This window comes from Eleutherodactylus coqui, chromosome 6, assembly GCF_035609145.1.
Source record: "Eleutherodactylus coqui strain aEleCoq1 chromosome 6, aEleCoq1.hap1, whole genome shotgun sequence".
NCBI lineage: Eukaryota > Metazoa > Chordata > Amphibia > Anura > Eleutherodactylidae > Eleutherodactylus > Eleutherodactylus coqui.
In genome coordinates, this window is record NC_089842.1 from 76,682,380 (window position 1) to 76,970,737 (window position 288,358).

General features: G+C 47.0%; 4 protein-coding genes and 3 long non-coding RNA genes across 11 annotated transcripts; 3 read left to right on the forward strand and 4 right to left on the reverse strand.

Annotated features, from left to right (window-relative positions):
- Positions 1 to 17,302: 17,302 nt before the first annotated feature.
- On the reverse strand, positions 17,303 to 20,275 carry LOC136633605 (apolipoprotein A-I-like). The gene is made up of 3 exons (XM_066609364.1): positions 20,217 to 20,275; positions 19,762 to 19,915; positions 17,303 to 19,143 (listed from the first exon to the last, which is right to left on the reverse strand). Exons 1-3 carry the CDS (start codon positions 20,257 to 20,259, stop codon positions 18,558 to 18,560), a joined length of 783 nt encoding a protein of 260 aa, XP_066465461.1. The 5' UTR covers positions 20,260 to 20,275; the 3' UTR covers positions 17,303 to 18,557.
- Positions 20,276 to 57,168: 36,893 nt separating this feature from the next.
- LOC136631352 (apolipoprotein A-I-like) lies at positions 57,169 to 62,677 on the reverse strand. The gene is made up of 4 exons (XM_066605618.1): positions 62,668 to 62,677; positions 59,031 to 59,096; positions 58,577 to 58,730; positions 57,169 to 58,273 (listed from the first exon to the last, which is right to left on the reverse strand). Exons 2-4 carry the CDS (start codon positions 59,071 to 59,073, stop codon positions 57,688 to 57,690), a joined length of 783 nt encoding a protein of 260 aa, XP_066461715.1. The 5' UTR covers positions 59,074 to 59,096; positions 62,668 to 62,677; the 3' UTR covers positions 57,169 to 57,687.
- Positions 62,678 to 77,669: 14,992 nt separating this feature from the next.
- On the reverse strand, positions 77,670 to 203,317 carry SIK3 (SIK family kinase 3). The gene is made up of 25 exons (XM_066606998.1): positions 203,107 to 203,317; positions 153,815 to 153,931; positions 143,211 to 143,274; positions 134,493 to 134,654; positions 120,120 to 120,244; positions 117,994 to 118,117; positions 116,313 to 116,431; positions 115,164 to 115,274; positions 114,926 to 115,066; positions 112,817 to 112,894; positions 111,378 to 111,487; positions 110,764 to 110,917; positions 108,371 to 108,526; positions 107,217 to 107,287; positions 106,281 to 106,424; positions 103,242 to 103,395; positions 102,442 to 102,567; positions 102,009 to 102,109; positions 100,879 to 100,988; positions 99,533 to 99,857; positions 96,062 to 96,840; positions 89,996 to 90,162; positions 89,157 to 89,289; positions 88,792 to 88,943; positions 77,670 to 87,138 (listed from the first exon to the last, which is right to left on the reverse strand). Exons 1-24 carry the CDS (start codon positions 203,257 to 203,259, stop codon positions 88,798 to 88,800), a joined length of 3,870 nt encoding a protein of 1,289 aa, XP_066463095.1. The 5' UTR covers positions 203,260 to 203,317; the 3' UTR covers positions 77,670 to 87,138; positions 88,792 to 88,797.
- Positions 203,318 to 203,394: 77 nt separating this feature from the next.
- LOC136632254 (uncharacterized) lies at positions 203,395 to 207,421 on the forward strand. 3 transcript variants are annotated; one of them, XR_010793148.1, is made up of 4 exons: positions 203,395 to 203,658; positions 204,956 to 205,063; positions 205,218 to 205,391; positions 206,951 to 207,421. It is a non-coding gene; the product is annotated as an uncharacterized lncRNA (long non-coding RNA). The 3 variants fall into 3 exon arrangements; XR_010793149.1 differs by lacking the exon at positions 203,395 to 203,658 and adding an exon at positions 204,806 to 204,895; XR_010793147.1 differs by lacking the exon at positions 203,395 to 203,658 and having other exon boundaries at positions 204,800 to 205,063.
- A 1,413-nt stretch (positions 207,422 to 208,834) lies between these two features.
- On the reverse strand, positions 208,835 to 212,809 carry LOC136632253 (uncharacterized). 3 transcript variants are annotated; one of them, XR_010793145.1, is made up of 4 exons: positions 212,543 to 212,809; positions 210,220 to 210,327; positions 209,892 to 210,065; positions 208,835 to 209,125 (listed from the first exon to the last, which is right to left on the reverse strand). It is a non-coding gene; the product is annotated as an uncharacterized lncRNA (long non-coding RNA). The 3 variants fall into 3 exon arrangements; XR_010793146.1 differs by lacking the exon at positions 212,543 to 212,809 and adding an exon at positions 210,388 to 210,495; XR_010793144.1 differs by lacking the exon at positions 212,543 to 212,809 and having other exon boundaries at positions 210,220 to 210,491.
- An 8-nt stretch (positions 212,810 to 212,817) lies between these two features.
- On the forward strand, positions 212,818 to 218,748 carry LOC136632255 (uncharacterized). Its single transcript, XR_010793150.1, has 2 exons — positions 212,818 to 212,958; positions 217,489 to 218,748. It is a non-coding gene; the product is annotated as an uncharacterized lncRNA (long non-coding RNA).
- A 50,264-nt stretch (positions 218,749 to 269,012) lies between these two features.
- On the forward strand, positions 269,013 to 285,755 carry PAFAH1B2 (platelet activating factor acetylhydrolase 1b catalytic subunit 2). Its single transcript, XM_066607005.1, has 6 exons — positions 269,013 to 269,168; positions 271,450 to 271,546; positions 276,273 to 276,362; positions 278,355 to 278,471; positions 279,470 to 279,592; positions 284,494 to 285,755. The coding sequence occupies exons 2-6, from the start codon at positions 271,466 to 271,468 to the stop codon at positions 284,770 to 284,772; spliced, it is 690 nt and encodes a 229-aa protein (XP_066463102.1). The 5' UTR covers positions 269,013 to 269,168; positions 271,450 to 271,465; the 3' UTR covers positions 284,773 to 285,755.
- Positions 285,756 to 288,358: the final 2,603 nt, after the last annotated feature.

The window sequence follows — 288,358 nt, forward strand, 5'->3', positions numbered from 1 at the left end:
TTTTCAAGAACCGTATGGTCAGTGAGCTAAGATAAGTTAATATGTCTGTCTATAAATCAATTCAGCAGACATATGTTAAATGGTATCAATGAGAATTTGTCTAAGAAGTTGATGTTAATGTGAACCGAAGCATTTACTAGTATCCTCTGATCTTCTATGGATAGAAGACTGAAAATCTCAGGGTTGTTGTTCGATACTAGATAATAATTGTATCTCCCTCTCTTGATAAGTATCAGTCAAATTGTTTGACCTGTCTTCCTGATAATCAGAGATTGGTCAAGCGATTTGTTGAAATCTCTGCTTTAAGGCAAAGTTAGCTTAATTGCCCCAATTGCCTTGATACTAAAGCCTATTAAGCTTACAGTGTTCAGCATAAGATAGAGGATAATACCCCTTAGTCTAGGTCTCAATTTATTTGCCTAGATGCCCAGAATTAAAGTATAGATGCTGAATAGAGAGCGTTTTCCTATTAGGCTAAGAGTTGGAGAGAGAGAGTTGTGTAGCCTCCTGCCCTGATGGTGGGTAGGTGGCCATCTGACTGCATCCAAGGCTGTCTCGCATTATATAGCCTATGACCTTTAGCAAATCCCCGCCCAGGTCATATGACAACCACCAATCGCAGGTTTATGTATAATTAACCATGTGCGTTGTGGTACAACCCCCTTGTTTATTGGCTCTCAAAACTAAATTCTTACTCCTTAGTAGCCCCTTATTAAGGTTCCAAATAAATCTACTTTATATGGTCACCTATTGTATGCACACTTTTACATTAATTGCTGTCCGATCGCGTATTTAATCCTCTGGTATGTACTGAATGAATACTTACATCATCAGGGTGCGTCCAACACCCCGATAGTGTTTTACTAACGTATCGACGTCTGATGACGTCAGAGATACGGCGTCAGATGGTCTCATGTGTCATGTGTTATGGCAGGTTTTCTCGCGAATAGTTTAGATACCGCGAGTTGGCTTACAGAAGCCAGCACATTGTTCTCTGATTAAGAATTTAACCCTCAGTCACACTATACATCTATTAGAAATTCATTTAAACATCTTACTTCGGTTTACCGAGAATACACTAGGTCCTGGTGGGAGATACAGGGGTTAACCAAATATCTCGAACACCAGATTGTCCCAAGAGGTTTACGATCACCTATATTACCCCCTATGAGATGCCATAACCCGGAGTTTTTAAAAAAAATGGGAAAAGGAGATGACTGATGGATCTTTGAAGTTGATCAGACTCCTTCTGGAAGAGGAGAAATTAACGTTTGAAAAAAACACACGCCTCCTAACGGAAGCTATTGAAAAAACTAAATTTTCTCCTCTGACACCAAATTTCAGCAGAAAGAAAAACTCCTACAGCAAAATATTGAGAATTACACTGCATTTATTAAGGAAAGGAAACACTTCCAATTCGCGAGGGATTTGAGTGACTTTAAAGAAGGGAGAGCCCACAGGGAAAAGTTTAAGTCAGACACTGACATTAGCTCATCTGATTGCGAACAGAGTGACTTTGATACTGCCAGGAGGAATCACGTAGGTCCTGGTAATAGGAGAGGACCAGGGAGGCCACGACAAAGAGGAAGAGGTAGAAAATCTCCTGAAAAGGGTTTTTTAGGCCAACCTTTTGGTCAATACCTCCTCAGAGACCGGAAAGAACAGAGTTAATAGAGTTTAATCCATCTGAAACCACACAGACTAACTCTCTACTCTGTCAGGTCCCCTCAGTCCCTCAATCAGCAGGGGAAATTGAACAGATAGACATCCAGACTGCTGATCTAGAACCAGCACATAGTCATCCTGAGAGTGACAAAATGCAAATTGTAAACTTGTCACAACGCCACCTCACTCTTGAGGAAACGCGCGTCTTGGAGAGGGGGTTGTCCTTTGTCCCTACGACCCGCTATAATGGGTTCGTGTGGACAAAGGACATCTCCTCGCAACACAGAATAAGAAAAAGGCCAGGGAACTAGGCCTAGAAGTCAGTGATCTCCCTAGCTTTGAACTCCTAGAGAGTCTTGAATCAGAGAGTCAAGCAAAACCCGATATAGGCCCACTCACAGACCTAAGACCAACGAGCAACTTGAATCCCCCTCCAGTACAAGCACCACTGATTGATGTTTTTGAGAAAATGGTTTTGGCTGACTTGGCAAAACATCCTCCTAAAGTCTCAAAACATTCCATCAGGCCTGCCTCCCAACTACGCGCTTTAAATTATGAATCGGACAGACTATATAAGAATGTGCAAAAATTTGTTGGGAGACAAAAATACCTACCAGATCCTGAGGCATGACCCATCAATATCATACCAAAAATCTCTGGAAAAAATCCTAAGTCAAGGTCTACAAACAAAAGTCATAAGTGACAAGGAGTATAAATTCATGTCGTCTCGCCACCCTCGAATTGCCACATTCTACTCCCTACCTAAGATCCACAAGGGATTAAATCTGGTTAAAGGCCGTCCAATTGTATCAGGTATCGAGTCCGTGACACAGAAGGCAAGCGTATATCTTGACAAAGTCCTAAGAGACTTTGTAACATCTCTTCCGTCATATGTACGAGACACCATGGATGTCCTCAGACATCTAGATGGATTGCAAGTAGAGCCCCACGTACGGCTAGCAAGCCTCGACGTAGAGGCTTTATATAGCTCAATCCCCCATGAAGAGGGCATCCAGGCAGTGGAATTCTACCTTCATCAACGTGCGATACAATTCGAGGAACACAATATCTTTACGGCGAAATTATTGAGATTTATACTGACACACAATTTCTTCCTGTTCAATGGCCAGTACTTCCACCAGCTCAGGGTTACAGTGATGGGGACCCCTTGTGCCCCCACCTATGCAAACCTGTACCTGGGCTGGTGGGAGGAAAAACTGGTATTTTCTGAGGCCAACCATCTATGGACAGAGAAGATTTTGTTGTGGCTCAGGTATATAGACGACATCCTGATCTTATGGACAGATGATGACAACTCCTTTAATAGATTTGTAGACCACCTGTACATCAACAACCTGGGCCTTAGGCTGACGTCTGATATACAAACAGAGGAAATATCATTTTTGGATATTAAAATCAGAAAAACAATCGATGGGAGTCTAAATACCACCCTATTTAGGAAAAAGACCGCTACCAACAACTTGTTATCCTGGAAAAGCTTTCATCCAGTACCTCTTCGACGCGGCATACCAAAAGGCCAATTTCTTAGGATTAGGAGGAACTGTTCCAATACAGGAGATTTTATATCTGAAAGTCAGACATTGGGAAACAGATTCCTCCAGAGAGACTACCCCAAGGATCTGATAGATGAGGCTTTCCATCACGCCCAAGGCATGAACAGGACAGAATTACTTGTCCCTCAGAAAAAAGATACCTCGCAGACCATCCGAATCATAGGTACCTACGATACCGGTGCAAGGTCAATTAGGAACGTACTGCAACGATATTGGGGTATCCTGAAGGACGATGAGGACATCCGAGACTTTATCACAAATACGCCGTCCATAACATTCCGTCGAGGGAGAAACCTGAGAGATAGGTTAGTTCATAGCCATCTATCTCCCCGCCAACCAGAAACGATGTGGCTTGGCAGAAGGGAAATTAAAGGGAGTTACCCCTGCGGAGATTGTTCAGTATGCAAATCCATTCTAAGAAGTTCCTCATTCACAAGTGCAGTCACCAATATGACATTCGAGATCCGGGATTACATTAACTGCAAAAGCAATAATGTGATATATATGGCTACCTGTACCTGCCCAAAAAATTACATCAGAAAGACAACGCAGCAGTTACGGAGAAGGATCCAGGGACATCTGGGGAACATTAATAGAAAGGAAGCAACCCCGCTGTCAAACCATATACGACTAGTCCATGGCGGTGACGTTTCACAACTTAAAGGGGTTGTCCCGCGAAAGCAAGTGGGATTATACACTTCTGTATGGCCATATTAATGCACTTTGTAATGTACATTGTGCATTAATTATGAGCCATACAGAAGTTATTCACTTACCTGTTCCGTTGCTAGCGTCCCCGTCTCCATGGTGCCGTCTAATTTCAGCGTCTAATCACCCGATTAGACGCGCTTGCGCAGTCCGGTCTTCTCCCTTCCGAATGGGGCTGCTCGTGCCAGGGAGCTGCTCCTTGTAGCTCCGCCCCGTCACGTGTGCCGATTCCAGCCAATCAGGAGGCTGGAATCGGCAATGGAGCGCACAGAGCCCACGGTGCACCATGGGAGAAGACCCGCGGTGCATCGTGGGTGAAGATCCTGGCGGCCATCTTACTAAGGTAAGTAAGAAGTCGCGGGAGCGCGGGGATTCGGGTAAGTACTGGACATTTTTTTTTTTTACCCCTGCATCGGGTTTGTCTCGCACCGAACGGGGGGGCTATTGAAAAAATAGCGCGGGACAACCCCTTTAAGTTTCAAGGCCTGGAACGAGTCAGAACTCACGAGAGATGAGGGGATGTAGAAAAGAGGCTCTTGCAAAAGGCAACAGAGTGGATTTTTAGGCTCAAATTCGTCCATCCGCAAGGCCTCAATGAAATCCTCTCGTTCAATAGCTGCATTAAATGATATGTTTCCTCAGCTACTCCAAACAACTGAGGTCTCTCTTAATCCCTAGTGTATTCATCACGTATGACAACGGGACACTGTTATCTATGTTATACAATAACCACCATTTGGGCTGATTTGTCGTAATCCCTACCCAACTTTTCAATCTTCCGCCCCCCCTCCCCCTTGGCCCTCCTTTTCTCCCCCCCTAATTCTTCACCTTACTAAAGATACTGGGTAGAACATTGCTAATTTAATTACGCAGTTATGAAGGGATTTCCATATAGCAACACTTACCTTTTTGGTCAATCTACAATTTGAAAAATACATTCACACTTCCTTTCGATCTTGAGTCGGGAGTGCCCCTATGGGACTCCATCACGGAGGAGGTGTGAGTGAAAGCTGCCCCTGATTGGTCCCTGCGTTGAGCCAATCAGAGGCAGCACACACCCATTCATGAATGGGTGTGAGTGAGAGCTGCCTCTGATTGGTGAGGCTGTGACCAATCAGAGGAAGCTCATTAAACAGGCGGGGATTTTAAATCCCCGGCTGCTGAATACCACAGAGAGCAGTTCAGGAGAATTGCCGGCCAGACGCGGCTGAACTCCGGCTGCAGCGGAAAGGTGAGTATACATTTTTGTTTTATTTTTACACATTTCTGGATGATTTTCAGGTAAGGGTTTATATTTTTAAGCCCTTCCCGAAAATTCATCCCACGCTCGCCGGCAGCCCATTGCTTTCAAAGGAGCCGGCTGTATAGCCGGCTCCATTGAATTCAATGGGATAACATCGTTCTTCTCTGCCACAGCTGTTACAGCTATGGCAGAGGAGAACGATCTTTATGCTGACATAAACTTTTATTTTTCTTTTTACACATTTTAGGATGATTTTCAGGTAAGGGCTTATATTTTTAAGCCCTTCCTCAAAATTCATCCCGCGCTCGCCGGCAGCCCATTGCTTTCAATGGAGCCGGCTGTATTGCCGGCTCCATTGAATTCAATGGGCTAACATCGTTCTTCTGCTGTTACAGCTGTGGCAGAGGAGAGCGATCTTTATGCTGACAGTGCGGGGGGGGCACTCTTGCCGCTTTTGTGGCTTAATAGTGGGACCTGGGAACTTGAGATGCAGCCCAACATGTAGCCCCTCGCCTGCCCTATCTGTTTCTGTGTCGTTCCCATCACTTTCGTGAATTTCCCAGATTTTCACAAATTAAAACCTTAGCGAGCATCGGCGATATCCAAAAATGCTCGAGTCGCCCATTGACTTTAATGGGGTTCGTTACTCGAAACGAACCCTCGAGCATCGCGGGAAGTTCAACTCGAGTAACGAGCACTCGAGCATTTTGGTGCTCGCTCATCTCTAATCATTATATATTGATATTGAAATAGATATACAGGATGCCCCGTGAACTGCAACTTAATTGCTGCCCTTTGTAAAATACTTTATAACCGCGGTCCAAATCGAGCGATATTATCTACCCTTGACGAGTAGACTCCTCTTCTATGATACGTAGTACCATTGTTAACAAGCTGGCACCTCCTCCCCGTGACGACATCGGTCCCGGGATTCCATACGATCTCCTATCCCCTCCCTCTGTGACGCACGTTCATTGCGGTCACATGACTTTGATACAATGGGGGAGTCCTGTTTGACATCGTGCGTCCGACGTCATCACGTACCGCCATCTCCCTCTGTGCCGCGCACGGAGCGCGGTCATGTGACTCAGTCACATAACACATGAGACCATCTGACACCGTATGTCTGACGTCATCAGACAATGATAAGTTAGTAAAACACTATCGGGGTGTTGGACGCACCCTGATGATGTAAGTATTCATTCAGTACATACCGGAGGATTAAATACGCGATCGGACAGCAATTAATGTAAAAGTGTGCCCACAATAGGTGACCATATAAAGTAGATACTTATTTGGAGCCTTAATAAGGGGCTACTAAGGAGTAAGAATTTAGTTTTGAGAGCCAATAAACAAGGGGGTTGTACCACCAACGCACATGGTTAATTATACATAAACCTGCGATTGGTGGTTGTCATATGACCTGGGCGGGGATTTGCTAAAGGTCATAGGCTATATAATGCGAGACAGCCTTGGATGCAGTCAGATGGCCACCTACCCACCATCAGGGCAGGAGGCTACACAACTCTCTCTCTCCAACTCTTAGCCTAATAGGAAAACGCTCTCTATTCAGCATCTATACTTTAAAGGGGTTGTCCCGCGAAAGCAAGTGGGGTTATACACTTCTGTATGGCCATATTAATGCACTTTGTAATGTACATTGTGCATTAATTATGAGCCATACAGAAGTTTTTCACTTACCTGTTCCGTTGCTAGCGTCCCCGTCTCCATGGTGCCGTCTAATTTCAGCATCTAATCGCCCGATTAGACGCGCTTGCGCAGTCCGGTCTTCTCCCTTCCGAATGGGGCCGCTCGTGCCGGAGAGCTGCTCCTCGTAGCTCCGCCCCGTCACGTGTGCCGATTCCAGCCGAACAGGAGGCTGGAATCGGCAATGGAACGCACAGAGCCCACGGTGCACCATGGGAGAAGACCTGCGGTCCACCGTGGGTGAAGATCCCGGCGGCCATCTTCGCAAGGTAAGTAAGAAGTCACCGGAGCGCGGGGATTCGGGTAAGTACTATCCGTTTTTTTTTATAAACCCCTGCATCGGGTTTGTCTCGCGCCGAACGGGGGGCTATTGAAAAAAAAACCTGTTTCGGCGCGGGAAAACCCCTTTAATTCTGAGCATCTAGGCAAATAAATTGAGACCTAGACTAAGGGGTATTATCCTCTATCTTATGCTGAACACTGTAAGCTTTAGGTTTTTGTATCAAGGCAATTAGGGCAATTAAGCTAACTTTGCCTTAAGGGTGCATTCACACGAACGTATATCGGCTCGGGTTTCACGCCGAGCCGATATACGTTGTCCTGATGTGCAGGGGGGGGAGGATGGATGAGCCAGGAGCAGGAACTGAGCTCCCGCCCCCTCTCTGCCTCCTCTCCGCCCCTCTGCACTAGTTGCAATGGGGAGAGGTGGGACGGGGGCGGGGCTAATTACCGGACTTTAGCCCCGCCCCCATCCCGCCTCCTCTCATTGCAAATAGTGCAGAGGGGCAGAGAGGAGGCAGAGAGGGGGCGGGAGCCTCAGTTCCTGCTTCTGGCTCTTCCATCCTCCCCCCCCTGCACCCGAGGACAACGTATATCGGCTCGGCGTGAAAACCGAGCCGATATACATTCGTGTGAATGCACCCTCAAGCAGAGATTTCAACAAATCGCTTGACCAATCTCTGATTATCAGGAAGACGGGTCAAACAATTTGACTGATACTTATCAAGAGAGGGAGATACAATTATTATCTAGTATCGAACAACAACCCTGAGATTTTCAGTCTTCTATCCATAGAAGATCAGGGGATACTAGTAAATGCTTCGGTTCACATTAACATCAACTTCTTAGACAAATTCTCATTGATACCATTTAACATATGTCTGCTGGATTGATTTATAGACAGACATATTAACTTATCTTAGCTCACTGACCATACGGTTCTTGAAAAGTCGAAGGTCCGACAGAAATGCATCGAACCCTATACCTTGAATCCTGAATTGACCTAGTCGTTGATTAATTGACTATTCCATCAAGCTGAACCAACCTAAATATAAATAAAAGTGCTCAATAAAATCAACAAATAGACCGGGATGAAATAGGGTGGTGAGACAGGATCTCAAAACAACCACACCTTAGTCACCCCAGCTGTATTTGGTGGTGAGACGTGATCTCAAAACAACCACACCTTAGTCACCCCAGCTGTATATGTGAAACAATTAAAATACCGACCCCTCGGGAAGTCATTTGCAATTTGAGATTCACGCAACCATATCCCATTTGCATGAACTCTGAAACTTCTCGTGTACGGTCACACTCTGATCTCTAAGAGCACGTGTGTTTTATCTGTTGTCTTGTCCTTGTCCTTTCATCAGTTGATGATTGAGCCCAACGTGTGTATGTTTTTTAAGATAGTAAAATAAAATATTATAAGTTTTAAGGGATCTTCTGTGATTTGGGCTTTTATACATATTAGTTCCCTCTGCCTCTGTGATTCTCTGTGAAGCTTCTCTCCACCTCCCCTTCCATTCCCTTCTTATTAGACTTCTTTGGCCAGCAACTTTAACTTAAAGGGGTTGTCTGGGAATTTTTTATCTTTTGTATTGATGATGTGTCCTTGGATCCCCGTCAACCGATGATTACTGGCACACTATGGAAAGCACAGGAAGCACATCATGCTGACCATACTGCAACAACCCGGGAAGCTATTGTAGGCGCAGCTTCCACCGAATTCTCATTAACCCTATGCAATCCAATTTTGGATTTAGGGTTTCCTAGTGGGTTTTCTCTTCCCGCCATTATACAATGGCACCATTCGTTGGCTAGAGCCAGTACTGCAGTATGGGAAATGCTGGAGAGGCCCCTGACAACAGAGCGGCCAGTAATATACAGTAAGAATACCCTGCCGGACGTCTTCCGACATCAGAGCTGTACAGCCTTCAATCAGAATGTCTTTAGACGTCAGACAGTGGATTGGAAAGGATTAAATCAATTAAATCTGCGCCTGCAGTTACAACTGCCGGGCAGTACATAGGCGTCGGAGCAGCAGCTTCAGTTCCATACCCCACTGTTTTGTAGCGCAGACAGCGAGTTCCTGAGCATCGGAACACAGCTTATCAACTATTGATGGCCTATCCTGAGGACTGGTTCACTTTAACTATAATCGTAATATATGCCTGATATATTAAGGGGATTTAGCTAATTACATTTTTGTATATGCCTGATGTATGAAGTGGTTTAATTAGGACCAGACTGGCATTATAGAACAGTCCCGGCACAAAATCCTCACCCTGCCACATATCCCCATCCTCCTTCCTCCGTATTGTGCTATGGTGGATTTTACATTTACTCAGTCATTTTCCTCACAACTCCCTTAGAGGGGTTGTCCAGGATTAGAAAAATATGTCCGCTTTCTTCCAAACACAGCAGCACCCTTGTCCATGGGTTGTGTCTCTTATTGCAGCTCAGCTTCCATTCACTAAAATCCCCAAGTCCTTTTCCATGTCAGTGTTTCTCATTTAGTGTATAATGATGGCATGTATTTCATCTGCCCATGTGCAGAACCTTACATTTATCAGTGTTAAACCTCATTTGCCACTTTTCTGCCCGCAACCTATCTAGATCCATTTGCAACCCGCCTTGTGTTCTCTCTTGTGTTAATTACTTTACTTAGTTTTGTATCATCTGCAAATATCAATATTTACAGTGCAAACCTTTAACAAGGCAGTTAATAAATCTGTATATAACAGTACAAGTATAATATTATAACAGTATAAGCTATACTGTAACTGACTGGGCTCCTAACTCAGGTCCCCCTCGCCACAATAGCAGGCCCCAAAACTCCATTGCACTCTGAATACACTTAAAGGGGTTGTCCCGCGAAAGCAAGTGAGGTTATACACTTCTGTATGGCCATATTAATGCACTTTGTAATATACATCGTGCATTAATTATGAGCCATACAGAAGTTATTCACTTACCTGTTCCGTTGCTGGCGTCCTCGTCTCCATGGTGCCGTCTAATTTCAGCGTCTAATCGCCCGATTAGATGCGCTTGCGCAGTCCGGTCTTCTCCCTGGTGAATGGGGCCGCTCGTGCCGGAGAGCTGGTCCTCGTAGCTCCCCCCACGTCACGTGTGCCGATTCCAGCCAATCAGGAGGCTGGAATCGGTAATGGACCGCACAGAGCCCACGGTGCACCATGGGAGAAGACCCGCGGTGCATCGTGGGTGAAGATCCCGGTGGCCGTCTTGCTAAGGTAAGGAAGAAGTCGCCGCAGCGCGGGGATTCGGGTAAGTACTAAACGTTTTTTTTTTTAACACATGCATTGGGTTTGTCTCGCGCCGAACGGGAGGCCTATTGAAAAAAAAACAACCTGTTTCGGCGCGGGGCAACCCCTTTAAATGCCTACTCATGCCACCATCTGACAGCTTATACAGCATGTATAGAACGCCCAACATTTCCCCTGTCTCCTGGATCTCAAAATATTGTATGAGCTCCATAGAGCCTGGAGACAAGGGGAGGAGTCGGACACATTGTACATCATGTGCAACCTGTTAGATTAATGCATGAGTAGGTGTTTAAGTGTATTCAGTGTGCGACAGACTCGGAACTAAGTGGGATATGGCAGTGGGTAAATTGGGAGTATGTGGAGAGAGCGAGGTGCTGGTGGTTCGCTCATGGAGATACAATGTGTAGATTGTAAGCTCGTGGAGAAGCAATAGGGCACCATTACTGTATGGGGCACAAAGGAAGCACTATTACTGTATGGGGCACTACTACTATGGGGGGCACTGAGAGGACCGTTAGAGTTAGCGGCAGGATGGGGTGTCCGGAGACAAGTCATGGTTGGAGGAAGCCCTCATGGCAGTCTGCACAAAGAGGAAGAAGAAAGGTAACGTGGACAACTAGAGATGAGCAAACGTACTCGTCCGAGCTTGATACTCGTTCGAGTATTAGCGTGTTCGAGATGCTCGTTACTCGTGACGAGTACCACGCGATGTTCAAGTTACTTTCACTTTCATCTCTGAGACGTTAGCGCGCTTTTCTGGCCAATAGAAAGACAGGGAAGGCATTACAACTTCCCCCTGCTACGTTCAAGCCCTATACCACCCCCCTGCAGTGAGTGGCTGGCGAGATCAGGTGTCACCCGAGTATATAAATCGGCCTCTCCCGCGGCTCGCCACAGATGCATTCTGACATAGAGGAGGGAACGTGCTGTTGGTGCCGGAGCTGCTATAGGGAGAGTGTTAGGAGTATTTTAGGCTTCAAGAACCCCAACGGTCCTTCTTAGGGCCACATCTAACTGTGTGCAGTAGTGTGGAGGCTGCTTTTTGCAGTGTTGCACATAGTTTTTTTTGTATATCGGCCGTGCAGAGCATTGCGCCCTGCAGTAATTATACATACTCCAGGGCCAGTAGTGGTGGTGAGGCAGGGACAGAAGACATATATTTATTGAATATAGGCAGTGGGCCTTTCCAAAAACTTTTGGAAAAAAAAATCTATTAGGGCTGCCTGTGACTGTCCTCAGTGTACTGGGTCTGTGCTGAGTGTAGTTGTCCTCCTAATTCATACGCAGCCAGCTAAGTGTTACAGCAGGCTTGCGCAAAATTATTTCCTGGCTCTGCTGTGCGTTCGGTAAGCGAAGTGAGCCTCCAACGACAGGCCAATAAGCGCCACATTTAATTACAACGTTCTGTCTCTGCACTACTGGTAATACACCATGCTGAGGGGTAGGGGTAGGCCTATAGGACGTTGATGCGGGCGAGGACGCGGAGGCCCAAGTCAGGGTGTGGGCACAGGCCAAGCCAGTGCGGTGGCCAGGGGTAGAGGCAGGGCCAGACCGAATAATCCACCGTTTCCCAAAGCGCCCCCTCGCACCATGCCACCCTGCAGAGGTCAAGGTGCTCTACGGCAGTTTTTCACAGAGATGCCTGACGACCGACGAACAGTGGTGTGCAACCTTTTGTCGCGCCAAAATCAGCTGGGGAGCCACCACCACCAGCACGCGCAGGCATATGATGGCCAAGCACCCCACAAGGTGGGACGAAGGCCGTTCACCGCCTCCGGTTTGCACCACTGCCTCTCCCCCTGTGCCCCAACCTGCCACTGAGATCCAACCCCCCTCTGAGGACGCAGGCACTACCGTCTCCTGGCCTGCACCCACACCCTCACCTCCGCTGTCCTCGGCCCCATCCAGCAATGTCTCTCAGCGCAGCGTCCAGACGTCGCTAGCGCCACTGTTTGAGCGCAAGCACAAGTACGCCGCCACGCACCCGCACGCTCAAGCGTTAAACGTGCACATTGCCAAATTGATCAGCCTGGAGATGCTGCCGTATAGGCTTGTGGAAATGGAGGCTTTCAAAAGCATGATGGCGGCGACGGCCCCGCGCTACTCGGTTCCCAGTTGCCCCTACTTTTCCCGATGTGCCGTCCCAGCCCTGCACGACCACGTCTCCCGCAACATTGTACGCGCCCTCACCAACGCGGTTACTGCAAAGGTCCACTTAACAACAGACACGTGGACAAGCACAGGTGGGCAGGGCCACTATATCTCCCTGAAGGCACATTGGGTGAATTTAGTGGAGGCTGGGACAGAGTCAGAGCCTGGGACCGCTCACGTCCTACCCACCCCTAGAATTGCGGGCCCAGCTCGGTGCTGGTATCTGCGACGGTGTATGCTTCCTCCACTAAACCACCCTCCTCCTCCTTCTCCTCCAATGGCACATTGGGTGAATTTAGTGGAGGCTGGGACAGAGTCAGAGCCTGGGGCCGCTCACGTCCTACCCACCCCCAGAATTGCGGGCCCAGGCTCGGTGCTGGTATCTGCGGCGGTTTATGCTTCCTCCACTAAACCACCCTCCTCCTCCTCCTCCTCCTCCTCCAACGCTACCTCTGTCTCGCAATCAAGATGTGTCAGCAGCAGCAGTACGTCGCCAGCAGTCAGTGTCGCGCGGCGTGGCAGCACAGCGGTGGGCAAGCGTCAACAGGCCGTGCTGAAACTACTGAGCTTAGGAGAGAAGAGGCAGACGGCCCACAAACTGCTGCAGGGTCTGACAGAGCAGACCGACCGCTGGCTTGCGCCGCTGAGCCTCCAACCGGGTATGGTCGTGTGTGACAACGGCCGTAACCTGGTGGCGGCTCGGCAGCTCGGCAGCCTCACGCACATGCCATGCCTGGCCCATGTCTTTAATTTGGTGGTTCAGCGCTTTCTGAAAAGCTACCCACACTTGTCATACCTGCTCGGAAAGGTGCGCCGGGTCAGCGCACATTTCCGCAACTCCAAGACGGACGCTGCCACCCTGCGGGCCCTGCAACATCGGTTTATTCTGCCAGTGCACCGACTGCTGTGCGACGTGCCCACACGGTGGAACTCTACGCTCCACATGTTGGCCAGGCTCTATGAGCAGCGTAGAGCTATAGTGGAATACCAACTCCAACATGGGCGGCGTAGTGGGAGTCAGCCTCCTCAATTCTTTACAGAAGAGTGGGCCTGGTTGGCAGACATCTGCCAGGTCCTTGGAAACTTTGAGGAGTCTACCCAGATGGTGAGCGGGGATGCTGCAATCATTAGCGTCACTATTCCTCTGATATGCCTCTTGAGAAGCTCCCTGCAAAGCATAAAGGCAGACGCTTTGCACTCGGAAACGGAGGCGTGGGTAGACAGTATGTCGCTGGATAGTCAGAGCACCCTCATGTCTATATCTCAGCGCGTTGAGGAGGAGGAGGAGGGGGAGGAGCATGAGGAGGAGGGGGAAGAGACAGCTTGGCCCACTGCTGAGGGTACCCATCCTGCTTGCCTGTCATCCTTTCAGCGTGTATGGCCGGAGGAGGAGGATCCTGAAAGTGATCTTCCTAGTGAGGACAGCCATGTGTTGCGTACAGGTACCCTGGCACACATGGCTGACTTCATGTTAGGATGCCTTTCTCATGACCCTCGTGTTACACGCATTCTGGCCACTACGGATTACTGGGTGTACACACTGCTCGACCCACGGTATAAGGAGAACCTTTCCACTCTCATTCCAGAAGAGGAAAGGGGTTCGAGAATGATGCTATACCACAGGGCGCTGGTGGACAAACTGATGGTAAACTTCCCATCCGACAGCGCTAGTGGCAGAAGGCGCAGTTCCGAGGGCCAGGTAGCAGGGGAGGCGCAGAGATCAGGCAGCATGTACAGCGCAGGCAGGGGAACATTCTCCAAGGCCTTTGCCAGCTTTATGGTGCCCCAGCAACACTGTGTCACCGCTCCCCAGTCAAGGCTGAGTTGGCGGGAGCACTGTAAAAGGATGGTGAGGGAGTACGTAGCCGATCGCACGACCGTCCTCGGTGACGCCTCTGCCCCCTACAACTACTGGGTGTCGAAGCTGGGCACGTGGCCTGAACTCGCGCTGTATGCCCTGGAGGTGCTTGCTTGTCCTGCGGCTAGCGTCTTTTCAGAGAGGGTGTTTAGTGCGGCTGGGGGAATCATCACGGATAAGCGTACCCGCCTGTCAACCGACAGTGCCGACAGGCTTACACTCATCAAGATGAACAAAGCCTGGATTTCCCCAGACTTCTCTTCTTCACCAGCGGACAGCAGCGATACCTAAGCAATACGTAGGCTGCACCCGCGGATGGAAGCATCGTTCTCTATCACCATCAAAAACGGGGACCTTTTAGCTTCATCAATCTGTGTATAATATTCCTCCTCCTCCTCCTGCTCCTCCTCCTGAAACCTGACGTAATCACGCCGAACGGGCAATATTTCTTAGGCCCACAAGGCTCAGTCATATAATTTTTGTAAACAATTTTTATACGTTTCAATGCTCATTAAAGCGTTGAAACTTGCACCTGAACCAATTTTCATTTTAACTGGGCTGCCTCCAGGCCTAGTTACCAATTAAAGGGGTTGTCCCGAGGCAGCAAGTGGGTCTATACACTTCTGTATGGCCATATTAATGCACTTTGTAATATACATTGTGCATTAATTATGAGCCATACAGAAGTTATAAAAAGTTTTTTACTTACCTGCTCCGTTGCTGGCGTCCTCGTCTCCATGGTGCCGACTAATTTTCGCCCTCCGATGGCCAAATTAGCCGCGCTTGCGCAGTCCGGGTCTACTGCTTTCTTCTATGTAGCCTTTCCTGCAGGATGCCGGCTCCGTGTAGCTCCGCCCCGTCACGTGCCGATTCCAGCCAATCAGGAGGCTGGAATCGGCAATGGACCGCACAGAAGAGCTGCGGTCCACGGAAGAAGAGGATTCCGGCGGCCATCTTCACAGGTAAGTATAGAAGTCACCGGAGCGCGGGGATTAAGGTAAGCGCTCCGGTAAGCTTTCTGTACGTCCCTGCATCGGGGTTGTCTCGCGCCGAACGGGGGGGGGTTAAAAAAAAAAAAAAAACGTTTCGGCGCGGGACAACCCCTTTAAGCCACATTAACCAATTCACCAATTTTTTGGGGCCCTCGCCTACAGTGTAATCCAATTAATTTTTTGCCCACCTGCATTACAGCTGACGTTACATCAGCTGTGCTGGGCACTGCAATGGGATATATTTATGTACCGCCGGTGGGTTCCAGGGAGCCACCCATGCTGTCGCTCCACACAGAGTTGTAACTACATGTGTAAGCTTCTAAAGAAACCCAGTCTGACTGGGGCATGCAGTGTGGGCCGAAGCCCACCTGCATTTAATCGGACGTTACCTCAGTTGTGATGGGCACTGCAATGGGATACATTAATGTACAGCCGGTGGGTTCCAGGGAGCCACCCATGCTGTGGGTGCACACGGAATTCCCATTGCGGAGTTGTACCTGCCTGTGACTATTTATAAAAAAACGCGGTCTGACTGGGGCATGCAGACACCTTGACAGAATGAATAGTGTGTGGCACATAGGTTCCCCATTGCTATGCCCACGTGTGCAGCTCCTGATGGCGGTGGCACAGGATTATATTTCTCATTGCTTCTGTACAGCATTGTGGGCTATCGCCCTGCCCCTTTTAAAGAGGGTTGCTGCCTAGCCGTGCCAACCCTCTGCAGTGTGTGCCTGCGGTTCCTCCTCATGGCAGACGCACTTATAAATAGACATGAGGGTGGCGTGGCATGAGGGCAGCTGAAGGCTGCGCAGGGACAATTTGGTGTGCGCTGTGGACACTGCGTCGTGCGGGGGGGGGGTTGGGCAGCATGTAACCCAGGAGAAGTGGCAGCGGAGAGTCATGCAGGCAGTGATTGTGCTTTGTTGGAGGTAGTGTGGTGCTTAGCTAAGGTATGCATTGCTAATGAGGGCTTTTCAGAAGTAAAAGTTGTTGGGGGGGGGCACTCTTGCGCTATTGTGGCTTTATAGTGGGACCTGGTAACTTGAGATGCAGCCCAACATGTAGCCCCTCGCCTGCCCTATCCGTTGCTGTGTCGATCCCATCACTTTCTTGAATTGCCCCGATTTTCACAAATGGAAACCTTAGCGAGCATCGGCGAAATACAAAAATGCTCCGGTCGCCCATTGACTGCAATGGGGTTCGTTACTCGAAACGAACCCTCGAGTATCGCGATAATTTCGTCCCGAGTAAGAAGCACCCGAGCATTTTGGTGCTCGCTCATCTCTATGGACAACTCCAATTGTAGAAATAATTATCTGTGAGCACTAATATCCAACCATTATATGGGGACAGCATTATTTAGAGGTACTGTGCTGCCATACGTAGAGCTGAACCACTCTATCTGAATTGTCCGGGTGTGTGGGGGGGCCTGAAGTTTTGTACCAGGGTCCATGAGCCTTTAGCCACTAGCCAGCTTGTGGCAACTTGCTACCCTCTACTATATAAATTATATCCCAGATGATTAGCTAGGTTTGCATTAGTAAGGCCATGAGATACATGCTATCTTTCACCATATGTAGTCAGATATTAGATGTGTATGAAGCATGTGTTTCTGTTACTGCATGTGTTGCCGTCATGGTTTACATACACCTTCACATTTAATTTATTTGTTGGAAGTGCCAATTTTGTTTTTTTTTGTTTCATGTAAGATGAACCAAGCACCAATGAGTGCAGGTAGCCAACTACATTGGTCCTTTCCAAGCTCACTGACAATCTAGTCTGGTGATCATCACACTTATAAAGGGCAATGACATTTTTTAATTTTTTTTTGCATTTATTAAAACAGAGGGATGGGGATGACCCCATACATACAATTGAAAATAGTTAAAGTTACAAACTTTATTTTTAGATACACTTTTATCATGACATATCACAAAACATCAAAACACAAACAAAAATCATCTTCTACCAATGAATTTTATTTTCAGACCAATGTGAAAGATGACAGGGACATGGACTTCGGGAGAAGATAATCGGTTCACCTTTTTGTCTGTTATATCAATAACTAAGACTTTAAAGGGGGTTGTACAAGGAGGTAAAATCCTTACCGGGACCTGCAGTGTTGGAACCTCCTCTTCCGATGCAGTTCCAACACTGGACTCTCTCTGTACCTATCACGGCTGATGCAGAGGCAGAAAAGGGGACTGGCTTAGTTATTACAATCAGCCCCTCAAAAGACATAACAGACACAGAGGGATTCCATGTCACGTGACCACTTGTCACAACAGGCCAGAAATGGAGGTTCAGACACCACAGGTTTCACCTCCCTGGACCAGCCCTATAAAGCACTTTATTAATTTATCCTCCTTCATTGAAGACTATGGAAATTGTGGATCAGTCAAGGAATTAAAACTGGATCACCATGTCATCACAAAGTCATTACATATGTGGGGAGTCAAACTCAGACCGTTGAGCTAATGCTGTCTGCTTCCAAATTGGTTTTTAGGGGTGAGTACTCAGACGACACAAATGGACAGCCACATGCACGATGGGAATGCCATGAGTGAAGTGAAGTTTATTCAAAGAATTACAGATGATATAGAAAAGGTTTGCTGACGTATTGATTTGATTACTGCGCATGCCCCAGGCATGCATAACATCTGCAGATTTTTAATTAGCATTACACATCTTTCAAGAAGTCTCCTACATGAGCAATGCATCAATGTCTGGTGACACCTGTAACAAAAGCAAAACATTCCTGGACGCTTCTACTAAAAGGGAGTGAACTTTCTCAAGGGAAAGGAGGCATGAGAGAGAGAAAGCTGATAAGGATTCAAAGTCATTATTATAATTGGATCTAACATTTTCTAGGTAAAAGGTGAAATTAATACAGATACATGATTGAAGCAAAACAAGCAAAGAGATACAAAATGGAGTCACTGTAGTCTATTATTAAGCGTCGGCCCTTACACATATAAGCTTAAACCTTTAGCAAGAGAAAATGCAAATTATAAACACATAAGTATTCTGTGAAATACACTTATCAATTTAAAAGGCATAAACGTGAATTAACCCCTCACACATAGGAACACTTTAATAGATTTGGCCAAGTCCGGTCCTCACTGCTTCCCACAACTTAGAGAATTTGACTTTGGCATCTTCTGCATGAGGTAACAGACCTTCTTTGAGACGCTCAGCCAGAGGCCCAATCCTCTCCTTCAGAGCTTCCATCTGCTGGGAGAACTGAGCTCTGTATTCCTCTGCCTTGGGACCAGTATTGGCTTTGGCTTCTTCCAGTTTCTGGATAACCTTCTCCCTTAGCTCCTCAGTGTATGGAGCCAAATTGGCTCGAAGGGAGTCAACTTCAGAAAGCAGCTTCTCTCTAAGAGCTTCAGCTGATGGTTGCAATTTCTTATAGAAGATTTCTAGGCTGTCTTTGGTTTGTTTCTTCAGCTCTTCTCCCAAAGGTGTTACCTTCTCCCTGAAAGCCTTCACATCTTCAGCCCATTTTTTCTGGAAATTCTCTAGCATGGGACGGATCTTTTCTTTGATAAGAGGGATGTCTTTCTCTAGTTCTGCAACAACCTGCCCTCTGACTTTTTCCATATATGGATTCAGTTGTTTCTTCAAGGCCAATGCATTAGTGCTGATGGTATCAAACGTCTCGGTGATCTTCAAACTGAAGGAACAAAGACATAAAATGAAAAGGAAAAGTAATTATTAAAATCATAGAACTGTTAATGGTGGTAAATAGAGATGAGCGAGCGTACTCGGAAAAGCACTACTCGCTCGAGTAATTTGCTTTATCCGAGTATCGCTGTGCTCGTCCCTGAAGATTCGGGTGGCGGCACGGAGCGGGGAGCTGCAGGGGAGAGCGGGGAGGAACGGAGGGGAGATCTTTCTCTCCCTCTCTCCCGCCCGCTCTCCCCTGCTCCCCGCTGCGACTCACCTGTCAGCCGCAGCGGCACCCGAATCTTCAGGGACGAGCACAGCGATACTCGGATAAAGCAAATTACTCGAGCGAGTAGTGCTTTTCCGAGTACGCTCGCTCATCTCTAGTGGTAAAGCCAAGACATTCATTAATAATGTGGTAATCCCAGAAGCGAGTGTCAGCCAATCTCACGTTAAAAGTATCAGTGCAACAAAGTGTAAAATATACATAAAGTCAACTTTTATTTCATAGGTTACACCGCCCATTATGCCTTATGTCCAGAGATGGCACCCATCTAAAACATTAGAGCCTTCAAGTGGTATCATCCCATTCAACAGAAATATCCCTATCCATTGAGCCACTTACTTAAGCTGCTTTCCAAGATCTGAAGACTCCACCTGTGACACAGCTTCGCTACCGAGATCTCGTACTTTATTTAAGTAGCTTTCAATCAATTCCCGGGCATGTTGGACCTGGGCTTGGGGATCATCCTGCTGCTTTACGACACGAGCTTGTGTTCCTGATGGAAAGAGAAACAGTTGTGTGTTATAATTAAAGGGGCAGTACAGGGTTAGAAAAACATGGCTATTTCTTACCAAAAAAAGCACCACATCCGTCCACAAGTTGATCTGGTATTGAAGCTCAGCCCCACTGAAGTGAATGCAGCTGACCTGTAATGCCATTCACAACCTATAGACAGGTGTGGCATTGTTTTTGGAAGATTATTTTTTAATTCTGTGCAAGCTCTTAATAAAAATAAGTCAAATATCATGGAGTGAACTCAAATACAGAAAAATAATGGTTTAATTACAGCTATTTACCTGTGAGGAACAGGAGTGTGAGAGCTACCACAAAACCTCTCATGGCTGCTATGTCTCCTCGCCAACCTATGACAAACAGATATTTGTATTCAACATTAGTCACAATTCATGTTTTGACTTTTCTGTTGTCCAGGCCACGTTATAGGCCTCTCACTAGCCAAGCCAGAAGCCTACTGCACACTGATGAGGGGAAAATACCTTGAAACAGCTGTGTATGGATTCTGGCTTGGCTTTCAATTCCCAGTCTTTGTTACAAGGCTTGTATAAAGAGTCTAACATTGACTTGCAGGAATGCTGCCTTCCAATTTGGTGGTGCTGCAGAGGTATTGTTCCATCTTCCTTATTAACAGATTTTCCATTGTGACACAGTAACTTCACATTACGCCTCTGTTGACTGGGTTCATATATTCTCCCAATTTGGAATAGTTTTCCTCTGGTGTAGTGCACTGGATCAAAAAAACATTGAGAGCAACTTTTTTCGATCCAATGGAACCTCCAATGCAGATGTGAAAGGGGCCTTTGTCACCTATTGGTTAGTATTTGTAGAACATTTGCAGAATACACAAGCATCTTAAAGGGAACCTGTCACCTGCGGACAGCACTATAAACTAAGTTATGGAGCTGTTCTGAAGGGTGAAGGAGAGCCGGGGGATATACTTTTTTATGCTCAGCTGCTCTTCCAATCCCATGCAGTTACCAGGTCAAGTCTACACACCGCATGCAAATCAAACTTTTTTTCAGATTGCCATATATACAATCATCTATAGACTTCTATGGGAGAGTGTGCGCTGTGAAATCTGATAAGAGTCTGGTTTTTGTGCGACATGCAGACTTCACCTGGTGACCACACAGGATGGAGAGAGCATAAAAAATACATCCCTTGGCTCTCCATCACCTTTCCGAACATCTCTATAACTTAGCTTATGGTGCCTTTACGCAGGTGACAGGTTCCCTTTAAGTAATTTTTGTACTGGATTGTAGATGGCATCCTCTGTTTATATGCTGAAAGCAGGACTCGGAGTGATTAGTTGACTTTCCTGAGATCTATATTCCCAAAAGGTTTTGTGCATCTTGCTACAACGCCTTTAAATCAGACAATATACTTCATAAAGCATAAAGCAAAATCATAGCTAGAGCCAATAGAGAAGTATTACATTAACTAAATAGGCATTTTATACATTAAAGGGGTTATCCAGGCAGCGCCTGCCAGGATACACTGGGGTCAGAGCCGAAGCACTGGTCTGACCCGTGTGTAGTGGCTGGCGCTTGCAATAGCATACCGGACTCCCATTGATTTCAATAAGAGGTGCGCCTGCAGTAATGCGTGCTGGCCACTACACTTGATTTGGAGCAGTGCTTCCACTCTGACCCCGGTGTATCCCGACAGGCGCTGCCTGAATAACTCCTTTAAGGCAATCTTAATATATGTGTGTTTGTAATCCCCTCCCCATTCAATATGTTCAATTTAAAGCTGACCATACGCATAATACGGCTAATCAATCAATTGTGGGATAATTCACATGAATGATCCCACCCGCATCATCCCAAACAGGGCGAGGGACAAACTTATAACAAAGTGGCCAATGATAAGACAAATTTGGCCGACCATGCTATTCGCTTCTATTTTCAACCCGCCATGGCCAAAGTTTCCCAGCTCATTTTTGGGCAGACTGTAGATTTCCATCGGCCATCATGAACAATCGTTTGGATTTCCTTTTTTTTTTTAAACCAGCCGAATGGGCCATTTCAGCCAATCGAAGTCTTATGTGTATGGATGGCCATCTCATATTACAACATGCATCCTATAGAAGGAATTTAGCTGTGGAATTTGATTTCAGATTTCTACTACTTTCGTTCTCCAGTTTAAAATGCAATAAATGTATCAAATGTTGCACACCGCTGATATGTCCGCAGATGTGCCGTCACTTTGTATACCACCCAGCTACTGGAGCCAGATGGCAACGAAGGTCGCACCTTTATAAAGGGTCACAATTCTTAAATCTGTTTATAAAGCCTTAGACACATTTGAAAACTTGAATGAGAGGCGTAGCATCTGTTCTGATAGTAGATTGGTGTAAACTCATTTGTGCTAAAAAAAAAGGGGGAAAATCTTATACTACAATTCTGGCAAAAAGGAGTAATAAATGTACCCCTTTGTGATCAGATATCTACACCAGGATGCCTTAACCCTTTCCAATCCACTGTCTGACTTCTGAAGACATTCTGATTGAAGGCTGTACAGCTCCGATGTCGGAAGACGTCCGGCAGGGTATTCTTACTGTATATTACTGGCCGTTCTGTTGTTGGGGGCCTCTCCAGCATGTCACATAACACGATACTGGCTCTAGCCAGCAGACGGCGCCATTGTATAATGGCAGAATGAGAAAGCCCCCTAGGAAACCCTGAATCCAAAATTGGATTGTAAAGCGTTAATGGTCACCTAACACTTATTATGAAGCACTTGATGCTATTCTTGAAAAATATATGGAATGCAGCTTACAGACATAGCAGAGTTAGGTTTGTTGTTTGGCACAACCCATAATAGACCAATGTCTTCCCATAAAGATAGTACAGTTTCCCTAAGGGCACATTCACGTATTCACTGCATGTCATATTTAGTTCCATGGCACAGCCCAAAACTGCCCATCAAACTTTATGGGATCATGTAAAAAGACAAAAAATATATACAGCTGCATGCGTATTCACTGCATTTTTACACATCTTGCCAGAAGACAGTAGGTGAAAAAAAAATAGTGACATCTTCTTACTTATTGCACATGTGAAAAATGCAGTTTATACGGATGCAACACGAGCGTAATAAAACCGCATATACACCAAAACCACACTAAATACACACTCAGTAAAAACAATGCTATATTCACCTACCAAAATTGTATACACCCATGTGAATGTGCCCAAAGGTTACTCTCACACATGCATTCAGAAAATGCCGCTTAAAATTGCAGCACTTTACCACAATTTCGAGTGGCGTTTTTGAACACGTTTGACAGCACTTTTTAACGCCCTTCCCCCCCTTCTTCACCTACCCATCATTGTGTTTGGTGATGGGGTGCATTAAAAAAAATATGAAAACGCTGAAATATAGAACAGCGCTCAAAAATCACCGCATTCGAGCACAAGTCTGAGAAGCTCCACTACAATCAATAGCAGCCTTGTACCGCCATTAGCGCAGCACTTGGAGCGCCGTGCTAATCGCAGTAACAATCAGTGTGTATGAGCGTGACTGAAGGGTTCTAGTGATGCATGAATGATGCAGAGTTATATGGCTTAGGGTCCTTTAAGATGAGCTGATTCTCATTTGAATGAGCGAGTGCCGTCACCGATAGTTCGTTCTCTCACGCAGCCCGCTTAGACAGGTGGATACATTGTTGGTACATTCAAACAAGAATCATTCAGTCTTTCACATTTGCAGTATAATAGAATGAGAAGGACTGAATGAGCGCTGTTTAAGCCAAATGATAAGTGAACAGGCCAACACTAGTTTTTATGTCTTCATAACATGAACGACTAACGAAAAGCGAATGATTCTCTTTGTTGTTCGGTCATTGGCTCACGTTTAGACCAAACGATTATTCTTCACTTTCGTTTCTTTGAATGATAATCGTTTGGTCTAAAACCTCCTAAATTCATCTCTGCTCCATCTGTATAGACAAGTCATCACTCAGTGATGTCAAGGTAGGCTTGTGTGAGAACTTACCTTCTCCTTGCAGCGGTTGCTTATGGCATATATGCTGTGCATTGCTGGGGTTTTATACTCCTATGTACACACCCAGGCTGATTTGTCAACATAGATAATATGTATTTGCAATTAGAAAAATAGAACGTGAGGATTAAAGGTCAAGATGAGGTGCTAGGAAAACACGAGGATTAACGGTTCCATTCCCTCCCTGGTTATACACATAATTAACACCTGGTTATCTCTATACACTGGGATTATAGCATTCTGGTAAAGGGCTTCTACCACCAAAGACCCTTATCCCCAATGCACAGCATAGGGGCTAGTGTCTGACTGTTGGAGTTTTGACCACTGGGACCACCCAGTGATCCCGATAACTACGCTGCTGAATACCCCCGTGAATGGAGCGATGGTGCGTATGCTTAAACCACAAGTCTCATTCACTTCCAAGCAGATAGTGATCAAAGAAGTGAAAGAATAGGAGTCATGAAGACACACAGCGGCACCGTTCACAGGGCTATTCTGGGGAATAGTTCTCAGTAACACTGGGGGTCCCAGCAATCAGACCCCCTGCAATCAGGCATTTATCCCCTACTCTGTGGATACGGTAAAAATGTTTTTGGTGGTAAAACCCCTTTAAGTCTTTTTGTTCCGTTCTTCGTTATATTTTGGTTCAACAATTTGGTCTATTATTGATTTGTTGCAGATCGGAGTGATTTAACGATTGGAACGATATATTATGTTTCTGTCCACTGTGACAGAATGCTACATAATATCTTTGTTGTGTTGATATCCAAACTTTTTCTTGCCTTATTACTTTGATATCAAGATGCGATCCTTGGGTAACTGTTGGTTTCTGTTTATATATTTATTCGGACATTTGTAGGATTTTATACACTATGCTGACAAAAGCATTGGGATACTCATAGGTGATGAAATTCAATTTTATTCACGTTTTTCAATATGATGTTGGCCTTTGGCCTCAATGACTGCAGTAACTCTCCTAGACTTGCTTTGAATCAAGTTCCAATAGATGTGTGGATTTGCCTCCATTCCTCAAGAAGAACTTCAGCTAGCGATGCGCCTCTGTGCATTCACTGCTGTGATGTTGGGCTTGTCGCTCGTCCATGGTGACCCTTTCCATGCAGTTTCCTATGGAGGGTTCTGGTGCAAATGGATGTACCAATGGTCTGTAAGACCTCTTGAGTGAGTGTTTTGGCAGATGATGAGTGAGGTCTTCACCGCTTGTACAAGCCTTTGGTGTCCTTGCATCGTTTTCCATCACTGAGTAACATTGCCAACTGTGGACTTTGCATGTCTTTTGGACCTTACAATGTCCCGTAGTGATTGATCAGGTGACATCTCACCACCATACTCCATTGGAAGTCTGTCAAATCTATACCTGATGGCATGTTGATGGTTTCCATACTGGGATATGTCTGTGTGATACTCTTCTTTATATCTAATGCTCACACAACTGATTTGCATATCTCCGTCGCCTGACTGCACAGGATTGATGGGAGTCCCAATACTTTTGTCAACATAGTGTATGTACATACCTGGTTTCTAGTTGAAAAAATGTTATTTAATAATAATAAAAAAAACATTAACCCCTTAAGGACATGGCCTATTTTGGGCTTAAGGACCAAATGATTTTTGGCGGATTTTAATCTCCATTTTTCAAAAGTCATATTTTTTTCCGTCGCCACGACCGTATAAGGGCTTGTTTTTTCATGGCGAACTGTAGTTTTCTTAATGCCATTTTCTGGGTACATAAAAGTTTTACAAAATATAGTCTATTATGTTTTTTATGATCGCAGGGAGAGAAAACGCATCAATTCTGTCATAGATGCAACATAAATGACACAATACATTTTTTCTGCGGGCCGATACAGTTACAACGATACCAAAATTCTTATTTTTGTAGGTTTTTACACTTTTTTGCAATAAAAACCCTTTTTTTGGTAATTTTTTTTCTAAATCACTGCATTCAAAGTCCTATAACTTTTTTATTTTTCCATGGGCAGAGCTCTGTGAGGGCTTATTTTTTGTGAGACGAGTTGTAGTTTTTATTGGTACTATTTTGGGGTACATACGGCTTTTTTGATCACTTTTATTGTGTTTTTTGGGAGGCAAAAATGCTAAAAATTTGCATTTTGCCTCAGTTTTTTAGCGTTTTATTTTTACGTTTTTTGCCTTGCAGGATAAAAAGCATGTTCAACTTATTGTATGTCTCTTTACGGACATGAAGATACCAAATATGTGAGATTTTTAATGCTAATATGAAAAAAGCATGAAAAGGTGTTTTTTTTTCATTTTTATTTTTTATACTTTTAATTTTTTTTTTTTTTTACACTATTTGTGTCCCTCTGGGGGACTTACACCATACCAACTCTGATCGCTGTGATAAGGCATTGCAGGACTTCTGTTTTTATTAGTAACATTTTGGAGTATATACATCTTTTTGATCACTTTTTTTTTTGTTTTGCGCCCTGGGTAACCAAAAATTGCAATATTGGCACTTTGTACTTTTTTTTTTTAATGCTCACTATGTGGGATAAATAGTGTGATATTTTAATAATCTGGACTTTTACAAACACAGAAATACCAAACATGAGGGTTTTTAATAGGAAAAATTGGAAAAGTGTTTTTTTTGAACTTTTAATATTTGCATTTTTTTTCTGTGGGTTTTAAACATTTTTGTAAAATGTATCTACATTTTTTTCAGTCCTCACAGGGAACTTGCAGTTGTGATCACTTGATTGTTTTTTGTAGACTGTATAAGATAAAAAACCTGAACACTCCAGTGATAATAAATAGAGACATTCAAAGGACTTACTTCGCAGGGGTGCCTTGCCCTCGGCATTCCAGAAGGCATGTAGCTAAGTCAAAGGTGCAGGAGATGTTCCAGTTTCACAGCAACAATAATTTATTATGTAATGCAACTTATTTTGGCTTTTGGCATAAGCCTTTATCAAGCATAACTTACCTGAACTTACACCTACAGTACTTTGAAACACTGGCACATAAACTTTAACTTCTTCATAATGCAGCTACTATAATCATACTGCACTGTAAAGTAAATGCTTACCATATGACATTTAAAGCCAACATTCCCTTATCCATTTCATAATATATCTCAATATATAACTCTGAGTTTCCTGCATAGACATAGTGGTAAAATGTTACTTTTTCACTGCCTTTGGTTACCACTAGGAGGTGCTTAAGAGCATATTGCATACTGTTATAGTATTATATGGTTAAAATATATTCCATAGTACTTTACAGGTCAGAGGGAACATAGGCAAAATCAGACATGACCCGGGTATAACGGAGTTGTCGCTGCTATGACCTTCCCTTACCATTACCCCACCTACCATTCGCCGCACAAACCACCGACACCATCTGTTGGATAAATTTGGCCACAGCAGCCATTTTATTATCACAAACAACATTAATACATTTAAACTTATTTCACCCCCAACCTCAATAATAACAATATCCCTCAAATGTAAACCTGGAAGAGGACCTTGGAGCCCACCCCCTGTCTCTACCACATCCTGCCGCCTCACACCAACAAGGGGATAGCTGTCCCGGCCACCCGCCGCAGCTTGGCTGACTCGGGCGACGCTATCCCCGAACCTTTTCTAACTTTTCCTCCCGCCGCAGGTCGGCAGACTCGGGAGACCGACGACACTCTCCCTCAACCTCCGGCCGCCGTCTCTTACCGACCCCGAGGCCGGCTAGCCACCCCTGGCTAGCCTCTCCCCCCGACTATCAGGGCTCCGCCCTGTAATCCCGGAGGCGACAGGCCACAAATTACGGCAAAGGAGGGGAAAAGGGGGCTATGTAGCCCCTGCCATTCCCCCACTACCTTCTATACGGGCTCCAAGGATCCCTCTCCCTCCCCCGCTGCTATGACAAGATCTCCTTCTCCTGACCCCCACCTCCCCCCTCTTGCTTCCTCTAGGGCGGGCGGGTGGGACTCTTTTGCTTGCTTCTCCTCTTCTTTTCGCCGCTCTGGGCCTCTCCCGTGCTTCTGCTCCTTTTATAGTACCTCCCGGTTGAGGCCCCGCCCCCTCCCAGAACCCACTGCGCCCGATGACGCCTCTCCTCCCCGTTAACCCTTTCATGCCTGCCTCCCGCCTACCGCCCTGCGGGCTTCCGGCTCCGGCGGTTCTTGACCCGGGTATAACGGAGTTGTCGCTGCTATGACCTTCCCTTACCATTACCCCACCTACCATTCGCCGCACAAACCACCGACACCATCTGTTGGATAAATTTGGCCACAGCAGCCATTTTATTATCACAAACAACATTAATACATTTAAACTTATTTCACCCCCAACCTCAATAATAACAATTTCCCTCAAATGTAAACCTGGAAGAGGACCTTGGAGCCCACCCCCTGTCTCTACCACATCCTGCCGCCTCACACCAACAAGGGGATAGCTGTCCCGGCCACCCGCCGCAACTTGGCTGACTCGGGCGACGCTATCCCCGAACCTTTTCTAACTTTTCCTCCCGCCGCAGGTCGGCAGACTCGGGAGACCGACGACACTCTCCCTTAACCTCCGGCCGCCGTCTCTTACCGACCCCGAGGCCAGCTAGCCACCCCTGGCTAGCCTCTCCCCCCGACTATCAGGGCTCCGCCCTGTAACCCCGGAGGCGACAGGCCACAAATTACGGCAAAGGAGGGGAAAAGGGGGCTATGTAGCCCCTGCCATTCCCCCACTACCTTCTATACGGGCTCCAAGGATCCCTCTCCCTCCCCCGCCACAGCAAGCGAGGCTCGACCCCCTTGAGCCTGCGCCGCCCTCCACACCAACAGCGCGCGCTCAATGCCCTCCTGCAAGCCCTCCATCCATAAGTCCATCCCGATCTCATTCAGATGGACGCCATCTGACCTCCAATAGTTGCCAATACCTTTCTCCAGGTCTATGTGCCGCACCGATATTCCCCCTTTTTCCCCCACAAATCGCGAGACTTCTTTATTCAGCTTCACTCTCGCTCTGTTTAGGCCCTTTTCTGAAAGCGCCCCCCTCCACACTTTCCTTGGCACCACTTCCGACCAAACCACCACTACACCCGGGTATGACGCTTGTAACCTAAGGAAGTCATACCGAATGTCCCTCGATAGGTCCCTAAATCTCCTCTTTCCCAAGTCATTCCCCCCCGCATGTATCACCAATACGTCCGGTGCCCTATCCCATCTCACCCTCCTTTCCACCTCCTCTAAAACAGTGCCCCACGACAAGCCTCTAATCCCCAACCACCTAATTAGTGCTTCACTCTTCGGGAACCTTAATTGTCTACCGTTGGCCCGCACCCCCCCTCTCTCCGCCCCCCAGAATACATATGAATGGCCCAAGATCCATACTAAGGCTGGGTGACCATCTGCAAAACAAAAACAACGATACAATTTGTTAACAACCGCCCCTATATGTCCCGTCCCCCCCCACCTCTAGGCTTAAAGCAGGTGGGGGCGTACATAGGATTCAAAACGTCCTGACTCCCACCGACCTATTCTCTTTATCGCCTCCACTCCCATACCCCTTACTGACGCCTCCGTTGCTGCTCCCACCCTAAATGAGTGTGACCCAAACTGCTCTTTGTCAAACCCCGCTACCCCCAATGCCTGCTTAAATATTGCTATGAATTGAAAACGGGATAAGAATTGGCCATTCTCATGGCGCAACAAGGGGCCTGACCAAGATTCTAACCCTCCACTATACTGCTCCCATGTCCTCCTAGGGCACATAAAGGCCCCTGGCACCTCGCCTAGCTGGATTACCTGTCCCCGACCCTGCTGGTCCGTCTTAGATCGACGAATCCGCAACTCCAACCTCCCTTCTATCACCCTTACGTCCCCTACTTGCAACCCGCCCCCGGAAGTCCTGCTGGGAGACACCAACTCATTTATCCTAAATGCCCCGAAAAATGCCAGTGAAAAGGCTACCCTGAACAACCGCCTCTCATACTCACTCCCGCACACCATGTCCAATGCTCTACCCAATTTCTCCAAGACGTCAAAGGAAACCGGCCGCCTAGTGTCTAAACTCCCCCTACCTTTCCTTAAACCCTTTAATGCCTGTTTTACCAAAAAAATTTTTGTCACATCCCCCACCCCCCTTAACTTAAAACTAAATGCTATACCCGCTATAAATTGATTAACTTGTGCCACTGACCTCCCCAATTCCGCGCTTCTCCCCAACCAGCTCAACAGCAGGCCTACTCTATCGTCCTCTGAATGTGCCCCCCCCCCCTTTCCTCAACCATTCCTCCCACTCCCGCCATGCTGCGCCATACGCTGCCCTAGTTCGCCGAGCCAGTGACCGCTCTATCAGGCCCCCCACTGCTCGCTTACCACGTTCCAGATTTGATCCGGGTATTCTCTCCCCACCAGCTGTGCACCCGGCGCCAGTGTCCGGAACCACTCCCACTGAAACCGAGAGAGAGCATCCGCAATTGAATTCTCGACACCTGGAACGTGAGCCGCCACCACCCACATATTCAATGACAACGCTTGGAGCACTAACTGACGCAGCAAGTTTACCACAGGGGGGGATGATGCCGAAAGGCTGTTAATTACCTGCACCACCCCCATGTTATCGCAGTGGAATTTTACTTTTTTATCACGGAAGTGGTCACCCCACAGCGTGATGGCCACCACTATTGGGAATAGCTCCAATAGCACTAAGTTCCGTACCAATCCTTCTTGCTTCCACCGCTCCGGCCATTCCCCCGCGCACCATCTACCCTGAAAATAGGCCTCGAACCCTGCGCTACCTGCCGCATCAGTATATAACTCCCAGTCCACATTATTGCTGACCTCACCTATGATTACCGACCTGCCATTATATTTTTCAAGGAATGTGGACCACACTGCAAGGTCTGACTTGTGACTGGCCCCCAAACGGATAAAATGGTGTGGTGCGCGAATCCCCGCCGTTGCTGACGCCAACCGTCTACAAAACACCCGGCCCATGGGCATGATCCTGCAGGCAAAGTTCAGCTTGCCTAACAGTGACTGCAGCCCTCTTAGCGTGATCTTTTTCCCTCTCTGCGCCGCCCGTAGCTCCTCTCGTAAATCACACAACTTATTTTCTGGTAAACGACACACCATTGCCACTGAATCAATGGTGATGCCCAGAAAACTTAGACATGTAGTGGGGCCCTCCGTCTTGTCGGGTGCTAACGGCACCCCGAACCGCCTCGACACCCACTGTAAGGTGCCCAGCAAGTTCGCACAAACTGGCGATCCCCCGGGCCCCACACACAAAAAATCATCCAGGTAATGAATGATCGTCTGCACAGCCGCCGTATCCTTCACCACCCATTCTACAAATGAACTAAATGCTTCGAAGTATGCACATGAGATGGAACATCCCATGGGTAAACAACGATCTGCAAAATAACTCCCTTCCCAAAAACACCCCAACAACCTAACGCTTTCCTGTGCTACCGGGAGCAGACGAAAAGCCGACTCAACGTCAGCCTTCGCCATCAATGCTCATTTCCCGTACTTTCTAATCCACTGAAGCGCCGCATCGAACGACGTATACACCACCGAACATAGCTCAGGGTCTATTCCGTCGTTCACTGATGCGCCCCTTGGATACGATAAGTGGTGAATCAGCCGGAATTTATTCGGCTCCTTCTTTGGAACCACTCCCAAAGGAGACACCACGAAATCTTGCACCGGCGGTTCTTTAAACGGCCCCGCCATGCGCCCCAAGCTCACTTCCTTTTTTAACTTCTCCGTCACCACCCCCGGATAATCTAACGCCGATCGCAAGTTTTTCAACGAAAAGGGGACCCCATGTAACGGGGGCGGGATGTGAAAACCATCCCTAAAACCCCTAAAAAGCAACTCCGCCTTCTCTCTATCAGGGTATCTATTTAGATGAGGTACCATCTCTTCCAGAATCACCGGGGTCATCCCTTTTTGTAAAACCGCCGGGACCCTTTCCTTTCCCTTTTTTGAAACATTTCGATGCCCCGTGGGACCCTGCGCTACAATGGGAGCAGGCATGGCGAAACTTGCAGGTTGCTCCGAACTTGCACTGCCCCTCATTGTATTGCCAACAGTACCCAGGCCTACTTCCCCCCGCTGAGCTCCCCTGACCTCCTGCCGAACTAGAGGCCAGGCCGAACGACCCGGCACCGCCCTGAAAGGGCTGTCCAAATCGCGCGGGGGCCATTACTCTCAACCATAATCCAATGTCTTTATGCTCCCATCTGATAGATGGGCGCACCGCCTTACGCTGCCTGAACTGCTCATCATAGCGCAGCCAGGTCTGTCCCCCGTATACCCTATATGCCTCACCTATTGAGTCCAAATAGCAAAAAAGGCCGGAACAATTGTCCGGCGCTTTTTCACCTATCACGCTCGCTAAAATGGCAAACGCCTGCAGCCAATTAGCGAACGTCTGGGGGATCAGGCGCCATCTCCTCTTCTCCTCCTCCTCTTTCTTAAACTCTGTTCTTTTTCCCTTGTCCAAATTGAATTTTTCCAAGGGGAGGAGGGAGAATATCTCAACATATTCATCCTTCCAAATCTTTTCCCTCACCTCTTTTTTGAGATGGGCCCCCAGCGGTCCCTCAAAGCAGACGTATACTTCGCCTTTTGCTTTGTCATCTAGCCGTATACCCTCCCCGTCCTTTTCTGTCTGTACCGCCACTGTAACCCCTGCTGCTGCCCCTACCTCCGTAGTACCCCCCATGGCCCCCGCTTGGAGGCTGTCCCCGGTGACTTGTGAGGCCCCTACGGGCCCCCGCCCCGCCAACGGGGGGGGTTGCATGGATCCCATCGCCTGTCCTACCCCAGTCCCCCCAGCAAGCGGTCCTACCATGCTGGATGACGCACTGCACGGCGAGCTCCATGCTGCGACAGGCGACGGGTTGTGGCCCCCCCCCTGCCTTCTCAAGAAATCTAACATAAGCCCCAGCAATGCACCTGCCTCGCCGCCTACACCCGGTGTGGTTCCTGTCGCTGCGCTACCCCCCGCAACTTGCGCAACGCTATTCCCCACATGCGCTGCGCGGCTAACATTGCTGGACATACTGTACAAAGAGCTTAACTCACCTGGCTGCGTAGGGGCTGTGAACCCACCAGCCGCCGAACCTCCCGATTGATCTCCTTCGCCGTGCTGCGACCGTTCTGCTGGAACCGCAACCGCCTCCGTTCTTCTTGGCCCCGCTTGACCGTGGGTCACCTCTGTCGATGTCCACCGCCTTCCTGATGCGCTCGCCGTCAGACCCAGAGATGTTCCGGGCCGCTCCACACCTGACCCGCTGCAAGGCTGCTCTCGTCCTGCAGAGCCGCCACCTCCTCTCCCTCTGCTCTTTGCATTCAGGTTAGCGTTTGGCCCCGCCCCCCTCTCAGCACGGGGCCTCACGCTGCCCGCCGCACTCCTCCGTTTCGCGGGAGTTCTCCCCGCCTTGCTCCCCCTGCCTGTCGGTGTTGCCGGGGGGAGCCTACTACGCGGGGGGGGGGCCGGGGAGAGACTCCGCATCCTCTGCCTGCGTGAGGGACCGTGCTCGGGGCTCAATCTCTCTGGCGCACGGGCCCTCCGCGGCCTAAGCTCTTTTGCGTGCCCCGCTGGTGCTGCCGCCGCCGGCCCCGCACCCCTGGTTGACCTTCTTCCTTCCACCCGATCTGCTTCCACCATCTCCGCGATTCCTGCCGCCACTTCTTGTGTTGCTGCCGATGCCACGTTGGTATCAATCGCTGAAGATCCTGCCGCTGCACCGAGCGCTTCGTCCGAAAGCTCTAAGAGCCACTCCAGACCTCTTTCTTCTGCCGCTGCCCGGATTCTGGAAAGGACCGCCTCCATCTCTTCAGGTGCTGCGATCTTCGGGCGCTTCCTTGCTGCTTTCGCTGCTGGCTCTCCTCTTCTTCCTGCTTCACTGCTCAGGACGGAATCTTCCTGCTCTGCCGCTGTCCGGGGGTCCCACGTGACTTCCGGTGCTTCGGGTAAGCCGCGCGTCCTCTGCCCTCTTCGCCGTCTGCCGATCGCTGCCCCGGCTTGCTCTTCTTACCGCTCTTCACCCGCCGCCTTCAGCCACTGATCCCGCTTCTCCGTCACTCCTTCCGCACCTGTCGTTCCTGCTGCCGACTCGCCGCTCCTCCTTCAGCGCTCGCCGACCCTCTTCAGCGCTCACCGCTCCACTTCAGCGCTCGCCGCCCTTCTTCAGCGCTCGCCGCACTCGCCGCTCCTCTTCAGCGCACGCCGCTCCTATTCAGCGCTCGCCGCTCCTCTTCAGCGCACGCCGCTCCTATTCAGCGCTCGCCGCTCCTCTTCAGCGCTCCCGATGCTTGCTCTTTGCTTCGTACTCTTTTGCTTGCTTCTCCTCTTCTTTTCGCCGCTCTGGGCCTCTCCCGTGCTTCTGCTCCTTTTATAGTACCTCCCGGTTGAGGCCCCGCCCCCTCCCAGAACCCACTGCGCCCGATGACGCCTCTCCTCCCAGTTAACCCTTTCATGCCTGCCTCCCGCCTACCGCCCTGCGGGCTTCCGGCTCCGGCGGTTCTTTACATACAGTGTTAACAGAGAGAACAGTGCTTGCTCTGTACAGATGTGGGTGCATTAAGGTGTATCGGGTTTGTGGGATACAGTCTAAGGGCTTAGTCAGACGGGCGTTTTTAGCCGCGATTTGCGCATGCGCATGCGTCCGGCGATTTTTTAAAACCATTGCTTTGCAATGGTATCGGACACATGAGCGCTTTTTATGCGCTCGTCCGATAAATTATAGAACAGAAATCGCAGATCGCACCTATCTGCGATCTGCGATTCCTGTTCTCTTCTCTATATGCGCTCAATGGGGCCGGCGGCAGCAGCGCCGACCCCATTGAGAACATATAGAAGACAAATCATTCTTCTCTGCCACAGCTGTAACAGCTGTGGCAGAGAACGATGTTTGCCCATTGAATTCAATGGAGCGGCAATACAGCCGCTCCATTGAAAGCAATGGGCTGCCGGCGTGCGCGGGGTTAATTGTCGGGAAGGGGTTAAATATATAAGCCCTTCCCTGCAATTCATCCTAAAATGTGTTAAAATTTAAAAAAATTGTATACTCACCTTTCCGCTGCAGCCGGAGTCCAGCCGCGGCCGCTGTCAGTTCTCCTGAACTGCTTCTCGGCACTATTCAGCCGGTGGGGCTTTAAAATCCCCGTCTGCTGAATGATCTGCCTCTGATTGGTCACAGCCCTGACCAATCAGAGGCTGAAAACACTCACACACCCATTCATGAATTCATGAATGGGTGAGTGACTGCGGCCTTAGGGGCAGGTCTGACTCACATCCATTCATGAATTCATGAATGGGTGTGAGTGAGGCATGCCTCTGATTGGCTCAGCGCTGAGCCAATTAGGGGGCAGGTCTGACTCACACCCCCTTCACACCCACTGCAGGACGGCCGCGCTGAGCTTCGGCTGCCGGCAGAAGGTGAGTATACAATTTTTTTTTATTTTAACACATTTTAGAATGAATTGCAGGGAAGGGCTTATATATTTAAGCCCTTACCGACAATTCATCCCGGGCTCGCCCGCAGCGCATTACTTTCAATGGAGACGGCTGTATTGCCGTCTCCATTGAATGCACTGCGCTGGACAGCTCCGGCCCGTTTCTAATGAAACGCGGCTAGGAGCAGATTTTCGGGCGATTTGCGGGCGACTTGCGCGCACCGGTCACGCGATTTGCGGATGCGCATCCATCATGCGATCCGCAAATCGCGCAAAAAAACGCCCGTCTGACTGAGCCCTAATGAAGGGATTCATGTTTCCTAAGGTAAATGTAGCAGCGGGCTAAAAGAAGAGTTAGATTAGGAAATATTGTAACCCTCACTAAAAAGATGACTTTTTAGGGCATGTTTAAAATATGGGTATTAAGATTTAACCTGATTGATTGGGGTGTTACTAGATGCATAACCCCTTTGCGGGGTTCGGAGTCCCGTTCTTGGCACAATCGGCAAACAGTTGATTTTGTTGGGGAAATACATTGGTCAGATACCAGCTGCTATATCTCCCTTGCACAGCACACAGAGAAGAGAGAATTCCGCTTCCAATCGCTAGCTTCTAAATAGAAAGAAACAGCAGCTGCATGGAGGAAATTATACAGCAGTTCTATCCCAGGTTCAGTAGGATAGTCTGAAACTTTGGAGACTGTCCCGCTGTCAAGGTAGGTCTCTCATCCCAATTAATGGTCCCTGCTCCTGTAACTCCGTCCAGGTCTAACAGCAACACTGAAATCATCTTCATTCCTCACGCCGCACAGCTGCACAGATCGCTCCGTATGTAATATACACCCTAAGTATACCCCTGTTGTAACCCCTGTAATCCACATTGTGCATGGGCTGTGAAGATGCGGATATGATCAGTGGACCTATACACATTGAGAGTTTCAGAGCGGCTGGAACAGAATGGAAAAGCACCTGAGTGTGGGTTAGAGGTCTGCGAAGAACCAGAGGCCATACATGGGAGGTATCGGGGTTTAAGTACTTTGAGGGGGTCACTATGGGGCACCATTACTATGAAGGGACACAAAGGGCGTGTCTTAACATAAAAGGGGCATGGCCTAATGTAAAAAAAATATTGCTCAAGAGTTTGGGAGGTAGGTAAGGAGAGAGAAAAAATACTAGAAGCTACATATGTATGCTTCTCTCTGAAGCTTAATCATTAACTGATGAAAGGACAAAGACAAGACAACAGATAAAACACACGTGCTCTTATAGATCAGAGTGTGACCGTACACGAGAAGTTTCAGAGTTCATGCAAATGGGATATGGTTGCGTGAATCTCAAATTGCAAATGACTTCCCGAGGGGTCGGTATTTTAATTGTTTCACATATACAGCTGGGGTGACTAAGGTGTGGTTGTTTTGAGATCACTTCTCACCACCAAATACAGCTGGGGTGACTAAGGTGTGGTTGTTTTGAGATCCTGTCTCACCACCCTATTTCATCCCGGTCTATTTGTTGATTTTATTGAGCACTTTTATTTATATTTAGGTTGGTTCAGCTTGATGGAATAGTCAATTAATCAACGACTAGGTCAATTCAGGATTCAAGGTATAGGGTTCGATGCATTTCTGTCGGACCTTCGACTTTTCAAGAACCGTATGGTCAGTAATCCTCCAGTATGTACGGAATGAATACTTACATCATCAGGGTGCGTCCAACACCCCGATAGTGTTTTACTAACGTATCGACGTCTGATGACGTCAGACATACCGCGTCAGATGGTCTCATGTGTTATGTGACTGAGTCACATGACCGCGCTCCGTGCGCGGCACAGAGGGAGATGCCGGTACGTGATGACGTCAGACATACGGCGTCAGATGGTCTCATGTGTCATGTGTTATGGCAGGTTTTCTCGCGAATAGTTTAGATACCGCGAGTTGGCTTACAGAAGCCAGCACAGTGTTCTCTGATTAAGAATTTAACCCTCAGTAACACTATACATCTATTAGAAATTCATTTAAACATCTTACTTCGGTTTACCGAGAATACACTAGGTCCTGGTGGGAGATACAGGGGTTAACCAAATATCTCGAACACCAGATTGTCCCAAGAGGTTTACGATCACCTATATTACCCCCTATGAGATGTCGTAACCCGGAGTTTTTAAAAAAATGGGAAAAGGAGATGACTGATGGATCTTTGAAGTTGATCAGACTCCTTCTGGAAGAGGAGAAATTAACGTTTGAAAAAAACACACGCCTCCTAAAGGAAGCTATTGAAAAAACGAAGGAATCGCGTAGGTCCTGGTAATAGGAGAGGACCAGGGAGGCCATGACAAAGGGGAAGAGGTAGAAAATCTACTGAAAAGGGTTTTTTAGGCCAACCTTTTGGTCAATACCTCCTCAGAGACCGGAAAGAACAGAGTTAATAGAGTTTAATCCATCTGAAACCACACGGACTAACTCTCTACTCTGTCAGGTCCTCTCAGTCCCTCAATCAGCAGGGGAAATTGAACAGATAGACATCCAGACTGCTGATCCAGAACCAGCACATAGTCATCCTGAGAGTGACAAAATGCAAATTGTAAACTTGTCACAACGCCACCTCACTCTTGAGGAAACGCGCGTCTTGGAGAGGGGGCTGTCCTTTGTCCCCACGACCCGCTATAATGGGTTCGTGTGGACAAAGGACATCTCCCTCTTCCTACGCAAACTGCGCTGGAAAAAATTCTTCGCAACACAGAATAAGAAAAAGGCCAGGGAACTAGGCCTAGAAGTCAGTGATCTCCCTAGCTTTGAACTCCTAGAGAGTCTTGAATCAGAGAGTCAAGCTAAACCCGATATAGGCCCACTCACAGACCTAAGACCGACGAGCAACTCGAATCCCCCTCCAGTACACGCACCACTGATTGATGTTTTTGAGAAAATGGTTTTGGCTGACTTGGCAAAACATCCTCCTAAAGTCTCAAAACATTCCAACATGCCTGCCTCCCAAGTACGCGCTTTAAATTCACTTGAATCTGATCCTGAAATTATTATTAACCCCTTAGTGACGAAGCCTGTTTGCGCCTTAGTGACGGAGCCAAATTTTGGAAATCTGACATGCGTCATTCAACGTAGCATAACTCTGTAAAGGCTTTACATATCCAAGTGATTCTGACATTGTTTTTTCGCCACATGTTGTACTTCATTTTGGTTGTAAAAAGAGACCGATATAATTTGTGTATATTTACTAAAAGCGCCAAAATTGGGAAAATTTTGAAAAAATTGTTATTTTTTCACATTTTCAACTGTAATATCTCAAATATGTCCAAACATACTGTACAAAGTTTTGATAAGATATATATTTCCATCTGTTTACTTTATTCTGAATGCACATTTGAAAAACTTTTGTGTTTTTTTTAACCATTTAGAGGACATACAAATTTAACATTACTTTTCAGCATTTTGAGGAACACTTTGTTTTCCTGCACCAAGCCAAGTTTGCAAAGGCTCATTAGTGTCAGAATAATAGATACCCCCCCCCAAATGACCCCATTTTAAAAACTACACCCCTTAATGTATTCAATGAGGGGTGTCATGAGTATTTTGACCCCACAGTTTTTTTTCAGGAATTAATTAAATTTAAAGGAGAAAAAATAAAATTTCATATTTTTGCAAATATGTCATTTTAAAGACATATTTTTTCCTATAGTGCCCATGAAAATGAGGATTTACACCACAAAATGGATACCCCCGTATGTCCCGTGTTCAGAAATATACCCATTGTGGCCCTAATCTTATGTCTGGATGCACAACGGGACCCAAAATGAAAGGAGTAGTCGGTGTCTTTCAGAACATAAATTTGGCTTGAAGGTGTGTAGAGATGAGCGAACGTACTCGTCCGAGCTTGATGCTCGTTCGAGTATTAGCGTGTTCGGGATGCTCGTTATTCGTAACGAGCACCACGCGATGTTCGGGTTACTTTCACTTTCATCTCTGAGACGTTGGCGCGCTTTTCTGGCCAATAGAAAGACAGGGAAGGCATTACAACTTCCCCCTGCGACATTCAAGCCCTATACCACCCCCCTGCTGTGAGTGGCTGGGGAGATCAGGTGTCACCCGAGTATATAAATCGGCCCCTCCCGCGGCTCGCCACAGATGCGTTCTGCCATAGCTCAGGGAAAGTGCTGCTGATGCCGGAGCTGCTATAGGGAGAGTGTTAGGAGTATTTTAGGCTTCAAGAACCCCAACGGTCCTTCTTAGGGCCACATCTAACCGTGTGCAGTAGTGTGGAGGCTGCTTTTTGCAGTGTTGCACTTTTTTTTTTTTGTATATCGGCCATGCAGAGCATTGCGCCCTGCAGTAATTATTATACATCGTCCAGGGCCAGTAGTGCTGGTGAGGCAGGGACAGAAGACATATTAATAGAATATAGGCAGTGGGCCTTTGCAAAAACATTTGTGAAAAAACATCTATTTGGGCTGCCTGTGACCGTCCTCTGTGTACTGGGTCTCTGCTAGGGTTAGTTGTCCTCCTAATTCATACGCAGCCAGCTAAGTGTTACAGCAGGCTTGCGCAAAATTATTTCCTGGCTCTGTGTTGGCAGTTACATCACCGCTGTATTCCAGTCCACAGTGCTACAGTTTGCAGTTATTTGACATACTCCAGGGCCAGTAGTGGTGACGCAGAGACAGAAGACATATTAATAGAAAATAGGCAGTGTGCAAAAGGCAAAAATAGGCAGTGTGTAAAAATTGTTGGGAGGGGGGGGGCCCACTCTTTCCGCTATCGTGGCTTAATGGTGGGACCTGGTAACTTGTGATGCAGCCCAACATGTAGCCCCTCGCCTGCCCTATCCGTTGCTGTGTCGTTCCCATCACTTTCTTGAATTGCCCAGATTTTCACAAATGAAAACCTTAGCGAGCATCGGCGATATACAAAAATGCTCGGGTCGCCCATTGACTTCAATGGGGTTCGTTATTCGAAACGAACCCTCGAGCATCGCGATAATTTCGTCCCGAGTAACGAGCACCCGAGCATTTTGGTGCTCGCTCATCTCTAAAGGCGTGTTAGGCCCCATAGCACCTTTGTAGAGCTCTTGAGCGGCCAAAACCAAACAGAACCCCCATTTTGAAAACTAGACCCCTTAACGAATTTATCTAGGGGTGTACTGCCCATTTTGACACGACAGTTTTTGAATGAATTCAAGCAAAGCAAAAGGAAAAAATTGTGATTTTAGGTTTTTTTTCAATTCTGTCATTTTAAAAACAGCTTTTTTTGTACAGCACACACATGAATAAAGCCTTGCACCCCAAAATGGATACCCCTGTTTCTCCCGTGTTCAGAGAAATACCCATTGTGGCCCTAATCTTATGTCTGGATGCACAACGGGGCCCAAAACGAAAGGAGTAGTCGGTGTCTTTCAGAACATAAATTTTGCTTGAAGGCGTTTTAGGCCCCATGGCACATTTGTAGAGCTCTTGAGCGGCCAAAACCAAAGAGAACCCCCACAAGTGACCCCATTTTGAAAACTACACCCCTTAACGAATTTATCTAGGGGTGTACTGCCCAATTTGATGCCACAGTTTTTGAATGAATTCAAGCAAAGCAAAAGGAAAAAATGTGATTTTCTTTTTTTGTCAATTCTGTCGTTTTTAAAAACTGCTTTTTTTGTACAGCACACACATGAATGAAGACTTGCACCCCAAAATGGATACCCCTGTTTGTCCCGTGTTCAGAGACATACCCATTGTGACCCTAATCTTTTGTCTGGATGCACAACGGGGCCCAAAATCAAAGGAGTAGTCGGTGGCTTTCAGAACAGAAATTTAGCATGAAGGTGATTTAGGCGCCATTGCCCACTTGTAGAGCCCTTGAGTGGCCAAAACGACAGAGAACCCCAACAAATGACCCCATTTTGAAAACTAGACCCCCTAACAAATTTATCTAGGGGTGTACTGTGTATTTTTACACTACAATTTTGGAATAAATCTAAGCAAAGCAGTAGGAAAAAAATTACAATTTTCATTTTTTTGGCAGTCATATCAATTTAAAAACTGTTTTTTTTGTACAGCACACATAGGGATGAAGACTTTCACCCCAAAATGGATACCCCTGTTTGTCCCGTGTTCAGAACCATAACCCTTGTGGCCCTAATCTACTTAAAGGACACATGGCTAGGCCTATAATAGAAGGAGCACCCGTTGGATTTCAGGGTTCAACGGAATAAATTCCAGGCCCCATTGCCCACTTATAGAGCCATTGAGCGGTCAAAACGATAAATAACACCCTCAAATAACCCCATTTTAAAAAATAGACCCCTTAACGAATTCATCTAGGGGTGTACTGCGTATTGTGACCCCGCAGTATTTGAATAAATCTAAGCAAAGCAGAAGCAAAAAATTACGATTTTCATTTTTTTGGCAATTTCGTCAATTTAAAAACTGTTTTTTTTGTACAGTGTACATAGGAATGAAGACGTTCACCCCAAAATGGATACCCCCGTTTGTCCCGTGTTTAAAAACATACCCATTGTGGCCCTAATCTACTTACAGGACACATGGCTAGGCCCATAATGGAGGGAACACCCGTTGGATTGCAGGGCACAACTGAATAAATTCCAGGCACCATTGCCCACTTATACGGAATAAAAATTGACACCTTTAAAAATATCCCCCCACACACACCCCTACCGCTCCGCGCCCTTTTCGGCGTTCCCTAAATCTTAGATAAAAGTAATAATGTGAACTATGTAGTATTTCCAAAGACAGGGGTAATTACGGAGGCTGGTTGGGATGGGTACATGGGGCAATAAAAACGGTATCCCCCCTCCTCTCATGCTTTTTGGGGGTCATTTCTTGACCTCAGTGGTGGGTATGGGGTGTAAAAAGTGGCGTTCCGTGAGTCTCCGTAAGCTTGATGAGGTGTGGCGGTCTCACACAGAAGGCGCTCAACAAGGTGCTCCTGGAACTGCATGAAGGCAAGCGTTCCGGGGCTTCTTGTAAATTGCGTATTACAGGTAGCGGTCTGAATAACGCCGGGCTCATGCAGCCGTAGGTGGAATCCGCTTGCGGAGGCCCACAGCGGATCCCAGCTGTGAGCCAGCCGTGACCCTGCCTACGGCCGCGTAATGTACTGCGCATAACTGCCTACTTCCACGGGCGGTCATGCGCAGTACTTTTTTTTGTTTGCATTTCCCACACCGTCGCTTAGCGATGACGCGGGTACCCGCAGCCCGTATACAACGTAGTTGCGTATGGGCTGCGGGTATATCCATGACCATGGAGCACAATGGGCTCTATGTTGCGGATATCCGCGGTAAAATAGAACCTGCTGTATTCTCCTTTCTGCGAGTGGATTACGCAATTCCGATCCGCTAATGTGAGCGGAATTGTGTAACCCAATGCGATTGATCAGCGTATTACCGCGGATCAGAAGCATGCGGAATCCGTAATTCCTATCCGTTCATGTGAGACCGGCCAAAGGTAGATCGCTACCTTTTTTTCACGTGACCGGCAACCGCTCAACGAGGCCACCTGTCACTGCGCCAGGCTCTCGGCGACCGTTGGTCGCTGAGAGTAAGGAGATTTTAATTTTCCTGGGCTCCCCGACTCCTGCACATGTGTCCGGTGTTTTGCCGGCGGTCGCATGTGCTGAATCCGGGAAAGTTCACGGAGGAAGATCGCGTCGGGGTGCAAATACGGAGGCCTCCGGTAAAAAGTTTCATCTCATCTCACCGATTGCATCGGTGAGGGGAGATGAACCTTCACCTTTTTTTTAATTTTACGTGATCGCCATTATCCATTGGATAACGGCGAACACATGACCAGGAACTGCTCACCGCGGCTCTCCGTGAAATCTCCAGGCTCTCGGCTAAGTTTTGTAGCCAGGAGCAGGGAGATTTTAAATTATCACAGCTTTTGCGCATGCGCCTGCCATTGTGGCGACGGCGGCGTGCGCAGAAGCTGGGGTAAGGTCCGCGGATAAATCCGCGGGCCTTAGGTACGTCATTTCATCCTCCCTCACAGATATGATCTGTGGGGGGAGATGAAATGCAAGCTTTTTTAACTTTTTAAAACTTTTTTAAACTTTTTTTTTTACTTTTTACCCTTTTTTTTACTTAACATGATCACTGTCATCCATTGGATGACAGTGATCATGTCCCTGGTGACATCCCTCTGCTCCGGGCTACACATGGCAGCCCAGAGCAGAGGGATTTTAAATTTCCCGGGGCTCGAGCCCCTCTGTGCATGCGCCCGATGTCAATCATCGGGCGCGCATGCGCAGACGAGCACTTTGGGTCCCGGGACATCGGGACATCGCAGAGGACCCGAGGTGAGTATTTTCACCTCCCCTCATGGATCCGATCCATGAGGGGAGGTGAAACTTTACTTTTTTAAAACTTTTTTAACTTTTTCGCGATCGCCGCAATCCAATGGATAGCAGCGATCGCGTGCCCGGGGACCGCTCACAGCGGTCCCCGGTAACACCTCCTGGTTCCCGGTTACCTTCAGGAGCCGGGAGCCAGGAGTTTTACATTTGCCGGGGTCTCCCGGGCTTCTGCACGTGCGCGTGATGTCATCGTCTGGAGCGCATGCGCAGAAGGCCGGCGGCGGGTCCGGGAGGACCAGATCTTCAGCCGGCAGCGGGGAGAAGGTGGGTGAGTATTTTCAGCTGCCCTGTTGGATCCGATCCAGCAGGGCAGCTGAATATCTAACTTTTTACAATGTTTTCTTAACTTTTTTGCGATCGGCGCTATCCATTGGATTGCGCCGATCGCAATGCCGGGGGGGACTGCCCGCATCCCGGGATGACAGCTCCATGCTGTCGGCTACCTGCGGGCACCGACAGCATGGAGCTGTCACGTCCTCAGGCAAGTGGGCATTAATCCAAAGAGGATGCATAAAACTACGTCCTCTAGGATTAAAGTCCACTTACTGAGGACGTAGTTTCCCGATGGGGCAGTCGTTAAGGGGTTAAACCCTCCGATAAGGGGGGTAGTATTGTAATCATGAATCGGACAGACTATATAAGAATGTGCAAAAATTTGTTGGGAGACAAAAATACCTACCAGATCCTGGGGCATGGTCCATCAATATCATACCAAAAATCTCTGGAAAAAATCCTAAGTGAAGGTCTACAAACAAAAGTCATAAGTGACAAGGAGTATAAATTCATGTCGTCTCGCCACCCTCAAATTGCCACATTCTACTCCCTACCTAAGATCCACAAGGGATTAAATCCGGTTAAAGACCGTCCAATTGTATCAGGTATCGAGTCCGTGACACAGAAGACAAGCATATATCTTGACAAAGTCCTAGGAGACTTTGTAACATCTCTTCCGTCATATGTACGAGACACCATGGATGTCCTCAGACATCTAGATGGATTGCAAGTAGAGCCCCACGTACGGCTAGCAAGCCTCGACGTAGAGGCTTTATATAGCTCAATCCCCCATGAAGAGGGCATCCAGGCAGTGGAATTCTACCTTCATCAACGTGGGATACAATTCGAGGAACACAATATCTTTACGGCGAAATTATTGAGATTTATACTGACACACAATTTCTTCCTGTTCAATGGCCAGTACTTCCACCAGCTCAGGGTTACAGCGATGGGGACCCCTTGTGCCCCCACCTATGCAAACCTGTACCTGGGCTGGTGGGAGGAAAAACTGGTATTTTCTGAGGCCAACCATCTATGGACAGAGAAGATTTCGTTGTGGCTCAGGTATATAGACATCTTGATCTTAATGACAGATGACGACAACTCCTTTAATAGATTTGTAGACCACCTGAACATCAACAACCTGGGCCTTAGGCTGACGTCTGATATACAAACAGAGGAAATATCATTTTTGGATATTAAAATCAGAAAAACAATCGATGGGAGTCTAAATACCACTCTATTTAGGAAAAAGACAGCTACCAACAACTTGTTATCCTGGAAAAGCTTTCATCCAGTACCTCTTCGACCCGGCATACCAAAAGGCCAATTTCTTAGGATTAGGAGGAACTGTTCCAATACAGGAGATTTTATATCTGAAAGTCAGACATTGGGAAACAGATTCCTCCAGAGAGACTACCCCAAGGATCTGATAGATGAGGCTTTCCATCACGCCCAAGGCATGAACAGAACAGAATTACTTGTCCCTCAGAAAAAAGATACCTCGCTGACCATCAGAATCATAGGTACCTACGATACCGGTGCAAGGTCAATTAGGAACGTACTGCAACGATATTGGGGTATCCTGAGGGACGATGAGGACATCCGAGACTTTATCACAAATACGCCGTCCATAACATTCCGTCGAGGGAGAAACCTGAGAGATAGGTTAGTTCATAGCCATCTATCTCCCCGCCAACCAGAAACGATGTAGCTTGGCAGAAGGGAAATTAAAGGGAGTTTCCCCTGCGGAGATTGTTCAGTATGCGAATCCTTTCTAAGAAGTTCCTCATTCACAAGTGCAGTCACCAATATGACATTCGAGATCCGGGATTACATTAACTGCAAAAGCAATAATGTGATATATATGGCTACCTGTACCTGCCTAAAAAATTACATCGGAAAGACAACGCAGCAGTTACGGAGAAGGATCCAGGGACATCTGGGGAACACTAATAGAAAGGAAGCAACTCCGCTGTCAAACCATATGCGACTAGTCCATGGCGGTGACGTTTCACAACTTAAGTTTCAAGGCCTGGAACGAGTCAGAACTCACGGGAGACGAGGGGATGTAGACAAGAGGCTCTTGCAAAAGGAAACAGAGTGGATTTTTAGGCTCAAATCCATCCATCTGCAAGGCCTCAATGAAATCCTCTCGTCCAATAGCTTCATTAAATGATATGTTTCCTCAGCTACCCCAAACAACTGAGGTCTCTCTTAATCCCTAGTGTATTCATCACTTATGACAACGGGACACTGTTATCTATGTTATACAATAACCACCATTTGGGCCGATTTGTCGGAATCCCTACCCAACTTTTCAATCTTCCGCCCGCCCCCCCCCTTGGCCCTCCTTTTCTCCCCCCCCTAATTCTTCACCTTACTAAAGATACTGGGTAGAACATTGCTAATTTAATTACCCAGTTATGAAGGGATTTCCATATAGCAACACTTACCTTTTTGGTCAATCTACAATTTGAAAAATACATTCACACTTCCCTTCGATCTTGAGTCGGGAGTGCCCCTATGGGACTCCGTCACGGAGGAGGGATCAAATCTATCATTATGCAGCAGTCATAGGGATTCAAAATCTCGTATCTTAACGATAGTATAGTCCCCTTTAGAAATATCGACCATATATGTGACTCTACTACCGTATGGTTATTATTTACATCAAAATCATCCCTTTGATTGCTCTGCAAACACAATTAACATAGCAGGAGACCACATGACTTATCTCATCATCATTTTTATTAGTATCATTTCCATATCGATGGGATCTTTGCAACTGATTACGATAAGTCCCTTCTAGCATCACTATATATTGATATTGAAATAGATATACAGGATGCCCCGTGAACTGCAACTTAATTGCTGCCCTTTGTAAAATACTTTATAACCGCGGTCCAAATCAAGCGATATTATCTACCCTTGACGAGTAGACTCCTCTTCTATGATATGTAGTACCATTGTTAACAAGCTGGCACCTCCCCCCCGCGACGACATCGCTCCCGGGATTCCATACGATCTCCTATCCCCTCCCTCTGTGACGCGCGTTCATTGCGGTCACATGACTCTGATACAACGGGGGAGGCCAGTTTGACATCGTACGTCCGACGTCATCACGTACCGGCATCTCCCTCTATGCCGCGCACAGAGCGTGGTCATGTGACTCAGTCACATGACACATGAGACCATCTGACGCCGTATGTCTGACGTCATCAGACGTCGATACGTTAGTAAAACACTATCGGGGTGTTGGACGCACCCTGATGATGTAAGTATTCATTCAGTACATACCGGAGGATTAAATACGCGATCGGACAGCAATTAATGTAAAAGTGTGCCCACAATAGGTGACCATATAAAGTAGATACTTATTTGGAACCTTAATAAGGGGCTACTAAGGAGTAAGAATTTAGTTTTGAGAGCCAATAAACAAGGGGGTTGTACCACCAACGCACATGGCTAATTATACATAAACCTGCGATTGGTGGTTGTCATATGACCTGGGCGGGGATTTGCTAAAGGTCATAGGCTATATAATGCGAGACAGCCTTGGATGCAGTCAGATGGCCACCTACCCACCATCAGGGCAGGAGGCTACACAACTCTCTCTCTCCAACTCTTAGCCTAATAGGAAAACGCTCTCTATTCAGCATCTATACTTTAATTCTGGGCATCTAGGCAAATAAATTGAGACCTACACTAAGGGGTATTATCCTCTATCTTATGCTGAACACTGTAAGCTTTAGGCTTTAGTATCAAGGCAATTAGGGCAATTAAGCTAACTTTGCCTTAAAGCAGAGATTTCAACAAATCGCTTGACCAATCTCTGATTATCAGGAAGACGGGTCAAACAATTTGACTGATACTTATCAAGAGAGGGAGATACAATTATTATCTAGTATTGAACAACAACCCTGAGATTTTCAGTCTTCTATCCATAGAAGATCAGGGGATACTAGTAAATGCTTCGGTTCACATTAACATCAACTTCTTAGACAAATTCTCATTGATATCATTTAACATATGTCTGCTGAATTGATTTATAGACAGACATATTAACTTATCTTAGATCACTGACCATACGGTTCTTGAAAAGTCGAAGGTCCGACAGAAATGCATCGAACCCTATACCTTGAATCCTGAATTGACCTAGTCGTTGATTAATTGACTATTCCATCAAGCTGAACCAACCTAAATATAAATAAAAGTGCTCAATAAAATCAACAAATAGACCGGGATGAAATAGGGTGGTGAGACGTGATCTCAAAACAACCACACCTTAGTCACCCCAGCTGTATTTGGTGGTGAGACCTGATCTCAAAACAACCACACCTTAGTCACCCCAGCTATATATGTAAAACAATTAAAATACCGACCCCTCGGGAAGTCATTTGCAATTTGAGATTCAAGCAACCATATCCCATTTGCATGAACTCTGAAACTTCTCGTGTACGGTCACACTCTGATCTCTAAGAGCACGTGTGTTTTATCTGTTGTCTTGTCCTTGTCCTTTCATCAGTTGATGATTGAGCCCAACGTGTGTATGTTTTTTAAGATATTAAAATAAAATATTATAAGTTATAAGGGATCTTCTGTGATTTGGGCTTTTATACATATTAGTTCCCTCTGCCTCTGTGATTCTCTGTGAAGCTTCTCTCCACCTCCCCTTCCATTCCCTTCTTATTAGACTTCTATGGCCAGCAACTTTAACTTAAAGGGGTTCTCTGGGAATTTTTTATCTTTTGTATTGATGATGTGTCCTTGGATCCCCGTCAACCGATGATTACTGGCACACTATGGAAAGCACAGGAAGCACATCATGCTGACCATGCAACAACCCGGGAAGCTATTGTAGGCGCAGCTTCCACCGAATTCTCATTAACCCTATGCAATCCAATTTTGGATTTAGGGTTTCCTAGTGGGTTTTCTCTTCCCGCCATTATACAATGGCACCATTCGTTGGCTAGAGCCAGTACTGCAGTATGGGAAATGCTGGAGAGGCCCCTGACAACAGAGCGGCCAGTAATATACAGTAAGAATACCCTGCCGGACGTCTTCCGACATCAGAGCTGTACAGCCTTCAATCAGAATGTCTTTAGACGTCAGACAGTGGATTGAGAAGGGTTAAATCAATTAAATCTGCGCCTGCAGTTACAAGTGGCGGGCAGTACATAGGCATCGGAGCAGCAGCTTCAGTTCCATACCCCACTGTTTTGTAGCGCAGACAGCGAGTTCCTGAGCATCGGAACACAGCTTATCAACTATTGATGGCCTATCCTGAGGACTGGTTCTCTTTAACTATAATCGTAATATATGCCTGATATATTAAGGTGATTTAGCTAATTACATTTTTGTATATGCCTGATGTATGAAGTGGTTTAATTAGGACCAGACTGGCACTATAGAACAGTCCTGGCACAAAATCCTTACCCTGCCACATATCCCCATCCTCCTTCCTCCGTATTGTGCTATGGTGGATTTTACATTTACTTAGTCATTTTCCTCACAACTCCCTTAGAGGGGTTGTCCAGGATTAGAAAAATATGTCCGCTTTCTTCCAAACACAGCAGCACCCTTGTCCATGGGTTGTATCTCTTATTGCAGCTCAGCTTCCATTCACTAAAATCCCCAAGTCCTTTTCCATGTCAGTGTTTCCCATTTAGTGTATAATGGTGACATGTATTTCCTCTGCCCATGTGCAGAACCTTACATTTATCAGTGTTAAACCTCATTTGCCACTTTTCTGCCCGCAACCTATCTAGATCCATTTGCAACCCGCCTTGTGTTCTCTCTTGTGTTAATTACTTTACTTAGTTTTGTATCATCTGCAAATATCAATATTTACAGTGCAAACCTTTAACAAGGCAGTTAATAAATCTGTATATAACAGTACAAGTATAATATTATAACAGTATAAGCTATACTGTAACTGACTGAGCTCCTAACTCAGGTCCCCCTCGCCACAATAGCAGGCCCCAAAACTCCATTGCACTCTGAATACACTTAAATGCCTACTCATGCCACCATCTGACAGCTTATACAGCATGTATAGAACGCCCAACATTTCCCCTGTCTCCTGGATCTCAAAATATTGTATGAGCTCCATAGAGCCTGGAGACAAGGGGAGGAGTCGGCCACATTGTACATGATGTGCAACCTGTTAGATTAATGCATGATTAGGTGTTTAAGTGTATTCAGTGTGCGACAGACTCGGAACTAAGTGGGATATGGCAGTGGGTAGATTGGGAGTATGTGGAGAGAGCGAGGTGCTGGTGGTTCGCTCATGGAGATACAATGTGTAGATTGTAAGCTCGTGGAGAAGCAAGAGGGCACCATTACTGTATGGGGCACAAAGGAAGCATTATTACTGTATGGGGCACTACTACTATGGGGGGCACTGAGAGGACCGTTAGAGTTAGCGGCAGGATGGGGTGTCCGGAGACAAGTCATGGTTGGAGGAAGCCCTCATGGCAGTCTGCACAAAGAGGAAGAAGAAAAGGTAACGTGGACAACTAGAGATGAGCGAACGTACTCGTCCGAGCTTGATACTCGTTCGAGTATTAGCGTGTTCGAGATGCTCGTTACTAGAGGCGAGTACCACGAGATGTTCGAGTTACTTTCACTTTCATCTCTGAGACGTTAGCGCGCTTTTCTGGCCAATAGAAAGACAGGGAAGGCATTACAACTTCCCCCTGCGACGTTCTAGCCCTATACCACCCCCCTGCAGTGAGTGGCTGGCGAGATCAGGTGTCACCCGAGTATATAAATCGACCCCTCCCGCGGCTCACCACAGATGCATTCTGACATAGAGGAGGGAAAGTGCTGTTGGTGCCGGAGCTGCTATAGGGAGAGTGTTAAGAGTATTTTAGGCTTCAAGAACCCCAACGGTCCTTCTTAGGGCCACACCTAACTGTGTGCAGTAGTGTGGAGGCTGCTTTTTGCAGTGTTGCACTTTTTTTTTTTTTTGTATATCGGCCGTGCAGAGCATTGCGCCCTGCAGTAATTATACATACTCCAGGGCCAGTAGTGGTGGTGAGGCAGGGACAGAAGACATATATTTATTGAATATAGGCAGTGGGCCTTTCCAAAAACATTTGGGGAAAAAAATCTATTTGGGCTGCCTGTGACTGTCCTCAGTGTACTGGGTCTGTGCTGGGTGTAGTTGTCCTCCTAATTCATACGCAGCCAGCTATGTGTTACAGCAGGCTTGCGCAAAATTAATTCCTGGCTCTGCTGTGCGTTCGGTAAGCGAAGTGAGCCTCCAACCACAGGCCAATAAGCGGCACATTTAATTACAGCGTTCTGTTTCTGCACCACTGGTAATACACCATGCTGAGGGGTAGGGGTAGGCCTATAGGACGTGGACGCGGGCGAGGACGCGGAGGCCCAAGTCAGGGTGTGGGCACAGACCGAGCCAGTGCAGTGGCCAGGGGTAGAGGCAGGGCCAGACCGAATAATCCACCAACTGTTTCCCAAAGCGCCCCCTCGCGCCATGCCACCCTGCAGAGGTCAAGGTGCTCTACGGTGTGGCAGTTTTTCACAGAGACGCCTGATGACCGACGAACAGTGGTGTGCAATCTTTGTCGCGCCAAGATCAGCTGGGGAGCCACCACCACCAGCATGCGCAGGCATATGATGGCCAAGCACCCCACAAGGTGGGACGAAGGCCGTTCACCGCCTCCGGTTTGCACCACTGCCTCTCCCCCTGTGCCCCAACCTGCCACTGAGATCCAACCCCCCTCTCAGGACACAGGCACTACCGTCTCCTGGCCTGCACCCACACCCTCACCTCCGCTGTCCTCGGCCCCATCCAGCAATGTCTCTCAGCGCAGCATTCAGACGTCGCTAGCGCCACTGTTTGAGCGCAAGCGCAAGTACGCCGCCACGCGCCCGCACGCTCAAGCGTTAAACGTGCACATTGCCAAATTGATCAGCCTGGAAATGCTGCCGTATAGGCTTGTGGAAACGGAGGCTTTCAAAAGCATGATGGCGGCGGCGGCCCCGCGCTACTTGGTTCCCAGTTGCCACTACTTTTCCCGATGCGCCGTCCCAGCCCTGCACAACCACGTCTCCCGCAACATTGTACGCGCCCTCACCAACGCGGTTACTGCCAAGGTCCACTTAACAACGGACACGTGGACAAGCACAGGCGGGCAGGGCCACTATATCTCCCTGACGGCACATTGGGTGAATTTAGTGGAGGCTGGGACAGAGTCAGAGCCTGGGACCGCTCACGTCCTACCCACACCCAGAATTGCAGGCCCCAGCTCGGTGCTGGTATCTGCGGCGGTGTATGCTTCCTCCACTAAACCACCCTCCTCCTCCTCCTCCTCCTCCAACGCAACCTCTGTCTCGCAATCAAGATGTGTCAGCAGCAGCAGCACGTCGCCAGCAGTCGGTGTCGCACGGCGCGGACAGCACAGCGGTGGGCAAGCGTCAGCAGGCCATGCTGAAACTACTCAGCTTAGGAGAGAAGAGGCACATGGCCCACGAACTGCTGCAGGGTCTGACAGAGCAGACCGACCGCTGGCTTGCGCCGCTGAGCCTCCAACCGGGCATGGTCGTGTGTGACAACGGCCGTAACCTGGTGGCGGCTCGGCAGCTCGGCAGCCTCACGCACGAGCCATGCTTGGCCCATGTCTTTAATTTGGTGGTTCAGCGCTTTCTGAAAAACTACCCACACTTGTCATACCTGCTCGGAAAGGTGCGCCGGGTCAGCACACATTTCTGCAACTCCAAGACGGACGCTGCCACCCTGCGGACCCTGCAACATCGGTTTAATCTGCCAGTGCACCGACTGCTGTGCGACGTGCCCACACGGTGGAACTCTACGCTCCACATGTTGGCCAGGCTCTATGAGCAGCGTAGAGCTATAGTGGAATACCAACTCCAACATGGGCGGCGTAGTGGGAGTCAGCCTCCTCAATTCTTTACAGAAGAGTGGGCCTGGTTGGCAGACATCTACCAGGTCCTTGGAAACTTTGAGGAGTCTACCCAGATGGTGAGCGGGGATGCTGCAATCATTAGCGTCACCATTCCTCTGCTATGCCTCTTGAGAAGTTCCCTGCAAAGCATAAAGGCAGACGCTTTGCACTCGGAAACGGAGGCGTGGGAAGACAGTATGTCGCTGGATAGTCAGAGCACCCTTCTGTCTATATCTCAGCGCGTTGAGGAGGAGGAGGAGGGGGAGGAGCATGAGGAGGAGGGGGAAGAGACAGCTTGGCCCACTGCTGAGGGTACCCATGCTGCTTGCCTGTCATCCTTTCAGCGTTTATGGCCGGAGGAGGAGAAGGATCCTGAAAGTGATCTTCCTAGTGAGGACAGCCATGTGTTGCGTACAGGTACCCTGGCACACACGGCTGACTTCATGTTAGGATGCCTTTCTCGTGACCCTCGCGTTACACGCATTCTGGCCACTACGGATTACTGGGTGTACACACTGCTCGACCCACGGTATAAGGAGAACCTTTCCACTCTCATTCCCGAAGAGGAAAGGGGTTCAAGAATTATGCTATACCACAGGGCGCTGGTGGACAAACTGATGGTAAACTTCCCATCCGACAGCGCTAGTGGCAGAAGACGCAGTTCCGAGGGCCAGGTAGCAGGGGAGGCGCAGAGATCAGGCAGCATGTACAGCGCAGGCAGGGGAACATTCTCCAAGGCCTTTGCCAGCTTTATGGCGCCCCAGCAACACTGTGTCACCGCTCCCCAGTCAAGGCTGAGTTGGCGGGAGCACTGTAAAAGGATGGTGAGGGAGTACGTAGCCGATCACACGACCGTCCTCGGTGACGCCTCTGCCCCCTACAACTACTGGGTGTCGAAGCTGGACACGTGGCCTGAACTCGCGCTGTATGCCCTGGAGGTGCTTGCTTGTCCTGCGGCTAGCGTCTTGTCAGAGAGGGTGTTTAGTGCAGCTGGGGGAATCATCACGGATAAGCGTACCCGCCTGTCAACCGACAGTGCCGACAGGCTTACACTCATCAAGATGAACAAAGCCTGGATTTCCCCAGACTTCTCTTCTCCACCAGCGGACAGCAGCGATACATAAACAATACGTAGGCTGCACCCGCGGATGGAAGCATTGTTCTCGATCACCATCAAAAACGTGGACCTTTTAGCTTCATCAATCTGTGTATAATATTCCTCCTCCTCCTGCTCCTCCTGAAACCTGACGTAATCACGCCAAACGGGCAATTTTTCTTAGGCCCACAAGGCTCAGTCATATAATTTTTCTAAACAATTTTTATACGTTTCAATGCTCATTAAAGGGTTGAAACTTGCACCTGAACCAATTTTTATTTTAACTGGGCTGCCTCCAGGCCTAGTTACCAATTAAGCCACATTAACCAATTCACCAATTTTTTCGGGCCCTCACCTACAGTGTAATCCAATTAATTTTTTGCCCACCTGCATTACAGCTGACGTTACATCAGCTGTGCTGGGCACTGCAATGGGATATATTTATGTACCGCCGGTGGGTTCCAGGGAGCCACCCATGCTGTCGGTCCCCACGGAGTTGTAACTACATGTGTAAGCTTCTAAAGAAACCCAGTCTGACTGGGGCATGCAGTGTGGGCCGAAGCCCACCTGCATTTAACATGACATTACCTCAGCTGTGATGGGCAATGCTATGGGATATATTTATGTGCCGCCGGTGGCGTCCTGGCACCCACCCATGCTGTCGGTCCACAGGGACTTCACAATAGGGAGTTGTACCTGCCTGTGTCTATGAATTAAAAAGCCCGGTCAGGTTGGGGCATGCAGTGTGGGCCGAAGCCCACCTGCATTTAATCGGACGTTACCTCAGCTGTGATGGGCACTGCAATGGGATACATTAATGTACAGCCGGTGGGTTCCAGGGAGCCACCCATGCTGTGGGTGCACACAGAATTCCCATTGCGGAGTTGTACCTGCCTGTGACTATTTATAAAAAAACGCGGTCTGACTAGGGCATGCAGACACCTTGACAGAATGAATAGTGTGTGGCACATAGGTTCCCCATTGCTGTGCCCACGTGTGCAGCTCCTGATGTAGGTGGCACAGGATTGGATTTCTCATTGCTTCTGTACAGCATTGTGGGCTATCGCCCCGCCCCTTTTAAAGAGGGTCGCTGCCTAGCCGTGCCAACCCCTCTGCAGTGTGTGCCTGCGGTTCCTCCTCATGGCAGACGCACTTATAAATAGACATGAGGGTGGCGTAGCATGAGTGCAGCTGAAGGCTGCGCAGGGACACTTTGGTGTGTGCTGTGGACACTGGGTCGCGGGGGGGGGGGTTGGGCAGCATGTAACCCAGGAGAAGTGGCAGCGGAGTGTCATGCAGGCAGTGATTGTGCTTTGTTGGAGGTAGTGTGCTGCTTAGCTAAGGTATGCATTGCTAATGAGGGCTTTTCAGAAGTAAAAGTTGTTGGGGGGGGGGGCCCACTCTTGCGGCTTAATAGTGGGACCTGGGAACTTGAGATGCAGTCCAACATGTAGCCCCTCGCCTGCCCTATCCGTTGCTGTGTCGTTCCCATCACTTTCTTGAATTGCCCCGATTTTCACAAATGGAAACCTTAGCGAGCATCGGCGATATACAAAAATGCTCGAGTCGCCCATTGACTTCAATGGGGTTCGTTACTCAAAACGAACCCTCGAGCATCGTGATAATTTCGTCCCGAGTAACGAGCACCCGAGCAGTTTGGTGCTCGCTCATCTCTATGGACAACTCCAATTGTAGAAAATATTATCTGTGAGCACTGCAGGTAGCTACGATGTGTAGTACTAATATCCAACCATTATATGGGGACAGCATTATTTAGAGGTAATAATAATAATAATAATAATCTTTATTTGTATAGTGCCAACATATTCCGCAGCGCTTACATAGACAGGGGGGAATACAGAAAGACAAAATACAAACATTACAGAACCACGGTTACATATAGTAATCAGTTGTTGGAAACAATAGGGGTGAGGGTCCTGCTCCAACGAGCTTACATACTACAAGTAATGGGGTGATACAGAGGGTAAAGGGGCTGGAGATGTGCACAGTATGGCGAGGTGGGGAGTGAGCGATGCTATACACATAGACAATGGTCAGACATTTAGCCGTGTGACGGCAGAAACGGTGTGACTGCAGGAGCGGTTTATGATGGCTAGCAGGGATTGCAGTCAGTAGGTCAGGGAGCATGTTATCCGGCGGAGTACAGAGAGGTTTGTTTAGGGAATGCGGTATGCCTCCCTGAAGAGGTGCGTTTTTAGAGCACTCCTGAAGTTCTGCGAGTCCTGGATTGCTCGGGTAGCCTTTGGTAGTGCGTTCCAGAGGACCGGTGCTGCTCTGGAGAAGTCTTGGAGGCGGGAATGAGAAGTTCGAATTAAAGGGGCGCTCAGTCTGGTTTCATTAGCAGAGCGGAGAGCCTGGGCTGGTTGATGGATTGAGATGAGGGAGGCGATATAGGGTGGCGCTGTACTGTGGAGGGCTTTGTGGATGAAGGTAGCGAGTTTGAATTGAATTCTGTATTTAACGGGCAGCCAGTGCAGTGACCGGCACAGGACAGAGGCGTCCGAGTAGCGGCTGGACAGGAAGATGAGCCTGGTACTGTGCTGCCATACGTAGAGCTGAACCACTCTATCTGAATTGTCCGGGTGTGTGGGGGGGTGGCCTGAAGTTTTGTACCAGGGTCCATGAGCCTTTAGCCACTAGCCAGCTTGTGGGAACTTGCTACCCTCTACTATATAAATTATATCCCAGATGATTAGGTAGGTTTGCATTAGTAAGGCCATGAGATACATGCTATCTTTCACCATATGTGGTCAGATATTAGATGTGTATGAAGCATGTGTTTCTGTTACTGTATGTGTTGCCGTCATGGTTTACATACACCTTCACATTTAATTTATTTGTTGGAAGTGCCAATTTTGTTTTTTTTTGTTTCATGTAAGATGAACCAAGCACCAATGAGTGCAGGTAGCCAACTACATTGGTCCTTTCCAAGCTCGCTGACAATATAGTCTGGTGATCATCACACTTATAAAGGGCAATTACATTTTTTATTTTTTTGCATTTATTAAAACAGAGGGATGGGGATGACCCCATACATACAATTGAAAATAGTTAAAGTTACAAACTTTTTTTAGTTGCACTTTTATCATAGCAGATCACAAAACATCAAAACACAAACAAAAATCATCTTCTACCAATGAATTTTATTTTCAGACCAATGTGAAAGATGACAGGGACATGGACTTCGGGAGAAGATAATCGGTTCACCTTTTTGTCTGTTATATCAATAACTAAGACTTTAAAGGGGATTGTCCAAGGAGGCAAAATTCTTACCAGGACCTGCAGTGTTGGAACCTCCTCTTCCGATGCAGTTCCAACACTGGATTCTCTCTGTACCCATCACGGCTGATGCAGAGGCCGAAAAGGGGACTGGCTTAGTTATTACAATCAGCCCCTCAAAATACATAACAGACACAGAGGGATTCCATGTCATATGACCAGTTGTCACAACAGGCCAGAAGTGGAGGTTCAGACACCACAGGTTTCACCTCCCTGGACCAGCCCTATAAAGCACTTTATTAATTTATCCTCCTTCATTGAAGACTATGGAAATTGTGGATCAGTCAAGGAATTAAAACTGGATCACCATGTCATCACAAAGTCATTACATAGGAACACTTTAATAGATTTGGCCAAGTCTGGTCCTCACTGCTTCCCACAACTTAGAGAATTTGACTTTGGCATCTTCTGCATGAGGTAACAGACCTTCTTTGAGACTCTCAGCCAGAGGCCCAATCCTCTCCTTCAGAGCTTCCATCTGCTGTGAGAACTGAGCTCTGTATTCCTCTGCCTTGGGACCAGTATTGGCTTTGACTTCTTCCAGTTTCTGGATAACCTTCTCCCGTAGCTCCTCAGTGTATGGAGCCAAATTGGCTCGAAGGGAGTCAACTTCAGAAATCAGCTTCTCTCTAAGAGCTTCAGCTGATGGTTGCAATTTCTTATAGAAGATTTCTAGGCCGTCTTTGGTTTGTTTCTTCAGCTCTTCTCCCAAAGGTGTTACCTTCTCCCTGAAAGCCTTCACATCTTCAGCCCATTTTTTCTGGAAATTCTCTAGCATGGGACGGATCTTTTCTTTGATAAGAGGGATGTCTTTCTCTAGTTCTGCAACAACCTGCTCTCTGACTTTTTCCATATATGGATTCAGTTGTTTCTTCAAGGCCAATGCATTAGTGCTGATGGTATCAAACTTCTCGGTGATCTTCAAACTGAAGGAACAAAGACATAAAATGAAAAGGAAAAATAATTATTAAAATCATAGAACTGTTAATGGTGGTAAAGCAAAGACATTCAATAATAATGTGGTAATCCCAGAAGCGAGTGTCAGCCAATCTCACGTTAAAAGTATCAGTGCAACAAAGTGTAAAATATACATAAAGTCAGCTTTTATTTCATAGGTTACACCGCCCATTATGCCTTATGTCCAGAGATGGCACCCATCTAAAACATTAGAGCCTTCAAGTGGTATCATCCCATTCAACAGAAATATCCCTATCCATTGAACCACTTACTTAAGCTGCTTTCCAAGATCTGAAGACTCCACCTGTGACACAGCTTCTCTACCGAGATCTCGTACTTTATTTAAGTAGCTTTCAATCAATTCCCGGGCATGTTGGACCTGGGCTTGGGGATCATCCTGCTGCTTTACGACACGAGCTTGTGTTCCTGATGGAAAGAGAAACAGTTGTGTGTTATAATTAAAGGGGCAGTACAGGGTTAGAAAAACATGGCTATTTCTTACAGAAAAAGCACCACATCCGTCCACAAGTTGATCTGGTATTGAAGCTCAGCCCCACTGAAGTGAATGCAGCTGACCTGTAATGCCATTCACAACCTATAGACAGGTGTGGCACTGTTTTTGGAAGATTATTTTTTAATTCTGTGCAAGCTCTTAATAAAAATAAGTCAAATATCATGGAGTGAACTCAAATACAGAAAAATAATGGTTTAATTACAGCTATTTACCTGTGAGGAACAGGAGTGTGAGAGCTACCACAAAACCTCTCATGGCTGCTACGTCTCCTCGCCAACCTATGACAAACAGATATTTGTATTCAACATTAGTCACAATTCATGTTTTGACTTTTCTGTTGTCCAGGCCACGTTATAGACCTCTCACTGGCCAAGCCAGAAACCTACTGCAACCTGATGAGGGGAAAATACCTTGAAACAGCTGTGTATGGATTTTGGCTTGGCTTTAAATTCCCAGTCATTGTTACAAGACTTGTATAAAGTGTCTAACATTGACTTGCAGTAATGCTGTCTTCCATTAGGTGGTGCTGCAGATGTATTGTTCTATTTTCCTTATTAACAGATTTTCCATTGTGACACAGTAACTTCACATTACGCCACTGTTGACTGGGTTCATATATTCTCCCAATTTGGAATAGTTTTCCTCTGGTGTAGTGCACTGGATCAAAAAAACATTGAGAGCAACTTTTTTCGATCCAATGGAACCTCCAATGCAGATGTGAATGGAGCCTTTGTCACCTATTGGTTAATATTTGTAGAACATTTGCAGAATGCACAAGCATCTTAAAGGGAACCTGTCACCTGCAGACAGCACTATAAACTAAGTTATGGAGCTGTTCGGAAGAGTGGCGGAGAGCCGGGAGATGTATTTTTTATGCTCAGCTGCTCTTCCAATCCCATGCGGTTACCAGGTGAAGTCTACACACCGCATGCAAATCAAACTTTTTTGCAGATTGCCATATATACAATCTTCTATAGACTTCTATGGGAGAGAGTGCGCTGTGAAATCTGATAAGAGTCTGATTTTTGTGCGACACGCAGACTTCACCTGGTGATCACACAGGATGGAGAGAGCATAAAAAATACATCCCTTGGCTCTCCATCACCTTTCCGAACATCTCTATAACTTAATTTATGGTGCCTTTCGCAGGTGACAGGTTCCCTTTAAGTAATTTTTGTACTGGATTGTAGATGGCATCCTCTGTTTATATGCTGAAAGCAGGACTCGGAGTGATTAGTTGACTTTCCTGAGATCTATATTCCCAAAAGGTTTTGTGCATCTTGCTACAACGCCTTTAAATCAGACAATATACTTCATAAAGCATAAAGCAAAATCATAGCTAGAGCCAATAGAGAAGTATTACATTAACATTAACATTCATTAAATAGGCATTTTATACATTAAAGGGGTTATCCAGGCAGCGCCTGCCAGGATACACTGGGGTCAGAGCCGAAGCACTGGTCTGACCCGTGTGTAGTGGCTGGCGCTTGCAATAGCATACCGGACTCCCATTGATTTCAATAAGAGGTGCGCCTGCAGTAATGCGTGCTGGCCACTACACTTGATTTGGAGCAGTGCTTCCACTCTGACCCCGGTGTATCCCGACAGGCGCTGCCTGAATAACTCCTTTAAGGCAATCTTAATATATGTGTGTTTGTAATCCCCTCCCCATTCAATAAGTTCAATTTAAAGCTGACCATACACATAATACGGCTAATCAATCAATTGTGGGATAATTCACGTGAGTGATCCCACCTGCATCATCAGAGGCTAAACAGGGCGAGGGACAAGCTTATAACAAAGTGGCCAATGATAAGACAAATTTAGCCGACCATGCTATTCGCTTCTATTTTCAATCCACCATGGCCAAAGTTTTCCAACACATTTTTGGGCAGACTGTAGATTTCCATCGGCCATCATGAACAATCGTTAGGATTTCCTTTTTTTTTTTTTTTTCTATAGAGGGAATTTATCAGTGGAACTTGATTTCAGATTTCTACTACTTCCGTTCTCCAGTTTAAAATGCAATAAATGTATGTAATGTTGCACACCGCTGATATGTCCGCAGATGTGCCGTCACTTTGTATACCACCCAGCTACTGGAGCCAGATGGCAACGAAGGTCGCACCTTTATAAAGGGTCACAATTCTTAAATCTGTTTATAAAGCCTTAGACACATTTGAAAAATTGAATGATAGTAGATTGGTGTAAACTCATTTGTGCTAAAAAAGGGGGAAATCTTATGCCACAATTCTGGCAAAAACGAGTTATAAATGTACCCCTTTGTGTTCAGATATCTACACCAGGATGCCTTAACCCTTTCCAATCCACTGCCTGACGTCTGAAGACATTCTGATTAAAGGCCGTGCAGCTCCAATGTCGGAAGACGTCCGGCAGGGTATTCTTACTGTATATTACTGGCCGTTCTGTTGTTGGGGGCCTCTTCAGCATGTCACATACCGCGATACTGGCTTTAGCCAGCAGACGGCGCCATTGTATAATGGCAGAAAGAGAAAGCCCCCTAGGAAACCCTGAATCCAAAATTGGATTGTAAAGCGTTAATGGTCACCTAACACTTATAATAAAGCACTTGATGCTATTCTTGGAAAATGTATGGAATGCAGCTTACAGACATAGCAGAGTTAGGTTTGTTGTTTGGCACAACCCATAACAGACCAATGTTTTCCCATAAAGATAATACAGTTTCCCTAAGGGCACATTCACATATTCACTGCATGTCATATTTAGTTCCATGGCAAAGCCCAAAACTGCCCAAAGTTTATGGGATCATGTAAAAAGACAAAAAATATACAACTACATGCATATTCACTGCATCTTTACACATGTTGCCAGGAGACAGAAGGTGAAAAAAAAAATAGTGACATCTTCTTACTTATTGCACATGTGAATAACGCAGTGTACACGGATACAACACGAGCGCAATAAAACCACATATGCACCAAAAACACACTAAATACACTCTCAGTAAAGACAATGCTATATTCACCTACCAAAATAGTATACACCCATGTGAATATGCCCGAAGGTCACTCTCACACATGCATTCAGAAAATGCCGCTTAAAATTGCAGCACTTTACCGCAATTTCGAGCAGCATTTTTCAACACTTTGAACAGCGTTTGACAGCACTTTTTAACGCCCTTCCCCCCCTTCTTCACCTACCCATCATTGTGTTTGGTGATAGGGCACATTAAAAAAATGTGAAAATGCTGAAATATAGAACAGCGCTCAAAAATCACCGCGTTCGAGCGCAAGTCTGAGAAGCTCCACTACAATCAATAGCAGCCTTGTACCGCCATTAGCGCAGCACTTGGAGCGCCGTGCTAATCGCAGTAACAATCAGTGTGTATGAGCGTGACTTCTGGGTTCTAGTGATGCATGAATGATGCAGAGTTATATGGCTTAGGGTCCTTTAAGATGAGCTGATTCTCATGTGAATGAGCGAGTGCCGTCACCGATAGTTCGTTCTCTCACGCAGCCCGCTTAGACAGGCAGATACATTGTTGGTACATTCAAACAAGAGTCATTCAGTCTTTCACATTTGCAGTATAATAGAATGAGAAGGACCGAATGAGCGCTGTTTAAGCCAAATGATAAGCGAAGGGGCCAACAATAGTTATGTCTTCATAACATGAACGACTAACGAAAAGCGAATGATTCTCTTTGTTGTTCAGTCATTGGCTCACGTTTAGACCAAACGATTATTCTTCACTTTCGTTTCTTTGAATGATAATCGTTTGGTCTAAAACCTCCTAAATTCATCTCTGCTCCATCTGTATAGACAAGTCATCACTCAGTGATGTCAAGGTAGGCTTGTGTGAGAACTTACCTTCTCCTTGCAGCGGTTGCTTATGGCATATATGCTGTGCATTGCTGGGGTTTTATACTCCTATGTACACACCCAGGCTGATTTGTCAACATAGATAATATGTATTTGCAATTAGAAAAATAGAACGTGAGGATTAAAGGTCAAGATGAGGTGCTAGGAAAACACGAGGATTAACGGTTCCATTCCCTCCCTGGTTATACACATAATTAACACCTGGTTATCTCTATACACTGGGATTATAGCATTCTGGTAAAGGGCTTCTACCACCAAAGACCCTTATCCCCAATACACAGCATAGGGGCTAGTGTCTGACTGTTGGAGTTTTGACCACAGGGACCACCCAGTGATCCCGATAACTACGCTGCTGAATACCCCCGTGAATGGAGCGATGGTGCGTATGCTTAAACCACAAGTCTCATTCACTTCCAAGCAGACAGTGACCAAAGAAGTGAAAGAATAGGAGTCATGAAGACACACAGCGGCACCGTTCACAGGGCTATTCTGGGGAATAGTTCTCAGTAACACTGGGGGTCCCAGCAATCAGACCCCCTGCAATCAGGCATTTATCCCCTACTCTGTGGATACAGCAACATTTTTTTATGGTAAAAACCCCTTTAAGTCTTTTAGTTCCGTTCTTCATTATATTTTGGTTCAACAATTTGGTCTATTGATTAGGGATGAGTGACCATTGCCCTTAGCGAGTACCTGCCCGCTCGAGACAAAAGATCGGGTGTCAGCAGTGGGCAGGGAGCAGCGGGGGAGAGCGGGGAGGAACGGAGGGGAGATCTCTCTCCATCTCTCTCCCTCTCTCCCCCCTGCTGACTGCCGCTACTCACCGCTTCCCCGCGCCGGCAGCCGAACCTTTTGTCTCGAGCGGGCAAGTACTTGCTAAGGGCAATGCTCGCTCGAGCAATTGCCCTTAGCGAGTATACTCGCTCATCTCTACTATTGATTTGATGCAGATCAGAGTGATTTAACGATTGGAACAATATATCATGTTTCTGTCCACTGTGACAGAATGCTACATAATATCTTTGTTGCGTTAAATTGCTGATATCCAAACTTTTTCTTGCCTTATTACTTTGATATCAAGATGTGATCCTTGGGTAACTGTTGGTTTCTGTTTATATATTTATTCGGACATTTGTAGGATTTTATACACTATGCTGACAAGAGCATTGGGATACACATGGGTGATGAAATTCAATTTTATTCACGTTTTTCAATATGATGTTGGCCTTTGGCCTCAATGACTGCAGTAACTCTCCTAGACTTGCTTTGAATCAAGTTCCAATAGATGTGTGGATTTGCCTCCATTGCTCAAGGAGAACTTCAGCTAGCGATGGGCCTCTGTGCATTCACTGCTGTGATGTTGGGCTTGTCGCTCGTCCATGGTGACCCTTTCCATGCAGTTTCCTATGGATGGTTCTGGTGCAAATGGATGTACCAATGGTCTGTAAGACCTCCTGAGTGAGTGTATTGGCAGATGATGAGTGTGAGGTCTTCACCGCTTGTACAAGGCTTCGGTGTCCTTGCATCGTTTTCCATCACTGAGTAACATTGCCAACCGTGGACTTTGTAAGGTCCAAAAGAAATGCGATGTCCCGTAGTGATTGATCAGGTGACATCTCACCACCATACTCCATTGGAAGTCTGTCAAATCTATACCTGATGGCATGTTGATGGTTTCCATACTGGGATATGTCTGTGTGATACTCTCCCTTATATCTAATGCTCACACATCCGATTTGCATATCTACTTCGCTTGACTGCACAGGATTGGTGGGGGTCCCAATACTTTTGTAAACATAGTGTATGCTTCTAGTTGAAAAAATATTATTTATTTAAAAAAACAAAAACATTAACCCCTTAAGGACATGGCCTATTTTGGGCTTAAAGGGGTTGTCCCGCGAAAGCAAGTGGGTCTATACACTTCTGTATGGCCATATTAATGCACTTTGTAATGTACATTGTGCATTAATTATGAGCCATACAGAAGTTATCAGAAGTTTTTCACTTACCTGCTCCGTTGCTAGCGTCCTCGTCTCCATGGTGCCGTCTAATTTTCAGCGTCTAATCGCCAGATTAGACGCGCTTGCGCAGTCCGGTCTTCTCCTTTTGTGAATGGGGCCGCTCGTGCCGAAGAGCGGCTCCTTGTAGCTCCGCCCCGTCACGTGCCGATTCCAGCCAATCAGGAGGCTGGAATCGGCAATGAAGCGCGCAGAAGCCCTGCGGTCCACCGAGGGAGAAGATCCCGGCGGCCATCTTCAGCAGGTAAGTAAGAAGTCACCGGAGCGCGGGGATTCAGGTAAGCACTGTGCGGTTTTCTTGTTTAACCCCTGCATCGGGTTTGTCTCGCGCCGAACGGGGGGGGGCAATTGAAAAAAAAAAAAAAACGTTTCGGCGTGGGACAACCCCTTTAAGGACCAAACGATTTTTGGCGGATTTTAATCTCCATTTTTCAAAAGTCATATTTTTTTCGTTGCCACAACTGTATAAGGGCTTGTTTTTTTGTGGCGAACTGTAGTTTTCTTAATGCCATTTTCTGGGTACATACACTATATTGTAAAACTTTAATTATTTCTTTTATGATCGCAGGGAGAGAAAACGCATCAATTCTGCCATAGTTTTTTGTTTTTTTTTAAAGCGTTAATCTTGCAGCATAAATGACAATACATTTTTTCTGCGGGCCGATATGGTTACAACGATACCAAAATTCTTATTTTTTGTAGGTTTTTACACTTTTCTGCAATAAAAACCCTTTTTTTGGTAATTTTTTTTTCTAAATCACTGCATTCAAAGTCCTATAACTTTTTTATTTTTCCATGGGCAGAGCTCTGTGAGGGCTTATTTTTTGCGAGACGAGTTGTAGTTTTTATTGGTACCATTTTGGGGTACATACGGCTTTTTTGATCACTATTGTGTTTTTTGGGAGGCAAAAATGCTAAAAATTTGCGTTTTTTTTTTAACGTTTTTTGCCTTGCAGGATAAAAAGCATGTTCAACTTATTGTATGTCTCTTTACGGACATGAAGATACCAAATATGTGAGATTTTTTATGCTAAAATGAGAAAAGCATGAAAAGGGGGGGTTTTTTACATTTTTATTTTTTATACATTATTTTAATTTTTTTTTTACACTGTGTGTGTCCCTCTGGGGGACGTACACCATACCAACTCTGATTGCTGTGATAAGGCATTGCAGGACTTCTCTCCTCCAATGCCTTATCGCTAGAGATGAGCGAACACCAAAATGTTCGGGTGTTCGTTATTCGGAACGAACTTCCCGCGATGTTCGAGGGTTCGTTTCGAACAACGAACCCCATTGAAGTCAATGGGCGACCAGAGCATTTTTGTATTTCGCCGATGCTCGCTAAGGTTTTCATGTGTGAAAATCTGGGCAATTCAAGAAAGTGATGGGAATGACACAGAAACGGATAGGGCAGGCGAGGGGCTACATGTTGGGCTGCATCTCAAGTTCACAGGTCCCACTATTAAGCCACAATACCGGCAAGAGTGGGCCCCCCCCCCCCCCCCTCCCAACAACTTTTACTTCTGAAAAGCCCTCATTAGCATGGCATACCTTTGCTAAGCACAACACTAGCTACAACAAAGCACAATCACTGCCTGCATGACACTCCGCTGCCACTTCTCCTTGGTTACATGCTGACCAACCGCCCCCCCTCCCCCCCACAGCGCACACCAAAGTGTCCCTGCACAGCCTTCAGCTGCCCTCATGCCACACCACCCTCATGTCTATTTAGAAGTGCGTCTGCCATGAGGAGGAACCGCAGGCACACACTGCAGAGGGTTGGCATGGCTAGGCAGCGGCCCTCTTTAAAAGGGGCGGGGCGATAGCCCACAATGCTGTACAGAAGCAATGAGAAATAGAATCCTGTGCCACCGCCATCAGGAGCTGCACACGTAGGCATAGCAATGGGGAACCTATGTGCCACACACTATTCATTCTGTCAAGGTGTCTGCATGCCCCAGTCAGACTGGTAATATGTACCTTAACAGTAACCGCGTTGGTGGTAATGTGGTGGTGACTGCGGACCTAGTAGCACGGTTGTATTTTGTTGGTTTTCGGAATGCGGCCAGGATTAAGTGGGCCGTGGCGGGGGGATGGTGGGGGGGCTCTCTTGTTGTGTCGGTAAAGGTGAAATTCTTGGACTGCCACCAGACGAACCAATGCAAAGACATTTGCCAAGAATGTTTTCCCTGTTGGAGGAGGAGGGGGATGTTTTTGAGGCACTACGTGTCCTCTCCACGTGTCCGTGGTTATATGCACCTTTACAGTAACCGCGTTGGTGGGAAATGGCCTCGCCGCCATCATGTCTTTGGGAAGCCTCTGTTTCCACACCCCAGAGACATACCATTAGCAGCGGTATAGGCAGAGCCCAGAATTCGTAACATTTCAGCCGTAGCATTAGGACAGGCCCCACTAACATATCACTAGCAGCATTATAGGAGGAGCGCAGTCTTCATTCCATGTCAGCAATAGTAGCACTCAAGACAGGCCCCAGTAACAATTCCGAAGCAGCAGTATAGCGGGAGCGCAGTCTTAGTTCCATTTCAGTAGCCTTAGTATAGCCAAGGCCCAAGTTACATTTATGTAGCTAAAGTGTAGGCCAACCCCACACACCTTTCTGTACCATGAGTGCAGGCGAAGAACATACAAATTGCTATGATTACACTGTAGGTGAGGGCCCCAAAAATTTGGTGTACCAACAGTACTAATGTACCTCAGTAAAAATTGGCCATGCCCAACCAAGATGGCAGGTGAATCGCTTTGGTTAATGTGGCTTAAGTGGTAACTAGGCCTGGAGGCAGCCCAGTGTAGCAAAAAATTGGTTCAAGTTAAAGTTCCAACGCTTTTAAGCGCATTGAAACTTATAAAAATTGTTCAGAAAAATTATTTGAGTGAGCCTTGTGGCCCTAAGAAAAATTGCCCGTTCAGCGTGATTACGTGAGGTTTCAGGAGGAGGAGCAGGAGGAGGAGGAGGAGGAATATTAGACACAGATTGATGAAGCAGAAATGTCCCCGTTTTGGATGGTGAGAGAGAACGTAGCTTCCATCCGCGGGTGCAGCCTACGTATTGCTTACGTATTGCTGCTGTCCGCTGGTGGAGAACAGAAGTCTGGGGAAATCCAGCCTTTGTTCATCTTGATGAGTGTTAGCCTGTCGGCACTGTCGGTTGACAAGCGGCTACGCTTATCTGTGATGATTCCCCCAGCCGCACTAAACACCCTCTCCGACAAGACGCTAGCCGCAGGACAAGCAAGCACCTCCAGGGCATACAGCGCTAGTTCAGGCCACGTGTCCAGCTTCGACACCCAGTAGTTGTAGGGGGCAGAGGCGTCACCGAGGATGGTCGTGCGATCCGCTACGTACTCCCTCACCATCCTTTTACAGTGCTCCCGCCGACTCAGCCGTGACTGGGGAGCGGTGACACAGTCTTGGTGGGGAGCCATAAAGCTGGCCAGGCCCTTAAAGACTGTTGCACTGCCTGGGATGTACATGCTGCTTGATCTACGCACATCCCCTGCTACCTTGCCCTCGGTACTGCGCCTTCTGCCACTAGCGCTGTCGGCTGGGAATTTTACCATCAGCTTGTCCGCAAGGGTCCTGTGGTATAGCAACACTCTCGAACCCCTTTCCTCTTCGGGAATCAGAGTGGGCAGGTTCTCCTTATACCGTGGATCGAGCAGTGTGTACACCCAGTAATCCGTAGTGGCCAGAATGCGTGCAACGCGAGGGTCACGAGAAAGGCATCCTAACATGAAGTCAGCCATGTGTGCCAGGGTACCTGTACGCAACACATGGCTGTCTTCACTAGGAAGATCACTTTCAGGATCCTCCTCCTCCTCCTCCTCCTCCTCCTCCTCAGGCCATACACGCTGAAAGGATGACAGGCAATCAGCCGGTGTACCGTCAGCAGCGGGCCAAGCTGTCTCTTCCCCCTCCTCCTCATCCTCCTCATGCTCCTTCTTCTCCTCCTGTACGCGCTGAGAAATAGACAGGAGGGTGCCCTGACTATCCAGCGGCATACTGTCTTCCCCCGCCCCCGTTTCCGAGCGCAAAGCAGCTGCCTTTATGGTTTGCAGGGAATTTCTCAAGATGCATAGCAGAGGAATGGTGACGCTAATGATTGTAGCATCGCCACTCACCACCTGGGTAGACTCCTCAAAATTACCAAGGACATGGCAGATGTCTGCCAACCAGGCCCACTCTTCTGAAAGGAATTGAGGAGGCTGACTCCCACTGCGCCGCCCATGTTGGAGTTGGTATTCGACTATAGCTCTACGCTGTTCATAGAGCCTGGCCAACATGTGGAGCGTAGAGTTCCACCGTGTGGGCACGTCGCACAGCAGTCGGTGCACTGGCAGCTTAAAGTGATGTTGCAGGGTGCGCAGGGTGGCAGCGTCCGTGTGGGACTTGCGGAAATGTGCGCAGAGCCGGCGCGCCTTTACGAGCAGGTCTGACAAGCGTGGGTAGCTTTTCAGAAAGCGCTGAACCACCAAATTAAAGACGTGGGCCAGGCATGGCACGTGCGTGAGGCTGCCGAGCTGCAGAGCCGCCACCAGGTTACGGCCGTTGTCACACACGACCATGCCCGGTTGGAGGCTCAGCGGCGCAAGCCAGCGGTCGGTCTGCTCTGTCAGACCCTGCAGCAGTTCGTGGGCCGTGTGCCTCTTATCGCCTAAGCTGAGTAGTTTCAGCACGGCCTGCTGACGCTTGCCCACCGCTGTGCTGCCACACCGCGCGACACCGACTGCTGGCGACATGCTGCTGCTAACACATCTTGATTGCGAGACAGAGGAGGAGGAGGAGGAGGAGGAGGAGGAGGAGGAGGGTGCTTTAGTGGAGGAAGCATACACCTCCGCAGATACCACCACCGAGCTGGGGCCCGCAATTCTGGGGGTGGGTAGGACGTGAGCGGTCCCGGGCTCTGACTCTGTCCCAGCCTCCACTAAATTCACCCAATGTGCCGTCAGGGAGATGTAGTGGCCCTGCCCGCCTGTGCTTGTCCACGTGTCCGTAGTTAAGTGGACCGTGGCAGTAACCGCGTTGGTGAGGGCGCGTACAATGTTGCGGGAGACGTGGTCGTGCAGGGCTGGGACGGCACATCGGGAAAAGTAGTGGCGACTGGGAACTGAGTAGCGCGGGGCCGCCGCCTCCATGATACTTTTGAAGGACTCCGTTTCCACAACCCTATACGGCAGCATCTCAAGGCTGATGAATTTTGCTATGCGGACGGTTAACGTTTGAGCATGCGGGTGCGTGGCGGCGTACTTGCGCTTGCGCTCCAACAGTTGCGCAAGCGACGGCTGGACGGTGCGCTGAACTACATTGCTGGATGGGGCCGAGGACAGCGGAGGTGAGGGTGTGGGTGCAGGCCAGGAGACGGTAGTGCCTGTGTCCTGAGAGGGGGGTTGCATCTCAGTGGCAGGTTGGGGCACAGGGGGAGAGGCAGGGGTGCAAACCGGAGGCGCTGAACGGCCTTCGTCCCACCTTGTGGGGTGCTTGGCCATCATATGTCTGCGCATGGTGGTGGTGGTGAGGCTGTTGGTGTTGGCTCCCCGGCTGAGCTTTGCGCGACAAAGGTTGCACACCACTGTTCGTCGGTCGTCAGGCGTCTCTGTGAAAAACTGCCAGACCTTAGAGCACCTCGGCCTCTGCAGGGTGGCATGGCGCGAGGGGGCGCTTTGGGAAACAGTTGGTGGATTATTCGGTCTGGCCCTGCCTCTACCCCTGGCCACCGCACTGCCTCTTGCAACCTGCCCTGCTGATGCCCTTGACTCCCCCTCTGAAGACCTGTCCGCCTGAGTTAGCGTTGCACACCAGGTGGGGTCAGTCACCTCATCGTCCTGCTGCTCTTCCTCCGAATCCTCTGTGCGCTGCTCCCTCGGACTTACTGCCCTTACTACTACCTCACAGCAAGACAACTGTGTCTGATCGTCATCGTCCTCCTCACCCACAGAAAGTTGTTGAGACAGTTGGCGGAAGTCCCCAGCCTCTTCCCCCGGACCCCGGGAACTTTCGAATGGTTGGGCATCAGTGACGATAAACTCCTCTGGTGGGAGAGGAACCGCTGCTGCCCAATCTAAGCAGGGGCCCGAGAACAGTTCCTGGGAGTGTTCCCGCTCCTGAGCAGGTGTCATTGTAGTGGAGTGAGGAGGCTGGGAGGAAGGAGGAGCAGCAGACAGAGGATTCGGATTTGCAGCAGTGGACGGCGCAGAACTGCGGGTTGACGATAGGTTGCTCGAAGCACTTTCTGCCATCCAGGACAGGACCTGCTCACACTGCTCATTTTCTAATAACCGTCTCCCGCGTGGACCCATTAATTGGGCGATGAATGTGGGGACGCCAGAAACGTGCCTCTCTCCTAATCGCGCAGCAGTCGGCTGCGACACACCTGGATCAGGAGCTCGGCCTGTGCCCACACCCTGACTTGGCCCTCCGCGTCCTCGGCCTCTAGGCCTACCCCTACCCCTCAGCATGCTGTATTACCAGTGATTTGATTTCACAGGCAGCTAATAAATTGGCGCAAGACTGCAGGCCAAATATAATTTTTTCCCTTTTTTGAAAACGAAAGGCCCCACTGCCTCTAGTGAATGTATAATCTAAGTTTAATAACTGTGCTGTGGCCCTGCTAATGTGTCACAGAACGTGAGGGTAGCAGAGTTATTATAACTCTGGCAGAGCAGGTATTTTTTTTCCCAATTAAGGAAAGCAAATGGCGAAGCCAGCAGTAAACCGTAGCTGGGTGCGTCTGATTTTTAAAGGTTGCACACGCAGCCGACACTTGTCCACCGCCCTTAGGACGGACAGAGGCAGGACAAATAGAATTATTTTCCGTTCTTTTGCACCAAAAGGCAGCACTGCGTATATTCAATGAACATGAGAAGTTTAATAACTGTGCTGTTTTCCTGCTAATGTGTCACAGAACGTGAGGGTAGCAGAGTTATTAACTGTGGCAGAGCAGGTATTTTTTTTCCCAATTAAGGAAAGCAAATGGCGAAGCCAGCAGTAAACCGTAGCTGGGTGCATCTGATTTTTAAAGGTTGCACACGCAGCCGACACGTGTCCACCGCCCTTAGGACGGACAGAGGCAGGACAAATAGAATTATTTTCAGTTTTTTTGCACCAAAAGGCAGCACTGCGTATATTCAATGAACATGAGAAGTTTAATAACTGTGCTGTTTTCCTGCTAATGTGTCACAGAACGTGAGGGTAGCAGAGTTATTAACTGTGGTAGAGCAGGTATTTTTTTTCCCAATTAAGGAAAGCAAATGGCGAAGCCAGCAGTAAACCGTAGCTGGGTGCGTCTGATTTTTAAAGGTTGCACACGCAGCCGACACGTGTCCACCGCCCTTAGGACGGACAGAGGCAGGACAAATAGAATTATTTTCCGTTTTTTTGCACCAAAAGGCAGCACTGCGTATATTCAATGAATAATAACTGTGTTGTCGCCCTGCCTACACAATTCTTTCCCTGTAGTATCAATGGAGGGTGGAATGCTCTGCAGAGGCGATTTTGAGAAGTAAAAAAAAATGCAGCACAGCTAACAGCAGCCTGGACAGTACTGCACACGGATAACTATGGCCCTAGAAAGGACCGTTGAGGTTCTTGAAGGCTACACTCACTCCTAACACTCTCCCTGCCTATGCAGCACTTCTGTCCCTAATGCCAGGTGCAACGCTCTGCAGAGGCGATTTTGAGAAAAAAAAATTTGCCACTGCTAACAGCAGCCAACACACAGCTATCAGTGGCCCTAATAAGGACCTTTGGGGGGTCTTGAAGCCTACACTAACTACCAATTCTTTCCCTACAGCAGCTCCGGTACAAACAGCACTGTCCCTCATCTAACTCACACGGCATCTGAGGCGAGCCGCGGGAGGGGCCGACTTTTATATTCGGCGGACACCTGATCTTCCCAGCCACTCACAGCAGGGGGGTGGTATAGGGCTTGAACGTCACAGGGGGAAGTTGTAATGCCTTCCCTGTCTTTCAATTGGCCAGAAAAGCGCGCTAACGTCTCAGGGAAGGAAGTGAAAGTAACCCGAACACCGCATGGTGTTCGTTACGAATAACGAACATCCCGAACACCCTAATATTCGCACGAATATCAAGCTCGGAAGAACACGTTCGCTCATCTCTACTTATCGCCTATTACAGCGATCATAGGCAATGGTAATGGAGGACGCCTGTAGGTAGCGTCCTGTTACCATGGCAACCAGCCGGGCTCTCTGCAATTACATCGCGTGCTCCCTCTGTGAACCTTTTCCCTGCCGTGATCTTCATAGATCGCAGCAGGGAAAGGGTTAACAGTGGGGGGTGCATCTCCGATGCACCCCTGCTGTTGCAGCAGGAGGCCAGCTATCAGTGACAGCCGACTCCCGCTGCAGGATTGTGCGAAATCTGTAATGATCTCGCACTGTCCTCGTAACTTAAGGGTACGTCCAGTTAACGTCAAATACAGATACAATACATCACTTCTAGAATATTTACCTAAATTAAATGATTTCAAAATTAATATTGAAAGGGGTTGTCACATCACAACAAGTCATCCCCTATACACATGGCCACTGGGTCCCCTTGAACTTGGCTGTTTCTGGCAGTCCCATTGAAGTGAATGAAGCTAGGCATGCATTTGCCACTTCCATTGTCTTTGGGATATGCTCACGGTTTCTTGCAGTCAGACCCCGAGCAATCAGCAAATTGGTCCCCTGTCCTGTGACCCTTCCTGACTTATGTCACAAATTCATGGGATAACAGTATGTAACGGGATTATAAAGTGGTTACGCCTCAGGTGATGACTTGGGAATGCTCATACCTGTATAAGTTGCGAGATGTTATCTTGTGAGGTTGAACAGTGGCCAGAATGCTCATGGCAAGACGACATGAATTATCCAAGTTCAAACAAGGCATGATGGTGGGTGCCAGATGGATGGGACATTAGGCAGATTATAACAGGGATGACTAGGGTGACTTCCTGGATCCCAGGCCGTCCAAATCACCCCTATTGATTATCCACTAGTGGGCAAGTTTCAGGCCGCCAGCTCAGGCTGAAAGAAATCTCAATGGCAGCTACAGAGAAAAAATATAGGCAACATCAGTTGTGATCACTGGAGGTAACTACACTGCAATCACTGTGTAGGGCCAGTATTTGAGTACATTATATGGTAACTATTATTTGGAGGTATACTAAACCTGAGCTTCTGTATCTAAGACCACCGCATTATAAAGTATCTCAAACAATATATATTGTTTGGGGGAGGAGAGGAAAAAAAAAAAATTAAATAATAAAACACACGTGGCGGATTTGCTGCTGATGATCTGCAACTGAAAACTCTGCAGCAAATTCATACCATTTGGTGTGTATTTCGGTGGGGATCTGCAGCAGATTTTACTGCATCAATTGAAGGGGTGAAATCTAGTGCGCATCGCTCGAAAATCTGTTGTGGTTGCCTGTTGAGGCAGACGGTTGGGCTTGGCAAACCAAAATACTGAGAGCGTCACACCAAAATGGCTGCAGGATGGGTGCAGTCACTGGAGTGGCAGAGACCTGATATTCCTGTTAGGGGACACTATAACTGTGTGGCACACAGAGAGGGCACCATAACGGTATGTGGGCACAGAGGCGACTGGGTGGGATTAGGTATAGTCAGAGGCATGGCTTAAAAATTTGCTGCATGATTGTCCCTCTTCATTCTTTGGAGCAAAGTTTAGTTGCAATGACAATCTTCCATACTCAAGTAGGATCCCATGTCTGGATACAATAACTCATCCTCTTACATGCTAATGCTGTTGGGTGATGAAACAAGACAATGACCCTAAGCACACAAGTTAGTCAACTAAAAAATGATCTAAATAGATGATTTATGTAACGGAACGGCCAAGTCAGAGTCCTGACCTTATCGCTACTGTGGTGCTGTGCCATGACCTGAAGAAGGCTGTGCATGCGAGGCAGCCCAGAAATATTGATGAAATGAAACATTTACAGGGAGGCATGGTCCCAAATCCCTCCTCGATGTCATGCACATCTTATTTACAGTTCCAGGAAACGTTTGCTGAAGGTGATGACCGCTAAAAGGGGACCTGCAGGTTATTAAATTCAGGGATTCAATGACCTTTTTCTGCCTGCAGTGAGGATGCTACTCAATGCGATCAATAAAAAGACCTAATGCTATAACAATCAACCCACTTTTTATTACTTCGCAATGTCAACATCTAGCTAATTGTAAAGGGTTCACTTAATTTTCCTCTAACTGTACTAGACCAAGGCTATTTTTAATTACAACTGGAAAATAAGCTATTTTGTAGAGTTATGTCCAGGAGAGAAGTGGGTTCAGTGTAGGGACCAATTTGTATGAAGTCACTGTCGTAGCACGTAAGTTTACATAGTTTTATCTAAATGTGTGTCAAGAACCTCGCCCTTCTAAGTAGTGAGGAGTGATTAGTGGAAGGTTTGTGTTGGGATCAGACCGATTTCACCAAAATCATTGTGAATCATCACAGCCGTTTAGATGCCCATTAACCCTTTGCAATCCAATTTTGGATTCAGGATTTCCTAGGGGGCTTTCTCTTTCTGCTATTATACAATGGCGCCATCTGCTGGCTAGAGCCAGTACTGCGGGATGTGACATGCTGGAAAGGCCCCCCACAACACAGCGGCCAGTAATCAACAGTAAGAATACCCTGCCGGATGTCTTCCGACATCGGAGCTGTACAGCCTTCAATCAGAATGTCTTTAGACATCAGACAGTGGATTGGAAAGGGTTAAAGTCAATGGGAGTAAAAATTGGCTGCACTGGGGAACTTCTAGAGGGTAAATTAGCGAAACCAAAGTTCCCTCCCTCCCCCCAAAATGACATGGGAATACAGACACACATTTTGAGTTACACTGTGTTCCTCTCAAACATTGGTCAAAATAGCATACAATAGTGTATGGGTCAATCACAGCACAGGGATGTCACCATAGAAGGTCCTCATAGGGTGTCCTAGATCGAAACGTGTGCCAAGGGAGACAGCAGGTGTGGTGCTTGTTTTAAATGTCAGAAATCTTACAAGGAAAAATTCTGCCAGGTGAACACAACACATTTTTCATTTGGGGGGAAATTAGGAGGAGGAAACATGGCAGAAGCAGGAGACCAGCAACACCGCCACAACCTCACCTTGAGGGCACAGTGTGGTCTTTGATATAAATCTACACTCCGTCATATGTGAGTTAAATTGCCAGCGTGGTAACTAATCAGTGGAATCCGCCATGAGGGGCAGAAGGCAGGTGGAATCCACAGCTGGCTCTCATTTTTATAAATGTCAGGAGATCCACATAATCTATGGACAGTTGGATGCGTCTGTCAGTTATCGCACCCCAGCTGCGCTGAACACCCTTTCTGACAGCACAGTGGCAGCAGGGCAGGCAGGCACCTCTACAGCATGTTGTGCAAGCTCTGGTCACTCGTCCAGCTTAGACATCCAGAAGTTAAAAGGGGCCAACGCCATGTCGGAGTACATCCACACGGGAGCTGACATATTCAACAATCTGTGACTGTCAGTTCGACCCTGTGCTTTTGCTGCAGGTTGTAACAGGCTGAAAAAACTATGCCACTTCTGTTAGACTTCCTCCACCACCAGTGGGGCTGCTGTAGCTAGTAGTAGCTGATGGTAACGGTACGGCCCTTATACTTGTAAGAGACACCCTACTTCCTGCCTTGTTTCATCCATCCTTTCCTCCTCCTGCTTCGAGCTGCTATCATGACTCTCCATGTTGGGTCAAACACTTTATCATCCTTCTCCTCCTGAGTGGACTGTCACAGTGAGCACCGAGAGCTGGCACCACTGTTTCTGCATCCCCCGATTGCCTGTTGAGGGCTGACCACACGCATTGACTCACCCTGATCTTCCTCTTCAGAGGAAAAAAAAAATGGTTGGGCATCAGTGTATGCAGTGTCTTGGTCTTCTCCCCCTGACATCCATGACACTGAATGATCAAACAGCTCCTCAGACTAATCCATGTGGACTGCTTTGGAGGGTGCTGGGGATTTGGCACGAGCTGAAGTAGAGGGGGGATGCTCATGGGCGACTGGTGTAGACTGCTGTGTGCCTGTAACTGAAAGAGGATGTGCTGGTACTTAAAGCATGCTGTCACCCACTCTACAACCTCTTCTGTGGATGTATTGCGCAGACAAAACCTTCTCTAAGATATAGTAGTAGGTTTGCCTGGCCTCCAGCAGAATGTGGAGCTTTGCTTCAATGGAGCTGCAACCTTGACCCATCCTCTAGCACCATGTCCCCTACCTCTTGCTTTTGAGTTTTGTTTTATTTTATTTCTTTAGTCTTTTTTTTTTTTTTTTTTTACTTTTTAGTGTAGGTTTATGTCCTTTTTCAGATTTATAAGTCAATGCCAGCTGCTAGGTGAGTATTATAAGACACCCCCTGAAAATAAGACACTGTGCCTCTTTTGGGGCAAAAATTAAATAATCTTGAAGATGATACCTTTTAATGAATGGCTAACATACATGATGTTATAGTGACCTTTTGGACCTACGCAGGGCCGAAAAGGAATGGATATATAAAACACACATACATATGACAAGGTACAGAGATGATGTGATTAATTTGCACTTAAAACAATACCAGAACAGAATGAGCATAGGAGAAACATCCACGGATAGGAAAGTGACAGTTTTATGATCTCTGAATTTGTGTTAGGGGGTATACCCGGCCTGTGTGATTTCTCTGCTCCAGATTTCTGAATTTGTGTTAGGGGGTAAATTAGTTACGAGGGCCAGCCACTACACAGAGGTTGGTGCGGAGGCTTCCGCTCTGATCTCTGTGTATTTGTGGCGCTGACAGAATGCACCCGCTCAGCTGATTGGCTGCATCCGTTGCTCGGGACCCCAACCTATCAACTCTTGATGACATATCATCAGGATAGGTCATCAATAGTATTTCCCTGGGAAAAAAAACCCTTAATTTTAAAGCGTCTGTGTATTTTGAGCGCATATATGTCAAAGTATACAATTTTATATTACTCTCTTCTGGGAGGGTATAACCATTAGGCTATCTTTTTGCCTTTGGCAATTTTTTGGCCAGGTATAGCCTAGAGTTGCTCCCTTTCTATACAATATGTTTTAAATGCTTACCGTAGATCTTTCAGCTGACAAACAAGAATGGTGATGTATCTTTTTTTCAATTCGCCTTTAAAGGGGTTGGTCAAAGATTCGATAAAAAATAAAGTCTACCGTTTTTCAAAAAAACTAGTACTGCCTGACCATAGACCATGTTTGGAATTGCATATCAACTCCATTCACTTTGTGGGAGTGTCTCTAGAAATCTAGAACTTTTTTCTAATCCTGGACAGGCTCCCTTTAATGCATGAAAGCAAGGCCCGATTTAAATCAACATGAAACAAGATATTGATTCATCTGCATATCACAAGTTTATTTCCAGGAATTCACTTCCAAAAAATTCATTATCTGACGTCTCAAAAAGAAAAAAAAATATCACTGAAACAGCCATTTTAATACATCTTTTGTAGATTTTTTTTTTTAGTCCAACATAAATAACAAAATGAAAAATATCAACCAGAAAAAAACCAAAATCATTACTTTGGACATACTTAAGATAGAGAGCGGTTTTGTTACATTCAGCGGATTCCTGCGTGTATTGGATGCAAAGAAAATACTGACCAAAAATTCCCAAGATACTATACAGGTTCTTCATAGGAATAGAAATCAAAGGGGTAAAACAAGGAACCGAGGAGCTGTAATGTGCTCTCTTGATAGAAGCTGACCATTCCTTCAATCACTTGCAGCAAAGGTTTATACAATAAGTACAAGGTAATGTCACCTGTCACTTGCTTTTGGAGGAATATAGAAGATGTGTGGCCTCACAATGCTCAAGACAGTTGGGGCAGAGCATCACTTCTTAGGGCACTACTCTGTGAATCACTCAGGAGATTCTGGCCGTTGATACAAGGCTGTGCAATGTCAGACATTCTCCAGTACTTTGTTGCATTAGTGTCAAAAAGGTACAAAGTTTCAGAAAGATTGTACAGTGTAAACAGAGGTTAGCAAGTATCAAAAAGGGTCTTAAAATGTGCCCAGTTCAACAAGTGTCAGATGAACGATCAGTCAGCTCCCTAATATATATGAAGGTACCGGGCTCTTCTAATTGTTGCTGTGTTTAGGAAGTTAAGCCACAGCCAGACAGTTCTGGGGGCGGCTTATCTCGAGGAACAAAAGGATCAAATGTTGAAATTCAACATCCCCCACCCCTTCTTTACCCCAACATCATGTGTGTTGGGGGGAAAAGTTGAGCTGCCCCCAAACACAGAGACCGTAGTCCAACACCGACATTGATGGTTTCAGATGACTCAACTACTGTGTATGGGGACCTTGTGTTTCATGGGAACAGTTCTTACAAGGACGAGTAGTCAAAAAAAACCCCCAAAAAAACTCAATAATATACTTACAGATCCTACGCTGTTGGTACTGTGGTCCTGGTTTCGTAAAACAGCATGTGAGCCCTGGTGCTGAGTGTGGCAGTAGTAACATGTTGTTCATGATTTGGACCTCAGCTCACAAACTGATGGCATATATCTATATTACACTCAAGTTCAGCACTAACAACCAATCGGGTTGAATCAGGGAACCCAAACAACCACTGAGGTTGAATCAGACAAGCCAAACAACCAATGAGGTTGCTGGTATTGCTCGATAGTGCCGAACCTGAGTGTAATATAGATGTATGCAAACTGATGCTAGATCGCCAAGACATCACTTTGTGGTTGGTGGGGTTTTATAAACTGTATGAACAACTAATGTGAGTGATGAGTAATTGCCCCGTAAGCAAGTGATCACTGGATAAAGCGACCCTCTGGTTCTGGACAAAGCAAGTTGGCTGTACCAGTTCTCTACCTGAAGCACAGTGTGCATTGGTAGTCTATGACACTAATCGCTGCTCTGATTGGTCCACTCTGGCCAATCAGAGCAGCATTTAGTATCTTAGACTACCAATACAGAGCGCATTCCCCAATTCCAAGAAATGGTACAGCCTTCTTGGTTTGGCTGGGACCAGAAAGTAATAGAAGTAATTATCCCATGCCTTATTACATTTGCAGGTTTGACTTTAAGCCATATAACCCCTGTAATGAAGCGTGATATGCTTCCCTGTGTTTGCCTAATGGCTTGTTTACAGTTCTTGGGGCCCATGTACACAGGGACTTTGTGATTTGCAGGGGGAGTAATTATGGCATGTTCCAATGGATGCCTTATTAGGAATGCTTCTAGGGATGATGCTGGTACACGCAGGGCCTAGAGGTTTGTTGCACAGACCCTTATGCTAGACACAAGCCAATGATTGAGGCTATTTTATTTAATGATCTGTTCATATGGCATTATTTTTCAGCTTAACTCATCCCGTGCTGACCACTGCCATACGGTCAACACCGGATACAACTGGAGGGCTGTTTCCCCAGTCCCACTTCATCATCCAGTATCCATACTGTACCTGCAACTCCCTGTGAAGTAACAGACACAACAAGCTTGAAATTAAAAATAAAATGTAAAAAGCCGATAAGATGACACTGGTCCGTCTGCCCAGGGCAACACCTACTTATACGCTCTACAGAGTTTCAGTCTTCGGTAATGGTCTTCCTCGTGAAATTGGTTTGGAAGGTTTTGATACCAATGTAAACCTGTGCAATGCTCGGCCGAAAACGAGAACTATGAAAAGTCAATCCTGGCTGAAATAAGTGTATGCACCCAAACAATGTACTGGAGAATAGCAAACCTCAGCCCACCAGCATTCAGGAAGCAGGTTTACATCACTGCTCTCATTCACAGCAGCTATATAGTCAGAAAGTACATATATAGCATATCCCTACATATCGTTTTCACTCATTTTTCAGTTCCGTTAAGCCAAGAAAGAAAACTCTTGTGGAGCTCATCAGCAAGCAGGCTCGCAACCGCTGATGGATTTCACTCTTTTAGGTTAGGTTCCCACAGGACGGAAATCCTGCGGCTTGGCTGCACCAAAAAGCCGCAAGATTGCTGCGGGAGAGCCATGGGTTTTGAAACAGTTCAGCCGCTGGCATTTCGTTGAGGCTCTCTCCCCCCACAGAGGGGCCGCAGCAGAAGAAAAGGAAAAAAAAAAAAAAAAAAAAGACAGGTTGCTAATCCTCAGGATTAGGAGCTGCGGGTGAATTTGCCGCACAGACAATCCGTACGGAATTTCCGCGGCAAATCCGTCCCATGTGAACCCAGCCTTATTATGCATCTCTAGAGGAGGTTTATGACTCCTCATCATGTGTTTATGTGCAGAATTGGTATCCATCAGTTATAGTACTAATCAGAGCCCCAACAGTATCCCCCTCGAGGAGATAAGATTTGTCAATAGGAGCTACACTGCTTGCTGACAGTTTACTCATAAAAATTGCACATTATTGACAAACTGAAAAATAATTAAAAACTGCAGAAAAGATCGTGAAGATATGCTATTGTACATTTTCTATATGCTATATCAGCAACGTTAATGAAAGGCAGAGCTTCACTTTATGTTTTGATACAGGGGAATTGAACCATCAATCCAAAAAGGAAACTACACAACTAAGAGAAGATAGAAACATTGTCTGCAAGAACGAAGCTAGTTTATCTTCTAGGATTCTTAGTGGCGGTGTAGTCAGTCACTTCTTACCACATACGGGTATAAATGAATGTCCCCAAGACACCAACACGTGGCTTTCTGTCACTTAGGGACATCTGGACATGATGGGGCCTTTAAGACTTTGAACACCGCTCCGCTGAGCGCCATTTTGAGATTTCGATAGAAATGTGATCTTACCGACTTCAAACGTAAGTCAACCGTGACATTAAAATGGAGCTCTGTCTTCAGGCACAGGTTCATATAGTAGATTCCACAGCATGGAACCTTTCAAAGTGAAGGGGGGGGGGGGGGGGGTCTGATAATAACCCACAGGGTTGAGTTACACGTGGCATAATTTTACATCCTGGGGATCTGCTCTGCATATAAGCCATGGTTATTCTGTGCCCATTTATGGATGCTGTAACGTTACATCGCACATGAGGACACCGACTGCTTTTAGTTCTAATAAACCCATTTCAGTTCCATATTGAGTCCATATTTTGGGGGTTATAATATGGGGCTACTGTAAATCTATGTAAGTAACATGGTCATATATTTCACATCTGGTTTTTAAAAACACGGCCTGACCTATTTGTTGGGTTGCTTTCCATATTGCTATTTTTTACCAGGCAAGTATTTGCCCAGTAGAGAAGAAAAAAACAGTATGGAGGCAAGTATTGTAATATCATCGGTAACACATCTAATACGGATGGGTATTCTGAACGGGTTACAATACGTTTTTCAGAAACTGGCCTTGGGGTCCTATTAGACGGCACAATCCCGTTTTTCCGAGTGAACAAGCTGGCGACGTCATCTCCAGCTTGTTCGCTCTTGTGCAGCCTGTTTAGACAGGCAGATTCATTGTTGACTCGTTCAGCGTTTCACATTCGCTATGTGAACCACTGAATGAGAACTGTTGAAAAGGAGAGTCAAGTGAACGAGCCAACTAGGAATTTTACGTCTGTGGAAACTAAACGACAGAAGAAAAGCGAACGATTCTCATTGGTTGTTTGGTCGTTGGCACGCGTTTAGACTGACCGGTAATCGTTCCTTCTAGAAGCTCCCTTACGCTGCAAGACCGGTCAGCAGAATGGACATCGTTGAAGCAGCCTCTGTCAATGACCCACCTGACATGACCGCCTACCGTCAGGTCTACACGAACACAGTGCACCATATATGAAGCCTGCTAAATGTTCATACAGGCCAACAGTTGGGACATTTGTCTACTAGCCCTGCAACGTAATCCTCATATCATCCTACCTGTAGAGGGGTCTATAAATCTATATCGTAAAGTGACTTTAAGTGCGATTCACCTGTGTAACAATTACCCAATTTGTTTGCAGGTTTGTCAATATTTGCTACTTCCTAGAACATAGGGTCCAACCACGGTACACCCCCGCTTTCTAAGAAATTGCACAGCAGCCAACTACTTTTTAACGCACATGGGTAAATCACACAACGCTCTGTGCCCACATACACCTACAAGGGCAAAGAACAGATCTGCAATGCATGTTGCCATTTCTATTTGCAGGTTTATAAGTCAATGTTCAGGGAACCGGTCAAATCAGCAAATGTGCAAATTATTTATTGTCCCATCGAGTGACCTTAGAAGGGTAAACCCTGCAACCTTTGAAGAAAAAAAAGCAAATAGCAGGCAATAGTTCTGAGAGGAGTTGGAAAACAGAGAACGGAAATATAAAGAATAGAGGAAGAGAAAAGGATGCATATAAAAAGCATGCAACTCAAAGATACAGAACATCCACCATTACTCCATGAAGATAGCCAGCAATTACTCAGAGGCTGCTGGAATGTGGCTGTAAGGCACTCAGATACGTCCCCGGGGCTGCAATAGCCTCCAGGTAACCACAGCTGAATGCTACAACACACACACAGGGTTCTTACATCCACTGCATGGCCCAGCAAACGCTTCCGAGGCAGCAGAATGGAATTATTTCGTGCACATGCCAGTATGGAATGGAGTGTCTTAACTCCTATATCAGAAGCCTGAAGGAAGGGGCAAGCCAAAATGAACATCTTAAAGTATGAATAGGCACGGCAGCATTGAAAGAAAACTATAAAAGTGACGGCTTTAGTTCGCTTCTACAAGTTAATATTCAGCGCAATAGGAACACATAATAGGCAGGCCTTAGGAAAGGGCCAAAGCTTCGCTAGCAAAAAACCAATTACCACTAACTTCGTCCTGTCCGCAGCAAGTTGCCGCTACTGCCAGAACGTTAATAGGATTGTATCAAAAGGTCTGTCAAAAGTGTACAGGAAGTTTACAAATTGAGTTAAACAAGCAAAAAAGCAGTGTATCACACAATTATGGAATGATCTCCAGGTATTTATACGTCTATAGTACATCTGCACAGGATTCGTCGTCTTCCAAAGTCTGCGGTGAGTTATCTTCCGGAGCAAGTCTTCAGTCATGGCCAATTTAATCTGCCCAACCCAAAACTAGAAAGTGGCGCAAAGAGGGTATTACTTATATATATATTTATATAGACATCTCTCTATATATCCATCTATATCTGTGTTATAATAAAAGGGCGGAAAGTAAACAAGAAAAAGGTGATAAAGAAAACAGCGAATGTAGCACACACGAGAAAATGAACACTGAGTGGGGACCCACATGCAGACCTGCATATTCTGCCCTCTTAAAACACAAACTTTGTTTCATTTTTTTTTTTTATTACCAATAATAACAATAATTATATAACAACATTTAGGGAGACAAAAAATGAGCTATGAAAATAAAAGCGAAGGGGAAAACGAGAAAAAAAATCCGTTTCTTACGTCAGATGATAGATATGCGGTGAGAGCCTGCTCGGGTTAGCAGGTGAAGTTTGTTTTTTTTCTCAAATATATATATTTCTATATTTTTTTTCATATATATTTGTGTTTGTAAGAGAAAAGAGAGGCTCTTTGGGCCGAAAATTGAAATGAACTGGCGAGGAGTGCAGGGACGACACACATACACGTGCATATAAAGACATATTGCTCCCACAACACACGCTGCTTCCTATGACGCGGATTAGCATGTAACAGCAAGCACAAAATAAGCTGTATGGGGCATAGGTTCTAAAACCACTGCCTGTAGGCTCGCTTCTGATAGAGGACAGCATGTGAACTATTGCAAAAGTTCCATATGCCCCCCTCTAGAAATGAGGTGAACAGCTTCAATGTTGTTTTTTCAGGGAAGCACTATTGATCTATCCTCAGGATAGGTCATCACTTGTTGGTCTTCTGGGTTCTGCCACTCAAGACCCCAACTGATCAGCTGTCCACGCTGCTACACACAGGGATTAGAGTGGAAGCTGCTGCTCCGATTTCTGTAGTGGCCAGCTCTTGTAACTGCAGGTACAGCAGTCATTGATTTTAATGAGAGCTGCACCTGCAGTTACAAGCGCCGGCCACTACACAGGGGTCGGAGCAGCAGCTTCTGCTGTAATCCATCCTTGTGTGTAGTAGCGATGACAGCTGGTGCCCCCTCATCTGAACAGTTGGGGTCCCTAGTAGTCAACCCTAGCTGATAGACTATTGATCCTGTGAAAAGGGTCACCAATAGTAATTCCCTGAGAAAACTCTTTAAAAGGCAAGGAATGAGTAGTGTAAGAGGTGGCAAAACGGCAACAAGTATGCGGAAGGAAGTGACTGGTTGGTCATAAACTAGCTACTTGTGAGGGGGAAAGCGGGGGCGGGGAGGGGGGATACTAAATGCAATGTGAACTGGGATTATAACCCTGATCAGATGCAAATTCAACACTGGTTAACAGAAAGCCAACAGAGACGTGGATGACAAACCTTTGTGCGTGTGATGAATAAGCAGAGACAGACTATGTAAGATTATTGATGCAAACAAGACCTTGCCCTGCACTATAAAGTGTGAGCTGGCTTTATGGCCGGACCTCTGCGGTGGGGGCTATACCCACTGCTCAGCGTACACAGGACCATATACCAATATACGCCGGGTCGTCCTGGACTCATCCCTTCATGAAGTCATGTAACAGGCCAAGAAAGCCGGAAAAAAAAAAACAGATTGCGGAGCATGAAAGGCGAAGCATGACCATAACAGCTGCTAATCCATAGGAACACATGTCTTTATATACACTCACACACACGCCTTCATGATATATACATCCATACAGACATTTATATACACATACATATGTACACAGTCCCCACACATACTCCACTTGGAACACTTGATGATCTTATTTCATCCATCTCACTGCTACATGGAGATGAGACATTCCCAGCACACAGTGAGGGGTTAATTCTGACCATGATTAATGACAGACAAAACACACACAAAAAAAGAATAAAAAACAAAAAAAATCATCATATGTAAAATAAGTAGCATATTGCACCAGGCCTAATCTCCCAAAGGCCTCATGGGCATATGGGATCTGTGTCTATGAAAAGTGGATGGGCAGGAGGAGTTGGCACCCAGGGTGTAGGTTCATCCTACATCGACGCACAACCGTAGAGATCACTACGGCTGCTCATCGGGTGGGGATATCATAAATAAAATTAGAGTTCTTTATCATCTCATTACACCAGATACAATCACTACAATGAGGAAACACTTGGTATGGCACATCTATCAAAAATACACCCCCCCTACCCCAAAGGCAGCAGCTTTATCATGTGCAAAACATGGTGCCAACATGGTTGTACCCAAGAGTCCCTCTGTGGCCCTTCCATGTACGGTCTACATCCCACTTGTAAATGACACTCTCTTCCCCCAGGCACTTATGTAGCACTATTCCCGTCTCTTCTACTCTGTAACAGTGCTAGCTCTATGGGCGAGTATGGAACCACTCGCCATCTAATCCCTCAGAAACTTGCACCCCCCAAGTTTGTTGATCACATCTTGTAGTGCTTACTCAGGGCAACCCATCGTTTCCCGAAAACTGGCCAAAAACTCTAAAAAAAAGTTTAAAAAGAGCAAGGAAATTTTAAAAAAACTACCAAATAAAATGGCACATACTTCCTGCCCATTATTCTTAAAGTAAGTGGGATGAAAGTATTTTTAATCTCTCTTTGGCTTGGAGTAACATAAGAGAAAAAACTAAAAACTTGCCTTCAGCTACATGGAGTTAAATAAAATAGTGCAATTTATGAAAACAGGGGCTTGTCAGCGGTCAAAACTGAAATTCATGACCGGTGTCCAAGAAAATATACTTCATCCTGTAAGCCAAAACTGAGAACAAATGTATCAGACTAGTGTGTATGGAGGAACGCAGGCACTCAATCAGGTGCCAAGCTGTTCTACAGTACTCCACCCTAGGTACTAGCTGCTCCTGCCAGGCCACCCTTGGACATCAATCTTGCATGCACTGGTCACCCACAGGTACCGGTGTCTCCTGTGTCCACGGTCAGGTACAAGCCCCTATTATTGTGGGGCTGCAGTCTCTCTTGACACAGTAGGTGCCGTACTTTTATGTAGGATTCTTTGCTGGTGTTTCTGTATTTCAGTCACCAAATATTTCCCGCCCCCGCCAATGTTACCCTTTCCCACAGCGCCTTTTAACAAGATTCCTCCATTTCTTGCCACTGCCTGGTAAATCACAGACCTCTTTTTGAGAAATAATCCCGGCCCTTCTTTTGCGATGACCCAAAAACTCCTCAATGGAGAGAGGATTGAAAAAGAAACCAAAAAAATTATATTAGGGGCTCATCAAGAATTAGTCTGTGATGTGGTGGGGCATGGCGAATCAGTTCGGGGAAGGAATACAGATGAAATTTGGCGCTAAAGCTGCAGATACTGTTGGTGTCAAAAGATGGGACCCTCTTGTTTCTTGATGGAAACCTAAGGAGAATAAAAAAAAACTATGGTGAGTACATTAGGAAAGCTGCTGCCAACGTCAAGTAATAAAGAGGACCTGTCGGGTTTTAATACACAGCATTGTGCCGTTCATCTGTTATTCCTCCTGGAAATGTATGAATAAACTGGCAACAGTTCATTACGCATGTCAATGGGGTGCGGTTACGGACAACACTGATTCGACTACATAAGAGTTTGGCCATATTCAGAAAGCTGAGTGCGAGTTGTGCCTGCGATTCTTGAGCAAAACTCATGTTAAACAGCATTTTGAGACACGGGAGAGTGGGCGAGTATATAAAAAAAAAAAGGAAAACACCCACTTTCCCCAACAGCACCATAACTTAGTTTATGGTGCGGTTGGGAGACGATTGATTCCCTTTAAGTCCGGAGGGGTACTGTTCCTCCCTTCAACTAGGCGCAAAGAGACTTCCAGGTCATGCAATGTTCCTTTAGGAGACTTGGTATGCAAAAGGGAGATGCTACAATGCCTCTCTGTAGGGGCATTGTACCATCTCCCATTTGCATACTAGAGTTTTTAAAGGGGTTGTCTAGTTGTAAACTATTAATGGCCTATCCTTAGAATAGGTCATCAGTAGAAGAGCTGAGTTGGTCCGCCATCCGGGACATATGCTGATCAGCTGTATACTGAGCCGATACCTGCAAGAAAGCAGACGGCATGGTTCCTGATGCAGTGGCCAGGCTCAGCATTGCAGTCAAAATTCTCATCCCAAGTAAATGGCCTGCAATACCAAGCCTGGCCACTACAGGGAGACCCGAGCTGTCTGCTTCCTGCAGAAATCAATTCAGCGCACGAGCAAAGAGCTGATGGGTGGAGATCCTTGGTGACGGACCTGCACTGATCTACCGCTGATGATTTTTTGTAAGGATAGACCATTAATAGTTTATAAGGTTACAACCCCTTTAAGAACACGCCTAACAAGGACACATAAGGAGAACAACTAAAAGCAGGCATAGGTAGGCCTGGAATTTGTCACACAGCTGAGACATACTCTGAAATTACTACCACAGCCAAAAGGTACCTTTACACGGGATGACTATCGATCGATTAATCGCTCGGAAGGGTGAATTTAAAGAATAGTCGCTCAGTGTAAACACGGCCACTGACAGTAATGAGCCTTACTGGCTTCGTTTCAGTTTACAAAAAATTAAAAATAGTCGCTGGTTGATCAAAAATCGCCTAGTCTAAAGTCACAGTCATGAATGAGTTTGCATGAAGATCCCATCTATGAACAGTATCTTAGCAAACAAGTTCTAAGCAGTCATCGCTCTGTGGAGAAGTAAACAAACGATGGCCATTTGTATGCTTCGACGACTTTTCTGATCGACTATCTGAACGATAGTTACCTTTAGGCTACTTTCGCCATCAAGCTGGGTGGCCACACGGCTGCCAGGGAAAATCTGCTCCAGTGTAGACCCACTGACAAGGTCACTCATGAGTACTTTGATCATAGAAACAGTTGTGCATAAACCCTAGACCACCCGGGATGTTGACACTGACCCCTTCAATACCCAGCACCACCACAAAATTTGGCAAAATGATTCTAAAACTATTTGACTGAATCAAGAATCCTGGAAAACAGGCAAAAGAAGAAAACCTCTACTTCTGGGATTTCATACCTCCATTCACACTCCTGCCTGCTCCATGCTGAAATTCAGATCAGTGTGTTTGTACCCCAACAGCATAGTAGTAGGGTAGCAAGAGGTGGCCAGATGTTGTCCACTGTCGCTGATCACCGATAGTTCTGTCTCTTCAGGAGATCTCTCACAATCTGTTGTATTAAAATGAGGAAAAAAACTTGTTGATAAGTAGTAACCGGACATTGGAGGCACATACAGAGGTGCAGGGCAAAAAAAAAGAGGAAAAAACAGGTCATAGTGAAAGTAGAAAAAAAAGTGAGGTAAAAGAACAGACAACGAATGAACAAAAGATTTTAAAGTGTAATGATCCTGAGAGATAAGACCAGAGTGGGCATGGAGCTTACCTTCACCCTCTCCATCCTGAAGCTGCTGGCTGCCCATGAGAGAAGAGCGGCTCTGAACGGCATCAGACATACGAGCGGAGCTCAGCGCTTTACCTGCCATCAAACTCATTCCAGCCAAGTTATCCAGTTGCACCTATCAACAACAATATGGGTTCACTCTGCATGTACTGTGCGGACCAGCGTCACTAACTACTGGTGGTCTAGGATACTAGTCGCTGCTCCCATTACTACCATACAAAATTTTTTTCTGAGGATGTTGACAGTGCAAGTAAATAATGCGTTACTTTGATTGATTCAACTTTTATGGTCGTATTAAAAAATAGAGCAAAAAGGTGGGGGGGGGGACATACATTTTATATATAATGAATAAAACCTTTTTTAAACTGATTTTTACTTTTTAGTCTCCGTAGAGGACAAGAACTTGTGATGGTTTGATCTCTCCTGCAATATTATTACATTATACCTATGTAATGGCAGCTCTTTCAGAAGGCCCCCGGCTGCCTTGGCAACTGAACAGCACCACTCGATCTCATCACAGGAGGCTGTTCGGGGCCCCAGACTCAGATTGGGGCATTTTGAAAGGTTAACAGCTGCATTCCGTGGTGGCCTGTTGCGGGTTGGTACTTGCTGTCAGAAACAGCCACCACCCACATTGTATGGCGCGGGATCAACCCCTGATTCGCCTCCATACAAACCCTAAACGTCCATGATATAAATGTACGTCCTGGAGCGTTAAGGGGTTGAACTTGGGGTCCCATTATTCTATAGATGTTATTAGTCAGAATTTCCTATACAAATCTGTTGCCATGCTTCTATAACCCATAATCCGATATACATACATAGGCGTCATCACTAGTTTGGATGGTGTGGTGCCGCTGCAACATCCTAGTCCGGGGATGCTCACTCGGGGAGGACCTTGGAGGGTAGGGGACACCATTATGGTCTGGAACTTCCATAACATTAGGAGGGGAAACTCTGTCCATGCAGTTTACTGGAGGTCCTGGTTCTAGAGAGAAAAAAAATGAAAGGGTGATTTTTTTTTCCTTGTAACTTCCAAAAACAGTTGTTTACTACTTACAAATGGATGGATTACCCTGTTGTAATATATGTATTGCCGCAACTTTCATGTAGAAATCCAACATGAAATTGGGATTCTACAGGGAGATCAGGCATGCACGGTCTAGACTCTGGCTGCCTTGCTCATGGACCCCTCCAATCAATATTCACACTTCTACATTACGTACAAATATTCCAGTCGAATCAATAACTGTAAGGAAAGTGATCTGCAAGCACCCATATTCACCCTCTTACATGAATGGTGTTACATGGATTGTCCCACTTCTAGCTGTTTTGCTGCCGGTAGCAGGCGGTTCCATACACTGCACAGTGGCCCAGATTGGTACTGCAGGCTGAGTCTCACCACTTCAACGGGACTCACCCTGCAGTACCAACCCGGGCCACTGCACAGCATCCACTTCCTGCAGCAAAACATGTAGAAGTGGGACTAATCCCTTTAAGTGTGAAGAGATCGTAAGGCTGAGACTGCGTTACATTACGTTAATTGTACCCAGAGAGTCTGAATACCCCCTGGCACGAAATAGGATCTGGTGCAAAGGTGGTTCGGTGGTGTTACCATTCTAGTGTTGAAGACACCACGAAAAGGGTTTCTAGACTGTCAACCCCCGGGAGGAGGAGATGTCAGTCCAAAGAGGCCATTTTCCTAGTGTCCTTGTACTGGCTTGATGGTGGATGTGGCGATGCTCTACAACACCTATAGATAAGGTTTGAGGTGCGTCTTTAAAAGCATGACTGTTCGGCACCTCTGGTTAGTGCGTGCTGTGAGACCCTCTGCGAGTTTGGTAGTGGTCTGGGACTAGGCAGCCCAAGTAGCACACGGCTGGGTTGAGAGAGGTGTCACTCGGAGGTAGGCTGGAGAGAGACTATTTTAAGGGGAATGACACCTATGCATCATTTATGCCCCAACAAATTTAGCAATCAGATTGCTTGCCAATTCCTAGAACAAACCCAGGAGGAAAAAAGGAAGGTATCTTCAAGTGACTGTGCCAGGGAATTAGGGAACTGAAAATCAGCATCCATATAGTTCTCCTCCTCTGCAAGCGCGAACTGAGCAAATGACACCAAATACCGAGCTTCTGTTCAGCTGTACAGCAAGTGGTGCTCTTAAAGTGGCAACGTCCCAACTGGAGACCGTGAACCTAAACCATGTGTAAAGAGGACTGCACCCTGTAAAAGCCACCAGTGTTTGGAAACAGGTATAGGCGCAATGGTGACCGACACTCCTGAGGTCATCGGAGCATTATATGCAAGTAGCTGGTGCAACCATGTGAATAAAGCCAAGTGGAGCGTGCTGTCAGCCTCCTTTACTCTCAAAGTGACACAGAAAATTTGGGCAATAGCCATCAGCAATCTTGGGCACCATCTGACCATGAGACACTCATTGAAACTAATGGGACGACGGTGTGCATGTGCAGCTACAAGTACCACTCCATTTATTTGCAGCGACCACTTTATTCTTGTGATTGGTTGAGCTGCCGGCGGTCGAACCACCAATGATCAGATGGTTATCCCCTCTCCTGTGGATAGAGAGTAAACTCACTTTACCAGAATACCCCTTAAACACTGAGGTGTCTTAGCATTAAGGAGACTTCCAACTACTAGGAGTCTCAAAAAAAAAAAAAGTTATGGAAAGTTCGGAACTGAAGTGCTGACTCCAGTGATGTGACTCCCATACAGATAGTTTGGTCCCGTCCCGTCCCCCCCCCCCCCCCCCCACTGCATGCATCCCGCAGACTACATCGCCACGTGCTCATAATGGCGGGACGCACCTCAGCTCCTATAAGCTCATCAGTTTAGTTTATAGGGCTCATAGGAGCCGACAGACTCCCTTTAATATGTCACGGGTTTCACATGTGTGGTTATAGATCGGTTTTGTACTTGTAGACACCAACTGATGGAAGCAAAATCAGTTAGATAGATGCTCTTTTTACACCCGGGGGTTGGGTGATCGAGTACCCTTGAGAAAGACCCCTTTATGGGTCAATGTCATGTTATATACAGGTGCCAATAAAACTCTCCTTAGGAAAGCCGTTGGTGTCTGACGACTGATGATCACTTGCCAGGAAGATGAGGCAGCGATATCACTTGCTGGGGCGCGAGGGCACCTTCACGACAACACAAGAATGTGGCTGTGCCTTGTACTGAAGCAAGGCAATGTTCATCCAAATGCACATGGGCCTATTCGCAGTACCAGGCACAGTTAAACACTACTATGTCCTGGTGCTGGGTATGGCGGGGAAAAAACTGAAAACCAAAAAAACCCAAAAACATAAAAATAACCCACGGTCAGGGTTTTTGCGTTGGTCATAAGGATCCTTTTTTACTCTTGGGTAAAGAATTAAGTTCTGGTAACGTAATTGTTGTTCTGCAGCTCTAGTCGAACATACATGTTATTACAATGCAGGAGAATGCCCAGGAGCCGGGTCGTGTAAGCACCCAGAGACCTGCTGATACTAAAGTTTTTGTGGATTTTTCTATGGCAGTCCTAATGGCCGGTCACTACCAACAATATAACTGCCTCCCGGAGGGCTCATATGGGCTGCTGAAGTCCTCAGCATTTCGGTACAGTCTACTATAGAGGTTCAGCGGTTCCTAAAGTGAAACCTGAACATATATACAAATACATTGTACATGACACCACATGGGGGTTCTAAAAAGGCAACTAAATCAACATTCCAGTTGCTTCATTACTAAAACCATCTGTAACTTGTTGCTTACGTAGTTCCAGCTCTTGGACACACACTGATGTCAGGGCTCAGCTTGGTCTGAGAGCAAAAAATACACCAAGCATCTATACAGTTATTACTCTGAAATCCGGTAACACAACTATTAGTGTTGAGCGAATCGAGCCAGTTGGACGCTGTGGTTTGGGGTCAAACTTTTACTAAAAGGTCAGTTCGGCGTGAAGCTGAAGCAAGCTTATAGAAGAGTTCTACCTGAAGGAGGTTCTATTGGTTATTTGTGCAACACTAGGCCTGAACACTGGTGTATAACACGACGAGCCATAAAAGCCCTGTAGAACACTCACTCAGTTATATGGGGCTTTATACACCAGTTTTAGATGTTTTGGTGAACTTTAGGTTCAGGGGTTTTTTTCGGACTTTTGAAAAGCTTGCTGATCGCTAACTTTGCTGTCCATGTCCTTTGACAAGATTCCAGACATAAATTTATGATCGCTGAGTGTCTGATCGTGGGAACCCCCCACCAATCATAAAATTAGGGGTCCACTTTAATGGAGTGGTGGTCACGCATACACACTACTGCTGCATTCACTTTCTATCGGAAAGAGATTGCCGAGCATAAGCGGATCATCGGACAACCCTTTAAGTGATAGAAACAAAAATAAGCCTTTAACTCCCTAAGGCAAAACTGTCCACATCCTCAAGGAACATTTACACACTAAATAAACAAATCCTTCTGTAAAGGCCCATTTATACTGGACGAATGTCGGCCAAACGATGCCCAATACCTGCCCTGCACATACTCGCTCCCGTGCTGCTGCACAGGAGCGAGTATCACCGGCTGTCTGACAGAGCGGCCAGCAGGGGGCCGGAGGCGCTGCAGGAGAGCTCTCTCCTCGCTTTACCCTGCCCCTCTCCATTCACTTAACACAGCGGCTGCTATTTACACTGAACGTTCATCGTTCAGGATCATCGCTCTTCGTTTAAGCTGCATGAAATAGATAACGATGAGCGTTCAGTACTGAACAGCCGCTACGTTAAGTGAATGCAGAGGGGCGGGGGAGAGCGAGGAGTGAAATCTTCTGCACTGCCTCGCTCCTGCAATCCTGATGCAGTATACTGCAGTGCACAGATCAGCCCTCACCTGTCAACCAGGCCGCCAGTCAGCTGATAGGCAAGTGGGCGAATCACCTGACTGGCAACAGTGGCGCTTAGTATTGGTTGACAGGTAAGGGATGTGAGGGTTGCTTTGTGTGCTGTAGTGAGGGGCTCCTCAATGCAATGTGACAGGAGCAACAGGCCAAAATCAGCCGCAGATCCGCAGCAAAATCCGCATTAATGGTGCGGATTTTGCTGGGGAAAATCCTTAGCATTTTCACTGTGTGTGAATGCACTCTACGTATCCCAGGAGATCCTCCTCCTCACTAGTTTTATCCAGCTGCGAGAAAACAGGCTGCAGCAGCGCCCTTCTCTTTCCTGTCTTGAGAATAAGGGGGGAGGAGGGGATGGGGGTCTTCTGAGCATGTAAGTTAGCTTTGCCAGAATAGCTGAGAGTGAGCAAGGATTAATTGAGAAGAAATGCATTACAACATCAATTCATTTTAATGAGATTGCCGGAGACTCCATTCATTTCATGGCAATCCCACCAAAATAAATGAAGTGGCGGTGCACATGCTTAACTGCTGCTACATTCAAGAAAGGAGACCTTTGAGAAGCCCATTATCGAAAAAAGTTGGGGTCAAGCACCTTGAACCACAATGATCCAAAAGTTACTCCCTATCCGGAGGATAGTAGGTCACTTTAAACGTTGGCACGACCCTCTAAAGTTGTTCGAACAGTCTAGCTAAGAAACAAACATGGCGCCCTGCGCAGTCTAAGCGCTTGTGAACGGCCCAGAAGTGCTGTACATTTCCAGGCACCTAGTAGCCAGACCCACGGTAGTACTCATAGCGCTGTTGATCCGATGAGCAATCAACCTGATTACTTTATGTCTGTAGTTAATGTAAAGGCAATATCCTTCTATATGAATACCTAGCTTGGCTTTGAAGACTAACCGTGCCAACCTAGAAGAGAATGAGTTAACCGTATGCTAAATTTACTGCTAGGACCTTCCAAACTAATAAAATTAAAAAATACCTTTTATTAAATTCCTTTAAAAGAAGAACAAAACAAATACAAACAAATAAGGGGAAGATTAGGATTAAGAAGGCCACTAGTGACTAGTGACCAAACAGGTTGGAGTCGTATAATAGGACTCAACCTTAGGATAATTTTGTCCTCTTAATGACCATTACCGTGACCATCATTGCCACGTCATAGGTCATTTTTTTCTGATTTTTGTAAATTGCGGTGCACTGGAATTCTTCGCTGCATTGCATTTACATTTAGAGACAGATCATTTTGGCGACCACTGGTCCATGATTATCAGTCCTGGACTATGTGTGGCTTCCACACTTTATAAAAATTTAGCCACAACCCAACCTTTTGGTTGGAACTAGCGCATTGTAACCCCTGAGGAACCCACCAGTTGGGAGAAACGCGTTGGGTAACGCGCATTTTTGCTTTAAGAGCAAACTCCTTATGTGCAAGTCCTTCCCACTATACGACGCACATTAGGATACCAGATTTAGAGTGATTCTACTTTATTTGATCACTTTTCTGGATCTATGATCAATGTTGTACATCAATTGAGCTTCATCACATGACTCGATTTCCCATTGTTCATATTTCAGAAGTGGCGGTTGCTGTCGTTTTTTAAGGTTGAGTCCTATTATACGACTCCAACCTGTTTGGTCACTAGTCACTAGTGGCCTTCTTAATCCTAATCTTCCCCTTATTTGTTTGTATTTGTTTTGTTCTTCTTTTAAAGGAATTTAATAAAAGGTATTTTTTAATTTTATTAGTTTGGAAGGTCCTAGCAGTAAATTTCCCAAAGTTTTGACTGGGATTAGCTGCCCTTGTAAATTTGCAGTTAACCGTATGCTAGTTTAGTGTGTATAAAGGCTGTGACCAGCTCCTTGATGAAAGTCCAAGAGGCAGAGGGAGAAGAGCTCATAAAGATATCAAGACAAGCAGAATATGCAGTAAATCTGTTGAAACCAATGATAGCTGGTGCAGAGTCTACGGCATATAATAATCCCAACCTACCTCTGCTGGCAAGCTTGGTCCGGCTGTAAGAGGTCTGTGGCTGATACTGCTGCGTACTTAACTCCTGCTCTCTCAATGTCCCCAGAAGAGCCTCCGTGTCATCATGTCCGCTCTCCTGCAGGGGTTTGCTCAAACCTCGGAGAGTCTCTCCCTCACTGATCCTGTGTCCCTCCCCAGTGCAATCCTCCTCCATGCTCTCTGAATGCAACATAGATGGGTGATATCTGGGTGGCGGTGGGGCATGGGTTGCCTGATGCATACATTCTTGTGCTCGGATCTGAAGGAGATGGTGGTAGGGCTCAGAAGGGTTCTGGTAGGATATGTTGCCTGCATCTACTTGATTCAGTTGCTGGTTGAACAGTTCATTCAACTCCTGTTGTTGCTGCTGGTGCTGTTTAATAAGCTGCATGAAATCGGCAGGGGGCAAACGTGTATCCGCATGGCCCGTCAGAGAGTGCCGTGGGGAGAGCAGACCCTGAAGCATGTGCGGCAGCTGCTGGTGATGTCTGGTATATGTGCTAGGTGTAGGAGAGAGCAAAGCTTGTTGCAGAGCGGATGTGGGGTAATTCTGCTGGGGGGTTGCACTGAATGCAGCATACTGCTCTAGCTGAGGAACTTTCAAGGCTTGGGAAAAACCAGCGGCACCAGAAGGGTTGTATCCCGCACTTCCTTGGCTTGTGTATCCTGATGGGGCAGGCCTTGGCTGGTCAGGAAACACATGAGGGTGTAGATGGGTCTGGTCATAATTTGTCGAGGGAGAGTAGCGGCCCATATTCACGCTGTGGGACAAAAAAGAAAAAAACATGTCGTGGGTAAGTGTTACAATGGAATACATAAACCAAATCAGTGGTACAAAACAGCTTGATATAATATTCTGCAACACGCAAGCTTCTTCAAAAGGAAGTTTCTTTAACGCATTGGATACTTAGTAGACAACGTATGGGGAGACAAGCAGCCATGACAATCTTTCCCATGGCAAAGAGCATCTGTTTGCCCAGGGTCTTGGGAGCGGCGGCTCCAGTATTAAGGGGGCTGTTTGTGATGAGACAGATCTGGACTATGCTGAGACTTTATGAGACACAACTGAGTTAACTAGTGAGCTACAGTCCAAAGACATTGCCTGGACTGCGGACGTCACTAGAGAGTTCAAGTCTAACTATCATATTATAAAACTTCTGATGTGCCACAGTGACATATCAAAAGTTTTGATCAGTGAGAGTCCAGGTGCCGAGATCAACAATGATGACTAAAATGAAGGGACAGACGTCTTCAGCCTTTTTGGCTGTGATCAGCTCACAGATAGATGTGTGCAATGTACAAATCCATAGACCCTCGCCAATCAAAAGGACTGTCGTCACTATGACAGGTCAAGAGTTTTAAAAGGTACCCATCAAAACACTAACGACCTGTCCGTCCGTGCGCGAGTGGGTTTGTGAGGGACTTACATGCTCTGCCCCTGATCACAGGTCCTGTACGCACACGGCTGCTGTCTGGCTAGGTGTTCGTTAGTATTTCATAGATCCTACAAAACGCAGTGGGTTGGTAGTCCATCCGTAGTCTTCTGCCCAAGGATGCAGGACCTGTGATGATGTCACAGTCATGTGATAAGGGGTGAAGCATGCAACTTCCTCACTGGGAGTGAAGGACCTTTGATGACGTCACAGTCATGTAATCAGAGTCGGAGCATGTAAGTCATTCACTCGGGATGAGCGTCACACTACTGTGATCAGGGGCGGCGCATGACGGTGACATCACAGGTCCATCTCCAGTGCTGTGCTGTTTCTGATCACTGTTTGGGATGAACAAGTAGTAGTAATGCTGTGTGTGATGTGCATGTACCAGAGCTGTGTATGAAATGCATGTAGCACAGCTGTGAACCAGAAATGCTGCTACTATAATTTCCTAATAATTACTAGTCATTTTATAAGAACAATCAGTCACGCTACAAAAAGGCTCAGTGTAACCTAGGCCTAAAGTGACAGACAACCCCTTTTAATACAAGATCCACGGCTCCCAAGACCCCGGTCAGGCAGCTGATTTTCCTGGGGCAGGTTTCCGGCTGCTATTTATCTTTCCAGATTACAAAGGAAGCGCAAGTGTCTTTGCATTTTAGAACTAATGGCACTTTTACTTGGGCCAATTACAGCATTTCGATGATCTCCAATTGATATAGACACTAATTTAACTGGTCTTTACACAGGCCAATCAGGCTTTACTAGGAACAAATGATCGTTCATGCGGCCCTTCACTCCACATTAGAGAATCATCGCTGTTGGCGGCACATCCTCCCTTCAGACAGGGAAATGTGCAGCTGACCGTAATGATTTTGTCCCTGCACAAAAGCTGCGATCAGCCAATGACTGAGTATTTGCTTGATCATTGGCTGATCGGGTGCGGCATTATACAGGTGGAGAGGCAAACAAACATTTGTGTCCACTAGTCAGCCCGTGTAAAAGGGCCTTAAATAAGGTTATTCCCCTTCAGGCACCTTTTTCAAAATCAATGCATTTTTACACAAAAATAATTTTTGCACTTGGAATGGATTAAAAATGTCTGCTTCCTCCTGTGCTTGTAGTCCGACGGTCAGACTGACTGGTTCCATATCTAAGGGATGGGGGGGGGGGGTTGTTTACAGTCCACTTCCAGCAGGGATGTTACATAGTAAAGTAAACAGCCAAGAAGGTGGAAGGCAGATGAGGCAGCTTGTATTATATAACTGCAGATTATTGTTATTGTGCAATACAGCGGTGGCCGGCACTCTAGTCTGCCTGTAATTACAAGCGCTGGCCTCCTGTCAGTGATGTAAGCGAGGTCACATCATAATGAGACAACACTAGAGATGATCGAACGTGTCCGTTACGGACACTTACGCACCCGGACACCGGCTTTCCCGAACACTTCAGTGTTCGGGCGTAAATGTTCGGGGGCCGCCGGGGGGCGGGGGGCGCCGTGGCAGCGCGGGCGGCAGCAGCGGGGAACAGGGGGGAGCCCTCTCTCTCTCCCTCTCCCCCCCACTCCCCGCCGCACCCCCCCGCGCTGCCACGGCGACCGCCGAACATTTTTCGCCCGAACACGGAAGTACTCGCAAAGTTCGGTGTTCGGGCGAAAAGGGGCGGGGCCGAACATGTTCGATCATCTCTAGACAACACTAATGGATTTTCTTTCAATGCTCCTTGCTGTGTTTGTCACCACCGTTACCCTCCCCTGCTGTAGGCACCCACCCCAATCAAAATGCAGAACCTGTCAGTCTGACAGAAATTCAGTCCTCCAGCTTGTAGTGTACAGCTACACACTACAGACGCAAGAAGATCACTGTTCATTTTTTTTATTCCGATTGTAAAAATTCCTAAAAATACATTGATTAAAAGAAGAAAAAAACACACACAAGATGTTTACAGCCTTTAAGTAAAACAGTAAACAGGAATCAAATTAAATTATGATAATCAGCGTTGTATATTTTCACTGCTGTACCTGTGGACTTCAGCACTGTCAGCACTGAGTTGCTTGGACAGTGGTCGATGGGTATAACTGTTCAATGAAGCCATAAGCGATGCCCGTTGCTGCATCTGTATGTGATTGGCACAAGGATTGTGAGGAATACCCCGGGCAGCTCCTGATAAGTCAGATGGCTCCTGCACCTGGATGGTGACTTGCTGCGCTGACTGCTGCTGGTTCTGCTGCTGCTGGATGCCCATGCGTGGCAGTGTAATGCTAGGTGGAGGGGAGCCACTGTTAGACGTCTTGTAGAGAGCAGTGTGACCTGGCACCCCCTGATACTGAGTGGACGGTTGGGCTCCTGTAGGTGGAAGTAAGGTACATCAGTGAGAACCAAAAACAAGGCAATAAGTCATAATACAAGGCTCTATTCATACCTCCTCTCAAGAGATGGTGTCATTAAACGGATTGTGCAAGATACCATTTATAGTTAACCCCAATCTGCAGGACAGGCTCCGACTACTGCGGCCCTCTACTGATCCTAAGAGTAGGGGTTTTGAAGGCACAAATGAAACAAAGAACATGCATGCACATGCCACAGCTTCAATCATTTCAATGAGGGTATCGGAGATAGCTGAAGCTTGTATGGAATGAATGGAGTGGCAGCATACATGCATCATCCTTTACTCATGCTGGAACCTTCGGGACCCCTGGTTCCCAGGATCAGTGGGGGTCCAAATTGGCTGACCCCCATCGACCTGTGTATAGAATACCCCATAATGCTGGAAAAAAAAGGTGCAGCATACAACATACTTTGCTACGGTAAAATGATGTAAACCCAATGGAACTCACAGTCAACTGGCCTGTCCGGCGCTGCTGGTGTTCATCAGAACTGTTGTGACACCTCATTATTTTCTCTTTTCTCTTACTATAACAGAAAATCTCCACAACCATCCAAAAAAAAAAATGAGCTCCCCGTGGATATAAAACAAAATATCCAGCCTAGTTTTCACCAGTAGACGCAGGTGTAGAACAAACGGCTGGTTATCAAGCAGGCCACACAGACGTGTTTTGGAGTGTATAGCTCCTTCCTCGTTCCCCAGTCATGGCGAGCGCATTCTGATATTTTGGGCGGTTGTGGAGTTATTTCAGCCCAATTTACGGGTTGGCTGTTTAATGAATGCAGCAGACCCTGGATTGTCACCTATGATATTGGTTGTTGTGCCTCTTACACAATGACTTAAGGTGAGCAGGCCAATTTTTATCTGATTTTACCGGCTTGGTCTGAGTTATTATCCAAAGTAATGCTGTGCCCCATTTATATATTTCAGAAACAGAAAAGCTGACATTTTGAACCAGGTGTGTACAGAGCGTTACTATACCATGTGTCTGGAGCATGGCACTGGAAGATGGTGGGGGGCTATTGTTTGGCTGCCTGAAGAGGTGGTTGCTGGCTGGATTTGGAGGGGGGCTGGAAGGCTGGATTCGCAATCTGAAATGAGATGTAACAGGACAAGTCAATGAAGTCCATAAATCATATAAAGCTGTAAAACTCTAAGATAATCTCCTTTGGGACACACATTTCGTAGCTAACCTGAGATGCATTAATCCATAGAGCACCGTCAGATGCAATTGTGAATACGTTCTCCCCGTTTTATCACAGAAGTCATCCTGTCACTAAAGCCCTCCAAACTGCGACACGAAAATGATCAGAATAAGGCTAAGGGTGGTTTCACACAGGTGATAAAAATCACATGATTTTCGCGCGATGCGAGAGTATGCAAAGAAGCAGTGTTATGAAACCAATGATTTTCAATGGTTTCCTTCCCATCAGCGATGTTTTCACTCATGTGATGTTGTGAGAGCAAAAAATCGCGGCATGCTCTATCTTTCTGCGATGAACAATTTTTCATCTCCCATGTTTCTCTATGGAGCCTGTTTTTTTTTTTATCACATTGCAGGCACAAACTTGTGTTGAAATTTTAACATTTGAAAGTCCTATTGACTTTCGCAATATCTAAAAAAATAAAAACACGATTTTATTGCGGCTGGCAGCGATGCGAGATTATTCTAAAAAGAAAAAAAAAACATTGCTAACGCTCAAAAATCGTGGAAACAAAGGCGCAATTTTCTCGTGGTGAAATCACAATCGACCACATGGAACAAGCCTAAGAATAAACAGTTGTAACTGAGATGCACTGGAGGGTCTCGAGCGCAACTCATATCGAACAGCACATGGACACCTGTGTGCTGGCCGACATACACAGACAATGCACATTTAAGGGCACTGCATGTCCATGACAACGAGCAACAATAAGATATACCAGCAAATACATTTTTCCCCCACGAAGACCACGGGTCCATGTGGAAAAAAAAAAAATAAGAGACCATGTGTATAGTCTCATAAGGTATAATGGGGAATTGTGCTGATTGAATGGAGTTACACAGACGGCACACAGCCCTTCGCCTGTAGCCTGATGACATAGTCCCGCAGTGTGAATGCGCCCTTTACCTTTGAAGCTGGTGTGTAAGTAGAGCAGGCTGATTCTCACACGCCGGTACCACGGTGGATGACTGGAGAGGAGGAGATGGCTGTGTGGGGTGGATGCAGTCCTGAAATGAAACCAAAACAAGACCACCGAGTGTCATCTCACCAGATACATATTGTCACATAATGTAACACAACTACAAGCATTCCATCAGGCTTCAAGTATCGTTCTGTGGCAAAATGTATCCTTGTTGCCCGCAGAATCCAGCTTACATTTTATTTCGCTCACAGTGCTCAGCAAAAACAAAGTTTCACCTCTGATAGGTAACTTTAAGCAACGCGGACATTTAGTTCCGAAAGTAAGGTACAGTTCGTTCACCTCCTCTGTACTACCTCTAGTACTACCCGCTGCTAACGTAACTCCACACCAATGTAGAATGGTAATAAAGTGCGGCACCTGGATCTGATGCTGCAGGATGTGCTGCTGATGCTCATGCTGGTACATAACGTGCTGCTGCTGTGTGTGCTCCAGGGTCCTCTCATCCATGTGTATGCCATACATCTTCTGCAGCTGCTCACACTCCTAGAAAAGAGCAGAAAACTATTAATCCACCACTACTTAGGTGTATTCCCACCAGGGGAATAATGATAGAATATGCCCTCCGTTCTGATTGCCGGAACCCCTGCCCCATCGGCAGAATAAAGGAGCTGCAGCTCATTCATAGAGAACCCCTGCCCATCGGCAGAATAAAGGAGCTGCAGCTCATTCATAGAGAACCCCTGCCCATCGGCAGAATAAAGGAGCTGCAGCTCATTCATAGTTTTTCCTTGCATTGCCCTGCTTCTCTGCACTCAATCAGCGAGGTTAACAAGCTGGGCAGGTGAATTGCTGAACTCCTGTCCCTTAGACCCTTCCAGCTTCTTCTCGGTGCAGAATGTAACGACATTTGCGGAGTTAAAAAAAAATGGAAACAAATGGTGGGATATCAAACTAAAAGTTTTCAGTTTTTTTTCATAAAACATTGAAATCAATGGGGGGAGATAAAGAAAAAAAGACCAGTTTATTATACTTTAAACTCCATTTCTCTGCTCCAAAAATGGAACAGAGAGACAGAATTATAACCGACAGGCCTAACTGAAGTGTGAACGCAGCCTTCCAATCACCATGTAAGTTGGTTTTGAATCCAAGCCCCCATTTCGGCATGCACTGAGCCACTATATGATTTTGGTTGCTACCTGTCTAATTGCATCTGTTACCTGCTGTAGCTGTTTGATGCTGCTGTTGTGTTGTCCTGTTTTCTCCAGATGAGCTTTGAAGGCTTGAATCGTGGCAGCTCCATCTGAAAACCTGCGAACCGGGGAAAAGCGCTCGGCGGGAAGGTGAAGAGTGTTCGAATCTTTGTACATGGAACTGGAAAGACAAAAACGTTGCGATGTAGTAACTGTAAAGGCCATATGCATACAGTGTATTTTCCGCAGCTGAAAACATGCTGTGGACTTTGCCAAGGATTTCACCCCTTAGTTTGAAAAGGTGGAATCCACACACAATCAGCAGCATAAATTAATGTGCAACATGCGAACAGGAATTCTCAAAATCCCATTCACTTTGCTGATAACTTTTTCTATTAGAGTTATAAGTCACTTATGTCCATACATTCATCGTTGTGAGGGGGAAGGGGGGGACAGCACTATAGGGTAGAAAACATGAGACACTTCTTTGGGTCTCCGTTTCATATAGTTTCCATCCCAATCTGTCTTTTACAGTGTGTGTGCGTGTTGTCCTTGGTCAGGGTCTCACCGCTGGGCACCTGTAGATCATGGCAATGAGGATTCGGTGTTCCCCTCTCCTCCTTAGTGAAAAGCAGCTTGAATAGAGAGGTGGCGGAGAATGCTCTTCCATTATTTCAATGGGCTGCCAGAGATGGTTGATTGTTTGCAATCGTCCATCTCTGGCAGTTCATAGGATTGAATGGAATGGCAACTCATAAGCTCAGCTGTCAGCCCCATCCAAGTTCCATCTCACTGCTGGGATAGCAATGAGGAAGATAAGGGGACACAAGGCCCTCATTCTCAGGATCGGTGGGGACTAAGGATGAGCGAGTATACTCGCTAAAGCACTACTCGTCTGAGTAATTTGCTTTATCCGAGTATCTCTCTGCTCGTCCTTAAAGATTCGGGTGCCGGCACGGAGCAGGGAGCTGCTGGGGAGAGCGGGGAGGAACGGAGGAGAGATCTTTCTCTCCTTCTCTCCCGCCCGCTCTCCCCTGCTCCCCGCCGCGACTCACCTGTCAGCCGCAGCGGTCCCCAAATCTTTATGGACGAGCAGAGAGATATTAGTCTAAGGCACATTATTCGAACGAGTAGTGCCTTAGCGAGTATACTCGCTCATCCTTAGTGGGGACCCATGAGGCGAGACCACTGATCAGAGTTTTATCATCTATGTATGTGATACTAAAAGTCTATTCTGTGAATTGCCCTTTAACTTGCAGCTCTGATAGCAATGAAGAAATATTACATTTTTAGCAGAGAATTTTGAACATATTTAACATAATTTTGTTTTTAAGTGGACGCTCACGTTTAACCTTCTAAGACCCTCTCGTTCAATAGGCAGCATGTCTAGACAGCGCTGATTGCAGATGTCATCTAGATCTAGCCCCATGTACTGTGACATGATATACACCTGTAACATACATACTAAAATGCCGCTCAATAGTAACCTGCCGGCGCATGACGGACGGCATTTAGTTTGCTCTAAGGTGGCAGTACAATCGGCAGGCAGCATTTTATAGCATATGTCGCTGAGTGAAAGGGAAAGCTGAAAGGCATATCATTCCAGTTCCATGAATTATGCAAGATTACCAGTCAGCTCAATTCCCAGAGAAAACAAAGAATCCCCAATCTATGAGCTCCAGCGTGGCAATCAGTGGGTGTTGGGCAAAGATTACATGCTCACACATAGATTGACAGGTCATCGGTTGTGAGGGCACCTTTGGACTTCCTTCTCAAGAAAACACAGAACTACTTACATAGAAAGAGTTTGTAAAGTGGAAGACGACAGAAAACAAAACAGTCCAGCTTATTATTCTGTAATGTTGATGCAGACGTAGCATTAATCACCAATTAAGACTCAGACTATTAAAGGGGTTGACAAGGGACCAGGCCTAGCAGAGTTGGAACCACCACTTCCAGCCCAGTTTCGACAACAGGTTACATTGTATTGCCCTTCTATTTCTGATTATGTCATCTTAAGGCAGCTGGCTGCTTGTCTCACTTCAATAACTAAGCCAGCCCCTTCCCCTGTCTGCACATCGGCCCTGACAGTGAAGGGAACGGATTCAGTGAAGTGAGCCGAACAGCCAATACTCTGCAACAACATGACAAGCAACAGAAGGGCCAGATCATGTGACCCGGTGTTGGAACCAAATCAGAAGCGGAGGTTCCAATACCAATGGGCTGGATAAAAGTTATAGAACGTACAAGAAGCTTGTATTTAGGAAGAAGCAAGAACAAAAACTAAATAACAAAAAGATTTCAGATTTTATCAGATACTAGCTTCACGCGGGTGTATTTAGTGTGACTGTTTGCGGTTTGTGGCTAAAAATGTCATTTAGTGCTGCCATGAATCCAATAAATTACAGTCTGTTCATGGCGAAGAAAGAAATACATCTGGTTGTCCGGTTACTGGAGAACCCAACACCAACAGGATCCCCTGTATTAAAATAAAATGACCTATACTTAAGTCTCCGAGGCCACTAGGATCCAGTGCTGCAGCCCTGCTGTGGTCCCGGTGATTACTGTGACAGATTATGTCACAGAAAATTAGGGGACAGCTGCAGCCAAGAAGAGGCTGCAGCATTATGCATCAATGCTCACATCCTGAGTGTCATGATGCCTCTCACTGGCTGCAGCGGTCACCTGGTTTCCTGACACATCATCTGTCATAATAATTACTGGGACCACAGCGGGGCTTCAGCACTGGATTCTAGCGTCAAAGGGATAAGTATAGTGAACTTTATTATTTAAATACAGGGTAACCTATTGAAGCAAGGCTGTCCATTAACTACACAACACCTTTAACATTGGCATTGGTATTCCAATTTTTTGTAAATATGTCAGGAACGGTAGGCCCTAGAGAGCTGAAATCCAGTGTAAAATCTTCGGGTACCCCATCTACAAATTTGTGCAGCTTGGTCTAGTCGTTATGTCAAGAGAAATACATTCGTATAGTATAATATATATATCTCTGAGTAAGAATATGAAGACGTTAGTTTGGTCATCCATCAGCACCATACTCACCGATGCTGGTCAGGTATCAGGTGTGGAGGCCACACTCTGTTCCGAAAAGCCGCCTGCCCCAACTGGCGCTGTAATTCTGGGGGGATTTCTGCGGTAGGACATGTCATTGCCAATGTGTGTCTCTTGGAGCGGTTGGCAAGATACCTTAAATTATGATAGTGAGAACATTACAACGATATTTCTGGATAATGAATAACGAGATACAACACATTGTGCTGAAGAGGAAAGGTTTTACATTCACTATATAGGATAAAGTGACATGAAAACTATCTATACACCTGCTATGCAGATGACTACAATGTATGCTAGTCTGTAAGAAGCCATTGCAGGCTGTGGGGACTTGCACTGTTTAAAAAGGACCTGTTATGTCTTTATGTCAGTGGGACCGGCTGTATGACCTTACAGCTTCAGCCCCAATGACTCCAACAATGTCTTTATACTAACTCCTGAACTGGCTCTTCTTGATTTGAATTTCGGAGCTTTGTAGACTTGAATGAGCTGTGGGGACCCCCATACAGAATAAGCCCACTCTCACACTAGCTGTTTTTTCAGCATTTCAAACAACGTGCTGAACGCTGTAAAATGCCTCCATTGATTTCATTGGGGCTTCTCAGACGAGTGTTCGAGCACAGAGTTTGTAATGCCGTGATTTTCAAATGCCGTTTGCTCTATTTTAGTGCGTTTCAGCGATTTTTAAATGCACCTCATCACCCATTGCAATGATGGGGTACGTTAAAACAAGCTGTTGAACGCATTTGAAAATGCTGTAAAATGCCTTGTTTTTAAGACGCCTGTGTGAGAGCAGCCTGAAGCATCAAAATTGATCTTTAGACAAGTCTGAAAATCACTGGGCGACTAATAACACAGCAACACAGGGTCACTTGTAACAACTGTGATTTCCTTAAAAAGTTGGATGTCCAGCAACGGAAATGTTACCTCTGCACGGCCTCCTGATCAGGTTCCCCATCTGAGCTTTCCTCATCTACAGGGGTAACTGCAGGTACAGCCTAAAGTAAAGCAACCAAAAATAGTTAGAGTCATCACAGGTATCATATTCATAGCAAAGATCCAGTAATGTTAATAGCCATTTTAACCCTTTGCCATCCAATTTTGGATTCAGCGTTTCCTACTGGGCTTTCACTTTCTGCCATTATACAATGGCGCCATCTGCTGGCTAGAGCCAGTACTGTGGTAGTGGACATGCTGGAGAGGCCCCCGACAATAATACAGTAATATACAGTAAGAGTATCCTGCCGGACGTCTACCGACATTAGAGTTGTACAGCCTTCAATCAGAATGTCTTCAGACATCAGACAGTGGATTGGAAAGGGTTAAAATATAACTTGCAGTGTTTATAGCATAAAAAAATACCCTTTTCCTAACCTTTTGCTTCCAAGTGCTGCAGCTAATATGTCCCCTCTGGCAGCTGACAATACAGTCCCTTCACAGTTCTACAATCCTGACAAGGAGTAGTCTTCCCAGCTACACCCCTGAAAGCTATATAGACTGTCCTAGGCAGAGATACAGCTGTGGGGAGAGTGACTGAGCATGTGCGTCCTCCAGCACTCAGTGCACTAGGTGGACGTGCACAATGCTATACAGTGAACACTAGGAGGCAGTCTTACAAGTTCAGACTGATCCTGGGTTTGCCCTCAGTGGACCCCAACCCACCCCATGCTAATGACTGCTTGAGCTCCCTTCTGCTTGTGACACCATACATCCCAAGCAAAAGGGAGCTGCAAGCCAAGTACACTGGGAAGTCAAAGCAAAACATGCATGTTTAACACTTGAATGTTTTAGTAGATTTCACTATCCTGCACTGAAAGCTGCAAAATTCACAGCGAAAAGAACAAGAATTAACATGCTTTAAAAATTCTGCACAGCAGGTCATCCGTCATGCAGGGAAAAAACGCAATTCATCCGCATTGCTGGAACCGTATCAAACCGCAGATGATCCATGCGCACGGAAAAAGTACAAACTTCCAGTATTGGTGGATATTTGTCTAGTGCCAACATTTTCCAAAGTGCAACCCAGAGTCACGTTATATCCCCCTCATCAATATTACTCATATTAGTAATCATATACTCACAGTCGTCATTGTAACCAACGGCGAAGGCCCTCGTGGCCTCTTCAGGAACTGTTGAGCATGTAACTGAATATTAGCCCCTCCGTCAGATGCCCTGCGTCCAAGAGGTCCCATGCCATTCAGGAGCTGAAGTGTGGGTGGCTGTAACAGGGACTGCTCCTACAAGAAAAATGAAATGCATAAAAAGCCACTAAATAAATAAGCCACAAAACTGTAACAATAAAACCTACAGCTCGCTCCACAACAAACAAGCCCTACTTCGGTGATGTCAAAAGGAAGAACAAAAAAAGTTAGGGCTTTATAAAAGTGGAGATGAAAAATCCCAAACAAGAACAGATAAAGTTGTTGCACCTTTAAGAGGTTACGGTCCTGTAAGTATTCTCAAGTGAGACAACTATTGCTTCTCAGCACTAACGCACAGCGCCACCTTGTGGTCAAATAATCTAGGACCCAACCAAAAACTGCATTCAGTTTGCCACAGGAATCAATGACTGCTATTTACAGTAGGAAGTATTAAACATCTAAATACGTCTGCACGGGATATGTGACAAATATAACCTGACAAGCCGAGACTGGAAGCGTAACACGCAAGTGTGGGAATGCGGTGGGTAACGGTCAACATCATGCATCAAGGTAATGTTCCCGATTTAACAAAATCCACATTCAAAACTTACGTCAATGCACAAGTGGGGTTACGGACTACACTCCAGGGCAACAAGAAAAAACATAGGGCTTCAGTGTCTTTAACCCTTTAACATTATCTGACTTACATGCATGTTGGATTCATGCACCTTTTGTATGGAGTGGGCACGGGTACCAAACCAGCTCCCCACACGGCGAGCATCAGCTGTCTGACAGCCAACACCTGTCTATTAACCATTTACATGTACTGTCAATACTGATGGTCACCTCATCTCCAGATGGCTGATTCCTCTGCTTCCTGTGAGGTTACATACATTGTTGGCAGTCGTCTTCCTGCCAGCCAATGTACATAACATCACAGCTCACAGTCCAGCAGGGGGAGTGACGATCTACTTCATTGATTGCTCATGCGAGCTGTCTCTGCAATAGATCAGCATTCCTTCCTAGGCAGTGAACTCTACAGCACAGGGACATGACCTTCACTGACCCGGACGGAAGGAATGTGAGGAAGGAAACTAACGGAGTAGAAATAAACGAGTACAGATTTTTATTTTTTTTTTAATGACAACACCCTTTACCAACGGTAAACAAAAAGTGAGCGATTATTTCACATTCACATTGAACGATGATCGCTCAAATTATATTGTTTGAACTAATTTAGAGCGATAATCGTTACGTATAATAAGGGCCATAACAGGAGAGTCATTACCAGGATTATTTTTATAGACTCCTTGTAAAAGAAGTCGAGAAGGGAAAAGGAGTTGGTCCCATTTAAAGAATCTTTTTTATATGAGGATTGATTGGCAATCAAAACCCCCAGGCATCAGACGTTATTGCGAGTGGAAGAGGGGGGTGGATACATTTGTATGTAGCAAAACTTCTGATGCTCCACTGACAGAACTTTAACTACAGAAAAACAAATATTCCAAGAGTTTAATTAGAGAACATTGTGAGCCTCACAGCACAGACTTCCTGCTACATCTTGTAATCTGGTTGGCTGTAATATAGGATTGCAGAAACCGCAGTGATCACAAGGGCGAGAGAATGCCTGGAACCAATGGAGCAAGACTATTCTCACCAGTTCAAAACATATCGATCCCAGCTACAAGCTACGATAAAAAGTGTAAATCTCCCTTATGAGCTGCAATTAGACAAAAATCTGGATATAAATGTGTGTCTAGCAGGCGAGGTCAGTGTGCAAATCTACATTGAATGGTCACTTTAGCAACCCATGACCCCGGAGTGCAGCATTAACCCTTTGCAATCCAATTTTGGATTCAGGGGGCTCTCTCTGCCATTTTACAATGGTGCCATCTGCTGGCCAGAGCCAGTACTGCAGTATGTGCCATGCCAGAGAGGCCTCCGACCATAGAGTGGCCAGTAATATACAGTAAGAATACCCTGCTGGACGTCTTCCGACATTGGAAGCTGTATAGGCTTTAATCAGAATGTCGTCAGATAGTGGATTGGAAAGGGTTAAAGTGTCAAGTTTTCTGTGAATCAGTTTCAGTGCGACTCCACATTTAGAATAGGTGAATCCATCCAGTATGAAAAGCTGCAAACAACTGACTTGCTGCCAATTCCAAACCTCTGCAGATTTTTTTACGCCGCGTGGATAAGACGGGTTGACATCTCATCCATGCAGCTGGTACTGTAAATGCTACTGAAGATTTGTGCAGGAATTTCACATGGAAAATCAGCAGCATTTAAGCCACATGGGAACACCCTTGTGACAGGAAATCGTAACTACATACCTTATACTCAAGGTGGCCACTGGGTGGCATGTTTTGCATTGGTAGTAGCGGGTGAAGTGTGTTTGTGTTTTGTGCCACCGGAAGGAATGGAGTCTGTGGAGTGACTCTTGGGAATCCAGGAATGATCTTCTGCAGCTCCTCTGCCCCCTCATTACTGGAAAAAAAAAAAAAAAGATATATATCTCTAGCCAAACAAACACTAGAAATTTAGCAAAAAGCAAATTCGACTTATACATCTATGTGTTTGCCCTACAAATAACTAAATCTGTCCATACATGCCAGATAGCTGTCGGACAAATGAGCAGCCATTTCTCCCAAATACACCGCACACGTCTATACTCAGCCAATGGTGCATTTGTTGTGGATGATGAAAGTAAGGTGATTAAACAACCCTGGTGACCGCTTATCTCCACTTATATGGTTGAAAACCATCTTGTGGGTGAGTCAAGCAGCCCCATACACATTAGATCGGCAGGGTTCATCCAGCATTAATCTAATGTGTATATCCAGTCACATCAAAGACCCCGAACAATGGCGAGACTTGATCTCCCCAAACGTTCTAAATCCTTGTGACTGTAATGGGGTGGTAACTAGAACCCAAGACGGTGACTTACTGTGTGTCTGGCACTCCCACTGTGTGTCTCCTCATTGACAGGTAGCGGGCCAAAGCTTCAGGTGAAGGTTCCTCTCCTTCATCACTGTCCAGGTTCATGGTGCCATTAGTCTAAAAGCCAACATAGAAGATTTACATTGAATACAGGCAGCATTCAGAAATCTACTGCAAAAAGTTACAATAATGCAAATAAATGGTAACGTGATGAACTGAAACAATCAGAAACAAACGTGGCTCCATTATATCTGAGAATGTCCAATAAGTTTGCAGGGTAACAACTTTTCTAATCCACTTTTACTCCGTACAAAATGTTATATGGCCGAGGCATTGCGGCGTGCCACTAATCACTGGCTGCAAAATATTTAAGGTTACATACAACACACATTGCAAAAAATACATAAGTAGCCATAGGGTTAATGCCCATGGGCTTTTCAGTAAACCACTACGGGTATGTGCCGGCAGAGGCCACGCATGGGCCGCAAGTGTATTGCACATACCCGCATATCACACGCACATGGTCATGCACAGTCATTTTTTTTCCTTTATTCCCCTCTGTTTTATAGCGGGGTTGCGTATGAACCGCCGCCCATACAAAAATATAGGGCTCACGCTGTGTGGTGCGCCGAGAAATAGAGCACGCTGCGATCTATTTCTTGTGCGTATCTACACGCTCATGTTGATAGATCAATGAAAGTCACTGACTCCATACACCATATATGAAGGGGCCATGCATCGCATGTGTATTACGCGATGAAAAAGAAACGCCCGTGGACATGTGGCCAAAGCTCAGGGCAGCTTGCAAATTAAGTGGTGAGGGACTGTTGATCATTAATGGCCACCGAGGATGCAGGTTCGTGCTGTTTGCTAATGAATTAAGTGTTCACTAGATGTTTGCTGGTAATGGCTACACGGTTTTATGCAAACCACACGACCATTAACAACCTACAGTTAGGAAACACAATGCAAGAGGCTACATTGCTGTCGCCAGCCAACCATGTGACGACTGCTACTTGGGACCATGCTCTCCAACTATACAACCACTGACAATCATGATGCACTTAACCCTTAATTTATTTGCGAGCCGCACTGACTTAGGGCTCCTGTCTACGGACGATTTTGCATTGCGTTACCCGCAATGATAATCCAGCCGCGAGTAGCGTAGTGCACGCTTTCCATAGCGTTGCTATAGAAAGCTCAGCCACCTGTCCCCCCTAGCATGCTGCGATTCTCCACTGTGAGCCTCTGTATCAGATAGGCTCACCGCAGAGAACTGTCAGTACTCTCCCCTGCTCCCTGGTATCAGATATTCCTCCTCATCCGTGGACAGGGGAGCTCAAGAGCTTTTGGCGGCAGGGCAGTCACATCCCGGAAGCGTGGCGGCTTCACAGCTGCCACAGCCCGGCCCCATGCCCTGAGACATTTGCCATTTACCATACTTACCTCAACTATTTGATTTTCTGGATTGATGAGTTGAACCTGCGGCACATTCATACTGATGGCACTACCCGCTGCATCAGCCTGCAAGAGAACCAGAGAGATCAGAAGAAATCAGTGCAGATACAACATATGGTTATACTATGAGGATGAGACAAACACCCAACACCAAGGCTCATCATATGGAGTCGGACCTCTACATGTAATCTACTCACTTTATCATGAGAAGTCATGCGGCTTCCTAAAACACTTTGCCATACATCTTACTATTACGACCTGGGCTTGGCATCAGTGAACAGAAACAATTCATAGTCTGCAGCTCAATCAGTGCTGCTCACAGATTTCATAACCCCTAACGTAATGTGCATCTCTGGGAAAAGCTGGCTTTTAGAAAGATTTTCCGTTTTTTGGTAGCAGATTTCGCACCAAAATCGTTGTCCTTTTAGCATCCCACTGAATGCGATGGAAAACCAAGCGGCAGCTCCTACGGCATGGATCTACATCATAGAGAAAACCCCCACAATTGACGTATCACTGCTTGCCACGGCTTTTGTGTCACGTGGCCGCACATGGATTTGCCTCAAGGAAAGGGGTTAAATCCACCCTCAGATCTGCATGGAAATCTGTGGCAGCATTCTGAGGGTAGAGCCGTAGATTACTGCAGCATAATATGGGGCAGATCCACGTAAGAAAAAAAGTCAAACACAGATTTACGGCATTCGAATTCCGTGTCAACAGGTTGCAAAAGTGCGGTTCTGCTTTTGAATGGAGTCATATACATGAGCGATTGTTTCCCGCATCACACTGCAGGGGGGAAAAAAAAAACGCAGCATGTCCCATCTTTGGGTCTTCCCTCGGAACGCATCACCCCTTGTTTTCAAACCAAACCACATCGCAGAGCGTGCAAAGTGCATGCGAGTACGATGTGAGGTTTCTTATTGCAAACAATGGGAAACACTCGCCGCTTGGTCCTGGGCTTTAAACCTGCGCTCTGGTAAATTCACAGCGCGGGTTTAAAGCCCCTGCAGTCTAGCAGGACCAGGACCAGTGCTTAGCTGTCTACCGACAGCCAGGCTCCTACTTCAACAGCCGAGAGTGGATAAACCTCCATTATCAATTGTTTAACCCCTTACATTCCACAATCAATAGCGTTTACAGCATGTAAGCGGGTGACGGGGGCTCCCCATGACTCATTGGCACCCAGCGATGTGTCCGCGAGGTGCGGATAGGTCTCCATGGCTCAATGCCTCTGTATCTGCAAGCTATCTCAGATTATCATGTCCCACCTCCGGTAGAGTCTGACGCCCTATGCATGGTACACTGCATTATAGAAGTAATGCAGTTCACTCTGCTAGTGTGATCTAACAATTTAACTTTTTTTTTTGTCCTTAGAGGGACTTAAAAATACATTTAAAAATATAAAATAAAATGACCCAAACAAATAGAAAATCACCAAAACCATCACATAAGCGCACGCTGTGTGGCAGATTTGGTGCATCTTGCCAGGATTGTTAGACACTTCTCTACTCCTTACGATACCTCGTTTGGCGTACCTTAAGGCCCATTTACACGGAGCGATGATTGCTCAAAAAATAAATAAACAATCGCTAAAAAGCGATTGTTTGAGTGATAATCGTTGCGCCTAAACGCGCAGCCATTGTGCACTTTTCGGGCACTGCTAAGCTGATCGTTAAGTTCAGCCCAACCTAAAAATCATTGTGCGGTCTTTATCAGCAGTTCTCCGCGGGTAGTTCTGATAGCATGGTTTCCCATCAGAGAACAAAGGTTCTGAATGCAGATAAGAGCCCTCGGGCTATTAACTGCTTTCAGCTGAGGCTTTATTTGCACACTGAATTGCTCTTTAGTACCTGAGTAGCTACTTAAAAGTTTATGCAAAATGAACGCTCAAAGCTGTCGTTTGAGTGATCTTTGAGCGATCATCGCTCCGTGTAAATGGGCCTTTACAGTAACATTTGCAACCCAAATTATGGCCGATGGAATCAGTAAATCTAGTGAACAGACCCCTCTGCTAGACATACTGTAGAATGGTTATGGTGCCTAAAACACATACACTTGGCACAATTTGTGGGAGAGAATGACAAAGCAGAGACTAACCTGTATGGGTGAAGCAGTGTAAGACAGCGGGCGAGGGGCGCTGGGAGGAGTCGGGAGGCGCAAAGTTTTGTGTCTTTTTAGCCGCTCACACAGTAAACTGTAGATAGCACTGTAGTTGTCATAGGCGTCTGTTCTGAGAGACTGCATAGAAAACACATGATGAGGCGGAGAAGGGAAGTCCAGATAGGGATGTGTCTGATAGAACATAAGCGGGGATCAGCAGAGAGGAGTATGTTACCTGCAGCGTGCGGTCCTTGTCCAGGCCCATCTCCCCCATGGTATGCAGGACTTGCTCATTTATAGGCTCCCTCTGCCGCTCCAGTTTTACATGCTGGCATTCTGCTATTAGCTGCAACAGAAGAGGTTCCCACATCAGCAACACGTTTAATATCGGACAGCGCGATAAGCCCCAGAAACAGCTCTAAAACCACATGGACCCACTTAGGGTAGATGTGTCACCTATATTACTAATCAAAACCAGATAGGGACACTTTTCCCATTTTTTAAGCTGTTATTTTCTGAATTGCAGATGTTTTGATTCTCTTGTCCTTACATGACTACGGGGCGGCCATCTTTCCTGAGCCAGTCATCAGCATGTAAGCCTAAGGCACACAACCATATATTCCGTCCGTGCTATCAGAGTCTACAACTGAGTAGACTGGGTGCACAGGGTCATAGAAATCAGAGTACCAAATCACACATCCGTTTGTACATGGACACACAGATCGTGCAATGCAGTATGCGCCATTCTGATCCGATTTGCAGATGAAACACACCTATTAAGCTAATGAGGATGCAAAAAAACCGGACAGCGCAGTTTATTTTCTGCAGATGTGAAAAACAGGTGACATACTGTAGTAAAGAAAAAAAGACAAGGCTCACATATGGACGCTATGCGGTACTGCATTCAGATGGAGAGTCCGCCTTTTGGGAACATAACACGGATGAGTTTGTGTGCTTTAGATCTAAAATACATGCTTTACAGCACAGCTCAGGGGCCATAGACACAACGGACAGCAACTGACCCTATCAGTGTGTTGCGGGCATGCTCTGAGCTGTGCAGGGAGGGGGGAGGAGGTGCGCTGTGACTATTACCTAATTTATAGTTGATATAAAAAGTTGATTTGTACAATAGCTTATTTTCTAATAACATGTCCCTTTAAAAAGGTTGCCTGAAGATTAAATTTCTGTTCCTGAACTGCAGCACATTCCCTATCCTAAACAACCCCTTGAAGCAGACATAAGACAAGAGAACGTTATGGCCAAGGGCACACCATTGGATTACTAAATACACTATCTGCTTTCTTTTTTTGACTTCTTAGTGCAAGCACTTGACAACAAACCGTATAGACAAGACCAAAAGCACCCAATATATATATTTGCTCACCCTTTCAAACTCGAGATCCTGCTCTCCCTGACACATCCATTTGTGTTTACAGATCTGCTCCATTGACAGGCGCTTACTAGGTTCCAGAATCAGCATGTGTCTTATGAGATGTTCACATTCTGTAAGAAAGACCGCTGGTTACCATCACCGCGCACAGCGTAAGGCTTCCTGTACTTCAACTCACAGTCATGTTATACTGATGCGGTCACCGGCCCTTTCACAATTGGAAATTAGATCCATGTGAACCACACTTCTAGGCCTCCCCCCACACAGGCGTTTGCAAAAACGAAAAATGCTACATTTATTACTGCCGTTTCAGCAGCGCTGGCATGCGATATGCCAGCATTTTAAGCACAGCTGAAATCGCAGCCATGGATGCTGGAAAAAATAAATCCTCACCTAGCTGCTGCTGTCTGATCCCTGCCGCTGCTCTCCAGAGCTCCCGGCACTTGTCAAGCCGACAGAGGATATCTTTTGCTAGTGACGGTGATTGAAATCCCCCACCTCCAGCAAGAGATTACTCCGATTGGCTGAGCCCCTCTGAGTGTCAGCTGGCTCTGCCAATCACAGCCATGCATCCGGCCCTGGCTGTTATTGTTGGAGCCAGCTGACACTCAGAGGCACTCAGCCAATCAGAGCAATCTCTTGCTGGAGGGGGGAATTTAAATCCCCATCACTAGCAAAAGATCCTGTCGGCTTGACAAGTCCCGATGGAGCTCCGGAGAGCTAGGCGAGTATTCATTTTTTACTTTTTTGGTAGTAGCGCTTGCGTTGGGCACTGCCAAAAACGCGGTACCAAGTTGTGCGCAGTGTTTTGATGCTTGTGTGAACAGCCCCATTAAAATAAATGGGTGCGTTGTACAGCGTTAAGCGCATTTTCTTTCCATTTCACCCTATTTAATTTTTTTTTTAAGTTTTCCAATACGTTGTATGGTACTTTAAATGATACTACTAAAAATACAACTCGTCCCACAATAAATAAACCCTCATGTGGATATGCTGTCGAGGGAAAATCATTTTTTTTTTTGAAAGTGGGAATATAAAAATAAAAATGCGTACATTAAAAAGGGCTGCAGTAGGAAAGGCTCAATGGGTTGTACCAAGAACAAACGGACAACAAAGTGTGGTCCCAGCTTAGGAAACTCCCCCTACATTGAGGATTCATCTGCATGGCTATCTTGTAACACTACACTTCCCCTGCAGCGACTGCCTGGCGGTGGCTTCCCCTGACAAGATTTTCAGTTTGGGAAGGGGTAATCAGTTATTTGCCCCTGCTGCCGCATTCTGAAAGGGATTATCTCTGATGGGACATCTCCCTTAGTGGCACGGCTGGAAAATCTCTGAGGTTTGCTGCACTGACCATGCAGTTAAACCCTGGAAGATTTCCGTGGACAGCTCTAGTGCTGAAATGTGCAGAGCACTGAGCTGTCATCTGAAATCTTCTGGGGTTTTTACTGCTTACTCAGTGCAGCCAGCCCTGGAGATTTCCCTGCCATAATATGGAAATAATAAACCTGCCACTGAACAGGTTAAAAGGCCAAGGTTCCTTCCACAGGTTTGCCTGAGAAAATAAACTTTCAAGGCAAACAAGGAAATGTAAAACTTCTAGATAAAACAAGATGCAAAAACGAGATAAACCCTTAAAAAAAAAAAAAAATGATGTTCTACCAAGTAACTTTACCTGTGGACATGAAAAAAGGGATCCGGAACTTTCCACTTAAGACCCTGGCACGCAGGTTTTGTAACGTGCTTCCATCAAATGGGAGAGCGCCACACACCAACACGTACAAGACCACTCCCAAACTCTGCGGAGAAGAAGAAACACACAAAATTAGACTGCATGAAAATAAAATGAGTTATTATGTAAAGCTATTACTGCAAGTGATCATTACCAATGACGCCGGCGGAGTGAAACTGCAGGGACGGGGTCACATATGGCTGGTTCGTATTAACCACATGCAGCAGGGGACTCTTAGGCAAGTTTCACACGGGGCGATCGCGATATTGCCGGGAGAAAACCATGACTTTTTTCCTGCAATTTGTGAGTGTCAGCACTGCTTTTTCTCACAAAAACATGGCTGCCACTTGCGATTTTCTTGTGATTTTTTATTGCGAAAGCCAATAGGACTTTCTACTGTTAAAAACGTATTGCATGAAAATCGCAATTTCGTGCTTTGTGATGCCATAAAAAGGAGGCTCCATAGGGAAACAAGGTACATAAAAAAAAAAAAAAAAAAACGTAAAACGCGGAAAGAAAGAACAGGTCGAGATTTTTTTTTCTCCTGCAATATCGCACGAGTGAAAACCTCACAAATGTGAAGGAAACCATTAAAAATCATTGGTTTCATAACTCTGCTTCTCTACTCCCTCTCGCATCGCATGATATTACTGCCCATGTGAAACCACCCATCGACATCTCCGGTAGGGCAGTGCTGCCTCACAACGAAAATACCCTGCGGGCGAAAGCCGATGTTGCAGCGACAGCCAATGGCCACACAATCTGGTCGGTCACGTACGCCTACAACTTCAAGCCGCTTAAACCTCAGGGATATCAATCTATCCTTTCAGGAAGCAGAAGCAATTGTGAATCAATTTCTCCTACTTTGGTGCTAATGAAAGTGGCAGCAGGAGTGCTGGAGAGGCGACAGTAGGAGAACCCGCAAGAAGGGAATGTCTGCAGATATTGGCCACAGACCACTGCTCTCTCCTTGTCCTTCCCGAGTCTTCTCTAGTGTTCTTGTCACTGATGCTACATGAGACGGTATCAGGTTGTGCAGGTAGGTAGTCCTGCTCCTTCAGGATGTCCATCCACATGGGCCATCACAAGTAGTTTGAGGTGTCCCAGCAGTCTCCAGAGCATGGAGCAGATACAAGGACACGGGTTGTTAATGAGTAGAGCCATAGAAGGACATCAGCCCGGCAGCAGGAATGGTATCTGCTTCTTTGTGTGAGGGGGAACAGAAGCCCAAATGACCTCCAGCGGGGTACTGGTCTGTATGTCTCTGACCAAACTGTCAAAAACAGACTACGATGGCCCGATGTGGGATCTGTGCTCACAGTTCAGTACTATGTCGCTCCACTCGCACTCTCCATAGACCACCAGAATTGGCAGGTCCGCTGCTGGCACCCCGTGGTTCACACTGAACATGTCTTTCATTCATCGAGAGCTAATGTGTAATTTAAAAGGAGTGGGTGTCCCATTAGTGGTTTTACCTCTCCTGCAGACACCCCAGTAGTGGCTCCTCCTGCAGTGAATGGCAGCCGTTAGCCACATAGGTGCAGCACCACTCCATTCACTTCAATGGGACCACTGGAAACTGCTGAGTTGGCTCCCACCAGTGGTTCCATTGAAGTGAATTGAGCGGTGGTGGGACCACCCACTACCATTCACTTTGGGCCAAGCTGCGGCTAAGGGGTCTGGCAAAACCTATAGTGAGACACCCACCCCTTTTAAATGGCACCCCAGATCTCGTTAAATGAAAGACGTGCCCAGTATTCACACGCAAAAATCTACTTTGCACCCAAATGATGTGGATTTGCCATGAATTTCACGGCTTCAATTGAAGGGATGAAATCCGCAGAGGATCTACACCAAAAGCTGTGTCAAAATACATACCGGTCTGTCAGTACTTGCTGCAGAAAGTTCACAGCACAATCACCATATGTGAATGCGCCCCCTATAGGAGATGGTCGACACATCTGATTACCACATATTAAACTTGTGAACGACCCAGTGCACTCTGGAAAAATAACACGTTTCCCCAGATTTGCCCTTTTTTCTTTTGAAGCTGTAGACTTTCTACTTACCCATATATCAACCTTCGGCCCTTCATACTCCTTTCCTTCAAAAAGTTCTGGAGCTGCATATGGGGGGCTGCCGCACCAGGTCTTCAGTAACTGCCCTGGAGTAAACCGGTTGCTGAAACCAAAATCTAGAAGGCAAAAGTACAACCAAGTTACAAATCAAAGCTGGTCCTGCAAGTTTATAGACTAGCGTACAACTATAGCTGGAATTAGGCCTAGCATGCTAAAAAAGCGGCCTCGGCCCAACGCAGCGGCCTGCGCCCAACGCAGCGGCCTCAACAACCTGATGTAGAAAAGCCCTGCAAAGACCATCAACCCTTTAAGATCACGTAATTTTACGTTTATTCCTTTTCACTAATCTCACCTCCTGCGCAGATGCCATGTCTTTTATGCCAGTTCAGACTTCAGGAAAAAAAATATGGGCGATTGCATGTAAAGAAAGACGTTTGGGTCACAGAAGCAAATAAGGTATATGGAACAATAGCTCTGCAGCGCCACCTATTGGAAGGCAGTATTCCTGCAAGTCAATGTCAGACCCTTTAAACAAGTCTGTAAAACAATGATTGGGAATTGAAAACCAAGCCAGAATCCATACTCAGACAGCCGTTTTGGGTCATTGCCCCTCATCGCTGTGCAGTAGGATCCTGGCTTGGCTAGTGAGAAGCCTTCTATGTGGGTCGGGAGGGGTAGCATCTCTCCTTAGGGAGAGCACCAAGAAGGTGTGTGAGGAGACACCTAGCTGAAGAGTAAGACGACTTATAAGGCAATGCATGCTCCTTAGGGAAATATGCAAATAAGGGAGATGGAACAATACCTCTGCCACCTATTGGAAGGCAGCATTCCTGCAAGTCAACGTCAGACTTTTTAGACAAGCCTTATAACAATGACTGGGAATTAATAATAATAATAATAATAATAATCTTTATTTGTATAGTGCCATCATATTCCGCAGCGCTTGTCATTTGGCCAGAATACCATACACAGAAAGCAGTTATAGGATTTTTGTCCCTCTGGCTTTGGCTTATCTTCCCAGTCATTGTTACAAGACGCGTTTAAAAAGTCTGACTGACTTGCGGGAATGCTGTATTCCAATAGGTGGCGCTGCAGACATATTGTTCCATCTTCTCATTTGCATATTTCCCAGAGGAGCATGGATGGCCTTATTAGTATGCTCACTCACGTCCTAGGTGCTCTCCTTAATGAGACTATACCTTTCTTAACCTGCTTATGTATATACCGCATACACACCTCCACAGTCATACATGTAATACTCAACATACATGAGGCTGTTTTTTGACTTCTATGATACAAACGGTTCGCAGGATTTATCTATATTACATGGATTCAATGTGAGCCCGTGTGCGCTGCGACAAACGCCCAACCTGCTGCCAGCCCCCGTGTAACTCCACAGGGTGGTCCTCCATCCTGCGCTCTTGCATGGCACAAGCGAAGCGATTCCATTAATCTGTGTTCTTGTGTGCCCGACGCAGTGACAATTTGTACGGCTTCCTATGTAGCCATTTCCCGATGATCCTCCACACCGTCTGGTGCAGCATTTGCACCTCATGAGAAGCTCAGCGTAGAGACTTCCAAGGGCTTCTGGCACACCCCTCCCGAACACTCGACACGCTCATCAGATGAGCAGACGGCCATCTGTCTCTTGCCTGTGCGAAGTCCACCATAACCGGCCTCTATCATCTTATGTGGACCCGCAGGAAAATTGGTTAATGCGCCAAGTGAACGATGACTGATGACACCTACCAGCAGGACGCTGCAGCGCCTCACTTACGCCTTTATGCATGTGCCTACCTGAGCGCTAGATAGGCATTGTGGGTAGAAACGACCAGAAGCTTGCGCAGTGGCTTCCTCCATCGCCTAACCTACTTGTAGGACTACATCAAGGACAACCCTGTGTGCCACCTCTGCCACGGAACCTTGAGGAATTGTCTAAGAATTCAGGAAGCCGAAGATTTCTGTGACGCCAGCCATGTTTGTAGAGATTGGCAGGAGCCCGACTACCGCATCGATGCTTGGCGCATTACCCGCAGGACTCGCACTGAATCACTGTAAGGCCCCGTCCATGGCCGAGGTGGAATATCGCTAGTGGTATTCCGCCACTGGGAAGAACTGACAGGTCTCTGCGGTGAGCCCAACAGATAGGCTAACTGTGGAAAAATGCAGCATGCCGATTTCAATCCCGCGAGCGGAGATTCGCTATGAGGCTCCGCTCATGGACATCGGGCTGCGCTTTCCATAGTTCTCCTATGGAAAGTGTTCACTGCGTTACCCGTGGCCGGATTATTGCTGCAGATAACGCAATGACAACACGCCCGTGGACAGGCAGCTAATGGGGACAAAACCGCAGATCCCTGTGCATCATACAAAGCCGAAATAAGTCTCATGTACTTTGGTTGCCGAGTAATATATTAGCGTGGCACTTATTTTAGAGACACCCTTGGTGTGAGCATGTGTATCCATCTACATAATTGCTAATTGTCAGAGAGGGGTAGTCTCTGGTAGCGTGCCCGGCGGTCCAGCACTAGCTCTACCACAGTCATACACCTGCGTATTACTGCCAGCAGTAGGAGTAAATGACCACGGAGGCCACTGATGAGGACGACAGCGGCGCCAAATCACCCAGAACAAGCAAGGTTTGGATAAAGCCATGTGGATGAGCAAGACGATTGTTAAATATAGCTGCAAATGTGTGAAAGTGCCAACTACAGCCGTACTCCTGCGTCCTCGGTGATCCGGCCCTGCAGTCCTCCACGCCTTTTGTTTTTCTCTAGGAATTGTTAAACCTGACCACTGCAGCCAATCAGAGGCCACAGTGGTGACATAGCGTTCTTCTGGCATCGGAGTAGTGCTTCTAAGAGCGGCACGTGAGCACTGTGGCCTCTGATTGGCTGCAGCAGTAAGGTGGTATCTGTTCCTAAACACCTGGATGACCGCAGGGCTGCAGCGCCGGACAGCCCGGGGTGAGGAAAGGTGAGCAGCGCCGGACAGCCCGGGGTGAGGAAAGGTGAGCAGCGCCGGACAGCCCGGGGTGAGGAAAGGTGAGCAGCGCCGGACAGCCCGGGGTGAGGAAAGGTGAGCAGCGCCGGACAGCCCGGGGTGAGGAAAGGTGAGCAGCGCCGGACAGCCCGGGGTGAGGAAAGGTGAGCAGCGCCGGACAGCCCGGGGTGAGGAAAGGTGAGCAGCGCCGGACAGCCCGGGGTGAGGAAAGGTGAGCAGCGCCGGACAGCCCGGGGTGAGGAAAGGTGAGCAGCGCCGGACAGCCCGGGGTGAGGAAAGGTGAGCAGCGCCGGACAGCCCGGGGTGAGGAAAGGTGAGCAGCGCCGGACAGCCCGGGGTGAGGAAAGGTGAGCAGCGCCGGACAGCCCGGGGTGAGGAAAGGTGAGCAGCGCCGGACAGCCCGGGGTGAGGAAAGGTGAGCAGCGCCGGACAGCCCGGGGTGAGGAAAGGTGAGCAGCGCCGGACAGCCCAGGGTGAGGAAAGGTGAGCAGCGCCGGACAGCCCAGGGTGAGGAAAGGTGAGCAGCGCCGGACAGCCCAGGGTGAGGAAAGGTGAGCAGCGCCGGACAGCCCAGGGTGAGGAAAGGTGAGCAGCGCCGGACAGCCCAGGGTGAGGAAAGGTGAGCAGCGCCGGACAGCCCAGGGTGAGGAAAGGTGAGCAGCGCCGGACAGCCCAGGGTGAGGAAAGGTGAGCAGCGCCGGACAGCCCAGGGTGAGGAAAGGTGAGCAGCGCCGGACAGCCCAGGGTGAGGAAAGGTGAGCAGCGCCGGACAGCCCAGGGTGAGGAAAGGTGAGCAGCGCCGGACAGCCCAGGGTGAGGAAAGGTGAGCAGCGCCGGACAGCCCAGGGTGAGGAAAGGTGAGCAGCGCCGGACAGCCCAGGGTGAGGAAAGGTGAGCAGCGCCGGACAGCCCAGGGTGAGGAAAGGAGAGCAGCGCCGGACAGCCCAGGGTGAGGAAAGGAGAGCAGCGCCGGACAGCCCAGGGTGAGGAAAGGAGAGCAGCGCCGGACAGCCCAGGGTGAGGAAAGGAGAGCAGCGCCGGACAGCCCAGGGTGAGGAAAGGAGAGCAGCGCCGGACAGCCCAGGGTGAGGAAAGGAGAGCAGCGCCGGACAGCCCAGGGTGAGGAAAGGAGAGCAGCGCCGGACAGCCCAGGGTGAGGAAAGGAGAGCAGCGCCGGACAGCCCAGGGTGAGGAAAGGAGAGCAGCGCCGGACAGCCCGGGGTGAGGAAAGGTGAGCAGCGCCGGACAGCCCGGGGTGAGGAAAGGTGAGCAGCGCTGCATTTTTACAACTTTTGATTAAAACTGCTAAATTTTAAAAACGCCCCCCCCCCCCCTCTCACACACACACACACACCTTCTTTAAGATCTTTTACAAACTCCTCTTTACTCCTCTCTACTGTAAAAACAAATGAAGTATACAAGGCCTCATCTTCAGTTCCCATACACAAGTGCAGCATCTGCGGTTCCTTTAGTAGCACCAATCTCACGATCGCTATCAGGTGAACAAGCAGCTTTTGGGAAAGGCGCCCCCAGGAATGGGCAGTGAGGAAGCCTGCGGCATACAGGACTACGACTAACGGCCAAGCAAGGAGTCAGGAGACTAACAGAAAGTCGCTTCTGTCACATCTGTGGTCTTCAGAGACTCAGGGGAAAAAAAAAAATAGAAAAACAAGGCAGCGATACGGAGCCGTCCTGACAGCCATCAGCATCTCCATCCTACTCATCAGATGACGGAGCTACGCCTCTGCCAAGGCAAACAGCAGATGGGAGGATCGCAGCGTTTCCAGGGAAGCTCGGGGCCGCAGGATTCCCAGGAACAGTCACTTCCCTCATTCCCAGTAATACCGCTCTGTGCAGCTGGCCACCACTGCCTCCTGTCTGCAAGACAGTGCATTACAATCCAATACAGATCGCCCCCCAGCACCGCTCCATGAGGAAAATAGGACCTAATTTTGTGCACAGAAACAGCACCATCCCTGGCCACAGGCTGCGCCTGGTATTGCAGCTCAGTCTTGTGGTGCATTCACACAGGTGAGCGCGAGTATTGTTTAATATTCTGGGGCGCGGGTCACATCGTACAGGACACGGACACATCTGCATGCTCTATTCTCTAGACTCAAGCAAGAAGAGAACATGCCACGAATGTTCTGCATCATTGTGAGAGAAAAGTCACCGGTGTAAACAGGCCCGATGCAAAGAATGGCTTCTATTATCGTGCAAGTTTTCTATTGCTTTAACCCCTTGAGTGGCATGCCCGGAAATTTTCCGGGACGAGCTCCACTGCCGATAGTGATATAGCTCGGAAGATTTCCGGGCTATGTATTACTATGGGAGCTGCAGAGCACAATGCCACAAGCTGTGACATTGTGCTCTGCCTGCACAGTCCCACAGAGAACAAAGGGCTGTGAACAACAGAAGCAGAGGATATTGCCGATATGCCGGCAATCTCCTGCTTCTAAGTCTCCTGCTTTGTTTACAGGTTGCCATAGAGACCATCGGCTTGTCAGAAGCAAGCCGATGGTCTCTGTGGCAGGGAGAGCTGGTGCTCAGCTGTCAGAGGACAGCTAGGTACCTGCTCTTACAGCAGAGATCAGAGAAAACCTCCGATCTCTGTTGTGTTAACCCTTTACATGCTGCAGTCTACGTGACTGCAGCATGTAAAGGGCTGTCACTGCAGCATGTAAAGGGCTGTCACCATCGGACTCCCGAAATGTGATCAGGGGGTCCTAATGGGTCCCTGTGGAAGTCCCCTAAAGGGACAAAAAAAAAAAGTAAAAAAATAAAAAAAATTATAAAAACACTTGTCTCACTTTACTTTGTAAAAAATCAAAAATACAATCACACATGTGGTATCCATGTGTTGTAATGACCCAGAGAAGGAAGTTAATACATTTAACCCCTTAATGACATGGCCCCTTTTTTTCTTTTTTCCCCATTTCTTTTTTTCCTCCCCCGTTTAAAAAAATCACAACTTGTCCCGCAAAAAACAAGCCCTCATATGGCCATGTCAATGGAAAAATGAAAAAGTTATGGCTCTTGAGACGCAACTGCAAAATTAGTTGAAATTCAATGATTAGACCATTTTTAAAAACCTGCCCCGGTGGGTCTGACAGGGTGGTAGGAAACCCGCCACTCAAGGGGTTAATCATCATAGGCCAGCGACACGTTTTTATCTCTCTATGGAGAGGCTTATCTGGAGGATTCCGCTTAGGAATGTTCTGCGCAGAACTCGCTTGTAAAACCATGGCGGCTATTCTGCCACAGAGCCAGACACGGGTTTAGTCCTGTCAATGGGCAAAAATCAGTGTGTGGAATTCTCTAACACGTTTCCACATGGATCTGCATGAAGTGACAGGTCGCTTCTTTCTGTGGATCCGCACACGGATTTCACCCATCGGCAAGACAAAACCCGCATGCAGATCCATGGCAGAATAACCGTGGATTTCTAACAAGGTTTTACAAGCAGATCTGGCAAGCTAAATCTACCATGTGAACGTACCCCGGGGGTCCATCCACAATGCCAGGGAACTCTCTGGCAGATATTGCCTCAAACGCTGTATGTTTTACACGCAGGTATTATTTTGGATTTTGCAGCATTTTTGCCGCGGATCTCCCGCAATGCATTGCAAAGCCAGAAAGGACAGGCTACGATTTTAGAACCCGCGCCCCACATCCATCTCCACATGATTTTTTTACACAACATGTAGATAAGCTCAATTAAATTTGGTGCTAGCATGTTACACAAATCCGGAAGTAAAATACATGGCATATCTGCTACATGTGAAGATACCTAGTGTGAGAACGAACAATCACAGCATGTCTTATTGTTCAAGAATCGCCCACTTATATGGAAGGGCAATTTGCTATTCTTACTACTGGATTAACATTAGATGCCTTTTTCCTGCAAAATGCATTGAGATCGCTTGTAAAGGTCATAGGTTTAGGAGTAACATCGGTCAGAGTTTCTCGGACTGAGATGGCACTCGCCGTGTACATACACCCTGAGGGGAGTTCACAAGGCATTTTTTGGAAAAACCCCACCGTAGTTTTCCATGCAGCTCCTTGAGCCGCAGCCAGAAGTGACACAGATGGAATGAGAAGTACAAGTGTTCCCTTTGTATTTCCCCGTTCCTCTTGACACCACTTCTGGCTTTGGCTCAAAAAGCTGCAATGGTGTTTTTCTGTGGTGTGCAAAACCACCGTAATACATGGAAATGAGAAGATCCGACCGTTTAAACGTACCAATCCTTTTATCATTGGTCTGTGGGAATAACCCTTCTCAACAAAGTAAGCCTTAGGCCTCATGTCCACGGGGAAAATCAGATCCGCTGCAGATTCTACATGGAGAATCTGCAGCGGGTCCCTCCTGCCCCGCGGACATGAGCGCTGAAAATAGAAATTTAAAAGCATTTACCTTTCCGTAGCGGGCGGCGAAGGTCAGCTGTTCCTCACGGCCGGATCTTCATTTTCGGCCGGCGGATGAATTCCTGACGCCGGCGGCACGTCGTCGACGTGCCGCGCGCATGCGCCGGGCACATCCACCGAGCCGAAGCAAGGGAGATGCGGCCGTGAGGAAGAGCAGAGCTTCGCGGTCCGCTGCGGGTGAGTAAATGCTTTTAATTCCTATTTTAGGTCTCCCGCGGATCCGGACGGCTTCCATAGGCTTCAATAGAAGCCCGCGGGAGCCGTCCCCGCGGGAGACCCGCATGAAAATGGAGCATGGTCCAGATTTTTTCATGCTCCATTTTTTTTTAAATGCCTTTTATTGACGATCCGCGGGTATTTATCTACCCGCGGATGGTCAATGCATCCCTATGGGGTGCGGATCCGCGCGCGGGAGATCCGCTGCGGATTTTAAATCACATTTTGCCCGTGGACATGAGCCCTTAATCTTATACAGCCGATAGAAGTCGACGTCCGGCCTTTTAACAGGCCTTACAAAAGGACTAAAAGGGCCATTTACACTGGACGATTATAGCTCAAAATTCACTCAAACAAACTAAATTAAGTGATAATCGACCCATATAAATGGCAAAAAAAAAAAATCTTTACTATTCATTCACTTCTGGTTATCACTGACTTTCAGTCATAAACAGGCTATCGCTGGATCGTGGGATTCGCACTGCGTGTAAACGCTCCACGCTCAGCGCTTCATATAGTAGGCCAAGCGCTGAGTAAGAAATCCACGATCCAGTGTTGAACTCTGCCTGTCTCAACGCTCCGCACGAGCGCCAACGACCTTAGTGGTGACGTCAGCACTCGTACAGACATATAGACAACGCTCGTCCCATCTAAATGGGATATTAGGAAGTAGGCCAAACCAGAGACTCCTCTAGATGGAACACAACCTGGAATCCCCTGAAAAGAAGCCCAAAGCTAGCGGACACACTTCATCTATTCCTGAGATGCCACTACCTCCCACGACCCACAGGTTACCATAGTAGATACTGACAATCTGTAAAGCAAAAGTCAACATGGGGGCTGCACTCAGGTCATTCTGAAGGCTACAGCCATGATTGCATCTGCATCAGCTATTCCATTTGTAGCTTTGCTCATAGATTCCACTAGATTTATCGGAATCTAATGGAATCTATGAGCAAAGCTAGAAATGAAAGACTGAATTCTAGTCAATGGGGTCCGTTCAGCACAGTCAGCATAACTCAATCATTGTAGTTGTTCCGCCTCTATGAGTCAAACAAACGACTTAAAGGGTTTTTCCAACACAAGATGTAGTTTGTTTTTTTTATGTTGCCCATATAAAAAAAACTAAATAACCTGTACCCATCTGTCTCAGGTAGTGGCAACTCTAGCACTGCACTTCTGTTCTCCCCCTGACATTCTGTTTATAGGCTGCACTCAGACTGTTGATAGGACATCACAAGCTGCTGCAGCCAATCACAGATGGCAGTGTTTGACTGGTGAGGTCTGTGATTGGCTGCAGCAGTCTGCGCATTCCGTTCATAGTTCAACTCTGCAGCTTGTAAGTAGAACAGGCAGGGTGAACGAAGAGGCAGCGCTGGAGCTGCGGAGACCTTGGACGGCCGAGTATGGGCTATTCTGGTGATTAACCCTTTAAGGACACGGCCTATTTTGGCGTTGAGGACCGAAACAATTTTTTTATTTTTTCATCTCCATTTTTCAAAAGCCATAACGTTTTTATTTTTCTGTCGATGCGGCCGTATAAGGGCTTGTTTTTTTGCGTGGTGAACAGTAGTTTTTATTGGTATCATTTTTGGGTACATTGACTATATTGTAAAAGTTTTTTTTTTTTTTTATGATCGTAGGGAGAGAAAACGCATCAATTCTGCCATAGATTGCTTTTAAAGCGTTAATTATGCAGCATAAATGACACTACATTTTTTCTGCAGGTCTGTACGGTTACAACGATGCCAAAATTCTTATTTTTTTTAGGTTTTTCCACTTTTGCACAATAAAAACCCTTTTTTTTTGGAAATTATTATTTTTTTCTAAACTCACTGCATTCAAAGTCCTGAAACTTTTATTTTTCCATGGATGGAGCTCTGTGAGGGCTTATTTTCTGTGAGATGAGCTGTAGTTTTTATTGGTACCATTTTGGGATACACACGTTGTTTATCACTTTTACTGGGGTTTTTTTGGGAGGCAAAATGCTAAAAATTAGCATTTTGCCTAAGTTTTTTAGCGTTTTTCTAACTCGTTTCGCTGTGCAGGATAAAAAGCGTTTTCAAATTATTGTACGCGTTGTTACGGACGCGTCGATACCAAACGTGGGATTTTTTAAAATTTTTTATGCTAATATAAGAAAAAGCATTAAAAAAAGTTTTTTTTTAACATTTCTTTAACATTTTTATTGTTTGTACTTTATTTTGCTCCTCTTTTTACACCATCTGTGTCCCTCTGAGGGACTTACACTGCAGGACTGAAGAGCGCTACGATAAGGCATGGCAGGACTTCTCTCCTGCCATGCCTTATTGCTTATTACAGCGATCTTAGGCAATGGCAATACAGGACGCCGGTATCTGGCGTCCTGTTGCCATAGCAACCAGTCGTGCTCTCGCAATGTTGTCGCGAGAGCCAGCTGAAGTCATAGAGGGAGCGCACTATGATCTCACACTATCCCTATGATGTAAGGGTACGTGATTTTGCTGGAAGTACCCAGCTCCCATCACGTTCCCTTACATCATGGGGAGGGAAGGGGTTAACATGGTGACATTAAAAAAAAAAATGTACATTTTTAACTTTGAAAAATCTTTAAATGCTGATGTAAATGTACCCCGACAAGTCAGTCATATGCTGGCCTGCATAACTGCAGCAATGTGCCGACTACATCACATATATACCCACCCGTGAGTAATAAGACCATCTGATAAAATACAGCGACACGAGAAGGTTAAAGGCTGCGACTCAGGCTTCCCGGTAAACCCCACCATCCTCTTCCTCAGCACATGACTGCCAGGATCGCCTGCACTCCACAACCCTGAAGCAGCTCTGTCCAGAGGAGCACCCGCATGCTAGTCCTCTTGTACTGTTACAGCTCAATGAGAGGGTACCACACCTCCCCTTCGCTGCTGTATTACCATTAGTGAATGGCACATTTAGGAAAGGCCAAATTATCACATTTCTACCCTCCGTGGGCTGCAGTCAGTACAGAAGTAGCAGTACCACAAATCTGTTGCTGAGCGCTCTACAAGCTTGTTTAGTCAGTGATAGCCACCGGGAGACGATTATCTTCTGTGACCTTTGGACCAGTGTGAATAATGGGACATGCAAACCTTTGCCGTCATTATGTGTCATTTACTGCTTGGATACATGTTTTTTTTGCATATTGTATTAATCGTAGTAGGCGATTGCTTCCTCCGAAGCAGTTAATTATCTCTGACACCCATTATACACCTATTCCCAAGACATCACCCCTTTCTTATCCCCTTAGTGACGGAGCCAAATTTTGGAAATCGGACATGTATCACTTTAACATAGAATAACTCCGTAAAGGTTTTGCATATCCCAGTGATCTGACATTGTTTTTTCACCACATATTGTACTTCATTTAGGTGGTAACTACAGACTGATAGAATTTGTGTATGTTTATTAAAAGTGCCAAAATTGGGAACATTTTGAGAAAAATATTAATTTTTCACATTTTCAACTGCAATATCTCAAATCTGTGCAAACATACTGTACAAGTGTACCTTAATGTATTCACTGAGAGGGGTCAAGAGAATTTGGACCACACAGTTTTTTTTTTCAGGAATTAATGCAATTTAGAGGAGAAAAATAAAAAGGTCATATTTTTGCCAAAATTTCATTTTAAAGACATATTTTTTTTCAAGGGGCACAGGATAATGAGGCTTTCACCCCAAAATGGATCCCCGCTTGTTTTGTGTTCAGAAACATACCCATTATGGCCCTAATATTCTATCCGTATGCACAACGGGGCCCAGCCGGTGGCTTTCAGAACAGACATTTTGCTTGAAGGTGATTTAGGCCCCACTGCCCACTTGTAGAGCCCTTGAGCGGCCAAAACAATGGAGAACCCCCACAAATTACCCCATTTTTGAAAACTAGACCCCTTAACAAATTCATCTAGGGGTGTACTGCATATTTTGACCCCATAGCTTATAAATAAAGCTAAGCAAAGCAGAAGGAAAAAATATGATTTTCATTTTTTGGTAATTGGGTCATTTAAAAAAACATTTTTTTTTGTACAGCACACATATGACTGAAAACTTGTGCTCCAAAAGGGATCCACCCGTTTGTCCTGTGTTCAGAAATATACCCATTGTGGCCCTAAGCGTATGTCCGTATGCACAACGGGGTCCAAACCGAAAGGAGCATTAAACTTCAACTGTTGTTTAACTTTTATGTGATCGCCATTATCCGTTGGATAACAGCAGTCACGTGACCGGGGACCATTCACCGCAGCCCCTCTGTCACTGCTCCATGCTCTCGGATACTTTTAGTAGCCAGGAGATTTTAAGTTTCGTGGGCCCTCCTTAGCTTCTGCGCTTACCATATATACTCGAGTATTAGCCAACCCGAGTATAAGCCGAGTCAGTAAGTTTTACCACAAAAAAACTGGTAAAACTTATTGACTCGAGTATAAGCCTAGCTATACTCCAGTATATACTGGGTAAAGAAAAAATGCAATACTCACCTCCCAGGCGGCGTCTGTATTCCCGGCGCGATGGTCTCCCCGGCGGTGCAGCAAGCTGCTTGAGACTTCTACCCGCTGTCATCTCCCTGCTCGGCTTTCAACGGCTTTCAATTCCCCCGCCATCAGCACTGTGTAAGTAAACGCTGTGATTGCATCAAGAACCAGCCAATCACAGCTGTGATTGGATCGAGCGCTGGCTGTGATTGACTGGCGCTCGATCCAATCACAGCGCTTACCTACACAGCGCTGACGGCGGGGGAATTCAAAGCAGAGCAGGGAGATGACAGCGGAAAGAATTCTCAAGCAGCTTGCCGCACCGCCGGAGAGACCATGGCGCTGGGAATACAGACGCCGGCTGGGAGGTGAGTATTGCAGGTTTGTTGTTGTTTTTTTTTTTTTACCTCACTCTAGTATAAGCCGAGGGGGGCTTTTTCAGCATTAAAAAATGTGCCGAAAAACTAGGCTCATACTCGAGTATATACGGTACATCATTTTGCCACCGGCACATGCGCCGAAGTTGGGGAAAGATCCTCTGGGGGACATTGCCGGAGGCCTGAGGCAAGTAACGGATTCGATCCATGACAGGAGGTGAAATTTAAACTTTTTTTTTTTTTACTTTTAGTTGATTGCCTTCATCTATTGGATAGCGGTGATCACATGACCAGGGACCGCTCACCGCGGACTCCCGTGCAATTTCCAGGCTCTCGGCTACGTTTTAAAGCCAGGAGCAGAGAGATTTTAAAATTATTCGGGCAATCCGCGGCTTTTGCACATGCGACCACCATTTTGGAGCGTGGTGTGGGTCCGTGGATAAATCTCAGGGCCTTATAAGTATGTAATTTCATTCTCCTTCACAGATATGATACGTGAGGGGAGATGAAACATAAGCCTTAAAACTATTTTTAACTTTTTTTTTTTTCCTTAAATGATGACTGTTATCCATTGGATAACAGCGATTATGTCACCAGCGGTGCCCAGGGACATCTCTCTGCTCCCATCTACACATGGTAGACAGGAGCAGAGGGATTTTAAATTTCCCGGGGCACGAGCCCCTCTGTGCACGCACCCGATGTATGACGTCAGGTGCGCATGCGCAGAAGGGAACGTCAGGTCCTGAAAGACCGGGACATTGCAGAGGACGGGGGTGAGTATTTTAATCTCCCCTCATGAATCCGATGATCCATTGGATAGCAGCTATCACGGACCCGGGGACCGTAGGAGGGGTCAAACTGAGGACTCATTTAAGGTTCATTCACACAGGGGCAGTTTGGATATCTAAGTAATACTGCGTTTGCTGTGGTTTCAGCAGCGCTGACATGCGTTTTGTCAGCATTTTCAGCACAGCTAAAAATGCGGCCAAGGGATCTGCATGCCAGAACTGTATGAGGCAGACATTAAACTCACCTAGCAGGCACAGTCCGGGTCCCTTCCACTGTTCTCTGGTGTCCCCGCAGGCTTCCGGGCACTTGTCATCGCCGACAGAGCGTCGCTTGATACTAACAGGGGTTTGAAGACCCCGCCTCTAGCAAGAGATTGCTCTGATTGGCTTAGTTGTGCTGCCAATCACATTGAATAGCTGTGATTAGCTGAGCCAGTCCTCGATGAACCAATCAGAGCAATCTCTTGCTGGAGGTGGGGTCTTCAATCCCCATTAGCATCAAGCAATGCTCCGTCGGCAATGACAAGTGCATGGAAGCCTACGGGGCGCTGGAGAACAGTGGGAGGTCCCCGGATGGCGCTTGCCGAGTATTTTATTTTTTTTTAAGGCAGTGTAGCTAGGGTTGCGTTTCGCATTGGTCAAAAACGTGGTGCCAAGTTGTGCTGTGTTTTCAGCGGCGCTGAAACCACTGCCCATTCATTCCAGGGAAGTCAAAGATAAAACATGCATCAATGTCGAAGCGCAGCATTGAAAACGTTACGTTTTAACGCGTGTGTGAACAGTCCCATTGAAACGAATGGGAGCGTTGTACAGCGTTTAGCGCAGTGCTGAAAATCCACAATTTTTTTTTACTGCAAGCAAACATACACAGGTGAACCCTTTCCAGCTAGGAGAGGTGTGGAGTAGGGGACAATGGATTAGATTACTCATCCCATGTCAAATCCAAATACCATCAGACAATGATACGAGGCGGTGCCATCATTATATCCCCTCCCTGACGTCCCCTTATGTTTAGGACTGCGATGGGGTAGAAGCGGACTACATTGTAGTTCTACTTTTGACTACTTACCTGCAATCTTTATATTGAGGTTTGCATCGAGCAATAAGTTCTCAGCCTTCAGATCTCGGTGCACAATATTCCTGCAATGGCAGAAGTGGACAGCGGCAATGATCTGCTTAAACTTCTTGCGTGCTTCCTTCTCTGCCATCCGCCCGTGAGCCACGAGATGATCTGCGATACAAGAGAGGGCTGTCAGATGGAGTGCAAGAAACAGTAACTATGGAAGCATTTCAGCATCGTAAGAAAGCGGTAGATTTAATAAATCGCCCATTACAGAGAACAAGATTGGCTCAAGTCCTTTCCTACGTCTTACAAGCTTCACCCAGACTCCTCGGGGCTCTGAACACGTTCTGAGCCAACATGTGCTGTTTATGTTAAGGATCTCCTGATGAGCGGTCATACTACAAGCAGTGGATATAGAACGTCTGCACACCTCTATTAAAATGCCATGTTTTTGTCAAGTTAAAAAATCTGACAAAAATGAATTTTTTTTAATTTATATATAGATACACTGCAGGAGGCAGAAGTTCCCATCCCAATATCATCAGAGAGTCCATCACTAGCACCAAGCAAAACTCTTAAAAAGATTTCTCAAGAATGGATGCGTGACAAAGTTGCATATAACCTATCACAATCGAGCGATCAAGCTGTATTAACCCCAAATGGAAAACTACTTTACAGATCGGGCGCAAAACTTGTAACAGGTGATCTCACTCATATCACTTACTAATCCGCTCAGATTTCTCATCCGACACACATGTAATAATTATAGATATGAGCAAAAGACTACAAACAAACTTAAAACGCAATACATATAAAGCTATCTCCACACAGCGACTGCAACACTGCCATCTAGAGGCCAAAAGGGTGTGATGCGCTGTTAAGAAACTCATGTGCTAAAGTAAAAAATGACGGTATAAAAAGTTTGAACTAAATAGAGATTGCACCAACACATCTGCATGTCGTTAGCAGGTGATAGCAGAGTCATGTAATACACGATGGAGGAAATCATCGGCAGGAGATTGGATATTGCACGTGGGATTTTCTCTGATTTTACAGAAAAATGAAATAAAGAAATAGCATTACAGTATCACACAATCACACGACATGGCATACACATATTCATACACAGTCTGGGATGATTTAGTGATCCTGAGCAGGGGGTCGGACCCGATGACCCTGGAGTCTAGGACTACCCGTCTAGGATTCACATGGGATTTCATGCGATGCCATACGGATGCAGGAGGTTCGATACTGAACTGCTAAAATAATTCAAATGGTAAGCAAATGTATTCCCCATGGAACTGACCCCTTGTTATAACGCACTACATGTCCCATCATGCCTTATTCCTCATATTACCACCAGATGTAGAGCATGGACTAGCAAAATCCTCCACCCGAGTGACAGCAGTCTCTAAGGGTTAGCTACTTGCTTAAAGGGTTTTTTTTCCCTATTGCTTAAAAGTACTCCATGGCCACTCTGTCCTTCCCGGTAGCGGTTGACCAAGTCATGTGACTACTGCAGCCAATCAGTGGTCAGAGCAGTGACCTTCTATTGGCTGCAGCAGTCACATGTCCTGGTCAGCAGCAACCAGGAAATGCAGGGGGGATGTGAAGCAAATTTAAGCAATGGGAAAACCCCTTTGAAGCCGACCCGTCATGTCCTCATACCAGCGGGGCCGGCTGTATAGCTTTGCTGCCACCGATGCACTGACTCGAACAGGGTCTTTCTTTCCCTCGCTCCTCCACAAAGGCGCTTCTTCAGCTCCCAGCACTGTAATGTGTCCAGTAAATGGTCCCCACCACCACTGTCCATCAAGTCTGACATGAACCATTAGAATTAGCAGTGAACACATCCTATTTAGCACATTCACAGCTCCGGGAGCAGAATCTGAGAAGACCCCATATGGGGGAATTGGGGGGAGGGTATAAACAAAAGGAATACCGCCTTGGAGTCAACAAGGCCGTGGCTGCTTAACTACCCCGGCTGCCCGCTGACTATCCCATAGCTGGCCCTCTTTAAAAGGTTTGGTTTTTTTGCGTACTAAAGAGTTATCCCAATATATTAGTAACATCCTCCATTCTTGTTGCGCTAGCGAAGAGCAAAATGCATCCAAAAGCAGGACGACCGTTTTTCTTTCTGACTGACCCCTCTCCACTGAAAACCTTTTTGTTTTCCTTTTTCCATCTTCACTTTAAAAGAAACCTAGCTTTATTTGTCTGACAACAGCCACACGAGGGCTCGCTCTTAGCAGGAGGAGCGGGAACATCTAATGTACCATATAATCTGCAGTGAAAAACGTAAAAAAAACTTCCAAATGGGGTAAAATGGGGGGAAAAAATGCAATTTCATCAAATGGGGGAGTTTGTTTATTACTGCGCTCATGTTGTTCTCTTTATGCTGTGGGTCAGTACAATTATAGCAGTACTACATTCATATATATATAATTATTTTTTTTAAGTCTCTTGACCCCCATAACTTTTGTTCTCCGTTGGTTACGCTGCGGGGGCTCATAGCTTGCTGGGCAACCTGTAGTTTTCATTGGTATCGCGTTGGCGTGTATAATACTTTTTGATTGCTTTTTATTCTATTTTTTGGGAGACAGAGTGACCAAAAACAAAGTGCTATTCTAGCACGGGGTAAATGTTTTTTTTTCTAGTGGCGTTCAACTTGCGAGATATGTGTGATATTTTAAAATATCACAGCCTTTCTATGTAATGACTTGGAAATACTATTATGTTTTTAAAAAACAAAACCCAATAAAAAAAAAAAATTTCTCCCCATAGGGATCATAAACTGGCGATTGAATGCATGTACAACACACTGCAATATATTGTACTTTTCAAGCTATTCTATGTAGTCCTGCCACAGGCAGGCCCCTAAAGCCTGGTTTAGACAACGATTATCGCTCAATAGACGCCTTTTGAGCGATCACTTTGTGCTCAGAGTGGGGGATGCAGAAGACAAGCAGGGTGGCCCCGCTTGCCTTCTGCATTCAGGTGTTCTGTGATCAGAGCGCCCGGCTGTTATACAGCTGAGCGCTCCGAGCGGGGGGGGATGCAGAACAGAGCTGGACTGCTGTGTTCATCATACACCACCTGTCTTCAGAAAGCGGGATACAGCTGAAACAATAGTATCAGCTGTATCCCGCTGTGAATTCCTGATAAGGCTCATCGTTCAATTTCAGAACGGTGAAAGAGAACGATCAGCGATTCCTTAATTAAAACTGCAGGATGTCAGTGCAGTTAGATACAACGATTATCGCTCAAAAGATGGCTTTGAGCGATTTTTCGATGAAAGTAGTTGTCTAAATCAGCCTTTAGAGGCAAGATTCCATTGCAGAACTGGGGTCTCTCACACGTCCCCAGGCACCATGATATCCAAAAGGCAGCCACAATCTCATCACGGGTGGGCTATTTGGATGACAGAGGGAGCTCCCCTTCCTTTGTCGGGCCATTTAAATCAGGTTGTAGAAATGGACAGCAGCATCTAAAGGGTTAACTGTCACAATCAGTGTTAGCAGCATATATTTTGATCAAAACACATGGTCTGATCTGCCACGTCCAAGCGACTATCACTTTCAGCTGAGAACATAGCTAATTGACAACTTTCTTGGCGCCTTGGGCTAACTTCACTCGGGCGTTATAGGGCCGTGAATTCCGCCCCCCCATATTGCGCTCGCAATCCATGTGAAATCCTCGAAGGATGCAAGGCGTTTTAATAGCAAAACAGCCTGGCATCACTTTGGCGATGCAGGGATCCTCCGGCATGGGTGTCACAGCCGCGTGGCAGAGAATCGCAGAGTATCTCCCACTGTTTTGAACTAGGCCGGCGCTGCGGTTGCTAGGCCAGACACAACATGCTGCGATTGGTTTCCTGCGGCGCGTTGCAGTGCCATGCAGGAAACCATCCCTTAAGTGCATGACCTCATTCAAAACAATGGGGTTTATATTTGTGTGTCTCGCTCTGCAGAAATCTTGCGAGATTATCTGGGCCGTGTGAAGCCGGCTTTAGATATATCAACCACATAAAAATGCAAGTGCCATTTGCTCCTACCCCGCTGCAGCCCAGGCTCACAGGCAGTGGCACATTTATCTGTAGGAAGTGCCAACTACATTGGTGCGCTGGTCCATTTCCATCCGTGGAGGAGCGGCTGCCTTCATATCGGTTGTGCACTCCGCTTACCCATCGTTCCTAGGCCTATTAATAAGAATAGTTTGGGCCCAGCCCTTCCTGACTACAATGGTGGCGAAGGCATCATTCACACTAGGCGTTCACCACTTTTTGAACCACTGCAAAAAAAACCTTGTTATAAGACCCATGCAGTAAATAACCTTGTTATAAGACCCATGCAGTATATAACCTTGTTATAAGACCCATGCAGTATATAACCTTGTTATAAGACCCATGCAGTAAATAACCTTGTTATAAGACCCATGCAGTAAATAACCTTGTTATAAGACCCATGCAGTAAATAACCTTGTTATAAGACCCATGCAGTAAATAACCTTGTTATAAGACCCATGCAGTAAATAACCTTGTTATAAGACCCATGCAGTATATAACCTTGTTATAAGACCCATGCAGTATATAACCTTGTTATAAGACCCATGCAGTATATAACCTTGTTATAAGACCCATGCAGTATATAACCTTGTTATAAGACCCATGTAGTATATAACCTTGTTATAAGACCCATGCAGTATATAACCTTGTTATAAGACCCATGCAGTATATAACCTTGTTATAAGACCCATGTAGTATATAACCTTGTTATAAGACCCATGCAGTAAATAACCTTGTTATAAGACCCATGCAGTAAATAACCTTGTTATAAGACCCATGTAGTATATAACCTTGTTATAAGACCCATGCAGTATATAACCTTGTTATAAGACCCATGCAGTATATAACCTTGTTATAAGACCCATGTAGTATATAACCTTGTTATAAGACCCATGCAGTATATAACCTTGTTATAAGACCCATGCAGTATATAACCTTGTTATAAGACCCATGTAGTATTTACCAATACAGGTAGGTTTTAAAAACCACATGCAATTTTGAAAAGTGTTTTTTTTTTTTTTCAACGGTTCAAAATATGCAGCAAAGAACATGAAGTTTGAATGCAGTATTAGGTCTAAAAACTGGTGTCTGTTAGAGTTCGATCTCCATCTGATAGCAATTGTCACCTGACTGTGGTAGATGGGGCCACATATATTGATCACAATACGCACTAAGAACGTTAAACTTACATAGTCAGTAAATAAAAGGGCTCAGCAGCTTCATTGAGATTTTAATGTGTGCGAGTGTTCAGGAGTGTGTTAGCTGCTACAGTGTAAGAGGATCATGCATGCATCTGTGCATCTACACGTAGATCTCCCATATAATTTACACCAATTTCTGGTGTATATATTACATAAATGTGTTAGTCCAGCGCAGAAATAACCCCCTCCCCCATCCTCAACAAGCCACACCCCTTTTTGCACGCGATTTCAGTTCACAGCTCTTGCCGTAGGACGTGCGATGTACGTTAGCGAATATTCCTGACACCCCTGAGGTGTGAAAAAACAAGATCTGATCTATCCTGTAATTTTTTTTCCAACTGTATTTCCATAGACTTCTAGGTCCTATGGGCAATCATTCTACTACTCGTCTAGCTTATCCATTAGTTTGTGGCAAAAGGTGTGAAAAAATTTCAGTAAAAGCGAGTGGATTTCACCAATTATGGGCTGGAAATGTGAAAGCAGAAGCCTGAAGCCCTCGGAGCGCTGTCATTACAGAGGTCAGTATAGCATCGCTGCACTCAATAGCTTGCATTGTTTCAGGTGGCAGAACTGGATGGACCGGATGTCTGGGGCTCCCAAATATGTCAACCAAACCGAACAGCCAAGGGGTCACTGATACAATCGCCGGGCTCTGACACACGGACAGACTTTTTAATTTTCCGCTGTTACATAGCAGGGGTTGCGTATGAAAACACCGTCGATATACAATGTATTGCGTATTGACGGTGATTGCATACATTGTCTATACAAATGTATAGGGCTCACGCTGCATGGTACGCCGAGAAATGGAGAATACTGCCATCTATTTCTCGTGTGTATCTACACACACGGACCAATGAAAGTCCATTGACATTCACTGTCTCCATTCAACGTATACCACGTGCAACGCATGATACGTGGTGAAAACAGTGGTGGACATGAGCCCTAACTGGCTGTGAATGAGAGCTAGCACCAATCGCATCAGTCGTCAGCCGATGGCTCCTGAGCATGCTCCATACAGCCTTCATATGGAGAAGTCATGCAGTCCAGAAGGGGTTAAATGCTACAAAATCTGATGAAAAGGGGTCCCCAGCCTTGTCTGGAATGCTATATGGTCCCCCTGCACTAAAGGCTGTGGCACAATGCGGGAGTGAGTGAAAACACAGAATTATGAAACCAGCGATTCTCAATTATTTCATTCCCATTTGCAATGTTTTCACTCATAAAATGTGAAGTGGGGAGAGAAAAAAAAAGAAAAACCTCGAGAGCAGGATGTGATTATGGAAAACACACATCACGGACCCAAAAACTGCAGAAAGTGAGGAAAGCGTGGCAGGTAAAAAAGAAAAGCTTTGGCAGGGCTTTGTGTATTTTCCTATTGGCCTGCAGCTAATATCTGGGAGGAGGCCGCCTGGGCCGGATCACATAGCAGATTCGGCGCAAATCAGCTTTCCGTTTTATGGGTAATCCACGGCACGGTCTATGCGCTGCAGAATTTTTCTGCGCACATATCTGCAACCTGCAAAGGGAGATTTAGCCTCACTGAAAAAGGGCTAATTTGGGTGTGAATCCAAGCAGCTCGACGCGTTTTCCTGCTCTGGATTAGGCGGCAGATCCACATTATCACAGCAGACGGTCAGGCCGGCGTCATACGGGTGAGATTCTCGTGCGGGACAGACAAACATAAACCCCATTCTTTTGAACAGGGTCGCACACATGAGATTTTTTTCCCACATGACATTGCGATGCAGGAAACAAATCGTGGCACGTTCGAATTTTAGGTGTGCCCTTGCATCGCATCATCCATTGTTTTAAATGGGGGCGGCGGCAGCATCGTACCACGTGTACGCGAGGACTCCCCATTGAAAACAATGGGAGACACTCCGCAATCCTCTGCCGCGGCTGACAGCTGCACTAGAGGAACGCTGCCTCCCTGAAGTGATGTGAGGCGGTTTTGATATAAAAATGCCTCGCATACACAGGGAAATCACAAGTTGGCGAGCGCGATATCAGGCCGTGATTCATGCCCCAATATCACGCTCACCCATGTGAAGTTAAGGCCCATTTAGACAACGATTATTGCTCAAAAGCCGTCTTTTGAGTGATAATCGTTGCGTGTAACTGCACTTACATCGTGCAGTTTTCGTTAGGCCGTCGCTCAGCGTTATCTTTCAGCGTGCTGACATACAATGATCAGTCTTATCAGGGATTCACAGCGGGATACAGCTGATACTATTGTTTGAGCTGTATCCCGTCCCTGATAACAAGCTCTGTATGAAGAACAGAGCGGTCCAGCTCTGAGAAATCTCGTCCACATGGCTGGCTAATCCCGAGATTAGTGGCCGCGGGCGGATTTGCCGCGGCCAAATTCCGCCCTGTGTGAACCCAGCCTAATACTTGCATCTGGATAACGCTAGCATCGTAGTTCTAAGCACCTGGGAAAACCAAAGGCAGTTGCAGAAAGTTTAGAAGATTAGAGAAGTCTGACATACTAGCAGTACAAAAAAAAAAATAATATTTCTATATATATATATATATATATATATATATATATCTCGCCTATCAATAACAGATTCCTGAGCGGCTAACTTGCATCATACATCTGATGATCTCCTTCCTCAAACTGCGCAGCCGAAGCAAGAATGGCTTTGGTTTGGAATGTCGGCCTTCTGATTGAAGAGAGGAGACCTATTTATAGGGGAGGCTGCGGGAGGAATGCAAGAAAAACCCAAGTGTTTCTCTGCTGCAGGAATATTTAGCCAACCGGGAGGAGGGCGCACGGGAGCGGTGCGAACAAGAAGGGCTTAGAACAGGATGTTCAGCCAAGTAAAGGGGGGCAGCGGGATCCCCTAACACCTCCAGAAATTAGGACATTCTACTAGTGGTTCAACGTTTCCTTTTTAATCCCCTTGATTTTTTGCTTTAATCCCCGGCAGCAGCAAGTGATAGCTTAATTCCATAGCTGAAATTGGTTACGGCGATTAGGTGTAATAAAGATATAAGACTACAATGGAAGTGGGGCTGGAAGCACGTGCGACCACAAACCTCACTGCAGCCCCCCTGTTTAATTCGCTGCAGCCCCCGATGGAAAGATATGGGTTAAATGATGTTATGACTCCCACACGCGTGATACATCCTGTTTACAGAGTCAGGCTGCTGCATGCACCACGGACCCGTATCTCATTACCAGTCACGCAGCTTCATTAACCCTTCTTTTACCGCGGGAGATAGTTCTACGTGCCTGCAGACACGTTGCAGGCCTCTATATGGGTGCCGCACTACAGATCTCAGGCTGCAGTCCGGGAGGATTCCTTTAACGCACTGGTTGTAGACATGCATCGTACATCCCGGACCGAAGGCAGGTGAAGCCTTTACACGCTGACTGGTTAGTAGGTGTGGAGGGTACAACTGGCAGCAAGAAACGCCAATACAGCTTCTACGGCTCATTGCGTCACTCACCAAATATCTCCCCTCCGCTGGCATACTCCGTCACCAGGTAGATCATCCGCTCCGTTTCCATCACCTGTAGTAGACAAAACAGACGTGAAGTGATCACAAAGGGGACAAAAAATGTACAGGAATCAGTGGACAAAAAAAAAAAAAAAAAAAACCACTAATTACGCCATATTCACATGCGGATGCGGTACAAATCACAGCAAATTCAGCAAAATAGTGATTAAAGGGCAAGCGTTTATGCCGCTAGCGATATTCCGCCGCCGGACAGCAGGAAAGAGAACTGACCTGACAGATAGGCTCACCGCGGAGAATCGTGGCAAACCGCAGCATGCCGCGATTTGAGTCCCGCGAGCGGAGAATCGCTAGGATAGGAGACTGCGCTTTCCATAGTAACACAATGCAAAGCGTGTGCTGCGTTACTCGCGGCCGGATCACTGTGAGTAGCACAATGCAAGATCGTCCGTGGACAAGAGCCCTAAATGGCGCAAGTCCAAAACCTCCAACACTGGAATATTCAAAGTTCAAGATATGGGTCTACATAAGGGATTCCCAACTTTATTGCCATGGGGTCCCACTTAGTAAACTTTCCACCACACTCCCGTACCCATCTCAAAAGGAAGTTGGTGCAGGTTAAGTAATCCATTGTTCTAACCCGCAAATTAGCTCTGCTCAGAAGGAAGAACGCTGTGCTTCAGGATTATACTGGGTTGGGCACCGACTTAAAGGGCTGCCACCTTTAATAGGTTTCTTCCTTTAAGAGGAGAGCCGATTTGCATATTTTTTCCCAGGGAGCATTGCTAGTTATCTCTACAAGGAGTGCCCTCTTGAGCTTAACTATTGCCTAATATAATGTTCTTCCTGCCATGTGTTGACCATTTTCCAAAGCAATTTTGAACAGTTTGAAACTGGGTTCCCCTCTCCACCCCACAAGTGGCAGGTCTGACTACTTCTATGTTTTAGGGAACCCCGGGTTGGAAGACACAGCCCTATTCTATCAATTTCCAGTTACGAAGGATAAAACGTAGACAGCATATTTACATAAATCAGATGACAGTACTGGTAAAAGCAGTCTGTCCATGAAGGGAGCGCTCTTAGGACTTGTTCACACCAGTCACGTTCGGAACCTCAGTTTCTGAATTATGCTTAAAAACAGGACAAACAGAGCAGCATGCTACACCGTATGATCCTGGAAGCCCGTCCGGAAACCAAATGAACCGCATTATAGAAAACGAACATTCAGTGCCGTTTGGTCCCATCGTAAGACGGATCTGTTAGGCCAGAAGAGAACAGGAAAAGAGAACCCCTGAGCACAGATGTAAACGAGCCCTTAAAGGCGTTGTCCAGGGGCAAAACAGAAATTCTTCAAATGCTGAAAACTCAGTAGCAACAACCTGTATCTGCAGCTCTGGGCCCTCCTCTTTGTCCCGGGCAACCGCCAATCTGCTGCTGTGCTTACAAGCATCACTTCCACAGTAAACACAACAGACTGTTACCTACGACTCCCAGCATGCATAGAGCTAGCTTACTGGCCAGCACTGTAGCTCCACCCACAACTCACAGGTCCTATAACGCCGCTCACAGGTCCTACAACTTACTAGCGCCTCCCTCTCACTGAGACTGCCAGAGAAAGCTGCTGAAGCCGCCAGACAGCAGCTACCAGCACTCTGAACTGCACATGAGCAATACAGCACAGTACTTCCCCTCCTGTCCTCCCATCATGCACTGCTCACAGGATATTGGAGGTTATAGACAGGGGAAGTAGCAAATGTGGACAGGACGTTAGAGGAAGTGGAGATCTCTCTCAGGTGGAGGGTCACATGACAGATACCGTAGAAGATTAAGAAAGTAGCCTGACCAGGTACAGTGAGCCTATGACATAATGACTTATTGTGATGATGTACAATAGATGTGAAAATGTTAGTCTGTGCCGGGACGGCCCTTTAAGGCCTCATGTCCACAGGCAAAAGAAGAATTAAAATCCGCAGCGCATTTTAACTCTTCTCCCGCCCGCGGATCCGCATCCCATAGGGATGCATTGACCACCCGCGGGTAGATAAATACCCGCGGATGGTCAATAAAAGTGATTTTTTTTTTTTAAATGGAGCATGAAAAAATCTGGACCATGCTCCATTTTCGTGCGGGTCTCCCACGGGGACGGCTCCCGCAGGCTTCTATTGAAGCCTAGGGAAGCCGTCCGGATCCGCGGAGACCAAAATCGGAATTTACTCACCTGCTCCGGATCTTCCCTTCGTTGCGGCTTCATCTTCTCTCTGTCGCGGCCGGATCTTTTTTCTTCGGGCCGGCGCATGCGCGGGGCACGCAACCAACGTGCCCTGCGCATCCGCCGGGCCGAAGAAAGAAGATCCGGCCGCGACGGAGAGAAGATGAAGCCGCGGCGAAGGGAAGATCCGGAGCGTGCGAGAGGTAAGTTTATTCTTATTTTAATGCCTCATGTCTGCGGGGCAGGAGGGACCCGCTGCAGATTCTCCATGGAGAATCCGTAGCGGGCCTGATTTTCCCCGTGGACATGAGGCCTAGAAATCAAACTTGCTCTGTATTGAGGGCCTTTTTGCATTTTGCTTTCAGAGCTCTGCCTTCACTTAGTGGCAGCATAAAATGACATTATTGCCTTTTTACATAATCCTCAGAATGTAAAAGCTAATTTTACCAGCGGACCCTTCAGTAGGCTCCAATCCCACCACTCTGCTGGTACTACCTGTAAGAGGAGACCTCATCGACTCGGGATAGGCAAAACCAAAACGTTTGGTGTCCCACTTTGCTTATAGAGCCTAATTTCCTATTTCTCAACAGTTTTCTATTGAGGTTTCCTAAATTTATCACCAACATGCTATTAAAAGTGAAGTGGTCTCCAAATCAGACAACCCTCTGCCCCAAGGTGCACTGAAAAGCACGCAGTATTTTAGGATCTGCACATGAGCTTGGGCAGGTCTTTCTGCAATGTGTTGCCTCTTACAAGGTTAAAGGGGTTGTCCCGAGGCAAAAGTGACTTTTTTTTTCTGCCCAGTCCCCCTTCTAAATCAAACATTACAATGTACACGTGTAAATTGCTTTTAAAGAAGGTTTCTACTCACCATTCTAGCGTTTCATCAACTTATAAAACTTCTTCCAAAGATGGCCGCTGGTCCTTTCCCAAGGTGCACCGCGGTTTTCTCCCATGGTGCACCGCGCTTGCTGTAGCACGACGTGCACGCTCCCGAGACGCCCCGCAGCCGCCGACCGGACCCCACAGCCACCGACCGGGCCTCGGGATTGAACGCGGCCAACTACGGCACACGCTCTTGGGCCACAGTCACCCAGCGGTAGGACACCGGGCCCCAGCGGTAGGACACCGGGCCCCAGCGGTAGGACACCGGGCCCCAGCGGTAGGACACCGGGCCCCAGCGGTAGGACACCCGGAGTAAAGCAGGGGCCCATGCCAGTTAGTCCGGGGCCTATACAGTCCCCCCAGCGCACACAGCACCCCCGACCCCTCACTTACATGGGCGGCTTCGCAGCTGGGCGGCTTCTCGGCTGGGCGGCTGCTCAAGTTTCTGCACCTTTCTCTATGAGAGGATGGTAGCAGAATGGCCGCTCCAGCGCGCTCCCGAGAAGTTACAGCTCGTCTGCGCATGCGCAGAAAAGCTGTATCGTGCGAGCACGCTGAAGCGGCTCGTCCTCAGAGCAGAAGACCAGACTGCGCAAGCGCATCTAAAAAAGCCAGAAGACACCGAAATTAGACGGAACCATGGCGACGGGGACGCTAGCAACGGAGCAGGTAAGTGAATAACTTCTGTATGGCTCATATTTAATGCACGATGTATATTACAAAGTGCATTAATATGGCCATACAGAAGTGTATAAACCCACTTGCTGCCGCGAGACAACCCCTTTAAGGGCAACCTGTGAAGATGAACAAGGTCTAACATCCAGGCAGCGTGTTCTACAGCGGAGCAGATTTATAGAAAAACCTTCGGTATAACTTATTATTTATTCCCTTATACCCCAGTGGGCGGTCTTATCAGTGATTGGCAGCCTTCCCTATAGAAGCAATCACTGATAAGACCGCCCGCTGGACTCCTAAGAGTGAAACGTTACCCCGCACAGAATCCAGCTCCGCCTGCAGCCAGTGACCCTAGAAATAGGAAAGTCCCGCAGCACACCTAACACATGCACTTCAGTGCAGAGGTTCCAGTCTGTATATGCCAAGCCACCTGTGGGGTCATGAACCAAACCCCAAATAAATGCAATGGTATCCAAGGAGGCGGCAGCATCAACGGTGTAGAGATTATAAAAAAAGGGTTTTATTGCTCCATAAAATGGTGACGTTTCGACTTAATCTAAGTCTTTTTCAAGCCAGTGACCCAGGATTATCTGTATTTGCCCGACAGCGGCGCTCACACGGACCTTCCCACTTCCAGGTTCGCTGTACTGTGTATGGTCCTCACGGCTCACCGCGGGACATGCGCAGTAAAGCTTTGTTTTTTAAATCTCCTGCTTTCCTGCGGATCTGCGGCACATCCGCAAATATGTCAGCTACGGGTGTAGAGCAGATCGGACAACTTCCATTGACTTCAATGAAAGCAGTCTGTGCGGGAACCGAACAAAAATGGAGCATGCTGCGAATTGTTTTCTGGACCAAAATGTCCAGAAAAGAAATCTGCATGCTTTAACCCTTTCCAGTCCACTCACCAAATAGTCCATATAGTAAGAGGCAGCATCAACTGCAAATTTTGCATAAAAAGGAACTTTAATCCATTATGGTTTCAACAGCATTCACAAATGGAATTCACAGCAGTATAGCAGCGGCAACGTTTCAATCCATATCGGACCTTTCTCAAGCCTATTTGGTGAGTGGATTAGTTCTGGATCCACCCTGCAGAGGCGTGACATCCTTGTGGCTTGGACTGTCGTACGACGTGTGCCACTTTGAGTGCTGCTGTGCATTTATGCTTTGTACCTTTCCAATCCACTGTCTGACCTCTCAAGACATTATGATTTAAGGCTGCACAGCTCCAATGTTGGAAGACATCCGTCAGGGTTCTCTTACTGTATATTGCCAGCCTCTCTGCTGTCGGAGCCTATCCATCGTGTCACCTCATGCAGTACTAGCTTTAGCCAGCAGATAGCGCCATTGTATAACAGCAGAAAAAGAGTAAGCCCCCTAGGCAAACCAGGATACAAATTGGATTAAAATGGGTTAATTTGCAGGCTCCTATGCTTCCCTCAGGGCGGCTTAATTTGTGGTTGCCCCATACGGATACCGCAAATCAAACACGCCCGTGGACATTGCCTTACTCATCACAGCATTAGTTTCTAATATATATTCTGCATTAATTCCACATGATTTTCAAGCTCTCTGCTTGCTGGCGTTCAGAATCCTCATGATTTACTTCTATTCGATGAAAACGTGTCCTGGTGATGTGATGACACGCAGGTACAGGACTACTACCACATGTGCACCCGTGTGTCACATGACAAGGACACTTATCAAGAAGTGAACAATGACCGTTCCTTTTGAGCGACAGCAGAGGTCTTGAAACTGCTGAGGAATTGATGTAGAAATGTAATTTGTTACTATTCCAAGAATCCTCTTTACATGGGACTGCTGGCCGAATAATCTCTCATGCACATGTGCAAACAATAGTCGTTCTGTCTTAACACGGCTAGCGACATGGTGACCAGCAATCAGTCACTCACTAGTACTAATAGTTTTCTTTCAGTTCACCTACAAATAGTCCCTGGCTGATCCAACAGTGAAGTCGCGGTGGTTCGTATTTGGACATGTGATCCAGTTTTCTTCTAGATGTCTAGGGATGATATTTCTGCAAACAACTACTGAACAGTCCTCACGCTATGGTAAAGTAAATGACAGGTCTTCATAAGTCCCCAAGGACTTTTCTTCGTGCCTATCGGATCAATAGTTGTTCAATGTAAAGCCCTTTTACTAGCGATCAAAAAAAAAAGAAAAAAAGAAAAAAAAAAAAATCAAACAAGCGAAAACGATCATTCTTGAGTGTAAACGCAGCCAACGATCGGACGACAACGCTTTTCGTTCATTTTATGCTGGCCTAAAAACAGTCGTTGGCTCGTTCAGTCTAAAACCGGATGGCTCAGATGTCCTCGTTCACCTATACAGCGAGTGTGAACCATTCAACAAAAGAGCCAACAATGTATCTGCTTGTACAAACGGGCTGTACGAGCCAACGAGCAAACGCCAACATCGTTCGCTCATTCAGATGAGAAATCGCCAGGTCTAAACAAATCACAGAGCTACTCCAATAGGTGGCGCTGCAGAGGTATTGTTCCATCTCCCTTATTTGCTAACCCTACACAGACTGTAAAGCCCCTTTAATCCTTAATGGAAATCTTTCACCTCCAAACAGCAGCCTGAACCAATCCAAAAAGCAGATGTGGGATAAAACAGACCTCTAACCATACTCCTCCCCAAAGTGTTTCCAATGCCCCAAAATCAGCTTTTTTTTTTTTGCACGTCACATGCAGTATTCTACCGGTCAGATGGGCGGATCACTTGTTAGACCGGTCCAATATACCTCGAATGACCCTTCAGCTAGAGAAGCTATACAATCCGAGCCATGCCGCCAGAATCAGCACGGCTCCAGCCTGGGCAATGAGCAGCGGGCGGCACATCAGGGTACATGGGCCGATTTCAGAAGAAACATGTACCCAAGCTAGTTGGGAGTTCTGCCCAACCACTCCATGTGAATAGGGCCGCAGGCTACTATTCGGACGTGACAGATTCCACTACAAGGTAAAATCACTGCGGTTCATTAATGTAGATCGGGCACAAGTGTCAGCTTTCCTGTAATTTTTATTTCTGTTGCTCATAAAACTCACCCTCCAACAACCAGGACCGGGTAGAATAAATTCGGCTTTTTTTCCTATTGCACCTGTTGACACTACACAACTCATCGGGTCTTCAGAAAACTCCCTCTCTTGCCTTTCCTGCCATTTCCTCACTTTCCTGTTGTCATTTCCAGTGTGGGAATGAGATGAGAAAGACATTTAAAGGGGCGGGGGACTAAACTTTTATAACAGAACCCCTGAAACGCTTTCATGCTTACTAAGCTTAAAAGGGTTTTCCAAGGAAAGTCCTGCTGATGACGAATCCTCAGGATACCCTCTGTCGAGCGATTATTCGGCCAATAGCCATCCAGTACAAACAAACTTTACTGAAAACGACTCTGCAAGTACAAACAGCCAGCAGTACCAACTTTTCCAGAAATGACCCAGATTCGGTGCCCACTTCACTAGAGTGACAAGAGAAGAGGCCATGGCAGCTCGCCTCTGGGGAAAGAAAGGAGAGAGGAAAAATCCAACCCCTGACTTCTAATGCCAGGTCAAGTCCACCGTGGTCCTCAGACGTCAGACTCCGTGGAAACGGATTGTGTACCATATGATTGGCGCGTACGCCAGGAATAGCTTCTGGCCTACATGACTAATGTATCTGCAGGGCTCTACTCACCGATAAGAGGCCAACGGTGTGGCCTGCCTGTCTACGCCGGGCTGCTAGGAGAACATAGATGCTTTTTTCTTCTAAATGCACTGTGATTTCCTACACAAAGGCCAATAGGGCACATAAAAAAGGATACAATGTAGTTTTTGTTTTCTTCTAACATTGTGCCCAACGGATGACATCTGCCACAGTATGGGGTTATAGAGTGGCATACGTTAGGAAATCTTCCACCAATGCCTCCAACAGAACGCTCAAGGACAGTCTGCACCCAGTCTTAGGCCGGCCACACATTACTTTAATCACAAGGGTGTTCCGGAGAGTGAACGGTTGTCCAAGGATTTCACCAGTGTGCATGCAAAGCCTAAGGCCCCCTGTCCACGACCATGAATTCGCCGGTGGTAAATCGCCGGCGAATCACGCTGGCTGGAGCTTTCCATAGCATTGCAATTCTTCGCTCGCTGCGGGCAATTTGCAGCATGCTATCTATTAGATTAGGCTGACCGCGGAGATTCGGGTGCGGCTCCTGCTCTTGCGGCGGCGATCTGCCGTGGCACTTCGCAACGCCCGTGGACAGTCAGCCTAAGACTGGAAACAAATCTTGCTGAAATCAAAGGATTTAGTGATAAAGGCTCACGTGTTTTCAGGCATCTTAAAAAACAGAGAAAAATTGCAACTTTTTGAGCAAGCTTTTTTTTGTAAATTATGTTGACAAGAGGTTATTGAAAGAAACTAACTGCAGCATATTTAATAATAGGCAAGAACTGGAGACTCTTGTGATGAATTGTTCCCCTTTCCACAGCGCCCACACGAATACTAAAGAAAATAAGAGCCTTCCTTTAGTCTCTCGCACGGGATCCCCCACGCAGGGAGCACGTAGCGGTACGCCATGCATTACATCCTGCTGCGTAGCCACAAATCCACACACACCATCTTGGCATCTATGTGTGCCTAATACCAGCCAAGGTAGTGCTTGCTGCGTTCTTTTTTGCACAAGCATTTTACACGCTGTATGTGAGAGGCACCATTAAAACCAATGTAAACTTTGTTACCGTGTATTACACATGCAAAATACGCGTGTAATCCGCAGTAAAAGAAGGAAAAAAAAAACTTTTGTGAGAGAACCCTTAGGCCACCTGCACACGGGCATATTTGCATTGCAGAACCTGGAGCGGGGTCCACCCCAGATTCGACAGCAAGTACCATCCATAGTATGCTATAGAAAGGCGACTTTTCCTGCACACAAGAGGAAATAAGTCGCGATTTTCCGCTCATTGAGGGGGGGGGGGGGAAATCGCATTATGCTCTATTTTTGTGTGGCGTCCACATGGACAGCTTCCATTGAAGTCAATGGAAGCCATCTAACCCACAGCCTTTCTGCAATTAGGTTGCGGTACCAGTGTCATTCTGGGGAAAATCTGTTCTGTGCATGTCTGACAGCGAGCCAGCCAGACCATCCGCAGTACAGAAGAAAATGACAGGTACGTGGGGTCACCAGCCGGGCACAGCGTCGGATTCCAGTGCATGATCTCGAATCCGGAATCTGAGCCGGTCGTGGGCAGACGGCCTTAATCTACACTTTTCCTTTGACTCCATTTTGACTCATATTACAGTTAGAACAGTTTGCTGTGTCTGGCCGCACGAGCCCCGCTCCCCCTCGCCCTGGCCGCACGAGCCCCGCTCCCCCTCGCCCTGGCCGCACGAGCCCCGCTCCCCCTCGCCCTGGCCGCACGAGCCCCGCTCCCCCTCGCCCTGGCCGCACGAGCCCCGCTCCCCCTCGCCCTGGCCGCACGAGCCCCGCTCCCCCTCGCCCTGGCCGCACGAGCCCCGCTCCCCCTCGTCCTGGCCGCACGAGCCCCGCTCCCCCTCGTCCTGGCCGCACGAGCCCCGCTCCCCCTCGTCCTGGCCGCACGAGCCCCGCTCCCCCTCGTCCTGGCCGCACGAGCCCCGTATAACAACTGGATTATTAAGCAACACCCCCTAAGCCATCCAAAAGCCAAACAATGACCTGATCGGCAGACGAATAACCCCAGTATTCCCTGCGGGATTTTTACAATACTGTTCTGGGATCTTGCAGAAAATACTGCAGACAGACGGTGAGCACAACAATATTCCCATCATTCATTTCTAGGTAATGCGCCATTTAAAAAAAATCCTATTGTATGAATCAGGTTCTTATGGCAAACATTTTTAAAGAATTTTTGGGGACACCTATATAAAGAAAACACAAGATCCACCATGCAAAATACGTGATGTCACAGCTCACCTCCTCCCCTCACTAAAAAGCTCATAGAACATGCCTAGAACAATTTCCCATAGAAGTCAATGGATCAGCACCTGACCCAAGAGGCCGCTGTAAAGAATCTCTAAAAAGTTAACTAGCAAAATATGTTCACCCGCAGCGGAACTAATGCAGATCTGTACCAAAATCCAGAGTTTATTTTTCTGCAGCAGATTTTGATGCAATCTTCACCGTTTGGTGCAGATGTGTTGCAGATTTCATCCTGTCAATTGAAGGGGTGAAGTCTGCTGTGGATTTTGACACAGACATTGAAACGTGCGCGTCGGGGTGAGGGGATCTCCACACCCTCAGTTACGTGCTAACACTTTATTATGTGCCTGACATTGATCTGGTTGCGCCTGTTGTAGGTTAATATTAGTAGCATTCTCTGTGTGAACGTCATATACATGTGACCTGAGGGTCGGATTCCCCTTGTATTGATGCTGCATTTCCTTCATGTTCAGGTTTTTAAATGTTTTTATTATGTATGTAATTCTCAATAAACCATTTTTTATGATAATCTCTACAGTCCTTATTTTCGGGTTGTGACACTTCCTTTAATGTTAATGGCTAAAATCTAATCCGGGGCCGATCCTCGCCTCTACGTGCCGGTGGCTCTGGGTCTCCATTGTGATGCAAGGTCCACAAGTGGCCGCAGCCAGTCTTACTGGACATCTCAGGCTACTGCCGCCAATGACCGAGCGATCAGTCTGAGCACGAGCGCTTAATTACCTTTTAGCCACAGGAAACCCATTTGCACAAACCTCTCAGACAACCCCTTTAACAAGAGAATCCGAATTGGTTGTTCTTCCCATTGTTTTGGCAAGTTGTACTTTGGTCACCCAGATGACATACCTGATACAGTCGAATAATATGGGGGTGGCAGAGCATCTTCATGATCTGTACTTCACGAAAAATTTTCTTCAGGTTCTCATCATCCAGCTTGGTCTTATCAATTATCTTGATTGCAACCTTGGATTGAAAAGAAAAGACAATGTTTGACTACAAAGTAATGAACACGTGGCATCAAGACAACCTGCATACTGACTTTCTTAATTATGTTCCCTTTTAATCATGATATATAGAGATGGTGAGGGGGGGGGGGAAATCAAAAACAACTTAAAGGGGTTTTCCTGGTCTTCAGAAATGCCAACCTATCTACAGGATAGATTATATGAGTAGATCGGCAGGGGTCGGCCGCCCAGGATTCCAACTGTCATGGTGTACACCGAGCAGGAAGCTTATAGCTCTATACATTGTGGAGGAGGTCAGCATGGTATTGTGTGCACAGCTCCCACTCACTTCAATGGAAGACGTCCCTGCAACCCCAAGCCAGTCCGCTGTACAACGTACGGAGCTATCCATTACCCATTCAACACAAGATGACAGGTGGACCATCATGGAGGATCTAGAGGGAGGACCTGCCAAGAGCAACTCCAATGTAAACTGCTCCATCCTGAAGGGTCAAGTGAGAGGACCTGCCAAGAGCAACTCCATTGTAGTCAGCTCCATCATGGAGGGTCTAGAGTTAAGACCTGCCAGGAGCAACTCCATTCTAGGCGCAATCCTATGCCGCCCAGTGCCCCTTCTTAGACGGCCTCCACCACAGGCTCAAAATTAGCCCTGCCCACAGAGGCGGGGCCAAAATCTATTTCACAAGTCAGCGAAATCTGAGTCGTGCAGCAATAAAGTGGTGAATAAACTGAATTTGATTCGCCGGCCAGCCCTACCTTGCAGCAACCGATCTCCGACACACAGCTGTACAATATTTCTCGTCCAAGAACGGCGCACAGCGATGCACATGGCTGGTTAAAGGGCCTTGTTTACAGAGTCGTTATTGCCACCATTATTTCCCTGCCTATATTAAAAGCACATGGGGCACAGAGCTCCTCTTACCACAGACTATACAGCACAACGCCATCTGCGCCAGGTACAGCAGAGATGGCAGAAGTGATAGAACTCCGTATAGAACGCTCATTTATCACCTGTGAATAGATCCCTTATACACGGCTTCTAAAAAGGAAACGTGTTCCCAAGCGCGGCCTGCTGTTACTAAAGCCCGTGAACGGTGACCCGCAGCATACGAGCGCAGAGACTTTTAAGTAAAGTCCTGTAGTTTAGGGGCGGGGCGGGGGGGGGGGGGTTTATAGTTTTGGGGTTTTTTTGTTTTTTGGGGGGGGGGTGGGGGTGGAGCATGAGAACAAAAGATGTACCGGTACATAAAAACTACAGAAAAATGTTCACCGTTATGCTTCCACACATCATACACGTCAAGCAAGCATTTTTCTATCCTCCTAACGTACACAAACTTAAGGGGTGAAATGTAGTCAAAAGTCGGCTCTTCAGAACTGCATTCGACAACTTATGTATAAACACATTCGCTTGGATGATTAAGGCCCCTGTCCACGAGCAGAGAATCAGTGCAATTCTCCGCTCTCCCCCAGCAATTCACAGCATGCTATGATTTGCCGTGATTCTCTGCGGTCAGCCCATCTACCGCAACGCCTGTGGACAGGGGGCCTAAAACGGGTTGAGAATGCCCGACATGGTGGATTTACACATGGTGTGATTTTCAGTATGCAAAAACCCAAAGAATCCCCCATTCATGTTAATGGGTGCGTAAAAAAAATAAAAATGGAACACACCTACATGCCTGCGCTCCGTTTTTCTACACGCACCTATTGACTCCCAATGGAAGTTTACAATTAGACAAAATGGGCCATTGACGCGCGTGAAAAAAACGATTACGTTGATCAGACTCACACATTAAAAACTCACAATCGCAGTGAACTCCGGCAGCTTTTCACGGACCAAAATACCCGTATGAATATGTCCGCATGAATACAGCCTTAGGCTGCCCTCACATACGCATTCAGAAAACTGCGCTAGAAATTGTACCATTTTTACTGCCATTTAAAGCGGCGTTTTCGAATGCACGGTACAGCGTTTGACAGCATGGGTGATGGTTAAAAACGGAAAAACGTAGAATAGAACAGACAGCATTCGAACATCGCATCGTTTCTAACGTTCAAGCTCAGGTCTGCAAGGCCCTATTGAAATCAATGGGAGCCTTGTACCGCGATTAGCGCTGTGCGCTCCGGACGCATTGGTAATCGCAGTAAAAATAGGCCGGTGTGAGAGCGGCCTTAGATTGGACTCTGCATATCCTACTCTTGTCTGTGAATTGGACCAGAATAGAACCTGCTGTGATTCTTTTGATTTTTCTTTTTTTACATCGGCCATCATCCCGTGGGGAAAAGAACAAAAAACAAAACCAAAAAAACCATCATCGAGATGTGTCTACAACCTTTGGCCGCCTGCATACGGACAGGTCGGATCCCGCAGCAGACTCCGACTCTGTGCTCGGCCGGTGACCCCAGCATACCTGTCCGCTGGACTTCTAATCTGTACTGCGGATGCCCAGCCGTGGTGCCGATGCCCATGCGCAGTACAGATTATGCTGCGCCATTGCTAGGCGCTGATGCGGATCCGCCGACCTTTCCGCAATGACGACTGCGGGTTGGATGGCTTCCATTGACTTCAATAGAAACCGTCCATGCAGAGTCCTCACAGAATCGCAGCATGCTGGGATTTCTCCTCTGCGAGTGGAAAATGGCAATCATTTTCCGCTCGTGTAGATGAAATTGCGTTTTGCCTTTGCATGTTATGGGCGGTATTGGCTGCGGAATCTGGAAGTGGACGCCGGCTCAAAATTCCGCAATGCCAATCCGCCCGCGTGCAGCAGCCTTTAAGGTGGTTTTACACTTGCGTTGGGGAGCTCTGGTCAGGGAGCAGGAAAGAGGGAATCCCTGCAGCCAAATGGCTCCGTCTCTGGATGGAACCAACCAGCCCCAGATGGACCCCATTGACACTAATTGGATCTGTGCGCTTTTTCTTCCAGTATTTTGGGGTCAGTCGGGTCGGTTGCGATGCAGTAAGTCACCACGGCACGGACAAAACAGCGCCCAGACACGTGGTATTCCAAACAAGCTGAATGCGGATGGTAAGCTCAGCTTTGCAGGTCAACAGCAATTATGAACTGGCAGATCCTCGTCAATCAGTCGATGCTGAGGCTGCAAAACCTGCCGTACAGTAATTTACTGCTCCATTTCCATATTCCCGCCGCACCCTACATTACATCAGCTCGCAGGACAAGCAGAACCATGTCAGAACTTTCCCTAGCGCCAATCAATAGGTGATTTCCATTGGGCAAACGTGCGATATTCCAGATATTCTAGTGTTAACTTTGAGGTCCGGAGTAGCGAGGAACACACTGAGTCACTGAGGTATTATGCTAAACTCGCTCCTAAAACTGGCTTTACTGTGGAAGCAAGACGCATGCCAGGATGCTCAGGAATCACCCCTGGGTATCCAAGCTCTGGCACGGAATCATGGCAGCCACAAGCAAGAAATTAGGTCAAACAAAAAAAGGGTTTATTAAGTTGAATGTATTAGTGATACAACTTGGCTATACGGAGACGAGCCGCTCGTGCATGGCGAGCCTTCCAACAGTCAAGGCAAGTGGAAGAGTCAAGGATATGCTCTAAATCGTTATGTACATTGTCAATCGAGAGAGTAGAACTGCCAGGTAAGGCCGCGATCAGACGTGACGCCACTGGAATCCATCACTCAATGGATCAGGCACGTTGGCCATACACGTTAGAGAGTTGTCAACTCAACTTGACGATTTTGGTGGTACCTGCCAACCATCTAACACGCATGCTGTGCTGCCAAGACTGTCAACTACTGCCACTTTAAAAGGGAACCTACCATTGCATTCAAGACACAAGCTATTATGGGGTCTCGAAAGTGGCAGAAGATGGAGCTATTTCATGCCCATGGGGCAAGTCAACGAGACCACCAGAGACAGTTCAAGCATTGCCAGCTCCCACACACGATATCCCCCACCAGTGGGTAGGTGATAACAAGCTGCAAATGGAAATACTCCTTTCATAAGGAAAGCTTTGGAATGAAATACAGCAGCCCCCCATCATTTGGTGAATTAATATAAGAGGTTTCAGAAACCCCACCACTACGAGTGCGGTTCTACAAAAAGCCCATGTAAGAAGTTACTAGACGACCTGCACAGTGCCCCCTAGTGACCACATCTACACACATGGAATGCTAAACGTGATAAATCTGATTCTGCAAACCATCAAAAGATAAGAAACATGTCAAAAACGATTTCCAGATAAAAAGTACCAAAAAAGCCATATCTAAATAGACGACATGTTCCCAAGTTCTGGCAAACGAGAAGCAGCCATGGGTCAGTTTCCACAGTACTGTAAGGTCCCACGGTTATTTGTAGGGGATATTAATTGTTTGGAATAGGTCGAGCTTTATTTAAACATTAAGTTTTTTTTTTTACTGTAAACTGTCACTTTTGCTGGGAAACTATTCCAAACATGCAGTAAGTTTTCTGTAAAGCAGTAATTCTTCCTGCTGCTCCCAAGCCTCGCTGTACACAGCGCTGCTCCGTCCTTCACCACAGGGCCATAGGAGGCTCAGAAACTGGAAGGGGGTTCAAGTTCTTTCCCACTGATAACCTATCTTCAGGATTGCTAATCAATAGTTGATGGGAGGTGAATTACCACTCATGGCCTCCAGTAATCTAGAGACAGCTGTCAGTCGTGGAGCTGAAATCTGACAGCTCCATGTACACTGAAACGCCTCGATAGGTATTGCATTGAATTTAATAGAAGCTCTGCCTGCAATACTCAACCTAGACCACTGCAATGTGGACGGAGCTGTCAGTTTCCAGCTGGCCCGTTATCAGCTGTACACTGGGTGTCCTGGGCCACAGACTATTGTCCATCGGCTATTCTTGACTTATCCTGAGGATATATTAATCAATAGTAAAGCCCTGCCGTTAAGGACGTTTTATACTGCTTGGCCTGAGCCATGTAACAGGTACTGATCATTCAGACCAGGGCTTGTTTGTTTGACCTTCACACAGATTGGTATGGAGGACTAACAACCATTCACCCGACTGATCGTCCCCCATTGAGCATCATAGCTGTTGCCAGCACCCTCCCCGATCACAAGGGGAGATGTGCTGTAAAGAGCAATGATTATTCAGCCAGCACAAAAAAGTGATCAAAGACAAATAAGCGTTTGCTCGTTCATCGCTGCCTTGTGTACACGGCCAATGATGGGGTGAACAAGCGTTCTAATAGTTGTTCACAATTATTGGATCATCTAAACAAAAGTCTTTAGATAGTATGAGCTGCAACTGCAGACCCAGGATGGGATTGCCGGAGTCACACAAGGACAGATGTTACACTGAGATCTTCCAATCAGGCTACAGTCCACAACACATTAGGGCAGAGTTACTACTGAACGGTCTGGCATGCTTTGCAGCACATGTATGATGCATTTTGGCATCACCGGAAAGAGGGCGCAGTTTAAAAGAGGGGCAAAGTCTGACGTAAAACTAAGCTGACCAAGTCAGGTCACACATGTGCGTCGCCGCGCCATTCATTCACAATGGGACTGCCGGAGAGATCTGAGCGCCTGTACTCTATTTCCATCAGCCCTAATGAAGTAAATGGGGCATCAGCTGCGCATGTGTGGCCACAGCGCCATGCAATCTGCCATCACTACGGGTGGATGCGGTGACAGGGAGCTGGGGACACCAGAGCCCCATTCTCATAAACCCCACAATCAGACTTCCATTACTTATCCTATGGATCAAAGTCAATCTTGGTATAGCCGCTTTCAGCCTGGTTAAGTAGCTTCCGTCCTGAAAACACTTGGTGCTCTCCCCATACCCCTCCGGACCCACATCACAGGGCTTCCCCCAGCCAACCAGACCCCTACTATAGACCGATGAGAGGCAAACCCCCCAGAGACAGCCTGTCCGTACAGTCATTCTTCACTCCTGGAGAAGGCTTGCCTTATATCCTTGGTTGTGTTAGGCCCCTTTCACGCAGCCAATAGTGTCACGCAAGATTGGTGTGTCGCGAGATGCAGAGATCTCACACGAATATCAACCCCATACTTTTGAATAGGGTCATATACTTGAGCGATTTTCTTCCAACGTTGCATCACGGGGAAAAAATTGCGCCATGTCCTATCTTTGGGTGTCCCCTCGGAGCGCCTCACCCATTGTTTTTAATAAGGCCGGCAAAAACATTGCACAGCGTGCTAGGTGCCCCAATGAAAACAATGGGAAGCACTTCCCGGAGGATCGCTACTTCCCTGAATTGATGCAAGGAGTTCTTGACACAAACGCACAAGTTCCATAGCGCGATATCGGACAGTTTCACGGCCCGTGTAAAATTAGTTTTAAAAGGTAGGCCACTGACGTCCAATAAGTGGCGCTGCAGGGGTATTCTACTGTTCGCATGCTGAAAATCATAGTAACGCTGTATGGGTGAAAACTGCAGGAAACATGGTGACTGGCAGCGCCACTGCAAAAAGGGCAACCCAGCCTGATCGGCCTCGATCCCTTTGAGACTGGCGTATTTCAGTTCCGCCTTTGCTTCGTGTTTCGCAGATTGTAATATGAACCTAAATGTAAATCTGTTCAACTTATTCATGTGACTGTACTTTAAGTCTATTTTTCGTGTTTTTGCCTCTGTATTACTATTTGCTATTAGCCAAATACAGATCAGTATTTGCCCAGTAGATGATAAATAGTGATGGAACACTGATGCCGCGGTGTTGTGATGTCATCGGTAACACGTCTGTACAACGGATCCATATTACAGGCGTGTTACAATACGCTCTCCTTACTACGTCCTTGTGGAGGGTGACCACGGTCACCTCGGCCTTGGAGGGGGTCTGGGTACCCCTGCTGTCAGGACGAGCGGAGGTCCCAGCAGTTCTGCCATATCAGACACCCTCGGATGTAATCATTAGTCTGTGAACAGTCAGGATGTGACATTCTGCTCATGCTTTACATAACATCATGTTTTATAGAGAGGTAGCGTTCTTTCCCACGTAACGCCTTCTTCTATCAATGCAGAGAAGGTATTCCTCCCACAGCCTCCTCGCCGCATCACCGGGGAAGAGGAGGCGGCGGCCGGATTTACCGTACAGCTCACATGCCAGCACAGATTGCAGCCGCACAGCGTATAGCTGTTAGACACCTCCACCGGAGAAGACGGAGATGACAGACACTATGTGGGAAGACGGGAGAAAATACGAACTGCATTAAGACGATTACAAATACATTCCAGGCCGCCGACGGCTTCTGTCCATCCGACCGCAATAAACAGAAGCGATGAATTGTGCGTTGTGTCGTCAGTCCGTCAGAGTAACAGAAGCCCTTACGAGCACAAACAGGAACTATCGGGCCATCGCTGCTGAAAATTCACTAGTCTTCGCGCAAATTGCACCAAAAACTGCCCCACGTTTGCAACTAGTTTTAAGACATTTTTGGATGCCGTTGACAAGAGGGTGGCGATGTCAAGAGGGGTGCTGACTAAATTTGCACCAAAATTATGACGCACGTTTTTGATGTAAACCAAACTAACGTATAGGTTGTATAAAGATAGACTACACCGCCTAGAGAGTTGCCACATTGACCGTGCAGCGCGAGTCACTGATAAATCAGACGTATTTTAACCCTTTCCAATCCACTGTCTGACATCTTCCTACATTATGATTGAAGCTTGTACAGCTCCAATGTCAGAAGACGTCCGACAGGGTATTCTTACGGTCTCTGGCGCGCACGCAATGGCTTTAGCCAGCAGATGGCACCGTTGTATAACAGCAACAAGAGAAATCCTTTTAGGAAACCCTGAATCCAAAATTGGATTGGAAAGGGTTAAGACACTGTATTCTACGTTTGCACTGTACCTATTGGACAGGATCATTATATCTCCGCACAACCGCCACAATGCTGATGATGATACCAATTAAGAAAGGTTAATCAAAAGTCCTTCATTGTTTCTCTTCTATTTCCCCTTATACCTGGGCTACCATTTAAAGAGGACTGTCCAGAATAAGCAGCCATTTCTATACATGAGGATTAACACCATTTCTAGCCATTATATGACTTGTACCCTGCATTTATCACCAATAATCCCCTCTGCAGGCTTTATCTAGAATTCTAAGTCGTCCCTGAGCTGGTGGGTGTAAACTAGCTGCTATGGCGTCTCTCATACACTAAACATGAAGAAAACTGCAGTCTGCTTCATCTGTAGCACATGACGAACAGCAGCAGCATGGAGGACATAATACAGCAGCACTGAGTAGTATAGAAGTGCTTCCAGCAGTACAGTAAATCACCTATTAGCTGCAGCAGCACATCTGTTTGAATATCTGCTTCTCTCCATCTACCCCCTCACCTTCCGCAAAGTCTCCATAGACCCCTACTGAGCAAAACTTTTGACATGTGTCTCTGACATGTCAAAAGTTAGTTAAAAGTGCAGATACTTTAATAGTTTTGCACTAATACTGCCCACTTTCCCAAGCTTCTACATATTTTGAAGGGGTCTGGCAAAAGTGGATGAGAGCGAATATCAATAATCAAGATTATGAGTTTAGTGATCTGCTACCAGTCATCGCCCAGATGTGGAGAAAGACTCGGAGCTTTTCTTCAGCTAATCCGAATAAAGGTACGTTTGAACGGGACAGAAAGGTCCAAATTTGCAGCAAGTCTTAACAAAAATCAGCAGCCGATTTCACACACCTACACTGAAAGGGGTGAAGCCCGCCGTGGAAACAAACGGACGTGCCGTTAATTAGAAAATCAGCACCGCAAGTGCGTTTGATGCTGAAAAGTTGCGCAGCATGTGGCTAGGACTTGCTCACATCTCACCCACACGCCCAGTACTGTAACCACTGCGGGTCGGCCACGCACATGTCCGTGGGATTGTACCCTTGGGGTACAGGCGGCTCTGAAAGCTCACCATTAGGGTTGTCCATAAAACATCATGGCTGTATGTTGGAGGGTCTGGAGTGACTTCTACTATTTTACATTATACTATCAGCACATTTTATAAAAAGGGACTAATAAAATTAACATTAATGTCGACATCTGCGGTGGATAAAGCAAGATGGCAGAATTATTATCTGTATGGCCAGCTAACACCATCAGCGGTTCTATATATTGACATCTAAAAAAAGATTTCACGTGATGTTAAAGCCAAATTTCATAAAAGCGTTCGGCCAAATGATAACCAATAAGACGCCGCTGTAAAGAGGACACTGGCCGCCCTCCCAGGATGTGCAAGGGCCTCAGTGAAGCAGGAATTAAGCTACTGTGTGATATTAACGGGGTTATTCCTAAAGACACCCTCTTGCCTCCAATGCCTCCTGCCCACGGATGGAGTGGGATAGTCCCGCCACGGGATAAACAAAAAAAGACCCTGCTGGCGATCGCAGAAAAAAAGCTGGCTTTTCTGCGGCCTCCATTAACACTAAACTCCCAAAGCGGAAAATAGAGCATATCGGGGTTTTTTCCCCCCGCGGCAGAATCCCGCATGTGAGGACGGAGCCATAAGTTCAATAGAAGCTAAAAACTGCGTTATTCCATCACGGATTTACGCCACAGGGAACGCGGCAGAAGTCCGTCCGTGGGAATTAGCCCAAAAGAGTTCTTACCATACGCAGTTATCTGTAATGCTGCATCCGGCAGGGTGGGCAGCTTGTAGGCGAGGGTGGGACTACAGCACTTGATTGACGTTTTAGACTAGTGGCAGAGTGCTGCCATCACGGGCTAAACGTCCTATAGACTTCAATCCAGCAGGAAAGATGTGGCCGCTAAGGAACTACTGCGCATGCGGCAGAGACCAGACCATAAGCTGGAAAAACTACCTGGTTGGGAAATGCAGATTATCTGGAAAACAGGACAAGTTTGCAAGACTGTGACACTGTGTAAAATGAAACCTGATTAAAGGGTAACCCAGTCTCAGGAGAGGCCATCAATCTCCAAGCAGTGGGAGCCTTTCGCCTAGGACCCCGGCCCATCAGCTGACTGAAGCAATCAGCCCTCATTTGAGTGTTGTAGCCTCTTCAATATACACTTGAGCACAATCCTGTATGTGCTGAGAACACTGTAGCATTGGTAGTGGCCGTCCCGAGTACTGCAGTGTTGTCCCATTGAAGTGTGTGGGACAATGCTGTACTACTCAGAATAGCCACTACAAATAGTACAGCGCTAACAAACAGGAATGTACTCACATGTAACCAATGAAGAGGCTGCCCTTTCTTTCACAGCATAGCGTTAGGAGCGCCACTCAATAGACTGGCCAGCCAAATACTAATGTCCATCAAGCTGGCCCCATTATCACCGCATGTACAGCTTTTGAACCCCCCAAGTGACCGGCTCTCATCAGAGCTGTTAGCTGGCTATATACACCCCCTATATATGGGGCTGCTATGGTAGTTCTAGATTTACCCCTCCCCCCTCCTTTAGGGAGACCATGCTGTAATAAATTATAGTACAGGGAAAGTAAATTAGTTCACACTGAATACCCAAATAATTAGGCCTATAATAAATGATACCTTCAAAAGTCACGCAAAAATACTATCTCCCAGAATCCCTTCCGCCCGCCCCAATGTTTGGTCACTGCGGCCGAAACTCTCCAGTCATTAAGGAGTCAAGAAAACCCTGATTCTCAAACGCTGATTGGAGGCGAAAGCTCAGGTTAAACTGAGGCTAATGCAGAAGATTCTGCGGCTGCAGCACAGAGAACCCGGAGTTAATTCTGTCTAGGAAAGAGCGTGCACAGCAATGTTAACCAAATCCCAGAAGGACGGTGTGAAAACAGACACTTAATTATAAGGCTGTTTAATTAAATAATTCAAAACCATGATAATAAATAAGACAGCCTGCAGTCTCCTCCGCTCGCAGCCGCGGCACAGCGCTCTAATGCGAGGATATTAATTCACTGACCATCTTGGAGATTGTACAGGCAAATACCATTCATCAGCATATGAAGGATGATCCAATGATTATCTGCCATGGCTGCATAAATTATGACTACATATACCCGCAGCTCCTAATCCACTTCAGATGGCAAGGATACAGTGACGTACACCCACACGGGCAAGGAACACCAGACAGTAGAACAGGGAAGCACAGTGCAAGCTTGTGTTAGCTGATCGCTATCAGCTAGGTTTGGAAGGGTTAAAACTTGGATGGAAAAAAAGCTGCAAAAACTAATATATAATAAGTAAAAAAAATTATATTATATAATATATATTTTAATATATTAAATAAACTACATTTAAAGGAACATTGTGGGTGAACTGTGCCAGCACGGGCAGTGCCCAACCATGTCATGCATCACAACCGCAGACCTGCAATAGGCAGAACACAGCACATCTGTTCTGACCTCCTTTAAAGGGGTTGTAATAAGTTTAGAGAAAGCATTCTGATGACCTACTGTCAGAATGCTTTCTGCTCCATACACCGAAAAAGCGGCCTGGCAGACCCCCAGCAATCAGCTACTGATGACCTAACCTGAGAACAGGTCACACATTTTTTCAGAGCAGAACCACCCCTTCAAAATGCAGAGAATAAAGGTCTGACAAGTGAAGGTCCAGCTGTAGGAGCCCCCAATGATGACGAGAACAGAGGGGCATACCCCCTGTATGAATGGGGCAGTGGTCAAGCACGGGCACAGCAGCTCCATTCATCTCTATAGGACTGATGGAGATACAGCACTGAACTGGACGACTTCTCAGCAGTCTCATATGGATGATGGCAGTATGAATGCTTGACCACCGCTTCACTCATTCAGGGGTACACAGAGCCCCTCTTTGTAATGGACGGTGATCGCAGCCATCAGCCTGCCTCCGGACTCACACTTTTTCCCCTGGGGATAAAGGATATTGCTTTAAATGTTGCACAAAGCCTTTAATCTTCTATGGAGCGATCATCCTAACCCTAATCAGAACAATCCAGGCAATGATGTGCTCCGATTCTAAGGTCATCGTCATGAGGAAGGAACGTTTATTAGGCTGGTCTCACACAAAGGTGTTGTGGCAGCTAGAAGGGATCCAGCAGGAAGAAGTAGTACAGGTCCGGCCTTTTTGTTTTCCATTTGCCTTAAAGACTTCTGGCTTAGGATTTCAAAAAAAAAAAAAAAAACACGATGTCAAAAAATATAATTTTGCCATTCTGAGCGGCTGTGAAATGTACTGGCCAGGTAGAAGCATCTCATCTTACAGCCTACAGTGAAACGGGATCCCAGCTCAGTATCACCAGCAGGTAGAGGATCAGTAACGGCCGACGGACTATGAAGACACAAAAGGGTGAGCTTAGATGTCAGACAAGTGCAGGAAGGGGGCAGCATTATTGGCTAAAGGCTGGTGAAGTCACTGCCCATCTCAGGTTCCAACCGCCTTTAAATGGACTGGTGACCCATTGACGTCAGGTGAAGCTGCCGATTTTGGCAGGACCAGACGAATCCTCGTATCTAATGCGTATGGGAATGTCCTGACAGCAGGGTAACAAAGTCAGGCATGTTGAATTTCAACATTCTTCATGGGAGATAAACCGCCGGCAGGGGTGACCGCTATCTTAGGTGTATGGCTACTTTTAAGGAAACCTGTCTCTTGCTTCACGCTGCCCAAACCATGAGCGGCGCGAAGACTGGACAGGCGTGCGCAACGTTTCAGGGGAAACGTATTTCGAGAAGCAGGCAGGAACCGAGAGAAGAGTCACTGGGGCGTCTACCCCACAGACCACCACAGACTAAAGCCCCTTTTTAAACGGGACGACAATTGGACACATCAGTGCCCAATAGCCGTCCTAGTGATGATCGCTCGTGTGCTTTTACGCAGGAGTGATCATCGCTCAGTGAATGGAGGCAGAAGGGGCTGGAGGTCATTCCGGCCCGCTCGCCACCATTCACACTAAGCAGGCAGTCAACCATAAATGGACAACCGCCCGTTTACATGGAGTGATGCAGCGGCAGACCAACAAGGATTTTTACGTCTGCATGAAAGATGCGATCAGCGATTTCACTACATGCATTCACGCTGCACAATTAGCGTGCAAACCTCTCGATCTAACGAGCGAATTGCGTGATAATCGTGCCTTGTAAAATGGGCTAAACAGAGACCCGTCAGATCCAGGACGGGAGAAACCTTCCGGGAACTGCCCCTGTGGCACTTCTCTGTTATCTGGGTTTTTTTTAAGGTGTTATAAGGGACTAAAATATCTATAGGTCATCGATATCAAATAAATGGTGGTCTACCACTTGGGACCCCCATCAATCAGCTGTCTGAAGAGTCCACAGTCTCTTCTCTGGCCGGTGCACTGATGTCACGTTCTTTTGTCGCATGGCCTTTGTGCAGCTCCGTGCTATTCAAGTGAATGGGATTGACCTGCTATGCCAGGCACCACCACTATGAAAGGAATGGCGCTGTGCTAGTCCACCAGTCTACAACAAATCTCTTATTCCACTAAGCACACAAGTGACCAGAATGAAGCTTATTATGAACATAAAAAGTCTCACTTAAAAATAGTTACGTTTCAAGAATTCAAAAGGAGCGAAAAGAAGAAGACAGTTACAGAAACCATAGATGTGCCACACAAAAGCCAGAAGAAAGGACAAGATTCATAGTGTGAACTGGAGAGACAAACCTCCACATATAAGGAGTTACGTGTATACACCTGTACCCGGGGCAGACAAGGATCTGTGACCCAAGTGCATCCGCTGCTGCTGCATGGATCTTGGTGATCGTTTGCTACAATGTACCAAGCCTTCACAGAGCATTGTGCAGACTAGATACAACTGTATTCACTTCTCCCCTAGCAGGACTAGTTGTGTACCAGTCTGCCACCTCTGAACTGTAAACACGATTATTCTCATTCACTGACAGCAAACATATCTTGAAAGTGATGAACACAGACACAATACTATAAAGTTATTAAAGGGGATGGCCAGCTTTTAACCATTCACGGACTTTGGGTGTGTACAAACAGCAGATTTGGTGCAGACCTGTTAACTTCTATGTGAAACTCCAGTCTCTATCGCCTCATGTCATCTCTGACCGGCTCGGATCTACTTGGGGTTATGTGTTCAGTTTCTAGTCCGTATGATGTTATTACCCTGAAACAGCCTAGGTGCAGAAACAGACAATCCTACGAGTTAGGGCTCCTGCAGATGGCCGGGTTGGATCCCGCTGCGAGAATTCTAGCAGCGGGATGCGGGCCGTGCCCCTGCAGTGGCTCGGCGTCTCGCTGGCTGTTGCACAGCCGCGCATGTGCAGACCAGAGCCAGCGTGTCCTCGGTGACGTTTCTGTGCATGGACATGCCACGATTTGTTTTTACACGGTCAAATCGCAGATGTCTGCATAGGATTGCATTATCTAATGTAATCCTATGGCAGCGGGCATGAGCAGAAACCCCGCCGCGGAATCACCGCCTGTGTGCATTTGACCTAAGGGCTCATTCTCATAGGTGTATAGTATTTGTAGCATAAATACACAGCGTATTTATGTGACTGAAATCAGCATGATTGCTTCGTATGGTTTATTTACGCCCGCAAAAAATAAAATAAAAAAACAACAAAAAACTTAAAAACTGCAATGATGCCCCTCATTGATTTAAATGGGCAATTGATTTTAATATAGGTTATTTTGGTGAGTAATATGCACCAAAATAGGACATGTTGCTCTTTTTTTCCCACTGTGTAAATATGCCGTATAAATAAGCACATATGAATAAACGTATAGAAATAAATGGGTTCTATTCAACACATAATATACAGCGTATTTGCACCGACATGAATGAGCCGATACTGGTGCATCTTGTCTCCACTGGAACTATGGGGTACTAAATGAGCCCTTACGGATGATGGTCACACACAGATAAAATAGATTACAGCTCACCCCCCCTAACTGTATTGTTATGGTCTGCAGCTTATTTAGAAAAATATAGAAGGTAATGATAATTAAACTTCGCCCCCAAGGCCGCCTGCAGACGGGCGGGTCGGATCCGGCTGCGAGGACTCTCACAGCGGGACCCGACCCGAGCGCCTGCAGAGAGCGATGCGTACTCACCCGCTACCGCAGCTCTGGCTGTTTGATGTGCGGGCTGTGACATTTCTGTGCGGGGCTCGCAGAGCGTGACCGGACCCGGCGCCCGGGCAGTGACATTTCTGTGCGGGGCTCACAGAGCGTGACACGATTTGTTTGCCACGTGAGATTGCACGCGGCCGTCTGCATAGGATTGCATTTGTTAACGCAATCCTATGTAGGCTTCCAGCGACGGAAATCCCGCCGTGGAATTTCCGCGAGTCTGCAGGCAGACCAACAGCATTAAACTAATGCTGTACTGATGCATCATGGGACTGATGTTAAAGTAAAATCCACACCATCCTACTAAGCATCAGACAGGGGTAGATGCACTGCATGGAAGTGATTGCAATATAGAGAGGTAACCTCCCAAGTGTGATAGGTAATCAGGTGAGGAAGAAGGGATAGAAAAATGTGTTTGCCAGAGCAGGCCGCCAATAGGCAAGGTCCACTGCTTGGGACACCTGCCAATCAGCTGATCTAGGAGGCTGCAATGCTCGGGTAAGCATAGCAGCATACTTTCAGGCCTGTGACATCATTTACATCAGTCACATGGCCTAAGAGCCGCTCACTGCCATTCAAGTCAATAGGGCCGAGCTGCAGTTCCAGGTACAGTCGTTATACAATGTACAGCGCTGTGTCTGGTACTGACAGAAATGACAGTGGTTCTCCTGGGAGCGCTGCTGTTTACTTTAATCAGCTGATCAATGGTCACCTTGAGCGGCAGACTCCTCACCAATCAACTTCAGATCACTTATAAATGGTATATTCCCAGAAAATCCCTTTAAGGGTACATGCAACATGGAGTGGAATTGGTGCAGAGTTCTCTCACTGTCACTCTACTTCCCACTAAGCCCGATTTATACCTCCGACTCGGAGCGGATTTAAACTGGAGTGAAGCCGGCCCTCCGACTTCCACCTCTGACCACTTATGACATCAAGTCTGCTCCACTGACAATGGGATTGAAGATCAGCTGATGAACTGGGACTATTCAAGGGATAGGTAATCAGTTAAGAAAGGCCAGAATACCCCTTTAACTATTGATGACCTATTCTATTTTGCCTGAAAACCCCATTTAAAGGGGTTGTGCCAAGTTAAAAGTTACACTCTATCCACAGTGGAGAGGATGCCTTTAGAGTTTGGGGGGAGGGGGGGGCATCTACTTGGGATCCTAATCTATTTCGAGAATGAGGGGCCAAAAGTTCCCTGCATAAATTGAGGGAAAACTGCGCATGTGCCCCACTGCTCCATTCACTTCAGAGCCCGGGAAATTGCAGAGTACGAGCACTTTGCAACTTCAAGGACTCCCACTGAAATGAATGAAGTAGCAGCGCACATGTGCAACGCCCATCCCTACTCATATGGGAAATCTTCGGGGCCTCCCAGTTCTTGAGATCAGCCAGGATCCTAGCGGATGGACCTCCACTGACCATAAGGCTATCCCCCATCACCAGATGAACTATAACAAGATTGCAAGTTTTTCCCTATCCACAGGATAGGTGATAATTGGCTGATCGGTTGGGGTCTTATCATGGATACCCCCACCAATCTCGAGTACGAGGTCTGTGTGCCCTTCTGCATGTTACTGTAAAGTTGCTTCATCAGAATGAATGCTGGCTGAGCATGTGTGATCGGCACCATTTACTTCAATAGGGCTGATAGAAATATCCGAATACATGCAGCTCGGCTAGGTTTTCAGTCCCATTGAAAGTGAACGGGACGTTAGCACACTTGTGCAGCCAGCGCTCCGTTAAGTAAGCCCATGCTGAGCGGACAGCAATATCAACTTCTACATCCATATTAAAGGCCGCTCTCATTCAGATGCTGAAATGACATTCTGGATTAGACGGTTCCAATGTGGACGGGGACTGCAGACGGTCCCAATGCAGAACACCAACTGTGTGGACTAGTTGGGGGAAGGCATGGCTTCCAGTAACATGTCACAGTGAAGAATGAAGCCGGGCTGACGACAAGTGGAGAGAGCAGGTAAACAGGCTGATTAGAGCCACAGCAGCTGGGCGAGAGGAAGAAAGCAGCCGCTCGCTGTGTCCGTCTCGCACCAGGAATGCAGTTTCCAGGAAGCGTCAGAGCATCTGATCTATGTGTTGCCTGGATACCAAATACACAGTGAATGCAGCTAGAGACTGGCGCAGTGCATCACACACGTAGTGAACACGCACACGCTACACGTTCATGCTGTGCATCCTCTCCGGAGGAAGAAACATGCTACTGAAAGACAGACATTCCCAACAGGAGAAAGACAAGACGTCTCAAGACAAACATGCTCAAGCCGCCTCACCTGTTCACAGCCTCAAGGCTTCTTCCAAAGGTAGCTGGCTGCCCGGTTTTCTTATAGTCATCCTCATTAAATAAAACGCGGGCACATTCCTACCATACGCTGGCTTTACAAGTGCGACAAAACCTTCTGCGAGGTCACTACAGTCTCTGAAACAAGTCTCACTTGACCTTGGGAGAAGTTCTCCTTGCCTCAAAGACAACCACTACTCATATGGCCAATATAGGCTTAAAGGGGACGTGTCGTCACGCAGAAGACCTACATTATGGGGCTTGATGGGAGTCCGATAAGCGGTGCTTAAACTTCACCGGGTGCCACGCTCCAGCGCTGTGGCCCCGCATGCCAGCAGCTTTACTCTTTCTGGGTGCAGATCTCCCGTTTTATCACCTCCAAGTGCTAGAACGGGGTTTCCGGGCTTAAACGATGACCGGTTGCCTTTAAGGATGTCATGAGACAGGAGCTGCAAAGAGTGGCCAGCAATCTAGTGGCGGCATCACATTCTCATATTAGATGGTCGGCCAACAAACTGGTCATGTCAAGACAGAAAACTATCCACTTTCTTACTGGTGGGAGTACAACTACTTGGACACCCACCAACCCAGAGAATGGGGGGCCTGAATATCATTGTACGAATGAAGCGGCAGTCATGCATGCACACATAAGCGCCATTCATTTCAATGGGTCTACTGGTACAAGCATTCCACAATCTTTGGCGCGCCCACTAGAATTAAGTGCCAGCATGCATTTTGGACCAACCCTCAATTCATTCCTTTAGGGATCTGCAGGAACCCCGTTCTTAGGATCAGTGGTGGTCTGGGCGGCTGCACTTCGACCAATCATTACAAATCCGACTCCTTCAAATATGGAATCTGTGTTGAATCCACATTAAAATTCGCACCATAGAGTGCAGATCGGCCCCTACGGGTGTGTTCACACAAAGCGAATTCGGCATGGGTTTCCCACAGCCTGACACGTGACCATGCTGATCTTTAGCAGACTTCACCCTGCAATTGGAAAGGGTGATGTCTGCTGCAGATCTACACCAAAATCCACCACATGTGAACGCACCCTAAGGCCTCCTTCACACGGGCGTCAAAGTCGCACGATTTTGTAGCGTTGCTACAATGCTACAAATCGCATGTATGAGAAGCCCATGGTTTCCTATGGGCTCCTTCACACACGAGATGTTTTGTAGAATGCTACAAAACGACACACAAACCTCGCAGGTCCGGCGATATGCCCGCGACACGTGAGGTTTTGTAGCCCATGTTAGCCTATGGAGCATTCCTCTCTGTTGCATTGCATCACATGAAAACGCGGTTTGCATGCGATGCAACTTTGACATGCTACTGTCGAAGCTATAATCTAAGCCCTAACTGCAAGGGAAAAAAAAAAAAAACCACACATACCTCACCTTAGACGAGCTGTCAGCCCGGCCGCAGCTTCTCCCCAGATCCCGGCACTGATCTTCGTCTCTTCTGGCCGGGGATTCAAAAATCCCCGCCTCCTGGAAGCGCTGGCTGTGATTGGCTGACACTTAGCCAATCACAGCAAGTGCTCGATGAATGGCAGTGATTGAACCAATCACAGCCATTCTTCGAGCACTGGCTGTGATTGGCTAAGTGTCAGCCAATCACAGCCAGCGCTTCCAGCAGCCGGGGATTTTTCAATCCCTGGCCAGAGGATGAAGAAGATGATCAGTGCCGGCACCTGGGGAGAAGCTGCGGCTGCGCCCCGGACAGCGCGGAATAGGTGATGTATACTTTTTTTTCTCCTTTAGTTACAGCTTATTTTAGGGGTAGAGCTTATATTTCAAGCCCCCCTGAAAATCCTCGCACGTGATGCTACAAAGTCGCGCGATTTTGTAGCATCACATGCAACTTTGTAGCGCTACAAAATCGCGATATCGCTGCGATTTTCTCGCAGCGATGTGTTGTCGCCCGTGTGAAGGAGTCCTAAAACTGCGCCCACACAACATTGTGACCCAAAATCCGCCTGACAATTCACTGGGGTCACAGATTTGTACTTCAGATCCACACATAGAATTAGCTCTATCAATGGGCAAACTCTCATAGATTTCCCAACCTGTAATCCGCCTTGTATAAACAATGCATGGAGTCCCATTAAAAGCAATAGGGCTCTTAGATCATGCAGATATTGTGCCGATTTGATACAGAATCCAACCGGATTCCATAACAAATCTGTGACAAAACCCCACCATGTGAACAAATCCCAAAATACCAGGAACTACTAAAAATAAAACCCCTCGAACTAAAGATAATCTCAATCATGTGTGACAAGAGAACACGAGAGCAGAGATCATGGCAATCCCACACAAGGCCCGCTGTATCATGTTGTAGTTCATGTAGAAGACGACATGACCCCGCCAGTGACCGCTGCCACCCATCTCCAAGACTGGGCCAAATTCAAAGCAATAGTCCCTGTGGAGGAGTGAGTGGGAAGTCTCCCGGCAGCACCATCTTCAGGCACAAACATCCCTGATGCGTGCCGCTTGTTTATTAAGAGTCGCTGAACATCCCCCTCCTCTGCCTCACTACATTCCCAGATACCAAAACTCATTAGTTGGCTCCCCTGGGTCTTGGATTCATTTCATTTCAAGGCAAGGAACACGCTCTGCATATCAGCAAGCAGCGCAGATCATTCTTCATCCCTGTGTCACAGGTACAAGGGTCCTACACACCAAGAAACATACGCCACGGCAATTATGGGCATACTCAAAACTTGTCTGCTGTGCCCACAAACAACAAGATTTTTTAATGTGTACAGTTCCTTATGTGGTTAAATTTTATTATTATTTTATTTTTTTTTTACATCTGCCTGTCGACCATTTTTTACATCTGCACACTAATAGGGGCAGTACCCAGATCTCAATGATTTCATGGACACCTCCTTCCTATAAATTAAAGGGGTTTTCCAGGCCGCTGTCAGTGCAGTGGGGCCGCACATCTTCCATAGGGGTTGAAGCCAGAAGTAGAAGGCCTCTTTCACACGGGCTACATAATCACGAGATCCTGTAGCGATGCGACATCGCTATAAGACGCATGTATGTGAAGCCCAGGGTCCCCAATGGGTTCTTTCACATGAGATGTTTTGTAGCCTAAAAGAACCCATTGGAAACCACAGGTATCGCATACATGCGTTTTATAGCGATGTCGCATCGCTACAGGATCTCATGATTATGTAGCCCGTGTGAAAGAGGCCTAGTAGAAAGCACTGCAAATGATGCCTTTTATTAACATCCCGTCTCCAACCGCCATGACGACATCCGGCCCGGCTGCACTACCCCCTTTCTTGACTATACAGTCACTATATGTAATGACGAGGATGGAACATGCTTTTTGGGTCTTCTGAATATAAAAGTAGCATTTATGACACATTTCCATGCGGATCTGCATCAAGATGTGAGATGTCCCTCCTTCACATGGATCCGTGTAGAAACGAGTCAGTAATTGCGCATGCGGATCTAGCCTGTTAACATCTGCAGCATCAGCTGATTATACGGATGCTGTCTTAGCTTTTTTTTGTACGGCAGATGTGTGCGAAGTGCCAGCCGACGCACATGCGTAGTACAGGTGTTTGTTTTAGACCTCATGTCCGCGAGGACAGATCCGCAGCGGGTGTCCGGCATGAGTGATCCGCGCCCCATGGGGATGCATTGGACACCCGCAGGTAAGTAAATACCTGCGGATGTCATTTTCCCCCGAGGCGCGGATGGCGTGTGCGGGAAAACACCCGCAGCATGCTCCATTTTAGTGCGAGGCTCCCGCGGGGACGGCTCCCCCAGGCTTATATTGAAGCCTATGGAAGCCGTCCGGATCCGCAGCACACAAGCAGCTGAATTCCTGCTCTCCGGGCCGAAGAAAGCAGTTCCGGCTGCGACGGAGGGCAGATCTGCAGCGTCCGGACAGGTAAGTTAATTCTTATCTTTAGGCCTCATGTCCGTGGGAAAGGAGGGACCGGCTGCGGGATTCTGCATGGAGAATCCGCGGCGGGCCTGATTTTCCCCGTGGACATGAGGCCTTAAACTCCTGCTTTCCTGTGGAATCCAATGCTAGTGTGGATGAGCCGCCGATCGGACGGCTTCCACTGACTTCAAGGGAAGCCGTCCGCACAAAATCTGCCCTAAAATGGATCATGATACGATTTGTTTTTCACATGCGGAATCTGGAAAACAAATCGGCATGTGTTAACGGAGGTGCAGACGCCCATGCTTCCCGTGTGCGGCTTAAATAGCGGCTCTTTCGCGCGGCTGCCAATCAAATTGCCTGTGGACATTTGGCCTTAAAAAGGGCCATCAAGTCATTTCACATCCACAGGCTAGGGGTAACTTTATGATCAATGGAGTTCCAACCACTGGGACTCCACCGATCCCAAGAACAGGGGTCGGCTTGGTTCTCTAGTGAACGAAGTAGAGGTCAAGCAGGCATGCCGCCGCTCCCTTCAATTTAATGACTGCGCCAGAGATCACCGAGCTCAAGCACTTTGGCAACCTCCGACAGTGTCAATTAAGGAGCATCATGCCAGTCTGAACTCTGTCCATTCACCCGGGGGCTGACCAGTTCATTGATTCATTTATATCTCAGCTCAGGAGTCCAGTGGGCGGTCCTACCAGTGACTGACGGACATCTCTGTATGTACACTGCTACAGGAAGGCTGTCAGTCACTGATAGGACCGCCCACTGGACTCCCAAGTAGAAGGCATCAGAAACTATTTTTTTCTTTTTTTGGGGTTTACATTTGGGATTTTTTCAACAAAAGATTGGAGTTTCTAATGCCGTTCCTCGTGACGATCTTTGTGCATCTATAAGGTGACAGACTCCTTTTAACACCTGCAACATTTTCATCATGATGTCCTCCCAATTTCAGGAACTTTCAGCTAATGAATCCCAGTTCGTTAAGTATTCTGTGTGTGATGGGCCAGGGGACTATGAGTCCTTCCCCGATACGTCCAGCTTCCACCATTTTTGCTCTACAGCAACAGCAGTTGTCGCACGAACACAAAAGAGGAGTGAACTTTGCCTTCTACATCCGCAGCTCAGGAAAGCCCGGCTTGGAAATTATAGCTTATTCCCACCACAACTGTCATGTCCACGTGCCGGCGTCCTTAGCCCCTACACCACTGTAATCAATCTAGTGGAGGAGGCCCTGCTACCCACTGGGGTGCTGCGACCTCTATTCTGCACATTAGTGGGGTCTTACTCCCTGCTGCCCCCACCAATAATATGTCAGACCCGTCAGGAAACATTTACTATTCAAATATATTGCGCTGGCGTTGGGCTAGTCCGCACAGGCTGCAGGGAAGCCGCGGTGGGATTTTATTTTGGGGGAGTGCTACAACTGAATGTGGATGTAAAGAGCTGCACTGCAGCAGCGGCATCATGACGGAGCGAGCTAGTCAGACCGAAAGCGACATCCTCAGCAGTTCAGTCATCAATCTGATTATTGCTTAATAACGGCTTCTCGCCGCAGTCCGAGAGGATGGAAACAACACGACTACAGGAGTTCTAGTCAGGCGATTCGGAGAAGCGGCTGCAAGATGTTTTAAAGGGGACCTCCTGGTTCCTATGAATAACTTATGGAAATTGGCTTCTATCTGCTGTTCCCCCCTACGGCAAAATCTATACTATATCTACAAGACCTTCTGATATCACATATATGATATGACATATATGTTCCATAAGCATGCTCACCTAGAACATGGTGATGCACTGAGGCACCTTATGGCGGCACAAAGTGCTCGTGGCCTTCAGCCTCATCACAGGCCTTATTCCCATCTGTATGGAGCCCACAGAAACGTATAGACTTATGGCTGCGATATATATGGACCAGTAAGGCCTCAGGAAGCCCCGGAGAATCCCACTACTGTACCCTGCTACGCCAGCATCCCTTGCATGGCAGCGCCGTCAGCTATATCACGCTCCGACAATATCAAGTCTTAATTCCACAATGGAGAATTCAAACCCTCAAGACAAACAATTGGCGCCGATTCCTGTGGCACACAGAGATAATAGAGCAACGGAAAAAAGTTTGCTTAAAAATCAAACTAAAAATCAAAAAATGCACAATTTGCTGAAAAAAATGCCACAAAATCCGCAACTTTATGTCTGGCAGATTTCAGGATGGTTTATCAACCGGCCTGCGGAAATTGGGCGGCGTGTCCGTACTGCGCGAACACAGCCTGAAGGGGATCACCAGGGAAATACTAATCAGGATAGGTCATCATTAGCTGATCGATTGGGGTCTGCCGCTTGTGACCCGGCTGATCAAGCCCCCGTCAGCGCCGCTACACGCATAGACACACAACACAAAGCGGTCCGTTTTTTTGCAGACCACACTTGGAGCGGCTCCTCTGAACGAGGCCGGCAGCGGGGCGCTCCTTTAACAGATGGGAACGGAGCTTTAACCTTCAAGGAAATGTTTTCTAAGTAATGCTTATTTGTACGGCGGCAGTAGAATAATTAGCAGCTGCCCGAGTCCTCGCCTTCTCCAGAGACTGCTAATGTCATCCCGAGACACCTCCAAGCCGGAGATTTCACCTTCAGCGTCAGAAGCTGTTATTTACAATGGGAGGATGATTGTCGGAGAACTGGCTGCCTGCGGCCATGACAAGTCTCCGTGTGCAGGGAGCGACGGCCCGCTGTACTCCTGCCATTCCCCTTCTCTTCCCTGCCCAGAGTCAGCACATACACACTGCTGCTTAGGATCAGGCTGCTGCTTGACATTGAGAAGACACTGGTTGCTAAGCAGTGTTTCCCCTAGCAACCAGTCTGTCAAACATATCTCAGCTGTTCCGCCCAAAGACACAATGGCATCATGGTGACTAAAGAGAAATACACAAACACCGCACGGATGGGAAATACGCCCATGTGAATGGCCCCCTAATGGCTCAATCACATTGCTGTTGGAGTTTCTTTTTGGAGCTTCCGTTGCAGATTTCCATTAAAATCCAGGGGGAGGGAGGGGGGACCGCCAGTTCATACTAGAAAATGCTGGAGGGCGTAACAGAATCTATACAGACACCCATGTGGTAGTAAATGGGGGACATCTGGCGTCATCCAAGATGGGCATGTGCCAGAACAGACGCTGCCCTCTTGTACCACGGCTTGGCTACGGAATCCGCAAATCCTACACCCATGTCTGAGCGAACTGGCAAAAGCCCTTGCCTTTCAATGCCCGCGAATTACCGCGGGCGAATCGCAGAATCCGCAATTCTAGACCGGTCGTGTGAGACGGCTTTACGGGTACAGATTTTAACCCCTTGGCTGAATTTACAAACACATGTTCCATTCTAGCTTAGATCACATGTGTGCATTCTGCTTCTTATCCGTATTTCTGCAATATTACAAAAAAGTCTTGGGAATATATTTACCTATTTTTCTCTTTACTAATTAAAACCAAACAGGGAAATTTTTTTTTTTTTTAAGATGTGTTTTTTATTTTCTGAATGCAGACTTGCTTATTCCATTGTCTATACATGACTATGGGGGTCTGACATCTCGTCGTAGTTACACAGATATGCTTTACAGTAGCCTCAGACAAATGACAGGCGCAGACCCATTAACGTCTGTGGGAGTGTTGTGGGTATGCTCTCTGACCTGTGCAGAGGTCAATATGCAGGAAAGGGGAGGAGGTGAGCTGTGCTCATCACCTATTTTTGTGAATGGTGGAGTCTGTCTTCAGGCTGTCATTTACAGCGCAAGATGACTTCTCAAACGTTGAGCGATCATCTTGCGCTGCCAGCGGAGGAGACAGAAGACAAGCGGGGTGTCCTGGCTTGTCTTCTGCATCCAGCTGTTCCCCAGTTGGAGTGCCCAGCTGTTAAACAGCCGAGTGCTCTGAGCGGAGGAGACAGAAGACAAGCGGGTTGTCCCGGCTTGTCTTCTGCATCCAGCTGTTCCCCACTCTGAGCGCCTGGCTGTTATATAGACGAGCGCTGTGAGCAGAGGATGCAGAAGACAAGTGGGGTGTCCCCACTTGTCTTCTGCATCCAGCTTTTCTCTGCTCAGAGCGCCCGGCTGTTATACATCCGAGCGCTCCGTGCCGGGTATGAGAACGCAGCTGGACCGCTCTGTTCTTCATACCCAGCCTATCAGGGACGGGATACAGCTGAAATAGTATCAGCTTTATCAAGTTGTGAATCCCTGATAAGGCTCATTGTTGTCTGTCAGCACGCTGAAAGACAATGATGAGCGGCGGGGTAACGAAAACTGCATGATATAAGTGCATTTACACACAACGATTATCGCTCAAAAGACGGCTTTTGAGTGAATTTTGAGCAAAAATCGTTGCCTTTAAATGGGCCTTTATCCATATATAGGTGTCACATATCATTATAACCCTGCCTATGAGGATAATGTGATTACTGCTGAAAAGGTTACTCTACAGAATAGGTCAGATTATTATTTGGCTCAAAGGGGTATTTCTGGTTTTTACAAGTGATGACCTATCCTCTGTATAAGTCATCACTAGTCGGTTTTCACAAATCCATTCCTCAGGATCCCTGCAGTTCATCTGATCGCTCGGCCTGCTGTCAGTGCACCGGTCCCCACGTAGTTATCAGTGGTCAGGAGGAGAAGAGTAGTAGGCAGTCTTAACTCCTATTGAAATTAGGGGGAGCAATGCCTTACATTACACTTCTGGCTCCTCACTGGGGTCAGTCACAAGTGCAATAGAAGGCAATACTCACATGGATTTCAGTGGAAGTGAAGGCTTCCACCTATCACACTTTTTCCAATGACCACGTCCATCCCACTGCACTGACAGCAGGACTGACGATTAGCTGATTGGCGGGGACCCTGAGCGGTGAACTCGCCCAACAACTAGTGATGCCCCATACCTAGAACAGCTCACCAACTGTCAGCAACACCCCTTTAACCCCTTGAGTGGCACGCCCGGAAATTTTCCGGGACGAGCTCCACTGCCGATAGTGATATAGCCCGGAAGATTTCCGGGCTATGTATTACTATGGGAGCTGCAGAGCACAATGCCATATGCTGTGACAGTGTGCTCTGCCTGCACAGTCCCACAGAGAACAAAGCAAGGGCTTTGAAAAACCAGCAGAAGATATTGCCGATATGCCGGCAATCTCCTGCTTCTAAGTCTCCTGCTTTGTTTACAGGTTGCCATAGAGACCATCAGCTCGTCAGAAGCAAGCCGATGATCTCTGTGGCAGGGAGAGCTGGTGCTTGGCTGTTAGAGGACAGCCAGGCACCAGCTCTTACAGCAGAGATCAGAGAAAACCTCTGATCTCTGCTGTGTTAAACCTTTACATGCTGCAGTCTATGTGACTGCAGCATGTAAAGGGCTGTCACTGCAGCATGTAAAGGGCTGTCACCATCGGACCCCCGGAATGTGATCAGGGGGTCCTGATGGGTCCCTGTGGAAGTTCCCTAAAGGGACAAAAAAAAAAAAAAAGTATCGTAATAACCCAGAGAAGGAAGTTAATACATTATTTAACCCTTTAATGACATGGCCCCTTTTTTTCTTTTTTCCCCCCATTTCTTTTTTTCCTCCCCCCCAGTTTAAAAAAAAAATCACAACTTGTCCCGCAAAAAACAAGCCCTTATATGGCCATGTCAATGGAAAAATGAAAGTTATGGCTCTTGAGACGCAACTGCAAAATTAGTTGAAATTCAATGATTAGACCATTTTAAAAAACCTGCCCTGGTGGGTCTGACAGGGTGGTAGGAAACCCACCACTCAAGGGGTTAGCAGTCAGTTTAACTGTACGATTTTATCATTTTTTCTCTTCGCATCGAAAATCTACTAATTAACATATTTAAAATATTTACAAAAATATAAAAATTTCCTTAAACAAAGACAGATGAGAATTGGACGACCCAAAGCAAAACAGGGAATAAAAAGAACAGATACAATATGGAAACAAGAAAACGCAACAACTTGTAGAAGAAAGAAGCAAACACTTGTGCATTCATAGTTTTCTACCAAGTGCGAAGGAGCCCCAAGAACGTCTTGAGCTCATAAGGCCCTATTCTCAGTTTTGGTATTTGATCAGTATTTTTTTAACACCCTTTTTTAGCTGAAATCATTGTTTTTATTCCTTTGTTTACGCTAAAATACATAAATAGACGAATGAAAATACTTCACTACTTAAGTGTGAATGAGCCCTAACACTGCGGGCTTGGTCCAGGGGATCAATAAACCCGATGGCAGTGAATGCCCCACATCTCAGGTCCGGGGCTTTGTTGGAAGAAGCCAGCGCCGCCACACTTATCAAGAAAAACAAGACAGCAGTGACTGCAAGAAGCGCGGCTTTGTATCTGGGAGGAATGCAAGGTCTTCCACCCATGAGATCATCGGTATGCCTCAGATTTCTCTCCATCAATGATATTCCAAGTTCACAGACAACCACAGAAAGCGTCCACAAATGAGTCTGTGTGAAGGCTTGTGAGACGCTACACAGATCAGCTGAGCGGTCGTCTCTGCAGCAAGCAGCTGACGGTGGCTCATGGTTAGTACAAAGGCATCAGCAGCAGCTGGAGCGTCCGGCCCGCACCGCCCCCCGTATTGTGCCAGAACAGATCGATGCGAAACCCCACTGCATCCCAATGTGTCAGACCCACAAGGCAAAACAGCCACGTCTACTTAGTAAGCGGCAGTCAAACCAACACTGCACTTTGTATAGTGTTACTACATGTACAGATGGATCTTGCTTGTATATAAATGTCCCCTATGCTGAACCTGCATATTTAAAGGTCTTTTATTGGACTTTCTGATAGGCCAAAAAGATCCGATCAATTGGGGTCGGATTCCCAACACTCACCGCCAATCTGCTGACTGACAGGGCCATGGTGCTAGGATGAATGCTGTGTTCTCTTCTCTGGTTAGCAGGCACAGCTCCATACATTTTGTAGTGGCTGTGCCTGGTACTGCAGCTGAGAGCCGTTCACTTCTATTTTCAGCCAAGGAAAACCTGCACTATTGGTGTGGATTTGCAGCAGACTTCACCCCCCTCAACTGAAAGGGTGAAACCAACTGTGAAACCGTGTCAAAAAGTACATCACAATTCACAGCAAATGGTGCAGATATTGAGGTGGATCTGCATTAAAAATCAAAATAAGCATTAGATCCACATAGGAAAACTCCAACACGGATCTGACACATTAAAGGCCGTGTGAACGAAGCCTAATAGAGCGGGACAATGAGGCCTTATGGGTTATATATGCATGAGAAGCGGTGACTGGGCGGTCAACTTACAGGCTGTTCACAAAAAGTCGTAGAAACCGGAAAGGCGCAGGGGTTTGTCTTTATGGAAAATCCTGTTTAAAGCCCACATAATAGGAAGATATATGGGAAGGAAATGAACAAGTGGAGTCTGTATGGGTGGAAATACATAAAGAGATAAAACCATAATAAAATCCTCATATAAGGGATTTCTATAAGCCACCAAATAGAACAGAAGCCACCAAAAGTCTATCATTAACACAAATATATGATCGTCAAATCACAATCAGGTGATTATTATGGGGGGCTTTAACTATCCGGATATAAAGTGGGAAACCAAAACCTGTGGATGTCATAAAGCTAACTTCCTGTTGATTAATTAAGATGATTATCTTACCCAACTTCTACAGAACCCAACTAGGGAGGCGGCCATTTTGGACAGAATACTAACCAACAGACCTGACAGAATAATATGGGTGCAAGTTGGGCTGCATCTGAGAAATAGAGACCATAATATAATACTTTTCCACTTGTCCCTTAATAGGGAGTTTTGCTGGGGATCTACGAAATACTAAACTTTAGGAAGGCAAAGTTCAGTCAGCTTAGTGATGCCTTTAGCCTTACTGACTGGGACAATGTCCTCAGAAATAAGAGTACAAGCAATACATGGGAAATATTTAAAACATCCTAACTACTTACTGTGATAGGTTCACAGCTTATAGGAATTGAAGTGTTAGGAATAGGGGAAAACCGATGTGACTCAATGAAGATGTAAAGGAGGCAATAAACAGCAAAAAGAAAGCGTATAAACTACTAAAACAAGAAGGCAGCGAGGAAGCGCTAACAAGGAGGGTAAAACTAAACCTAAATGGTTCTTCAATTATAAAAATAATAAAAGCATTAATACTGAAAGTTTTGACTCTTTATTAATGTAGGAAAAATTGCAGAGGGTGATGAGAAGAAAGCAAATCTATTAAATGTTTTTTTTTCTGCTAGTGTAATCAGAGGAAAATGAAAATGTCAGATGAGATGCACAGTGATGAAGTAAAATCTCCACTAAATTCCACCAGACTAAACCAGGAAGAAGAGCGGACCAGCCTTAATATTAAAATTGCAGGGCCCTGACAGCCTACACCCCTGGGTTCTAAGGGAATTAAGTATAGTGATAGACAGACCCTTGTTTCTGATGTTTTAGGATTCTATATTGACGAGGTCTGTTCCGCTAAATTGGTTCATCGTCATTATGGTGCCAATATTTTAAAAAGGGTCAAAAGTGAATCTGGAAATTACAAGCCGGTAAGACTTACTATTGTGGGTAAAATGTTTGAAGGTGATGCTATCCTGGAGTAAATAATACAAGAAAAAAATAAAACAGCTCTATAAGCGCCCCCCCCTCCAGAGACCCCAATACTTACCTCCGGTTCCGGCGTCCTACGTCCCGCATGACACTTCACCGCACATGCGCGATAGAGCGTGTGACGCGCCGGCCGCGTCATATGACACGCCCACAGCGTCACATGACGCAGCTGGCGGTAGGCGGGGAAGCGGTTTTACGCTATCTTCCGCTGTGCTACAGCGGAAGATAGCGTCACGGACGGCTTCCATTGACTGCAATGGAAGCCGTCCGCGTGTACACCTGCGGCAAATAGAGCATGCCGCAGGTGAGGATGGGAGATTTCACGGTGCGGAATTCCGCGGTGGAATTCTGCACCGCAAGCATTGTGCTATTGGGTTCAATAGAACCTAATAGCTGCGAGCAACGCAGTGGATTTCCACCGCTTATTACGCGGCAGAAATCCGTCCGTGGGAAGGAGCCCTAACCCCATATCAGCATGGGTTTATTAGGGGGTCGCTCCGGACAAACCAATCTGAGCAGCAGTTTGTTCACAGGCCAACCCTCAATAGTAACAGGAGTGTCATTCGGGGAGAGACCAGCGTACAAACAACTCTAAGCCATAATCAGCAGATTGGGTTTCGTTCTTAGAACTAGAGCTCGTTGTCAGCTAATCACATCTTTCATAATAATTCATCAAAAGTACAAGGCAGTAAAGCGACCAAGAATAAAGTAAGTGGAGTGAACTCGTTCCACAGATAAACGGAACCCAAAGCTCCACCTAATATTTTTGTACTGCAGGAAACTGGCATAATGGGCACTTTGTGCATACTCTATTAGATGAATTCCAGTCAATGCCTCCCTTGTTTTCTTTAGTCTGGCATGGTCTGTAAAGACAAAGACCGAGAAGCTCTCGTCCGAGCTGGCTGCACCGCTGCTCAAGTCAACCCCGAGCAAACAGGAAAACAAGCTTATAGCATCCATGACAGCGGCCAGAGGCCCAATACAGGCCCCATACTGGGACATTATGTAACATGGTGCAAACACAACCTGGCGCCCTGCCATAAGGCTCAAGTCTGACCTGACATGAAAACATCCAAAAGGCACGGGCAAATTTCTGCGGCTGACCGGGGCTTGCAGAAAACCTTCTGCATGGCGGCAGATACTACCCCGTGTAGATGTAAATAAAATGTAATATATACAAAATATATATTTGGTATGCTTATACTTCCCATCGCTTAGCAATGATGCAGATACCCACAACCATACAGCTCTATGGGTCGCGGATACCCACAGTAAAACGGAACATGCTGTGTTCCATTTCCCGCAAGCAAATTATGCAATTCTGACCCGCTAATGTGACCAGAACTACGTAATTCAACGCATTTGATGGATCCACTGATCATACGAAGGCGGAATCCGCAACCAGAACCCGGCCATGTGAGACCGGCATAAGTGGGAGCAGATCTCTCAGCCCTTTCCAGGATGTTCAATGGGTTTACAGTCCGGTGAGTTTGTGGCCAAGGCAGTGTGAAGAACTCATTGTGTCCCTCCAACCGCTCCGTAGTGATCCAAGATGAGTGACACACAGCGTTGTCCAGTTCGAAGATGGAACTGTAGTCAGGAAGACTTCCTTAAGATATGGATGCAGATGGTTCCTGTAGCATTCACCATTCAAGGACTGTGGTATGATGAGCAACAGTCCTAGGCCATGCCAGGATGAACCCCAACGGAGCACTCATAGGATACCACTACTACATACTGTTTATGCCAGATGTGAACCCAGGCTAAGGTCCATTGAGGTCTTTCCTGGGCCCATGTGAGGTGTTGTTGGCGATAATGCTAACTCATCAAGGGCACCAATTAAGCCAATGAACAGAATATGCCACAGGGTCATCGTGGAAACATGTCTGACTTCCCGCTGTTCTACGGTTGGGTCAGTTGGTCCACTGTAGCACATGGCTGCTGTGATACCAAACAAGCTCACCTCTAGGTTCAACCACACGTGGCCTGTTGTGTGGCCATCTGTCACATGACTATCCATGGCTCAACCAATCTTGGTTCAACAATGCGCCACGGACAAAGTCAATGTTTCCTTTTGCATGGAGGAGAGGTCAGCGCATTATCTGAGAGTAGACTGTGTGCTATCGCGTTACTAATCACAAGGTGACCCGTGCCAGCTCTTCCTAAAGCCGAATGCCCATGGACTGATTATTGATGCGGAATTCCCGTTCAGACACCTGCCACGAATTCTGCAGCAATGTCCGTCCATAGACATGCTGTGTTAAACGATTCTCCTCTGCCCATGAGCTGAAATCAACTGTGATTTCCCGCTCGTGGGGAAGAATTGCAGCATGTTCAATATTGTGCAGAAAATCGCACGGCCGGCTTCCATTGCAGTCAATGGAAGCCGTCCATGTTGTGCCAAATCCGCTGAGAGCACTGAAGTATCGCGGGAATCCACGTCACAGCCGAGCGCGTCATGCAGTGCACTGGGCATGTGCGCTGGCAGAGACACTCGCAGCGGATCCGAACCGGTGAGTATAGGGTCTCTGGGGGGCGCCGGGTCTGACCCCGCTGCGATATTTCGCAGTCGGAATCCAACCCAACCGTGGGCATGGGGCCTGATGCAGGGATGGCTTAGCGTATATTCACACACAGAGAAAAATGCATAAGAAATAATTCTTAAACAGTTTCTACGATACATAATTTAAAAATGTGTCGCACAACGGAAGCGGGTGATATAACAAGACCACCGTAATGAAACACAACAAAGGGCAAGTCTAAAAACAAAGGACAAGGTGCAAAAATACTGACACACTTCGCCAATAAGATGCCAAATGCAAAGGATATCAAATACTAATCGCATTATATCATAAGAAGGAGCATTACCATAAACAGCAGGAACAGACAAGCTCGGATGGCATGCCCAGAACGCCGAACAGCGGGACAGTGCCAGCCCCGACAACAATTTGGGTGACGCCTTTATCTTGAAAGGATTTTACTGCAACGAATCTGCATGCTACAACAGCGTGCCAGGGGTTGGCTGCAGCAGCCACATGCTGTAGATGTAACATGACTGCAGCAGGTATACAAAGCTTGGGGGGAGGAGAAGAGCGTGGTGCTGGAATGGCAAGAAGATCGAATAGGGGGGTATTTGGTCTGATTTTATTCTGTTTTTCCTACTGGTCAAATTTTGCCCAAGTCCAGAAGAGCCCTTTAAAGAGGTCCGGTCAGCAGGGCCAGATTCTGCAAATGCCAATAATGTCTGTTTATATTCAGCGCTGATCCCCTGTACTGACTCAATTTACATTCGACCGAGTGTGTCAAGTGGGCAGTTCCTACCACTCATTGACACTGGGTGACTGGGCAGTGAGTGGTGAGGACCACCCACTTGACACACAGTGTGGGTTAACGAGGTGCGAGTATAAACAAAAAGACAATTGCGTCAGATTTACTATAGTATGGGGGGGGATGACACCTCTCAAGACCCCCAACAATCAGCAGATGACAAGCTGCTGTAGAAGGCTGGCCCTGTCGAGTCACGGTCCGTGGTGCGCTGGCCTGGTTCGGTATCGCAGCTCTCTCCTACCGAAGCGAATAGAGAATAGGTCACCAATAGTTTTCCTCCTAGAAAACCCTTTTAAGCCTCTGCGACTAGAATGGGGCTGCACAATACCCATATCATCAGTCAATGCAGCTAGAAACTTACTGCTATTACTTTAACCCATTAAAGACCAAGTGCTGCAAACATACGGGCTTGGTAAATAGTAAATAGACAGCATGGCATTGAAGCTCCTGCAATCTACCAGGTCTGGTGCTCGGCCGTCAGACACCGCTTGTAACCACTTCTGCTTTCTCTTTCACAGGTTACATGGCGGTCAATGAGCGCTATGTACAGAATGCAGGAAGCGCCACTGACCAGCTCGGACTACGACTCATGTCACACTAGGGGGGAGGTTCTCCAACGTAACTGGGGCTCTTATGGATGCTACACTTACAGTGGAAAAGTGAAACACAACATAAAACAATGCCCCCAGGGGTCCGATATGAAGTCATTGGGGACATGGAGGTCTAAAAAAGTTACAAAAAAATGATAAAATAAAATTGATGTTGCAGAAAGTCTGAAGCAGGTCCACCTTGTGCGTGGGGCAAATCTGTTATGATAAGGTAGCAGGGGCTCTGGAGATCAGGAGGCGGCACACTCCGTTTGGGGTGATCAGAATGATCTCCCATTTATTTTAAATCCAGGGGTGTGCCCATCTACCGAGCCAATAAAAACACAAACATGTTTATAGTTCTGCTTTGCCGCCTTATTTTTGCTATTGACGTCAATCGTTTCTTATCAAGGGGGTTTCTATTGGCTGCGTCATCTAGATAAACGTCTAAAGCAGTTACGCTCATCTACGCTCCTGACCTAGAAACCACTTACTATAAAATATGAGTGTAGCTTTAAGAAAGCTACACATACAATGTTAGGGCTTATTTACACGGGCGTATATTGGTGGGGTTTTCACGCCCGACCGATATACGCTTTCATCTAAACTGTCCCGCCCCCCTTCCCTCCCCCTCACCAGCTCTCTGCCTCTTTCCTCCACTCAGGCTTCTGCAATGGCAGGGGGCGGTGTTAAGCTCTGCTCTGTCCCACCCACTCCTGTTGCTGGCTATGAACAAGGGACGGGGAGGGAGCCAAGCTGCGCCCCTATCCCACCCACTCCCATTGCAAACAGCTTAGAGGGGGGACACTGCTTAGATGGAAGCGCATATCGGCCGGCCGTGAAAACGTCGGCTGATATACGCTCGTGTAAATAAGCCCTTAATCATATAAATAAATATAAAGACGGAGTCAGCCTTGTTAGAGAATTATAAAAATATGATTTTGTTAGAAAATATAAGCGATAAATCTTATAACACTCTCTCACACTTTTCTATATCGAAATTGACCCGCCGCCACCTAAACAGTCACAATATGCCCACTGCACCCATCCATGTTTTCTTCTGAAACGCTGCACCGTGCCAGCACTCTGAAGATCCTGTGGGAACTCCGAGTCACGGAGGCGGGCCGCACCGGCCCCTGCCCACCAACATCATGTAGAGTGACAGCTCTACACCAAAGCTGAGAGATCCGTCACTCTACAGGACACACCTAGGGAGAGGTCAGTGCGGCCCACATCAGAATAAATCATACCAGCATGTAACACAGTGACAGATTCCCTCTAAAAGGGGTATCTGCCTGAGACAACCCCTTTTCCATATGGTCTACTAAGGCATTGGCATATCAGAGGCAAGTCTCCCCCTTTCCCTAATTAGTCAAATCGGATTAAAAGTGCGTCTTTGCGGGAAGAAAAAAAAAAAAAAAAAAAAAAAAAAAATAAATCACACGCTGGCCACCAGATCAGCTTCAATCTGAAACGAATAAATCTTGGTGACCGTAACGACACAACGCCACCCAATGCCACTGATCTATGGTTTCCCGGAACATATAACCCAAGCCAACAGATCAGCGCCCAGCCCTGCAGAAGCGAGGTGCAGGCACTTATAAAGCTGGAATGGGACGGAACGCAGGAGGCTGAAATATACATCCGCATACTATTCTAAGAGCGCCACAAAGGGAAGCATATAATCAGGCGGCAGAGCAGACTAAAACACCCCTAGTCACTTCCAGCTGCCTGCTCCCAAGTACGAAGCTTCATGGATTAGGATGGGGAGAAGCTGAACACCAGCAGAGGTGTAAGACCTTATGGCACTCCACCAATCAGGAGAGATCCTCCAAATCTAGACTCCTCAATAAACTGCATAGTGATATATAAAAAGCTGAACCCGCCGCTCATGATGAGCTGGCCGGTAGGACGGGCGGAGGGATAGGAGTAGCGGTGCTTGGTGGAAGCCGGCTGCATGAAGTCCCATAGTGAATGGTCTGGAAATTATTAGCAGGCAATGCCGCCGTACCCAGGTACCAGCCTGTATTAGTGCTGTCAGGGCAGTGCCAGGCAAGAATGAGGGTAGTGGTAGAGTGCTATGCTGTAGTTGGGACATCAGTCATGCACACCTTATACAGAAGGGTCCGCAGATTACAAATATTTCTGTGGACTATGGGGGACATTTATCAGAACTTTTATAGCAGTTTCTATTGTAAAAAAAAAAGTTACTAAACTTTGTGAAAGTCTTTCTTGCACTACAATTTAGCAACTTTTGTTCCTCCGTGCCACTTTTCCGAGAAGGAGGACTGGCTTGTCAAGAGGGAGCGTGGCCACCCTGGACCAACACATTTGTGTATAATTTACACCTGAAATAAGAGAGCTACCCCCGCTGTATGCTAATTAACGGTGAATGGTCAAGCGGGATGTTCACATCCAGCTGCAGTCCGGGCTCCCTCTTCCTCCTAAAAACACCTCCTTAGCATAATGTACATGTCCCTATGTGAACGCAAAGAGGTACAGTTCACCAATGTCAAGTATGGGGATGAATGATGGTAGTAATGACCAGCTTTCCTTGTAACGGCGAATCTTGGCCCGCATTAAAAAAAAAAGAAAAATCAAAACGAGCCCCAATGGGATGGGCGCTCATTACATCGGGTCGAGACCTGCCCTTGTAAACAGACCCTTAGGTTCGGAGTAGCTGCACTCTTTAGAAGCAGCAATATGTGATACAATGTATCAGAGTCAGATGCCAATTCTAGCCGCCCTGCAGTATCTCCGTCCCCAATGCAGCGTGCTCAGAACTAGTTTGCATCGACATACGCCAAGTCAGACGCCGCACTTTACTTCGCGTCGTGAATTTAAAAAACACTTAATTTCAGCACGTTCAAGAAACATCCGAAACAGGGTCACTTTGCTTCTGCAAACCCACACGGAGTGATACTTCCTCCCAGGAATCGGCTGCTTTCCATTTACTTCTCAAAAATTCCTCTAGCAAAAGGGACTAATTGTCCCCCGGAGAATCACTGGGGTAGATGAAATAAATGAATGACTCTGTCATTGTTCGTCATGTGTTTTCATTGATATCCTGCGACTTTACATTAAGACCCGGCGCTGGAAACCTGAGGACATGATGCAAGAACATTAACCACAAGTCCAGCTCCGAGCCAAGAGCCATTCAAGCTAAGCAGAATAAGAGTCTCCATGGCACAACCGCATGTACTTAGAAAGCAAGTGCTCAGCGCTGCAGGACACGACCGTGCCGGAAGCGCCTTACGCCATTTACTACTAGTCATCCTGCTCCATCCGAAATAATCCAAGTTCGTGCAAGCCAATGCTGGACCGACGGGGGCTCCACCGAGGAGAGGGCCTACTGAGAAGACGCCGGCGCTGGATAGAACTCGGGGTTCTCTTCTAACCAATCCGTAATGGCGTTCCTCACTGCTCGAAATGACCAGAAGCCCCAGCATCCACGGTCACAGGGTGGATAGGCCGTAGATTTACCCCTAGGAACTGCAAAGAGTGAGATCTGCATTGAGAATCTCCGAAAACAAACGCTGCGAATGGCGAAATTCACACCGCAGATATTTTCTGCTCTTGAACCGCGGTGTGGATTTTGCCGCTCGGATCAGTAAAAGGTAAAAATCACACATTGCATTAAAGAATCCGCATTCATTCGCAACAAATGAATCCTGCTGTGAAAACTCGGCCTTTCCACAATCCACAGATCACGCCGCGAACTTGAAAACACGAGGAATGACTATCAACTGTTGCCGATTTCTTCCATGCTAAAGCCACTCTCATACATGTTCACGAAGGGCTGCGTCCAAAACCGCGATTTTGTGTTGCGTTTTCAATCGCATATCACATTGCTTGACAGCATTTTCTAATCTACCCCATAATTGTGATTGGTGATGAGGCATGTTAAAAAGCGCTAAAACGCGCGAAAATAGAGTGGTATAAAAAAAATGCACGTTTGAGTGCTGTTCTACAAAGCCCTATTGAAATCAATGGGAGTGTTGTACTGCGCTAGTCACGGTAAAAAGCGGGCTGTGCGAGGGCAGCCTAAGGATATGTTCACACGCGGCCACTTACTGTGGAATCTCCCGCAGCTTTCAGCGTGGATCCGCATACAGAATTTGCCCTGTTTACGGGGAAAATATTGATGCGGAATTCACCCTTTCAGTGGGCAAAATCCATGTGCAGAACCAGGAGGAGGATTTTGCCCATTGACAGGACTAAATCCACATGCAGACCTGAACCAATTCCGACGGCAGACCGAAGCCACGAACAGGCCTTAAGACGACTGCCACCTCGTCCGGCGGCTGCATTTTAGTAAATAACCCTATTCCCTAATCAATCATTCTGCAGCATCTTAAGAGCTCCAAGCTGCGCTGTTCCTCTCTTACTCCTCCTGGAAATGCATGACTATACTGACTGCGGGGTGTTAACAGTTGAGAAGTCCAATCAGTTCTACCAGTATCAGACTGTAGGGTGTTACCCCAACTGCTAACATCCAATTGTCTATTTATTCACAAATTTCCCAGAGGAACAACAGAGGAACGGGACGACACAGAATTCTAACAAAAGATGCTCCAGAATTGTATCACAGGGAAAACATGTATTTACTTAGACATTGTCCAACAAATAAAGATCCATGAGAGCGGCGCCGGGGTGGGCTACCACTCTTCTAGAAGCTGGGCACTGGATCAGTAGAACATATCGCCGCTTACAATGTGGGTGATGATACAATACAAGGACCACACTAGGAACTGCAACTTTTGGTGGGCCGGTATGTTATATGGGATAGTCACATAGCACTTACTGCACTGCTGACTGGCTATAGGGATAGAACGTTTCATAAGAGAGAACCCCAAATCATAGTGGGGTGCAGCGACTACCAGATGAGCTCACAATCCCTGTGTATAAGGTGGCCTCATAAGAGAATGGAGGCCGCAGCCATCGGTCTCAGAGGGGCCAGCTGACCATCTAAAGTGTACGGTTGTGTCCCGACTTCTCCCCCAATGGTATACCTTAGGGGAATAGCAAACAAGGCTCGATTCCTTTATGCTCCGGGTAGATAAGATGCCGGTGGAGGTGTCAGATGGCGGATTACTCCCCCCTTTCCCTTTACGGCCAGACTTTCCAATACTTCGATCTCACAAGATGTCCCAGATTTTCATGAGGACTCCCACATGGATTTAACCCCAATAAAATCTGCCTGATCTAAAAACTGTTGTGTCAATTATATTATCTGCAACATGGTTTTCAAGATCTGCGTGCAGAAAACGCCACATCACATGACCTGCAGCGTGGATTTGCGCAGCCTGCCACAGAAGATGCTGTGGATTTCAATGCAGAATCGGTGCCAATGATGGGAAACGACCGAGGCCTCGGGGGCGTTCACACGGGGCGGTCTTTATGGGGACCACCCTTTATTCAGACCGCCGTTTTGTTTGCAGATCTTAATTCAAAGTTAAATGGAGTGAAGTGCGCCAAACCTACTGAGAGGCGCATGCTTCTAATAAATATGGCGCATCTTTGGGCTGCTACAGAAGAGCAAACCAACTATGAGAGGATGTGGATTCGGTCTATGGCCTACACTAGCGTCTGGAATAAATTATAGTAATTTATGCGTCACACCGCAGACGTTCCTCCAGCTAAGCCCCACCCACTTTTTGGAAAGTGTGCTGTAAAAAAAAAAAAAAAAGAGTCGCAAATATAGTAGGTGTCAAATTAGTGAGTTTTTTGGGGGGGTTAACCCCATAAACTCGCACAAATGACTCAATAAGTCCCCAACATTATTAGCACAGGCCGATGTCACAAATCTCCATTCCCGGGGCGCTCTCTTACGTCTGTTCCCACATCAAGGAAACTTGGTGTAGGGACAGGTTAATTCGGGCCAGGGTTTGTTGACTGCTTTAACTGCCCACCGTGCCAGTTATCTTGGGGCGGGCTGAGGTCACAGTGCCATCTCTACTATAAAAGCGAGAACTCGTTAATAGTAAATGTAGTATTCGGTCTACATTATTAGTCTATTAGTCGCAGCACCCTGTGATTGCGGTAAGCAAGCAGCCTGGCGTATTCAAGAGGGCTCTCCCAGCTGGCACACAGATTTCTTCCCATTACTGTACATAGGGAGAAAGCTGTCAATCAGTGGCAGGAGAGCCCAAGAGTACACCGGTCTCATTTGCTTCTAATCCATTCATTTCATGCACAAGGACTATCCAGTGCACCAGCCATCGCTACTATTGTCTCACAGCTTTGGTGAGATGGGAGAGTGCCCATGCCGGGGTCCATAGGATAGGGGATAACGTGGTGATCATTGGGGGTCTCCCCTGCTGATCTTGAGAACAGGGGTCCCGTGTCCCCCTCTACCTGCAGGGTCCTTTCTTCTCCCGCAGTGACGTCAGAACGAATGAAGCGCAGCGCAGCCTACAGTGAAGAGGACAGGGGCCCCCCTGTTCTTGGGATAGGTAAGGGTCCGAGTGGTCAGACCCCCACTGATCAGCAAGTTTTCCCCAAACTGGTGGATAGGTAATAACTTGTGATCCTAATACAACCCCTTTAACTATCTAGAGGAAGTAAAAGTCATAAGATATTGTGGAAGGACCACTGATGAGCCAGGTGAGAAGCATTGGGAGGAACCCGGTAAAACCCGCACCAAGCTTCACCCTCGGGACGATGACATTAAAGTCAAGGAACCATGGCTAGTCAGCATCCACCCACAAGGCCGTTGCAGGTACTGTACACCGAGCTCCCTCTCTGTAAATCGCCAGTCCACCATAGCAGCGGGCCGGGGAGCGAGCGAGATGGTAGGTTTAAAGTCTTACCAGAAACGGGAGAAACCGATAGGCCAAGTACCCAAACCAGGAAAAAAAATGTAAGACCATACAAGAAAAATTCCCATTCACAGAAGAAAGCAAAAAGTTCCTGAAATGCTCTACATACAACACTCACATCCAGAGAGAACCCAAAGCCATCCCAACAACCAGCCACAGCGCCCGGGTACACCGAGCACACAATACTAGATCTAGAAAGCTCCCAGCCAGGTCCAAAACCCACTAACCGGTCTAAAAAGTCCAACTACACTTATGTTTCCACCTACAATTTTTAATAAGTAAAAAGCCTCAACAGAAGCCAAAGGAACGAGCCGACATGTCTCCGTCCGCCCTCTGCAGACCCCACCATCATCACAGCCAAGAGGTGCCAGCAGCCGAAGAAACGAGTCGACATGTCTCCATCCGCCCTCTGCGGACCTCCCATCATCACAGCCAAGAGGTGTCAGCAGCCGAAGAAACGAGTCGACATGTCTCCATCCGCCCTCTGCGGACCTCCCATCATCACAGTCAAGAGGTGCCAGCAGCCGAAGAAACGAGTCGACATGTCTCCATCCGCCCTCTGCGGACCTCCCATCATCACAGCCAAGAGGTGCCAGCAGCCGAAGGAACGAGCCGACACGTCTCCATCCGCCCTCTGCGGACCTCCCATCATCACAGCCAAGAGGTGTCAGCAGCCGAAGAAACGAGTCGACATGTCTCCATCCGCCCTCTGCGGACCTCCCATCATCACAGCCAAGAGGTGCCAGCAGCCGAAGGAACGAGCCGACATGTCTCCGTCCGCCCTCTGCGGACCTCCCATCATCACAGCCAAGAGGTGTCAGCAGCCGAAGGAACGAGTCGACATGTCTCCATCCGCCCTCTGCGGACCTCCCATCATCACAGCCAAGAGGTGCCAGCAGCCGAAGGAACGAGCCGACATGTCTCCGTCCGCCCTCTGCGGACCTCCCATCATCACAGCCAAGAGGTGTCAGCAGCCGAAGGAACGAGTCGACATGTCTCCATCCGCCCTCTGCGGACCTCATCATCACAGCCAAGAGGTGTCAGCAGCCAAAGGAACGAGCCAGCATGTCCCCGTCTGCCCTCTGAGGACCTTCCATCATCACAGCCAAGAGGTGTCAGCAGCCGAAGGAACGAGCCAACATGTCTCCATCCGCCCTCTGCGGACCTCCCATCATCACAGCCAAGAGGTGTCAGCAGCCAAAGGAATGAGCCGACATGTCTCCGTCCGTCCTCTGCGGACCTCCCATCATCACAGCCAAGAGGTGTAAGCAGCCAAAGGAATGAGCCGACATGTCTCCGTCCGCCCTCTGCGGATCTCCCATCATCACAGCCAAGAGGTGTAAGCAGCCAAAGGAATGAGCCGACATGTCTCCGTCCGCCCTCTGCGGACCTCCCATCATCACAGCCAAGAGGTGTCAGCAGCCAAAGGAAAGAGCCGACATGTCTCCGTCCGCCTTCTGCGGACCTCCCATCATCACAGCCAAGAGGTGTCAGCAGCCAAAGGAACGAGCCGACATGTCTCCGTCCGCCCTCTGCGGACCTCCCATCATCACAGCCAAGAGGTGTCAGCAGCCAAAGGAACGAGCCGACATGTCTCCGTCCGCCCTCTGCGGACCTCCCATCATCACAGCCAAGAGGCGTCAGCAGCCAAAGGAACGAGCCGACATGTCTCCATCCGCCCTCTGCGGACCTCCCATCATCACAGCCAAGAGGTGTCAGCAGCCAAAGGAACGAGCCGACATGTCTCCATCCGCCCTCTGCGGACCTCATCATCACAGCCAAGAGGTGCCAGCAGCCGAAGGAACGAGCCGACATGTCCTCCCTGTCCTATGTGACCAGGACACATAAAGGAACCGCAAAGTGTCCATGGGATCTCTGTAGACGTATCTGATCTATACCTCTGCCAAACACCACCTCCTCTGTGATGGGTTATCTAACCCCACATCTCTTCTGCGTACAGACCTCATCTCTGAGATTGAGGACCAGCATGAGAAGACAGCCGCACACTGCAATTTTAGGTGGCCATCTCCAAGGGGCTTTACATTAACAGACAAGATATATCACATATACACACGTATGTAAAAAGCACAACCGGTATCTCCATGCTAATTGTATATGTATATACACACACACACACACAGGTACATACATAGGGATATTATGTGTGTGAGATTATAAATGTACATATATATATATATATATATACACACACACACATTCACACACGGTAATATATATAAGTGATTATAGAAGGCAAATGTGCATAGAAATACGTACAGAGGGTAATGTGTGCGCAGGGAGAGATGTATATACATGGAACAGAATGTATATGCCTGGGTACACAGAGTGTGATGTATACACAGATACTGAAGATATGTACAGAGTACTGTATATAAATGACTATATAGAGGTCAACGTATATACATAGAGAGTAATGTGTAATATAAGTATATACAGAGAGAAATATATATGCATATAGAATGGGTAGGTAAAGAAGGGCAATGCAGAGGCAGAACTACATACAGAAGGCAATGATATACATTCTTAGAAAAGAGTGTATGCAGACAGACTAATGTACACAACAGCTACATACAGGAGGTGAGGTGTGCAATATATACACACAGGATAATGTATAGAAAGTACTATATAGGAGCTAAATGTATATACATAGAGGGTAATGTATATATTAATACATACACTCAACGTACCCTATATACAAATGGAAGGTGAGATATATATATGGACAACTGCACACTGAAGGTAATGTATAGTGTATATTGGGAGGGGCTAATGTATACAATAGGTACATCCAGAAGGTAATGTATAGTGTATATTGGGAGGGGCTAATGTATACAATAGGTACATCCAGAAGGTAATGTGTGCAATATATATACTTCTATATGGAAGGTGAACCTCTATATACACACATTACCACCAGTATGCTGAGAAGGGGGACGTACATACAGGAGGGGGCTCATTCACATCACCGTTTCTGATTGGGCATTTCCATCAGAGGAGCTGCAGAATGGAACCATCGCGGCTCCGCTTTAGATTTTCTGAGATTCAGTTCATTTCCGTTCTGCACGATTTTTTTAAATTCCATTTTTTACCCGCAGAAACAAGAGCACCGCGATCTGCGCCATTTCCATAAAAAATAATAATTCAAAGGGTTTTTTTTTTACACGTCAGCCAATGAGTGATGAATGGGAAGGTTTCTATTAGATCCATTCTTGTTATCCGATGTGCGCTATGAGCGAGGTTGATTTCTGCACATATTACTGTCCTTTTTGCGTACGCAGGGCCAGTTCGCACCCTACACACCCCTTCCGTGGATTAACAGGCTGTTTAGCCAGATCAGGTCCAGATCTGTTGCTTTCCCTGCGGTTTTGCAAAGCGATTCAAGCATCCCCTTGCGCATTTGAGCACCTCCCATAGACTTCTATGGGAGCCTTTCCTGCGCAATACGCAGAAAGATAGAAAAGATGCTCTTTTTTCCCCATGCCCATGAAATGCCCACGAGAAGAAATGTGAATGTATATTTTATGCATGCAAGTCCCATTATGTGAAAAATCCCTAAAGGGTCCGCTTGTAAACAAGCGTGTGCTGAAGGGAAGACGGGCGGGAATATTAAACATCTGGTAAGGTGGCAAGATGCCCCGATTGAGGCAGGACAGCTCCACTTTGGGACCACATGTCCTGCTTTCCACAGGGTCCCTAGCAGGATAACAGCCTTTTGTCCCGCTTTCAGGACACAACGAAGGCAAGTAGCAGCCGGGGTACTGCAGCTCCATGAATGGTAATCATTAGAGATGAGCGAGAGTACTCGGTAAGGACAGATACTCGAGTGAGTGTCGTCCTTACAGAGTACCTGCCTGCTCGCCCGCAAAGCTTCGGGTGCCAGCGGGAAGGGGGGGGGACGGGAGGGAGATCTCTTTCTCTCCCCCTCCCTCCTGCTCACTCCCACAACACAGCGCTCACCCCCGCCGGCACCCGAATCTTTACGGGCGAGCAGGCAGGTACTCGGTAAGGGAGATGCTCACTCGAGTATCTGTCCTTACCGAGTACGCTTGCTCATCTCTAGTAATCATTCACTGGCGCTGCTGCAGGATGCATATACTGACGGTAGTGTGTGCATTCAGGATCATCCTCCCCTGATCTCTTTCTCCTTGGATCTGCAGCAGGAAAGGAGAGGAGTCCAGGCGCACACACTTCTACCCGCAGCACTGCCGAGCAGAGGAGCAGCAGCTGAGGAGGAGGTAAGTATATCGGTCTCAGGGGGGGCACTATTACTACTGGGGCCGCCGATACAGGGGACCCTATTACTACTGGGGCCGCCGATACAGGGGACCCTATTACTACTGGGGCCGCCGATACAGGGGACCCTATTACTACTGGGGCCGCCGATACAGGGGACCCTATTACTACTGGGGCCGCCGATACAGGGGACCCTATTACTACTGGGGCCGCCGATACAGGGGACCCTATTACTACTGGGGCCGCCGATACAGGGGACCCTATTACTACTGGGGCCGCCGATACAGGGGACCCTATTACTACTGGGGCCGCCGATACAGGGGACCCTATTACTACTGGGGCCGCCGATACAGGGGACCCTATTACTATTGGGGCCGCCGATACAGGGGACCCTATTACTATTGGGGCCGCCGATACAGGGGACCCTATTACTATTGGGGCCGCCGATACAGGGGACCCTATTACTATTGGGGCCGCCGATACAGGGGACCCTATTACTATTGGGGCCGCCGATACAGGGGACCCTATTACTATTGGGGCCGCCGATACAGGGGACCCTATTACTATTGGGGCCGCCGATACAGGGGACCCTATTACTATTGGGGCCGCCGATACAGGGGACCCTATTACTATTGGGGCCGCCGATACAGGGGACCCTATCACTATTGGTGTTCCTCTCATGGCAGCTTCCAAGAGGCATTCTCCAGCAGGATAATTCTCAACCGCACACACAGGAATGTCCCCACAAGATTGTCACACTTCCGTGTTCTGCCCCGTCACCAGGTTTATCTCTAGTAGACCATGTATGAGACCATCTGGGACACCAACATTGACAGCCTACGAGTTTGTACAATCTGGAGGATCAGTTACAGTAAGTGTGGACTGATATGCTGCAGGATACCATACAGAACCTGTATGCCTCCATGCCTGCCCGTATCACATCTTGTATCCAAGCTAGAGGTGGTATAACAGAGTACTAGAGACTCCATGCCTGTCCGTATCACATCTTGTATCCAAGCTAGAAGTAGTACAACAGGGTACTAGAGCCTCCGTGCCCACCTGTATCACATCTTGTATCCAAGCTAGAGGTGGTACAACAGGATACTAGAGCCTCCGTGCCAGCCCGTATCATATCTTGTATCCAAGCTAGAGGCCGTATAACAAGGTAGTAGAGCCTCAGTGCCCACCCTATCACATCTTGTATCCAAGCTGGAGGCGGTACAACAGAATACTACAGCCTCCATGCCGCCCGTATCACATCTTGTACCCAAGCTAGAGGCGGTGCAACAAAGTACAATAAACTCCTTTTGCCCTGATATTGCAATCACTTATATCAATGCTACAATCACACAGAGAAAATAGTATTTGATTCCCACAAGTCCCTTGGGGGGGGGGGGGGACTGATTTTGACGAGGAGTGTAAGGCCGGCTACACACAACCGGGCTCAGTACCGGATGCGGGTTCTCACACTGGAGTCCGGCCCTGTGCCCGTCACTTTCTCCTGTACCGTGGATGGTCCGGCCTGTGCGCCGTCACACATGCGCAGTACAGATTATTCCACGCGTGGCTATGGGGAGGGCGAGGGGTTGAACAGTTTCCATTGACTTCGATGGAAGCCGTCCGTGCGGACACTGCACAAAAATAGAGCATGCTGCGATTTTTCCTCCGCGAGCGGATGCCCGCTCCGGATTCCGCAAAGCAAATATGCCCGCTGCAGGCGGCCGTAGTGCCCACATATAGAGCAGGCGAATGTATCTACAGGTCCATACAGCAGGGGGCAGTATATAATAGGTTCGGTCCCAGTAATCCTGTAGATGTGATACCGTGTAACGGCTACATACATGTTACAGCAAGCTGGAGAACCATCGCAGGGTCCTTCCCCGGTCATATACATATCCCCCCTCTATACAATACATCACCCTGTATACATGCAGAGGGGAAGGTGATATATACTCATGGAGACAGAGGGCATGGTATATACAGAATACACGTATAGAGGGTAATTAGTAAGACGACCAATGTACATACAGAAGGTTATATGAGCACATGGGTATATAGAGCGGGGGATGTAAGCCCAGAGCATAGTGTATATACAGCCCTCTATATAGAAGGGAATGGATATACATGGATACACGGGGAGGCAGGCGCAGGCAGCGCCGGTGTACGGGCAAGGCAGGCACAGGCAGCGCCGGTGTACGGGCAAGGCAGGCGCAGGCAGCGCCGGTGTACGGGCAAGGCAGGCGCAGGCAGCGCCGGTGTACGGGCAAGGCAGGCGCAGGCAGCGCCGGTGTACGGGCAAGGCAGGCGCAGGCAGCGCCGGTGTACGGGCAAGGCAGGCGCAGGCAGCGCCGGTGTACGGGCAAGGCAGGCGCAGGCAGCGCCGGTGTACGGGCAAGGCAGGCGCAGGCAGCGCCGGTGTACGGGCAAGGCAGGCGCAGGCAGCGCCGGTGTACGGGCAAGGCAGGCGCAGGCAGCGCCGGTGTACGGGCAAGGCAGGCGCAGGCAGCGCCGGTGTACGGGCAAGGCAGGCACAGGCAGCGCCGGTGTACGGGCAAGGCAGGCACAGGCAGCGCCGGTGTACGGGCAAGGCAGGCACAGGCAGCGCCGGTGTACGGGCAAGGCAGGCACAGGCAGCGCCGGTGTACGGGCAAGGCAGGCACAGGCAGCGCCGGTGTACGGGCAAGGCAGGCACAGGCAGCGCCGGTGTACGGGCAAGGCAGGCACAGGCAGCGCCGGTGTACGGGCAAGGCAGGCACAGGCAGCGCCGGTGTACGGGCAAGGCAGGCACAGGCAGCGCCGGTGTACGGGCAAGGCAGGCACAGGCAGCGCCGGTGTACGGGCAAGGCAGGCACAGGCAGCGCCGGTGTACGGGCAGGCAGGCACAGGCAGCGCCGGTGTACGGGCAGGCAGGCACAGGCAGCGCCGGTATACGGGCAGGCAGGCACAGGCAGCGCCGGTATACGGGCAGGCAGGCACAGGCAGCGCCGGTATACGGGCAGGCAGGCACAGGCAGCGCCGGTATACGGGCAGGCAGGCACAGGCAGCGCCGGTATACGGGCAGGCTGGCACAGGCAGCGCCGGTATACGGGCAGGCAGGTACAGGCAGCGCCGGTATACGGGCAGGCAGGTACAGGCAGCGCCGGTATACGGGCAGGCAGGTACAGGCAGCGCCGGTATACGGGCAGGCAGGTACAGGCAGCGCCGGTATACGGGCAGGCAGGTACAGGCAGCGCCGGTATACGGGCAGGCAGGTACAGGCAGCGCCGGTATACGGGCAGGCAGGTACAGGCAGCGCCGGTATACGGGCAGGTAGGTACAGCAGCGCCGGTATAGGAGCAGGTAGGTACAGCAGCGCCGGTATAGGAGCAGATAGGTACAGCAGCGCCGGTATAGGAGCAGGTAGGTACAGCAGCGCCGGTATAGGAGCAGGTAGGTACAGGCAGCCCCGGTATACGAGCAGGTAGGTACAGGCAGCCCCGGTATACGAGCAGGTAGGTACAGGCAGCCCCGGTATACGAGCAGGTAGGTACAGGCAGCCCCGGTATACGAGCAGGTAGGTACAGGCAGCCCCGGTATACGAGCAGGTAGGTACAGGCAGCCCCGGTATAGGAGCAGGTAGGTACAGGCAGCCCCGGTATAGGAGCAGGTAGGTACAGGCAGCCCCGGTATAGGAGCAGGTAGGTACAGGCAGCCCCGGTATAGGAGCAGGTAGGTACAGGCAGCCCCGCTCTTTGCAGGTAGGTACAGGCAGCCCCGGTATATGAGCAGGTAGGTACAGGCAGCCCCGGTATATGAGCAGGTAGGTACAGGCAGCCCCGGTATATGAGCAGGTAGGTACAGGCAGCCCCGGTATATGAGCAGGTAGGTACAGGCAGCCCCGGTATACGAGCAGGTAGGTACAGGCAGCCCCGGTATACGAGCAGGTAGGTACAGGCAGCCCCGGTATAGGAGCAGGTAGGTACAGGTAGCCCCGGTATATGAGCAGGTAGGTACAGGCAGCCCCGCTCTTTGCAGGTAGGTACAGGCAGCCCCCGGCATATACACACAGGTCAGTGCACAGCCCGGTCCCCTTGCAGGTGATGCTCCCTCCTCAGCACCAGGAGGGGCTGCAGGGACTCCGCCGCCGCGGCCGCAGTGAGCCCCCGGTGACAGCCGCAGCGCCCCCTCAGGGATCCCCCTGGTGGTTTCCCACATGATCCGGCCTATGGAGGGCGCCCTCCCACAGCTCGGGGTCTTCCCCGCTCCCCACGGCCCGGGCTCCGCTCCCCACGGCCAGTCCGCCCCCCGCTCCCTCAGCCCCGTCCCGGGTTTTACCTTCGCCCGTGTCACGATGTGCGTGGCCAGTTTGACCACCGCGAAGTTGCCCTTGCCGATGGTCCGCTCTATCTCATAGTATCCAATCCTGGCCGGGGCTGAGCGGTGCGGCGGTAGTTGGGTCCCGGTACCCCCGGGCACTGTGGTCGCCATCTTGTGCGAGCGAGTCCCGGTCTGACCGGCGGACACCGCGGCCTGACGTCACGGGGCGGGGCTTGCTGACGACAACTAAGAGGGAGGAGCCAGCGGAGTAGTGCGTCAGAGAGGAGGACGAATCCCGCGGGCATATTAACACATTCTGCCGCAGTTCTACAGCGCGGCCGATTCAGCCAATCAGCTGGCTGGAATCGGCACCACGTGACACAGCGGCGTGCCCGCGCATTGCCGTGCACGATGAGCTGTGCCCGCGCGTCACGTGGGCTGTGACGTCACCGTGCCTTGCATTTGCCCGCGGATTTTGAACAGTATTGATCTACGGAGGAAGCAAGCTGATGGTTGGAGCCTTTTCCCCAATTTACAAGATGGGAGAGTAAGATTTGTGCGCTACGTGTGGTGAGTACCCACCTGAGATTTGTGCGCTGTGCGCTACGCTGTGCGCTACGTGTGGAGACGCGGTTACCTGAGATTTGTGCGCTGTGCGCTACGTGTGGAGACGCGGTTACCTGAGATTTGTGCGCCGTGCGCTACGCTGTGCGCTACGTGTGGAGACGCGGTTACCTGAGATTTGTGCGCTGTGCGTGTGGAGACGCGGTCACCTGAGATTTGTGCGCTACGTGTGGAGACGCGGTTACCTGAGATTTGTGCGCCGTGCGCTACGCTGTGCGCTACGTGTGGAGACGCGGTTACCTGAGATTAATGCGCCGTGCGCTACGCTGTGCGCTTCGTGTGGAGACGCGGTTACCTGAGATTAATGCGCTGTGCGCTACGCTGTGCGCTACGTGTGGAGACGCGGTCACCTGAGATTTGTGCGCCGTGTGCTGCGCTGTGCGCTACGTGTGGAGACGCGGTTACCTGAGATTTGTGCGCTGTGCGCTACGCTGTGCGCTACGTGTGGAGACGCGGTTACCTGAGATTTGTGCGCTACGTGTGGAGACGCGGTTACCTGAGATTTGTGCGCTATGTGTGGAGACGCGGTTACCTGAGATTTGTGCGCCGTGCGCTACGCTGTGCGCTACGTGTGGAGACGCGGTTACCTGAGATTAATGCGCCGTGCGCTACGTGTGGAGACGCGGTCACCTGAGATTTGTGCGCTGTGCGCTACGTGTGGAGACGCGGTCACCTGAGATTTGTGCGCCGTGCGCTACGCTGTGCGCTATGTGTGGAGACGCGGTCACCTGAGATTTGTGCGCCGTGCGCTACGCTGTGTGCCATGTGTGGAGACGCGGTTACCTGAGATTTGTGCGCCGTGCGCTATGTGTGGAGACACGGTTACCTGAGATTTGTGCGCCGTGCGCTACGCTGTGCGCTATGTGTGGAGACGCGGTTACCTGAGATTTGTGCGCCGTGCGCTACGCTGTGCGCTATTTGTGGAGACGCGGTTACCTGAGATTTGTGCGCTGTGCGCTACGCTGTGCGCTACGTGTGGAGACGCGGTTACCTGAGATTTGTGCGCTGTGCGCTACGTGTGGAGACGCGGTCACCTGAGATTTGTGCGCTGTGCGCTACGTGTGGAGACGCGGTCACCTGAGATTTGTGCGCCGTGCGCTACGTGTGGAGACGCGGTCACCTGAGATTTGTGCGCTGTGCGCTACGTGTGGAGACAACACCCAAGATTTGTGCGCTACGTGTGGTGAGTACGTCACCTGAGATTTGCGCGACGCCACCTGGCGCAACCTGTCTTTTTTTGCAGATTTGTGCGCCTTATTGCAAAATTACGTGTGGAGAGGATCCTGACGTTTGGACGCGTTTCGAGAAGAATTTCGCTTTGCTAGGACACCACCTGACATCACTCAGCGAGGTAAGCTGCTGCATCTGCCCAAATTTTCATCGCGTGCATCTGCTCATATGCGCATATTTGGCGCATATTTGCAGGTTTTCGCTTGCATCTGCTGATATGCGCATATTTGCAGGTTTTCGCTTGCATGTGGTGATATGCTCTCCGTTTTCCACAGGACGACTCGTGTGGAGAGGAACCTGACATTTGGCTGCGTTTTGTACAACGTACGGAACCGGAGATTAGCGTTTTAGGTGCTGATCTCACATTTGCCCCCCGCCTTTTGGAGAGGACGACTCTTCTGGAGAGGAATTTCGCTTTGCTAGGACACCACCTGACATAACTCGGCGAGGTAAGCTGCTGCATCTGCCAAATTTTTCATTGCTTGCATCTGCTCATATGTACATGCATGCCTGCCTGTATGCGTACATGCGTGTATGCCTGTATGCGTACATACGTGTATGCGTACATGCGTGCCTGCCTGTATGCGTACATGCGTGCCTGCCTATATGCGTACATGCGTGCCTGCCTGTATGCGTACATGCGTGCCTGCCTGTATGCGTACATGCGTGCCTGCCTGTATGCGTACATGCGTGCATGCCTGTATGCGTACATGCGTGCATGCCTGTATGCGTACATGCCTGTATGCGTACATGCGTGCATGCCTGTATGCGTACATGCGTGCATGCCTGTATGCGTACATGCGTGCATGCCTGTATGCGTACATGCGTGCATGCCTGTATGCGTATATGCGTGCATGCCTGTATGCGTACATGTGTGCATGCCTGTATGCGTGCCTGTATGCGTATATGCGTGCGTGCCTGTATGCGTATATGCGTGCGTGCCTGTATGCGTATATGCGTGCATGCCTGTATGCGTACATGCGTGCGTGCCTGTATGCGTACATGCGTGCATGCCTGTATGCGTGCCTGTATGCGTATATGCCTGCATGCCTGTATGCGTACATGCGTGTATGCGTGCATGCCTGTATGCGTATATGTGTGCATGCCTGTATGCGTACATGTGTGCATGCCTGTATGCATGCCTGTATGCGTATATGCGTGCATGCCTGTATGCGTGCCTGTATGCGTATATGCGTGCATGCCTGTATGCGTGCCTGTATGCGTACATGCGTGCATGCCTCTATGCGTGCCTGTATGCGTACATGCGTGCATGCCTGTATGCGTGCCTGTATGCGTATATGCGTGCATGCCTGTATGCGTGCATGCCTGTATGTGTACATGCGTGTATGCGTACATGCGTGCATGTCTGTATGCGTATATGCGTGCATGCCTGTATGCGTACATGTGTGCATGCCTGTATGCGTATATGCGTGCATGCCTGTATGCGTGCCTGTATGCGTACATGCCTCTATGCGTGCCTGTATGCGTATATGCGTGCGTGCCTGTATGCGTGCCTGTATGCGTACATGCGTGCGTGCCTGTATGCGTGCCTGTGTGCGTGTATGCGTGCCTGTATGCGTACGTGCGTGCTTGTATGCGTACATGCCTTATGCGTACGTGCGTGCTTGTATGCGTACATGCCTTATGCGTACATGCATGTATGTATGTATACATGCATGTATGCTCACCCACTTACTCAGCCACCCCCTCTCTCTCACACACACACACTTGCTGTGTTAAATTCGTCTTATTGGCCGAAAAAGACATTACATCAGATTTGAGTATTTAATTACTTATTTTAGCAAACGTACAGGTTCCATCCCAATACTGCACCTAATCTGCACTAACTGAACAAACCTTCGGAGAAACATACCAATTGTCCAAATACGATGTCTTTATCTATTAAAGTAGGAGTGAAGAAAAGCAGGGACAGTGCAAGAACTATGAAAACCCACGGAATTAAGCCAATTGCAGGCAGGGTTAATTTTTTTTTTCTTCCTCGTTATAGGTCAGCTGATACGTTTTGGTCAGAATCTTGCACTGTGGTAACCGTTTCCGCTGCTCGCAACCAGAGTTGAATCACCAGAGAGCCAGAAGTTCCCAGATGTTGGCTCCGGAGGACGCTTAAAAGCTGGAAATGGCCCATCACCTGCTATGGAAATACATCATCAGGATCTGATGGAGCAGTACGATGAAGATTGTCAGGTTGCATGTGATGCTGCTCACTGTCCCTCGTTAGTCGGTTCACAGTTTATACACTAAGCTATTTATCCCCTTAGAGAACAAGCCTGTTTGCGCCTTAGTGACAGACCGAAAATTTGGAACTTTACATGTGTCACTTGACATATCATAAGTCCGTAAAGGTTTTGCATATCCAAGTGACTGACATTTTTTTCTTCCCCTTGTTGTACTTCTGTTAGGTAGTAAAAAAGGACTGTTAAAAGTTGTGTATATTTATTAAAATTGCTACTTTGCACAATTTTGAATTTTCATTTTTTCACATTGTCAAATGTCATATATAAAATAAGTGCAAACATTCTGTACAAATCTCTGCGAACATATAGATTTCCATCTGTTCACTTTATTCTGGATGCACGGTTTAAAACCTTTGTAAATTTATTTTTTCCATTTAGGAGACGTACAAATTTAACATTTCTTTTCAGAATTTAGAGGAACACTTAGGCCTCATGTCTACGGGGAAAATCAGGCCCGCTACGGATTCTCCATGTAGAATCTGCAGCGGGTCCCTCCTGCCCCGCGGACATGAGCGCTGAAAATAACAATAAATCAGAATTAACTTACCTCTCACACGCTCCGGATACTTCCTTCGCTGCGGCGTCATCTTCTCTCGTCGCGGCCGGATCTTCTTTCTTCAGCTCAGCGGATGTGCATGATGACGTCGGTGACGTGCCCCGCACATGCGCCGGGCCAAAGCAAAATGATCCGGCCGCGACTGAGAGAAGATGGTGCCGCGGCGAAGAGAAGAAACGGAGCGGATGGGAGGTGAGTTTATTCTGATTTATTGTTATTTTCAGCGCTCATGTCCGCGGGGCAGGAGGGACCCGTTACGGATTCTACATGGAGAATCCGGAGCCGGCCAGATTTTCCCCGTGGACATGAGGCCTTAATGTATTCTCTGAGAGGGTCAGGAGTATTTTGGCCCCACATTTATTTTTAGGAATGAATGCAATTTAGGAGACCAAATAATATTTAATTTTTAGAAAACATGTCCTTTTCAAGACCTTTTTTTTTCTATATTGCACATCAAAAGGAGGATTGAACCTCCGAAATGGATACCCCTGTTTTGTCTCGTGTTCACAAGTATACACAGTGTGGCCCTAATGTTATGTCTGTATGCACCACTGGGCCCAAAAAGAAAGGAGTAGTCAGTGGCTTTCTGAACAGACTGTTACAATCGTGTGAGCAGATAAAGCAGAGGGCCCACACGATCGTGACTAAAGGAGTGGTAGTCTAGTAGTATACACGCACACCGGGAACACAGGAGAGTCACACAGTATCCAGGCAACCAAGCCTGTGCTACAGGGGGGATGACAGTGGCCCTACCTAAGCGGGGACATCAGCCGAGTAAGAGGGCGGCCCAGCGATCTTAAGAACTGGGCCCTAGCAGATCCGAGGAGCCACACCACAGAACAGGAGTCATACACATGCCACATAACAGACACCGCCAACTGCATCAGGAACAGGACAGGGCACACCTCCAATTGCATCAGGAGCAGGACAGGGCACACCGCCAACTGCATCAGGAGCAGGACAGGGCACACCGCCAACTGCATCAGGAGCAGGACAGGGCACACCGCCAACTGCATCAGGAGCAGGACAGGGCACACCGCCAACTGCAACGTATAGTCAAAACACGACAGACTCCACCCAATTCAGATTTTATAATTTATTGCTAGTGTGGATGTTACAACAAGGTTCATTCCGTGATATAGACCAAAGGCGGCTGTGTTTATGGGTCTTTTCTGTTTACTGGATTGCAGTAAAATATTGCGCAGTTTTTCAGGATCCTCCGTCATAATTCTTTTTTTTTTTTTTAAACGTATTAAAAAAAAAAGGGAGTCACTGGGAAAAAACAGTTCATAAAAAGAAGGGTTTCAAGATTGCTGAACGTCGAGGGTCTCTTCACTGTCCGCCAGCCTTCCCGTTCTCAAGGACATCAGATCTGCAGGAAATGAGAAATCAGCAGGTTAACAGTCACATCCCACCATTATTACTGATTCCTAGATCCGCTCAACCCACTTACAATGACCACTACTCCCCCAACCTGGACAGAAGAATTAGACATACATACATACAGGCATGCACGCACGCATGTATACACACACAGGCATGCACGTATACACGCATGCACGCACGTATCCACGCACGCACGTATCCACGCACGCACGTATACATACACGCACGCACGCATGCATGCACACAGGCACGCACGCACGCACACAGGCACGCACGCACGCACACAGGCACGCACGCACGCACACAGGCACGCACGCACGCACACAGGCACGCACGCACGCACACAGGCACGCACGTACGCACACAAGCACGCACGTACGCATACAGGCATGCACACATGTACGCATACAGGCACGCATACAGGCATGCACGCATATACGCATACAGGCATGCACACAGGCACGCACGCATACAGGCATGCATGCACGCACGCATACAGGCACGCACGCACGCATACAGGCATGCACGCACGCATACAGGCATGAATGTGTGTACGCATACAGGCATGCATGCACGCATACAGGCATGAATGCGTGTACGCATACAGGCATGCGTGTACGCATACAGGCATGCATGCACGCACGCATACATGCATGTACGCATACAGGCATGCATGCATGTACGCATACAGGCATGCATGTACATATGAGCAGATGCAAGCAATGAAAAATGTGGCAGATGCAGCAGCTTACCTCGCCGAGTGACGTCAGGTGGTGTCCTAGCGAAGCGAAATTCCTCTCCAGAAGAGTCGTCCTCTCCAAAAGGCGGGGGGCAAATGTGAGATCAGCACCTAAAACGCCCATCTCCGGTTCCGTACGTTGTACAAAACGCAGCCAAATGTCAGGTTCCTCTCCACACGAGTCGTCCTGTGGAAAACGGAGAGCATATCACCACATGCAAGCGAAAACCTGCAAATATGCGCATATCAGCAGATGCAAGCGAAAACCTGCAAATATGCGCCAAATATGCGCATATGAGCAGATGCACGCGATGAAAATTTGGGCAGATGCAACAGCTTACCTCGCTGAGTGATGTCAGGTGGTGTCCTAGCAAAGCGAAATTCTTCTCGAAACGCGTCCAAACGTCAGGATCCTCTCCACACGTAATTTTGCAATAAGGCGCACAAATCTGCAAAAAAAGACAGGTTGCGCCAGGTGGCGTCGCGCAAATCTCAGGTGACGTACTCACCACACGTAGCGCACAAATCTTGGGTGTTGTCTCCACACGTAGCGCACAGCGCACAAATCTCAGGTGACGTGCTCACCACACGTAGCGCACAGCGCACAAATCTCAGGTGACCGCGTCTCCACACGTAGCGCACGGCGCACAAATCTCAGGTGACCGCGTCTCCACACGTAGCGCACAGCGCACAAATCTCAGGTGACCGCGTCTCCACACGTAGCGCACAGCGCACAAATCTCAGGTAACCGCGTCTCCACACGTAGCGCACAGCGTAGCGCACAGCGCACAAATCTCAGGTAACCGCGTCTCCACAAATAGCGCACAGCGTAGCGCACGGCGCACAAATCTCAGGTAACCGCGTCTCCACACATAGCGCACAGCGTAGCGCACGGCGCACAAATCTCAGGTAACCGTGTCTCCACACATAGCGCACGGCGCACAAATCTCAGGTAACCGCGTCTCCACACATAGCACACAGCGTAGCGCACGGCGCACAAATCTCAGGTAACCGCATCTCCACACATAGCGCACAAATCTCAGGTAACCGCGTCTCCACACGTAGCGCACGGCGCACAAATCTCAGGTAACCGCGTCTCCACACATAGCGCACAGCGTAGCGCACGGCGCACAAATCTCAGGTGACCGCGTCTCCACACATAGCGCACAGCGTAGCGCACAGCGCACAAATCTCAGGTAACCGCGTCTCCACACGTAGCGCGCGGCGCACAAATCTCAGGTAACCGCGTCTCCACACGTAGCGCACAGCGTAGCGCACGGCGCACAAATCTCAGGTGACCGCGTCTCCACACATAGCGCACAGCGTAGCGCACAGCGCACAAATCTCAGGTAACCGCGTCTCCACACGTAGCGCGCGGCGCACAAATCTCAGGTAACCGCGTCTCCACACGTAGCGCACAGCGTAGCGCACGGCGCACAAATCTCAGGTGACCGCGTCTCCACACATAGCGCACAGCGTAGCGCACGGCGCACAAATCTCAGGTGACCGCGTCTCCACACGTAGCGCACAGCGCACAAATCTCAGGTGACCGCGTCTCCACACGTAGCGCACGGCGCATTAATCTCAGGTAACCGCGTCTCCACACGTAGCGCACAGCGTAGCGCACGGCGCACAAATCTCAGGTAACCGCGTCTCCACACATAGCGCACAAATCTCAGGTAACCGCGTCTCCACACGTAGCGCACAGCGTAGCGCACAGCGCACAAATCTCAGGTAACCGCGTCTCCACACGTAGCGCACAGCGCAGCACACGGCGCACAAATCTCAGGTGACCGCGTCTCCACACGTAGCGCACAGCGTAGCGCACAGCGCATTAATCTCAGGTAACCGCGTCTCCACACGAAGCGCACAGCGTAGCGCACGGCGCATTAATCTCAGGTAACCGCGTCTCCACACGTAGCGCACAGCGTAGCGCACGGCGCACAAATCTCAGGTAACCGCGTCTCCACACGTAGCGCACAAATCTCAGGTGACCGCGTCTCCACACGCACAGCGCACAAATCTCAGGTAACCGCGTCTCCACACGTAGCGCACAGCGTAGCGCACGGCGCACAAATCTCAGGTAACCGCGTCTCCACACGTAGCGCACAGCGCACAAATCTCAGGTAACCGCGTCTCCACACATAGCGCACAAATCTCAGGTAACCGCGTCTCCACACGTAGCGCACAGCGTAGCGCACAGCGCACAAATCTCAGGTAACCGCGTCTCCACACGTAGCGCACAGCGCAGCACACGGCGCACAAATCTCAGGTGACCGCGTCTCCACACGTAGCGCACAGCGTAGCGCACAGCGCATTAATCTCAGGTAACCGCGTCTCCACACGAAGCGCACAGCGTAGCGCACGGCGCATTAATCTCAGGTAACCGCGTCTCCACACGTAGCGCACAGCGTAGCGCACGGCGCACAAATCTCAGGTAACCGCGTCTCCACACGTAGCGCACAAATCTCAGGTGACCGCGTCTCCACACGCACAGCGCACAAATCTCAGGTAACCGCGTCTCCACACGTAGCGCACAGCGTAGCGCACGGCGCACAAATCTCAGGTAACCGCGTCTCCACACGTAGCGCACAGCGCACAAATCTCAGGTAACCGCGTCTCCACACGTAGCGCACAGCGCACAAATCTCAGGTGGGTACTCACCACACGTAGCGCACAAATCTTACTCTCCCATCTTGTAAATTGGGGAAAAGGCTCCAACCATCAGCTTGCTTCCTCCGTAGATCAATACTGTTCAAAATCCGCGGGCAAATGCAAGGCACGGTGACGTCACAGCCCACGTGACGCGCGGGCACAGCTCATCGTGCACGGCAATGCGCGGGCACGCCGCTGTGTCACGTGGTGCCGATTCCAGCCAGCTGATTGGCTGAATCGGCCGCGCTGTAGAACTGCGGCAGAATGTGTTAATATGCATCCCGCGGGAGGGTAGAGATGGTAATGCAACTCCCATACGCGGCACTGTCCTGCTGACGTCAGAAGGTCAGGTGACCGCCTTCAGTCTCGTGACGGACTGTGCAGAGTTTCCAGAGTTCGGAAGAAGATGCAGCCCATAGAACCAGGTATGGAGGCGCTGGGGAGGAGGCGGTGCTGAGAGGGTTAATTAGAAAGCTCCAGGAGAGTTTGGGATGTCCGTGGAGCTGCACAGGGGGTGTTGGGGGGAAGTTTTGGGGGAGTGAGTTGACAAGCATATGGGGAGCTTAGGGTGTTAGTAGGGTGGTGATGCTTGTGGGGTACACAGGGTGGGTTTAATGGGGTGAACTGAGGAGCACGTGGGGGTCGCTGATGCATATGGAGAGTTTGTAGTTAGACTTGTGATGCATGTGGGGGGAGTTGGTGAAATTGTAAAGGGGTTTCTGGGAATTTACTATAATCTGTCCTCAGTAGTTGTCTGTGGGGGTCCGCCACTCTGGATGCCTGATGATCCATGCAACCGAGGTGGACGTCCCCATTGGAGCTGGGAAGGTGTAATAGAAGGTATTGTTCCCATCTGCAGCTTGGCTGGACATCCCCATTGGGGTGATTTCTGGACCAATCACCCGAGAGGGAACACCCCACCCCCGCCCCTCTCTGAACTTTAGAAAACTTTACATTTTGTTTTCTAGAATGCATATTTAAAAAATCTGAATTTTCAGCCCCGGCAGGTCATGGTGTCACATACAGGAGGGTCAGCTTATTAAAGGTCACTGAGAACCATAATGTTTGATCAGTTGGGTGTAGAAAGATGTGCCGGGTGTCATTCCTTTCATAATATGTGGATTTATAACATATTTTTTTAAACCCTGTTAAGTTGAAATAAAATTGTAACAAATTATAAATTTTTGCGGAATTGAGTCAAACTATCCAGCTGTCTGGTGAGCGACTGTATACCGATACCCATTTAATAGTATCAAATCTGACCAGATACACCTGAACCTGCTTCTTGTCTGCTATTGGATATACAGATTGTTCAGCTTAGCAATCATTAATCGAATCGAATCTGTAGAGACGAGCGGGCAGGTACTCGCATAAGGCACTACTCGCTCAAGTGGTTTGCCTTAGGCTCGCTCATCTCTATTGATGGTATAGAGCTGGTCATCAAGAACGGTCTTCACCTAAACTACAAAGAATAGTCTCAAGAATTTAGGCTGGATTCACACGAACGTATATCGTCTCGGTTTTCACGCCCAGCCGATATACGTCGTCCTCATCTGCAGGGGGGGAGTCTGGAAGAGCCAGGAGCAGGAACTGAGCTCCTGCCCCCTCTCTGCCTCCTCTCCACCCCTCTGCACTATTTGCAATGGGGAGAGGCGGGATGGAGCGGGGCTAATTCTCGACACTTAGCACCACCCCTGTCCCGCCTCCTGTCATTGCAAATAGTGCAGAGGGGTGGAGAGGAGGCAGAGAGGGGGCGGGAGCTCAGTGCCTGCTCCTGGCTCTTCCATCCTCCCCCCCGTCCCCCCTGCAGATGAGGATACTGTATATCGGCTCGGTGTGAAAACCGAGCCGATATAAGGTCGTCTGAATCCACCCTTAGAGAGAGAAATTTCAGTGTATGGGATGGATGGATATATATATTACAATAAAAATTGGGAATTTTGTTGTAGTTTAGCTTGCATTGGAAATAGTTTGGGTAGAGATGAGCGAGCATACTCGCTAAGGGCAGTTACTCAAGCAAGCATTGTCCTTAGCGAGTACCTGCCCGCTCGGAAGAAAAGATTCGGGGGGGGCAGGGAGCGGCGGGGAGGAACGGAGGGGAGATTTCTCTCTCTCTCCCCCCCCCCCCCCCCCCCCTCTCGCAACTCACCACTCGCCCGCGCCGGCCCCCGAATCTTTTCTTCCGAGCGGGCAGGTACTCGCTAAGGACAATGCTTTCTAGAGTAATTGCCCTTAGCGAGTATGCTCGCTCATCTCTAGTTATAAATCTACATATTATTGGGGAGAGTCGCACCTTGCACATGTTCCTACACCCAATAGTTTCTGAGATATTACTTATCAAAAACAGTGGTCCTCTGTCACCTACAAAAACTTTGCCCCTGTAATTCTTAACCTCATGACCTGATGGGTCTGAAACTTCAGATTTTTATTAGCATTCTAGTAAGAAACAAATGTGCGAAGCTTTGTAAAAATGTAAAAAGGTTGGGTGTTGCCCTTTGGGGGATTTGTCCTGGAATGACCCATTGGAGTTGGATCCAAAAGTGTAATGGAAGGCATGGCTCCCATAGATTTCAGTGTGCGTGGTGCCTTCTGTTATACTTCCAGTTCCGACCCCCATGCAGACATCACACTGCACTGACGGTGCACCCGCGGATGAGGTGATCAATAGGAATCCTGAGTGCAGACCCCCACTAATCAACTGTTGAGGATAGGTCATCAGTGGTAAATTCCCGGAAACTCCTATAAATGCACATGTAGGTCTGTGGGATGTTTGTTTGGAGGTGTAACTGAATGGTGAGATGCTGTTTAGCAGTGTGGGGGTGCGCTTCAGGCACACGGGGAGTGGTGTGATGCTGAGGTACCAGTGTGGGGTGCACAAGAGGCACGTGTGATAGCTTGCCCCTCTAACCTCGGCCAATGGAAAGATACGTTTTTAATTTGCAGAAAAAGATTGTAGTACGACGAACCATAAAATTTGTATCCTCTGTAATAGCTCTGACCCAGATACTAACATAGTTTATTACACGGCAAACGGCACAAAATTTAAAGCATTTATCCCATGATGCATCACACATGCACAGCTATACCATTTTTTTTTTTTTACGCAGGAGATGACAATTTAATTATCATTAGCTCCTATAGTCTTCTAAATAAGCAACAGACCATAAGTATACAGCCAGGAGAGTGAGCTGTGATCTCCTCTATCATAGCTGTGTGATCATAATAATCTTTATTTGTATAGCGCCAACTTATTCTGCAGCGCTTAATCATCATTAGTAACTATGACAGGAGTCACTGTGCCCCCTGCAGCCAATCCTGTGTAACAGCATCATACAGACTGAGAAATTGACTAGAAAATGAACACAACCCCAAGTAGATCTGAGTTGGTAAGAATTGAGATCACATGACCATCTGAGGAAAAAGACGCCATGAGATTCAGATAGAAGGAAATGACTAACCAAGCTAACACTAATAAATATATATATATTATTATTTTTTATTATTACTGGGGGGATACTAAATAATGGCTCTACTGTAATTTATATGTACCCCAAAATGGTATCCTTAAAATTCAGGCCCCCATATGTAGAATGAGAGGATGATTAAACCTAAATTAACTCATCTTCTCTCTATAGGGGTATATGCAAGAGGTTCTTCAGGACTCCAATATTGATGACCTATACTCAAAACAGGTTATCCATTTCAGATTGGGGGGGCCTCCTGCTCAGTACCGCCAATCAGCTGGTTGAAGAGGCTGCGGCACTCGAGCAAGTTTCACAACATCTTCTGAGGCTTGTGACGTCATGTTCGTTTGTCACATGGCCTGAAACCAACTAGGTCCCATTTAAGTGACTATATGACTGAGGTTGAGCTGCTCCACCAGGTATAGCGCCATGAAATGTACAGCACTATGTCTGGTATTCAGTGTAGTGAGAGCGGCGCTCACCCAAGTGAGAGGGAAATATATACATTTGTAGGTAGAAAATACAAATTTTATATATATATATCGTTATGTCTTTCTTTTTATATGTATACTAATTCTATTTTTCTATACATACTAATTCTATGCTATAGTACAAAAACTTAATATGTAGCCTTAAAAATCATATCCCATATGCCAAGGCTTTGCAAGGCCAAGAGAGATGTGTCCTGAAATTCAGAGATGATACAGAACCGGATACGAAGGCCGTGTGCTTGGCTGTTTTCCCAGTATTGGCATTGGGGTGGGCCTGATTGGTGCGGTACGCAGAATTTCCCTGACAGTAGCACCACTGTCAATTCAAACAGCCGAAAGGTGGGATCCCAAGCAGCGGACCCTCACCATCAACTATTGATGGCCTCTGCTGAGGATAGTTCATCAATATCTGATCAGAAGGCCAACTCCCTGCATTCCCACCAATCAACTGGAGCTGCAGTCTCTTCAATGTTTACTTTTCATTCACTTCAATAGGACAACACTGCACTATTTGGAATAGTCGCTACGAAAAGAGTGGAAACCCCCTTTAAATGCAGCTATGAGGCCGTGGGATGTTTCTGCGGAGCTGCAACTAGATGGTCAGATGTTAATTTTTTCTTTAAGTTCCAATAAGCTTGAGCTAACGATTACTTGTAGAATATTTAGCTTTCAGTGTTAGTGTAGTAAGTCTTGTTGCAGGCTGTCCTGAACCTGCGCCATCCCTGGCTTGCACTATGCCGCAGGCTTCCACAGCAGCCCATCAATATCTTTTGATCACGTCACAGTTGGATCAATTGAGCAACAGCGGTCGGAGCTACTTGTGCAGAGGATAGGTCATCAATGTTGTAGTGTCGGAAAACTCCTTTAAAAAGTGCTGAAAGATGAGCGAAATCTGTGTACGCTGTAATTAAATGGCAGCTACATTTGCATACATGTGGATTTAGTATAGAACTCTCCAGATTTTTAGTTTCTGACCAGAAATTGCATTTATCTCTTCTAGGCTGAAATCTACAAGAAAGGATCCGGGCTCCAGTTCTCCTTCCAGGACTTGAAGAGTGTTAGAAGATTCGTAGTGCCTCCTCTGTAGGCCCGTGGCACACCACCATATTTCCACCAGTTTTTTGCCTATAAGATGGAAGTATGTCCCGGACTGTCCATAGGGTTTCCTGACCCAACCTGAAGGGATCTATGGTGCTGAAAGTTTGGGAAAGTCACACAGCTGGGATGGTGCACACTTATGTACTCGAGACTCAGAACTGGATCGGAAATATGGTAGCGTGTCACCGACCATACATTCAAAATTGTCATACTGATGAAGGTGTGTGTCTACTACTATTACATGCCATACATTGGTCCTTAAACAAAGTGAGGCAAAAGTGGCACATGATGGATGTTTCTTATGTAGCATTAAACAGCGTCATGTCATATCTACGCTGACGACACCCAACTATACACCTCCTCCCGTAACATCTCTGAACCATTTCTCCAAAATATCACCGACTGTCCGTCTGCTGTCTCTAATGACATGTTCTCCCTTTTTCTCAAACTTAACCTCTCTAAAACTGACCTTCTCATCTTTCCGCCTTCCAACCAACCTCCCCTTAACATCACCATTTCAGTGTCTGGCAGACAGCATGCCCGATGCCTTGGGGGTCACACTGGACTCTGACCTCTCCTTTACCCCCCACATCCAATCTCTGGCCCGAACATGCCACCTGCACCTCAGGAATATTGCTAAAATCTGGCCGTTCCTCACCACGGACACACTAGAGACAGTTGTGGTCGCCCTCATCCACTCCCGACTTGACTACTGCAACTCGCTGTTCATTGGCCTTCCCTGCACCAGACTCGCTACTCTACAATCCATACTAAACGCAGCTGCTAGGCTCATTTTTCTATCCACTTACTCAGATACCTCTGCACTGTGCCAGTCACTGCATTGGCTGCCCATCCACTGTAGAACTAAATGAAAACTTCCACCCTGCCTATTGCATACGACCCCTACCCCTGCACCCCCTTACTGCCCCCACTACATTTGCTTCTTAATAACTGATTTCCATATACAATTCCCGTACTGCCTGTGTCTCCCATGCCTTATCCCCCCCCCCCCCCTTGCACCTCCTGTATCACCCCCACCCGGTTTGTTTCAATCTGATGGTATATCACATGTAATTGTTGTATTGTTTGTGTTCTTCTGCGCTTGAAAGGGCTGCGGAATAAGTTGGCGCTATACAAATAAAGATTATTATATTATTTCCATCCATCTGTAATAGTCGTATCATTTATATCAGCGACTGCGGGGCTGACATTGGATGTCAGTGTCCTTATTTTCATGCCCTATGTGTAGAATATTTCATAGATCTGAAGAAGAGTTTTAGGTTATTGACTTTACTTTTGGTCCTAATATTACCTATATCCATCCTCGTGGGATAGAAGCGATCACACGTAAGCCCTCGCCTCCTGCTGTACCAAGATGACATGTTCTGTCCTCTCCATAGGATAGGGAATAACTTGCCGATTGGTGGGGGCCCTACTGATGAGACATCTGCAGAACATGACTCCTGTGCCCCGTTCTGCCTGTCACGGTGGGGGGTTCCTTTCCCCACAGTGATGTTAACATGAATGGAACGCTGGCTGAATATGCACAGTCAGCACTCTATTCTGCCAACAGGACTAAGGAAAATGCCTGGAGTGGATGCAACTTAAGGCCCATGTAGACACAACGATTATCACTCAAAATTCGCTCAAAAGCCATCTTTTGAGCGATAATGGTTGTGTCTAAATGCGCGGCCATCGTGCACTGTTCGTACATCGTTGATCTCTCGCAAGCTAGAAATCAACGATGACTCTTATCGGCGCTCCTGCTGTTTCTCAGAGCTATCAGCTCAGCGGGACACCACTGATAACTGCGAGAACAACACAGCTGTCTTGTATATACAAAACGTATGCTGACAGCAGGAGCGTTCGTAACAGGCAATGCTAATCCATGTGTGTGCTTGACCTTTGTGTATAATCAGGGCCGGCACTCGAACCAATCACAGCCATTTAGTGATGTTATTCACTTGGCTGAGTCAGTGGCGTTCGTGATCCAATCGCAGCACTCGCTTGTTAAAGCGGGGTATTGAGAGCCCCGTTACCAAGAAGAGAATGCTGTCCGCACCGGAGACAGCGCAAGGGACCCAGACGCCGCTGGCTAGGTGAGTATTGTGGTTTTTGTTTTTTTAGCTAGTGTAGCTAGAGCTTATATTTTAACCATCCCCCCCCATAAAATCGGGGTAGGGTTTATTATTGAGGTAGGTCTTATTTTGGAGGAAACACAGTATTTGTTTTCCTCTGTCTAGTCCTGCTCACAGCCCACCATCTCAGGTGGAAGGTATAGAAATACCACCATTTACAATTATGTCTGTCCCCTCCCGCTTGTGGCATCTTTCGTGTATGGTGACTTGTCACATAACCACAGCGGCACGGCAGCGTTTGCCATGGTAACACCTCTATGGCTGAAATGTCGCCATGTGTTGAGGAACACAAGAAGGGCACATGAGACGTTGACGGGGCCGTTAACGCTGTAGCTATCTGGCAAGCTTATATGTTTGAACCAACTGAAGCGTTAAAATGTACTGTGTGAGGCACCATAGACTACAATTGGTCACCTAGCTGACCCCTCACGTTCGTATACCTATTTGTGTGGGGTAGGACCGCTTCCTACGCTTTTCTGTAAAACAAAAAAAAATAAAATATGCGTGACATACACGTTTTATTTTTTGCGTTACAGCCAATAGGATATGTAAGGACATGGCCTGTTTGGGCCTTTAGGATGCAATGGTTTTTGGGGTATTTTCATCTCCACTTTTCAAAAGCCAAATCTTTATTTTTTCCATAGACATGGCCACATGAAGGCTAGCTTTTTGTGTGACGACCTATAGTTTTTATTGGTACCATTTTGGGAACATGTAAAACATTTATAATTTTTTTTGGAGGGCACGGAAAGAAAACTCAGCAATTCTGTCTTTTTTTTTTTTTTTTTACAGCATAAGGGCTTATTCACATGGGCGCATTGTCACTGCGTATTACACACGCAGTTTTCCAGCGCGTACCACGTGGTGAATGGAGGCAATGAGCGTCTATGGACTTTCATTCTTCTATTCACACCCGCATTGGAGCTTCGAGGGGACACTGCGTATAAAACGCAGGAGAAATAAATCTCAGCATGCTCTACCTCCCTGCATTTCGTACGCAGCTCTTGAAGGGCTCGTATTGAAATGCTGCCCCCTCGCAATGGGGGAATTTGAAGAAAAAAGTCACATGCATGTCCGTGCCGTCATAATCCTCGGCATGTGCCGTGCCTATTGGAGCCCTACGTGATCTCTGCCAGCACAGCGTAGGGGCTGCGATGAGTATAACGTTGCGAGACGGCCACGCGATTGAGCCCTAAATGACATAATAAAATTTTCCTGTGGACTGGTACGATTATGACAATGCCCAAAAAATATTCTAGGTTTTTCCACTTTTGTGCAATAAAGATCCTTTATTATGGAAGTGGTTTTTCTTTACATTGTTGCATTCTAAGTTCCAGAACGTCTTTATTTTGCATGGACGGAGCTCTGTGAGGGCTTATTTTTTGCGTGACGAGCTGTAGGGGTTTTGTTATTTTTTTATGTGCTTTTATTTTACAGTATTTTTATTTATTTATTTTTTCTTTTTTTATGTTCCTATAGGGGACTTAAACCATAAAAGCTGTGATCACTATGATAATGTACTCCAGTACATCTGCACTGCAACGCATTGTCACAATAGTGATCACAGGCGATAGCAGGCCTGGACACCAGTGCATGGCATCCGGTTGTCATGGCAACCCATTGGCTCACAGTGATCACATCACAGAGGACCAATAGTGCCCTAGAGGGACAGAGCCCAGCTTCACTCCTCCCCCAGCTCCAGACGCAGTGTTGAGGATAGGGGATGGGGGAGGAGTGAAGCTGTGTGCTGAGTCAAGTCCTGGGAGTGTGAAGACGGGACCTTGTCTTTACTGCAGTAGAAAGTAGTTAGTGGAGTGGGAGAACTATAACCAAGAGGAGGTACAGTAGCTAGAGATGGTACAATGCCTCAGCTTTGCTACATATTGGAAAGTTGCTTCCCTATGAGTGTCTAGCCTATCCGTTCCTCTGGGATCACTAAGGACATAAGCCAAACCAGAATATTCTCCATATGGAAAATAGACCCATGTACAGACAGCTGTTTTGGATTTGTTACCCCTCATCAATGCATAGTAGGGTTCTGGTTAGCGGGGTGAGCGGCCTGTGATGTGGTTTGGTAGGGGTATAGTTTCTCTTTATGGAGAGCAGCAAGTAGGCATAAGTAGACTCAGGGACCATGCAAGGCTCCTCTGGGAAATTTATTATGCTAATGAGTTATGGTACACCACCATGTATTAGAAGGTAGCGACCCTATAAGTCAATGTCCAACCTTCTAACAGGCTTTGCAGCATGACTGAGATATAAGCCAAACCGGAATCTTCTCCAGAAGGCAAATAGACCCAGACAGCTGTTTGGGATTTCTTACTCCTCATCAATGGGTGAGCGGCCTGTGGTGTGGTTCGGGAGGGGTACGGTTTCTCCTTGTGGAGAGGGCTAATAGTAGTCTGTAATGCTAGACATTAACCTTGTTCTTGGGGCAAGAGATCATAAAGGAAGGACAGTGATGACAACATCAACCTTGGTCCACCCGAGTATAACCATAGTCAGCAGGACGTAGATGCTCATGAAGATGCTGAGTGTTGTGCATTAAGTTCTGATTCATTTACACTCCCCAATTATTGTATTTTTCCCACAAAATGTACTAATAAGAAAATAAAGACAATTTTCCATTACATTAAGTAGAAAAGCCTGTGTTGTAATGTTCTCTCTGGAGCCCCACTGCTTAGAGACGACAGGCAGGCTGCTTGTGGTCTACCCCTCTGGCATTGACCTTTTCCTTAACAATAGATACATTTATCAGTATCTGGGCCAGGAATGGAGTGCAAAGTGTAAAACAAAGAACAGAGGGCAGGTGAAGGTTGTCTAAGGGCAAGACAGGTGTTAAATAACTATTATGACAAACCTAATAAAAGGTAAAGGCTCTGGACATCTTTATTCCACATTTTTTAAAATCCACATTTTTTAATTTTTTTTTTTTTAACTGGAAATAATTAAAAAACTTAACTGTTTCTCTTCTGCACTTGTAGTGTACAGCTATATACTGCAAACTGGAGGACTAACTATCACTAAGTGGAACCACGGAGGAGGTACTCTTAGGCTGCCTGTCCACAGGTGTTGCGGAGATCCCACTCGGGAGCAGGAGTCGGTAGACAGATCTCCGCTGTCAGCCTATCTGACAGATAGGCTGACCGCGGAGAATCGCTGTAAATTCGCAGCATGCTGCAGTTTGCCGCCCGCGAGTGGAGAATCGCAATGATTCTCCGCTCGTGAACAGGGGGGGAAGCGCTCTCCATAGCAACACTATGTGGAGCTTTCTCTGCGTTCCCCGCGGCTGGATTATCGCCGCGGGGAACGCAATTCTAACCCGCCCATGGACAGGCACCCTTACTGTACTGGCCTGACCATGGGCAACCAGAAATCGCAGCATCAGCTAAAGATACCTTTGTGTCAAAGTCTGCAAAGGTGGGAAATAAAGCTGGCAAAAGGTTTTGTGATGTGACCCATATGGAAGAAATGGGAAAAGAAACACCTGATAGGCGCTTAATTTTAATTCTGCCTGTGACTGCATCTGATCACATGAATGTGACTCAGGTATACACAGCGCCCCCCTGTATGTGTTATGTTGAAATGCTGCAGCACTTCAGAATAAAAACCCATTTAGAAAACAATTATCACTTAAAATTTGTTAAAAAGCTGTCTTTTGAGTGATAATTGCTGTGTCTAAATGCGCAGCCATCGTGCACTGTTTCTAGTAAGCTAGAAATTAACGATGACTCTTATCAGCGCCGCACGCAGATTTTCTCAACAGACAGCGCTGATGGCATTCTTTCAGCTGGTTTCCTGGTGGGACTTCCCAGCGGGACATTGCTTATAACTGAGATAAACAAAGCGGCTGTTTGCATATACAAAATATTTGCTTTGTTCTCACATCTATCGTGGCAGTGTTCCACTTTACCTGCATAAAGGCCCATTTACATGGAGTGATCATCACTCAAACGACAGTTTGAGTGACAGCTTTGAGCATTCATTTTGCATAAACTATTAAGTAGCTACTCATCTACTTAATAGCTTATTAGCGTGCAAATGAAGCCTTAGCTGATAGCAGTTAATAGCCAGAGGGCTCTTATCTCCATTCAGCTCCTTTGTTCTCCGTCGGGAAACAATGCTATCAGCACTCCCCATGGAGAACTCAGCGTGCAGTCCTGATAAGACTGCAGGACGATTTTTAGGTTGACCTGAATTTAACGATCAGCCTGCAGTGCACTAAAAGTGCATGATAGCCGTGCATTTAGACGCAACGATTATCGCTCAAATGATGCTTTTTTAGCGATTGCTTTTTAAAAAAAAATAATAATAAATCATCGCTCTGTGTAAATGGCCTTTAACTCTTAAGTAGTTAATTAGCTACTTAGAGTTATGCAAGGATGATCGCGGAAAACTGTCACTCAAACTGTTGTTTGAGTGTTCATCGCTCCTTGTAAATGGACCTAAGGCTTTAGTCCCACGAGCACATATACGCCGCGTTTTCACGCTCCTATGGGAGCAGGGAAAGAGAAGGGGGGGGGGCATTTATGCAGCGTCCAGCGCTGTGAAAAGCTTACAGGTGCTTCTATATAGGCACTGGAAGGCATCCCGAGGATTTTGGCAGAGCGACGGTTTTCCGGGGTGCTGCGTATTTTTTCGCTAAAAACAACGCTCGCGGTCATGTGAATGGATGAGAAAACGCTGGCCTTGATCGTGGAAATACGCCCATTCAGGTGCTTATACGGAGTAGGCGTGTAAACATAAAAACACCATCGCCGTATATATGTGCTCGTGGGAAAGAGCCCTTAGGCATACTTTGAAGTCTGACCCAGAACGGAGCTTCTCCCCACCCATATCACGTAGACTGACAGCTCGCTCTCCTTTTGTGTATTGGTAGCTGTTACTCTACATAATGCCGGCGAGGAGAGGCTGGCACTATCCACCTCCGTTAGCCACATTTTCTTGGCAATTGCTGGGCAGCACCTGTGAATGCAGCTTGTTAATAGTACTAATTGCTGGGTGGGAATTAGTGAGCACCCTAACACTTCCTAATTATCAGTATGATTGCTCAGAAGCAATGAATCATGGTGATAATGTAAATGTGTCTTTAATGGGGACATATGAAGACTTGGTGCCTAGGGCAGCGGGAACTGTAATATGGCCCAACCTAACTTTTTGTTTCGCTCCTTCCTGTCTGCTAGCACCTCATCTCTGCCCCATTATGGCTCAGTCACATCAAGGATTTTCAAATCCATATGCTACCCATATTTGCAATAGACTGTACATAGACAGCAAACTGACCATCACAACCAATGGGGGTAGACAGACAGACAGTTTTTAATGCTAACTGTAAAAAATCACAGTCAAGTAAATGTGCAAAAGAAAAAAAAAACTGACCTGGAGGACATCCATGTGCACCCTGTTTCACTGCATTTATACGTACAAGTGTAATATTGGTCTGAGAAACTCGGACCGATATTGCACTCTTGAACCCGCAATTTTCACTGCGATTGCAATGGGGTTTGCTAGAAAATCGCACGTTATTTCAATAGAGAAACTAAAAAAAAATCGCGCTCGCATGCCAATCACATCTGCATTAGAGATGAGCGAACCTACTCGTTTCGAGTAATTACTTGATCGAGCACCGCGATTTTCGCGTACTTCCGTACTCGGGTGAAAAGATTCGGGGGGCGCCAGGGGGAGGCGTGGCGGAGCGGGGGGGTAGCAGCGGGGAACAGGGGGGAGCCCTCTCTCTCTCCCTCTCCCCCCCACTCCCCGCTGCAACCCCCCACTCACCCACGGCGCCCCCCGAATCTTTTCGCCTGAGTACGGAAGTACTCGAAAATCGCGGTGCTCGGGCGAAAAAGGGGCGTGGCCGAGTACGTTCGCTCATCTCTAATCTGCATGCAAGCGAGCTGGGATTTTTTTAAAAAATTAGTCTGTTTTTCACATTCCAAACTCAAACATACTCATGTAAAAAAAAAAGGGTATGTGCATATGTGTTTGTCTGCCCTGCGCAAATGAACATGCCCTGCATGCCCAAAAAGTACTGTAAAATTTGCTGATACGTGAGAAATTCTACTTCATTTATAGCGCAAATACGTTGCGCTGAAGTGTGCGCAATTGACTTCAGGGCTGAAACACATGGGTGTGTTTTTGTCCCGTTATGCGGCCGTGACAATCGATTTAAATAATTTTGTTTTCAGTATTCGGATTTTCGCACGTTAACCCTTTCCAATCCAATTTGTATCCTGGATTTCCTAGGGCGCTTACTTTTTTCTGCCATTATACAACAGCGCTGTCTGCTGGCTAAAGCCAGTACTGCATGCGGTGACACGTTGGATAGGCTCCAACAGCAGAGAGGCTGGCAATATACAGTAAGAGAACCACAACGGATGTCTTCCAACATCGGAGTTGTACAGCCTTAAATCATAATGTCTTCAGAGGTCAGACAGTGGATTGGAAAGGGTTATTACTAGAGATGAGCGAACGTGTCCGTTACGGACACATCCGCACCCGGACACCGGCTTTAGCGAACACTGCAGTGTTCGCGCGTAAGTGTCTGGGTGCCGCCGGGGGGCGGGGAGATGCGCGGCGGCGCGGGCGGCAGTAGCGGGGAACAGGGGGGAGCCCTCTCTCTCTCCCTCTCCCCCCCACTCTCCGCCGCACCCCCCCGCGCTGCCACGGCGGCCCCCGAACTTTTTCGCCCGAACACCGAGGTGTTCGCAAAGTTCGGTGTTCGGGCGAAAAAGGGGCGGGGCCGAACGTGTTCGCTCATCTCTAGTTATTACTTATTAACGCGAGAGAAAAGATAGAACTTGCCTTTTCTTTCTCACTCCTAGTTTTCCTACGTGCGGGTAAGATAGGGCAGGCTTTCCACTGTTTTTATCAAATTCTGACACTATAGCACGGAGTTTGAATAGTCAAAGGAACAATAACACTAGTTCATGCACCAATACGCTCTGTAGCGGTGAGCGTATTAGCTCATGCGCCCATTTGTTAAAGCCCATAGAGAACGATTACTGCACAGTGCAAATACGTTCGTATGAACTGTGCCTCATTTCGTTGTTTTTCCGTCAACATAGCTGCAGGAGGGCTTGTTTTTGGGGGACGCCATATGACACTATATAATACAGTGAAAAACTTTTTGAAATTGCGCCATATTTGGGGGTTTAGTTTTCATGGCTTTCATGGTGCAGTAAAAGTGTCATGTTATCTTTATTCTGTGTGTCAGTACGACTATGGCAATGCCAAATTGATATAGTTTTTATATTTTACTACTTTTAAAAAGTAATCAAACGTATTTTTTTAAACACATTAATTTCTTTTGCCATATTCTGAAACTTACACCTTTTTTTGTCGATTGGGTTGTGCGAGGGCTTATTGCCTTACATCCGCAAGCTGTAGTTTTTATTAGCAGCAGTTGGGGTGCATACATCTTTTTGATCATTTTTTTATTGAAGTTTTTAGAAGTAGAGTAACCAAAATAAAAAAACACAACTCTGGCATTCTGTACTTTTTTTAGTGTTCATCGTATGGGATAAATCATGCCATACTTTAATAGTTTGCACTTTTAGTAGTATGATATATGTGAGCTTTTTATTATTGCTTAGAGTTTTTATGGGAGGAAATATGAAAGTTTTTTTTTTAATTAAACTTTTTTCTATTTTTATTTTAATGTCTCCACAGGATACTTGAATGTGCGATCACTTGTACAATATACTATATGGTCATTTTCTTTGTTGGTCCTAGTAGACATCAATGCATGGTAGCCTTGGGAGCTTTCACTAGGCTCTGGGCTTACCTACAAATCCATCGTGTCCCAGGGGATACTGATAGTTACTATGATGGGCCTCCCTCCAGCTGGCTGTTTAGACATGCTGTCAGTTTTGACAATGGCATCTATATAATGAACTGCCATGCTGACTCTGACCATGGCAGTTGCCCACAACTGTCAGCTGTCAAAAGCAGCTGCCGGGTATGGAGTGACCTCTACTCTCAGACTTGCGTCATCCACCCTTCACGACTGTATGACGTATATATAAGTATTGCGGTTGTGAAGGAGTTAAAATCCGCAGCGTATGGCAATTCTTCAAGTACATGAACTGAGGGCTCCACGTGTGCTGAGAGCGCAGAAATACAGGCGGGTAGGTCAAGCTCAGCTCATGGCCAGGATGTTGTGCCGAGGCACAAAGGACAGAATGACCCCAGGGTGACGGTGGGATGCGAATGGTCAGTGACATCAGGACCCCGCACGCTACACTCTGGACCTGTTTGGGGGGAAGCTAAAGGGAACAGGAAGACTTGTCATGCAACACAACAAAGTTTTGCAAAACTAAAGCGTTCACTTTCACAAAAAAAAGGGGACTATACAAAGAGCGGCCTATGATTTCAAAGGTACAATCTTACGGCAAAAACACCCGTGCGCATGCGCTAATACACTCGCAGCTGCGGAGTGTATTACAGCATCAACCAGGGTTTGTTTTTTTTGGATTACTGAAACTCCCCACTATATCGTGTGAGGTTGAAAAAAGAAAAGACAGGAACATAAGTCCTGCCCGATCTTTCTTGCGCCTACTATTAACGCACGAGAATCCCGATGGAAACGAACCATTGAAGTCACTAAAACACACCCATCTGTTTAAGCCCTTATGGCGACCATTTTTGCGCATGTTTTTGCACGCAAAAAAAAATAGGACCTGCTCTGTCATTCTGAGTTTTGCACAGCAAAAGCCCCCATAGAAGTGGGAGGTGCAAAAATACGTAAGGGGAAACACTGCGCAAAACGGCGAAAGAAAGAACACATCTGGACCTCATTAGGTAAATGGCTTTTTAATCCACGGAAGAGGCGTGCGCAAAAAGCATGCGTGGACACGCGGGCAAATGATCCTCATCAGCCTCGTCCATCCGCAAAAACGTCATGCTGAGGCGAGCGTATTTGTGTATACGCTCGTATGAAGCCGCTCTTAGGTGTTGCATATTTGCAGACTGTTTCTCCGATGGGAACCATCAGCTAACTATGTATAGCATATATTTTAATCAAACTTTTACACACACTTCAACATTCTTTTACCTTTCCTTCCTAGGAAATGTTTGCCCAGGGAAGAGGAATGCCCGGCTTGGCCCTCAGTGTTGCGCTCATCTTTCTGTATAGTTTTAAGAGGTGAGTGTTTCTTTGACCCACAGTGACTACCACCTTAGGGCTTCGACAGACGAGTGCTAAAAAGACGTTTGACTGGGTCCGTAGCAGCGAGCGCGTTTGCGCATGAACCAGTCAAAAGTCTTTTCTTTTTTACCGCTCAAACTTTGTGCTATTGCGCGCGCAAAAAAATCTGAAAGATAGGGCAAGTCCTATCTTTTCTCGTGCGTAGGAATACCGCGCAAGAAACACGATCATGAAAACTATACTATTGAACTCAATGGCTTCGCCTCTACACGATTTTTGGGCTTGCTTTTCACGCTTGCAAAACATTGAGCAAACTCGGTCGTCTGCTTAAGCCCTTAAGGTCAGATTCACATGGGCGAGCGCGAAATAAGTAGTGTCATGGAACGGTTTGTGAATGTGATGATTCGATGTTGCTTTCTGGTTAAATAGGCTGCATAGATGACTATATTGGAGTTCGTGATTAGATGATCAGACAGTTTAATACAGAAGGGTAGAGTAGCCCCTGAAACTAAGCATTATTTAGAGCAGGCCTGCGCAACTTGGCAGTCCAGAGGGGCCAAAATTAAAATGAGACAAACCTCTTGGGGCCACAGATGGGTTTTTAGCGACTCACTTTGTAGGTAAAGATAATGGAAGCATATTCAATACTTTCATTACAAAGTAAGCCTCTAAAAACCTATTAAAACATATTGGAATTAATCGAGTGTCAACTAAGTGTCCCCTTAATAGTCTGTATGGCAGCAAAGTCCCTAATGGAGCTGGTGGGGACTGGGGGAGGGGTGTTTTAGAAAAGGCGGTGAGAAAGCAACCGGGAATGGGAAGGTTTGAAGGATGGGTTAGGAAAGTGAGGAAGAGGGGGAGCGTGGCAGTTGTGTCCAGGGAGAAGAAAGGACACCCACCCGTGAAGGGGGGCTGGGGTTTGAGGAGTGTTACTGCATTTGTTTTTCAGGACTCAGGGAAGTTGAAGTTGTCACAGCTGGAGTTTTTACTTTCCATGCCAGCAATGGTCTGGAAGGTGGTTTATCAAGCCCATTTTATTATGGGTCTTTCTTACGCCTCAATTTTTGGTTTTGGACTCAAGTTTTTATTAAAGCACGGAAAGACTGTTGGTTTTTGAAATTTTACAAATTGTTAGAAATATGTTTTAATAAAGCTGTGGCCTACCCCACGATAAAAGCCAGCCAACGGATTAAGTGGTCAATTATTGGGAAGGGAGCGCTAATAGGGCACATAAATGGGATGTGTTATGTCCGATGCTAGTTGCACCCGAGAATATATTACTCAACCCATGTCTGTTGCAGCAGCTCCTACAGTTGGTGCACATTTTGCAGATAAGTGAGAGCAGATCTCACAGTCCTTACCAGCATATCCAACACATGCTCAATGGGGTGACAGTCTGGTGAGTTTGGGGACCAAAGCAGGGTGGAGAATTCCTTGTCGTGTTCCTCCAACCATTCACTTCTGAGCTTGATGAGACACAGCGTTCCCCCGTTGAAAGATGGCACTGTGGTTGGGAAAGACTTCCTGAAGATATCGGTGCAGATGGTCAACTAACAGGTCCCCGCAGTGTTAACCATGCAAAGATTACGGTATGACACTGTCCAATCATCACAGTATCAGACTGTGAGGGACACACTCTATTGACAAGTGAAATGGTAACACCTAGTTGTCAATTAGGTCTGGGCTACTTTCTGTAGAGCTATAGATTGATTTTAACTATTAAGTGACAGCTGCAGTGCTAAGGATTGCATACAGCACAATGTATTGCTTTGGACTGCAGCTCATACATTTCCAGGAGGAATAATAATAAGGGACAGCTTTATTCAGACGTGCGTATATTGGACAGGTTTTCACGCCCCCCAAGCTAAGTTCTGCCCCCTTCCATTACAAATAGTGGCGAGGGGCAGAGAGAGGACGGGAGCTCAGTGCACTGCTCCCAGCCCGCCGCCTCCCCCTGCATAGAGGGACAGCGTATATTGGCCTGGCATGAAAACATGGCCAATACACAGACGTATGAATAAGCCCTAACATAGAGTTAAAAGTAAAGATGCTCCACAATAGTTGCAAGTCTTTACTAAAACAGACATGTTGGGAGAGGTGGCAGCTACTTTATAAACCCAGTGACACATATGTGACATCTTCTCTTATAATATATATTTTTTCCTTTTCTACTTCATATGGGTCAGACCACCATGACGACTTCTAATAACTGCAGACTTTGCTGGCAAGACATTTTTCGCCTCTCACTTCTGTAGCTATCCCCAGCTTCTATAAAAACACAAATTAAGATTTAAGACTAGACCCTTAAAATAATTTACACTCCAGGTCAGACCCCTAAATAAATGGAGACTCCAGACCAAACCCCTAAATTTAGACCAGATTAGTTATTAACTGTATAAATGTTACTAAAGATTGACAAGCTCTCACTAAAGAAGTGAATAATGGTGATAGGCCACACATGACCAAGTCAATGGCCTGCAGTTTCAGCATGGATTGTTTGAGGAGTTATATATGAAAAATAATGGTTATATGTAAAGCCTTACATAGACGGTTCATTATCAGCAGACATTGCCATGTTAGGAAGACACACACACATTCTCTGGGACTGTCAGACTCTTTATGGCAACCACTCTTCTGAAAAAGAAGTTGGAAAGATTAGATTTTTTTTATGTTTGCCTCTATTGTTGCCCCCTAGATAAGCAGTACCAGAGGTGTCAGTCGCCTACCTCTTCTGCCTCTGTAGAAATACAATTGGAATTGGATTTCCCAGGCTGCACTTGCATATTATTGTAGGAATCATTGATTTTAATTGTTTTCTGAAACATAACACACAGGCATGTCATCTACATGTGTGCTAACTTTACTATACCACAATGAGAGCCTCAGTATATCATGTGCATGCATTCGATGCAAATAAACAAGATGGAACAATACCCCTGCAGCACCACCTAGTGGACAGCAGCATTCCTTCAAATCAATGCTTGACCCTTTATACAGGTCTGTAGAGCAATGCTTGGAAGCCAGGATCCTACTGCACATTGATGAGAAGCAACTCTCTAGTTTGGTTTTCAATTCCCATTCATTGCTCTACAGACCTGTATAAAGGGTCAAGCATTGATTTGAAGGAATGCTGCCACCCAATAGGTGGCGCTGCAGAGGTATTGTTCCATCTTCCTTACTTGCATATTACCTAGAGAAGCATGATGGCCTTACAAGTCTCCTCACTCACCTTCTTGGTGCTCTTCCTAAGGAGTGATGTTACCCCTCCCGACTGCAATCTACATGGGACATCCACTTGTATATATACTTACCCTCCTCACTCTTGGGCTCCTCTTCAGCTCCAAGTTGTGCTGCAAGCACGGGCTAATGCTGGCAGCTGAAGCTCCCCTTCCTTAAAGGGGTTTTATCATTACAATACAAAATTTCCAAGCAGCAAGGTCCGATAGAAAATTTTAAAAAATCCTCGGCCTCCCAATACGCAGCTGAATGGTTTCCATGGTCCTGGTGCCAGCTTCCAAGCAGACCGTCTAGGTGGAAGTCAGGTGACATCCTGAGTGCCATGATGACAGAAGTTTGGAACGCCCAGATCTAATCTGTAGGTGCTAGTATTTCAATTTTTCCTATTTCTTTTAATTTTAATAACTGTCTTGTATGGACATGATTTGTTCCTTTCCCTTTTGTACATTGCTCTTTTTTATATATACTTTTTAAGCACTGCTAAGTTTTTCGCATTAAGTCTTAAATCTTTATTAGTCCGTCCTTGTAAAAGCTCTATAAATAACTCATATATGTGTGGTAATTTTAGCTGCTTCAGCCCATAGGGTGCAGACTCAAGCAGCCCAACTCTTAAAGCACCGGAGCACACGTTAAACTTTTCCATTCTTAACCACTCTGAATAGACCTATGGTTATTTCAAATGCCTTCCTCCACTGGAGGGTACTTGAGCAGTTCTGTAAAGGTGCTATCATTTTGAGATTTATTCTTGGTTTTGACCCATGCCTGTTCACCTAGCTTTACCATCTTCTCCTCTCCTGACCTTGGCTTGTACCTTGACCTCAATTTATCTGCTCAGATTGTCTATCAGTCTTTCAGTTTATGCAAGAACCCCACCTGTCCTGACCTCGGCGGTGTATCAACTATGTCCTTACCTGTCCTTCCCATCCTGCACTACTGTGCCTCTGACCAGTTCATTTTAGCTGCCACTGCACTGAGACTAATTTAGAGGTAACAGCCTGGGGGCCTCTGCAGCTAAGACCATTTGAAGGGGTTAAAGGATAAAAACCAAGGGACCCCTTGGTTTTGCACTCAGAAGTAGCCGAAAGACAAATCAGTCTGTAGCACAGTGGGTCCATACCTGCTGAGTGACAGCCAGAAGAGGCAGACATTATCCTGGCTGTGTTGTGTGTCTGATGTATTTCTGGTTTGGCTGGGACCTGGGGGAACGATTCTCTGTGTGTCTCTCTGTCTTCTTCACTTCTCCATAGACATCTGTTGGATCCAACGGTAACCTGATCTCTCAGTGTACTAACTTCTGTGTGTGCATTTTATCAGAAAATTTAGAGAAAATGATCAGAAGAAAATAACTAGCTGATAAGTTTAAAAAAAGCATTTTTTTCTATAATAAAATGTACTACACAGTATCTTAAATACTCATATAGTCCCTTGTACTATTTAATTTATGACTAAAAATACAAAGTTGCACTGTTCTTCTACTATATGTCATGTGCCTAGAAAAGCTGCACTACATATAATGCTCCTATTTTTTTTTCTTAGGCAACTGAACAATCACCTGGTTATTCTGAGTGTGATTTTCTGTGCATTTCTTATTGGTAAGTCTTTGACCAGCTTATTATATATCAATAAGCATTTGCCACTAAAATAAATTCTTACATTAAAAAGAAAACTATCTCAGACATGAATGCAATTGTACTGAAATCAGGTTGGAGAAGAAAAGGACCTTGTTAGAATTCAATCTTTATATTCCATTGAAATCCTCACGGTTCAAAAGAAAGCACCTCTGTGTACTCTACACCATAAGCGGCACCAAAGATGCATTCACACTTGAAGTTTTTTTTACGCCGTTTGCAGTTTTTTTTTATACATTCTTCTGTACTGAAGAATAACATAAAACTCCCGGCAAAAACATGTGTGAACCTACCCTTACCCCTATGAGGGGCCCATTTCAGGCACTAAGGACCAACCAATTTTTCTGCTGTTTCATTGTTGCATTGTTAGAGCATTGACTTTTTCATTTTTCCATCGACATATCCAGATAAGGTCTTGTTCTTTTGCATTGTATTTTTTTAAATGGTATGATTTTTGGGTACCTATCTTGCATTGTATGACTTCCGCATACTGAATACATAAGAGAATAGCGTACTATGGCTGAGCAGAATTCCGGCAATACCAAGATTCTGCACGTTTTCATGCTTTGCTAGTACCCCCAAAAAAACTTTTTTATTAAAAGATTTGTTTTTGGTCGCCGCATTCAAAAGCCATAACCTGTTTATTTTCCTATTGATGAAAGTCTATAAAAGCTTCTTTTTTTTTTTGCGGGAGGAAGGCTTGACCATTGCATACTGAAGAAAGCCCAGGTCGGCTATCAGCTATAAACTGCACATCAGACTATTCCAGTGTAATATATATGGCTACTTGAAAAGAGAAGTTCAGGGCTCCTAAGCCAAAAGTTCTACAAATTCCTGAATTATATGGTTTACCTATTTTTCTGTTGCCATACTTTTTAGTAAGCTGGTAAGGACCACACAATTCATTCAGGCCTTGATAAATATATATGGAAATGGATGGAATATACTATGTTTTACCATGACTGTACAGTATACTCATTATCAATGTTTGATCTTTTTTGTATAACACTGGTTTAGACATTACTGTGAACTAAAGACAGAGTTGCACTATGATACTTATACTTGTTTCTTTTTCTTTTTTACATTATAGGGTGCATACTCCTTCTGTTAAGCGCATACACTTCCTCTATATCAGAAATACAAGCTCTGAAATATCAGCTGGTAAAATATATCTATGTGGTGTTTTAAAATGTATTAACTCTTTCCAATCCACTGTCTGACGTCTTCCTACATTCTGATTGCAGCTTGTACAGCTCCCATGTCAGAAGACACCCGACAGGGTATTCTTACCGTCTATTGCTAGCCACTCCGCTGTCAGAGCCTCTCTGGTGCACACACACTGGCTTTAGCCAGCAGATGGCACCATTGTATAACAGCAAAAAGAGAACGCCTTTAAGGAAACCCTGAATCCAAAATTGGATTGGAAAGGGTTAAGGCTGGATTAAAACAAGCATGTCTATTTATGCATGCATTTGCACTGTGTTTTTGTAGAATGGGCATTGCACACAAAAATAAGTTTTTTACTATGCTTTCTGTGCACGCAAAGTGTGTGCATGCAAAAAAAAACACAACAATACTCTCAGCCCTTGAAATGGCCAATTAGTTTAATTTTTTTGCATATTGTGCGCTCAAATTTATCATGCGCAAGTATTTTTGTGTGAATCCGGCCTAAAGAGTAACTACAGTATACTTTGACCTGTCAAATGTTTGAATCAGTGGAGGTCCAGATGCTGAGATCCTGCTGAATGATGCAATCAAGGGACAGAAGTACTCATCTGAGCACTGCGCCCATTCAGCTGCCATTTCTCAGCTCTATTTGGCGTATGCACAGTGTATCGACTGTGAGGAAGAAAGATCTCTCTCTCCCCTCAAGTCAGCATTCCAGGTTTTTGCCACTCATACGCAATGTTAATTGTGTATGGGCTGCAGATCAACTAGAGATGAGCGAGTATACTCGCTAAAGGCAATTGCTCGAGCGAGCATTGCCTTTAGCGAGTACCTGCCCGCTGGAGACAGAAGGTTCGGGTGCCAGCGCGGGGGAGCGGTGAGTAGCGGCAGTCAGCAGGAGGGAGCGGGGGGGAGAGAGGGAGAGATCTCCCCTCTGTTCCTCCCCGCTCTCCCCTGCAGCTCCCTACCTGCCGCCGGCACCCGAACCTTCAGTCTCGAGCGGGCAGGTACTCGCTAAGGGCAATGCTCGCTCGAGCAATTACCTTTAGCGAGTATACTCGCTCATCTCTACTCACAACCATAAACATCTATTGAGGCCATCTGCCTGGAATCCATGCTAAAATAAAGCATGCTGAGATTTTTCTTCCGCTTGTGGAATACGCAATTTGTATTCACAAGTGTGAAGGACAATTCGAAGATACATGCCTTTCAGTGCCTGCGTTTTACCATGGATCTTCCACATGGTTGGCGATCGTGGATTCCACAATTAAAATCCGTTCGTGTGAGACCCCCCTTAGTAAAGAAAAGAGGTAAAAAGAATCTTATAAAAGCAATTTCCCCAATTTAGAATTAAATATCAAACAAAAAACAACATACTTGGCATGGCTGCATTTGTAAAAGTCCAATTTATCAAAATAATGCATTATTTATCATGCACATTGAACGTTGTCAGATAAAAAAAATACACAACACCAAAATTGTGTTTTTGGTCACCAATAAAAAAAATTTTAATAAAAAGCAATCATAAACCCTTATGAATTTCAAAATTCTAACAATAGAAACTATGGGATGTTCCGCAAAAAATCCACCCTCACACAACTATATCGACAGAAAAATAAAAAGGTTATGGATGTCAGACGATGGCGGCAGAAAATAATTTTTTATCCCCAAAGATATTTTGTTTTTTAAAAGTAATACGGCAAAAAAAAAAAGGTATTTCTTTGGTATCGTCATAATTGTACTGATCCATAGAATGAAGCTATCATTTCACTTTTACCTTCACTTTTGAGTACACAGTGCTCATTGAGCGCTGTGTACTCAGGGAAGCAAAAGGCAGAAAGGGTTAAAAACCCCTCCTGCCTTCTCCTCTGGGTTATCAGCTGTCACTAACAGCTGATGACCCCTCCTGCCTCTTATTGATTGCAGAGACAGGGGGCTTAAAGCGCCGCCTTAATTTTACTATTGGTGGGGTTTTAAGCCCAGGACCAGGCGCCGTATATTTACAGCGCCTGCTCCCTAATGGGTTAAAAAAAGACATAGACAAACTGGAGCAAGTTCAGAGAAGAGTTACCAAGATGGTGAGCGGCCTGCAAATCATGTCCAATGAAGAACAGTTAAAGGATCTGGGAATGTTTAGCTTGCAAAAAAGAAGGCCGAGAAGAGACTTAATGGCTGTTTACAAATATCTGAAGGGCTGTCACAGTGCAGAGGGATCAGCCCACTGGCGTAACTATAGAGGATGCAGGGGATGCGGTTGCACCCGGGCCCAGGAGCCTTAGGGGGCCCATAAGGCCTCTCTTCTCCATATAGGGAGCACAGTACTATGAATAAAGCATTATAGTTGGGGCCCTGTTACAGATTTTGCATTGTGGCCCAGGAGTTTCAAGTTACGCCTCTGGATCAGCCCTATTCTCATTTGTACAAGGAAAGACTAGAAGCAATGGGATGAAACTGAAGGGGAGGAGACACAGATTAGATATTAGAAAAAGCTTTCTGACAAGGAGGGTGATCAATGAGTGGAACAGGTTACCACGGGAGGTGGTGAGTTCTCTTTCAATGGAAGTGTTCAAACAAAGGCTGGACGGACATCTGTCTGGGATGATTTAGTGATTTTAGAAGGATATGGTACAGTATGTTGGATTTCAATAAGTGTGATACTTTGGTTCCCCATTGAAGACATATGCATGCTCAGCTGTGCCAAACACGTTATGCTGCGCAAATAAGTGTACACAAACATAAAATAAATCAAAATAACGCACTCTTGAGCAACATTTGACCAACTATAGACTATAGTGTATATATACTGTATAAGAAAACTTAATCTAACCTGTAATTAATATTTTATTGCTAGGAACAATTAAAAGCATATGCAGAGGATAGTAGGAGGTCAATGGAGGGACACCTGCAAATGTTAGAGGTGATTTTCTTTTTACTATTTGCATTTGCCACTATAACAATTAGAATTATTTATATATTGTAAACACTGGTACAAAATTTTAATAACTAAAAACCATCCAAGTTGCGTGCCTGTGAGCCCTCTATAACTGGAGGACCTGTCCATCTTGGAGATCGAGCCCCAATTGGACATCAGTGACGTCTTAACTGCTGGGACCGGTGGATACTCCTAGATCATGACCTCTTCTGTGTCTACGGTGTCCAGCTCGTGTACTGCAGCGGGAAGGACTTACACACGGCAGCGGTACGGGTGGCATCTACTAGCAAGAACTGTGCGGGAAACTGACTCCAATATGGTGCCGCTCCCACCCTCCTACACGCACTTCCCAGTCTCTAGGAGGTGAGTACAAGTCCTCACACTCCTTGCTCAGGGCTGGTCCTCCAGTTACAAAGGGCTCACAGGAACTTGCCCCCCACCATAACAACCACAGTGCCCCTTAATACACCAGCAAAGACCACATGGCACAGTAGATCACCAGCCACACTTCTCTCTTTATGAAGTGCCAACAGCCTCAGCCCTCTATTCTCTATACCTTTCCCAGCAAGAGAGACTGTCTTTATTTCTCCTTTTACAGTTTTTGTCCTGCAGTACAATAGGGAGTGCGATCATCTGAAAGCAATCTCTATTTTTTTCCATGCACTTTGCCAATGCTCTCGTCCTAAAGTGTGTTCAGTAGGCTTAGGTTGACACCTAGTGGCTATTCCTGGTACAACAGCATACTTCGACTTCATACGACTCAATCTTATGCACAAACCTCCAGGACTCATTAGTTTATGTGCAATACGGTATTAGTGTATCTTGACGCCACCAGGAAATCCTGGTAAAGTCAAGATTGACAGGCGGGTCACGCCCCCTGAAAGTGATTGGCTGCACATGTGGTGATCCACGAGGTCGTGGAAGGCAGTAAGGAATCGTAGCTGCAGAGGGCCGCTGCCCTGGGAGCAGTGACTGCTCACCAGGACCAGAGCGGCGGCCGGAAAAAATGTGATAACCGTCACCAAGCAGGCACAAGCGCCAGATGGTTGTCTCCCATGGCGCTGGACCACATTGGGAGCGCAGAGCGTGGGAGAAAATATGTGACAGCTGGCACACAGCATAAACAAGCGCCGGATGCCCATCTCCCACGGTGCCGGACCACATTGGGAGTGCAGAGCGGGGGAGCGGCCGTGAGACAACACGTAGGCGCCGGCCGGCAGCCTATCCTGGCGGAGGTGGACGACATGCGTTGCCAGCGCCAACATTAGGGGAGTGGCCGTCAGCCAGCACAGAGGCTGCAGGAGCTGGGAGAATGCAGCACTCAGACGGCGGTCGGCCGTCAGACGGGAACGGACGGTGCGCTTACACTGATTGCTGCACACTGCACATTGATTAATGGGTGCCCTGCAGCGTTAGCCTGATGCATCCTTCGGTTCTTAGCCTTACATTATTACATGTGAATGCTGCCATGTACAGCGGTTACATGGCAGCATTGACACCTCATAATATAAGGCTAAGAACCAAAGTAACCGTCAGCCTAAGGCAGCAGCGCACCCATTAATCAATGTGCAGTGTGCAGCTGGGACCCTTGTGCCTTTACCCTCTCGGGAGCTAGAGGTGCGAGAGGGGCATTCCTCCTGTCAAACCCCTAGCTTCAGGTGGCATCAAGGTACACTAATACCGTGCAATACTCACTCTGTGATTTATAAGGAAGATCTATGCGGCTCTCTCTGTAGGGTGCTGCTCTGCAAGAACACAAGAAGTTCTCTCCCTACCCTTGGTCACCCATCTCCATTACCAAATTGTCTGCAGTTTGTTTATTCCTATGCACATACAGAGCACAGCTTGCCCATGGATGCCTAAACATCCTTCAGTTTTAGGCCTACAAAATTGGACGATTTTGTAGTGATGCAATATTGCTACAAAACGCATGTATGTAAAGCCCATGGTTTCCAGTGGTTTTTTTCAGGCTACAAAACCACTCTTATGTGAAAGAACCCATTGGAAACCATGGGCTTCACATACATGCTGCTACGGTATACTACCCTGGATATGCCAGCCCTGGTGCCCTAGATCTCACCCACAACCCCTGACCCTGCCTACTTGCCTCCACTCCTTGCTAACCCCAGGTGGGCAACTGGGCGGTGGTCTCTACTCTCACTAGGGACCGAAAAAAGGGACGCTGGCGTACCTGGATGGAAAGGGAAGAATACCGACAGAATAGGCAGATGAAAATAACCAACACAAACAATACTAAGCAGAACTAAGGCACATGGAAAAACCTGGCAGATAATAGCTAAGTGTAGCAGGCAAGATGACAGAAGCAGGAGACCAACAGAGGCAGACTAGCTAGCACACTGAGGGAAACCAATAACTGGCAGTGATTGCAAGTCTCTGCCCGACCTTTAAACAAAAGCCTCTGCCCAGGGGCGGAGAGAGGGAGACAGCCAACTCCAAACAGAACACAATAAAAGGGAGCTCGTGCACAGCAGCTGCACTCACAGGTGCGCGCGCGCCACCAGCACAACACCACCCACGCCGGCCAGGCACCTGCGCCCCCGGACATCAAGCCGGGGGGACGCACCCCGACCGCGGGACCCCGCACACCGCCGCCTCGGAGGGCCAGCAACCGCCGCACGGTAACACATACGGTTTGTAGCAATGTTGCATTGCTACAAAATCATGCGATTTTGTAGCCTGTGTGAAAGAGATCTAAAAGGATTATATACCAGGCTATATATATTATTAGGCCTCGTTTACACAGGCGACAAAGTTGTGCGATTTTGTTGGGTTGCTACAAATCACAGGTATGTGAAGCCCATGCTTTCCTATGAGTTAATTCACATGTGCGATGTATTGTAGCATGTGACATCTCGACATAAAAACCTTGCGGATCCCGCAATATGCCCACAACTCGTGATGTTTTGTAGCCCATGTTTCCCTATGGAGCCTTCCCCTCTGTTGCATTGCTTGAAAACGCGGTTAATTCACAGTAGGAAATCCTACTCTCAAAGCCCTAAATTGAGCCCTAGCTGCAGGAAAGAATAAAATAAGTATACATCACCTTAGAAACGCTGTCTTCTCCCCTCTCCCTGGTACTATTCTCCATCTCTTGTGGATTGAAAAATCCTGGCCTCCTGGAAGCGCTGCCTCTGATTGGCTGACGCTTAGCCAATCACAGCCAGTGCTCAATGAATCAATCACAGCCATTCATAGAGCGTTGGCTCTGATTGGCTAAGCGTAAACCAATCACAGCCAGTGCTTACAGGAGGCGGGGATTTTTCAATCCCCAGCCAGAAGAGATTAAAAAAACTGTGTCGGGGAGTGGGGAGAAACTGCAGCGGAGTCCCGGACAACGCTTCGAAGGTGATTTATACTTCAGCTAGGGCTTATATTTTTAAGCCCCCCACCCCCACCTTCCCTCCCGAAAGCCCTCACATGTGGTGCTACAAATTCACGCGACTGTGTAGCACTATAAAACCGCGGTATCACCACAAGAAACCGCAGCAATATTGCACAGACCAGCGATGTTTCGAAATTTCACAACCATAAGGCCTCTGATTACGTGACTTTTCCACATTGTCAATTGTGAAAGGGCCATGGATTGCACAGCTTCCATTGACTTCAATGGAATCTGTGCAAAAAAATGGAGCATGCTGCGATTTTTTTCCTATGCAAGTGGAGGCACTGCTAAGTAGTCCGCCTATTCTAATTTTACAATGGGTGGACTACTTAGCAGCGCTACTCAATGCACTGCAGCAGTGGCTTTCAGAGCTCATACCGCGGGAACAACACGGAAGGTAAGTATAACACTTACATCCCTGGACTCAGCAGGTCACTTACTTTTAGCCCAATAGCTGGTATATCTCAAACAGTGCAGTTTGTGAACTTTTTGCATGCACCTGTGGTAAAGGTGTATCGTGAGTGGACAAATGTTACCATTGGGTATAGATGACACGGAAAAAGCGGAGCAACACGGCATTGATGTGTGAGGTGAACGTCAGCTATGAAGGTGTACGATGGCTAACTGATACTCTACAGGGAAGCAGCTCACCCTTAAATTAAACCAGGAGGCAGACAGGTATCTAAAACAACAGTTCAGCAAACCCTACTCTGTATGGAGCTCCGAAACAGACGGATGGTCACTGCACCTCTGCTAACTAAGATGCATTGGAAGAAAAGGCTTCAATTTGTATGGCTGTATCGGAATTGTACCACCGCTGATTGGCAAAAGGTTGCCTTCTCCACTCACTTCTTAATTAGAATCCATAAACCTCCTTACTCAGATTACTCCTGACACCCCTCTGGTTTTCCCCAAGATCCACCAATCTCAAAATTAATGGTCTCTCTTCTGATAGCATGATCCAAGATTAGACAATTATATTCAACCATCTGTCCTGTCCCTAACATCCATAAAAGATCAGTTAGAGAAAAAAGAGCAGGGAAGCGGCTAACTAAAAAAAACAACAAAAAGATAAGCCTTGAAGAAGCTCATACATGTAGTATTTTCAATATTTCTAAATATTTACTAAACAGAAAGGAAATTGAAGTACTTACTAAAGGCTTTTCTTTTAGCCCTTCCTGTCTCCCCGACCTCCTTGACCTTTTTGTTGACCTCAACCAGTTTATCAAAAAGTTGACTATAAATCATCATTTTATAATTAATTAATGCAAAAGTAAATTCTTCCATTTCTGCTGTCGCTAGGACCGATATAGGCCCTACAGAATCAATAGATACTTTATTAAAAGACCCCATTGTCGCAGATTTAAAACCGCCAAGTACATTTTATCGCATTGAAAATAGGAGAAATGTTATCGCAACTTTTCATCAAAAGGTTCAAGATGATTTTATGACTATGTGCAAAGAAAAGCATAAAGCAAAACACAACCTTCAAATTCAACCATCTACTCTAAAAACAATTAGCTACTAATCAGGACATTGTCATCAAAAATGCTGATATGTGATCATGGATAAAGACTACTATATCACGGATGGAACTATACACACCAAGAGCCATTTCAAGTTTTTGGACTCTAATAGTTATTTTGATTTTTCCAGTTGCCACGATAAAAAAAAATGGAAGGTAAATATCCCTTATGGTCAATTTAAGTGTATATGGAAGAACTGTTCCTCCACCTACATGTACAGTGAACAGGCTGATTTTAAAAGCCTGTTTTATGGAAAAGGGTTACCCTTCAGAACTCATCAAGTCCTCATATAGGAAGCTTCTTCATGAAGACCATCCTAGCATTTCAAGCAAAAATATGAACAAAGAAGATTTTACTCATAAGACCCTTTCTACTACATGTCTTAAGTCAAGAAATACAGATTTGAAAGCCATTCTAACCAAGCATTGGTAAATACTTAAAGGGGATCCTTTTCTTTGACTCATTCCACTCATTTAAGAGTAACACCTTTGGAAAAAAAAGGTACAGGTTATTTCTCACATTTGAAAATGAAAAAAATGTTTTGGATATTTTGTCTAAATACATTGACTTCCAATGGTCTAAATGAGGTCTTGGAGAAAGTCTAATCTATTTGTTTGCCTATTGGTGGTGGCACATACTTATATCTATTTTTTTTTACCTTCAACTTCATTTTTTATTTTTATCATATATTATATATAGGTTATCAATTTTTATTGCTACATTTTACATGCTATATGTGTAGTGTTGCAGCAGTGCTGGGATCACTGCGGCGTTAGGTGCGGGTTTTAGAAATGGTTCTGCACCTTCTATCTTAGTAGGTGTGACTCAATGTGCTGACATCTGTGGATGATTAGGTAGATATTTAGCTGGGATGGATATGAAGCTAAGGTGCTGTAAATTGTCAGTTGCTAACTGTCTGAGCTGGCAGTTAGTGGCTCCTGTCGACTGCGTAGTGTCCACTGTTCCTTACTCCGGATGACACAACTGTGTGCTGCTTTGTTTTATTTTGTCCCTTATTAGTTTGGCCAAGTACAGTTACTTAGGTCCCAGGAACGAGTGCAGGCCCGCATCTATCGATGCGATCAGTCTGCCGTGTCAGGCAGGGCCCTCTCCCTCGTTCGTTACGTATTTAGGGAAAGACTTCCCATTTATTATTTGTTGGTTTGTTTTGGTTGCCGCACTGTGAGCAATTATTGTGCACGTCTGCAAGTGCTTGACCAGCACGTCCTTTTCAGACGTAACATGTTGTCTAACAATTGTATGTTTTTTTTAAACACTTTCTGGCATTGTTTTTATGACATTCTTGATGTATGAGATTTTTTACCAATTGATAATCCACACATCGTTATCATTGTATTTTTCAAAATGTATTAATTCACACATCTATTCTTCTTTCTTCATATGTGTAATTCAAAAAATACATTTTTTATTGTAATATTGTTTCTTTCCTTATATATACATCCTTCCTTGTGTTCTCAAGCATGATAGCAATAAAGTTTGCCTTTTCTTGTTGCTGTTATAGGCAGGTGTGGGCCCACTGTGCCAACTTACCAGCTAGGCTGTGATTCTTAATCAGTGAGGTTAGCAGCTGATCCCGGTAGACAGAAGTATTGGAGCACGATGGTGCGAGTCCATCCGATCGGCGAGCAGAAGTACTAAGGAATACTTAGTAGCAGCAAGGACAGATGTTCTTTAATAAGCATCATGAAATGGAAATATCACCTTAAACTAAAACAGGATTGAGGAAAAAGCCCTGCTTAGAAGCAGGGCGGTCGACCCTGCAGTCTTCACCTGAGTTCTGTCTATCCTTGACAGGGCACAGGAAAGATGAACTGAAAAACAGAAACACCAAAGAGTATAATAAATGCAAACAGTAAAGCTTCACCACAGAGATGAAGACAATATAAAGACAGGAAGGCACTGGAGAAAATGCACACAGGAGAAGCACAAGACATAGAGCAAGTAGAAACAGGAACCAGACTGGATGACTGAAACAACACACACCAGCACTAAGGCAATGAGGCTGAGCTCCCAGCTCAACTAAATAGGAAGGTAATTGCTGATGCCTTGCAGCTGAACTGGAACACTGAAAAGTGTAACCCCTGCATTGCTGGAAAGAAGTGTACAGTGGTTCAGGTTACAGTGGAAACCGGACAACACCTATGACTGCCGGAAATAACAGGAAGCAGCCAGGCAGTAGGTCGTCCACGCTATTGGGTAATGATGTGCAGCTTTTTCTCTGCCGCGCCCACCCCCATTGCCTGGCGGTGGAACGTGTGTATATGCAAGTGCCGGCTGGAGTGCAATGCTAGTTCCTTCCAGCTTTTCCAGCCTTGGTGACCTTCCCTCCCTTAATCTTCATGAATACCATATATATTCTGCACTACAGGTGTGTTATTATGCTTGAAAAAGGTGTTCCTTATACACCGAAACGCGTTACATTGCTCCGTCTGCCTTAACTGGATACCTAAATAATCTTATTAAATCAACCCACTTTCATTACTTGGTTTCCCTGCCTTTGGATTTATTGTCTAAAAGGTTTTTTTTCTCATAACCAGACCACCCTTCCCTCCTTAGTAAGTACTTCTATTATTTACTGTGCATCACCTCTATTCTCCCAAATTCTATTGTTAGATTTTGTATCTCTCCTGGGCTTACAGATACACTTTGGGCATAAAAAGTGTTGCATATGTTGGCTTACTAGGACCACAGGTGTGGCAGCTACCCCTCCCCCAGGTTTAGCTGTGTCTACACCAGGTGAGTCCTTTCTAAAGTTTCTGTGCTTGTTTTGCTATTTCCCCCAAGGCGCTGTTCTTCAGATTTGTTTTTTGGCTCTTTTTGCCTTCTCCGATGAGTCACTTTTTCTGCTTCATTAAACAAATGGATGTTGGCATGACAGGCGAGAAACATCAGTACCAACACCCTGCAACCATTTCTGGAAGAACACAAGCTGGTATGGTGAATTTTTTAATGGCTTTCTCTGGGACCGCTCATCGATGTGGAAGGCACTCTGAAGAAATTTGGTTATGAATCCATCCTTGCAGATCACATACACCCATACATGCCGGGGCAAATGGGATCTTTCAGCATGACAATGCGACATGTTACGCGACTGGAAATGTCCAATAGTGGTTGTAAGAACATTACCAGGATTTTCAAGTACTTCCCTGGCCCCTAATTCCCCAGCCTTGAACCCAATTGAGTATCTGTGGGATCACCTCAATCATTGTGTTCACTTTGGATCTTCCCCCACACACCTTTTAGCTACTGTAGATGCACTGCAGTCAGCATGGCTTCAGATACCTGACACAACCTATTAAGACCTTATTGAGTCTCTCCCAGCTCATCTAGCTGCTGTCCGTGCGGTACACAGCGGTTACTCTGGATATTAGCTGGTAGTCATAATAAGGTGACACGACTCTGTATCACGCAGTTAGAGCACTCCTATAAAACTGAGTTAGCGGGCATTAAAGGGGTTCTGACACGAATAAGGTTTTTTATGCTTTAACAGCCATTGTTACCTGGTCTGCCTAATGGACACAGGGAACCTACGATTTTTGGCGTGCTAAAGCATTAAAACCTAATGCTTACCTTTTTGTGGTGTTGTTGTTGTGCAGCAGAGGTCATCTCCCAGCAGGCTTTGAGCTTCCTGTGATGAGCCAGGATGGGCTGCCCCCCTCCGGGATTGCGCGCAGGCACAGAAGACAGGTGCCCTCTGACAGGAGTCAGGACGCACGTGCAGAACTTGGAGTTCAGGCAGGACGGAGGGGACGCCCACTGCTTGTGACGTGGCGCCCGTTCGTTCACCTCGGAAGTGGCTCACTGACGGAGCAGAGCAGGAAGCGGTCATTGTGACCGCTCCAGCTCTGCTTCAAGAAGCTCCAAAGGAAGATGCCAGATGGAGGGGACATGCATGAAGATCGGTCCTGGCCAGGCAAGGTAAGTAATTTTTTTTTTTCTCATGTCAGAACCCCTTTAAATCTGAAATTCGACATTTCATACACAGAGTGGAGGATACCAAAAAAGCGCAAGGAAATATCCTTTATTTAGATATACTTAGGGAGGTGATTCAGTCCAATACTTTACAAATATCCATGATATTGTCTTACTTGGAGGAAATGGAATATCAAACTTGCAGAAATAACTTGCAGATTAGAGGGATCCCTGAAAATGATGGCCTAAGGGACCTGGAGTCAAGTATCCAAACGTTGTTTACTTCCATTCTTAAGGACTCTCCAAAATTGTCTATTGAGCTAGATAGAATACACCAGGCGTTAGGTCCTGGACCAACTGATGCTTTACTTCCTAAAGAAATTATATTATAGGGCACAACAGAAAAAACCCTTTCAAAGTGGCAGGAACTCAAGTTAGGATTTTTCCAAACTTGGCGCGACAAACCCCACAACTAAGAAGGGCTGTTCCCTTGTCTTTTCAGTACTTCAGCTTCCACTGGGGCTATCAGTTTCATCTGGTCGCATTGAAATATGAAAAGTAAGCCACGTTTCAATCGGTAGTGACCACCCAAAGTTCTTGAGCATCCTGGAACTTTCAATGATCTCACTACTAGACTGGCCTACCCTGCTGCATCTGCTGTCCCCTCCAGCTTAAGAGAGCTGGAAAAAAAATGTCACCTTCTTCGTCCCAACAGAAGAAATCCTAAAACTGGATTCATATTTTCCTCATCTACCTGGACATTTATCATTTAATATAACGTGGTCCAGATGGTTTTCCATCGACATGTTGTAGTACTCACTATTATGTATCCAGTTATACATTTGTAGTTATCCGTATGTGCTATCATTGAGAACTTTTGGGCCTTAATTATAGGATTGTCCATATTGGTATCAGTTGCTCGAGGCCAATAAGGCTTAGGTTGACATGTGCCCCCCTCTTATATGTGATAGAACTTATCTGTCCCCAACAGTATGTTGGGTCCCTTTGTACTAAACTTTCTATATGGGTGTTTCCACCCTTACAGTGTAGTCATTTAGAATTTTTACCCATACGTTCTCAACTTATTGGGTGTTTTGAGATATAGATTGAGTTATTTGTCCTGGCAGCTATGCACAAAGATAGGCTGTCCTTCCATGTGGCTTCTATTGCCCAATGCAGGCATGACTGCTGGTGAAACAGTCTCTACCAAGTTAATTTAGTTACATGATGCTCAATGTTTCTATATGTAGATACTGTGCAAGCAATTATTGTCTGCAATACTATGGCTTTGTCTTATTCTTCTCTGCTTTCCTTTTTCCTGGCCTTTTCTCCTCTTCCGCCTTTTAGTTGCTGCTCAGAGTGTTTTCTGGGCAACCCCTCTTTGTCCGTTTCTTCATCTGCACCAATTATATACTTGACAGGTATTACATCAGTCATAGATGTTACGGTTTAACATTGCTCTATCTTTTGTCTCTCTCTCTCTCCCCCCAGGGCATCGGTGTCTAAAGAAAGATATATGGTATGGTCGATCTCCCCAACAGCATGTCATCAGAATTAAATAACTCTTTTAATTGGAAGCTTGTAGATAAATTTTGTCTTGAGAAGAACAGTGTCATTCTGTGTACCAAAAATAGACAACTCTCACGTCCCTTTCATACAAGTAAGAATAAATGCAACAATAAAGAATGTGAAGGGGAAGGAGAAAGTGAAATAAGGGAAGGGACAGGTAAGACCCACGCATCCAGACAGGTGACTCAATTCAGGGACTAGGAAAATACACAACGCTGGTCCGGATTCACCAGAACATCAATCCAATCCCTAGATATTTAAACAAGGCATTGCCACCAAAAAGAAAAGACTTCCCTTAGGTGCACCACCTCACATCTAGGTAAAGTTACACTAAGGTTCTCTGACTTCTGGATGTTGACTTTGAAATTGCTTACTCTCAAATTCATGTAACACCACGGGTACACGTATCCTAGGAAAACTCATGTAGATTAGAAGGTTATCAGAAAAAGTGAAAGTTTGCATTTCATAGCTCCAAGCTTAAACCCCTTGTCAAAGAGTGTCAGTCTGGGCATCCACAAGCGAAATGTATACGTTAAGAGACAGGGAACACATTTCTTATTTCATTGCTTACATAAAAGGGAGTGGACAGTGGTCCATTAACCCTTCACTCTGCAGAGTGGATATGATAAAAGGCCATTTGATGAGACATTAGCTTTTCTATGTTACTAATACCCACTGAAAATAAGCCCTACCATGATCTGAGGATGCTCAAAATATAAGCACTACTCTAAAAATAAGCCCAAGTTCCAGTTAATAAAAAAGTCAATTTAAATAGTGTCCAGGCAGCTATACATGTAAATCTTTTGGAGCAAAAATTAATATAAGAACTATTCTTATTTTTGGGGAAACAGGGTATCTCCATTATGCTGGTGTAGTGGTCCAGAGTTAACGGGGCCCCTCCATAAGTGTGAAATGCATTTTGTATTGTCACGTCTTCAATGTGTGTGCATTTGATGTGTATTGCACCTCTGCCACACTGAATAGGTCTGTGTTATGTCTGAGAAATGTATCTTGTTGTATGTCACGTGATCGTGCTGTGTTTATGTTTGCAAGGATGCTATGCAAGTTTAGTCTGTAGTCATCAGGTAGTGGGAGTCAGTTTAAAGTTGAGCCTGTCTTGAGGAGAAGAGATCTTTCATTGAGGAGATAGTATGCCTTGTCTTATGAGGATTCCCAAGATGGAAGAGGCTGATAATGTCTACTCTGGGCTCAATTGACTCAGGGCCCTTCGGTGCTAGTATGAAGTAGTGAGAGGACTCACCGGGCAATGCAGAGTGCAACACTAATTGTGAGTGTGGACTGGTAGAAAGAGAGAGTGAAAAAGAGAATTGAGTCGCCGGGGGCAGAAACCAACAGATAACTGAGACTGTGGCTTCTTCTGATATCCCAAGTATCCTCCCTGGCACACTTATCTCTTGTTGCACCTGTGTCAGCCTGATGTTGTAAAGTTTGGACTATATTCAAGTTTATTCAAGTAAAAAACTCTACCAACCGTTCCCAGTTTTGCTCAGAAAGTTATCCCTGTGTGTATGAACTATTTATTCCAACTTCTGCATTCACCACAGAGAACGTAATGGTAGCATGACAAGTGACAAAAAGGACTTTAAGGTAAACAGTGGATTAGGTTTTCCTTGTGAAACTCCCCCAGCAGTAACTTGGTCGGGTCCCATGCTACCCCCAGAGGAGGAGATGGTAGAGCCCCATGACAAGGCCTAATCTACCCTGCTATCTCCTCAGCTGTGGAAATGCTTCTCGGACGCTGCATCGGCAGTAGAAAAAACCCAATCTGGGGCGGATGTCCTTCCTGGAAGTTCCAGGTTTCTACTAGTAATATCTATGGCTGTATGGAACTTGTGGAGCTACATGTAGTTGTGGACATGCTTTGTTTCAAGCTTTCAATGTTGAGTTTGATGGTTTTTATTAGCATATGAAGAAAATTGGATAAACAGAGGAAGGAGGGAAATTATGCTCTGTTGTAGGAATTGCATAATAAGTATTATTTAGCAAGTCTTCTATTATTTGTGGCCATGAAATTTCAGAACATTTGGGAAATTGATGTAGCCATTATTTCTGCTGTTGTAGTGTCCCTTAAGCTGTTCTGTACCTTCTCAACAACAGATACAATATAGATAATTGACGTTTGTGGGTTTATGTTGTACTTGGTAAATCCAGTGTTTTCTTATCATTCTTTTTTTTAATCCTGACAGAATTCTGATATTTACTAGATCTTTTACGACAGGATAGCCACAGCTAGGATTCTTCACCACCATGTACTCTAATACCGTTATAGTTTTTTTTGTGCACTGCATATGTATTAGTTTACTAGGATTTTATTGTTTAGGTATTTAATTACAACCATATCATCATACAATAGGCCTCTTCTTTATTGCATAACTATATAGCGTGCAATTCCTTTAAGATGGTCTGTTTATACTCTATCATGGCAATTATATTACAAATTCTGCTCCTATAAACTCTGACATTGCCATGACTCCTGCCAACCATCTCCGTATACCGAATGCACTAATGTTGGACATCCCCATGCTCCACAGCATCTCCACTTGGGATCACATTTGATATAAAGATAGCAGCTTAATTTATACTCCAAGTGCACAACTGTTATGACTTATGTCATCTACCTATAGCACTACTTTTCCTGAGGGGGCGTGGCTTACCGCTGATGTTGTACGATGCCTGTATCTGAGCTCCTGCTTGACCCGCTGTGAACAGGGATGACTCCTCCGCCACGGACCCCTATTTTCTCTGCCATGGGGAAGAAGAGGACCTCTGAAACCCCGAGGCAGCAGCCGAGATCCTCAGCGCCAGGAATGGAGCGTTTTCTCAGCTCACCAGACATGCTGCCGGCACCGAGCGGGAATCCCAAGATGGCACTGCGCCATGGAGCTGCTTGGTAGACGGAGACCACGATGCAGCATACCTCAGGAGGGACCCCCTTTAACCCGATACCGGCTACACCGGAGGAGGTGGTGCAGAGGGCAGATATGCAAAGGGACTCTAGCCCATGAAGGTACTATCCCTTGCAGCGAGTAGTGGCGGCAAGATGGACAAGGGGGGGAGGGGTGGTGCTCACGCGCATGGTGTGGAGGCAGCCAGGGCCCCTGCTGAAGAGAATCCCTGCGCACACCTTTAAACCATAACACCCCAGAGCTGATCTCCTTGGGGTCCATGGAGTCTAAGGCTGCCATGCCGCTGACCCTGAGTCAGAAGCCATCAGATCACCATGAGGATTTGCCGCTCCCCATGATAAGGAAAAGAGAGGAGGAAGACATCATGAGCCTCCCTGAGTATAATGAACAGATCTGGAGGTTCCAAACGCTCCCCCACTGCCACAAAGGTTTCACAGGGGCCCATGCCAGTCAGTACCCTCTGTCAGACATGTTGGTCCTGAGGGCAAAACGTCCAGCAAGAAATCAAAGGGAAGGTCAGGAGGGCAGCCAACATCTTTTGAAGATGACGTGAGGGCGACGCACGCCCAGAGCCCTGGGCTCACACCGCAATCCAGCCCAACAGGAGCCTGGGGATCGCAGGATGCTGAGGAAGATTGGGACTGGAGGGCCCATCTAAGAGCTATTCCAACGAAAACAGAGATGAATTCTCTGCTACAGAAGCTTGATGCCGTGCATAAACTGGATATAACGGTTCTTCAGAGGGACATTAGGCATGTGGGGCAAAGGGTGGTGGAGATGGAAGAGACCCAAGTAAGGTTCCAGAACACCATGAAAGATTACACACAAATCTTAGAAGCGAAAGCTCATCAGATTGCAGAGCTGACCAACCATATCGACGATATTGAAAAACGCCATAGGCACAATAATCTCCATATAAGAGGTCTTTCTGAGGAGGTGGGCAACAGTCAACATAAGGACTGGGTCACAGTTCTTTAACCATCTCTTGGGTAGACCTCTGGAGGCTGCTCTTGAATTAGACAGAGTTCATCGAGCACTTGGCCCGAACCCTACGGATCCCTCTAAACCCTAAACCTAAAGACACTTTGTGTCGGGTTCATTTTTACAGAGAAAAAGAACAAATTCTACAAAAGAAACGCAAAGTCAGAGATCTAAAGTTTCGGAGGTTCTCAGTGTCCATATACCCAGACCTCTCCAAGCGTAGACTTCAGCTTCGTCGTGCCCTTAGGCCTCTTCTGAATGCCTTGAGAGAAAGATATCCCCTATAGATGGGGATTTCCCCTCCAGCTACAAGCCAAAAAAGGAGGAAAAACTGTGATTTTCAAAAATCTTTTTGATCGAGATACCTGCCCAGAATGGAGTGGCAGGAGGTTGGCGATATGGGCCGTGGAGCGAAAAGCGAGCTCTCGAGGGGCCAAGACAACAGCTGACTTAAGGTGTCCAGCACTTTCAGAGCGTCGACTCCCGGTGGCTTGTGATGTTGGGGTGATTGGGTTGTTTTCTCTAACCTGATGCGCTCTTCTCTCCTCATGTGGCCTCTTTTTTTTTTCCCCACTTCTATCCTTTCTCTCTCTTGATGCTGATAAGGGTCCTGTGGCAGAAACAATTTGTCTTCAGACATGCAAAAAATGTCCCCCTCACCTTTTTTCCCCCCTTCCTCATCTCCCCCTTTTATTTTTGTTTTTCCTCCTTTTCCCTTATATTTCCCTCTCTTTTTTCTCTATCTCCCCCCCTTCTTCCCCCCCCCCTTTTCCTCCTCTTTTTTATCAATGCTAAAAAGCGTTTGGGCAGCGGTGATGGCAGGGGCGGATCTGTCTTTGGTCTCCCCTTCCCCTACCTAGGGTAGGCAGTTCTTAGCTGCATTATTAGTTAGAGTTTGGCGGATTATAGAATTGAGTCTAACCCGCTGAGGTTTTAGTAAAGTCTTAAAAATGTTTTTGTTTTTCTATCCCTACCTTCCCCTTTCCATGTCCCTCCTCTCCAATTCAGAACTTTGCTCAAAACTCTTCTGAGGTACTCTATCCACTTATTTACTGCAAAGTGCCAACACGTCATGGGGGCGGGGCTTATCACAACGTACTATTTTACCCCCGTCATTCAAAATAAATAGCATGCAGATTTTAACTCCTTTTTGGATGCGGAAATACTGCAGAATGTCCACCGCGGACATTTCTGTGGAAAATTCTGCAGCATTTCTGCATCTAAAAAGCAGTCAAAATCTGTATCCTGTGTATTTTAAAACAGCCCTGCCCATTTCCGCCACATGTAAACATGCCCCAACAATAGTAATCCCCCCAGCTGCCCCGGCAATAGTAGTGACCCCCCTAGAAGTAATAGTGACCCTCCCCACAGTGGCTCCCAGTATCAGTGACTCCCCCCACAGCATCCCCCAGTATCACAGTGACCCCCCCCCCCCAGCGACCCCCAGTATCATAGCGACCCCCAGTATCAGTGACCCCCCACAGCAGGCCCCAGTAATAGTGACATTCCTATGAGGGAGCTGGGGAGCATGCATTTGGTGGACTTGTGGCGTTTGTTACACCCCAGGCATCAGGGACTACATCTTCCACTCATCAGCACACAACAGCTATGGTAGGCTAGACTATATCTAGGTCTCCCATGCACTCAAACTTTCAGCCTACAAGCGCATTTGGATCTTTTATCTAGTCAGATCACGCTCCAGTTTACGCGAAATTTAATGGCTTCCAGGGGGAATCTCGAATGAGAGAGTGGAGATTAAATAATACACTAAGAGACCCTCAGTGTGTTCAGGATGTTAAAACAACCCTAACCAATTTCATAAATGATCAAAACGACTCTAAACGGCCCCCTCCAAAATGGGAGGCCTTGAAGTGCGTCCTAAGGAGAACCTTGAAATCCCATGGGGATAGACTAAAAAAAAAACTCTCTAAGGAATTGGGGAGTTTGTTGACATTGCTGCATGACCGCAAGGTAGCAAAAAAAGGGTTCTGAGTGACATATTACGGGCAGAAATATCTTCTTTGCGTCAACTGATATTAACAATCTTAGACCTGAGGACGCTGGCCTTTAGGGATAGGATTCGCAGGGAAGGAGGAGTTTGGCACAGGCCGATTGGGAGTGAAAGAGTCCGCGGCTCTGGAGGAGGACTTTGCCTGCAATGAGATTTCAGAGATAATTAAGGACCTAAAGATAGGCAGGAGCCCAGGCCCAGATGGGTTTTCGTCAAGATTTTATAAGCTTTTCAGGGAGGAATTATCCCCGCTCCTAGTACAATTTTTTAATGCATTCTGTTGGGGAAGTCCCCTCCTGCTGCAGGCTCATATTGTAGTAACCCCGAAACCGGGAAAGGATCCCTCTTCCTGTGCGAATTACAGGCCTATGTCCCTGATAAATATAGACTTAAAAATGTTCACTAACTTATCGCTAACAGGCTCAGTAAAACATATCCCAGATCTGATCCATAGAGAACAGGTGGGATTTGTCCTCGATAGGGAAGCCAGGGATTATACCATTAAGTCTATCGCTTTGATTTCTCCGTCTAGAGTGGGGAACAGACTGCTTTGTCTGCTCACAGTGGACGTGGAAAAAGGCGTTTGACAGGGTCAGGTGGAGGTTCCTGGAGGGAACCCTGAGTCAGGTGGGGCTGGGGCGGAAGATGAGAGAATGGATCCATGGCTTTATAGAGTGGCCCATCAGCTGGATCAGGGTGAACGGTGCCCTATTGGACACATCCTGTTTAACAATGGCACCCGACAGGGATGTCGTCTCTCGCCCTTGCTCTATGTCTTATCTATGGAATCCTTAGCCAATGCTATTAGGAAAAATGGGTCTGCCATGCGCCTAAAAGAGGGACCCTCTGAACATAAGATGGCATTGTTTGCAGATGACCTCCTCCTGTTCCTGTTGAACCCTAGGGTGGGACTGCCGGTCGTGATGAGGGAGTTTGAGAGGTATGGGCGGGTGAGCAATTTTAAGGTCAGTCTCCAGAAATCAGAACGAGGTCACAGAACTCTCAAAATCTTTCCCCTTTAAGTGGAGATCATCTATCAAATATCTGGGGGTACAGCTCCCTGCGGACCCCACACGGATTTGAGCTAAATTTCCTGCCTTACTTGAGCAATCTCAGGTCAGATCTGGGCAGATGGAGCCCATTATGTGTGTCATGATTGGGTCGGGTCAATGCTGTAAAGATGGACTCTGTCCCGAAGTTTCTGTACTTATGCCAGACCCTCCCGATACACCTCAACCAGCATTATCTCCTCAGTATCCGATTCCTGATCATTAATTTTGTGAGGATGGGACGTAGATCTCGACGTAGCTTTAGACTGCTCATGCGGACTAAGACTGGGTCTTCCAGCCTTCTCATTATATTACAAGGCATGCCTTGCTAACTTCGTTCTTACTTTAATGCAGGGCAGGAATTCTAAACTGTGGGTAGAAATGGAGCATGCGTCGGATTCTAGTCTGGTGCAGTGGGCCCCATGGATTCCAAGACAGTTCCTGGGAGATCTTCAGACTCTCTCGCAGTCCCTGATAGGGGTAATTAAGATTTGGGGGGTATGCGCCCAGAGGCTAGGGCTGGTGTTTTTTTTGGGTCCCCTTGCCCTGTTGGTAGTCAATCCGCAGTTTCCGTCCGCTAGGAATAATATCACTATATTGTCCCTCCCTAGCTCCCCGAGTTAGAGATGTGGTACCCCAATTTGGGGTGAAGCTCCTGAGTGATTTTTATAGCGATTCGTGATCCCCTCCTGGGACATGGCTGAGTCATTTCCAGGTGAGAGGGTTTTCAGTAACATACAAAATGCTGCTCACTGGTGAGACGGGGGACATGCTCCCTAGTTACACAGATCATTGCCTGGATCTCCTTGGTGTGCTGGAGGTGCCAGAGCAGTCCTGGAACAATGTTACATATTTGGTGGGAGTGTTCCGTGGTCAGAAATCTTTGGAGTAGTGTAGAGCTACTGTATACCGCTATGACCAAGTCGGCAGTGTTCATAACAGCTGAGATGGCCCTTCTCCTGATGCTGCCTGGGTCTATTGCCAAGATTAGGGCAGAGTTATTGTAGCTGGTCATACTGGCGGTGAGGATGTCTGTCCCTGGTTTTGGCGGTCTACCTCTCCTCCATCAAGAATTGTTTGGATAGAGAAGCTGGACATGCTCATGAGATATGAAGATGAGGGATCTGGAAATGAACAGGAGCGGATCGGCACCTATTATCTTTCGATTCCTTGGATTTCAATGCGAGCTTTAGAAGCCTTTAAAACGTGGCTGGAGTCTGGTGGACTGGACCCTTAATGAGTCAACTGTACTTGAGCTAGACTGATCTATTTCCCTTTATCCTTGCTTCCCCCCACCTTCCTCCCTTATTTTGTTTTGTTCAGGATGCAGATAATCTTTTATTTGTCAATATCTTTCAGTGATGTGTAATATTCAAATTTTGACTGAAGATTGTTTCTTCGCTTGATTGATTGCATTGGTGTTGATTATATGAAAATGTCTAATAAAATGATTGAACAAAAATATATTGTTTATAGTCACTGTAAATCCAAGTTGCAGTTACTGTAAAATCAAGACAGTGGTCCAAAAAGTTAAGAGATCAATAACTTGCGCAAACGAAGAAAAGGATAGAAAAAGACACTGAAGATATGTAGATACAGTTGGAAGCATGGTTTGCAAGTTCAAAATTAAAGAAACACTGATTACACTACTTAGACGTGACAAAAAGAGGAAGCCATCACTGGCTGCCACTAGTTTCCTGCAACAGGTGCTCAAAAACCCTTAAAGGGGTTGTCCCGCGGCAGCAAGTGGGTCTATACACTTCTGTATGGCCATATTAATGCACTTTGTAATGTACATCGTGCATTAATTATGAGCCATACAGAAGTTATTCACTTACCTGCTCCGTTGCTAGCGTCCTCGTCTCCATGGTTGCCGTCTAATTTTCGCCGTCTAATGGCCAAATTAGACGCGCTTGCGCAGTCCGGGTCTTCTGCTTTTTCTCAATGGGGCTCCGTGTAGCTCCGCCCCGTCACGTGCCGATTCCAGCCAATCAGGAGGCTGGAATCGGCAATGGACCGCACAGAAGCCCTGCGGTCCACCGAGGGAGAAGATGCCGGCGGCCATCTTCACCGGGTAAGTAAGAAGTCACCGGAGCGTGGGGATTCAGGTAAGCGCTGTCCGGTGTTCTTTTTTAACCCCTGCATCGGGGTTGTCTCGCGCCGAACGGGGGGGGGGGGTTTGAAAAAAAAAAAAAAACGTTTCGGCGCGGGACAACCCCTTTAAGTGATTGCAAAAGATCTGCAGCAAGATTTGGTAGCAGTGGACACCGAGGTTTCTGTTTGCCCAGTAAGGCTCACAATAAATGCTGAAGGTCATATTGCCTGAACTCCAAGACACACACCTCTAACAAAAGCAAAAGAAAATCAGCTCCAATATACTCAAAACCATATAAATAAGCCACAGAAGTTTTGGAATTCTGTTCTGTGGAGCATGGAAACAAAACTAGAAGTTTACAAACCTGTGGATCAGCTGTATGACTGAAGAATGGAACATATGGTGATTTTTCACACACTACGGAATATTCAGTAACAGCATTACGGGATATGCCCTCCTACAGAATATTCAGCACCGAAGTCACACTGCTAATGTACAGATTTTGGTGTGGAATTCAGGAAAAGAATATTTCACAACACTGTTCAAAATATTCCGGCCCTTGTGAAAGGTTCCCTGTTGGAAAGATAATCCTGCCTACATTAAAGCACAACAGAAAAACAAAATTTGGGGGGGGGGGGGGGGGGGGGGTCAAAAGAGGGCAACAGAAAGCACAAAATTTTATTTTTTTAAAGGATTTTTTTAAGCAGTACCCCATGGAAAATACTATATACATTTGGTATAATTGTGTTGACTCACAGAATGAAAATATCATTTTTACTGCACTGTGAACACTTTTAACCCCCCCCCTAAAATTATATATATATATATATATATATATATATATATATATCCTGCATTTTTACATTTTGCCCACTTAAAATTGTTTAAAAGTTTTCCTATGTTAAATGCTATTGAAAAATACAATAGTTCTTGATAGGGCAGAATTCACAGAAGTTTAAAAGCTCCTTTCCCATTGTCCTCAGTGGTTTATAACGGACAGACAAGGGCAGAAGCCCGACTAAAATAACAACCTATAACGGTATGCTTAGAAAAATAACAAAGTTAGGTTTTTGAGGGGAAAAATGTACGGGTGCTGTTGTGGGGACTTCCTGGAAAACTGGTTACCCGTGAGTGTAACCTACCTTTTTCCCATAGTCTCCACAACAGCACACCCTAGATGTGCCAACTAAATTAAATCAGGGTGGGGCCACAGCAGAGATGACCTTGCGTCCAAAGGCTAAATCCTCATCGGCCTGAATATACCTTGGGCATGGCTTCCCAGTCAGTGCAATCTTCCTCTGAGAAAGGGTAGTGCCTTTTAAATACTCCTGGAGACAAAGGAGCCTGCTTCAGGTCCACTCCATTCCTTCTTGGTTAATTTCTGGATATTGCCAAGGATTGGGAATGTAGGTCTGTGTCTTTCGCGCAGCCCTCCAAAAACTTCATCTTGTATGGTTCTCGGTTTCCTTGGCTCTTCCATATTAAGGGTAGCCCTGACTGCTTTTATTAGCTCACTTATATCCTTAAAGAGGAATTTTTTTTTTTTATAATCCTCAGTGTCGTCTGAGTATTATTTAAATGTATGTCTTCTTCGACCTCTGAATAGGTTATACTTTTCTCGGAGTCAGAATACCCAATCTACTTGACTTCTTCACGTGTCTCGGTATAGAGGACTGAGATGGTGGTGCTTCCTGGTACACTAAAGCTCAACGAACCTCATCTCTGACCAATAGTCCAATATCCTCTATAAAACCTCCAGACTCATCTTTAATAATTTTGGCTATGCACAAGTTGCATAAAGGCTTAGTATATGCTAATGGTAACTATTAACATAAGTCATGCATTTTTTCTTTTCGGGTTTTGCAGACTCCGCCACATTTTTGTCTCTCTGGTAAATAAACAGCAGGGGAGAGGATACAAATGTATATACACAAATACATTAGTTTGTATGAGGTACTCAATGGTCTACTTACAACACCAGATTCAGGGTTGTCCGACACTCATCCGTAAGCACTACGGTTGCATTGACCAAGATCTTGTACTGAGATTAGAATCAATATATATCATCTTCTAGTCTCTTGAATTCCCCCCCCCCCCCCCCCCCAAAGATTGTGTCATCACACTGGTCACATCGCCCATTGTTTTGAATGGAGCCGCCACACCATGCGAGTGTGATGCGAGGGGTTCCCACTGAGAGCAATCGGTTCTCCCCCGAAGTGTTGAGAGGTGGTTTTAACACAAAAATGCCTCACATCCACGGGGTCATCACACATTGGTGAGCTCGATGTCTGCCCCAGGTTCATGGCCCTAAATCCCACTCACCCATGTGAAATTAGCCTAAAGGTTAGTTTGCATAGAAACGTTTTTTAATTTGTACTCTGGGATTAATTTTCCTAAGGGCTCATGCCCATATGCATAACCCACAGCATTTCACACATTTCCCAATCGTCTCCATGACAGCACCAGGTGAGATTATTTTCCCCTGATAGGACAGGAAGCATACCGAGAAGTTTAAAAGCTCCTCCTCCCTTCCATATTCTTTCTGTCTTTTCAGTGGAAGGACAGCCGAGGAGAAGAGAGGAGCTACAGCTGTACATGGTGAGAATGAGAGGGCTGGTATGTGAGGACTCCTCCCCTCCTTGGAACCTTACCTTTAATCGGCTGTGCACTAGGCAGCCCTCCCAGGCCGGCTTCCTTCTCACCACGGCCCGTCATGCACCGTGTGCTCCAGTACTGTCCGCTGGGTCGGGGCAAAAAAGCAGCTAAGAGCTCGATTGGCAGGTGGATCCGGTCAGCCATTACAGAGGCTTATAGGGGTTTCAGATAAACCAGTTCCAAGAGATCTCAAGGCTCATTCCACAAGAGCAATGGCGTCTTCTTGGGCAGAACATGCTTCTGCTTCCTTGGACCAAATATGCAGGGCCATAGCGTGGAAAAATCCACACACATTTGTCAGACATCATAGATTAGATGAACGGGCAAATGAGGCTTTGGCCTTTGGACGTAAAGTCCTGGCTGCAGTGGTCCCGCCCTGAAATTGTGTTTCTTTGGTATCTCTCACCTGGTGCTGTCGTGGAGACGATTGAAAAAGGTAGATTAGTCTTACCAGTAATCCCGTTTTCAGGAAGTCTCCATAACAGCACCCGTATATTCCCCCACGTTCGAGAATTTCTTTGGATTTTTTTTTCTAGAGCTCCCCCTACAATAGGGAGGATATGTTTATTTTAGATTTACAGTCCTACCCCTGACAGATCTTTCGTTATGAACACTGAGGAGGGTAGAAAGAAGGGAAGCCTTTAAACTTCTCGGTATGCTTCCTGTCCTATCAGGGGAAAGTTATTTTATCACTTGATGCGGTCAGGGAGACTTCTTGAAAACAGGAGTACCGGTTAGGCTAATCTACCTTTTGCAGCCATACGCGCTGCTGGCAGAGGCCGTATATGGCACTACAGATGCCTGCGTAGCACATGAAATTGCGCAGTGTATTATTTTTTTTTTTTCTCTTTATTTCCCACTCTATTTCAGAGTGGGAATGTGTATGAAAACGCTTCCCATATGCAATGTATTGTGTATGAACAGCGTATCATAAGCAGCCCATACAAGTATATAGAGCTCACGCTGCATGGTACGCGAAGAAAAAGAGCATGCTGCAATTTATTTCTCCTGCGTATCGATATACAGTATCTACACACCGGTATGCATGGATCATTGAAAGTCCATTGGCTTTCACTGACTCCATGCACCACATAGCACGCATCTGTGCAACAGACGCGTGATATGTGGTGAAAACAGTGTCAAGTTCATGAGCTCTAATTCCTCTGTAGCCTGATCTACTAAAAATATACGGATTTTGAATTTTTCAAGTGAGGACAAAGCTGGAGAAGGTTGAAATGGGGCTTTCATATTTAAACAAAGAAGCTAAAGGAACTTTACCTGTGTGAACAGACTGCCAAAACACGTATTGTACCCTTCGTAATTTCACTATTACTTTTTTCTATGGGGTAAAGCAATGGGGGGACCAAAGGGTAGATATATAATTGCTCCCCCCACACATTAGCAGCATCATTTCTTCCAGCTGAAATTTCCATTTCCTTCTCAGGATGATGTCTCCCACTTCTTTCTCCAAGAAATACTTAGTATCATCTCAACACCTCACTGATACCCATCAGTTCCCCTAGGGGTAATGTCTCCACTTCTCTTTCAAGTTATTCCCTCCCTCTACCTGTCCTCTGTACCTGCGGCATAGCCGTTTACGACCCTCAGTGACCCTAAAGGTGAGCTCCCTCCATGTTTTTCGGTTTTGCACTGCTTCTTTCAGTTGTGTGATATCCATGCTAGTATCAGCCATCGTATCCTTTGGTGGCCGGGTCTTCTTTTGCCACTGATCTGTCCAAGCATTTTAAATTATTCTAGTGACTCTGCTCACATTACTGTAGGGAGAATTTATGTGTTTATCAAAGAGAAGACACTCCCAGATTTCGTATAGAAGTCTGGACCCAGGAGAAATACATATCACACCAACCTGTGCGGTATCAGATAATTTCTAATTTAATTTAAGGTGTATGTAGTTTATATATCATAAATTATATCACAGGAAAAGTATATACCTCCACGATTAACCCTTTCCAATCCATTTTCTGATGTCTAAAGACATTATGATTTAAGGCTGTACAGCTCCGATGTTGGAAGACATCCGTCGGGGTTCTCTTACTGTATATTGCCAGTCTCTCTGCTGTCGGAGCCTATCCAACGTGTCACCTCATGCAGTACTGGCTTTAGCCAGCATATACCAGCATTGTATAACGGCAGAAAAAGAGTAAGCCCCTTAGGAAAACCAGAATACAAATTGGATTGGAAAGGATTAATAATAATACATGATAGGCTGAAGATAAAATGATTAACATAAGTTACACCTTCTAAGGTGTTACTATAGCATAGAATGAAACCGTTATGAATTCAGTGAAAAGGAATGCAAGAAGGGGGTGGGGTGGGGGGTCTGGGAGACTTATCTCCTGTCTGTCTGTCTGTCTGTCTGTCCCAGTACCATGCACAGCTATAGAAAGCTTTTGTTTAACCCCTTCACTACTTATACTAGCATCATACTATATCTTTCGAGTCTACAATGCAATAAAAGAACAATTAACTGATACATTGATCTACAATTTTCTTAACAATTACATGGCCAAAATCTGTGAGTCTGAATCCGGTCATCTTGCCCTCCAGTGATATATCAGGTCTTATACGATTCAAGACTTCTTTGTTTGTTACTCTCGCCATCCGGGGCATACGCCAGCACCGCAGCTCAAACGCATCAATCCTCCTATCAGCTTTTTTCACAGTCCAGCTTTCACAACCACACATGGCTATGGGGAAAACGATGGTTTGCACTATCCTGCGTTTAGTTTTCCAGATTTTGTCCATGTTTAGCATTGCCCTTCCCCCAATGCTATCCTATGTTTTATCTCTGGCATAGATTCTCCAGCCTGGTCAATTTTTGAGCCAAGGAAGATGAAGTCTCGCACACATACTATGACTTTATTGTCGATTTTGATTTGAATTTGGCCATTTTTTGCAATTGTCAGAATGTTAGTCTTCTTTAAATTCAGATAGAGGCTCATTTTTCACTTTCAGTTTTAATCTTACATTTCAGCTGCTTCAGACCTGCTTCTGTTTCTGCAAGCAATGTTGTGTCATCTGCCTAACGGAGATTGTTGATGTTTCTTCCACCTATTTTCACCCCGATTTCCAATTCGCCTAGGTCTATCTTACGCATTATCACTTCCACATATAGAGCGACACACTTTGTGCACATACTGAAAGGCTGTAAAGTACATAAGGAAGCTGCCACGGACTACAGGGATGGATTGCATGCCTTTAAGGCTAAGAAGGGGCTGCAACCTCCAGTCTGGGGGTAAATTTGAATAAAAAGAGGCATTACCTTTAATGGTAAAAAGAGTGGCGAGTGGGAGCGGTGGCACATTCTGCAGAGGGACATCGGTACATGCAGTCTGAGGAGAATCTAACACTCCTCTATGTGTATACATATTTTATTCTTCCGTTCCTCTGAACTAACCTTGACTTCATAAAATTTTCAGTGCGATTAACATGTAGATACCTGTACCAAGTTAACTCCGGCAAAGCGGGGTATATCAGCTAGTCTGCCATGAATATGTGCACAAGTATTTTTTCAGTAAACACTTTTATATAATGATAGTATATAATAATCGATATTACATAGTGCATATACTTATGATCACAATCACCATAGTGCTAAATTGCATTGTCTAAATTGGTCCATCTTGCACATGTAGACAAGTATGGTAGGCTGTACTAGGAACACCAGCTACAACGCAAGGGTCCACCCTCTTCCTCAGGCATGGTGACGCCTACCACCGATTTAACTACCATAGCATTACTAAAAAATCTTTATCTTTTAGAAACACAAACACACAATAGTTCTATAATGTATCCATATACACGGGTAGCAACATAATCATCATGCTTGTTTTATCTATCCCTCTATACATTATATAACCACCGATGATCCACAGAACAGGTAGGACAGGTTCTTTACAGGAATAATAGATTGCTGACTGTGCTATTTGTTATGTCAAAGAAAAAAAAAAGGAAACCAAACAGAATGAAGGAAACTGAAAGCTTTTAATTTGCTTTTCATTTTTTAAAAACTTATTGAAGTCAATGATGGTAAAAACTGAACCGTTTAAAGGGGTTATACCAAGATGTGAGGCTATCCTCTATCCATAGAATAGAGGATAACTTGCTGATCAGGGGCAGTCTCACTATTGTGTCGATCTCATGAATGGAACTCCCATGTCCGGCTCTCCTGTCAATGCGGGGTTGCTTCTGGAGTATGGAGTGCTGGCCACGCATGGGAAGTCAGTGCTCCATTCACTTCAACGGGGCTGATGAAAATAGTCAAGTGGCACCAGCGGGACTCCTGTTCTCGATCTTGACAGGGGTGTCAGCAGCTAGACCCCTACCGACCAGCAACTTATCCCCTATTCTGAGTCGTCACTCTGTTCCAAAAACGTAACAGAGAGAAAAAGTCCAAATGCTAGTGTGTGTGAGCCCATATGCATCCGCTTGAAGATGTTGTGGTTTAACCACTAAGATAATACACTGCAGTACTTATCCCATGCACTGGCTTTCTGGTTTCTTCTTTTTTTATTTATTTTTTAACTTTCACTCTATTGTCTCTAAGCAGCATTGCGTCACACATATGCAATGAAAACATGCAGTGAATGGATGAAAATCAGCGTACCTTCATTGACTCCATTCACTGTGTAATATGCGTGCGTACATTGCGCGCACAATAAGCAATTAAATTACATTCGTGTGAGCCCTCTACATGACAGACCAGAAGACCATTATTTGCCATGGCAACCGTCAGCATAACGTGAACCAATTGCAGGAGTGACAATGTGGTGATGGAGGCAGATTCCTCTTTCTCCAAACCCTACATGTCTACAATGACAGTGGCATCTAAAGTAACCCTATATCTACATATAGATGATCCTAGATGGGTCCAATCCCAGCAGCTGCTGCGATCCCAAAGCAGTTACTGGGGGCTCAGCTTCTGAGACTCCTCAAACCAGTAGTGTACATGTAGGGTGGGATGCAGGAACTACAATCCAGCCCACATACGGCATAGAAGGGTTAAAAGTGGATTTTTTAATGACTAATCTGATGTCACGGGTGGGGAATACAAGTAATGGCGACCTACAGTGACGCAATATTGTACATGTATCTCCCCGTGCACAGAGCATACAGCAGCAGAGGGCGCATCTCCCGCCTCACAGCAGCAGAGGGCGCATCTCCCGCCTCACAGCAGCAGAGGGCGCATCTCCCGCCTCACAGCAGCAGAGGGCGCATCTCCCGCCTCACAGCAGCAGAGGGCGCATCTCCCGCCTCACAGCAGCAGAGGGCGCATCTCCCGCCTCACAGCAGCAGAGGGCGCATCTCCCGCCTCACAGCAGCAGAGGGCGCATCTCCCGCCTCACAGCAGCAGAGGGCGCATCTCCCGCCTCACAGCAGCAGAGGGCGCATCTCCCGCCTCACAGCAGCAGAGGGCGCATCTCACAGCGGGCATTCACTGCTGATATCGCTTAAGTGCCGCATATTTTATATGTGGTTTTTGTTGCAGATGTCACCCTGTGCATTCCGGGGCACGCAGAGCATTGTGTCCCAGTGCAGTCGCAGCCCCAAGAGCATTGCATCCCAGTGCAGTCGCAGCCCCCAGAGCAGTGCATCCCAGTGCAGCCGCAGCCCCCAGAGCAGTGCATCCCAGTGCAGCCGCAGCCCCCAGAGCAGTGCATCCCAGTGCAGCCGCAGCCCCCAGAGCAGTGCATCCCAGTGCAGCCGCAGCCCCCAGAGCAGTGCATCCCAGTGCAGCCGCAGCCCCCAGAGCAGTGCATCCCAGTGCAGCCGCAGCCCCCAGAGCAGTGCATCCCAGTGCAGCCGCAGCCCCCAGAGCATTGCATCCCAGTGCAGCCGCAGCCCCCAGAGCATTGCATCCCAGTGCACCCAAAGCTTGCAGGGAATGCATCCTAGTGTACACAGGCCATGCAGAGCATTAGAACCCAATGCAGCTACAGCCCCTGGAGCAGAGCAGAATCAATCAGGTGGGAACTTTGAAGTGCCGTGAATAAAAACTCCTTTTATTGTAGTCTGTGCATATAAAAGTCACAGGTTCAGAGGACTAGTTTCAGCTCCTCATGAGCCTTGATCACTGAGGTGATCAAGGCTCATGAGGAGCTGAAACTAGTCCTCTGAACCTGTGACTTTTATATGCACAGACTACAATAAAAGGAGTTTTTATTCACGGCACTTCAAAGTTCCCACCTGATTGATTCTGCTTTACTTATAAACACCACCGGATCGAGTGGTTAATGAAGTATGTGAGTATACTCCTGCATGTGAAATATATGCTGCAAGCTGAAGTGGATAAGACGAGGTGAGACTTTTTCTGCTGCTTTACAGATGTTGTATACCTGGAGCAGAGCATTGCATCTCAGCCCATTCAGAAACCCCGGGCATTGCAGTGCTGTGCACCCAGAGAGACCAATGCATGCAGAGCATTGCACCCCAGCACACCCAAGCCTTAAAGCCCAATGTCCACTAGAGTGGCACTTATTTTTCAACTTTCTAAAAGTTATCACTTGTAAGCACTAGTAATGGAAATTAATGCAAGTTTTCACTGACTTAATTAGCATTGCTATTACTAAATTAAGCCGGCGCTACAATTGATTTAACATACAATTATCTTATGCGTGAATTAGGTTATGTGATTTGCACTTCGCACAATAAGGCTGCATGAGGTGCAAATGAACGTGCAAAGTAACGTCGCCATTAACGGCAGCATTACCTTTCACATGGTCCTCTATGTTTAACACTGTGCACCCTGCCGGCCAAGACAGCGCATTTCAGATGGGCGCTGTTACGCTGGACAGAAAAGATAGTCCTGGAACTCTCTTTCCCGGACAGATACAACCGCTGCCATAGACTTCTATGGGAGCCTATTACAGCTGCCAGAGAAGGGAGGGAGTTTAGTAGCATGACTGCTAAACTCTCTACCCCTTGCTGGCTGTTTGAATGTGTGGCAGGAGTCCAGCAAATGTGCACCCCCCATTTTCAGGCTTGGTGTGGGAGTCGAGTGGTCACATCTTCACCATTAAATATCTATGCCCGGTAATCACAGCTATTAGTGCTTGCCAAAAACAGAAATAATTCATTATTGAAGCCAATGTTGTGTTCCATTTACCTATTTTCAGCTAAACATTTTTTTTGTGTTTTAAACATGTTTTTAGACAATTGCTGGGGTTGCCTGGATGTGTCCACATAAATTTCTCTAATGCCCAAAGTCCATGGGTGGATCTGATGCGTGGGAGATGCGCAAATCAAGCCGCCCGTAAGGATGCATTAGTGTCCGCGAACTATTTTAAAAGCATGTGGATGTAACTTTCTCCCAGTGTGCGGATCGCACGCACGGCAGAAAATGGCAGCATGCTCCATTTTTCTGCGAATCCTGCAGGGATGGCTTCCGTTGAAGTCAATGGAAGCTATCCGATCCGCAGCTGACACTGCGTACATACCGCTGATCCCGCGGGAAAGCAGGAGATTCAAAAAAGAAATAAAGGCACTGTGCATGCGCCAGCTGGTGTGCCCGGACACATCCGCCGTGCTGAAGAAAGAAGATCTGGCCACGATGGAGGAGACATGTGCTGGATCCGGAGAGGTGAGAAAATGTCCCATAGATGTGGGTACGCACGGGTTCAATGCGGGATTCCACACTCAGAGTCCGTGCGTGCCGTGGACAGGAGGCCTAAGAAGAAAATGGTCGAGATAGGCAAGAGTATACCGCTTGGGAACAGAATTAATCATTGCCTATACTATGTTCCAACTTCAAGGAGTTTGAGGGTCGCCTAGTAGTTGTCTGATTGGGCCGAAGTTTCACTCAGCCCTGTTTTTTGTTGATTGGAACAGGTTTAGGCGGGAGCAGCAAAAGGTTAACTTTTGGAAAATTACCTACAGCTGAGGCCCCCCTAATGTTCACAGGCAGATTTGATTTGTGGGAGATCCACACCTCTAGCCGCCCATAGGGATGCATCAGCATCTGCAAAACTATTTCAAGGACGTGGATATCATTTTTTCCCCGGCGGGCAGATCGCACACGCAGGAGAAAATCACAGCATGCTCCATTTTCTGCGGATCCTACGCAGACGGCTTCCATTGAAGTCAATGGAAGACGTCTGATCCACGGCACACCCGCACCTGTCACTGTGGACGTGCCACGGATCCACGGGAGAGCAGGAGCTCACAAGAAAAAGCAAGCACTCCACATGCGAGCGATCCAGCGCATCCGCAGTGCAGAAGAAAGACGATCCGACTGTGGACGAGGCAGCCCGCACCGCACGGGTAAGAAAAGGTTTTTAGGCCTCATGGCTGCGGGATTCCACACTTGGAAACCATGTGTGCCCGTGGACATGAGACCTCAGACTATGGCCTCCTGCACACGGGCGGGTCGGACCCCGCATGCGGGTTTCCCACAGAGGATTTTGACCCCGTGCCCAGCCGGTGACCTCTGCGTACCAGTCCAATGCTGTGATGTGCCCGCTGGCACTCCGTCGTGCATTTGCTCTGCAATGTAGGCGCCGGTGCTCACTGCAGAAGAGCCGCAGGACAGACGGCTTCCATAGACTTCACGGACAGCCGGCTGTGTGTAGCAGCATGCAGCAAGTTCTTCTCCGCAAGTGGAAAATTGCAATCGATGTCCACTCGTGGGATGGCATTCTGCCATTGCACGCTATGAGCTGGTATTTGCCGCGGAGTCCAGAGGCGGACACCCACCGCAGACTCCACAATGCACCGTGTGCAGGAGGTTTATCTTACATGCTAACTGCGCGTTATATGCAGGTGGCTCCTGTGCATGTAACACGCTGCACCAACACTGCATCCGTGGCCGGGCTCCTGACCCGCAGGCGCGCACCGGCCCAGAGGTTACATAGCGGTGGGCAGCCCACATACGGCCAGTCTGCGGCGCACCGGCATGCTAGTCCTGCGGAGTCCCCACAGCACACGTGCGCAGCTCTCCAGCCGCTTCTCCTCCCGCTGCCGCTCAGGACAACCCAGGAAAACTCCACTAGCCAGCGACTCTGGCATGGCTCCTCCCACACAGGAGCCTGGTCACGTGGGCGTGACGTCATCAGAGGTCCTTTAGCCCTCCAGGATTTCGCCTCTACGGTAGCGCCAGCAGGAGACGTAACCGGGAAGCAACCGGGGACCCTCAGACCGGAAGGGGTGGAGCTACCGGAGAACCGAGTGAGTGACGTCATGAGACGTGGCATTGTCTCTTCTTGCAGATGAGTTATATATAGAGGTATATGATGGCGGGGTGTGAGCGCGGGAGCGGTGGGCGCGTCCATTGTGTGCGGGTGGAGGAGCCGCGGCCCCCCCCCTCCCTCATAATGGCCGAGACGGTGAGGGTGGTGGTCCCGGGATCCCGGGCTGTCAGCCCCCCGAGCTCTGTGTGATGGCAGCTGTGAGGCCTGGAGGGCCGCCGCTCCTGTAATGTGCACAGTGCCCTGCATGCAGCAGCCGTGTGTGGCTGCAGTCCCTGCCACGCTGGGGGCACCCTACAGTGACCACTGCTCTGGGGGGGTTCAGTACAGTACCCGCTGCAAGCAGGGGAGGCACCGTACAGTGCCCGCTGCAACCAAGGGGGGTGCTGTACAGTGCCCGCTGCAACCGGGGGGAGGCGCCGTACAGTGCCCGCTGCAACCGGGGGGGAGGCGCCGTACAGTGCCCGCTGCAACCGGGGGGAGGCGCCGTACAGTGCCCGCTGCAACCGGGGGGAGGCGCCGTACAGTGCCCGCTGCAACCGGGGGGAGGCGCCGTACAGTGCCCGCTGCAACCGGGGGAGGCGCCGTACAGTGCCCGCTGCAACCGGGGGGAGGCGCCGTACAGTGCCCGCTGCAACCGGGGGGAGGCGCCGTACAGTGCCCGCTGCAACCGGGGGGAGGCGCCGTACAGTGCCCGCTGCAACCGGGGGGAGGCGCCGTACAGTGCCCGCTGCAACCGGGGGGAGGCGCCGTACAGTGCCCGCTGCACCCGGGGGGAGGCGCCGTACAGTGCCCGCTGCACCCGGGGGGAGGCGCCGTACAGTGCCCGCTGCACCCGGGGGGGTGGGGTGCATACAGTGACTGTGGCATCGGTGGGTTGGACGCCATACAATGAGCACTGCATCGGGGGGCGCTGTACGGTGTCCAGTGCACAGTCACTTTTGAATTGGTGCAGCACTACTTTGTCCAGGAGTAGTGTGGGCAGTGTGCAGGGATCTGGGTGCCCCCCTTAAGTCAGCGGGGTCTGGCTGGCGCAGTCACTGTTGGTAAGTTCTGTATGGTAGCACGGAGGGAGGTGTGATCGGTGTCACATCGCTGCCCTGTGTCTCCAGCGTACAAGTAGATTTACGGTACAGTGTCGGAACCAGATTTTCCGTGGTGACATTAGCCCCTATTCGCACGCGCCGCCTCTTGTTACAGTTAAGCGTTTCGGGGGCGGGATGCAATAGGCCCCCGAATGAGGCCCTCCATGTCGCTTCCACGCTGATGACATCGGGCGCCACTCTTTTGACAACAGACCGGACGATCAGCGTGGAATTTGCCCAAAAAACCCCTCTAAATTAGCGTTGGCACGTGCCCTTTTTCTGCTGACTGATGTTGCAGTAGTCGTTAGACTGACGTTGGCCAATAAAGCTTGTGGGTGCATAATGAACACGTAGCGCCCGCGGTCGCTGATTTTATGCCCCCTAAATTTGTCAGCTCAAAGGAACTGAAGCCCTGAAGCGGGGATCTGACACTCCTAGATGACCTTTCTGCTGCATGCTTCCCTAGTCCTCTCGTTATGTGCGCTCCCATAAGTAGTTGCTTGCAGCAGGGGAACAGCGAGGAGGTAAAGTATGAGTGTTGCATCCTGAGAGTCAACTCTTCGGCTCCTATCAGTCTATAACATTAGTTTATGTATCCCATAGGAACTGAAAAAGTCCCTTTTATAGGCTTTATACACAGTAGCTCTGGAGCTGTGGGCTCTCTAGAGGACTAAGCTATTGGAGGAACCACCCCGGCTAACGCCTTATATGCTGCGCTCAGCATTGCCTGCCGCATCTAAGCTGTCCAACAGCTCTGATTGGAACTAGCGCTGATTGTGGCCTTTTCTGGCGGGTGTCAGTTGATACAAACCCACCATGTTTGAAGCGGGCCTCGGCTCTTGAATCTACGCAATGAAAAACAATAAACCTGTTATGTCCTGTTATCATTAAACTTCTCGCACACGATGGACTTCTATTTGCGTGCCATTTTTCACTGCTTATGCAATTTGTAGAAAAAGAAATAAGGGTTTTTTTTGTTAATGAAGAAGAAATTTGGGATGATTCACAGATTACACACAGAACTAAAAAAAAAAACGGATCCCTGCGACACACCTGACTGTCACATGGGCGTACACACGCATTTAAGGCGGTCCATTTTTCATGCACTACAATCGGGCGCTCTTGTGTGAATAAGGTGTAAAGCGGATGAATAATGTCGTTCTCTTCTCTTTGCAGTCCAATTCTCTACATAATGAGTCAGGGGGACACAAACTCTGCTGCTGTCCCTCATGCTGCTGAGGACGTACAGGGTGACGACCGCTGGCTGTCTCAGGTATGGCATTCACAAATAAGCACATTGGGCACATTTATCTGGTGTCTTGCATGTTGGTCTTATTACACTTGGCGCATCTTAAGGCCCTTTTACACGGGCCAACAGTCTTTCAATCACCTGCGGGAGTGCTGACGTCACGGCTAAGGTCATCGGCGCTCCTGCAGAGCATTTAGACAGAAAGAATTGCCGCCGGCTCACGGGGTTCTTGTCTGCTTCTCGCTCAGCGCTTAACCTCCTATGGGAAGCATTGAGCGGTGATGGTTTACGCAGGACGAGAAGACCGCGAGCCAGTGAGGTTTTTTAAGCCAACGACAAGTGAGTGATTTGTTTTGTTTTTTTTCACATTCACACTGAACGATTTCACTCACATTTGTTGGTTCGAACAAATTTTGAGCGATAACCATTACGTGTAAATGGGCCTTAAATCTAGAGTCCCTTATTTGTGAGGCACAAGCTACTTATTAGATTTGGTGCATCGTGAGCCGCTCCTTCGCCACCTGCTGAACTCTATGGCAGATAAAACCTCTCTAACTCCACGAGGTGTCATTTTGCTCATGAAGGTGCTGAGGTGCGTTTACACGTAGCTGATTTGCTGTGGATTTTGGTGCAGATCTGCAGCAGATTTCACCCAGTTTTAAATTAATTTAAAGGGTGAAATCTGTTGTAGATCCGTGACAAAATCCACAGCAGATTTGCTGAACGCACCCGCAGGCCACGCTCACACGTGTTCCAAGAAAGCCGTTCCAAATCGCAGCAGTTTCACGGCGATGTCTCCCCTATTGAAATTGCGGTAAGAAGCAGCTTGCGTGAGAATAGCCTGAGGCTGACATCACACAGGCGAGTGCGGTATTTTGGGCTGTGATTCACGAGATGATATCGCGGGGCGACCTCTCTGCATACAGCCGATCGCGGCTATTAACGCTTTAAATGCGGCATTTAAAGCCCCCGAATGATGTTCGGGGGTCCCGTACGTCCCCCCCACCCCGCAGTGAGATCGAGGGAGCTGTGCAGGTGTCATGGCTGCCGGGGGCCTTCTGAAAGGCCCCAGGGCTGCCTTGAGAGACTGCCTATCAAGCCATCCCAAATATGAAAATACATATTTGGTATCGCCGCTTCCATAAAAGTCCGATCGATCAAAGTAGCGCATTATTTTCCCCGCACGGTGAACGTCATCCGAAAAAAAAACAAAGACAGCCAGAAATGCACTTTTTCAGTCACCCTATCTCCCAGAAAAAACGCAATAAAAAGCGATCAAAAAGTCATACGTATTCCGAATTAGAACTAACGGAAAATACAGGACATACTGCACAAAATGAGCCCTCTCTGAACTACGTCGACGGAAAAATAAAAAAGTTATGGCGCGCACAAGATGACAGCAGAAAGTAACTGAAAAAAATTAAATGTCTTTAAAAAAAACAAAAAACAGTAAAGTAAAAACAACGCACTGAAAGATGGTGGAATGTCGTTTTTTGTTTCTTTTTTCATTTTACTCCACTTAGAATTTTTTAACCGTTTTTCAGTACATTATATTGTACATTAAATAGCACCATTGAAAAATGCAACTCGTTCCGCAAAAAACAAGCCCTCAGACAGCGACGTCAATGGATAAACAAAGGAGTTATGATTTTTTTTATAAGGGGAGGAAAAAATGAAAATTAGGGGGGGATGGGAGGGCCGCATCTTTAAGGGGTTAAACACCCAGGGATCTGAAGCTTCCCCGTTGCCCGATCACAGCATGCTCTATTTTGCCGCAGAATCTGCGCAGACATTGTCCATTGAAGTCATTGGAGGTGTCGGACCCACATCATCGCTATGCAACGGCGTGAGAAATGCAAACAAAAAACCCTGTACTGCACATGACTGCCGCGAACCTAGACGGCCATACGTAATCGAGGTTTGTGCTGTACGCAGGGTCACTGGTGGGGCTTACAGCTGGAATCTGCTGCAGGCCTCGATCCGGTTGTGTGAGCCCGGCCTTACACCGGTCACAGGCAGAAAGCTTTTTACCGTGGTGTCCTGAATGCCGCGCTAATTGCAATACAACACCACCATTGATTTCAATGGGGCCTCGCAGACCAGTGCTTGGTTGTGGGGTCTCTTAACACTGCCATTTTCGAGCGCTGTCTGCTCTTTTTTTTGTACGTTTTTAAGTTTAACGCACCTCATCACCCATCACAGAAAAGGGCTTTTTCAATGGTCTGACGGTTGGGCACAAAGGTTTGCCCGTATAAAACAAATCCCTACCAGCTGATGATGGAACGAGTCTCATTCACTGGCTAATTGTGGCTTTTTAGCAAGTTTATAAATGCTTGCTGCACATTTTTCCATATGAACAGGCAGGCGTCCAGCCGGGCAATGCTGACCTTACGGGGACCGAACGATTTGTATTGAAAAGGATGCGTCTCTTGCAGACATCTGCCCGTGTGTAAACAGATGTGAACGAGCGCCAGTTGACCTTCTTTGTCGATTTGCGTTTGGCCAATTTTCGATGGGTTTTATCAATAGAGAGCACCCCGAGGCCTTGGCAAGACGCAGAGTCACTGTGGGCTCTCTGCAAGGGAAAACCTGCAGCTGTAAATCTGCAGTGGCCAAAGCCGCATCGTTTAGGTGTCGATTTGGACGCCTTTTTAATTGTGGATCTGCATACGGGATTTAACCCTTTTATTCCAAGGGTTGAATTCTGCAGCACAAAGAGACATATTGTGGATTCAGAATCCACAGCATTTTTCTAAAATGCAGATTCTTTGCGGATCTTTTCCACAACACATGATGGAGATTCCTCCTGCGGAAATTTGACAGCATTTCTGCTCTTCGTGAAGGCAGCTTTAGAGTGCGTTCACACATAGCTGATTTGCTGCTATTTTTGGTGCAGATCTGCCCCAAAATCCTCAGCAAACCAGCTATGTGTAAACGCACCCTAAGGGTCAGACAAGTGTGTTTTTTGTTGTTTTTTTTGTTTTTTTTTAAGCACTTATGTGCAAAAAATGCGCTCCTCGCATAAGCTGAAAACGCGTGAACGGGCAAAATTTTGCATGAAACATTGCCCATTTACTGGAGCAGCTGCACCACGAAGGTCCTCTCATCACTGAACACTGTTACAGTGTTCAGTAATGATGGGATTCCCCTGCTACAACTGTGGCAGAGAACTGCGATGCTATCCCATTGCTTTCAATAGGGCCCGTACTGCTGCCGCCCCATTGAAAGCAATGGTATGAAGGCAACCCCCACGGATTTTCGGGGGGGGGGGGGGGGGCAAATAAAGGCCATTCCCTGAAAATAAGCCCTAGCTGCTTGAAAAAAATGTAAAAAAAAGATACATCACCTCTCTAGTACGTCTTCTCCCCGACTACCCTGCACTGTTGTAAAGCGTTTTCTTCTGGCCAGGGATTTAAAAATTCCAGGCCCCTGAAAGTGCTGCCTCTGATTGGCTGAGCACTGTGACCAATCAGAGGCAGTGCTCAGGTGTCATTCAATAAATGGCTGAGTACTGCCTCTGATTGGTCACAGCGCTCAGCCAATCAGAGGCTGGAATTTTTAAATCCCCAGCCAAAAGAAAATGCTTTAGAACAGTGTAGGGGAGCCAGGGAGAAGATGAGGTGGAGCTGGACAGCGCTGATGAGGTGATTTATTATTATTATTATTTTTTTTAAGCAACTAGGGCTAATTTTTAGGGGAGGGCTTATATTTCAAGCGCTACCCCGAAAATCCCTGCGAGGGTCGCCTTCATCCCATTACTATCAATGGGGTGGGAGCAGCGCCGGCCTCATTGAAAGCAATGAGATAGCATCGTGATCCTCTGCCATAGCTGTGGTAGGGGATTCTTTCGTCTCTGCACAGTGTTCAGTGATGAGGGGACTACCCTCAGGGATTAACGAAACCCTCGGAGAGTCCCCTTATCCCTGTGAGGACTAAGGGGTTAACAGCGGGACACTGAAAAAGTGCTTCTGGCCAGAATTCCGTGAGATGACCTGAATCTGCAGAGGAATTTTTTCCGTTATTGGTGAATGGGGTTTGGTGAAACCTTGACCTGTACAATGTTATGGAATTGTCGTGTGTAAAAAGCTTGCCACAAGCACGTGTTCGATAACCCGCTCATGTGCCTTAGGCCACTCTCAGTCTTTGCGTCAGCGCTTACAGCCAATTGGAATCGGACAGCACACAAATCCATAGTAGTCAATGGGCAAAATCAGGTTTTTATTTTTCACATGGATCACGTGAAAAAACGCAGCATGCACCATCGTGATCCAATTTACAGATGACTCGCCTATTCAAATCAGTGGGGGGGATGCACAGGTACACCTTCCATGACCTGGGCCCAGTTCCATTTCTGTTTTCTCTTTTTGCGGACCTGAAAAACGAAGATCATACTGAAGTAAGCAAATGAACCAGTAACCATACACCGTCGGCATACGGATCTGCACTTTGATGGAAATTTTTTTGCAGATGCAACATGGATAAGTTTTTATACGGTTGTGAGTTTTGGGCCTCAGATTGTACTTATGTCTAACGGCGCCAACAACAGTCTTCAGGGAGGGAATCAGGCTTCTAGCATATTGCTAATGCAGGAAAGGTGCATGAAAGTCGCTATTAGTACGGCGGCGATCACGCCAGCAGCTTCTGGCCTCTTCATAGACAAGCTTTAACGACAATCTGTAATGTGTCAAATACATTGGCTACATACACATGTTCACTTGCTAATAAGGTGTTCTCTTCCTCGCTCTTCCAGCATAACAGGTTTGTCTTGGACTGTAAGGACAAGGAGCCGGATGTCTTGTTTGTTGGCGACTCCATGGTGCAGCTCTTGCAGCAGTACGAGGTGAGAGTCCATGCTTCCTGTAGGAGTTTGTTCTCTATTGTACTTGGTATATGTTTTTAGAAAATTGTAAAGCAGTCAGCAACCGCACAATTCACAACCGATAAGGCTGCTCTCACACAGGCGTCGCCTAAAAGGCCGCGTTTTAAAGCGTTTTCAAACGTGTTCAGCAGCTTTTTTTTTTATGCACCTCATCATTAAAATGCGTTTACGGATTGCTAAATTGTGCTAAAATAGAGCGGACAGCATTCGAAAATCTCGGCATTAGAAACTCCCAACTCGTCTGAGAAGCCCCATTGAAATCAATGGAGGTGTATTTCTGTGTTTAGTACAGCGTTTGAAACCCTGCGATAAATGCTGTAAAAAAAAACCAAATAAAACAAAAAAACGGCTTGTGTAAGAGGGGCCTAAGGTATGTTTAGGTGCAGATGCATAGTGTACATGGGACACTAACCCCTTGCCTATGCAGACAGTTTTCATTTTTTCCTCCGGGCTTTCGAAAAAAATCGCAATTAATTTTCTGCCGCCGTAGCCACATGAGGGCTTGTTTTTTATGGGCTACGTTGAATCATGATCATGTGTCTGATTTCCATACAGGGAAGCTCCAATCATGAAAGGGTCAGGGTCTGCAATCAAGTGGCCATTCGGTGTATTTATAAGGCCTCTAACATATGTGCCCGTGTATTTAAAGGCGATGTACACTTTTTTTTTTTTTTTTTTCCTTTTAATCAATGTGTTTTTGGAAATGAAGACTTTTTGTACTTGGTCTTCATTAAAAATTTCTGCAGACTGGTGGACTGAAATCTTAAACTTTGTCAGTCATAGTAAACTGATTGGTTGTTTTTTTCCAATCTCCTCCCATAACCTTCACCCCCGTTCCAGTGAGCTATTACAGAGGGCTGTACGACAGTGTGAGGGGATACTGGAGATGAGTGCAGAGAAAGCTACTAGTACAGAGGGCTCTAGTTCACCCCATGTGAATTATCTGCTCTTTTCAGCAGTTAGGGCTCATGCCCACGACCAGATTTGTACTGCGGTTTCCACGGCGGAATTCTGCAGCTATTAGGTTCTATTGAGAATAATGGCTTTTCTGCCAGCCAATGCCAACAACGCAGTTTTTTTTTACCGCTCGTGGAAATCCGCGGTAAAATTACGCTGCATGTTCTTTTTTCCGTTGATTTATGCTGCAGGAGCTCTACATTAATATAGTATAATGGAGACCGTGGGAAAACATGCGTTTTTATGCAATCAATAGCGGGCGCGTGTTGTTTACCACTGCTGTACTCCCTCGGCGTAAATCTGCCAGCGTATCCCGCGACGGTCGTGGGCATAAACCCTTAGTCAGTGAGGATGAGATAGACTGAGAGATAATTGTGTAGCATTGAGTGGGTGTGGTTATGCTGCACAGCCTCTGAAAGAGAAGAGGGGAGCTGAGTAGAGATGAGCGAGCCTACTCGGCCACGCCCCTTTTTTGCCCAAGCACCGTGATTTTCGAGTACTTCCGTACTCGGGCGAAAAGATTGGGGGGCGCCGTAGGTGAGTGGGGGGTTGCAGCGGGGAGTGGGGGGGAGAGAGAGGGCTCCCCCCTGTTCCCCACTGCTACCCCCCGCGCCGCCACGCCTCTCCCCGCCCCCCGGCGCTCCCCGAATCTTTTCACCCGAGTACTGAAGTACTCGAAAATCGCGGCGCTCGATCGAGTAATTACTCGAAACGAGTAGATTCGCTCACCTCTGGAGCTGAGCTTGTGCATGTTCATGAGAGATACCAGCTGATCAGTACTGGAAACATTCCCTGCCAGAAACATGTATATTCGGGTACCTACAAACCAAGTATGATGCTTTCTAAATCCATGAGAAGGAAACCCCAATGTGAAAAACTGTTTTATTTTCTGCAAGGACTTAGTAAGATGTGTGTATTGATTTTACATGCAAAAGGTTTTCACAGGCTTTAATATATAAAATGTATTGGATGTAAAACACTTGTCTCTCTTAACAGATCTGGAGGGAACTATTCTCTCCACTTCATGCACTGAATTTTGGTATTGGGGGAGACACAACACGCCACGTCCTTTGGAGGCTTCAGAATGGAGAACTAGAGAATATAAAACCTAAGGTAAGAAGATGGGGGAAAAAAAATTCTACTTTGAAGGATCACTTGTCACAAAATGTCAGGAGGTGAGCAGTACTTTTTATGCCAACATTTTATTTTTCTAAAAGGCTATAGAAGCTGCAAAAAATCTCTAAACTGTTCTGACGACTAATATAACCTCCAATGCACAAGGCATGGCTCTGCCACTGGCAAATCTCCATTATTCAATGGAGATAATCCACAACCTTGAACAAAGCGTTGATGAAAAGATATTATTCTGCAAGGCTTTTTCTCCTAGAACATGTAAGGCTGGGTTCACACAGGGCGGTTTTGCCGCTGCAGATCCGCCCGCGGCAAATCCGCCCCCGGCCGCTAATCTCGGGATTAGCCAGCCATGTGGACGAGATTTCTCAAACATCTCATCCACACGGGACGGCTAATCCGCTGCGGTAAATCCGGCTGAAACCGCGGACGCCGCAGCCGCGGTTTCAAAAGAAGCAGCATGTCTATTTACCTTTTCTTTTTTGTTTATTTTTGTCGCGGCCGCGCTTTCCTCTATGGGAGCGCCGGCCGCAACGGAAAAGCAAGCGGCCGGGCCGCTTCAAAGCCGCCGCGGCGGTTCTCCCGGCGGAAGTCTCGCGGTTTTTGCTGCGGCCAAACCGCGAGATTTCCGACGGGAATCCGCCCTGTGTGAACCCAGCCTAAATGTGGCACACTGAATATGGCATCTGCGCAGTGTCTTTGGTGCATCACATGGTTTATCACAGGTCTTCTATTGGCTCTCATAAACCGGGCTCCATAAAAAGCAGATCCAGTGTCAAAAAAGTATGACCGATATTTTATTTTTTTTGGTCTACAGCTTGTTAATGGGGTTTTGTAAAACTTTTTCCTTGCAATGTACTAGAATCCTATTGCAGATTTTGGGTAATTTTGCACTCAAAATACACAGGGAGCTGCTTAAGTAGGTCATTTGGTACAATCCTATTTATTTATTTTCTCTTTTTATGTAACTTACTCCTCAGGTTATTGTCTTGTGGATTGGTACCAATAATCATGAAAACACAGCTGAAGAAGTTGCTGGTGGAATAGAAGCCATCATAAAACTGATCAACACACTGCAACCACAGGCGAAAACAATTGTCATGGTATGTAGAGGTCACCTGCGTGTTCTGCCTCGTTAATGGGCATCCCTCATGATAACACAGCGGGGCTCATCTTGATTCCTTTCCTGGTTGCACCAAATATACATATACAGTATAGTGACTGGCTGTTGAAGAGTCTGCAAAAGCCGTGCGGGATGAAGCGTAAGTTTATATCATTGCCAGCTGTTTCCTGTACGTAACACGCGGTGAATGGAGTCTACATGCACACTTGCGTGTAGACACTGCATATCGATAAGCAAGAGAAATAAATCGCAGCTTGCTCTATTTCCCTGTGTACCCACGCAGCGTCAGCCCTATACACTTGTATGGGCTGCGTGTGATATGCTGTCCATACGCAATACATGTCCACACTGCGCATGTCTCTGCCGGCAGAGCGTATGGGCTGTAATCTGTAAAACGCTGCGGGAGACCCTCAACGTTGTACGCATACAGCCATGGGAGCGAACCCTGAGGGTTGGTTTTACATTAGCAGAATTGGGGAGGATTTTCCACAAAATTCAGGTCAATTTGTGCAGTTTAAAAACTGTGTTAGGCCTCATGTCCACTAGGGAAATGGATTTAGCAAATCCGTGTGGGTGTCCTGCACGCGTGATCCGCGCTCATAGTGAATCGTTGGACACCCGCAGGTAAGTAAATACCTGCGGACGTCATTTCATTCTGCCGTGCGGATCGCTCGTGCGGGAAAACACCCGCAGCATCCTCCATTTCGTGCGGGTCTCCCGCAGCTTCTATTGAAGCCCATGGGGGCCGTCCGCTCCTGCGGCACACCTGCAGCTGTATACAAAATCAAATAGATCTTCATGCGAATGATGGGAAGCCAAATCTATAGCTTGGCCAGCATCTATGTTCATCGTCTAGGCTTAAATGGTTTCTCTGTTTATGGCGTGCCTTTATAATAATAATAATAATCTTTATTTGTATAGCGCCAACTTATTCCGCAGCGCTTTCAGGCATGGATAAATGCAAAACAATACAATTGCAACAATTACAATGTGAGATACATTGAGTTAGACACAAATGGGTTGAGGGTGGTACAGGAGGTGCAGGTTGGGGAACACAGGCAAAAGGAAATTTCATGTACAGATCATTTATTAGAAGGCAAACAGGGTGGGGCACCATAGGGAGGGGCGAGGGACTAGGTCAGGAGATTTGGTATGCTTCCCTGAAGAGGTGCGTTTTTAAGGCACGTCTGAAATTTCGTGCATCGTGCATCAGGCGTCTGAATAACGACTGGATAGAAAAATGAGTCTAGCTGCTGCATTTAGTATGGATTGGAGTGGAGCGAGTCTAGTGCGGGGGAGGCCAATGAGTAGCGAGTTGCAGTAGTCAAGCAGGGAGTGGATGAGGGCAACCACGAGCGTCTTTAGCGTGTCCGTGGTTAGGAACGGACGTATTTTAGCAATATTTCTGAGGTGCATGTGGCATGTTTGGGCCAGAGATTGGATATGGGGGGCAAAGGAGAGGTCAGAGTCCAGTGTGACCCCAAGGCATCGGGCATGCCTTCTGGGGGTTATGATGGTGCCAGACACTGGAATGGAGATGTTGAGGGGAGGTCGGTTAGAAGGTGGAAAGACAAGGAGGTCAGTTTTAGAGAGGTTTAGTTTGAGAAAAAGGGAGGACATAGTGTTAGAGACAGTGGACAGACAGTCGGTGATATTTTGGAGGAATGGTCCAGAGATCTCACAAGAGGAGGTGTATAGTTGGGTGTCATCAGCGTAGAGATGGTATTGGAGGCCAAATTTGTGGATGGTTTGTCCAATTGGGGCAGTATAGATAGAGAAGAGAAGGGGACCAAGGACCGAGCCCTGGGGTACCCCGACAGCGAGAGGAAGTGGAGCAGAGATAGAACCAGCAAAGGAAACACTGAAAGAGCGGTCAGAGAGGTAGGAAGAGAACCAGGAGAGAGCAGTGTCCTTTAGACCAATAGAGTGGAGCATAGTGAGAAGGAGATTATGGTCGACAGTGTCAAATGCAGCAGACAGGTCAAGGAGGATTAGTAGGGAGTAATCACCTCTCGACTTTGCAGTCATCAGGTCATTTGTTACTTTTGTGAGGGCAGTTTCGGTCGAGTGTAGAGAGCGGAAACCAGACTGGAGGGGGTCGAGGAGCGAGTTGTCAGAGAGAAAGCGAGTAAGGCGGGAGTAGACCAGGCGTTCCAGTAATTGGGAGATAAAGGGCAGGTTTGAGACGGGTCGGTAGTTGGCAGCATCAGTTGGGTCCAGGGTTGGTTTTTTAAGCAGAGGGGATATAATGGAGTGTTTGAATGAGGAGGGAAAAGTGCCAGAGGTTAGGGAGAGGTTGCAGATTGTGGTGAGGTGAGTAATGAGAGCTGGGGAAAGGGACTGGAGGAGGTGAGAGGGGAGAGGGTCGCTAGCGCAGGTGGTGGGGCGGGCAGCGGAAAGGAGCCTGGAGACTTCTTCCTCTGTTGTTGGTTCTAGCGTAGATAGCGAGAAGGTGCTGGGTGCAGTGCTGATGAAACTGGGCTAACCATGCAGCTTTCAGAGATTTCTTTTCGAATGTTGTCGATTTTTATTTATTTATTTTTATTTTTTTTGAAGTAGGCAGCTAGTTCTCCAGCAATCAGGTCTGTCACAGGGGCCTGTTCTTTGGGGCTGAGGAGGGAGTGAAAGGTCTCAGAGTTGTTTGGGGTTGTGCGATAGTGAGGAGACAAGGGAGGTGAAATAAACTTGTTTGGCATGGTGAAGGGCTAGGTTATAAGTTTTAAGCATGAATTTGAAGTGGAGGAAGTCTGCTGGCAGCTTTGACTTTCTACACAGCCGCTCGGCGCACTTAGAGCACCGCCGGATAAAGCGCGTTTGGGACGTGAGCCAGGGTTGCCGTGTCCTGCGTTTGACGGCTCGCGTCACGGGCGGTGCCGCTTCATCCAGGGCACGGCTGAGGGTGGTGTGGTAGTATTCGACTGCCAGGTTAGCGCAGGGGAGGCGAGAGATAAGCGATAGGGAGGACTGAATAGTTTCTGCAAACTGTTTAGTGTGGACAGACTGGAGGTTCCTAGAGGTGCGATAGATAGGAGGGTCAGGAGAGATGCTACGGTGCCAGATGGAGAAAGAGAGAAGGTTGTGATCTGAGAGTGGAAGTGGGGAGTTAGTAAAGTGAGAAGCAGAGCAGAGACGGAGGAGTAGATCTGCTCAGATCTTCCTTCCGGAACCCCACTGATGAGCTGTTCATTGGGCTGGTGTGCTCATGCACTAAACTGATTTTTGCAGAAAGCGGACCGCTCTCTTCACACTGCAGTGGCTGGGTCTTGTAATACCAAGCCTGCAGTGGGAATGGAGTTGTCTGCTTCTTACAGAAATTGGCTCAATGCACAAGTGAACCTGCCAGAGAACAGCTGATAGGCAGTGGGTCCCAGACGGCAGACCCCACAGATCTACTATTCATGGCCTATCCCAGGGATGGGCCATCAGTTGTTTACAACTGGACAACAGATATATCATGCACATACATATACCAATCAGCCATAAAATTAAAACCCAATGGCACTTATCAGAGGTGACATATATTAGAAAATGAGTGACCAGTCGGTTCTTGACGTTGATGGGTTGGAAGCAGAAAATATGGACAAGTGTAAGAATCAGAGCAACTCTGACGAGGGTTAAATTGTAATACTCTGAGCAAGTCGTCTGAACAACCCCACAGCGGCAGATCTAGTGGGGTGTTCCTAGTATGTAGTGGTTAATGACTAGCAAAAGTTATCCAAGGCACAACCAGTGACAGCTCATGGGTGCTCAGGGCTCATAGAAGTGTGGGGGTGGGGGCAGAGGAGCCCTTCTGGTCTGATCCCACAAAAGAGGTAGTGTAGTACAAACTGCGGAAAACGTTTTTGCTGCCTATGATAGACAAGTGTCAGAACGCATCGGACACCGCAGCTCGCTGTGTATGAGGCAACATGGCTGCAGACAGATCACAGTGCCATGCTTGCCCCTGTCCACTGCGAAAAGTGCCTACCATGGGCACGTGATCCTCAGAACCAGACCGTGAAGCAACAGAAGAAAGTGGCCTGATCTGATAAATCACTCTGTCCTTTATATCATGTGGACGGCCGGGTGCGTGCCCACCACTTGTCCAGGGAAGAGCTAGCACTGGGATCCACTGTGGGAGGAAGACAAGTTGGCAGAGAGTTTGATGCTTCTATGCAATCTTCTGCTAAGACGTCTTGAGTCCTGGGTGCGAAAAAAACGCAGTTACTTTATGCAGTTTTAGTCATGTACCAGTGCAATATTTTGGCAGAATGAACTGTCTTTATTAGCTAAAGCTGAATCGTTGTACTAGTATATGAATATTATTGCACCCAGAAACGCCCGTTATGCTATGTTATATACTTAACACTTGTGGGGCCGATCTCTCTTACAATGTTAGGGCTCATGTCCGCGACTGTTTTCACCACGTATAGACTTTCATTGATCCATGCATACCGGCATGTGGGCACAGCATATCGATACGCAAGAGAAATAAATCGCCGCATGCTCTGCTTCCCTTCTATGGGCTGCGTATGATACGCTGTCCATACACAATACATTACGTACCAGCGGCGTTTCCATACGCATGCCTGCTCTGAACAGAGCGGGGAATTTTTTAAAAATACATTAAAAAAAATCACACTGCGCATGTCTGTGTTGTGTGATTCGTGGGCATGTGCAGTGCCATACTCGGCCCATACGCTGTCTCTGCCAGCAGGGCTGTAATGTGTAAAGTGCTGCGGGGGACTCGCAGTGTTTTGCGCATACGGCCGTGGGCATGAGCCCTTAGGCAGGTGGCTTTAACGTTCTGGCTGATTGATGTATAGTGGTGATCTCCGACTTGTGGCATCGTTTAAAAAGCAATATTTCCAGGATTTTGATGTGTAACTCTTCTTTTAATAGGGATTACTACCCCGTGGAGAGAAGCCCAATCCACCTCGCGAGAAGAACGCCCAGGTGAACCAGCTGCTGCGCTCATGCCTTCCACGTCTTCCGCGCGTTCAGCTCCTGGATGTAGATTTCGGATTTGTCCACTCCGACGGCACTGTATCTCGAAATGACATGTTTGATTTCCTCCATCTCACAGCTGCTGGTTACGCCAAGGTCTGTAGGCCACTTCATGAACTGATTATGCAACTTCTGGAGGAGACCCCAGAGGAGAAACAAGTCACCCTGGCCTGATCCGCACATTCCCCGTCACTGTGTCGTCAGTGTTACATCATTGGCTGTCCCCCCCCTTCGCTCACTACTATTGCCTCGGCTGTATATCTACCTGCTCAGTGTATATACACAGAACTCATATACATCTGTCAAACCCCTTGCTTTCCCTGCAACTTCCCAGGTATCGTCTCCTGTATTATCGGACACTTGATGTCCCCCGTAGAGTCTGAGATGCAGAATGTAATACAGATCCTACAAGTGGGAGCAGCAAGAAGGATACGATCTCGGCGTAGACTTGTACCGCGACACTGACGCCATCGGTGGGATGGAATGATGTGGTGTGTAGTGTATATGTAGAAAACCATGTTCAGGGCACCACTCCAGATGTAATGACTAGCTGCTGGCCGTTGTGTTTTTTTTTTTTTTGTTTTATTTTTGTTTGTTTTTTTTCCTTTTTGCTTAGCGCTAAATCCGACTGGCGTCTGCAAGAGTTGGCATCGGTAATTGGTGAGGCTAAGTGGTGCGCAGCGGGTACCCCTGGCAATATGAAGGTTAACAAGTCCAAAATCTGGAGCAAGTTTCTAAAGCCTAGCATTAATAATGTCTCAGATGTGAAGTGATTGCAAGTTAACTTCTTCCTTGCCAGAGCCACCTCCACCCTATTGCAGTTACTCCTAGTTAATTATATGAATTGATCGATTTTGTTGACTTGTCACCTCACTGTGCAGTATATGCACAGGCTCCGAAATGTGTGAATATATATATTATATGTAATGCTTGTATGAATTGTATGCTCGGTTTTTAGTTACGGTCTGGGAAAAAAAAAAAAAAGGGACCAAAGCTGGAAAATGACCCTCCTTTTATTACTGTTATCAGCAGGGCATTATGGGTAACAGCATGCGGCTTAGAAAAGAAGCATAGAGCAATATGTAATATAACCGTAACTTAATAAAGTACATGACTGGTGCAGAATTAGGGCCAATAAAAGCTGCAGATCGCAGGGATCCTTTATAGTGTTGTCTTTTCAGCTTTAAATCTCATTTGTAGACCTCACATCTGTAGAGCTTGCGCTTCTATGTACCACATGATGAATTGATTGTCCCTTCTTGTTGTTGTGTGCGTATGGAGCGGAATTATAAAAAAAATAGCAACGGAAATCATGGTCTGTGACTTTATATCGTGAGGGAAGGTTCATCCTGCAAGTGCAGTGCATGGGACATTCTGGAGAGGCGCTATTGTTCTGTGCCGGGATCACCGCAGTACATGCATCCTTCTCATAAAGGTGGGAAAGACTGAACTAGTTTAATGCATGATTTTTACTATTTCATGATATTGGAAGCTGGAAAAGGTGTCAACGGACATAATTATAGTGCAAGAGCCAAGACTACCGCCATACTGGACACAATGGCAGGGTGGCATTCCTTGTTCACGTCCTGCTGGCTCATAAAAACAGCCAAAAGTGCAAAAAAAAGGTAGAATTGAACATACTTTGTAGATTTGCAAAAGTTCATGCATGCTTTTATTACAGCAAGCAACGGATCTCAGATATGGAATATTCTGCAGCGTACTAGGAGTGAAAGTGACTTCAGACAAACTGGTTCAAGAACCCTCATTGCTTTTATATGCCCACTCACTATATGTTTCACAGAGGCAGAGAGGCTTAGGAAAGCGCTAAATTAGAATTCACAGAAAACCCCCTACAGAAGAATAACCTAAAACAACCGCTTTATTGATAAATAATTAAAACCATGGGGTGTAAAGGGACAAACACATATACACCTAGATTCTACGGTCAAAAGGAAACCATAGTTAAAGGCCTCATGTCCATAGGGAAATTTGGGCCCGCACCGCTTCTTCATGCAGAATTCTGCAGCGGGCTCCTCCTTTCCCACACGCATGAGGCCAAAAAATGGATTTATACTTGCCTGTCTAAATGCTGCGGTTCCCCTCCGTCGCTGCTGGATCTCCTTTTTTATGCCTGGCAGATGTGCGCCACATGCCAGCAGAGTGCCGCGCCCGCATGCGCCGTGCACACCACTTTTTTTTTTTTTTTTAACTCCTGCTTTCCCACAGTCTCGCGGCACGGACTCAGTGACAGGCTTCAATGGGAGCCGTCTGTGTGGGAAACCCGCACAAAATGGAGCATGCTGCGGGTGATCTCCCACATGTGCAATCCGCCCGCCAGAGAAAAATGACATTCACAGGTATTCAATTACCTGTGGGTGTCCAATGCATCCCGTGTGGATTTCCTAATTCCATTTTGCCCATGGACATTGGGCCTTAAGGTGAACAAACCCCCAAGATGTGAAAAGGGGATAACAAGGCCCTGATGGATGATAAGGCCTAATAAAGAGGGGAGGGGGCGGTTGTAAGCTAGATAGACACCCCACATAAATACCACCAGGCTAGCTCGTACCTCATTGTGGTGTCTGACCCCGGTCATCAGAATGGAGGTTGAGGACTGTGGCCAAAGATGTAGAAAACGCTTGATGATAAACGCTAAAGAGGCTGTTGATGTGTTGCGCAGCCATGTAGCACCCTTAGCTGTGTCCAGCAAACGTCCCTCAGTGGGATAGTGAGGACGGGTAAACCAGACCCCCAGAGGGGTACAGACTGCGCAGTATACTACACAACTATTGGATTGATGTTCCAACAGTATGTAGATTTAGTGGATGCTCAAAAAGACTGGGGTCAGACACCACAACGAGGTCCTAGCTAGCCTGGTGGTATTTATGTGGAGGGGGTCTATCCAGCTTACAATCCCCTTTTATTAGGCTCTACCATCCATCAGGGCCTTGTTATCCCCTTTTTCCATCTTTGGGGTTTCTTCACTTTTGTACTATGGTTTCTTTTTTTTACCATAGAATCTAGGTGTTTATGTGTTGTCCCTTCAGGCCTCCTTCATTGTGGTGGTCCGTGCGATAACGCTGCGTTTTCTTGTGGCACAACCTGTGAGGATTTTCGAAGAGGTGCTTGAAATATAAGCCCTACCCCAAAAATAAGCCCTAGCTGCAGAGAAAAAGTAGAATACACCACATAGAAAGCGCTGTCAGCTCCGCTGCATCTTTTCCCTGGCACTGGTCTTCAGAATCTCTTCTGGCAGGGGATTGGTTTTAATTATTTATCAATAAGACGGTTGGTTTAGGTTCTTCTTCTGTAGGGGCTTTTCTGTGAATTATATGGCCAGTAAATATTTAACTCCCAAGGTGGATTAACCCCTTAGTGACCAAGCTAGTTTAGTGAAATCGTCATGTTCCAGGAACTGTAACATATTTTTTTTTTGCTTGTTGACATACTGTATGGAGGCTTGCTTTTGGAGGGCAAAGCTTTTTTTCCCACTGCTTTGGGGTAAATATAATAATGTATTGTTTAACTTTTTTTTTTTTTTTGAGAGGGACTAAAATTTTATTTGCATTGCCATATTACAAACACGGTTCTACCGTGGTAATACGGTGATTTTCTTTATCCATAAAGGTGGTTTTTGTGAATTCTTCCCCTCCCTAACCTTTAACAATTATTTTTTACTGCTTTGAAACATCGGCAGGTTTGGAAATAATAACTTTTGTTTTAGAGCTCTTCCCCTAATTTGCTGTGTATCATTTAGGCC

Excerpts from the sequence above, each read along its gene's own strand:
- LOC136631352 (XM_066605618.1), bottom strand. The coding sequence starts at position 59,073 with ATGAGAGGTTTTGTGGTAGCTCTCACACTCCTGTTCCTCACAG. Across the intron at positions 58,731-59,030 it reads CACACTCCTGTTCCTCACAG|GAACACAAGCTCGTGTCGTA; the intron begins GTAAATAGCTGT and ends TCTTTCCATCAG. Across the intron at positions 58,274-58,576 it reads GATCTTGGAAAGCAGCTTAA|TTTGAAGATCACCGAGAAGT; the intron begins GTAAGTGGTTCA and ends TTGTTCCTTCAG.
- SIK3 (XM_066606998.1), bottom strand. The coding sequence starts at position 203,259 with ATGGCGACCACAGTGCCCGGGGGTACCGGGACCCAACTACCGCCGCAC. Across the intron at positions 143,275-153,814 it reads ATATTATTCGACTGTATCAG|GTGATGGAAACGGAGCGGAT; the intron begins GTATGTCATCTG and ends TGTCTACTACAG. Across the intron at positions 134,655-143,210 it reads CAGCGGAGGGGAGATATTTG|ATCATCTCGTGGCTCACGGG; the intron begins GTGAGTGACGCA and ends CTTGTATCGCAG.
- PAFAH1B2 (XM_066607005.1), top strand. The coding sequence starts at position 271,466 with ATGAGTCAGGGGGACACAAACTCTGCTGCTGTCCCTCATGCTGCTGAG. Across the intron at positions 278,472-279,469 it reads TAGAGAATATAAAACCTAAG|GTTATTGTCTTGTGGATTGG; the intron begins GTAAGAAGATGG and ends CTTACTCCTCAG. Across the intron at positions 279,593-284,493 it reads AGGCGAAAACAATTGTCATG|GGATTACTACCCCGTGGAGA; the intron begins GTATGTAGAGGT and ends TTCTTTTAATAG.
- LOC136633605 (XM_066609364.1), bottom strand. The coding sequence starts at position 20,259 with ATGAGAGGTTTTGTGGTAGCTCTCACACTCCTGTTCCTCACAG. Across the intron at positions 19,916-20,216 it reads CACACTCCTGTTCCTCACAG|GAACACAAGCTCGTGTCGTA; the intron begins GTAAATAGCTGT and ends TCTTTCCATCAG. Across the intron at positions 19,144-19,761 it reads GATCTTGGAAAGCAGCTTAA|TTTGAAGATCACCGAGACGT; the intron begins GTAAGTGGCTCA and ends TTGTTCCTTCAG.